Source organism: Caloenas nicobarica, chromosome 11 (assembly GCF_036013445.1).
Source record: "Caloenas nicobarica isolate bCalNic1 chromosome 11, bCalNic1.hap1, whole genome shotgun sequence".
Classification (NCBI taxonomy): domain Eukaryota; kingdom Metazoa; phylum Chordata; class Aves; order Columbiformes; family Columbidae; genus Caloenas; species Caloenas nicobarica.
Window position 1 is genome coordinate 11,955,105 of NC_088255.1, and position 288,358 is coordinate 12,243,462.

The 288,358-nt window shown below is 40.5% G+C and overlaps 1 protein-coding gene across 2 annotated transcripts; it reads left to right on the forward strand.

Moving 5' to 3' along the window:
* Positions 1-84,504: 84,504 nt before the first annotated feature.
* Positions 84,505-227,080, forward strand: PDZRN3 (PDZ domain containing ring finger 3). Of its 2 annotated transcripts, XM_065642477.1 has the most exons (10): positions 84,505-85,472; positions 91,676-91,762; positions 92,897-93,004; positions 209,823-210,076; positions 212,528-212,615; positions 220,145-220,243; positions 221,136-221,198; positions 222,074-222,175; positions 223,278-223,394; positions 224,320-227,080. In XM_065642477.1, the coding sequence occupies exons 1-10, from the start codon at positions 84,756-84,758 to the stop codon at positions 225,868-225,870; spliced, it is 3,186 nt and encodes a 1,061-aa protein (XP_065498549.1). In that variant the 5' UTR covers positions 84,505-84,755; the 3' UTR covers positions 225,871-227,080. The 2 variants fall into 2 exon arrangements, with proteins under 2 accessions (XP_065498549.1, XP_065498550.1); XM_065642478.1 differs by lacking the exons at positions 84,505-85,472; positions 91,676-91,762; positions 92,897-93,004 and adding an exon at positions 193,441-193,680 and having other exon boundaries at positions 224,320-227,079.
* The last annotated feature ends 61,278 nt before the right edge of the window (positions 227,081-288,358 follow it).

Sequence of the window (288,358 nt, forward strand, 5' to 3'; positions counted from 1 at the left end):
TACAAGGTATTAAATGACTGCAAAAGTGCATGACAATGGAGAAGCAAGGAAATAGAGACACAATGAAATCAAATGCTTGATCCAGCTGTGTCCTGAGCACCGTCATTTTCGATCCATAAGTATGTTTGCAGCAGTGAACCACTCGGTTTTCAGAAATGAAAAATATCAGTGGATTTTCTCTGCCATCATAGATCAGAGACATTTCAGGACAGTCACAGCTCTTGGCTGAAGTATTGCCCAGAATGGAAGCACCGATCTCCCCAGAACACTGTGCAACCCAGCGAGAGAAATGCTGGAGCTGCTCCTCTGCTATCAGCAAAATACTTGAGAATTCGATTTCACCACTTTGGCCAAACCAAAACCCAGAGCAGCAGCTATTCAACATTCCAAAACCAGAGCGAGATTTGACTTCTACAGAAATCTGGTGGAATTATTCCAGGTCTTGTAAGACAAAATTGCCTTAAAATGAAGACGACAATTGGACTAAGGGAATAAAATAACCCAACAATTTCATGAAGGAAGAATGAAGAAAAAAGTTAAAGCTGTATGTTGAAAATAATGAATGAATTTTTTTTCTCCTGTACTGGAAACTACTTTGCACGACAGAAATAGGAAACAGAAGTAAGGCTTCATTTGTCTCCAAATAAATACGGCTCAGCTCTGTGCACAAGGGATCCCAAACTGCCCCGGCGATGGATGCAGGAGCCCTGTGGGACAGAACGATGCTGTGACACAGTCCTGCTGCTCGGCCAGGTCCTGCCGCCCTCAGCCCCAGGCACCTCCTTGGAGCCGGGTTACACACCAACATCACGGTGTTTCCCTAGAAGCGGGACTAGATCCAGCACAATTCTACACTGGTTCCACTCTCCAGGAATTTGCCAGCTCACCCTTCCCTCCTCTCAGCCTGGCACCAGGAGCTGGACCAGACACCCATAAAACCAGTGGGGAGCAGATTATCCTCATCAGTTGGATTTTGCAGTCATATGGGATAACTCTGCAGTGATTTAACAGCAAATGGAAAAGTGAGTTCTCATCACTAGGTGTAAACTTTATTAGCTGCCTACCCATCAGGCTGCTAAAAAATTCACTTTAAAATAAATTAATACAGGAGAGACATTATTGCACAGGCTAGCAGAAAAAGAGTTTGTTGTTGTGGGTTTTTTTCTAAACTACAAATAAAACATGCTTCCCTTTTCCTTGTTTGACTTCACCAAACCTCCTATTCTTTACATATTTCATGTGCAGTCATCCACAAGAGGGTCAGCCTGTGAGATACAAGATCTACTTGTCAAGCACATGCCAGAGTAAAGAATCCTCATGTTTCAGTATTCAGCATCCAGCATTAGATTTATCAGAGGTAGCAGCAGATGGGAGAGCATCACAGAAAGTATAATTTTTAATTCACAAAACATATGTCCTGATGAAATGCAGCACAGTTGTACGATTTTTATGCAAGTTAGAAAAGAAAAAGATTCTGTACAAAATACACTAATTTTTATTCATGTTTCACACTAAAACATTTGTTACATACTGCATTTTAAAATAATTTCAAAATGTGTACCTTAAAGTACCCTGGGTGGAATAGAAGGTAGTATCTTGCCCATGTAACTTAAACCTTTGCTTTTAGATACAACCGACATCAAACCTGAAAGCAAAAGCTTGAAGATGGAGTTTAAAAAAAAAAATGGAAGAATACACAATACAAGCAGGCAGACAGCATTTCACAACTCCTTTAACTCTGTGCCTACAGCTAAACCATATGTACTTCTAAAACTCCTAACAGAGTAAAACCAGAAAGTACTCAAGGCTAATCATTTGTTAAGCTGTGAACTCCATATTCTGGAAATCCAAGCCCTCTGATGATGACCTTGCAGCTGCAACGAGATACACCTTCTAAAAGAGAGTGGAGAGCAGTTGGCTGCCCAATCCAAACCTACCCTGTGAGGTAAAAACATCCTAAGCCCGACGCGTTCAGCTCACTACAGGCATCGACCAGACCACCCTCCCTTCCCCACCTCCTCCTCTGCTATAAGGAACTGAGAGATTAACGGGTGCAAAGCTACTTACACAGACTGCCACATTAGCTGACCCCAATGGAGCTCCCTCGGGTCTCACACGAGCTGGAGAAGTGGACGAGAATTCAACTCAGTCTCTACTCAGCACCAGCTTAGAGCAGCTACTATCTCGGATGGAACTGGCAACCCAGCCCACCTTGTATCTCAGGAAGTCAGATGGGTCTTGGTGCCTTTTTTTACATGCTGTATGTGGTTTACAGACTCTCTAAAACCTTCAGCAGAAGTTTTGGATTAAATTCTATTGATTCCACCAATGATTCATAGTCCACAGATTAAAAAAAAAAAATAATTACTTCTTCCTCCATTGCCTGGTTCAAACAGGAGCAGTAAAGCTCCTCAGAAAAGAGATCAGAGGTGGCAATAAGCAGGCAGCAAAATTCATGAAAAATCTTGGTTTACAAAATTGCCCCAGAGAGGGGAAAAGACCAGCTGTGAGAATAGTATAATAAATATATTTCTATGGTAGCACATCATACAGGGTAAAGGAGCCCGCCACTACTGCTAAATAATATCTGGGCCTGACCTCCGTAACGTAAGAACATGTCAGGCAGCTGAAACAGCGGGTTGGGAGTATGCCGAACTAATAAAAGCAAGTGGCAGGTCCTCCATGGTTTTCTTGTTACTTTTGGCAGTCCTAAAGAAAGTAGAAAAATAAGCATAGATATCTGTATGTCTAGAAGCCTTCTGGTAGGGAATGCAGTACTGTAGGAATCGGGGATAGGCTGGTCTCAGAGCAGTACCAGGTCTGGAAGCAACTGCAGTCCCAAAATCCAACCCAGCTCACATGGACCACACGCATTGCTGCACCCTGGTGTTTTTCTAGAAACGAGCACCACAAGGTCGGTCCCCCTCTCCAACACCCCTTCTGCCAGCAGCCGTCTTCTGGCAGATACGCGATCCAGCAACGCTCGGGCCGAGAGCCCACGCCAGCAAACGTGGGCACAGAAGTGGCGTCCCCTTTGCCCTGCCACTGGGAAAGGAGCCCTGTGACACACACCGACACCACCACATGCTTTGTTGCTTTCCTGTAGCACAATCAGATTTCAGCTCTGATTCATGGTTCGCTTTACATGCTTCACATTTTAATAGGCTCTTCTTGGCTCCTTTTCACGTTGGAAACAGTTGCCACCATTTCCTCACGCTTTGTGATACACATAGTTTCGTGCCTTTGTTCTCTTTCACTTCATTAAATCCTCGTATTGTGTTATGCCAACAGATCAGTAAAATAAAGAATCAAAGTCATCATTCTATGCAGTGAAATTTTTCATTTGTCTTTCTATTCCTCATCTTTCATTAATGATGCACAAAGTATTATCTTCTCCTTTCTTAATCCTTTACCCTTCTCTATCCTTTATACTTTGTGATGTACATGGACTTTTGTGTTACAAACTCTTCAAAGACATTGTTACTCTTTACATTTATATGCACTGAAATATCTTTGTAATCTGTGATCAAAGACTTGCTATATCTGGCTGTAGTCATTTTCTTTATTTACTCTTTCTAGTCAGCCATTTTTATTTCTATTAATTTTTGCTACAGTGTCATGCTTTCTGAGCCACCAAGTCATAAAGCCAAGGCAATTCCAAGTCATATTAGCCAACGTGCTGGTGATCTGACTACAGTGCAATGTACCACTACACAGAAAGGCAGAAGTTAGTCAAAACCAACCTGATTTTCACTCATTACCATAACTAATTGTCCCTCAACCTCAGTAATCAGTAGGCATTATTCCCCTAATTAATAAGAATTAGAATAAAGCCTTTCCTTACTGAGCTCAAGGATTTAGCAGTTTGCCCATGCAGTCATGGCTTTTAACATGTGCTGAGATAATTGTTTCCCTCTTAAAAGCAGATAAATCTAAGCTGAAGCAAAGCCTCTTCTGTCTGCCAATAGTGACAATTTTCAAGGCCTTTGATGGTCAGCCCCCTAACTTGCAAGTCTTCAGCCAGCAGTTTGGTTTTGTCCCATGGACCTACCCCCCAACATCTCCTAATCAATAGATTTTGAAGTACCACCTTGATTTGGACATTCATCTACCTTTAATGCTTGGGCAGAGCTTCCCCCACACACCCCCAAAATTCAAGTCCCTCCTCAAAACTCTTCTGTATCAGCAAAGGTGACATTTAGGATGCTGAATCATCACACCTCGTACTGCACTGTTCTTTCTTTTCCTCTCTTAAATCTGTATCCATCTGTTGCTTTTTCTTATATGTACTTGGGATTGTAAGGTCTGGGGACAAGCCTCACTGTCGTGCCCCTGTGTAGTACTTGGCATTGTCAAGTCCCAGCTCATAAATTAATTAAAATGATATCCCAAATGATAACTCTGACAAGTAGCAGAAACAGGTAAAATTTTAGACTTGGTACACAGTGAAAAATCTCCTCTACCTTTGAGAAATTTCACACTCTAACAACTCCGAAGGAATGTTTTCCTTACCCTCAACCCAAATATTTTACTAATTCTGTGCTCCTTTACCTGGAGGCATTAAGCAGTACCAACAGGACAGGCACAAACATGAGACAGGAGAGGTGGGCATGTAGTTTTCAAGCAGAAAAGCTCATATCAATTTAGTGACCTTAAGGAAAATGGGAACTAACTGATGTACTCAAATCACTGCCCACATCACTTCAGCCTTTCCTCAAAATCCATTAGGCTGAACAGACTGACACACTAACATCATCATCTTCTGGATGTGACCCCTACAGTATGTTCACTAACACACAAATATGTATGCTTACACCACAACAAATAAAGATATTTACACCCTTAGTGTGTTCCCAGCGCAGCACCATGTGAATTATGGCATCATTCTGAGGGAGGACCAGATTTTTAATCAGAGAATTTTTTCCATAGGTATTTTAATTTTTGTAGGTAATCTGTCTGAGTGAAGGCAGAGTGCAAATTAACACTCGGTCTAATGAAGTGTGTGGATAATCACCATTATTCCAGAGCTAGACAACGTGTTTCAAGGACTGCAGAACATAACTTTCTACTTGTTGGGGGTTTTTTAGCCAGTAAAATATTGAACTTCCTTTGTAGCTTTAATCCATACACATTCTTCTTGATTTTTTTTTTATATTTATGTTCTCCTGTCATCCATTTCTGACCAGTTCCCTTCTTTATTTCCTTAGCCTTCCATTTCACAAAGTTGAAATTTCCACTTACCCCACGATTACCTCAACATTCATGCATTAACCTTGGATGCTGAACTTTGTCATAACTGTTTTCTGAACCCAACTTTTCATTTGGAAATGCACATCTGGGCTCTGAAATATTTTTCAGATCGTCAAGGTTATATTATTAAACCATTTGATTTCAGAGTGGAGGTTACTGTAGTACTCAAACACCTTCTACATCAACATGTCTAATTTAAACAGGGGATTTCGAGTTTTTTGGTTGGTTTTGGAGACTTTTTGTTGGTAGGCTGTTTAGAGAGCAAGTGATTCAAATACAGTTTTACAGGTACCAAAATAAATCATTTCATAAAATAAGGAAGAAGTGTTAAATAAATATTATTAATTTTAAAAATAGTTGTCAATTGCAAAGTCCATATAAAAAGAGCACATATTAAATAAATATCAGGATTCCATTATTAAATCTCAGGAACACCAGAATGAAAAAAAAAAGCCTAAAGAATGAACAGGAACACCAGTGAAAATAAGTATCCATATGCTTTCAACCCAAAAATACAGACTACAGAACTCAACGACCATAACCAAAACACTGTGAACCACAGGTCTTTTGAAGATTTTCTCTATCACTAACTGGCAGGTTGAACAGCTGCTAATTTTAGCAGCATTTGTTCTATTTTGGTTACAATTCAGTTGTTTTTTGTGTGATTCTGCACATTCAGCAATGGAGCAGCAGTGGATATTAGCTTCACCCTGCACTGCTCTATCAGGCATTTAGTAGTATAATTTAGTAGACTTTATGCTGTGGTTGAGCCTTCCACAGCCTGCCTTCCCCACAGAACCCAACACAGGCTTAGGATTATTTTAATCTATCCTAATTGAGCTTTCTTGATTCTAGTTCATAGCAAGGTTGCCACAAAGGCAGCAAGGTATAGTCACTTATTTTGTTTCCGACAACACAAGTAAGAGGAAATACTGTTCTGGAAACCTCTATATACTGCATATACTGTATCGGGGCACCTGAACCTGCCCCGAAATCCCAGTGAAATGGTATTTCATCCCTGAAATCTAGTGAAAAGTGATGATAGTAGTTATTTGCACTCTGATATAGTATAAGGCATTAAAAAAATAACAACTGCTACACCAAATAGAAAATGCAGCAAGACTCCTTGATAAATTTAGCTACTGCAAGTAGTAAGGGTGCAGATTTTATTGGCGTTCCCTACCTGCAGCTCTGCAAACACATTGCAAATAGCAATATATCACATCTGGCAACATGCCTTTGAAGTGCTGGCCTTGCTGTAGAGGGTCAGGAGCTTGCTAGAGACACCACAGAGATGCTTCCCACTGGAATGAAGGAAACACTGATCAATTTGGGGTTGCTGCTGTGAGTCAGTGCCTTCTATCCAAATCAGTCCCAGGATCAATATCCCTGGATATAACTCTCGTGCTCATTCAGCTCTTTAGAAGCAAAGAAGAACGACACAGATATGGGGCAAAATTTTCTCTGCCTAATATAATACTATGGATGATAACAAGATCATCCACTTGAGTAAGGCAAAGCATTAACAACCTCTATAAATAGTAGTATTAGCTTTAAAACCGGAACATAACACAAAAGCCATTTTATGTCCTTAACTGCATTAAAAACCAATAGTAAATAACTCTTGCAGATGGGTTGGAAACATACTCTAGGATCAGAGCACTGAAAGGACTAATTATGAAGTGGAGTGCAATACTATCTGAAATATCAGTCTTTGGAGTTAACAGCCCATAAGCCAAATCATGCCCTTGGCCAAGCACGTTAACTGCAGCAGGAGCTCTCTACATGCTTTTTATGGCAAGAAGTTAGCTCCAAAGAAAGACAAATTCAACTAGTTGTCACTGATGTTGAGCCAAAAAAAGCTTTCTGGCTTTAGCATTCTTCTCTGCAAGGTCAGAGGTGACCACAGGACCTTTATTATTGCTCATAGTTCATTTTATTTGAATCATACATGAATACAATCCAAGAAGCTAATTAAAGACATAAACCTTCCCTTGGATTAAGAGTTGTCATTTTTTCTTTCCTGTAGGAGGATAATTTTTTACAGCTCGAAGTGAAGTTACATATTTTCACAAGACAATGCAGAATGGAAAAGGGAAACAAAGAAATACATGCTTTACCAAAAGCCAATAAAAAAGAGACAGATTAGCTTTCAATCACACTGAAACAGGTCAAAGAAGTAAATCTAACTTTGCAGAGCTATAAAGGAAAGATCCATCTTTGTCTCTGCAGTTTAAATAAAAGTTTGACAAGAAAGCTAATAATATGAAAGGGAAAGGAGGATTTATAAAATTTTTTTTGCAGAAGTAAATAATTGAAACAACCCACAGACCTCAGAAATTATTGTAGCTCCACTTCAACATGAAAAAACCCTGCTGAATTTAGCACAGTATGCAGAATGCCAGGGAATACCAACACTTCAGAAAGCCAGGCTGCATAAAGACAAAGTAATTTTGGAAACTTCACTGTTAGAAAAATTGGCCAAAATTTTACTGACTTCAGCCCGTTCCTGCCTGTGTAAACATCCAAAGCAAGGGTAATACGGTGTAGCATATTTCCTAAATATAAGACTTTGTGCTCAATGCCTCCCTACAAATTCTCTGTTCCTTGCCTGCTTTGGAGTATCCAAACTGCAACATGCACTTCTGCAACCCATTTAATTAACACCCACTCTCCCTCCTTCACAACAGCCACATGACAGAAGGGATTTGCCAAGAAAGATCAAGCCATGCTCAAAAGTAGAAACCTTTTCTAGCACAAGCCCCTGGCATGCATCCTGAAGAACAAAGTTTCTGAGAAAATAACAGTGGCTTAGGTAATAAAGTAAATTTCCTTCAGCTGTAACTCAGGTGGTCATTTCCTTCTGCAACCACAGTGCAGAAAGGTTTATCTCTGGCCCTGTTACAGAAGCTATTTCCATAAAAACCTTTTGAAAAGGTATTCTCTTGCCTTAAGCCCAAACTGTTCAACATCTTTTGCAAGACAAAGAAAAAAAAAAAAAAAAGTCTTATCAGTAACTTGCTCAGTCCATCTCACTCACCACGCTCAGGAGTTAAATGGACAGTTCATAGAAGGAATTATCCTCCCTGAACAGCTTTGAAGTTGGGAAAGCAACTCGTTTCTTAGCATCAGTTAGACTTTTTTTAGCTAGCAAATTCGCAGCTAATTCAGTAGTTCAAGACATCAGCAAGATGCTGGTGCTTTCTTGCCTTCCCTCTGGCACATCACAATTTTTTCCACTTTCGTGCTAAATGTCTGGAGTTTGTTACCGTGCCCAGCTGGGCACACGGTGAGGCTGACTAGGTGAGAGCCAGAGGGTTTGTGGAGCTTTCTGGACTAGTTTTAAGGGATCAAATCATCTCCTTTAATCCCAAAATTTTATAATCACCATTTTTATTTCTGTACACCTCTAATTTTCTAGCAGGATGAAGAATATATGAATTCCTCAGCTGTGAGTGACTAGTAAATTGCTCCAGCTTCTGCTTTTCCTGTTTTATTCTCCCACCTTGATTAAGTGAGTCTTATTTCCTCAAAACTGTTTAGTGCAATGTCTGATTCCCCAGAATCCTAAATTGGTGCTCAGAAATGAGTGCAGATTATTTGGCCTGTCTACTTATCAGCTTTGGAATGTTAATGTAAGCTGACAACTACCTCACATTTTAATGTTTTCTCTTAGCCAAGATTGTAATTTCAAATATTATCTGATTATATTCCTCCCCTGATGAGTTCAAAAGAAACAAAAGGCAGTAACTAAGATGCAGACTTTAACTGCAGGAGGAAGGAGGGGAAAAAAAAAAAAAAAAAACCCACACAGCTCTGCAGAAGTTTCATGCAGCAAAATCAGTAACAAATGTCATTTGTCATGAAATAAGTTGTCATGTTGTAGAGAGTGTGAAAATGAATATCTTCCACCACAACAGGGAAGTGCTTGCACACTGGCTACGAGATCTGGCACTCATTATAAAGAATTGAAACATACGCACACAACAATAGCAATCAGGACTGAATCATGACTGGGTATTCACAGAAGAGCAAACGGGTGAAGGAAGTAGAGAAATGTCAGTTTAAAAACGTCATAGTCAGAAGCTGTTTGGGTCCAGACCACTAGGGAACGTCCTAAGACTGGATATTGCTAAAGCCTGCTTTAAACCCCCAATTTCATTTTAAAATGCACATTCCTTTCCAAACTAATATGTAGTATTAGGTTTAGTTTTATCCAGGACTTCTGTTACTATGGAAGACTAATCTCCCAGTTAGAGGAAATAACATTTAAATAACAGTACTTATCTTAAGCTTGATAGCAAACGTATTTCCACACTGTTAGTGAATCAAAAGCAGGTGATGGATGCTACTTTAGACACTTGAGAAAGATATTCTAGATCAAGATAGATACAGACTGACTAGAAAGAGTAACAGGGGTTTAACGAGGCTAATCGGAGACTTGCAAATCATGACATCAAGGATGATTAAAAACATTAAGGAGTGTCTACACTAAAGAGAAGACAACTCATGAGAGGACCTCAAAGTCTTCATATACATAGAGTAGAACATAATTTTTTTTCCATACCTGTGACAGATAAGACTCAGTTTTCTTGACTAATTACAAGAAGTAATTCAGGGTAAACTTCAAGAAAACCTTTCTAATGGCAGGGATAAGACGACAGAATAAATGAGCTGAGCATCTCTCTACCATTGGAGATCCTTCAGAACACATTGAATAAATATCTGTCAGGATTAATATATGGCTCATCCTGCCTTGGGGCTGATGGATGAGTTACATGACCTCTCTCACATCCTTGCAGATTATCTTACCATGATTCTGTTATGCTGTTGCTCACAAAGTCAGGAACTGGATTTGATAACTGGAAGTGCTGTTTCCAAGTTTCTTTAGGAACTCATGACTGGTACAAGATAAATCTCACTGTCAAGTACCACAGAGTTTCAGTTTTCCTGCTGTTGCAATCACCATTTTTAAGTCACTGGGAACAGACACAGAAGTTGGGGTAATTTCCATTATTCAGTTTGGAAGCCAGTTTCTGAAGGGTGGTAGATTAACTGCATTGCAATTGTGCTAAGGAGCATTTCAGCAAATATATACTTGTTAAAAGCATCCTTGAAATGCAGAGATCTTTAAATCTTCACAGTTGTCCACTTGAAAGACTTCATTTTTGCAGAAGTCATAAAGGTTTAACTAACATAGCTTGACACCCAACCTGGGAGATATCAGGGAAACAAATAAAGAGTTTAAACACCATTTTGTAGAATTTAAATGCAAGATGTCCTCCACGACATTTACTGGCAAGGCTCCCAGCCCATTCTGTGATTCTATATTAAGCAAGAATATCTCAATTTGGTAGGGACCCATAAGGATCAATTACCTAACTGGCTGAGTAAGTTAATTCTCACCTTTAATGCAGCTAGAAAGCTCCCATGAACGAGATTACTGGAAAATGGAATCTTCAGCCTTTCTGAGGTCTAATTCATAGCAATAAGAAAATTTAATAACCTTTAAACAAAGATTTTTTCCACTTGTAGGAGCCATTCGTCTGAGAAAGGTGTTTTAGAAAATGCTGGCAATGACTTTAAAGAATCTATCCTCCTAATGATTCTTGTCCTGTGTATATGGTGACCACCTGTGTTTCTGAACATCTGCAATCTGGACTCCCTTAATAAATCTTTCAGACCCTATCAAAAGATGGGGTTTACAGCATTCTAAATCAATGGCCTCTGTGACTCTTGAATAGATTCCATTTTGGACATCCTCAAGATGATTGAGTTTGTTAACTGGGGCTAAAATTGACTTATAATAGTCCATAAGACCACTTCAGGTACAGGCAAATCAAAGCAGTCCCCATGTTCCCAGAAGTGTATATGGCACCACATGAGATTTCCATACCTTGCACAGCATGCAGTTACCTCTCCAGTACCTCTGCCCGCAAGCAAAAATATAACAGAGCGCTACAAGCTTTCAAAGCTCATGATTGAAGACCAGACAACAAAAAGCTGCCTGCATCATGCCCTGCACACTCCTGCTGTGGGTTAGGATCAGCTCCCATCTCCAAGCCCATGAACTGAGCTCCTTTCACTTGACATTACTCAGTTTCTCTGTGAACCTATTTACAATGCAATCTGATTTGATCACACAGGTCATTCATCTGCATCCCAAGCAAATTAAATTAAAGCCTCAGCTTTCATCAAATCAATCCTTGTTTGTGTTGCAAGATGAGTATTTTCATCTCATCAGAGCCCAAGCCTTGAGTCCCTGATGCCACTTTGCCAGGAGTGGTTCCTGGTGTTGCTCACCTGTTTGCAGCCAGCTCCTGAAGTAACTCTTGAGCATCAGAGAAGACAACTGTTGGACCTTTTTTTATATCTTGGTTGCTACTCCTTGAATCATGTGAAAAAACAGAGAGAGTGGGAGATTCCCTGTGCCCTGGGAGGTTTTGGGAAAACCTCTTTGGAAAAAGACTGGGAGATGCAGAATGCCAAGCTGGGCAGTCAGGGAGCGAGAGCAGCAGCGAGAGACTGCGGCGCAGCAGAGATGGGCAAACAAGCAAAGCCACCTCTGCAAAACGCCCTTCTAGAAACCAAGGAAACTTCTGAATTTGAAAGCATATTTCCAGAGGAAAACAAACCTAAAGACTTTTCCATTCTGTGACGCACTAAGGAGCAAAAAGTGGATTTGTAAAAACAACAACAACCCACAACAACGACAACAACAAAAAAAAAAGAAATCCACACAAACCACACACCCCAACCAAACCAAAATCAAAACCACAACAAACAAGAGGAAACTTTGTCTGTTGGGAATGCTCACATTAGGACTCCACAGCTATGTTATTTACCCCCCCATGTCAACAGTCTGTGTTGATGAGGAATAACTGCCATGAATGAATGAAGAAACAACCTGGCTTTTCACAATTTTTTGGTCTTTGCAACTTTTTTCTCCCCCAGTAAAGGTAAATATTACAAAACGACATGTCAGTAGCTTTTAAAAGAATCAGCTGGAGTGACAATGGCAAAAGTTCATGCTAAAAGCTGAGTTCTTACCTCATTATGAGAAACTACAAAATGAAAAGCATTGTCCAGTGTTGGACAGTGATAGCAGTAGATAAAAATCCCTCCTAAGTCCTAGTTTTACACCTTTTTTTACCCTACATTCCTCAACAGAAAAGAATGGTCACACAAGCTTTCCCGAGCAGCTTGTTGACTAACAGCGGGTTGAGGATGAGGTAATGCTGGGTAGCGGCTTTACAACTTCACCTCGCTGCTGCAGGTTTCATCTTAGTCACAAATCCATTTCAGAAAAGGAACAAAGGAGGTTTTTCACTTAGCTCTCTAAGCCACTGCACTTTGTATTTTCCATCCTTTCTCCCCAAGAACAGAAAAAAAGTCATGAAAAGTCAACACATTAAACCATCCAACTACTTTAGTAGCACAATGCAAACTCACACATACGAGGTTTTGCTCTAGTTAGGATTTTCAGAGTAACACAGCACTGTATCATGCAGCTCATGGGCTGAAATGGTGCTTTTGAAGCTACTCTAGCTTATCGGTTAAATATGCATGCCGGATGCCACCCGGAGTAAAAGCCCTTAGTAACTCAAGGTGGAGATTTCATACAGCAAGGTCAATGTCTAGCCTTCCAAAAAAAGTATATTGGGACACAATCTCTTCCCAGTTTATGCTGGGCACAGTAGAGTAACTCAGGGGAAAGATTAGGGACAGATGACTCTCTGCTTAGTTCCTACAAGTTAAAAGTAGCGTTGAAGACTGCTTGTGGGATCACCCAAACAAATTCCATCCCTGTCTCTTCTCATATCCAAAACACAGATTTCCCTTGCCAGACTCCTGGCCTGCAGTAAAAATGCCAGAAGAACTAGCAAGTCCCACCCAACACCACCATGCTAGTTCAACAGCAGAGTAATGTTACTACTTGAAATATCAAGTCCATGGTCCAATTTGTGATGCTGGACAACAAAGAACAACTTACATGAATTTAATGACTTCACTATAAATTTGCTCACACTTACCTTGTAGGTCCAGCTCTGATCCTGCTGGCCAAGTGCATACATGCACTGCAGAGCTGGAAATTAGGAACACTCAGCTTGGTAGAGGCAGGCAGTATTCATAGATCCTTTTTTGTTCATAGAGCCAAATTAAAACATCTGCATGCCATCCTGGCTTTTCTTGCTGACGTTGCAACAGAGAGGGATGCAGAGGTAACCCAGTCCAGATCTGTAAATGAATGACAGGGAGGACAATTAGCATGACAACCATCAAATAAGTACTTCACCCTTCTTTAGAGTTTTGTAGTGCATTGGCATTTAACTGTAAACACATGTAAAGCTGAGTATTCACTTTTTGCACAAGTATAAATGAGAATGCAAGTTTCATTTAATGAAGCACCAGCCATAGATTTCTTGATAGAACAAAAAGTAGAAGCCTGTTAGAAAAATTGCCTCTTGCCTGTTTGCACAAGCTGGCTAGCAGGCTGGATTCAGCTAAGAAGTTGTGGCACTGCAACTCAAACACAGACCTACAACCCCACCTCAGGGTATCTCTGTACAGCTGTTGCTCATGATGCTATAACAACTAGTTATTACCAATATTTATTTTGAAGGGTGCCCTCTGCATGCAACCTCACACCCATACACAAATCAAGTAAGCACAGTTTAAGCAGTAAGCAGTCTCTGTGCACCAGCTGCCTACGTGCACAGTTTTAGACTATTGCAAACACAAGGAAACACAACATAGCCCCACCGGCAACGACAGAGGATCTGCTCACGTGGATGACAGGCATGCTGTCAGAGACCACAAGCCCACAGCAGTTAAATCGTGCTGAGTGTCAGCTCTTCCCACTGACAATCTTTTTACTTCCTCCCACCCCCAAAAAGAATTACAAATCCCCTGAATCTTCTTGCATTCAGCCAAGGCCAGCTGAACCACAGTACGAGTCATTTGCTTCCCTGCGGGTCAGGCTGCAGGGAAAACCAGAGCACTCCTCTCTCTGCCATGCCTCCTAGCTACCGGGCAAATAACTGAGTTTTCAGCATCAGAAAACCCAGTCGCACAGAAGGTGCTGGGGAAATGGCTCTAGGGGACACAGACTTGTTCAGCACCTTATTGCAGAAAGGCAGCACACCAGAACAGTGCCTGCCCTCAAACCTGCCTGCTGTGACCTTGTGCAACTCCCCTTTTATATTAATGCATTAAAAAAAAAAAAAACACCACATTCTTCATACTGACCTCCTATGTAACATAGGGCAGATTGGACTTCCCATAATTAATCTTGGAATTAGACCTGAGCTTTCAGGAAGATACGTGATCTCCATTTGGACATTGTGAGTCACAGAGAATCCATCAAAGCTGCAATCAGCTGCTCCCTTGCTTCATTCCCTGCAGATTTGTTTGCCATTTTTTGACATCCATCCACTGGGCTTTGTACTAGTGAGACTGAAAAGCCTCCTGTTCCAAAAACTTGATCATTTTTGTGGGTCCAGTTTAATTTTCCTGACCTTCAGGAGCTTTGCCTCATTACACAATCTACAAAGGGTCAGTCCAAGCCCCTCCAAAGACCAAGTGAGTCCAAATAAAGTCTCACATGCCTAACTTAGGGTGATACTAGTCAAATTGTCCCTTAAGCTTCTCTTTATAGAGGTGAGCTCTTAAAACCCAGCTATTGGTATTCCACAGCACTAGGGATTTTACCATCCAATTTACCTACCACCACATCACACGCCTGTGGTGCAGAACAGGGTGCGCTTGAGCTTAATGTTTCCACACTCAGGCTGCAAACTTCTGTTACCAGCCGACCATCGCACACAGAATCCAGACACAAAATGTGCTCGGATGTCACGTCTCTTTTAGAGGTGTTGGAAGTCAGTAAGGCTGCATTAATGCAACTTCAAAGCAAAAGGACTCCAGGCTAAATTAAAAAAAAAAAATCCAGAGGGAAGTATACAGAAGGTGACACAGCTCATAGGTAGGGCTGGCCATTTTGCCTCCCTTCTCTTCCTTTTTTATTTTTCCCTTCCACAGGGACTCAGACATCAGGCTGAACGTTGAACTGTAGGTTCAGATCTTCAGCCTGAAGAGATGAATTTCCCATATTACTCGAGTCATGCCCAGACTAACCTTTTGCAATTGTGTACGTTTAGTTAATCATATTCAGCTACACTGAACCTGAGTTTTAGAAGGCTGAGTAAATATAACTACACCCTCGTTATCATGTTTAAAGGTAGAAAGATTAATTTGAATTCTAACTGGAAATACTGATTCAATGAATAAGCCTGAAATGTAGCGGTTTTCAATTACACTAAGAAATTGGTCTTTTGAATTTCCATATTATGCAATGCACAGCAAGTTCAATTTAATCTATACATGGGAATATATTTGCCATCTTCATAGTGCTGTACGTCAGTGGGCAATAGCTAAAAGGCAAGTAAAGAAATTTAATGTTGGCTGTTGGTGCCCTCCAGGGGCCAGGCCGGGTATAGCTTTCAGGCAAAAGAATCCTTGAGCATTCACGCAAATACAATAAATATTGCATACTATTACCCTGCTTTAAAAGAGTACGAGTGTCATTATTCAAGCTTCCCTCAGAGGACAGTCTCTCTTCACAGCCCCACAGATACAGGGATGCTTGATCAAACAGAAGCAATGCAAGGGAGATATGTATTTATATTTGACTACTTCCATTTTCCCTGCCTAGATTCTTAAGCAAACAAGGTTTACATTAGATCACATTATGTGTGTGTCTGTCCTCTTCCATTAGCCTGGAAGCCTTTGCATAGGATCAGTAAACGTGGGGGACAAGTAGATGTGGCAAATATATTACATGCTGACAGCATTCATGAAAACAGACTGAGAAATGAAAGCAGCTAGACTTGATGCTCCACATGCTAGGAGGCTGAAGCACCAACTCAGTCCTTACGTGCACTACAGACTGAACCACAGGGTGAAAAAAACCAAGAAAACTCAATCTTGTAACGTCTGTCCACAGCACGAGTTACTACTCATGTCCGTTTCTGTCTGCAGCTTGCTCCAGCTCTACATCAAACTCCCGACACTCTCCAGGGGGCTTTACGGCCCCTGGAACCAGACAAAGCCTCCTTTTGCCCTCACAGATTGCAGATTAGTCCCTGATGTAGCGACTCTTAATTCCTATTTTCCCTTGCCATTCCATACCACAGGTGTCACAAAGCTGGACTTCAGAGGGCAAGGAAAAAGCAGGACCAGCAGAATATGGGAACAGTGCACACAATGAACTGTGCAACCTCTGCACAGCACACCTCCAGCAGAGAGCTCTCAGACCAGCATTTCTCTGGAATTAGTGCAAAGCTTCACTGCCTCCCAGCGCACGACTCAGTAAGTGCGGATGGCGTGGCTGAAAAGAGGTGCAATTAGCAGGGCACAGTTACGTTAGTATTTCTCCTAGTTAACATTCTCAGACGTTAGGAAAGCACGCTGCCAAAATAAGGTTTGCATTATTGTCCAGTCTCACCTGCAAGAGTAGATACACTTTATAGATACTTTTTCTGCAAAATTAGAACTCAAAGCTTTGGTGTGCTAGGGGCATCCAAACCATACTTAAAGAATTTGTCCATTCTTATGCTCACAGCATAAATTATTCAGTAAAAGTCTTAGTTGGGGAATGCTCCTCTTTCATTGATGTCAGTATGGCACAACTACTTTGTTTCAGGGGTTGAATTTTCAGTACCTGCTAATAGCTTTCAGCCCACTATGCGTAAATGTAGTTTAAATAAAGAGATTAAATTTTCTTATAGGTGTAAGTGGGCAGGACTGTACTGGATTCTGAGCCCTGTGCTTTCTTCTGAAAAAGTCCGGCATCAAGCTCCAGGCCCAGGTACTGCTGACCTAATACACTAACATGATATTTGAAGATCATGAGACCGCAGAGGGAAGTTTTATCATGCAAAGTGCACAAGTTGGCTTTAGACTAGAACTTCTGACTGAACGATTTACCTTCTCCCATTTCCCCTTTTCTTGCACAACACTCTCTGGTCATGTCAAGAACTGAGGCTTTAAAGACAAGGAGAATCCAAAAAGTCTTTGACATAATTAATATCAGATAATTGTTCTGAGTCTTCTTTTATCTGCCAATTAGAAGTGGATATTGAGTCTGGGGAGCTACTGCAGATCATCTTTATGCAATTATGAGTTATGATGAACTACTTGGCTCCAGCAGCACTCCCCAAGCTACAGCACAAGGATTCTAAATAGAGGACCTGTAGCAACAATGACATAATGTCAATTCCTAGTATTTGACATGCCTACAAGCTAGAACATAGACTCCTGGTTTGCTGCTGTATTTGAACACATGGCTCATGGATGAAAAATTGCTTCAGAAATCAGAATGGCAGGTAATTAGCAACACACACCGTCTTCTATTACTTTGTTTTGTTCTCCTTAAATCAATTCCCATCCATACTCTTTCTCACTGTTTTCAAGGCTTACTGGCAGGCAGCTTCAGAGTTGAAAAGCAGCTTGGTTTCTGGCGATCCTACTATGTTGTTTTTGCAAACTGACAAGTTCGAGGTTCAGACTGTGTATGGTCCCAAATAGCTAAAAACTTGACAAGCAAGCATTCAAAAATCTAACTAGCTTCACTGAGCTATGTAGCAGTTCTTCCTCAGCAGAAATTAACAGCTCCATCTTTTTACCTCCCAGACATGCTGTAAGAGATCAGCCTCTTATTAAGGAGGAACAGCAGTTAATACACCAAAACACCAGGGTTCTGGCCCATCTGACCTCAGAGCTGCATGTGCTGCTTTTTGTGAAGGCAACAAAAAGGAAAACTATACTCCAGCGATCCTGTCCCATCTGAGCCATTTTCACCTGCATTTAGTCAAGACTGATTAACATGAGGATTCTGGAAGAACAATCGCTATTATGTTTCATGCCTTCTACTTGCTAAAGTATGAAAAAAAGACTGAGCATATTTATTTTTATCACCTGCAGACCAATGCAAGGGGCAGCTCAGCAGGTTTGCCAGGCCTGGACACTGCTGAGAAACGCACCCTCTCTCAGCACCTGCAGGTGGCACGGTCTTCACACATGTGTCTCATCTAAGCTCTATAATCACCTTCCAGGGGAAAAAAACCCCACCTTTCTAGATGAAGAGAGGTTTCAAATATTATATACTGATTTATGATTTATTGTGTTCAAAACCATCAAGTTAAACAATTGCTTTATTTTCCAAAGGCTGTGCCAGATTAGATTTAGAAAACATTGACAAGAAAAGATTAATGCTGGAGAACACAAAATGACTTAAAGGATATTGACAATGAAATACATGCTTGAAATTGCAGAATATGAAGACTCATGAGAAGCATGACTCTCATTGATCACAACAGAAGAAAACATCTTCAAATAATAAAGCAATGCCCATCTTTGGAATTAAAGTTCAGCTGGTAACTTTTAGCTAGACAGCGTTTCAACACAAAGCTTTTGCAGAGTGACTAATCTTTTAACTTATAACAAGGTATTTTGCCTCCACTGCGAGGTTATCAAGCAGTGCAGGTGTAGAGCCACTCACATGCCTCTCCTCCACGTAGAAGAAATTGAAAATCAGTACTTCAGGTGGCTTAAATTGTGTGTGTTTAGCTTGAAACACCTTTTAAAATCATGTATCCACCTTCGAGAAATCAGAACTTGTATCCTGTCTTTCTGCGGGCACTGGCCACTTCAGAAAATTCAGTCCAGCATGCAAGTGAGGTTTCCAAGATCAGCTTGCAGACAGCATTACAGACTTCTTCACACCAAGCCACTCAACTCGCCCTTAGCTTCATACACATTGACACAACATTTAGCAGACCTCCACTTTTTGTCTTTAGGCTGACTGTGTTGTACATCCATAAATAGAGAACGAAATGGAAAAGAGAACTTTCCTTGACAACAATCCTGAAGAGCTACAGCCCAACTATGAAGGATTTCCACTAGCAATTAAGTTCACCAGCAGCTTTCTCAAGGCACAGTACAACTCCTGGCGTGTCCATGTCCAATGGCAGATTCCTGTGGCAAGACACACAGGTTTGCTCACGGGAGCTGCCAGCGAACATGCTCCAGTGCACTTCTCCACGTGACAGAGGCTGCTCCATAGGTTTCCCCAAAAATATATTACACAGCTCCTGGGAAGGTTTCTCCTAGAGAAATTCTCACAGGCTGCTGACAATAGGATCTCCAAAGCGAGGGAAAAAACCACCAACCAAACAACAACAAAAAAACCCCCCCACCACCACCACCCACAACACCAAAATACACACACCCCATAATAACTTCTTTTCAGGTCAAGTCCTCAGACTGTACAGGGACACATCAGGTAGTACAGCCAACAGGGATGGACAATGGGACAGTGTGGGGACAGGCCCACCAGCCCCAGTCCCAGGTAACGACGTGCCTTGGCCCCCTCAGTGCTCACAGTATTCCCCTTCCCAGCCCCACAGCCACTGATACAGGATCTCACGGTCTTTACATTGAAATTACCAAGACATTGATGCCAGTAGGAAAGTATGCACCGATATTTTTGCACTTGGTTCAGCTGCCAAACTGCCTCAAATTGGGAAAGAAATTTTGAGGCCGAACCACTAAAATTAATGGCTTTGTAGAAAGCCTGTGATACCTTGGCCACAGAACAGAGTGATTCATAGCATGTGACAACATTTCGGTAATAATAACTTGCTTTTGAAAATAAAACTACAGTTAATCGGGGTGGTCTTGTTTCCCTTAAACACATTAAAAAGTCATTACCTCAAAACTCATTACATCAACACAGCAGTTCTTAAAGCAATAGCATTAGACAACACTGAAGGGCTTTCGAGATGCTGATACTTCATCCTTCAGTCATTTCTGTAATGGCCCAATTTTTTCATTCAACAGCTAGAAACATTAAGCTTCTAGTTTTTCTCTTCAAAGCTTCCCGCTGCCCTTCACTGGCACAGAGTCTTGCTGAGCTTGGGAAGGAAATCAGACTACTCATACGTATCAGCACATTTTCTCCCCTGGGCCTCAATTCAAAGCAGACAACATGTTTGAGAAATATTAATTTAGATGAGATATTTTAAGTGCAGCATAGGAGTTTCCCAGAGTTTTCCTTCTCATGCTTCTAGCCCCATTAATCAACTCAGCCCTGCCAAAATATATTATAGGAAGATGCCTGTAGCCTCTGTGGTCTACGGCATAATCATGCCTCAGAGATTAATATTTACAAGCCAATGTCTCCTCTTTAACAAGGACACAAGAAACCAAATTGCCTGGCGGTTGCACAGTGCTGCAGTTTACTCCTCCCACACCCAGAGAATTCTTGTACCAAAAAGGGAGCAAACCAAGAGAAGAGCAGCACACAAACTGGGAAGGGTCAGCATCTTGAACTGCAAGGAAAACAGCAGACCTTGAAAAGAGCATGTTTCAGGTGGGAGAAGTCTGGAGGAAAAGCCATGTCTTGCACAAGAGCTGCCAGGCAGCCAGTCGAGCTTGAGTGCTTTTGAGTTACCCGAACCAGGTCAGCAATAAAGGCCGGGGAAAGCTCCTCTCCACCAGTACCAAGCTTTCTATAACTTATTACATTACAGATAGTATTGTTGAGAGACTGCAATCAAACAGCAAAATCCTGCCACAGTAGCACCATGCACACCCCTCCCTAATGCTCTAGACAAAAAGATGGTTCCCACAGAGATGGGCTGTATGACAAAAGCTTGCTGTCACAGAGCCACAGGAGGAAATAACAGAACAGCAATAATGCTGAGAAGCTCTTAAGATAAGCAGTATTTGAGCCAGAGTAACACAGTTGTCACTGCTGTTCTCACAGAGCAGAGCACCTGTAACAGCATGTCACAGCAAGCTGCAAACACAGGCCAGAAATCCTCTTCCAAACTTCAGGCTCCTCCAGAGCCCTGGCACCCACAAAGCGTTACCCATGCCTAGCCCTCTGATCTAGGATGTCATCAACAGCAGGCACTGCTCTGCAAGCATTCCTCCATCCCTCCTTCGCTCACCTGTGCCTGTGGTACACCTGAGCTCTGCTCATCTCGACAATCCTGGTCTCACTGATTAGGCTGAAAATAGGCACAACTGCCCTCTCATTAGCTGCGTGCAGAGCATAGCTAACAGGCAAAAGTCTCATGGTATTTCCATTTGAAAAGGTTTCTTGGTGCCTTATTTCCTTCTAGTTTACACCTCCCATGTTTACGTTGATGTTGGCCACCAGAAATTGCAGCAGAGTGTTTTTCTGTTTATAACACCCTTTGATTTTGCTACAGCAGCAGCAAGATCCCAGCTCCCACTCAATCTTGAAGTGACAGAATAGCTTGTGTGGTCATGCTAAGGCATGTAAAAACTGCCAAACAAGCCAAATGCTTCTTCAGATCTGGATAGAAGTATCTTTCCCATGTCAATACACTTGCATGCTCTAATTTTTGCACGCCCCAGCTCTTCTTAGCTGAAGTAGAGAAGTGGAAGTAGTTTTTGCACTGCTTGTTCATCTTTGCAACAAACGAATCCAATAAATACCAGAAAACTACAGAACAAGTTTTCCTCCACTGATGGATACACTCTCTGTAGATTTTCAGATGTAGTTCTTCAGTTCTCCCAAACAGGACATACACAGTGTTATTAAGAGTATGTCACTCCAAGAAAGTCATTTGAATGTGTCTTGGATAAAGAGCTTGCATCAGCCTAGTAATATTTTCTCTAAGCTTAATTAGCTCAGGATTGACAAGTGATAATGATAATCCAATGATAACTTCTTAAGCTTTTGAAGAAACCTAAGGCTGTTGTCCACACTTCTGTCATTCTCCCACACTCTTCCACAGAAGATACTCCACTTAAATACCTGCACTTCCATAACTCCTCTGGTCCTAAACCCAGGCACTGCCTCCAAGAAGCAAGTCGTTTCTTGGTGAATTCTGCTCCCTCCCAATAGGCTACAGTTCAAAGTCACACATAAGTTCACCTTGCCAAGTGTTACCAGTTATTGTAACAGACAACATACTCAAATACTGCTCCTTGCAAACACAACTCCAGAACTGTGAACCGAGACCTGACCCATTTCCTTAATCAACTGCAATAACATTGATCTAAAACTCTCCTTGTGCAGCAATAGCCCCCAGCCCTTTGGCTGCAACCCCACCACCCAGAGCAGTTACTTTTTCCCCCCCAGCAGGGTCTTCTGCAGCTGTGCAGGAAATACATGGCAAGGGTATAGAGGAAAAGAGGGGACACAGCAAGAGACGAGAGAAGCCTGCAGAGTGGACATCAGCTATCTGGGGGTAGAAGGGCTGTTTGGGGGACTGCATGCCCCTGCATACCTCACGGCGGGGGCAGGAGGGGTTATGGAACTGAGATGGGGTGGGACAGAGCGAGAAAGCCTTTTGATCCAAAACAAACCAGTCAGTACTTCCCTGTTGTGTGACCTATAGCCACACAATTTGATCTTCCAGAAAAATAACAGCAAGTTACAGCCCCTCTCTTTGTTCCCCAGTTATCTAAGGCCCATATCTGTGGCAGGAGAGACTCGTGTAACAACCTTTTTGCTTTAGCTGAAAGCAGTAAAAGGGCTGCAAACTCTGCTGCTTCCCCATCTACTCTGCATCCCCTTTCTCACACTTAGAGCCATGCACTTTTCTTGGCTACCAGCCAAAGTCACTGGCTTATTTCTACCTGTTTTACCGTTCCTCTCTCACATGACATCTCACAGTAACCGCAGTCTGTGTAGCACAGACTGAGCATTTCTTTCTGCTGGCATTTCAGCAAGTGTATGTTCTGTGGCTGCGTATGCCATCTCTTCTAGAACCTCCCAGAGCTCCAATCCTTACACAGAATCAGGTCCCCTGCACAAAGTATTTTTTTCTTGTGGTCAAATTCCATCTTGCAAGAGAAAATGCAAGATCTTCCCCTCTGTACCACTCGCAGCTGTGATCACCCCCCTCAGCACCACAGTGCAGAGAAGCCGCATTTAGTAGTGCTAAGTTTAGAACTATCTTAAATAAATCCCCCATCCTTCTGGACCGGTCCTTTCCATTCACATCACCATCCATTTGGGTAGAATAAAGCACTACTATAAAGCTGATAATTATGTTTTTACAGAAATTCCATGTTAAATGTTTTCTGATTATATTTAGTGCTTCGACACTCCAGTTCAGCACAAAAAATTATTCCTGTTTTCCCCAGATAATAATGGTAGTTTCTATTGAACAGAAAAGGTATTTCCCCCAAAAAGGTTGCATTGGCTTAAAACTAAGAACAGCCAAATTTCAGGCCTCTACCAATAAGAGATCCTCAATTCTAAACTCAGAAACTTCCCCTTTAAATACCTCTGAAAAAAAGGAAAGAGCTCCTATTAGTATTGATCCTAGAGCTGAAAGACCTTCAGATACCAAGTCCTGGAATTATTCAGTTATTCTGCACTAAAACAGCAATTTCAGGGTACTTCTGGAGGTGGGTATTTAAACGTTAATTAGCAAGCTTCTCTCTCCCTCCCAGATCCAGCAAGAATATATTCTGCACAACTAGAATCAAAGCTAGGCTTACAAAAGAATTAATACTTGAAGTCTTTTGAGAATTGTTTCTTTTTCCTCTTAAAACAAAGACACTGCTTGTTCTCACACAGGTATCTACACACCACCCCAAAGCACCCTGCTCACACCCTACCCCCAGCAAAGAAAACCTTGCACTCACCCAGCCACAAGGACAGGAACAAGACCAACATCCAGAGGAAAAAAAACAAAACAAAACAACACAACAAAATAAAGCAAGCCTGCCATACTAGAGACAGAAGTAAGTATCAAACTTTCACAGCCCTCTCCAACAGGACACAGAAGGCTCTGAGCAGCTCAGCCCCGCTAAGAAGCCCTGGGGGGCCAAGCCAGCTCGTCCCCATCCCCTGCAGCTGTGGGAGCCCCTGCACCTGTGGACAATCGGTCAATCTGTGCCCACCTGAGCCACATCACACCCTGCACGTCCCCCACGGCACATTCCCCACACCAGACTGACCAGGTTATGCATCACCCATTGCTTCACCCTTTGGGAAGCCTCTCATGGAAGCCCCAGAGCACCCCAGGAGCTGGGCACACAGATACAGCGGGCACACAGCACCAGGGCTTCGGCTCTTATAAGGCATCGTGACAGCTCTGAACTTCCTATTAACATTTCAAGGTTTTTCTCCCAACTCCAAATCAATTGCCGAAATATTGTATACTTAACATGTGAAAGCGTTTAGGATTTTTAAGCACTCCTTTTTCTTTGTACCAGGAAGAGCATGTAGCACTTGAACACACACAACAGCAGAAACGTTTAAGTCTATCACTTGCAAAGACTTGCCTACACAGATTTGCAAAGTACAGGTGTTCACTCAGATGGGTAAATACACTAAAACTTGGGAAGTACCACCAATGTAATTTAAACAGTGCAACAAAATGCTCAGCTGTAACTCAAATTCAGCAGCACAGCTCAACACGTGCCACTACTTCTGAAGCAAAATCTCCAACTACCCATTCTGTCTCATGCTACAGCAGTATCTCGTCCTCGTTACTCTCACCCAGGATTCCCATTTTGAATCACTGCAGGAGAAATCATTTGCAAGGCAGGCTGTGATGCTGATCAGCTATTTCAAAGAATTAGTCTGGAATCTTGGCGTTCTCCATCTCCTCTAGAGGACAGAAGGTATCACAGGAAGAGTATTTATTCCCTCTTATAAAATTTTCTTTAAATCCTTCCAGGTTTCCTTCAGTAAGTGGGAGACTATGATGCACGTGGAAAAAGTAAGATAAGAATCTGCTAGAATCAAACTTTTTTAGTGCTGCTAGTTTAGAACAAAAATGTATAAAGCATACAGTGTAATTCACATCAGATGGAAATTGTGCTGTGTTTAAAAAAAGTAAAACTAAAGTGGCACTGAGTCCTTCCTTTGCATTTCCTGATCTGCTTTCCACCCGTCTACAGACAACAGTTCGTTTGTAAGAAACACAAGTACAGTAATACTATATATAGTATTATTAAAATTATATAATTTGCAGACAATATCAGCATAAGCAGGGTCAGTTCTTATCTGAAAAGCAGTACTGAATGAAGTCTTTAAAAAGCCACTTTTATGAGGACAAAAAAAATCAAGCAGCAGGATTTGTTTTGGTGTTTCTTTTTGTCTGAGAATCTCTTCCTTTGGAAATACTGTGACCAGTGCAAACTTCCTGACCTAAATCCAAGTGAAGGTCCATGGCAGTACCTGAACTACTCTTCCCTTCTTTGAGTTACAAAAACACATGGAACGGAGACCCCAAATGCAGCCCACTGAAACCATCCAGCCACATTTGCTAATGGGACACTTTCTAGCTTTCAGCAAAGGAATGCTATTACATTCCTTAACCTACCTGCAAATTATTGACGATTTTAACTTCCTTTCAGCAACAAGATATGTGTGCACAAGCTGTGCTATCTGATGAGCCAGCCAGCCGTACATGATCCATCAGCATCCTACCTCAGGTGTGTCAGAACCACAATAAGATGACAAATTCTCTTTGTCATGCTTCAGCTTCTGCTGGTTGTTAACACAAAACAGGTGTAAAGCAAAGGAATAAAAAATACCAGCCGTCATGGCAGATATTGGAGGACTGTGAACAAAGGGCTAGCAGAAAGGATCCCTAGAGACCAGCTGTCAGCAGAAAAGACTGAAACGCCCTCCCATGTCTGCAGCAGTCAATCACAGGATAAATCCCTCCAGTTTTTTCACGTTAAACCACTCATGTGTTTCATTAGTCTTTAATGAGTTACAAGAAAACTGAAAAAAACTGCCCAGGATAAACTTTGGTACCCACCTGGTACCAAAGTAGGATATGTACTTTTGAAAATGCCAGGTTTCTGCCTTCGGCTTTTGAAAACTCTGCAGAGAGATCAACCAAAATCAGAACTTTGTTTCAGGCTATGGACCGCCAATCCAGTCTGTACCATTTACACAGACCAATAAGAGAAAGTATGAAAGTCTGGTGTCTCCAATTGAGCTGGCAATCAAAACTCAAGAGTTTTAACTGTCTCACTATGCAACCAGAAAACGCTGAGCTAACTTTTGCTGATAGTCAGCTCTAGAATTTCCAATGCCCTCTGAATGAGCAGAATCAGAGAATTATAACCACCTCTCCTATAAATCTTGTTCAGAGTAGTCCTGAATCAAAGTCTACCAAGGTTAATGGAAGCCCTTCTTTCAACAGATTTGGGAACAAATACTGAGTTCTGTGAAACCTACTGAAGCCCATAACAAAATATTCACTTACTACAATTGATCCTGCCTTTAGTTTTCCTTTTTCATGCCTGATCCATGACCTATGCTCTCTTCTGAACATGACAGCTTATCTGCATCCACATCTTTCCCATTTTGGCTCTTAGGCCTTTGTATTAAATGTTTTCAAATACAGTCCACATGTTTTTTAATATACTGAACTTGAATTTCATTTTGTGGAACCCAAGTGACTGTGTTTGGTAATTTCTTTTCTCTTAGATCTACCCATCTGATTTTTTTTTTTTTTTAATACCAGCCATGTACTTACTGTACTCTAATTTTCTGTTGTGGCCTCACTTCAAGTTTTGACATTTTGCTGAAAAGTTTCAACAGCAATTAGTCAAAACACGATGATGTTTTGGTTTTCAGTTTAATCTATACCAGAGTATAGACCAAAGCAGTTTCCTTCCAGCGAACACAGGCTTTCTAATTACACTCACTCATAGCAGGAGTAGTAAGAGCTTTTTCGGCAGAGGAGTGCCTCTCTAAGTTGATGTTCCAGCCTAATGAACATGTTTGATGCTCTTTCACGCTAAATGACAGTTTCCACAGCAGCAGCTGGGCTCCGGTTTACACTCCTCACCGACTCTCCCCCTGCTGCATTTAGACTCATTTTCCATTTAGATTCTGCTTTGATGATCTCCCAACACTTTCTGATTTAACCTTTTGCTGCTTTTAAAAAATATGCTGACTGTAACCGATTGAATTAACTTACCCAGAGTCAGGCAGCGCTGCTTCCAGTGGTTATGGCACAAGACTGGGTGACCAGAAACTGAGACCCGTGCTGTAGGGCTGCATTTCTAATCTCATAGCCAAAGGAAAAGGAGGATTTTTAACCCTACCCATAACAGTTTGGAGTTAACTCTGGGTCCTGAGTTGTTCCAGCCCTCCCAGTGCAGGTCAGTGAGTGCACCTCTGTTCGCCTGCTCCCTGTGCCTCTCCAAACTGGAATGTAAATGCCCATAGGGGACAATTGCTCCTAGTGGACTAAGGGAATGCAGATCTTTATCACTAGGCACATTTACATTGAAAGTATGACACACCTGTGAAGTTGCCAGCAGCAAAATTGATCTGTGTTATTGCCCCAGAAACAACTGCATTAATGCACAGGTGATAAGTGGGTTCATACCTGCATCTCCAGAGCTGTGCTGGAACATCTGCTATTTAAACATCAACCAAGACCCACAGCACTATTTTTCATAAAGGGACATCTATGGACAAATAATTCTAACTACATATTTAGAGAAAAATGAATTTGAATACTGAAAAATATCCCAAAGCTTCCATAAAGAGAGACATTATGAAAACTATTGGATTATTTATTCCATATTGTTATTAGAATTTTCGTAAATATTATCCCCATGGCAGCAAGTTATTACTCGGTATTCCTTAGGTCAACATAAAATTGTGTCAAGTGTTTTCAGTAAAACAATACAACTTAGCTGCTTTAACATCTGGAATAACCATTTCCAGAGTATGACATTTTTCTTGTCAATTTGGTAAGCTAATAGACCATTAAATACTAAGTATGAGAGAGCAAGGAAATGTACCTCACATATATACACAACAATAGCACCCATGAAGACAAATGGTTGTTTCATACTGATTGCATACCTGATTGCAGTGTGAGTATGTGGCACAAGCCAGCAACCTAAAAATAGCTGTCCTAACACCATTTTAGCTCTCAAGTGACTTAGGAGCTTGTTAAAATTTTACCCCATATCCAAACTTGCCTGAAAAAAATGAACTGTATGATCCAAGCCTCTTTTACCACTTCCGGCCAAAAACCACCTTTCCCAACAAACAGGAAAAGAAAGAGAAACAATATTTAAAACACAGCATAAAATGCATTGCACAGAAGTGCACAGAAGCATTGCCATCACCAAGCAGATATCTCAGATTTGCTCTCTCACTCAATACCATTATCATAAAATGCTTCTAAGTTTAAAAATCCCTGCAGCTGCAATATGACTTCGAAACACAGGAAATATTGTTTCTGTAATGCCGGCCGTATTCTCTCATTTTGTGAATACTGCACCTGTACTGGACATGCACAAACACTCCACACAAAAGCTCAAGCAGGCCAGATTTCCAGGAACGGGGACGCAGCCCAGCCAAGCCCTGCAGGCTCCGCTCATCATGTTCCTTGCGTTGGGGCACAGCAGCGGGAGCCCACGGAGCCAGCGCAGTATCACCCAGGGACAGCAGAACTTGCGAATACCCTGACAAGACAGTTTTTCAGATGCTCTGTGCTATCAGCCAGCAGCAGGAATGATCTCCGGGCCAAATATGTAATAGAAAGCAATGTGAGCCAGGACAACATCAAGATAACACCATGTGAGACAGAGAGCTCACTCATTTCACTAACAATGATACAAATCAAGAGCCATTCCATAGAACTACAGAACTTCTCTCCCCTCTACCTTTACACACAAAGGGTTACTACCCAAATTTAAAAATAAGCAGGCCTGATTTGGCTTGCACCCCTTGGTGCAAAGGTGCAAACCTGACTTGGTTGCAGCAAGGTCACCTGTGCCAACGCTGCACAGACAGCATCCCTAAGAGAAAGAAGTCTGTAAATGATGGATAATGAGGTGGGCTAAAGTTTGTGTCTTTTGAAATGATTTAAAGTAGGAAAAGGACAAATCTGGAATTCTGGCTATGTAACATAACCACGCATCAGAAAATGAGGATGCAGACATATATTTTTTTTAATCAGTTAGGAAGTGCAAGGGCTAGCTCAGCTCTCACTGATGCCAAGAATGATCCTAATGTGACTACAACAGGATGTATGGACCATGTGTTGCAGCAGCAAAGCTTCTTCACGGCATGGCAGAGACTGGAAAGTTCTGCTAGAGAACTTCCAGCCGTGAAATTCAATTCCTGATGCCCTTCATAACTGAGAGAGCAGGTTTTGTTGGCTCTGATTAGCTGGCAGGGAAAAGCTGAATAAAAAGCAAGTGCAGGGTAAACACCTGTTATCAGAAAAGGACTAGGTGATTTCATCCCATCACCAGGATTTTATTCACCAGTCTCACCATTTGGCTGCTCAAACTATTCCAGCATTGCTGGATATCATTGTCATAACACGGTGTAACCATTAAAAAACATAAGAACTCGATGCACAAGGTAAATGCTGCCTGAAGACAAGGAGACAAGCTTTAAAGCCCCGATTTCAAGTAGATGTGATACATGAATTACAAGTCATAAGCATGTCTTTTAAACATACCAATGACCAAGTGGCTTCCTTCATGTACTTAACATCGCTATAGAGTTAGCAGCTGTTCAATAGTTAAATGCTTCATATTATTTCATAAATCCCAATTTGCATGCTTTCACAGTGTGCCTCACAAAATTGAATTACCAAAAGAACAGCAGAATAAGGGAAATGGCCCTGAAAATTTAAAAAAAAAAAAAAGAGAAGAAAATCCATGACTTGAAATCCTGTTCCTTACGTCAAATATTTTTATTGAATTTTCATACCTGCCATAAAATTAAATCTACCACAATTTATAAACAGCTTTTAATTTAAAAAAAAAAATCATAGATTGTATTTGTGCTACTAGACAACATTTGCTCTAGATCATTCAGAACCCGGCCACATCTAAGAAAATGAAAGGTCTAGGCATAGTCTCACTGATGTCCACACAAGATTTCTTCCAGACTTTGAGTATGGCGGGATGTTTCACGGATGCAACTGTCAAGTGTAGTGGCACTTCACCGTATATGTCTACGCAGATGAAGCATGTGACAGCAGATTTAATGACTTCATTCAGAAAATTTTAGGGGGGTTTTCATCAAAATACAAATACCTTTTTTTTTTACTTTGATTTTTGGGGGATTAGAGATGTGGGAGGAAGTCTGAAGGTTTCTGGATTCTTTTCCTTTTTTTGAAAAGCAAGAACTTTTTGTAAATGATGAATAATTGGTAAAAACTTTCTTTAATGGAAAAAATTCTTTTTCTTCAAAAGACATACCAATAGACAAGTCTTGATCAAGCCGAATAGGTACATTTCAGATTCCACTGCAATGGTTTTGAATTTTGATGTATCCTGACTACCTCAGTTATTTGCTAACGTAAGCATAGCAAATTATCTGCTATCATCTAGCTGAAGCTATTAGACTGCAGCTAATAATTTACTGCTCAACTCATCTTTATTCTGAACATGTAAATTATTAATTGATTACAGGTTTTCTGTAGTCATCTGTGCAAATGACTGCTCTTGCCATTCATTACTGCCTCCTTTTCCACCTGCCTGTCAATCAGCTCATCTTGGTGATGCCAAAATAACATTTTACCCTTGTGCTCTTTGTGGAGGAATGCAACTCAAATGAAAGCACAGAGAAGCCCACTCCACAGCTATGCAGCCTCTCAGGTGTGTGATACTGACATATGGGATGCATGATGTTCACTGGGTTTTTGGCACTTTTGGAAGACACTACGAAAAGCACGTTACACGACACGCTGCTCTTGTTCCCCACTAATAGAGACCATAAGCAAGAAGTCAAAAATCAGAACAAATCTCAAGCACTTTGCACATCTCTTCTCATATTTGGCGGTACATAAGGTAAAAAGGACAACTGGAGCTATGGAAATACAGGATTATTAAACGCAATGCTTTTCACATACACTAGGCACAGAGCCACATCCTTCTTTTTCAGATCTGACTTTTGCTAACTTAAGCGTATTTTGGCAGCCTCACACATGCATCGCAGGGCCATGCTTTACAAAGTACAACTACGGTATCGGCTTGTTCTGTGAATCTGGAGAGCTTTATTCACAAGATTCCATACACCAAGTACTTCCGTGCCTGTGCACAGAAGGCAGTGGCTGCCATCTGCCTGCCCTGACTGTCAGCTTTCTAAGGCAAGTATTGTGTGTATACAAAAAAAACTCTTACTGCTGATAGAGGTTAAAAAAAAAAAAATTGATAAATTACAGTGACACCCTGAAGATTTGGAAAGAAATGGAGCAGTGGCAGGTGCCGCCTTTGGCAAGGTAGAGAATAACATGTGAGTTCAGATGAGCTTCGATAGTTAGATCTTTACCCATTTTTCCACCAGGCGCTGAGAACGGGTTACTAATAGGTTCCTCCTATCTGCTGAAACAACAGTTGCTTAGGTCATAGTAAAAAGCCAGGATATCTGGCTGTATTTATTCCATTACAAGCTGTGGTTTTAATCTGCTAAGAAATCATGTGATGGCTTTATCTCTGGCTTTACAAAGACCTACCTCCAGATCCCTGTGCTTGGAGTGGCTGTGTTAGAGGAGGTGAAGCAGGAAAAGCCTGGCTAATTTCAGAGCTCTGCCGACAAGAAAGCACCAACACATCCCAGCCACAGCGCGAGCCTTGAGCTCTCTTTGGCTCAGCAGGAAAGATCCTTTACGTGAGTACTTACTGCAACATGATGAAGACATGGGAAATGCACAGCATCTAGAATCACAAATAATCCAACCAAAAGAATGACAAGAAATCAGGAAATTTGTTTAAGATCATTAATTTGTTTTTTTCTCTCGTCTTCTTTTTATGACACATATGCATTACATCTTCAATATTTTTCCTTCCACCCTGAAGATTAGACAAATAAAATTTTCCCTTGCCGAGTGTCATATAATATCTTCATCCTAGAAACAGAGACTTTAGGAAAACACAGCAAGGCTCAGATACTCAAAAGGTATTTGGATGACTAATTCCCCTTGGTTTCAATGTGTGTGAAAGGCCTAAATATTTTTGAGACCTGGGGGCTAAATATGAGACTTGCTAGAAATATGTACTCATTTGCAAAAATGTCTGTAAGTTATTCTTCTTCCCAATTATCAGTGGTATTTGTTTCAGCTCTCAAACCTCAGTTTAAGGTAGCAATGTATCATCATGCTTTTTCACACATCCACCAAGCAGAAAAAAAGGTTGTTCTTTATGCTGGCTGCCTCCTGGTCTTCTCCTGCACCTCAGATTCTTTTCCATCCAACCTCCCTGATTTTATTAAGGAAGGGAGACAGGAAGAAAGAGATGCTCACATCTGTGTGGAGTCACATCTGCAGCCAGCCCTCCTGTATTCAATCCTCTGATTTGGCTGTAGGGAAGAAGCAGGTCTTGATTGCACAGAGCTTTGAAGTTTAACGGTGATTGGAACATGGGCTGAAAGACAATGTCACTACCACATTTATATCAAAAGTTGATTATCTATTGAAAGAAAGTCTGTTTATATGTTTACTGCCACTTCTGCTAATATACCGGGAAAGGAGAGGGAAATTAGCATATGAAAATGCCAGATGTGACAAATCGCTATCAAAGTAGGATAGGGCTGGGCTCAGATCAAAGAGGTCTGCTAATTTGGAATAAGTCTGATATCATCTTTCCTGTCTTAGAGTAACTTTAAGCCCTCACGGTAAAAAGTTTTCTTGGGAACCAGAAAAAACACATCTGAGTTTCTCATTTTACTGACTTTACATTTGTATGATGATATTGTTTCTTTTACATAGTTGAAAGATAGCACCAGAAGAACAACATGAATTTTCTCTGGTAACTTTCAGTCCATGTTCAAAGACATGAAGTATTTGGCATAGAAGATTTATGCACTAAGGTGATACTATAGCAAATTATGTCAAGACATCTGAAAGTCATCATTTCTGTGCACATGCATGCATTTTAAAAGAAAATCTACAAGAGGATCAAAAACAAGATTAAACCACATCTGTTTGAGTTTAAACTACATTGTCTGCAGAGTTCAAAGTTGTTTCCTTTCGTCTAAAAAAAACTTACCCAGCTGTTTTTTATCTTGAACTCCTACCACTATCGAAGAAGTGTTTTCATTGGCCAACCAATGTTATTTCTAGAAGTTGAGCTAGTTAGGAATGGAGCTAAGTAAGAAAATATGCTTTATTCATCAAAAGTCTACCCTCTGTGACTTGGCTTGGCACACTGAGAAAATTAATAGAGAGGTTTCATCAGGTTCTAGTGGGAGCAGTGTATCTACTGTATGTCATCATGCCATAAATTAGGTCCTCAATCTTTTTATGCAAGTAATTGACTACAACTGACACCGATAAGGAAAAAATGAGACAGAATGAATTGGAAGAGGCACAAATTATATAATAAATCAACAAATACAGCACAAATTCAATATGTGAGAAAGAGAAATGTTTTGAAAACTGTCGTCAATCAGTAAACATTCTGCATAAATGCAGGTGTTGTGCAGTAGTGTTGTAATAGCAGGACTTATTCAGCTACCACTGACAAATATACACATGCGTACATCTGTATGTATATGTACACATGCACACACACACAATAACACTAGACCACGAACTCCTGATGTTCAATGTTAAACAAAAAGAATAACAGGTGGCACAAGACTGCCTCCGTCATAATGGCAGTGTTTCGTGTTAAAATGTGAAAGAAATAAGAAGTTGAACTAAAAGCATATGATGCAACAGCTGCGTACCGAGTAACAAATTTCACTTTTCTATAGGCCCTCCGCCTTGCTAAATGGCTTCAAGTAGCATGTGAAGGTCTGTTTCACACACCAGAGTCCCAGTTTCACTCCAGTGGAAATGGGCTGAAGCCTCCCATTAACTAAGCTGCGTCCTAACTCCCAGAGGCGAAGTTCCCCACACCCTAAGGCCAGTCTGGATTCACAAACCAAGCACCAAAATGCTTATCTCAGCCAGACTGTTCCCAGAGCTGCCTTCTCTCCCCTCCCAACACGAAGGGAAAGGGAAAGGGAAAGGGAAAGGGAAAGGGAAAGGGAAAGGGAAAGGGAAAGGAAGGGGCAGCCATCGCTCTTTGACCAGGAGCCCAGGGCAGGAGAAGCTGCAAAAGCTGAGGTTGTTCCAGCATGCAGAAAGGTACACAGGTGGAGACCTGATGGTCCCACTCTGAATTTTGGTATCTAACCCCCCCCAGAAGTTTACTTTGAAAACCTGGCCCTATATTTTATGAAGTCAGGAATATAACTTGCTTTTATTATGCAGCAAATAGGAAAATCGAGCAGTTGTGCACTCTACAGCTGGTCCACTAATGTCACAATCTTTTCAATATGTTCATTATTCAGTTGTCACAGATTCATACATTTGATAGCTCTCAATCTGCAGATCATTCATATCATGGCCTAACAGCTGGCATTTCATGCCATAACACTGTAACTATGTACCCGTAATGTATAGAACATATGGGGCTAACTTTGCTTACCAAGTACATATTGTGTGCTCTGCAGTCAAATGCAATTTTACACTTTTCCAATTTACATTTAACATTGTGTGGGATAAACCAATAAATCACTTGGGCTGGAAAGAGGAACAATACCAGCTAATTTATGTAACTAATCAGAAGCACATAATTTCTGTTGTTTGTTTTCACTGGAATCTTGAATTTGAATGTATTTTGGGTGGTCTTTGTTCTAAACTTGTTCCCCTCCTCCTTCCAAAATCTAATGCTTCAGAGTAGCCTCTATTTGTCTTATCTGTTCCACAAAAAGTCAAAAAATCAGTGATTCGATCTGTTGACATATGTTTAGAGACCACTCATAGAAGGCTGGCTCTCCGTGTACAGCTCCGGAGCAAAAACTGTATCTGGGTTCTCCAAAGGAGGAAAGTTGAAGAATGGAAATAAATCGAGATGAAGAACAATAAGAAAATATGCTGTCAAATTATTCAAACACTTTCTGGCATGCAGCAAGAAAAATAGCCCCAGTGCCCCTATCATTACTTAATGTAATTCTCTTTTTCCAGGTCATGGTAATACATGTTCCAACCACCATCTGAAAATTAAATACAAAGCTGGCCAGAAACAGAATTCATACAGCTCCAGGAGAATGTGTCCAATAATGCCCAAGTGCCTTAGAAACTTAAGTCAAACTTTCAAAGTCCCAAAGCAACGTTTAGGCCCAATTTCGGTGCTTAAGTCTCATGCCTTTAAACATTTTTTTGCATGTGGCTTAGGCCAGCAAGTGCATTCAGCTGTAGTTATACCAACTTCTTTATTTTGTATAGGAGCGCTGTGCCTCTCCACAGCAGATCATCCGATGAGCGGTGGCAACTAGGCCTAGGAACAGCAACGCAGCAAAAACGACGCATTTCAAAAATATGCTGCCATTGCCTTTCCCTGATGCTCCAGAGCCCTCCAAGGAGGTGAGCTGAGGACAGAGAGCGAGCAGCAAATATCCTGGCTCTACCCGCCGCACGTAACAACTCCCTTCAGTGCTATTTCAGGGAATTTCTTCTCCCTTCCCAGACCAATACACCCTTCATAATTTCAAAGATGGATAGATGCAGATTGGGGGTTTTGAGGTTTTTGGACAAATAACAGTAGCATGGGCCATTGAAGGGATTTGAATTTCAAATCTGCGGGGGAGCTGGAGGGCAGCCCTTGGCAGATGGTTGGTCACAACTGCCTGTGCAGCAAATATTATGGCATATTCACTTTCTAACTGCATCTTAGTAGCAGACAAGTCTTTTTTTGAAAAACAGATTACAGCAATCTGCACTTTCACAGCACTCCTTGAAAAATCCGTGTGAAAATAGCAGATATTTTGCTTAGAAAAAAATGTGTGTAAATATGGAATAAGTATTTATAAGAAATGTGTGTATCTGAGTCACATAAACATGCTCAGAGACATATAACTTGTTAAGAGCTTTTCACGGCACTGATGCCAGGAGAAAGAGCAACACAACACTACAACAGCAATGCTCTCTCACTGACCAGTTCCCCTGTGATATGATTGAATCTCGACAGCCAAAAGCCACAGACCTCTCAGCTGTGGACAGACAGTCTTTCTGAGATCATTGCCTAGCAAGCAGAGACCAGAGTTCTCCCTTGTGCTTGGGCAACTCATGTCAGAGGTACCATCAAATAGCTTAGGATAAACGTTTAATTCTCTCAGTCCCACAGTCCTCCTAATACTCCCACAAAGTCACCAAGTGCCTATTTTCAAGCATCAGAACACCAGAAAATATGAAAATTTAACCCCCAACAAGATTATAGTGTTGACATCATATTGGTTTTGCTAATATTGCTTCATATTATGGAAACTTTGAAGGCTATAGTTATGGGAAGGCATCGCCGCCTTCCTTTCCAGAGTGGTGAAAAAACGTAGCTGACCCCTTTTTAAGTGACAAAGATTAACCATCTGTTGTCTTTTAAAACACACACCAGGAGCCAGCAATTCATCTCCATGCTCACCTACAGAGCACTTTTGGGGAGGAGGTGCGATATGCAATGGCTTTGCTTTGCTTCGCTAATTGAGCTCTGCTCTGCCTTCCTCAATGGCCACGTCTGGCCTTACACAAGCGGCTTTAATAACAGTGCTCTGGAGGGAAAAACAGACTCAAACAAAATCCTTTTGTTTAATCGCTCCAAAACACAGTACATATTTCAAAAGAACTTAATAATATAAAAGCAAATATCAGGGGCAAAATCCTGCTGTTCTGAAAATAATTTTAGAGATGTTTTGTGTCCAAAGAGACCCTTTAAAATATTGTCAGACCTACATTGTGTTCTTATTAGTTCTACTACCACAGGACCTGTAGCTCTGGTCAAGTGCTTTGACCTATTGTACAAAGACATGAAGACACAACCCACCCCAAGGCAGTTTGCAATTAAAATAAGAGATAATCGAGGGATATAGGCAAGGCAGAGGGGCATTCAAGGTAGCCGTTATCATCCAGCCAAGCTGTGCCTCGGTCTAATCTTTAGATCTTTGATGCGTATCAAACAACCACAGGGAGTTTTATGGAAGTTTTGAAGGAACATATGCACTTCGTGAACATGCAAGAGAAGTTCCTCCCATAAGCATGAAGAAAAATGCAAATGTAAATCTAATCAGCATGAGATGGAGATGGGCATCAAGGGTTGTCCGCATTTGGGAGTAAGCCAGCCTTTCAGTAATGACAGTGAACTGACTAGCTGGACAGGCTGCCACGGGCCTCAGTGGCACCTTGCCAGCAAAGCCAAGATGTTTATAGGTGATACGGCAGAGAACAGGATGTCAGTGAATGGACGTCAAGGGCTGGACAAGAGTGCTGCAGGTACCAGAGGGTCAGGAAATATAAACAAAATGTGATATTACGGAAAAAAACGTCCTGAGGGTGCTGTTTCATGTCAGGTTTATAAATTAATAAATAGCTTACTTTGCCTGGAAAGGGAGAGTCCTGCTGTCAGTTGTCTTTTTCTCTTCTTCCACATGCCCAGCCAGCCCAGAAAGACTGTTGCTACTGATCAAAAACAGTGCAAAAGACTAAACCAATTCACTGTGCAACCAGACCAGGTCTGAAGCCGACACAAAGCGGGAAGGTTAGGGGAGGAATTGAAGAGAGGTCAGAATGGAAGAGGACCCTTCTCCGGAAGTAAAGGGAGCATCATCCTTTGAGCTACAGCAAGGAGAAGGCTGGAACCATAGCAGTGCAAGACAAAGGTAACCATTCCACCCTCCTCCCTGTTTCACACACTGTTCTCTTCTTGCTTCTAGTCTTACAGACTAATTAATGCTGCACTAGGTCTGCTCATCCCAGAAGCCTGATGTTAACAGAAGATATGAAATAAATTGCTGTTCTTCAAATGGAAAAGAGATGTTTTAGTGGCTTAAATTTTCATCGTGTGGGTGTAAAGAAAATATAATTATTTTCTTTTTTATATACCATGAAACACATGGAAGCTATATTATATTTGCCCCAGCCTGACAGCATTTTAAATTTATGGAACCAAAATCCTTTGGGGAATGTCATAAATTTACATACACACTCTAAGTGCTAATGGTTGCATAGGGATCTTTAGATTAGCAGATCTGTGTGCAAAAGCACACATGTACAACCATCTCTTTAGAGGCCTCACAGATACGGAAGCCAACGCAGGTTAACGCTTCTCATGCCAGCATTGTGCAGGCCAGCACCAAATCAGAAGCTCCTTGCTCCACACCATCACGGTTCCCTGGGGGACCTTGGAGATCTTCTTCGAGGTACTATCAGCACTAACAGTACGAAGTTCTTCAGTTTATCAACTTAGGATGCAACAAGAATGCTTTCCAGGCTGTACTATCTATTAAGGCCCAAACATTTCTCAGTTGGTCTTTTTATCTGATGCTAAAATTCAGCCCTAAAAATATCAGCCACTGCCCAGTCTGTCCTAGAACAACAGAGCAGTTTATCTTACAGTGCATGTAAATTGATGAAAATTTCCCACTTTAAACTATTTTATGTTTTCATTATAATTGTTTTGGTTTATTCAGCAACTTCCTGATGCAAGCCAAAATGATTTATATGTGGAACTAGATTTTGTGTATCGGCAATATCCCCTGATACAGTTCTTCAACAGAAACATTTGAAAAGTATGCCTATTCTTACCACATAAAGGCCTAAAACTAATATTTTTCCTCACAAGTTAAAACCAAATGTCTACGCATGATGACACGTTGCAGGACACAAGACTTAAGAGAGGTAATGTCTGATCTGTGGATCTGCAGGGTCTGGCACGGCAGGAGGACCCGAACCTGTCCGTACCTTTCTTCTGCGTTATCAAGAGGTGGCAGTGTTGGATCCACCATCGCCTTCAGCCTCAGCCCAGCCTCCACAAACAGCAGCTGCCAGCACAAATGCAGCCTTAATAATGACAAATTACACATCCGCTGCTCAATTAGTCATCATTCATGTTGGGAGCCCGTCCTCCATCAGGTGGCTACAGTTAAAATCCTTAATACTGAATTAGCCGTTTTGTTAACAAATTTTAAAAAAAAAAAAAAAAAAAATCACCAACACAGTACTGGAGAGATGGGGACTCAGGCTCATGTCAACGCATGTGCCCTGGGCAGAGTCACTGACATGGGGTCCCTGCTTCTCTGGGCTGAGGTTTTTCAGAATAAAGCAGATGAATTACGGGACAGCAACCCCAGACTATGCCCGACAGGACCACTTCAGCCTCTGGTCACGTCACAGTAATGTTGTCTGCAGTGTTAGACAGCAACTGATCCTGCAAATGCTGAGCACCAAGCAACAGGTTGATGGGCTCAAAGTTATGAAGAAGTTTACCTACAGTAAAAGCACTGCGGCTTCGCAAAGGCTCAGACCCAGCTCAAATAAGCCTTTACTACACTATGGGGTGCAGACAGACACATATGTTCTCTGCTCATACCCCAGCTTAGGCAGAGGCCAGCTCCAGGCTGGGAAGCGTTAAGCACGCTGGAAGGCGCCTTGTCTCAGATAATTAGCCCTGCACAGGGGGAAGATGCATTATTTTGGCCACAATCATCCAGTCAGCCCAGCCACTTTGGGACGTGCAGGGAGCTGAGGTGGGTGCCTATCTGGCCAGATGCCTTTGCACAAGGTGAAGGATATAATGTCTTAGGCCTGAGACTCAGGAACACCTTCTGAAAATTAGATGCATGTTCCTAAATCAATTAAGCCTTATAATTGCAAATGGAGCCATGTCTAGGTATCCTTGAAGACCTGAGCTGTGTTATGAGCCCAGAGACCCCACCATCTGGCACAATCAGTCCCAAAATCAACACTGAATTCAGGAGTTGCACAGAAAAACTAGTATTTTCCCTTCTACCATAGGACACTACGTCCAGGTGGTGAATTTCTGCCTCACGTCACATCTGAAAGACCAAATCACTGAGGACCAGCTTGTAAGTGCTTGCTCACCCACTTCTACATACTCCAGTGGAAATACTGGAGGAAGTATCTACTACTCACTGAGAGTAAGAGGCAAACAACCTGGCTCAGAAAGGAAACATAACACCAGCTGATTCAGAGCTTTTTAGCATATGAATGTGTAAATTCGCTGTGACAGGTGGGATGTTTCAATGACTTTCAATACAAAGCCAACTGCTACTCAGTTATCATTAGACATTTCTCACTGAAATGTCAATGACCGGTGCCCCATGCTGGGTAACAGAGCTCTGAATTAGTTTTTTAAAAGAGAGAGTGAGAGCAACTAAAAACCATATCCCTGCTGGGTAGTTTCCTGATCGGAGCACAACTAGCAAAATATTTGTTCGTGCAAATGTTTCCTGCCATGAGCAGCTTAACCATATCAATGTGTTTCAGGCATGAGGAAAATAAACAACAAATAATGAAAAGCACATGAGGCAAATAGAAATATTTGGAATCATCCTAATTACAGAAATCTTCACTTTAAGGAAAGAGCCAGAGAGTCCGGCAGCCCAGCACTGACCTCAGTCTGTAACAGAGCCAGGGCAGGAAGAGTCTTAGGAGGAGACTTCCAAGACAGCTTAGCCCTTATAACTCTTTGTCAGATATTCAAGAGTATTCAGCATGTGGCAAGTCTTTCAGCAGCAGCTGCTGGACGCTGAGCATCGGCAGCAGCGCTCGAGAGATCTCTTCCCATGCACCCTGATCCCGGCTCCATCGCCACCCACACTGCACCCACATCAGCTCCCCCCGGCTCCGCGGGGACGGGAGCTGCGGCTCTGCTCTCCACCCTGCCGGCGGGACTCTCCTGGCTTTCGCAAGCTGGCTCTGCAAACCAGAGAGCTACCAAAGCCCACACGTGTGTGTTAACTTCAGCATTTCTTGCGCACGGAGCGGTCCTTCCCCCAGGATAACACTCTGCCTGCAGGCCACCCTATTGCAGGATAAGCAAGGATGAGTGGTAAAGGATAATTTCACTAGATGGTTGTCCTGGAAAGTATTAGTAAAACCAGGGACACATTTCAGGGACTTGCTAAGACTTCTGGGTGGCTACTATCCAACAGCCAGCACACAGGAAAAAGGCCTGTATATTTTTACTCTGCTGGAATAATACAGAGAAATGTTCCCATCTGTTTCCCTTCCAAGATGAATAACAACAGAACATCAGCTGATTTTGCCCAGACACAAGAGACAAAAAGGTCCAGCAGTCCTATCAGCCACAGCTGAGGCCAGGATTTAAGTCCTCAGTGGATGTCCTGAGTTGGAAGGGACCCACAAGGGTCATCAAGTCCAACTCCTGTCCCAGGGGGTCACATACATCCCTCCTGCAACAACCCTCTTCACCTCAACAATCCTCCCACCATTACCTACTTCAATAGCATTTCAGTCGTGCTTCTTCAATTTGTTTTTATTAAAATAAACACAGAGGGGCTCAGAAGGTACACTAACAAAATGACTCAACTGCAGACATACTAATGCCCAGGAGACTTACGACAAGACAAGCTGGAAGAAGAGGGCTTTATTTCCTTCTACAGCAGGCAGAACCTGTATTCCAGGGACAGATGGCATTTTCTACAAACTAGAAAAACACTGTTTGCTGTGACCCAACAGAGTCATGCTCTAAATACGCTAAGTGCTACACAAAGTGAAACCAAACATATGAATTCAAAAATATTAACAACTCTAAAGCTAAATGACATGGAGACTTTTATGTTTTTATCTCCAGGATATCTGGGACATTTGTTGTGAACACAAGTATACTGCACATGACTACAATTTATTGAATTAAACCCAGAGTAGGTTCTGTTGTATAAAGTAGCACTTTCTTCCCTTATCTAATGCAGATGAAATCTTGAACTTCAATGCCCATCTGCAATACCATGTTCCATTACAAATACATTGGGCAAATTAAACTAAGTTCATCTGGAATTGCATTTTTTCTAGTTTGGTTTTTGAGGTTATGAGCAGGGCTTCAGGCAGCTGCTGCAATCAGTCTGTAAGTTAAATGTTGGTTTCATGGTGGCTGATGACCTAACAGAAACAGCAAATGTTGAACATAAGGGGAAAACAGCAGAATCCTGTTTAATCATCTTACATTTCCTTTTTTTTTTTTTGGTCTAAAAAAAAGCTAAAGGGATTAAAAACTTCAGCCATTTTGCTGCAAGAGCCTCTAGTTTCAATCCACAAAAAGACACAGTGGGGGGATTAATTTTGCTTAACAATCAACTTGAAAAGTTTCCTTTAAACAAGACACACTGCATTTAGCTTTGAAGTTCAGATGTTAGCTCCAGTGTGAATCCAAAGAGAGTTTTGAGGAGCACATTCGCACCTAGGCTTTGCCTACAGAAGATGATTTGCAGCAGTGGACCTTTAGCCACAGATCCCTGTGTGTACCATGGGCCATAACCAAAATCACAACGAATATACACAAGCTACCGACATGCCCCAAAGCTGTCATTGGTGTTTCTATGACTCCCAATGCTGCATTTGCAGGCTAATGGCTTGGCACATGACAGCACATTAAACTGCAGGGGAGCACAAGCTGGTGTGGACTGGGCTGCAGAGCTGCAGGGCACTCGATCACCGGCACTGAGGATGCTGCTGCATGTCCACCCCAGAGAAGCGCTTGTCTGAAATGTGTCAGGGCTGGGATACAGCCTGCACTCACATCAACACACTGGAGATTATATTTTATATCGAGCAGGTTAGAGAGGCCTTGCAAGGTCTATTCTTCTTCTTGCTTGGTCCTGCTCACCCAAAGGCCTCCAAAATGTATGCTATCCAAACCATGACTTCAAAGCTGAAGAAAAAACAGAAAGCAAACATCTAAGAGCCCAAATGGAGGCAGACAACTACACCCAGTTCTCCAGGAAGTGTCACTTTACAATATGCAAAGTCTGTGGAGGTGATGACATTAACACTCACAGCAGAATTTCACTCCCAGTGCTGCTAAGAAGCAGCTGAGAAGCTCACAGCTCTCCTCCAAGGTGTCTGTTGAAGTGTCCTGTATTTCTTTGCACTTCCCTGACAACAGCTCTCTGTGCCTCTCTCGTAACACTGTGTATCGTGAAATCAGAGTTATTAGCTATGTTAGCCGAGGCAGGGTGCAAAATAACCCCGAGCCCTCTTTCTTAGATCTTGGAAAACTATTTGACTCAGCTTTATTTCCTTACCATGATTATAAAAAAAATAGGCACTGAAAGAGTTTACAAACCCTTTTCATGTGGAGAGGAGGAACACAAGCTCCCTTTAATCTTTCATAGCTTGTGTGTGTTAATGGCATGCTTAAAGAGTGCCAGCTGATTTGAATTTTGCCAGGAATATGCAGGGACCACCAAAGTCAAAGAAGGTCTGTCCTTGCAATGAGAGAGCAGCTGCAGGAGCCAGGACAGAGGTGACCGTGGAGAATGCAGATCTAGAAAGATACTGTGCTGAGATCATCACATGAGCAGGATGATCTATTCTGCAGACCGAAGTCCACATGCGCAAATTGGATTTGACCTAGACCAGGGACAGGCAGACTTTCTTGTTCCCTTCTGCTCATTTAACATCTCCAAATTGCCAGGAAGAAAGGCTTTCTCACATAAGCATGGGCATCTTTGCAGAAGAGTGTAGTCTTCACTGCAATGATGGAGATCAACTTTAGTTTATGATGGGTAGCTTACTATGAAGGCAGAAGACTGATTGTTATGTAAGACAGAAGACAGATTAAAGATGGGAAAAAAACACAGGTGAAGAGACCAACCAACGGATTAAGTCCCAAGAGCACTAGGGCTGCTGCTCTTACAGGGTAACTAGATCAAGATTTTAGTCACTGGTTTACCACCTCCCTAAGTTGAAGTACCCATATTACTGAAACATTTTCTAAGTTCTTTCCAGAGTGTAACGTTATTCTAAATGTCCTACAAGCCTCTTTGCACAGCCACATTTGAAAGAACTACTTGCACAATGAGCAGTACCCAAAATATAGTGGGGCACACATACTGTTGGGCCATAAAACACACACCTTGGGTGTGTTGTGGGCCAGATGCAAAGAGCCTTCTGCCTTCAACTACCTGAACACAGAGCTCCAACCTTTCAGCTCTGATTTGCCACAGACAAACTGCATTCAGGAGTTTTTTATTGAGCAGTATCAATGTGAAATTCATCACCTTACAGTTCTCCACATTTGGGTTGAAAAACTGGCAATACTTCCAAGAAAAGTATTAAATAAGGCTAGGGAAACAAGCAATGTCTAATGTGACATCTGCCAAGTAATGTGAGATGGAGATGGTGAGAACATTTATCCAGGAGGAAATTTGGTTTCCTTGAATCCAAAATGTTTGCAGAAATGTGTCAGTTGCAGTGACGCTGTTTTGAAAAAAAGCTGGAACAGGGCTTAGGTTGAGAATGAGCATTCAGACTTCCTTTGAGTGGAACTTTTCTGTTTTGAAATGCATTTTTTCAATCCTTTTAATCTTATATTACACAATATAAAACAGAAAAATCCATTTCAGACCAGAATTATATTAAACTGAGAAGTTTCTGTTGTCTTAAAATAATTTTTCCCCCCAAAGTTCATGCCACAAGAAATCAAAACTGTGTTACATCCACATTTTGGGATATAAAGTGATTTGAAATCACAGTAAACTCCTGTGAAATGGAACCCTCTGTTCCAGCACAGCTTCATGGCTTTTGGTTAAATTCACAACTGGAGTAAAAGGTACAGTAGAGAACAGGCCAGCTGGTCTGAAATACTTACAGAACTGTAGATTCATAGATATATCTATATGAGAATGGCAGGGGGTTAACTACAGAAGATATTCTAAAACTAGGGCTAACAGCACTGTTAAGATCTGAGAGGTCTGAAAGAATCTTGAGACATTTCTGCCCCAGTTCTGCTCCTCATGCTCTGTCGCCTCTGACCCGAGAGAACTGGTGAGCAGCAGCCATACTGGGAAACAAATGGCTGTGTCCTTGCAATTACCCAGTGACTCCCAGATTTCAAAGCCAGAAGGAATCATATAGACTCGACATGTGTGTAACACAGTACAAGCCTTCATTCTTTTAACACTTGTGTCCCATTACCCAGGTTGCCAAGTCTCGTGAATTTTTGGCAAGTGATGGATTTTGGCCAGGGCAAGAGCTGCTCTCCCAATCACATGAGAACCTCCGACTTTCTCAGACATTTTAGCCAAGCTAAGGGAAATTTCAGCCAACCTTTCTATCAATCTGTTTATCCTAGTGTCTGCTTCCCAGGACTGAAGCAATTGCAACGTTCCCAAAAGCAGGCAATGCTCTCTTCACTCCCATCAGTAACCCAATACCAGTCTGAAAAGGAAGGAGGGGGGACGGGGATGGAGATGGAGAAAGGTCAGCAGATAAATAGGATCTGATTGCAAGCACAAGGAGTAGCTCCTCTGGACTCGCCCTCCACCCTCAACTCCCTGTGTCCTTCTCTCCATCCTGGCTGGTTTGAAAGAATAAGAAGGGAACTGGGCTACAGCTCTATATCCCTCTGCTGACCTGGGGGGAGAGAGAGAGAGAGCTCCTCCTGTTCCTGTAGGCCAGGACCATCCCAGAATGAGCTGAGCTGATGCTACAGGGACAGGGTTGATGGTGATGAAGTCTATAGTGGAAACAGGAATATGCAGAACTGATAGGAATGGAGAAAGCAGAGAGAATACAACTGACTTAAAGGAGTCATCAAACAGGCCAATTTAGGGATAAAAAGTACCCACATAAACAGACCAATAGTTTTTCTTTATAAATCTGAGGGAATAGACAGCACCATCTCATATTCACACTGGAATGCAAAGGAACATGGGGAAGGTTTTTTTAAAGTTATCCAGAAAATAGACACCAAAACTTTCTCTTTAAATGTGTATAATTGAAGGTGGAAGAGGGAAGTGTAAAATCTCTCCCATTTTCAGTCTCGTTAGGTGAAGACTACTGCATTCTGACACAGGTTTGTCAAACAGCCTACATCAAAATCATTTTGCACAGGAGGAATCAGAGTCACCAGAGTAGGCACTGGATATAAACTGGGTTATGCACACACAGCCCCATCCTGAAATGGGACAGTCAAACAGCCAGCAGAGATGCCTCCTCAAGCAGAAAATCACCCAGTTTGCAGCTCCTGATGAGCAATTCCACCTGTAAAGCTGAGCCTGAGCAAAGCCCCAGGCTGGGGACTTGATCCCCACAGAATTGCTTTAATGAACCAGTTCCTAATAGCAAGATAACACATCTACGGATTCAGCCTCACCTCTCATACTACACAAGAACTTGGGAGACAATGAATTAGACAGCTGAATACTAATTAGAAGACCTTTTCTAAGGCATTTCTGGGCTGATGAAGCATTCTACAGATAACAGAAAAACAACGTCTGTTTTCCTAATCTGAACTACTAGTAGTACAAGAGATGGATCCTGCACAAAAAATCATGAAGGCATGTTGTAAAAGCAGCCAAGAAGCTGAAGGGCCTTTGGATTTTGGAGGATGAACAAGACTATAAGAAATAACAGCAGCAACTGAGCTGAAATGGCTATCGTAGCTAATCACACCCGTTCTTCTTCCCTAATAGTTTACAGCTGAATAGAAGCCTCTGTGGAAGTATTGGATAAGCAAATATTTCATGCAGTGCCCACTTTTAACAACTGCCTGGGAGTGATTATTTATGTGCGAGTGCCAAAGAATTTGACATGACGGATTAGAATGTAAAAGCAAATTCTGATCTCAAGGTAATCACCAGAAATGTGAAGGAATGTATTGGATTTCAATGGAGCAACTGTACATTTACATTATTTTTTCACAGCCACCAACCTTTGACATTTGGTCCTTTTAGAAGAGCTCAAGGTAAGAAAATGGGGTGGGGGATCAACTGAAATCATAAATGAACAACAACTGAAGGGGTGGAAATGTCCAAGTTCTGCTATCCAAGCCCTTTTATGTTTGTTGGAAGAATATTCCTCCATCAAGCCCATCTTCTACTTATTTGTAGATCCTGATGTTCATCCAAGACCCAGTTTAGCTATCAAGAAAAGTGCTTCAAAGAAAATTAGCCCTTGTTGAATGTGTTGGGGTTTTTTTTCTCTCAGTAGCTTTCATGGCATTTTCACTTCCTTCAGCTTTTCAGATTTCAAACTTAAACAAGCATGAAATCTTTGCTCTGTTGGAGCCAATGGCAAAATTCCCACTTATTTGGATCATTCCATAATTTCATGCTCTATATTTTGCCCAAGCTTTACTGCAATCAAAGCTTCTTTGTTGCTCCAGTTAACAGCAGACTGTTTCCAGATTCTGACATTCCTAACAGGAAGACAAAGAGCTACAAAATTGGGGTAATACTGGAAAGGAAGGTTGAGCAGAGGCAGTCTCTTTGACTGGCGGATTAAGAGAAGGGTAAGTGATATAGGTGCAAGAGTTGAACATTCACAGCCCTACTACAACAACTCAGGGAAACACTACCCATACAGTAATGGGGGCTGTCTGCTCAAAATAATCCCAACAGAAAGGAACTGCAACATCCTAGATTATGATAAAAGCTGAAAGAGCTGAAAAACAGCATCAAGTATTTTAAAAAATTTAAAATAATAATTTACGGAAAACACTTCTCGTTTGGTGACCGACTCAATAAAATGCTTAAATAAGCAAAAGGGCAGGTGGGGAAAGCCAGACACAGAGAAACACAACGTTTTGCTCAGACTGCAGGAGAGTGGCAAGGTGAGGATATCTCACAAACATTTCAGTGTCTTGTACTGATTTGCCTTCATGTGGAGCTAAAAAATCTTCCAGTAGACAAAAGATGCAGGCCAGGCATCAAAAGAACCCCATTAATTTGCTTACTCCACAAAGAGCTTTGGGGTCACTGTTAAATGCAAAGGATTTCTTCTTGGAAACGTGGGAGAGCCTGCATGGCCTTTTCGTTTGCTCAGGGAACGTCTAATCTCTCTGCTTCTGCATATAGAACCACAATCCTGCCTGCTGTATAATTAAAATTAGTCCCTTTGTTCTGAGAGTGGAAAAGGCTAAATTAAAGACTCCAACAAAGTATCAAAGCATTTATACAGAGCCTAACATCAACAATGTTTTCTCATCTACAGATGATATACTAGTTAAAGACAAACCTCAAATTAATATGACTCTGGATGCACAGTCTGTGTTTGCTAAAAACTCAACAGTTAGCTAACACGACAATGAAAAAAGAAAATGGGCTGTGCAGTATTCAGACCAGCTGCTAGTTAAAGATAAGTCTGCACATCTTATCCTGGCTCCATGTAAATACACTCTAGAGGGTTAGAAAGAACTCTTTAATACAGGAAGATTTGGACTACCAAAAGATATTGAGGGTGATAAACAGGATTTCTTCCTTCAGTTTCTGTCTTAGTATTTGCAGAGTACTTTAGCAGGAACTGTAGCCCTAACTCCACCTGCCGTTTTCTAGCATGAACCCCAACTCCGTGTGCATTCATACACAAAACAGAGAAGCAATGACGACATGGAACACTTTGACAGTGCTCTTTCTTTCTAGACTTACTAAGCATTTAGATGCGAGGTTGAAATACACTCTTAGAGGGGCTGTTTGGATGGGATTAATGATAGTGAGCACTCAGGGAGCCTAGAAAAAAAGATATTTACTATTTAATAATAGCATTCCAGTTGATCTTTAAGTCAAGTCTACCTATGAAGACATTCCCATCAGGTTTCTATAACTCCTAATATAACACTACCTTTTTCAACAGCTCTCAGTTCTAGAGATCAAAAATCCTCACTGTTTTCACTTGGGTGATGCAGGACCACGCTGCAGTGATCCAGTGCCTTCTTATCATCATATAATATATACAGGGAAGAGTAGCCTCTCTGAGGTCCTTGTATTTCCCTTCTCCTTGTACCCAATGCATTCAGAGAAAAAAACCAGAAGATTTCAGCAACGGCAGCATGAAGAGCATGCCAAATGGGCCCTGACCAACCTGAACACTGCATGGAGCCTGAACTAAGGAGAAGACGACGTCTAGGGCTGTAAAGCAGCAGGTTTTGAGGGGAACTTTCCTACTATTTGAGGAGTAAAATGTGCCAAGGGATGGGAAGGTGAAGAGGGTAAATGGAAGGAGGAGTGTGGCTCCATTCCGTTCAGGCACCCAAGAGAGTCTAGTCTTCACTCCGGTGTAGTCAGGGGAAAGTTGAGCATCTCCAGCAAGCAGATCAGGGCAGGAGATCTGAATCGCCATCTAGAGAAAACTTCCTTCTAGCTGGTTTTTGGGGTACCTAAATGAGACTGCGTATTACCCCCTCCTAAAACAGCAGATGCACCGTAGGGAAAATTGGACAAAGCTTGTGGTTGAAAGCCACGGCGCGATTCCCAGTTTGCTCATGGGGCAGCAGAGTCAATGAGTAAGTCCTGTGAGAACATATCACCTGAATTATGTAGGTCATGTCTAGACACAACTGCTTACATTCCGCATAATCAAATAATTCTTAGTAAGAAGTTGTCTAAATAACGGACCCAGTTCTGGCACCCGAATTCAGATAAAATAATCACTGACTCCAAAAGTCATCTCTTGGTTTTGGTTAGAATAAAGCACAGTCCAACAGCACAAGGCTGGCAGGGTCTGGCCTGATATGGTTTCAATTACTTGTTTAAAGTCAAGCATAGTCTCGTGACCAAAGTACATTTTAATAAATATATTCCCTTAAATGTCCAGTAAGGCTCATGGTAATCTACTTAAGCATTATTTTCTGGAAGGTTTAAGATTCCTGCAAGCTGAATTGCATATGGAAAGTTACATTAGTGTGTCTTCACATAAACTGAAAGTTTATTGTTTTATTATTCTAGAAAAACGATAAAAAGATTTGTCTGAAGCTATTGGCTATTGTGCTACACATCTGGTGGAATGCTAGTTATTACAATAACTCCTTCAGCGCCGTCAAATGAAGCCCTAGGCTAAAAATGAAAATAAGTAATACGATAATACTGTAAAAAGATGTTATGGAATCATACAGAAATACTGAGCCAAATCCAGCTGTCAAGGGAAAAAATTCTGGCTGAGTTTTAAAAATAGCATTAACTTAGGCAGGAAAAAAGGTCAAAAACCTCATGACCAAGCTGTATTCTCAGCCAAATCCGGGGTGCTGTTGTAGCACGCTGGCAAGATGAGCAGCGCTAGAGCCAACTGCAGAAGGATCCTTGGCTAGTCTGAGGTTGACACTGTTGTTTCTATTCCCAGAGCTAATTAAAGGCTTCCCAGAAATATTGGCTAAGTTTAATTTTGTGCTGGTCACAGGTCAGGTCCAGGGATAGCAGGAGCAAGAAGAGACAGTAAAGAGCCAGCAGGAATTGAAGGAGGAGAAGATGGGCAGGAGCAGCTGAGAAGTGGGAAGTGGCAGGAGGCTGTGAGTAAAGAGAGGTGCATGTAGGCAATGGGCTTTGGGGAGAGAAGCGACGCTGAGGCTGCTCACCAATACAGGCAAAATTCAGATGAAATTCTAGGGTAGGAGGTGGGTATAGAGGGCTTGAGGGAAGGGATCACAAAATCTGCCTGACATTGTGGTTATCCTGAGGAGGGTGGAAGGGATAAGAAGGACCGAGAGAGTCAGTGAGATCTGAAGTAGATGAGGGCTGGGGACATGGATAAGGAAGGGCACTGAGGAGGAACGGATGGGTGCTAAAGGGTGAGATGAACACCGCGAAGAGTCAGAGGCATTTCAGGAAGGCTGGAGTGTAAGCATGGGGAGGACGTGCCTATCCCGTTTACTGTTTCTTTCCATCTTCCAGCCCTTTTCTCCTCCTCATCCCCCTGATGTAGACACAGCTCTTCCCACTGCCCGGGAACCACAGCCGTCCTGGGGCCCTGCAAGTCTCCCAGCTGAGAGAAGGGCTGTGCAGCAGGACAGCAGAGGCAGAGACACCAATTTAAGTCAGCAACAGCTGATCCTCATCTCCTCAAGCAGAGGCAAAGTATGCAGTCTGTCATCCCTGCGTCTGCTGCCTTAATCTCTTGTAACCTCTGTCAGAGGCATCATCCATTTTCTAGGGGAAAAGAAATGTAGACAAGACCATACTAGTTGCCTAAAAAAAGGTGACATAACTGGAAACAGTCTTGAGCGCTTTTACTTCTGCGAGTGGACCAGACTGGTTCCAGCAACCAATGTCTATATTTATATTTATTGCTTTCCCAATCCAGAGCATATTTACCATGAGAGCTAATGGAGCAATATTTCTTCTCCTATCACCATTGGCTGCTGCAGAGTCTGGGTCCTATGGCAGAGCCGTGTCGTGCTGCTGCTCAGCTTTCCTCACCCTCAGCTGAAGCAACATTGCTGTTACATCCAGCCCCAAGTTTGCCTCCTCTGAGAAACTAATCTGTGTACAATATATTTTGAGTTATGGCAGGGAATGAATAAAAAACAGTTCACAGAGACAAAATTCTTCGTATATATTAATCTTGTTGCTTTATCTAAATCTTTAAGCTCTTTTCTATCACTTACCTGAACATCTGTCTTCTCCAGATGTTTGATTTTTCATACCAGGGGCACATTGCATCTGTATCTAATAATCTTACTGATAATTGTTGTTATGAAAAAGACTTTTTTGGATCAAGCACAGTCGTATTGCTGGCTTATCAAAATGCCACATACTAATATTAGGTAGAGGAAATAAAAGTGATAGTCTTATTCTCAAAACTGTTGAATAAACAACTAATCAGTTAAAAAGCACACTTTAGAAATGTGCTCTGTCTAGTCTAGACTTATCTCTCAAAAAAAAAAAATCAGGAAAAGTGGTTAGGGATAAATAAGCTAACCAGAAACATCTGCCTTTAATATCCCATGTTGACGTCAGTGAATCTTTATTGATCTCCCAAAATAGTCTAAAGTTTTATGAAACAAGCAGCAAACAAAACATACTGTTGTCCAGTTTTTAAAGATTTTTCCATTGATGATAAAAGTAGAAATCATCACCATTTCATTTTAAAAAAACATGCTTTTACTGCACTCATAGCAAAACTCAGGCCAATGCATGCCCTCAAGGATTATCCTGTTTCACATAATCTGAATGCTGCTTGCAACTTTAATTAAACCTACTCACAGCCTTTAGAGGATAAATATTATTTTTGCTTTGGCTGTTTAGTTGCATCCAGTGGAGCACCAGCAGCGTCCAGCCCCTCTGCCGACAGACGACTCTGGCTCATCCACAGCCAGAATCCCTCCATAACTGGAGATACAGCCTTGTAAAGTGGGTTGTTGGTTTTTTGTGTGTGAAGAAAGAAGCAAAAGCCAGCAATGCTGCTGCTGTGAAATTCGTATGGAGCAAGCACACTAGGTGGTCCTGCAGCCTGGGTAGCATTTTTGCTCAACCAACTTGGTCTTTGGAACAAACTGCACAGGGCAAAACCTGATCCATCCCAAGCCTTCCTGCCACTCCAGTCCATCAACACTTCACATCCATTGGAGAGGACTCCCCCATCATACAGCTGGGACTCCAAGCTGGTTCCAGAACAGGCTGGCACAACCTGCCAGCATGTACTTGAGACAGAAAAGCCACAGGCAGGCCAAAGACTCTGTGGTTATGCAGACCCAGCCAGTCCAGCTCTCTGTGCAAGCTGCATACCACTCCTGTGAGTAATGGTCTGGAGCTGGGGCAGAAGAGGAGGGCTGCACGGTTAGTATTTCCTTCAGGCTTTCTCTAACACCTCTGCAAAAAAAAGTGTTTGTACATCAGTTAAGTAGGACGAATTTCACACAGCAGTAAGATTTGCCGTATTTTAGGGAAACTTCTAACACCTACGACAAAGAAGCCACCCTGATTATGCTTTTCACTTCAGTGTAAGCATTTCATTTTGAAAACCTCTTCATGTCATTTTGAGCACATTTTTAATGGATTCAGAAAAATTTCTCCTCCCGTACACACAGAGCAGAAAGCAGGATACATTTTTGCAAGCCTCAACACAAAGTTTAGTGACATTCCAAGCCTGATGCGCATCTAGGAGTGATGATGTGGCAACAACAGCCCAGCAACAACTGGAAGTGATGTGAAGAAATATAACTGCTCTCTAAACAAAACCCCTTTGATCCATTTCCCGTCAGACAGAAGCGTGATGCTGTTGTTCTCCTTGGGAATTATGAAATCACTTTCTAAAACTTAAGTTTTCTGTAAACGGGGAAAGTGTATCTCCAAAATCATGCAAAGGAAACCTTGCTTGAAAATACATGGATTTTCATAACTCTTTCATTCTGTAAATACTAATAATGCAGTCAATCAAGCAAGCTGAATCTTCTGTGATAAATATTTCTCACCATTCTGTTCCATAAATGAAAATTATAAGGAAACAGGTTAAGATCACGGAATTTGAACAGACCCTTTCCTGCAGCCAGCACAGGTTGCTGACAGCAGCCACAGCTGCAGTTCAGGCTGCTGGAACGAAGAGGACTGCACTGCTGGCAGATACTCGCACTGAGCTGACAATCAGCTTTGAAGTCAAATGCAAGACCAACCTGCGAAGTTGCCCTCATATCAATATTTAAATAGACACTTCTACATCACCCCACAGTTTCTCTCTTATCCATACAGTAACCCTTCCCTGTCAAGTCTCTTTGCTACCGTAGTTATTTCTTTGCTTTCTCGATCAATCATGCTGTTGAGCACTCAGGGATCAGAGCTCTGCTCTCACCGTGGACTTCTGATTTGGATGCTCATCTTGTGAGATACCAGCCACCCGCATCTGCCGTGGGTTCAACTCGCACTGTGCCTCAGTTTCTTTTCCTTAACAACAGCTGGAAGCAAATATTTGACACCAAAAATTGTGCCTTTCATTTTCAAAGACAAAAGACAGACAGACTCCCTCAAGTCCTTTTCTCCCTTCTATTAGAGTTTCTCAGATTTGAAATCACCCTTTCTTAGGGCTTGTGGCATGCACTGAGCCATGTTCAGTGGGATTCCAGCAGATCCCCCAGAACAGAGCTCTCCTTGAAAATAAATTTTATGTCCCTGTTTACAGTTGCCATTCTGACATGGCTTGGATGTCAGATGCAGACATTTAGAATCACTTCTGGCCCAGAAGAGAAGGCCGTACTAGAGACCCAGGAGGTTTTCTGACAAGTCTTCAACATTTCAATTGTGTCTGTGGTTGTCTGGAAGCGAGCAAGCTCTCCGACCCAGCCAACGTATTCATGATGTATTGCCCTCTGGAAGACAATGGTGTGTTAGAGGCTTTGTTTGCCCGGTGGTTCCCATATTCAGAACCAAACCGCAAAGTCAGATGGAGCAGCAGGGAGTGGCAATAGGAAAGGGAAAATGTGCATGAAAACCAACCCTGCCAACCTCACACTGACCCACGAGGATACACGGAGTTACCAGCACGTTGCCCTGTGAGCTCTGCACAGCCTTCAGTCCGTGCGCTCAGACTTAACTGAGAAATGGATAAAAGCTAAAAATTTTGCAAAGAACATGGGATTTTTGCCCAGCAGACCTTGTGTATGGACAAAGATAAAATCTGTAACCAGTTGTGTCAGCCCTGAACTGACCATCCCCACCAAATACAGTGAACACAAACTGCAAGAACAGTTGCTGTGGTACTTATAAGGTCCTTTGTTCCAGACCGCTGGGTTTCCCACACTCCTCGAGCAGCCTGGAACCTCGCCCGGACTACTCTGCTGCTCTCCCCTTGGCTTTCTGAGCAGTGCCAGCCCTGGCCATCCGTTTGTACTAAGTCCTTGGGCAACAAACGACATGCATGACCTTTCTTTCTTACAATCTAATTTATCTGTTATTTATTGCACCTTATCTAGTGCCTTCCCTATGAAAACCACATCATAAATATAGCCTAGATCTGCCAGCAAACTACTTTAATAAACCATCAGTACCCATTATATATAGCATAACACATAATGAAATCCAATAGCACATTAAAATAATTGTCAATCATGCACACCCTTATCTTTTACTCTCTTATTTTGGAAACCTTCCCATCTCACGCATCTTATACTTCCCGAGACCAATACTTCCCTTCCCCTAACTGGAGTTTTATTGCTTTGTCCAGAAAGAATTAGATATTCCCCTAACAAATCAGTCTGTGTGTTTGTTTAAAGCCTACAAGGCCTATGAATCTCCTTTATCTCACTTAGTCTTTATCTCCCTCAGTCTTTCCTAATGAAAAACATAATAATCATTGCCTTTCAGATGACCTAGTATGTGAAGTCAGGAACACATTACTTATTTTATGAACCAGAAGATTAAAGGGCCACTGTAGCTCAGGTTACATTCTCCAGTTGGGAGTGCATACCCTTCTTCAATTCATTAGGAGTTAATTCCATATTTCAACTCTTCCTATGGATGAACAACATTTATAATAATTATACATACAAAGAGTAGAGTCAGACAATAAATCCTCTGCTTTGGAGTTTCTTCTTTCCTGCGGAATATTCCAAATCTTTTCCATCATCCAGATATTACCTGGGTTATAGTCTTGATTTCTTAAATTTAAATTCTTTCCAAGGAAATGATGATCCTTTTGAACTGACAGTCTATTTAGGTTTTGATCATAGCTGAGTATCCTGTGCAAGACTTCAAATTGCTTAGTTCTCATGAAAGTCAAGGGGAGCAACAGCATGAAATTAGGGCACCGATGTGCGGATTGCACCACAGAGAACAGAATTTATCCCTCAAATTTTCGTTAGATTTTTCAGACAAGCAGAAGCTGTAAGCCAGTGATAGGGTGTGATTAAAGACACTTTAAAATGTATATGCAAATGCAGAAGAATAAATGGCCAAGAATAATTTCTGAGAATTAAGATGATTCCCTGAAGTGCTTTGCAAAGGTCTGTGACGATACAAGGATCAAAGGACAAATGGCTAAAGTGGTGAGAAGTGCAATTTTAGCTACATCACACTAATGTGCCCTTTTATCCTTGTAAAAACAGCATTGGCAACTATCAGCACTGTGGGACAGGTATACAGAAATACATATTCAGAGTATAACCGATTGCAAATTATTTTATGGACACTGGGTTTAATTAGCCATAATTGGCCAAAATGTCACCAATTCAAAGAAGCTTCTCCTGTTTAAAACAGTAAAGATTCTGATTAGCTACTCTATTTATCCAACTGCCCTTAAATCATAAGTGCATATCTATATTTTTTTTTTCCTACAAACAGACACTGTAATTAAAAAAGAATTGGCATGCTGTTTTCAACTCTGCAGGCCTTTAGCTTTATTTCAACAGAAGCTGGATATAATTTTGTCTTCATTTTAAACATGTCTGAAAAACCACAAAACTATTTACTTGGTGTAACTGTCTGTAGCTATAGAAGAAACTGAGACTTTCAGATGTGCACACCTCTTACTAGATCCAAAGGGAATGTGGTATCAACTTCTTTCAGGTTCCCAAGACAGACATCATCACAGTCTGACAGAACCATAATCTGAATAGCTTGAGGAGAAAGCTCACAGGGGGGCAAGTAGTTAAGGAAGAGAAGAGGAGAAGAAAGGAAGGAGGGAAGAAATTTGTGGTTATAAATCTCAGCAGGTTTGGTTTGTTTTTTTTTTTTACAGGTTGCATTCCCTGCATGGATTTGTTGCATTCCCTGCATGGATTTGTTGCATTCCCTTTATGCAAGTATTTCTGCAGTCCGTAAACTCAGACCAGGACATTTATAAATTAAGTTCTTGGTGTTGTAACTTCTAGATAGTCTCTGCCTGTCTCTTCACTCTGTGAACCTGAGCATCGCTCCTGGCATTTTTCTGTCCTGACACTGACAAACTTGTATCCAGAGGTCTCAATTATAGCTCTAATCTTGATGCATTTTCTATCTTCTAGCGCCAGTCATGCATGGGAAGTGCTGTCACTGTGCCAGGACTCTGCCATCTTTAGGAAAGTACACTCCTGGCCCTCCTGGTGGTGGGGAAAAGCTTGAAAACATTAAAAACAAGTTAAAAAGACAGAAAACTAGAAGGTAAATGGAAGCATAAGGGCTTTAGGACTTCATTGTTTAATATATTACTGCAGCAGTAGTAATATCTTTCTCTACCTTCATACGCCCCTACACACTCTAGTTACATCACTACCTAAAGCCTTATATCCTATCTTCTCTGTACCCAAGGATCCAGAAGAAGAAAGAAGGTGTTGCACAAACACAGAACAAGCATTAAATGAGACAAATAGAATTTCAGTCTAGGAATTAACTGTTTACTTCCACCCTTTTTTTTTTCAGATTGGGATTTTTTTTATATTATTAAATGCTCTTTGTATATCAATGAAGGGACCTAAGGCCTCTTTGCACTCAGGATGTCTAGAAGTTCTAAGAAAAAGATACAATAAATACTGAAAGTATTGGAGAAAATACTGAGGGAAATGTTTATATTTCACAAGCACTGGGAATAATCGTCAAAAAATGCTTATTGTGCATGAGTGGCCAAGTACATCATTCTGATGCAATGCTGCCGAGAACTTGTAAACTGGTGTGGATTTTGTGTTAGCAGTGAAAGACAACGTCATACCACAGTATGGAATAACAGAAGCTGAGACTCTCTATCTGCTTTTCACTGTGGTTAAATAATGTCCATTTCATACTATCGTTTAGTCACAAAGGAAGAAGAAATAGCAATAAGAACTCCAAACCAGATTTTAGGCTAGGCAGGGAACCCATGGTTAGAACTTTGGTGTGTGTTATTCCAGGAATAACTAAGCATTTTTTTAGTAATGTTAAATCCTTAATTATAACATCTAGGAATTTAAAACCATGAAGCTTAAAAGCTAGGTTTTGAAAACTTAGAGAAACTGAATTTTCTAAAATGTTATCTGGCAGCACAGGTAACCCTTTCGTTCTTTCTCTTTTTTATTGCTCCTTGAACTAGGTAATACTTTCCATCATTAAACTAAAGAATTTCTCACTGAATCATCTAAAGCATAACACTGATGAGACACAGTTAACCTGTACTCTTGTCCACTGCGGAGTGGAGGAATAAAAGCTTTCTGGTATGTAAGTTCAAAGAAATGGACCTTTTACCAGATTTGAACAGTTGTCTTGGGAATGCAGATTTATGAAAATTGATACCCTGTCTTTGTCTACTGGAACAATGTGCCTTTCTTCTCCACATTTGCTCCCTGTCTATTCTACTGAGTCAGAACTTCTTCAGAAAACTTTTTTTTTTAATTAATAGAGGATACCCTTGCAGCCACAAGGTTATAAGATGTCTCTGACAAACCTCTCTTTGGATACAGTCAAAAAGGAAGATATTTAGACTTCACATTCAATTTAAAGTAGAGGTCAGAGTTCAAAAGTGTAGTTTGCCCTTGTCATGTTCCATTTGGAATTCAAATAGTCAGAAAAACAGAAGGCAAAATGACACATCCCCATCACTGGTATTCTCCAGTTTGCTCCAAAACAGATGCAAAGGTAAAAGAAAGGACATTTACTGAGATATACTATATATAAGCTTTGCATTCGAAAATACACAATACAATCAGACTAAAAGAGTGTAGGTATATACAGCTACTAACTGACTGACTTGAAAACTGCTCTCACTGGGAATAAACTCAAATAAGTATTCTTATTCTTCCTTAAACTACCTTCACAGAAACAAAATAACTTGAAATCAGAATTTGAATGCCCTTATACTAACTGTTACTGTATATGAAATTTTCTTGCCACTGCCATTTGTTCTGTTTGATTACTTTCTGGGAGGAAATAATAACAACTTCACTTATTTCTGCCATTTTCTTGAAATAAAACAGTGAAAATGGGAAAAGAAACAGATTCTATACATTACCCAAACATGAAATGTTTTAGGATTACAGATTTTTTCCAAATATTTGATCATACAAGTTTTGCTTAAAATAATAACACTTTAGGGAAGCACTCCAAAACCAGCTTCCTCCTTATAATGTCCTGGCTGCATCCCACCTTTGTCTCTGAATAAAGTCAGAAAAAAAGATGTGTTACAGAATGCATCAGCAGCAGCTACAGAAGCCAAAAAAGCAGCTGAGATAATACAAAATAGACAAACTTCACTCCTTTTTAAGTATTCTTTCCATATGGAAGCTTCTGTTTACACAAGTGCAAGACTCCTTCGACCATAAATATTTTTCTATAAAAATATAAGGACTACATAGAATCTGTAAGGACTTATCATTCATTCATTTATTGTTCTTCACATAGTCATGTACCTTCAGATCTATTTTTGATTATACTCTTACTCAGAGCTCCTGTAGGTAAAATTTATTTTTTTTATAACCATGCCAACTTCCGCTGAGCATTTTCCTAAATTCTGCAATTCTAGTCACAGAAGCTCCTTGTAACCTCTCCTGTCTCACAGTTTGAAGTCTAAAACATGTTCCAGCCTGTGTTTTTGTTCATCCCCACATCTGTCTCAAGCCTACACATCGCACCACCACCTCGTCACTGGGTTGCCTCACAGAGCACTAACCATATATCTGCAGATCTCATAGTCTCCAGTTCTGTCTCTGCTCTGTGTATGTTCTGCTCTGATATTATTATTGGTTGATGACTTGACTGGTGGGGTTTGTCTGACTGAGATTATGCAGCCATAAGGGCTGTGCATCTAAATAGAGAGAAGGATGGTATGGAGAGGTAACACATTTCACTAAGCTGATATCTATGAAACAGATAACCAATGAGGAAGACAAGGCCAGGTTATTTGTTTCTGTTTCTTCTGTCTTAATTGTGTCTATGCTGGAATCAGGAAATGAGCTTGAAGAACCTGTAGACCCAACCTAGTTAATCCCAGTGGTCACCTAGCAGGCAAGTGGCAAAGTTGGGAATATATCCAAGACCTGGGTCCCAGACTTATTTTTGTAGGGTCACTAGTCCTTACTCTAAGCAGAGTACTTGCCTGGTAGGCATGTTTTGAGCAGCAAGAGATTCTTTTCATTATGGATTGCTGCACAACGTACAGGCTGTGGATGGACATGGCCATGCACCAAGTATCCTTCAGTGCAAAAAGAATCAGAAAAATGCTCATGTTTTTTTCCATATTTATCTTCATTAGATATTTAATTATAACTGGCCTTCAGGGAGGATCTCAATTTACTTCCCCGGTAGGATGGCCCCACTCCAACAGAAGGTTTGACTGCCAACAAGTATAGGCAAACTTGTGTTAGCGTTGGTGCACAGCAAGGCCATGGGATGTGACACAACAGAGTGGACTTGGATGCACATCAGCTCTCCGAGCCTCCCCACAGATCCACAGCGTCTGTGCTGAAATTCTCACCCTCCTGTCTTTGACGCTGCTGCAATCCATAGAAATTATATTAACTGTCACACGTACTTTACCTGTGAAATCATATCTTTGGTGTCTATAAAGAGACACTCTAAAGAAAGAATTAAATAGAAGACATTCTAGTAGTCTTGTCAGATTACTGCAGATATTCCTTCACACCTAATCAACTTCCTATGTTTCATAGATTCATTTAAAACAACTTTCAAATGCAAATATAATTCTCAATACATGGCACTGTCCAGGATTTCTTTGTGTTTCAGTACTTAGAAAATGACAAAATGTAAAAAGCTTTGGCCCTGCAAAACTAATTGTGACCTCTGCCTGATAACATGCTCAAGTTCTTAAACCACATTTAATTTCAGACATTTATAGGCCTTGTCATCTTTATTTCCCAGTACTGTATTAGTGAGCTCCTCTTAAAAAACCCAAACAATCGTAACATATATAGTGTGATATGCTGAAAAAAAAACTCTACTGACAAAAAGTCAGCTTCTCTCTAGACCAGTCTGTGAGATGACTAATGATGTGTTGGACAAATACAAGATTTTTAACATAAAGAACCCTGAAAAGTGCTTGCTTCTTCTCTATTGTAACCAGATTCCACGCAGCAATTCCGCTCAGAGGCATGTTGTACTGTTAGTGTCAGGAAGATGGATGAAAACCTGAAGTTCATCACAACAGTCAGACAGGACCAGAGAAAAATGTCACTTTCCTGACATCAAAGAATCAATAAGCGGCACTTACGTTTTAAGTTCAGAGCAATAAGAGTAGATAGACAGCATTTTAATGTTTGTTTCCCTTTTTATAGCATATTTCTAATGCAGGGTTGGTTGTTGGGGGTTTTTTGTGCCAGACAAAGCAAGTTGGAGATATTTTCTCACAGCACAAACTGATGTTCTCAATCTGTTTTTCCTTTCTAGGGTCTGCATAGACAAATTCCACAGCAACATCTGATGATAAGATCTGACAGTAGTAGCAGAGTCATGTTTAAATCATATTTACAATATGTCCCCTCTGGGCTAACCAGAGCGCAATCTTTCTTAGAACAATACATATTGGCAATTTTTTTTGCTCCATTTAGAGATAATTTTAGCTCTTCAGTGTCATGCAAATATGCAGGGCTTTACTCAGATAAAACTGCTATCAAGGCACTGGGAGCTCTGCCAGGAAGAGAACAAACAAGTCTCCGAAGAAGAGTTCAGCTTGAGAAAGGCTTCAAGATTTACTCTAATGGGCATAAAATGGTGCATTTTATCTGGCTTTAAAAGACAATGAAACCGTGGTTTTAAAAGGACAAAAGAAAAGGCACCAAAATCATTAGTTTCTGAAGTTTAAATTTACTTTAGACCCACCAAAATGGCACACACATTTACATGTAAAATGAAGCATTATTCAGCCCCACTGCCTGGCAGCCCCACAGGGAGGCTGGACCCTCAGCCACCCCCTCCCTAGGGCGCAGGGACCCTCAGGTGGGGAAGCCAACAGGTTGGCCCACAGGGACCCTGGTTCTTCCAGGTGGTGTGGCCTGGGGGGAAAGGACAACAGCCCAAATCTCTGCCCTCTCCTTCAAAAAGGTTTTGGTTCATAGGAGATAGAATCTACATATGCTTGTTAACCGTTGACCAACAAAATGAGCACCAAACACCAAGCTCTTAGCTGCAAGACAGAGAAGAATTAGAGATATTAGTGGTACTGCAAACTAGCAACTGGATATGGGTCTAGACAACAAGACCATCCGCCACTACATCAGGTAGGCTTAATGTAATCACGTTATAAACGCTCCCGCTTTCTGGTACACACCGCACAACCAAAAATTAGGAAAATCTTCTGCCTGGGAAAGACACTTCTTCATTGCCAACTGGCAGGGTTTCCTTTCCTGCATGGTTGGAGGAAGGATATCGGAAAAGACGGTCCATAAAGCCAAGAAAGAAATAGGTGCAGCGAAAAGTTCGAAAGGAAGGAGGGGGAAACCTTTGCTATGGAAATACTGAGAGTAATTGGTAACCTGGTCTTGAAACATTTCAAACTGCAAATGCACATGCTCCATGCACCACACTGGAGAAGGTTGTTCACTGACCCTGTTAAGCTGGTCTTAAACTTCCCTCTGAGATCAAACAGTTGCCCAGCTGTGCCCAGGACCCGGCAGACACAGTGATCCCTGCACACAACCACCACAACAACTTCTTAAACACGCCACAGCTTGAGGGGATCTTGGCAGATGAAAGCGATGTAAATATGAGATTATTTTATCTAGCATTGTTATTATAATTTTATGATCTTGTCTGTATACAGTGTCTTAAAACTTTGTAAGCTCTTTTTTTGTTTGGTTTTCAATGCCTCTAAGTGTCTTGGTAAATTTATAATCCCTTTTCTTTAGCTTCTTTTTCTATCTCTTTATTTGAAGACCTGGCATGCAATGAATCAAAGAAGGGATATTTATACCCATACTGTGAGAATGTTTACAATGTACAGAAAATTCTGCCTGTGGTTTGGTCTTTGTATATTTTCAGAATAAATGACAGTTTTCCAAACGTACTATATTACTGTTGAGTCCACAGAGTCTGTATTTATGTAACTAAAATGCTTTTATGTAGACCTTTGCAACATGCCAAAACTAAAAATATTTTAATGAATGAATCAAAGTAGTACAGCAAAGAAATCTGTAACATATTACCATTTCAAAATAAAGATTTCTGTGAAAAGCCTCTCAGATACAAAGAATCTGTTTGTTTTACAAAAAGTAATTTTGAAATTTTTATGCCCATTGTTTTAATAACAGAACTTTGATCTTGAAAATATTTTAGCGTGAAACATGAATATGGTAATAGCCAAAGTTTCCATTTAGCTGCTGCTTCATGTTCCAAGAATATTGAGTTCCACTACATGTAGTATTTAATAATTTACATATGGGCTCCAGGCAACCTCCTTGAGGTCTTGATGCAGACAATGTTTAAGTTTTCCAAAATTTTACTCAGGTATGTGGATTTTCAAACTCAAGAATATCAAGAGCATCACGAAGGGCCTGACTTAGTTTTCCCAATACCATGATCTGTTTGAAGAATGTGAATGTTACAGGAGAATGTTCCAATCAGTCATGCAGGCATTAAGCACTCCATGACTTCCCCACATTTTATTCGCAGAGTTCCTTAACAGAGCTAAGAAGTTATTGCATTACTCAAGTATCTTGTATTAAATTCAATCCACTATAAAGTTCCGGATACAAAGGAGGCAGCTACTAATATTCCATTTCCTTAATTCCCTTCAAAGGAATTTCCTTTTCTAAAATACTTCAGAAATTATGGCTAAAATCTGTTTTATTCTAACGCATTTGCCTCCTTAGGCTTACTTATGAGTGTAGGTAGTATGAATGAATGAGACAACATCCCACCTTCCCATTCACAAATGTCGCTGGCGAAAAAAAATGGAGGATTTTGTAAACTTGTCTGGCACTTCCAGATGTCAAGCAGCCCTGTCTGAGCACATGTGGATCAACTCTCCCATGCACCTGCAGCGAGTGCAGTGCCCCTGGGACTGCCAGGCTGTGATGTATGCATGGGTAAACGTATACGGATGGATTTATCGAGCATGTGCAAATTGTCTCCATAGCGCACCGTATATCATAAGTCTAACATTTACAGAAGCATCAGTTCTGGTCTACGTTCACTACCCAAATGAACCAGACACATTTCTGGGATTCTGCATCCGCTCCTGGGGTGCAAGCTAGTCGGGTCAGGGAGACGGCGGGTCAAGTTTTGGGATGAGATTTATCACAGAGAAGTTAGTTAAAGACATGCTGCTGGTAGCACTGAGGGTATGCAGAGCATCCTGGTGGCAACCAAATTTGCTTTAAAAGCAGTTATATAAACACAGCTACAACAGGACCAGATAGTATAATATCTGCCATAAAGAGAGACTGATGTCAGGTGGAATGGTACTGTAGGCTGATATTTCTTCTTCATTAAGCAGCATTTCTGATAAGCTGAAGCCTTCATCCCATCCCAAAACAAGTTATGTGTGCATTCTTTGAGGCTGCACACCTTTCCAGGATCCTTGAGGTGAATTAATAAATCTTACAAATGGTTATATGCCTTTAATTACACTTCTTGAAGGGAAGCTGAACATAAATTGTAGTTCATCTTGATGGATGGGTTGGAAGCAAGGCATGCAAGAGATAGCTAGCAAAACCACAAGTATTAGACGTTTCCATTACCATTAAACATGCCACCCTGCCCTTGAAAGCTGATTAACATCAACACCTCAGAAAAAATCTCCAGCAGGACTGCAGTTCATGGCAACTGCAGACGGCTGTGAGTCCTCTGAGCACGTTCTGTAATCTTTGGTTATGATATGAGTTCCATTAATATTTGAGAGGGCTCCAAAACTAGGAAGCTACTTTCTTCTCTCCCACTCCCCATCAGTAAAGAGGACATACACTTGGATTTAACACGTCCGAAAACAATTATATATTTATGTCCCAATTATAAATGCAGTTTGCCACCATGGAACACGAGATTCATCTGTACAGTGCACACTGGTCACTCTGCCCACACTCTGGGCAGAACCTGCCCATCCGTCCTTTGAATTCTGTGATTCCAAGGAGATTCTGCACTTGAAGTGATGCTGGCTCAGCACGGTGTGAAGTAAAGAGCGTGCTCATAATTCAGTTACTGATACCGAAGAAGCCTGAATCATCTCCTTTTAGATGTTAAATCCCAGCAAACTTAATCATACTGGCAACATAGGAAAGTTTAAATCGCTTCTGAATAGAAAGAGTCTTCTGCTGAGCACGGGATAATTTCATCTATTAAATATCTGGAATATTTCAGCACAGCTACTTTTACATTTAAAATTCCACATCTGGGGCACACGCTGCAATGTGCTGTCCGTGCGTGCCAGAGCGTGGCTGGGGCAGCAGGCTCCTGCTCCTCCTCGCCAGGGTTGCTGGGGCACCGCTGCTTCTCCTATGTGCTGCAAAACCCAAGGGGTTCCAGGCACAGCCAGGGCTGGTGCTGGAGGGGTCCAGTGGTGTGGACATGGGACCAAACCCCCCACTGCCAAGGCCCCGGCGTGGGGAGGCAGGTGGAAGCGCTGGCCAGCCATGGCCTGGCTCCCGTTCCAGGAGGAAAACCATCTGGATTTCACAGTTCAGGACTGGGGCAGGCATTCCAGGGCAGCCAGGCTCCCACCGACTTCCACTTTGTTTTCTTTAAAACAGACCGAGTTGCTGTCGGCTTTCATACGACTTTCTCGCACTTTAATTTACGTCCCATGCAAACTCCACGAACATTTTCCACTGGAATAAGCCAAGGCCAGAGTTTTTCCCCTGCAGCATTTGGGGCAAACTAATGAAGATATGCAAAGAGGATTGGATTATTTCTAATCTGAAATTTTTTATCTTCTGACTTAGAAGAAAAATATATACATATATTTCAATTTTCAGGTTTTGTTTAGGCTAAAACTATTGTTACCAAGCAACAAAGAAGGATAAAATTTGAAGCTTTTTGAAATTACTGCTACATTTTTGAATCTCAGGCTTATGGTATCAGATTTTCCTCAAGAGGAAATTAGCAGAACATATATAGTCATCAGTTCATTGGTAAAGACAAGTATGCAAACTATCCTACCTCTGTAGTTTAGCACATATCAGTGTCCACATACATTTCACTTTCTGATGTGAGGAAAGTTCTCTTAAGAATTTAGTAAGTCTCTACTGCAGATCAATTCCATTCAGTGCCTTACTACTTTTTAAAGGAATGTCCTTAAATATCCCCATAATTCTAGCTTTTCTCTAGCATTAATAGCTTGGGAAATGGGTGACAGCTTTCTGTTATTTGAGTGCTCAATGCAGTATAACATGCATATTTGTCTCAGATTAATAAAGAAAAAAAGTTACGAAAATATTTCAATGCAGTAAAGTCACACAGCCAACATAAAACGTTATAAACTTCACCCATTCTTTGATGTTCTTTGCAAGCGTACAATCTATCTCAGTATTTACCTATTGCATGGGGTTTTGAAAGGGAAAATTTCTGAGCATAATGACTTGGTCCACTTTAATATAACCAGGTTCCACTTAACAGAAAATTGATTTTTACTCTACCATTTAACAGACCCCTTTCCAGATAAACCGCACAGTGAGGTGGATCTGTGCACTATCATAGGCAGTCTTGATCCTGATATTAGCGCTTCTAGTAAGCAATATGCTTTAAAAGCACAATACTTGTGTATGTTCCCTCAGTAGGTAAAGCCTTGCTACAACTTTATCTAAAGGCAGATTGTGAGATTAAAGAAAATAACACAATTAATTGTTTGTAAATATCCAGAACACAACCACATGCAGACCTCATCATTACTGATGCTTTGCAAGTGAATTTGACCCTTGTGGCTATTCGTCTTCTGACACAGCAGTGGGTATAAATTGTTTTCTTGGATACCCCAAAGGGAAACCAGACTCTGACCATTCTTTTCTGCGCCACTGCTGTCAAGTGTCATGATTTCAGGAAAGCAGCCAGAGACTTCCACCAGCAGACAAGGAACAGAATTCCTCCAGGGAACCCTGAGGTGTGCAGGATGCTGACTTTTCCACTTCTTGGCTGTTTGAGAGTTTCTGGTTGTTTTGGTTTTTTTTTTCTACTTACAAATGGAATTAAATAACAAAACAGCAGTGTTTTCAGAGAGAAAAAAAATGTTTTGTATTCAGATACTATCTTTCAGATTTATTTTTTAAAAAACCAGAATTTTCTAAACCGTCAAAAGAATTTCTCATAAGAACAAGCCATCTTGTCCTCAAATTTAATTTTAAAATATCTAAATACTTTATTTGGAAAATTATATTACTGAAACTTCCTTTTTCTCCCCTAAATTAAAGTGTATCAACTTAATTTTGGTTGAAATACAATTTTCAAATGGAGGAGAGGGATGTCTTTTGGAAATAAATCAGTTTTTCAAGTAAGTCAGCTTCACACTAGGATTTAACCATTAACAAGAACCTATATTATCCCAGACACCTTCAGAATAACTCTGGGCCCAAAAAAGTTTTAAATTACTGAAAAAGACTTGAAAGGATAAAAAAATTATTCCAGGACAGATTTTTAAGCATCAGGCACAGAATTCAAAAAAACTACTAGCAAATCAAATTGATCTTTTATGTGATCTCTAATTATCGTGAACACTAAACACCAGCTCAGAAACTTGTTACCAGATTCGGCTGAAGGCACCACTGTTTGAAAGATCAGGCTCATGTCCACCTACAATTTTCTGTCTTTCTTAAGAGGAAATAAAGCTACTTCCACAATATATTTAAAAAATAAATCCCTGTATCTTCTTTCTGTCTCATTTAAAACTTCTTCAATTAAGCTCTGGATAATTTTACAACAAAACAGATTTAAACATTATGAAAATGTGGCAAGTAGTACTCCAGGGATTCCTTTAAAATTCTGCAATGAATAAGATACGTAATGTGAGGTTTTGCAATTCCCAAGTGAAGGTCTATGAGTTCAAGTTACAATGTTTCCAAGAACAGAAGGGAACCAAGGTCTGTAAGATGTAATAATGTTTAGTAGACTAAATGATACAGTGAAAAAAACACACACCTTTGGGACACATAATTCATTTTTCATGACATTGAAGAATCCCTGAAGAATCCCACAAAATCTTTTCAAAACAAGCTTGTGCACCCGAAAGCTTTGTGATCTTTCTAATTAAATCAGTTGGTCAAATAATAGATGGAAAATTACTTTGCCTCAAAAGATTTTGCCACTCCAAACAAATCAGCTATTTGGACAGTGATAGAACATTCAACTCAATTACAAACACCTTCCTACCACACCACAAACAGTTCAGGAAGGAATACATGTGTATTTACCACAAAACTTGTGTTTGACCACTGGACAAGAGAACCAGAATACACGTGGCTTCTAAGCGTTCCACAAATCATGGGATATCTCCAGGAGTGCACTCAGAAGCGGCAATTAAGAGGACTGTTACCTTTGATAAATGACAAAACATTGGTTTCCTATGGCAAAAGAAGGACCTGAACTGCATTACAAACACTTAAGTACAGTTGGTGTTCTCATTAGCAACCACAAACAGGTCCGGTTGAAAATTATTTCTCAGAAAACTTGTAATAAGAAATTTCTTCTGAATTACTTAAGAGATATCGATCAGGGCTTGCTATCCAGTTCTATGAAAAAAATGGGGTTTGAGTCCAAACCAAAATACTTTGGATTTGTCACATAAAAGTCTTATTTGACTAGTATTAAGAACAATACATATTGTGTGAGGTCTTGCCCTGCTTAGGCGTTTTACCAAAAGCCCCAGGATTTCACATGAGCAGGATGGTTCCTTCAGTCTTCAGTGGCAAGCATCACAGAGGACTAACCACATGCAGACTTCTGCTCTGATTCTGAAAGAACATGATTTGTGCGCTGTGAACCGTTCTAACTTACTTTTTTTTATCCTTCCAACTGCCTCCTGCTTTTCAATTCACTTGAATACATCAGCTGAGCGCAACTCCCATCAAACTAATGCTGTTATTTCCTAGCAACTGTATTTTTTTTCCATTAAAAAAATCAGTCATACCATTCCTTTTCCTTAGGGCAAGTCTAGCCAGTTAATTATTAACTAACTAAATAGCTTAACCAGTTAGAGGAACTCTGACCCATTGCCAGTCTTCATTCGGTTTCCAATGTATTTACAGTTAGCGAGCAGCAAGAAGATGCAGCCACCTGCGGGGGCACGTGGCCCTGCACAGCCCGTTCCCAAAGCGCTGGCAGGGGCTGTGCCGCAGGACACCCAGCCCTGGTCCTCACCAGACCGCAGGACCTGCAGCGTTCTGCAGCCTGCTCCACACCACCCTGCAGGTATTTCCAGGTGGGAGCCTGCTTGGGAGTAGCCGGGACTCCTCAACCACTTTTGGAGAAGTCCTGGCACTGAAACCTTTCATGTGTTGTGGCAGCTGCAGAGATGACAGCAAAGCTGGGCTGCTGTAGGCAAGGACAGCAGAGCTAAGGAGAATAGAATAGAATCATTTCGGATGGAAGAGACCCTCAGGATCATCGAGTGCAACCATAACCTAAGTCTAGCACTAAACCATGTCCCTAAGAACCTCATCTATGTGTCTGTTCAACCCCTCCAGGGATGGTGACTCCACCACTGCTCTGGGCAGCCTGTTCCAATGCCTGACAACACTTTCCAGGAAGAAATTTTTCCTAATATCCAATCTAAACCTCCCCTGGCACAACTTGAGGCCATTTCCTCTTGTCCTGTCACTTGTTACTTGGGAGAAGAGACCAACCCCCTCCATGTTCCAACCTCCTTTCAGGCAGTTGCAGACAGCGACAAGGTCTGCCCTCGGTCTCCTTTTCTCCAGGCTGAACAGCCCCTGGTCCCTCAGCCACTCCTCATCACACTTGTGCTCCAGGCCCCTCACCAGCTTCGTCACCCTCCTCTGCCCTCTCTCTAGTACCTCAATGTCCTTCTTATGATGGGGGGCCCAAAACTGAACACAGGATTCAAGGTGGGGCCTCATCAGTGCTGAGTACAGTGGCACAATCCCTTCTCTAGTCCTGCTGGCCACACTATTCCTGATACAAGGCAGGATGTTGCTGGCCTTTTTGGCCACCTGGGCACGCTGCTGTGGTCCTTCACACAGATGGGTCAGACCTCTGCAGATTTTGCAAGATGCCTGCTGATGTTGGGATAGAAGCCTATTCTGGGCAAGGAAGGCCTTGTTGTTTACACAAGGATGCCAAACAGCTCCTTAAGGGAGGATCTAAATGTAAACTCGTTTATGTGAAATGTGAAAACTCACTGTGAACTCACATAGTTGCCATGGCCCTGTGGCAGTACAGAACAGTTTGTCTTCTTATTTTGGCATCCCAATGTCATCTGCAACCTGGATCTTCTCCTCAGCTGTACGTTCACAATGAATAAATTAAAAAGTCAAAACATGCAAACAGCAAACTAAACTGGACTAAATCAACTTTAAACAAGAAATGCACAGTGACTGCTGCAGAATACATTGTGCTTCTTACAGCCCAGGGACATTTAAATATTGCGTGCAGCACAAAAAGGTTCTTCTTTCCTTGTCTTGTGCACAGCAGGAGGCAAATGAACTTTGACATCTCATTTTGGCTCGTCACAGAACAAAGACAACAGAGGTGCTTCATGTGCCGGCACAGGTTATTCATGCAACAACTACTTAGTCTAGTGAGGACAAGGGCATCCCTCTCTATGAACCCTAAGTCTGGTTTATATAGTCTGAAGTTTTCTTTCATAAGACTGCTGTTTCCAGAGACTAGTTTATTCTTGCTAGGATTAAGTAGATAGCAAGAATAACATGCTGCAGTGGATGTGGCAGCCAATTAAAGTAAAGCAGATCATGGCCTGATACTGATAATAGAGATTCTACAGAATATTTTTCAGATTCCCAGACAATAAATCTCAGAAGTAACGTCTGGAATATTGTTCCAGTCCAATAGTATCTCTCAAACACGTATACAATGATGAAGAGGTAGTAGAGGTTCTTCCTCAGAAACAGCTAGCAGACATTTGGATACGCAATAACATCTGTGTATTTATGCCTATATGACTCAGCCCTAATGTAAGCCAAAGTTCACATAATACTTCTCAGAACACCCATAAACACAATAACTTCTGACAGTACAAAGCAACAGCAGAGGAAATACAGTGAAAGAGGGTCAAGAGCAGCAGGAGCTTTCACTAACACCAGTAAGAGTAGCAAGAGTTTTCATTTCCTAAATCTTTGTCAGAGACAACAAAATTTCTTTTGTGTATGTTTTCATCTTTTAAAAAACTCATGAATCCTAAAAATTATATAGCAAGAACATACTACTGTACTTCCACCAAAAACCTGCAATGAGCACCAATGCATCGGATTTCCCTTTCCCCCCACACCTCAGAACTGTTGAAAATGAGTTAGAAAATCGTTCACTAATTATCTGAAGGGAAACCTGCTAATTTTGGTGGTAGAGGATTGCTTGAGCACAGTTGTCTGATGTTGAGCACTGATGTATCCAGACTTGGATACATTCCAGATTTGGAAATCATGAATGAATTTCTACTGGGTACGCATAGAGCAACTCCTATTGCACAGCGTGATGTTGTACTAACACATATTTGACCAGAAATCCAACACAGAACTTAATAATGTAAGTCTAATGTAGAATTTACTGGTGGCATAAACTGTTCCTAATAGGCGATATACTGAAGACATGGAATATTGCAATGACTTCAGCTCTCATGGTTCAAATGTTTCATGAGAAATGGCTGTTGAGCAGATACCAGAGCACTGAATGCTCTGTCCATGGATAACTTTATCTGTGTAGTCCAAATCTAAGTGACATTTTTGCATGAAGTATTCTAGTGGGAAGAGCTCATTGTATCTGACAAGAGACAGTTTCTTTCAATGTTGCAATAAAATCATATTGAGATCTATCTGGTACATTTTTATGACATCCACTAGCTCTATAAAAATGGTACAAAACGATTTCGACCAATTGTATTCACAGAGAAATGGATTTGAAGAGCCTGCAATACGTTCCAGAAATGTTTGTCCTCAGAAGACAAGCTTCACAAATTGCACAATGGGTTTTGCCCACCCTGCTAAAGCAACCATGCATTACCAAGACTTTTATCAGGCTAATTAGAGGACTAATTCTACATAATGATTATTGTGCTTCCCAAAGTCACAAGTTTCAAATGAACAGGTGATGAGCTTCATGACTGCAACGCTACAATTCAGCATTAGACCTATAATGAAACAATCAACGTTAAACAAACAGCCCAAAACCTGTGCTTACTAGGTCTTGTCAGTTTTTCTTTAGGTCATGTTTAGAGACAACTTACAGGGAAGAAAAGAGAAAAGAACTGTTGGTGAATGCTAACTGTTTCATGAGACAGATAACATTTGCACGACCATACATCCGTATAGCCTAAATTCCTCATACTGTAGACAGCTGGCATAGATCTCTTCTTCACTACACAGGTGTATTGAAAAATGCCTCAGGTAATCTGTTTAAATGTTACGTAGAATATTAAGAGCCTGATCCAAAGCCTATTGATGCCAGTAGAAAACAGAAGTGTCATATGCTATGTATTTTGAGTAGTCTGAATTGTAGTTCTAAAAGTACCTTATTTCCTCTGGAGAAGCCACAGACAACCCCAAAAGACCTTAAGCAGCCAAATCCTTAGGAAGAACTCTGCAGGAGCAACTTTTTTATTTTCTTCCAAAAAATCAGAGCGGTTACTTTATTCGTATGTGGAAACACAACCTCCCCACTATGTTTAATGTCACCAAAATGCTAAATGCTTATGGAATAAATATTAGATCAATGCTAAAAAACAGCTGGAAAAGACGTGGGGAAACATTGCACAAGATCTGCAAGCACTTGGTGGAATATTTAGTTGGCACTTTTCTGTATTGTTTGTGAGCATTTTCTGATATTTCTGAAGGCATGCTGGGAAAATGTTATGGGAAAACAACAGTCAAGTAGTAGAGCCATATGAATAAAATCAACAACAAATAATAATAAAAGAAGCTCATTCATCCTCCAGATAAATCAATGCTAAAGCAGAAATACACTGTGTGTAACAGTATTTCTTGCTAGGAAAGCACAAGGCGAAGTGGTGTGTCATTTCTATGATAGTTCCCTTCATTACCCCCCAGGTCACTAGCTTCCAGCAGCAGATGAGAGAGGAATCAATGTTTCCACACATTTCAAGAAATCTGCCAGTCTCCTACCTTCCTCCGTCTTGGCTTATCATTAACTTAAGTCAGCTTTTGTGAATTTTCAAGAAGGCATGCACTGTTTTAAGGAAAACAGCTTGCATTCTGCTGTGCAGAACTGAGTGGCATTTAAGCAATTTATATTTATGAGAGTTGAAGTTCTCTCTGCAGATCTTATCACTCAAGATACACTTCTTCGCAGCTATTTTAAGTAGGTTTATACACCCCTCTCCCCTTTTCCTGCCCCATGTGGGACAGGCTTTCCAACCAAAGAGGAAAAGCAGCTTCTCCAACACAGCACCAGCCTCCACTCCTCTCCTCTTCACTATTTTAAAGTTTTCTCCATAAGTTCACGGCTTTTAAAGGTACGTAGACCATACCTTGCAGCCTCCTCTGCTCTACTTTTTTCCACATCACTTTGATGTTGTCCTCCTGTGCAAAAACCTCAGTGTTTGGGAAAAGACAGAGTCTTTGTCCTCGTGACAGACTTGACTCCAGAGACCAAGAACTTCTGCAAAATGCCACCAACAGTGTGCAGACACAGTTTGAGCATTAACATTTACCAGCCAAGGCCCCAGAAGGGTGTATATTCCAGTAAGAAGCCAACCCCTTGAGCAATATTAAAGGTCTGCCAAGAACAGCCAAGTAAAACCAGATGCCGTGGGCTGGGAAGATACAGAATGGTAGTCACAATAGTAGGCAGTGTGAGATGAGAAAATAAGGAGAAGACAAGGAAATTACTGGAGAAATGATAGAAGAAACAAAAGAAGAGCAACAGGGAGAGCCCTGACAAGGCAGCATGAAAAAGCGTATGACAAGCAGGCTATATAGGAAAGTAAAGGAAGGCAGATGTCAGTGCAAAAAGGAGAAAAATGGGGTCTAGACATATATGCCCAAATTGCTGCTAGCTGCAATACTGTTGCCTACATCACAAGTGGTTTAGCAGTTGGGATCTGATAGATGAGAATGAATGATCTCCAAATGTTTGGAAAAATACGAAAGTATGAATCATAGTATTTGACTATATTAAAAAAATAAACCTATGACCTTACCATTATTACCTACGGATTTACCCTTACTTTTGCCATTGGCATGAATGGCAACATACTATTTCAATCCGTTTGTCTTCAGTAAATTCCTGATAATTGCATACGTGCTAAATTTACACCATAGAGGTCAATACTGTATGCTTGTATGATAACTGAGGCTAATACTAAGGGAATAGCAAATGTGCAACTTAAACAAACTTCAGTAACATGAAAGAGCTTCACATGCCTCCTGAAATAATTTCTAACACCAGTTCAGTACACTAACCTTTGCCTTTAGAACAGCTATAATCCAATAAATCATTTAACTCTACCATCAAGGCTGTTACCTTGGGCTTTTTCCATTACTTTCTATGTTATTATTCAAGGACTTAAATCAGTCACTAGAGCCTACTTCATCAAGCTTCAATAATCTATAAAACAACTATTTATACCATGATTTTTTTCATTATTTTTCACCATTCAGCCCAGTTTTCTTTACAAACATTACTGAATTTGTCTTCACTTTGATGAGGGGAAAAGTCAATTTCCGCAACGGCTACTGCAGAAAGTATTGGTAGGCATAATGCTACTGCAGAATAAAAAACACATATTTAGGTAATGCCTGCCTTCAGAACCAAATAAATCCTACTTCAGAGACTGGGCTAAAGGGACGGGTTTTGGAGCCTGAGTTACTTGGGGCTGTGGCCGTACATATCCACCCTAACTGCATATAGCCAGAAACACAGTGCAGAGCAACCAGTGTCATATAAACATGTCTGAGGGAGACACAACCAGTCTGCTCTTCCCACAATGGCTCTTGGCTACAGTTCTGATGATCAAACAACAGACTGGGTAGGAAAAGCACCTCCCATCCCAATATACAGCTGTTTAAGTAGCAAATTTTTGAATATGCAGGATGCTGGGTGCAGTCACAGCCATAGTTCACAGACTGTAAAAAGGTTTTGCAATGGTCTTAAGGTGAAGTCTCCCTGACTTCATGGTACAAGTTCCTTTTACAAAGAAGCGTTATTTTAACTGGAGTATGGAAAAATCTTGTTATCTTTATAAATGCTGTCTAATGGAAAATGAATTAGCAGAACACGAAGAGTAGGTATGGGAACAATCTCATCACGTCCTCATTGTTATAAAGCAATGTACAAACATAGAGCGTAAGCCATTATATTGAAAACAATCATCTTCCTAAAATAGCCTGCAGCAGCAAACAGCTACAGAAAGGGATTTGTTACCAATCATATAACACTCTGTACTAGTTACTAGCCAGATCTTCTCCTGATATTTAGCAGGATTCTCTACTTTGCAGTCTGGGAGAAAGCCTTGATCCTAAATGAACTGCTAAGCTTTCAGCCTCCAAGTTTAGCTACATGGTGAAAAACATGAGCTGCAATGAAAAAGGGAGAAGAGAAGCAATACCTGTGGAACTGCTATTCAGACCATTTTCAAAGTTTTATTCCCACTGCAACATCACTGGAAATTCTCACAGAGCGGTATAAAACTGGAGCAATTCCAATTAATTCTGGAGCTGGCCATGTCAACACATTTTTTGGAAGAATAGGGATATGACATGAAAAGGATTCCTGCTCCCCTCGCAGCTCTTTTCCTGGAGAAAGGGTTGGTCCAAAGGAGCCACAGAGTGGACCTGGGAGACTGGCATGGAGCTCAGCTCAGCTCTGTTTCCGACACGTGTCTGGCAGGACTTTCAATAGCTGTTAGTTATCTTACCCTGCTTCAGTCCCTCTGTTTCTATGCCTTGGTGTGTACAGTAGGTTTAGGAACAAAATGTGTGAGACATTAAGTAGTAAAAAAACAACCAAACAACAACAACAACAAAAACAAGTGAGAAAGAGTGATCTCAAATAGTGGAGTTTGTGACCTCGTGGGTGTCCTTGAAACCATTTAACCTGGACATGAATACAGATCTCTGAGGACACAAACGCATCACAGCTTCCACATGGGGCCAGCCTTGTTCTCCATAGGACTCTCCTCCCCTCCCGGAGGATGTCAGCTGCTCCTGCTGGAGCCTCCGTTTGTTTCCTTCTCTTTTCTATATGACACCCCCAGCATTTCCTAGGACAGAAATCTCCATCCCCCTTGTTATCAAAGTTGCCAATCCTTCTCACAGACATATGCTCTGGAGAGAGAAAACTACCCATATGCTGAATGTGGAGCTCAGACCTTGTTTCAAACGTGACTTACTTGGGCATCCCCAGCGCTCCTCTGCTCCAAACCATCCTCTCTTCTCTGAAATCTTCAGCCTCATTAGCAAGTCCTCCTGAAAACCCAAACAAATAAGAAACAGTCTCCTTCATGTTCTTGGTGATTTGTCCTTTGAATTATTAGATTGAAAAATTTCAGACTATTTTTATATTATTGTATTTTAAAATTGTCCTTGTTTTGTTTTTAAATAAAATATAGCATTAGATGTATTATTATCATTACTTTGCTAACACATTACTTTGATAACACATTTTCCTTACATTTTTATGTGGCATCCTGGTCAACAAAATGTTTTCTTTTTCAAAAGTAGTTATGTCAGAAATAAAAAAATATAAGTATCTATTTCAATACCATTTTATGAAAAAATTTGTACAGAAAATTTAAATTCTGCATTTAGAAATTGTAAATCAACTGTGGACAATACTACCTCAGAGTGACCTGTTTCTAACTTTTTACAATTACAACAAATTTGGCATTTCAAGGAGTTTTCAGAAAACTCTGCTTTTATTTTTTTCAGTCACATCTAGTATTTATATTAAAAACTGTTTTCCCAAGAGGCTCACATTCACATATAAATGTAGCAGAGACTGCCAAAATAACAAAGATAGTACTTGTCTTCATTTTGGAACCTTTGTCAGAGTTCAGAAAAGATCTTAGAAAGACCAACTATACTTTTAAACTAAATGTCTAGAATGTTAATGAAATTTCAGGACATAATTAATATTGCAAAACGACAAAAAAAAAAAAAAAAAAAAGGAGCCGGAAGCTGCCTAGATCAAGACACTTGAAAAACAAAAATAAGGCTAACACTGAAACAGTTATGAGCGCTACACAAAATATTTTTCATTAGAGCAAGATATCTATGAACATTAATATTTAACAACGTAATTTGAATTGATCTGGCGCAGCACCTTGTGCAGTAGGACTGCACTCAAGCTCTGTGGTGTTCAGAGCACAAATACAGATTTTAAAAGCTCCTGACACTCCACGTCATTGCACAGTGAGAAAGTTACATAAACCAGCTATAGCGGAGGGGCCTTGGGGTCTCTGTACCTACTCAGCCATGACTCCCAAAGGACTCTGCTCAAGCAAAGAGGAAGAGTCTTCGTACCTTCAAATGTGGTGTTTTGTCTTGTTTGTTTGTTTTTTTAAGAGAAAAAGCCCTACAACTTCCTCATGTTGAAAAAAAAAAAAAAGTACCTTCTGTCTCTTCACAGCAAAGCCAGGTTTGTTTAACAGCTGGGATGGACCTTCTTTCTTATTCTAAACTGAGTGACTGCTCTCTGGAACACACACACTTCCCATCGCTTGCACCATTTTGAATTAAGAATAAATATTGATGCATATTAATGAGAAAAACAATGGCTTGACCTAGTGTAACCCTCTTAGCATATGGCTTATTAAGCCACTGACTCTCTAATTCTATGTAGACTAAATTCTTAAGATCTTTGATCATTAATATTCATCAAAACTTGCATCAAGAAGTTTCCGCGCTCGCTTAACAGTTCCCTGATTCTGGCACTTCCCTGGCAAGAATTTCACTGACTTAAGATCCCCGAAATATAAACATTAGGTTTTCAGGATGAGATCTCTGGCTGTGTGCACACCAGGTTTTCTGATGTGGGAAGTTCCCTGCAGACATCCTTAGTTTGTATCACACACAGAACCTGTGATCTTTCAAGCTCACTACTTCTCAAAAATGTCACTGCGATGTTATTGCACATCCCTGTTTAGGCTGGGATAAACAGTTGCAATACACCGAGCAGAACACTAATGTAAAATCCTCCCATACGAAATCTTTTAACACTTCAAGTATATAACATTTTTGAGCTCTTGTTCAGCTCCCAGAGTTGAATGAAGAGCACACATACTAAAGACCAGTTCTCAATCTTTCCCATCAAATCCAGACCACAGCAAGACATTTGCAACCTGCACACCCAGTTTGATGTTTATCCTAGCCTGATCATACAAAGTTTATTTTTAAAAGGATTAAACTTATTTTTATTACAATATTTTAGATCACGTATATTATTATTAATTTTCTAAAATTACACACAACTTTTTTCAAGTGGCACACTCACCATACCTGCTTCTTTTCACCAGGCAAATTTTGTCATGTCTCTGCTTTAACTTCACAAAAGCCTATTACACCTCTCTACCCATGGCTTTATTTTTACAAGAAATAAGGAAATAAGTCTTTGAAATCTCTGCTTACTATTTATAAGCACTGGAACTTCCTTCTTAAAAACTGCTGCTTTAAATTAATAGAAACACCACAGAAAATCCAAGAGCACTGAAATGAAAAGGCTTCTTTAAGCCACCATCATTTTCCAAAATATCTCCACTATCAAAAAAGAAAAAAAAGAGGGGGGCTGAGGGGGCAAAAACCCAATTAGGTTCAAATGAAAGGTCATCAAGCCCAGAATCTTGTCTCTAAGAGCAATCAGCTGGGGCTGCTCATCTTGCACAGATAATGGCACGGTCTGTTTGCAGAGATTCTCTCTCAGCTTCTGGCAATCAGTAATTTAGAAACTTCTAGAGACAGAGGTCAGTAGCAGCAGCCGGACTTAGCATCCAAAGATGTTCTGTGCACTCCTTGTACCCATAGATAGCTGTGGTCTCTACAACATCCTTACCATAACTTTTTCAACTAAGATATATGTCTCAAAACGGATTTTTTCCTTCGTTTATAAAATGTAAGCAGTGCTGTAAATACACACGCAGGGCAACTGTTTACCTAAGAAATAGTGGATGATCAGGAAAGCCTGCTTGTCAAATACACCTTGTGCAAGTATTAAGAACTGTTTATTTTGGAAATGGTACAAAAGCATCCTGAGATAAAGCAGTGTCACTGATGTGGAAAAAATGAAACATTTCACATTATTCACAACTGTCCTGCCAGTATGAAAAGTGAACTGACTTCCATTTCTGTTTGTGAAAACAGGAATATTTTGCACATTTTAAGATAACAGATTTAGACTTAAAGACTTTTGGAAATGCTTGTATGTGAACACAGTCACAGACAAATACAGCTTCACCTCTTTTTCATGGGGCCAGAGCGTGAATTAAGTGCAATCCAAAGGCTCTCAGATTTGACAGCTAAATACAATCGCAAACACACGTACCCATGCAAAATGCCGCATGTGTGAGTACAGCCTGACAGGTCTGCAACATCCTTGTGCACGGGAAATGGGGAAAGGATGCTCAGCAATTAGTGTTCACTGAGCACTCTCTATTCACTGAGAGGAGGACTGACCTCCACTACTACTGAATTCATCGTACAAACTCCCACAGAATGTGCCTTTAAATTATGGCTTGCATTTTATGTCCCACCCATTACCATTGAGCTAATTACAGTCTGGCTTTAAACATTATCATTACTTACAGTATGTAAGATGTGTGAAAGGGAATTAGGCATATGTAATGTCAGTTCTCTCCCTCTAAATTGTTTAAATAAGGGAGGAAAAGACAAAGAAATTATATAGTACAGAATGTGGTGTCTACATCATAATTTGATACGTACTGCACATTTTTGAATTGCTGAGGAAATTCAAGGATGCAGCACTTGTGGCCATAGGTCTGGATACCAAAAGCTTTCTGGGATGTGGCCTCCACTGACACTTGGAATCCTTGTGTAGTTTCAGGCAAGCCGTGGTCAGGTCTGGACCTCAGTCTTGTACTCAAATCACAGACTTACTCATAAAAACCAACTGCTCACCAAAACAGGCTCCAATATCAAGTGAAGAACAGCTCAGGAAAAGCAGAATTCAATTTCTAGCACTCAGCTAAAGACTTACTGAATTACAATGGGCACTTCTACTATCCAGCATAGCATTAAGCCCTGTCTTAAAACATGGCTAATTCTCCCTTACCACAAAGAGAATTGTTCAAAATAAAATGTATAATAAATAACTTCAAGACTCTCAATATTCTAGTGGTGAATTACTGTAACTGTTCAGACAAAGAGCACTCAACACAGCTGACTAATAAAGTCTCCTAAAAAGGCTCAGAAATAAGAGCATTATTTTATATTGATCTCTATCCATATTAATATAGGACTGTGTACTTATAGCCAAAACTCTTGTGGACTTTGCCCCTCAATTAGTCATAAATAAAATATAAACGTTAGCAACTGCACAAAAAAATGTATGGAACATGAAGAAATGACACTCGTGCTATCCTTCACTTCTGGCTTAAATGTTTTGTTTGTAAACAGAGGGATTTAATTTGGATTTTTGATGCAGCTTGTTCTGTTGCTAATACACAATTTACTTCTAAGCATCCATTTTAATCTTGTATCGACCTTCTACTCATACATGTAAAACCCTGAAATCCTAGCTCAACTGCCAAGCCTGAGTCTAACCTGTTGCAAAATACTTCATATAAATGTCATATGAACCATTATCACTATGAACTGTCTCTCCTGTGGTTGATATGGACCATGCTCTACCATTATGTGGTCCACATTCAGCAGCTCTTCTGTGTATCTTCTATTAATGCAAACCTATATTTCTACCAGCAGTAAAAATAAAGGATTGAAACAAGTTTACTAGAATTTTAATGACAGCAGCTACACAGACAGATAAAGAAGAACATGTAAAACATACATAGTATGAGAAAGGTCATAAAATGTCATAGAATACAGAATCTCTGAAATTTATAACTGCACAGTGTTTCAGTGCTTGGCAATGAACAGAATGTTGAGAAGATCTTGACATTTTAGATACGTTTTAAATATACTGCACATATTCTAAAAACACTAAATGTATTTTAAATATGTCCAGGACCACTGGGAGCTTCAGTTTCCAAAAGGCTCTAACTCATGAACTAAGTGCATGAGGAAGACTGTGTTACATTGGACATGTCCTATTAACCTTAGGGGGTTTGTCAGAATCAAATACGGCAGAAGAATGACACAGATGATTGCCATGGAGAGAGATTCAGCTCTTTCTCTGTGTTAACTAATTGTTTCTACTTTTCTAAAGGCAAACTGGTGTAAAAATAAAAAATCCAGTTTCTTGCAAAGATCTCATAGTCGAGTGTAAAACAATGCTAACCTTTGTGAACAAAAGGCAAATGAAGATGAATAAGTACTACCAATCGAATTGCATTTGATTTTCTGTGACATCGGAATCTGCACAGCAGCAGGAAAACAAAACAAAACAAAACAACAAAAAAACACAAACCAAACCAACAAACCCCCACCTGAATGAAACCTACTGCAAAAACCTTAGGTTTACAGACAAACTTTGAGAGCTGGCATTGCCTCTGTGCTTCTGTGCCACATCCCAAAGCACAAACTGACATGCCCTAATCCTTCTTATGGCAGGACAGCAAAGTCAAATGACAGAGCGTTAATGGTTCGGTAATGGTCTCACCCCAGCACACCACCTCTGACGATGAAAGAAGCGACTAAACAAAAATTACTTTCTTTAGCTGTGGCAATGTAATTTCAGCCCTGGTGGCAATACACTGGAAACCAAACCTCTTTTCAGTTTCAAACCTCAGCCTTTGAAATTAACATTAAAGACTCAGGTTGAGAGGTTGCTTTTTAAACATTATTTTTAAGGGAAAGTGTCTCCGGTAGGGAAAGCTCCATTTGTGCCTTCTGCCGAGGATAACGGCAGCAGGAGAGGGGAACTTCAACTCCCCGCCAGCACTCCAAACTGCAGTCTAAATGCAAGACTGCAGTGGCCTTTGCAAGTTTTAATTTATGAATAAAGTATCTATTCCTACATAAATGTCACATTAAAGTACATCACTGAACTCAGCACACCATCTGCCCAGCCATGATTCCAAATGAAAATGTTATTCAAGTTCTTGCCCATATTTTCCATCCAAATATTTGTGTAGTTTCAAATAGCCTAAGGAACCTGACATCGTTCTCGTTGAAATCAACCAAAGCTCTGCCTCTGGCTTCAACAGGAATGGCCTCAAGCATCCTGTAGCGACAACTTTGAAATACTAAACCAAAACTGCTACAGTTATTGTTGAAGGAAGTAATGTATTTCTATTTCTATTTACAACCATCCTGAATGCCTGAGGCACTTTATTAACTCATGTAAAGAAGGTCATAAGACGGCAGTCACATGGGGCACTAATTTAGAGCAGTTATCTTAAAACAGCCTATTCAGAAATGGTTACATTGATGGATTTCCCCATCAAACCAGCAGCTACCGAAATGAACACCAACCCTCAAATCTCTCATTTGTACTTTGTGCATCCCCAGACCACATAATCTGAAGTTTTACTTCAGATAAAATACCCATGGGAAAGAATGGACACCATGATTGGTAACGGCTTTTGTGACAAAATGCAGAACGGTGTCCTACGAGTGACACGTATCGACTGAACAGACAAACCGTGAAGAGCCAGCAGCGTGTGCGGCTGGTGGTCCAGGTGGTTGGAGGGAGGAAAGAGATGCAGCGTTGCAGTGAGGGGAGTGTTAAGGAAGCCGGGTGAGAAGAGGAATCCTGAGGAGGCAGAGATGAGAAAGAAGACGAAGAGGAAGAAGGCAGTGAAGCACAAGAAGAAAGTACAGGTATCACTACTATAGATCAAACAGAATAATCAGAAAGTCAGTCATATACGTGTATTAGTAAAATTTTATCACTATGGCCGTGGACTGCGCATGACTTTCAGATGGAGATAATAGAAAACCTACATGCGCACTCCTATACTACATCATTTATTTATTTATTTTAAAAGGAGCAAATCTGTAAACAGTTCCTTATCTAGGCATACAACCTCAAATACAAGATGCACACTTTCTTCAGTAGGGCGATGTATACAGCCAAAAGAACCTTAAGCTTTATGGAACATTAATAATTAGAATGAAATGAGCACTATAGATGGAATTCATCTTTGAAAAGTGAAAACCCTTGATACTAAAAACTACTTGCCTGAGACTGAATTAGGACATATTTGTGTAACCACTAGTCTGTTACCTTCTAAAGGTCACTAACAGAGAAATAATCATCCCAGACATTCAGAAAATCATGTTACCGTGATATAATAGGCACATACTAAAGGTCATTTGAAACTGAAGTTTCTAGTTGGGCTTCTACTCAGCCATAAAGCAAAACACATTAAAAGAACAATTGAGCTGGTATGTGGCTTTAGTGCATGTGAGAATTCTGCTCCACCATCCACAATGAACAAAGCTTGTTCTCTTTTATTGCTTTTTTCAGTACTTGAATATCTGCCTCGTAAGAGAAATTGGTTTTGCCTAATGCTATGTCTGGTACTTCAGGTGTGGTCTGGCTAGCTTTTTATAGCATATTCTGGGGGGCTTTTAAATCATCTCCAGGCAGAAACAGATATCAAGAGTGGTAACCTCTTCTGATCTCCCTCACTTCCATCAAGTGGCATCAATGGGACATATTAGCCCATGCAAACACAGAAAAAATGTACCCTTTTCCATCGGGATACGAGCAGCGCTGGAGGGCTGTTCCGTTCACACTTTTCCTCATTGACAGTGTAAGGATGTCTCACCAAAGAACTGAACAGTCTGTCCAATTTCTAAGCCACCCACCAAGGACGTGACCCCAGAGGGCAGCTCCAAGCAGCACCCCTTCCAAAAGTCCCGGACTCGTCTCTGTCCCCGGCCAACACGCCCCAACACTCACCTTCGAGCAAACCGTCCCACTTGGCACCGACTGCCCCTCAAACGTGACGAGCTTCTACTCCTCCTTCCTCACCTTCTCTTACCTCCCACACCTGCCCTCCTCCTCCTCGCCCCTCTGCCCGCACGCACCTCCCGGCCCCTCGTTCCCCCCGCATCCCTCCCGTCCCCCACCCTCGCCCAGGCCTCCCCCGCCCGGGGAGCGCTGCCGTCCGCCGCGATCCCCTGGGGCACATCCCCCGGTTACCTGTCACCGCACGGGGGTGGCGTAAGGGGGGGGCCAGTCTGGAGCCCACCCCGCCCTCCTCTCCCCGAAACAAAGGCACCCTTGTCCCCGGCCGCGGACCCGCGGGGGGACCCCTCGGGGCGTCCCGGGTGGGCGGGGCCGGGGCGGGGCGGGCAGCGCGCGGCGCTCTGCGCACGCGGCGGCGGCGGCGGGAGAGCGGCCCGCGGCGGCGGCGCGTGCGGACGGCTGGGGCCGGCGGGGCCGGGGCGCGCGCTGCCCGGGGGCGGCGGGGACGGAGCGGGGGCGGCGCCGCGGGCCCGAGCTGCTGCCCGAGCTGCTGCCCGAGCTGCTGCCCGGCCGGCGGGGGCAGCTGCCTGATACTTATTTATTATTATTTTTCGCCTGCCCCGTCCCGTCTCCGCACTTCGGTTACTTTTGCTTTGGGGGTTGTGGTTTTCTTTTTTTTTTTTTTTCCTCTTGTTTTTGGCAAAGCGGAAGGAGGATGGGGTTCGAGCTGGATCGCTTCAGCGGGGAGGTCGATCCCGACTTCAAATGCAATCTGTGCAACAAAGTTTTGGAGGACCCGCTGACCACCCCCTGCGGCCACGTCTTCTGCGCCGGCTGCGTGCTGCCCTGGGTGGTGCAGCAGGGCAGCTGCCCCGTCAACTGCCAGCGCATCTCCACCAAGGAGCTCAACCACGTCCTGCCCCTCAAGAGCCTCATTCTCAAGCTGGACATCAAATGCGACAACCACGCGCGGGGCTGCGAGGCGGTGGTGCCGCTGCAACACCTGGGCGAACACACCGAGACCTGCGACTTCTCCCCGGCCAAGTGCCGCAACCGGGGCTGCCGCCAAGTGCTCAACCTCCGCGACGTGGAGTCGCACATGCGGGAGCGCTGCGAGGCGCGGCCCGCCGGCCTGTGCGAGCAGGGCTGCGGCTTGATGCTCACCCACGGCGAGCGGCGGGCCGGCGGGCACGGCTGCCTGCGCGCCCTGCGCGCCCACGGAGCCGCGCTGCAGGCGCGGGCGGCGGCGCTGGAGAAGGCGCTGAAGAAGGAGGCGCTGCGAGCCGGCAAGCGGGAGCAGTCGCTGCTGTCGCGACTGGCGGCGGCGCAGCTGGAGCTGCAGGTGACGGCGCTGCGCTACCAGAAGCGCTTCACGCAGTACAGCGCCCGCCTCGACGCCCTGGCCCGCGCCCGCGCAGCCTCCCCCGGCAAGGTAAGGGGGCGGGGGGGTGGGGGGGCCGGCGGCGACGCGCCCGCTCGGGGAAGTGTCCCCACTCGCGGGGAGAGAGCCGGGGTGGTCGTGTCCCCAGCCGCCCCTCAGCAGCGGTGTCGGGCCGCGGGAAGGGCTCGGAGGGGCGGCTGAGCCGCTCGGGAGGCAACAGACACGCTCCCGCGTGTGTCTCCGCGGGTTTGGGAGGCGGGGGGGCCCTGCGGGGGGGCTCCTGGCCGGCCGGCTGCGCTGTGTGTGTGTGCGCGCCGGGGGGGCGGCCGCTGGCTGCCAGCGGAGCTTGTCCTGAGGAGCCGGTCCAGCCCCCAGATCCCTGAAATATCTGACCTTGGGATTTAATACCCATGATGTACCGATTTCCACATAGGTATTTTTTCTGTGACCATCATTGGTATCTGGACCCCATATGGCAACTTACGCATCAAACACCAAAATCACTGTATTATTACTTTTTTTCTTGGTTCTCTCCCTGAAGAAACCTCTAAACAGCAAAACTGGAATTTCCAGGGCTGGAAATGGTATTAAACCACCAGAAATCAACTCCCAGGAGGAACACAAAGCAGAGTGAATGGGAAGAGGCTGTTGTGACCCAATACTTTCCAGACCCTTAGCTCACCTAGCGTCCCAGAGTATGGCTTCCTACAAAATGCTGTCTTTAGGATTAACTCTTACGCAACTCAGACACCCTGCCAGCTATTTCATGATCTGAAGCCATCATCTTTGTAACAGCCGTGAACTAATACAAGATCTCTGCTGCGTACTTGCATTTTTTTCCAGAGTCACACAGGGTTCATGAAAAGCTCCATTTAGGAGGAGAAAAATTAACTTGAATTCAGCCCCCTTCAGAATTCGACCATTTATAAAATGACCGGAATCAAAAGCCAGAGCTACAACAATCCCTAAGTTTTAATTGGAATGAGGCTCCCCAGCGAGGGGAACCTTAGAAGCCAATTATCTTTTAAATGAAGACATTCGAAGTCCTGCCTCTGACCTGGAATGTGCTGCCACGGACACAGCCATATTAAACTGTTCAAAACTGTCAAACATCTGTATTCACACCTTTGGTAATGTTGAGGTTCAGAAAGCTGAGTAAAGGAAACAGAAGTTGATGTTAAAGTCCCTCCTTTCTTCTTTTTGGGAAATCCAGGGCAAAACAACCCACCATGTTCATGTTTTAGCTAACTCAAAACAGAAAACTGAATGTACTGTTTTAACTTCTGGCAATACTGGTTGTGATGCTGGTTAAAATCTTAGTAAAACTTCAATGAGGGGCTTCCCATTCATGTCAAATTCAGGACAGTTCTGTGCTGTCTCCTTCTCCTGCAGCCCCTGTGCTTTGCCGTGGCACGCTGCAGAGGACAGGAGAACCCCCCGTACAGTCCTGCTGTCAGAAATTGTCTCACTGCAGCTCTACCTCCTTGTCCCCGATCTGATGCAAACAGCACACCTTTATTCTCACACTGCCCCTTCTTCATTTCTTTGTGGCTAGTGTTGATAATGTTGGTTTTGCATTATTTAGCTCTGTATAGTGAGCTATTAGCATGAAAGGTGCTGCTTCAAGTAGTTGTAAATGTGCATTGTACATAGTTTCCAGCAATACTTTTTATCACATTTATGGATACAGCTGGCCAAGACGACTGTGCTCGTTTTCAGCCCTATTACAAAAGGCTGTTATACAGTTTTGTGAAGCAGCGCCTACTCTGAAGAAAGCTGGAAGGTGTCATGTCACCACAGACTTGTGGTCTAGCGGTCAATCAATTACATGTCTTTCACAACATTTTGGGCAGCTTTCCAATACTAACAGCTTTAGTCTGCCCAGCTCCCAAAGAAGTATAATCAAGAAACTTGCACCTTTGTGCACAGGAGAGTTTTTTAAAAGACCCGTGGTAATCACCTAGTGCAGGGGATGCTTTACCAATTTTGGGCTGTGGCATGCTTCCAAGATTTTGCTCTGGGGTTGTTTTCTCAGAGATGCTAGCGCAGGCTGTGCAGTGCGCGGTGCAGATTGTAACACTCAGCAGAGCACACATACTTGTCTAAGGATTAGGTCCCTCAACACGTGGATTACGTGTATGATAATGCAGAATAACTTATTTCCATTTCAGAAGTAATTGCTTATTCAAAGCATGCAGTGCCATTGCGATCATTAATTATGATCTTTAGTCATACTTAATAAATTTCGTTATAAGATGTAATTGTTCAGTCTGCATTAAAACAGAAGTAGCCCTAGCACTAACAAACTGGGTTCATGTGTTGCAAAACTTACTGCAGGATGTTCTGGCTCCTCTGCAGATGAAAAAAAAGGGTCTTCTGACATCCCTGCCTGATGGTCGCTTGTTGCTACAGATGTAGAACCAATCTAGAATAAATCAGATGACATATGCTTTAGTCAAAACAGAAGAAATGCCCACTTACAGTTCTGTTTAAATGCTTAGTTAGAGGGGAAATATGACATTGAGGAACATTAGGCCATTCATGAAAGACCCAAATTCATGGTCTTTTGGCTGGGGCAAACTTTTTCGGGAACTTTGGAGACCCAGATCTGGGTTTGCCTTAGCAGAAACTTCCTTCATGATACTTTGCGTTCTTTGATCTCCCATATCTGAAGTGAGTTTTATAACATTGCTGTAACTATGTTGAGAGAAGACATACATAAATTTATATATGTTATACACATGGTCATCTGTAAATATATCACAGTCTTAAGTCCCTTAAACAGATAGATGTGCCTTAAGTGATTGCAGTTGTTTTCCATGTGTATTCTTTCCCATCATCTTTTCACTGGGAACATTTTAATCTTCGTGTGTATTTACTGGCTGCCCAATCTGTGCCTATTCCGAAAGGCAAGTTTGAAGGTTTATTCAGAGTGGCTAATTATTCCATGATGGGAGAGGTGAGGCTTATTGTGGGTGAGTTTGAGGAGGGAGTGGTAGGGAAGGTGGTGTGTCTTATTCAAAATTAGTATTTCCTTTGATCAGACAACCAATCCTGAAACATCAAAGTCCAAATAATCAAGAAAAACCTCATACTATTCAAACAATGCTTAATCCTTGCTGAAACATACCACTGTTCACACCTCTTGATAAGCTGATCTGGTTGTTCCTTTATGTACACAGCTGTCAAAGTCCTTTGGGAAGAAATGAGTAAGGGAGAATCAGAAGCAATTCATGGTACTGGCAGCAGCCAGCGGTGGCAGCACTTCTGCTCTCCTGACCACCAGAAGCAGGGACGGACTCCCAGTAAATGTATAAGACATACAGGAACCAGTTTATGATCTGGTATTTAGGACCTCTGATTTAATACCCCTGTGGAGGTGGTAACACAAGTTTTAATTGTATAAAACTCAGATGGAGTCCCTTAAAACAAGATGGTATTTTTTTTCTCAGGCTGTCCCCAAGCAGGATCCACCGGGCTGGTCCTGGCAGCCCCTTTACTAGTAAACAAGGAGCTGAAGTGCTTCCAGTAACAAAGATGGACCTTAGCCACAGCACTACCAAAGAAATCAGTCTCTTCCAATATCTAAAGGGAAAGGCAGCCTATTAGCTCCGCATTACTCAGCTGGGAAGTACAGTAATTTCAAGAATTATGTTTAAGAGTTCTGTTCAGCTGTGGGAATACAACACGCCAGTAACCATCAGGTCTGCCGAAGCAGATGACGGGGCAGGAATGGATGCTGGCCACCGCATTTCCACAGTTACCTCACCGTTTAATGATTCTTTCACTGGAACGCGCGACATGTTAGAGGGGGAAAGGCAGAGCCCTGGAAAAATCATTTGCATCGTGACTTCCTTATGAAGCAAAGAAGGTTGTTAAAGAAATTGTTAAAGTGTCGAGATGTGAATCTGCGAAAGTGACCAAGTGTTAAAGCCAAGGTGCTGCTGGCTGCCTGGTGCCAGAGTGGGTCAGCAGAGCTGGTGGGTTCGTCCTCTGTGGTGATGTGCGGGTTGTGCTCTGTAACACATCTCTGCTTCCCCAGAGAAGATGGAGCCAAGTGTAGAAATCCATCAGAACTGGCTGCAAAGTTTGGAAAGTTTCTGGAAACCCCCCCTGGATGTTTTTCAGGAGTATCTAAAAAAAAACTGCAGTAGGGTTTTTGTTTTGGTTTTATTTGGTTTGTTTTGGTTTGTTTGTTTGGGGGGGATTTGTTTGGTTGGTTTTTTTTGTCTGTGTGTTTGTTTTTCTCCCCACGACTCTGACTCATTCAAACCCACTTGCTTTAATACTCGTTCTGCTGTGTATAAAAGCATCAAATCATACCCACGTAAGGAGGCTTTAATGAAAACATTCAACTTTAATTACTGAAAGTGTCTTGAGAGCAACGTCGTAATTGTTTCTTGATTGTTCTAATTGATTTTCCTTCTTAAAAAGGCATAATAGTGGAAGTAAACAGTGTCACTTGCATGTCCTTGTCTTTCTAATCCTGAGTTATCAGTCCCTGAAAGTGATCTCACAGGACTGTAAATATGTTCCTTGAAATCCTGTCTCAGGTCTGGGTCTGAAGACTTGCAGGGAAATACCCTTTACTTCAGTTTCCAGTCCTCTTCTGGGGACCTGATTCTCCCTGATGCTGAGTGTAGCAAATTCAAATAAAATCAGTCAGAGGTTTTTTTCATATTTCTCTGTATCAGGCCCAAGTCTTATTTATGATTTGACCTGCAGGAAAGATAATGATCGCAAACCAATGCAAAAATTGTAAACCAAATCTTCAGGTGGAGTATGTTGGTGCAGCTCCCCTGTGGTGGAGCTCCGAGCGTGTGGTCAGTGGAGTTCTGCCAGTTTACACTGGCAGGGAACTGGGCTTCGTTATCATCCCCAAATCTGTGAGAGTAACTCAGTAATCCAGGATTACTTTGACATTTTTTATGAGTTTAATAGACATTAATATTTGACTGACAACTTCAAATTGACATGTTAGAAGAAAAATGCACAAACTAAAAACATCTGTGTCAAATTACAGTGTAGCTGTTGTAATTTTTGTCATTAATTGGTTATGAAAACCAGACATGTAAGATAACTTCCTCAAACTTTTTTGTGTTCCTAACTTTTTCACCTGTTGGATAAAGCAAAGAAAAAGATCTTGGAGGTAGCAAGGTTCATATATATCTGTAGATCTACAATGTACTGATCCTGTTCTGATTTCTGAAAAAAAAAATTGTTATTCAAATGGCCTTTTGTAGTGTTCTGCTGTTGTCTGTTGTATAGTTTTGTAGTTGTGTGCTGTAAATAACAGCCACTTGACTGAGATTGAAGTAAGTACATTGTGAGGATTTGTCTTTCACAGTACATGCACTTCTGTCTTAATTAAAGTTGATACACCTAAGTAGCATCAGTGTGTCATAAAGGAGATTTTGTATGAGTTTTTATCTGTAGTTAGGAAGAAGCTGGGGTAACAGGACAGGATAACAGATCATGTTCACACAGTGCCCCAGGTACTACAGGTCCCTCCAGTCTATCTTGGTTGTACATTTTTTGTTTAATCAGATAACTGCTCACTGCAGATATTAATAGGGAATTAATAGGGAATTAATATAATGATTTTCACTGATGGAAGATTTCTGGTTTGCTAATGTTAAAATTCTAAAGAAAAAAATTACTCATGGCAGGAGCTGTGCGTAGCAGTTGGCATCCTAGGTCTTTTGCAAAGTTTGTAGCAGTTTTGTTTAAAGCTGTTTTGTAAAACTCACCAGATAATTTCTCTTGTGTAACACTTCATGTTTGATACCGTCTAAAACAACATCATGTAGCTAGCACTAGAAAGAAGCCACATTAAAATGCAGCCTTAAGATTCAGTCACCCTCAAGCATTGGAAAAGTCAAGAACTTGACTACTGGAAACATGGAGTATTTTATATAACACATCACGTATGACTAGGTCAAGTAGTTGCAGGAACCAGTATTACATATAAATACCTTCTGTTGCTGCTAAGTGTCTCACTGTAGATCTCAATAAAAAATACACATAAATCTTAGAGGGTGGGTTTTGCAGAGCAGTGCTGCTGCGGAGCGGTGGGGTGGCTGGAGTGCAGAGGCTCGGAGCTGTTGGCTTCCGAAGTTGTTCTAAACATTTTTCTCTGGGTTACATGGGGGGAAAAAAGAAGAAGTCAACCCAACAAGCCTGGATAGAAATATTATCTATCCTACCTATCAGTGCATACAAGTGTTTTGAACATGTTTATCTGTTCTTCGTAGGGTGAAGAAACTAAAGCACTGACTCTTGTCCTTCATCGTGACTCTGGCTCTCTTGGATTTAATATTATTGGTGGCCGACCATGCGTGGTATGTTAATTGTTAAAATATGTTCACCCTTTCCAGTTGGGAAAAGCATTTAGGTCAACACTTAGAGGAAAAATGCTGACAAGCATTTGCTTCTCTTGGGATTCTTTCAGAGCAAGTCTTATAGTCAGATTTGTATCAGATGTCTATTAACCACACTGTCTTTTCTCTCACAACGTGTTTATTCTCGCACACTGTCACAGCTAGTGACACTAATATTGATGCAGCGTCATTCCCAAAATAGTGAAATGCCTGGTATCTCTTTCTCAGACTGTCCTGCTTTGAAGATGTTGCAGGAGTTCAGGGCCCACAGCTTTAGGCCCTTTACAGTTCATTAAGAAAACGTTATTTACTCTCCTTTCCAGCCCTCTGTGCAGGTGAAGGGATGTGACTTAAACAACCTACTTCTGAATTCTCTGATTTCAGCAGATGTTTCCTGCACCATACACTCACTAATATATTTTTTCTGGGTGCCTGTTGGCTGGAGCTGCTACATATGACTTTAATTAGATCAAGGAGTAGATTATAACTTGTCCTAGTAATTTAGAAAGTATTCGGAACTACTTCTTGGCTGCTCAGAAATCTGACATTAATCACGATTTATTCGTAGCAAATTCACTTGAAAGTTATTCTTTCTTTATAGTCAGAGTTTTTCAATTTTCTGAGACATTGTTCTGCACTGGTAGAAGCTGGTGACACTATACACAGGAATATGAAAATACCTTAGTAGGTATAAGTTGTTCTTCTTTGTTTTATTTTTCAGCCTCCAGAGAAAGAGCTGTGCAACTAAAAATAAAAATGCACTGTTGTCTTATGTTTGATGTGCAAGCAGACTGCTGTCTCACTAGATTTTACATTAAGAATAATTGTAATGACAGTTACTACTGAGCTGGCCTAAGTCAGAGGAAAATTACCATGCAATTAATGTACCTAATGAAAGTCCATTCCTGGTTGTTTAATCTTTCAAAATGGGAGTATCAGGTGTTCTCATTAGCACAAAGTAATTCCATATCAAGACATCAATAAGAATATTTCTTTCAAATTACATGCACTGTTGTCACATGGACAAGTTTTAGCCAAAGGCAAATTAGAGTTAGTTCAAGATACAATAATATATTTTTATTTTCATCCTTAAAGGACAATCAAGATGGCTCATCTAGTGAAGGAATTTTTGTATCGAAAATAGTAGACACGGGGCCTGCTGCTAAGGAAGGAGGGCTACAAATTCATGACAGGATTATTGAGGTATGTGAATACACAAGCCAGTCTCTTTTAATAGTGCGAGTTCCATCTCAGGTCTTCAAATGGCATGATGTTTAGTGTGGCTTTAGGAGAAATGTACCATGGTAAACACTGTCTGGAAGACATGTCTGTTAAAATATGCTTGACTTGATTCAGTGCTGACCTTCATGGCTTTAGGTATAGTTCTTACCTAAATATAGAAACCAGATTATGGATGGTATGTGCATGTCCTTACTTTCTGAGGAGCTAGCATCTATCTGGTATGCTGTAGATATTTCTTCTTAAAGCTATTGGAAACTTGTAAGTTATTTAGTTAAAACCATATGTGAAATATCTGTGGTGTAAACCATGATTTTATTTTCCTTGGTATTTAAGACCAAGTATTGAAGAGTTAGAAGAAATTCTGCTCTGCAATTTCTGTATGGTTTATTATAAATCTAAGTAACTCCCTTAATGCTGTTTGTAAGCTCTTACATTACTCACATTGCAGGCTGAATTTCTTCTCATTTCGCCAAAGTCTTGACCTCAATAAAAAGTCTTTCCTGTGAAAGTGATGGTTGCTTGAAACGTTTCTTGCAATTTGCAGTGAGCAAATTTACTTTTGGGGGGAAGAGAGAGAAAAAGGTTTTCATGAAACAAAATGAAGCTGATTGTGAGTCAGTGCCCATTGTTTAGCACTTTGCAGTTAAGAAAAAGTGTTCTTCACTGTCTTATTTTTGTAGGCTGGAGAAACTTTGAGAGTCTATTGTTCAAAAAGATAAGTGCGGTGTTTGTTGCCAAGGATATCATGGAAAAGCCAGTTTCTCTAAGTAGTGGAATTCCATTGCTCTTATGTTTTGCAAATGAGCAATAAACAGCTGTTAAGGATTTTCTGTTGGCAGGGGACTATGTGTATTTGCTATTTTCTGTACTGTTATGGTAAATTGTATTCACAATTTAGTCAGGATATAAAATATTAATTAAGTTTTTTTCATATGGGAAAGAATGAAGCCACAGTAGCAGAACTAAAAAAAGATAAGAGGCTGAGCTGTGAAATGATCCAGAGTTGCTTAAACTATGTATATGATGTAACGTAATTCAGAAAAGGTCTGGACAACTTTGTGAGAACTATGCAATTTTGTTTGAACTGAAAATCTTCCCGTAAGTGTCTATTTCCCCAAAGCTTATTTGAAAAGCTGACATCCGTTTCTGAAGCAGTATATAGTCATAGGAACCAAACAACTGTAAGAAAACCAAAACTTTGGAAAAATGAAATACCCCGAAGTTAGGAAATGTCCCAGTCTCTCTGCGAGCTCGGTTCAGTCTCCTTTAGCGCAAGCACCGTAACTCAGTCTGTAACTGCGGTCACACGGCGTCAGTCTGCAGAAGTCACCCTTTTTTCCCCACTTTTTTCTACTCCTTCCCTACTGCTCCATTTCTCCACAAGTTTAGCATTTGCCAAGTTAGCGCAGGCTGGGCTAAGCAACTAAATAGTTACGCTGGACACACAGTGCGAACCTGAGAAGAACACAGAGGACAGGCTGGGGGAGCTTTCCTGCTGTAGCTCGTGGCCGTGTGTCCTCCCCGAGCGACGCCTGTGTGAGCAGCATTTGGGCAGGATCTTTTCCACAGTTCCAAGTTATATCTTCTCATAAGAGACAACCCCAGAATCAATACACTAGAGCTATTTGTTGTATTTATAACACACCAAGGGCAGCAGGAACCCACCTGAGTGCCATGTGTTGACAGCTCTTGTTGTTCTGACCACAAATTCATTTTCATATTCACTCTTCTCACCTCTAAATATATACATAATGCTGGTGAAAATTTTGCACACTGTTTCTCAATAGTTGACTTTAGATGCCTCCATGTCAGCATCTGAGTTCCCATTAGGAGTGTCTTGTTGAAGCACGTCTCTGAATGGTGCCCAGCTAACGCGGTTTGATTTTTGATTCCCGTAGCGGAGTAGTCTCTGACTGTGCTAACTGGATTTTTTTTTTTAATAGATAAAATTAATTCATTTAATGCACCCCCGCCACTAGAGGCATCCAGTTCACTGAACTGGACTTGAGAGCTCTAATACAGAGCCCTCAAAATACATGTGGTGTGGACATCAGCTCCTGAAAGCAACTGTTTCATTCTGTATTTTGTGCAATTTCTATTTAGTGCATTATATCTAACCCTAGTTGGGTTTAAGGAAAAAAGGGGATATCTCCTGCATCAAGGCATCTAAGTGAGCTTTATAGTACTAATATCCAATTATCTTAGATAACTGAAATATCGTCTAAATGATCTAGATGAAAATTAGGTAATGTCCAGTGATAGTGTCCCCCTGAAGGCAATTTTTTTTATAGCCTTCACACTGCTAAAGTTTCGATTTCACCATTTGGCTGAAAAATCATTTACAGATTTAGCTCTAACTGGCAGGACACAGCTGGAGGACTCAGATGGAACTTGGCATAGACAGTAGAGCATCCTAGTGGGTCACATTTGCTTTCAAAAGCATGAAGGATGGTAAGGAAAGATAGTAACAACTGTCTAGAACTGAACTTCACTATCTTGAACTTCTTTGACTTGTTTGTTCAATATTAAAATTTTATGCATCACCAGCATGATTTAAAGTAGACTTTTTCATGAAGAACTCTTATTCCAATATAAGCTGCTGAGCATAACATCTCCAAAATTAATTCCAGCATCCATCACAGAGCATTTACAATGAAGTAAGCCATAAATTACGTTATTTCCTTTTGGAAAATGTTTCTTTGTTGTGAATCTTCTGGTGGATGTGTTCTAGAGCACATACAAGGGTGTCATTTCTCATTTTCAGAACTGTCAAAACATTCCTAATTACTGAGCAGGGATTAGACACATACATAGTACTATTTCTAGCCGATAGCAAGTGCATTGTTATATTGATATTTGCTTGCAGATTCTATCCCCTGAGAATTTGAGATAAATTCTTAATTATATCAGAGATAATTTGTAAACATATTTTCCTTACGTAATTTGGATTTCCTGTTCTACATCTTTTAGAGGGTTAAATGCAAAGAAGTTCATCATGTTCAAGGATTGTCTTGAATCTTCTGTAAAAGCAATTTTTTGGCCCTTTGTGTATCACTGACAGAAGTAATGCCACTGTGAAGTGCACGTTTCCACTGCTAAATGACATACATCAAGATGAATGTTGTGTGGTCTGTGCTACTCGATCTTCAAAGCGGCATGGAACAGAAATAGAGAGGAATATCCTCTTCCCTTGTATTTTTCTTACAGAATCTGTTAAATAATAATGGTATTTAGTGCTTACATAGAACTATGAAGACCAAATTATGGCTCTTAACTGCTTAATAATTTTTCCTCACTGTTTAATATTATTATCCTTATTTTGCAAATGGGTAACCTGAGGTGTACATGGAAATAACTTCTAGAAGTTCTTGTCAGCTTAGGGTTAAAGACTTGGATCTTGGTCCTTTTGTAACTGCTCTATGTAAACCAATGCTTTTACCTGTATCAGTTTTCAGCTATTTCACAATTACTTTAGAAGTGAGGAAGTAATGATACTATGAGATTTTCTCTGGTTTGACTACATGTTTTTCATGCAGTTCTGTACTTACGTATTCAAAGCAAGCAGCTGATTTAATGCAGTACTAGTGATTCACTGAGTTATTGTTAAGAAGTTCCATAGCAAATGGCCATGTTAAAAACATGCTGAAACTATTGATTTTGATGCAAAAGAATTACTGTTCTCATAGATTTCATTTTTGTCAGGGTAACAAAATGGTCCTAATTTCCTCTTAACAAAAGTTGGTTCAAGTCCCAGCCATGAATGCCTCCTCTACACAGCTGCTTGGCGTTTCTTAAGACAAAATTAGATTTTCAGAGTTTTTATTTTTAAGCACATCAGCTCTGAAAGATTATAAATTAAATATGGCATTCTCTTCTCACTAACTAGCAAACTTGTTTGTTTAGCTTCGGGACTGCTTAGAAAGAAAGAGGCTTTTGAAATGTTGACTGCTTGCCACCGTAAAAAGTTTTAAGCACAATTAGGGTACTGTTGAGGTAGTATAAACTGTCACAGCTCCAATGAAACCTTGAGGATTTATGCCACCTGGGACTTGCCCGGTGTTTCGTGCCGCTCACGGGAAGGATCATTCGTTTAGGAGTTGAGAGGATGTCTTAGTGCATTTGATTGATTTTCCCCAAAGCACACTCATTTGCTACAAATTATAGGCTGCTTTTCTATTATGTGGATTTCTTTACAGATTACATGTAAGAACAATGAAACTTTTTAGCAAATCTACTGTACATGTACAAACAAAATCTGCTATTTGCTGCGGGTTCCCTGTTCAGCCTGTAGTAAATGTGCTGTTTTGGCAGAGCCACTTTCTGCTCACGTGAGGTGGCTGAGTGGCTTTCAGCAAAATTAATTCGGTAGGCATGTTAGCAACGTGGCCTCTGAAAAGTCAGATGAGCCCAGACAAGGTACATGGGCGGGCAGGAACGGCAAGCAAGGATGCATGGCTTACCTTTCCTATCAGTGACACACGCGTGCTAAGAAAGATCCGCTGCTGAGGCAAGGATGGCTTTAAAGTTCAGCAAATGAATGAATGAAAAGACATTCCATGTGGTTTGCCGGCGCGTGATGGGGTCTAGTTTTTCCACAAGACTGAGCCTCCGGGCTGAAAGGGTTCAGTGTTTGCCAGTCTGGTTTTCTTGTCAGATTGCAGTTGTCCCTGCCCTGTACGCCCTTCTCCACTTATCACCACTCACAGACAGCTCACAGGAGACTTCCACAAATAATCAGTAAATAAAATTATTAACTGAACACAGCCTCCAGTTTCTTATTTGCCGGTGGGTACTTTTCAAATTTTGCCAGCTTTAGTAGGATAAACCTAAGCCTATAAGCTACTTGCAGGAAACTTACTGCAAGCACTAGCTGAACTCCAACAAGCGTATAGGTTAAACACAATTTTTTCATTGTCATGAATGGAAGAGTTCAGCTCTGCAAACGAGATTTACTGTGCAGCTACATACACTTAGGAATTAATTTTCTAGAAGAAAACTTTTTCAGACAGTGACTTAAAATTGGCTGTTCATGTTCCTGCCAGGACACACAAGCACATTAAAGTATTTGTGGAGAGCAAACAGAATGGGGCAGTGAGTGCAGCTAAAGCAGAGTCAGCTTTTTTTAGAGTTTATACTCCTAGAAAACTTTCCAAGCCCTTTATCTCTATCTGTTAATGGTATCTTACAAAGCAGCTTCGTGCCTGTGCTAAAGCATAGATCTCGCAGATTGGTCGAAAGGGAATAAAAATAACCTTAAGAGCAAAATGCAAATGAAAACAGGCGGCTTTGGTTATCACTGCATTTTTTCCTCTTATAAATTTATTTGCCTGATTTCATGCCAGCGCTACAGTCTAAGCTGTGGCAGGGAGGTGAGGAAGCAAGGGGACGAGACAGACGGCAAAAAGAGAACAAACCAAAGATGTACAATAGGATTTTTACACTAAATACTGTTCTATTGTCCTTCTCACAAACAAAAAAAAGAAAAAAGAAGTTGGATGGGATGAAAATGGAAGGGTTGCAAACAAAGCAATGTTGTTTCTAGTATTATGGGTAAGTAGGCTGCAGAGCTCAAGTTATAAGCACATTTCATGCTGCAACTTTTGAAAAGGTCCAGCATGAGTTCCGCTCAAATTTCTACACCATGTTATTCTTTCTTCTTTTTAATCGAAGTCCACAGCATGTTGACCCCAAGCATAATGTGGGCATTTTGAATCTGTGGAAGCTCAGAATATTGCTCTGAAGGGCATGCTGAATGAAAAAGAGGTAACTAAATTAGCCAAAAAAGCTATCTAAACTCGGGAATAGATCCTCTATGTGTAACACCTCTCAAATTAATGGGATTATGGTGTCTATGTCCCTTCTCCCCCTGCACTTGCTCTGCATCTTGCTAACACAGTGTGGTTGAGAACAACCCCAGTACCAGTCTTTAGCAAATGTCAATTCTGTCCTGTAAACATTTAGTGCTATTCAGATGGGGCCATGACTATGGTGCACAAATCAGAGAAAATAGTTGCCACTGCTGGAACTGGAAGGAATGCCGTTTTTCTTTAAAGGTGCTGCAGTTACATTTGTGAGCGAGCTTCCCCGACAGCAGCACAAATCTTTAGCCCAGCCCAGAAGACAAGCACTGCCGGGGTGTCCAGGGCACACGGAGACCCCTTGGGCAGCTCTGCCCTGCTCACGCTGAATTTGGGGGGGAAACAGTTTAACTGTAGAATTCTGTCTTTGTTCCTCACATACGTGCGGGGTGGCTGCAGCCATTCCAGTTTTACACAAATTACCTGTAAGTTAATTGGACACGGGGTAAACCTAGAGCCTGTTGTTGGCATCACTTGGAAATCCTTTGACATCCCTACTCTGGGGACATGGATGAAGAGGGTGAAAGCCCAGGCTGCTCTGCACTTGGGGCGGGCTGGGATATACCAATGTTCAATAACCTTGTTCATGTTTGTGTTGGAACTGCATGGTTGAAAGGGAAGTGGCTCTTGAGGAGAAGAACGAGAAGTGATTATGAGGAATATGCTGTCCAGGTCAGATTCTCTTGCATCAAACTTTTAATGACTATAGGGATGGAAAATGTGGGAGAAAAATTTTCACTGATAGGATAGCATTTTATAACACTTTAAAAAACAGTGAAAGTCACAGATTATTTAGCGTATGCCCTGCCTGAAAAAGCTTTTTCTATTGTGTGGGAACAAGCCTGGGCTGTGACCTTGTGGGCTGCAGGAGCTGTCGTGATGCTGCACATGAGCCCGTGGCTGAGACACTTGTGTTGAAGAGAACATACAAACCACCTGAGAAACCTAGATTTTGGTGTTATTAATTATTACTCTTTCAGAGAAGTCAAAAATAGCTGTTTCATATCCTCTGTAGCTAAGCAGAGAGAAACATGTGAGACTTCAACAAATACTCTTTTAAAGGATGCATATAGAGCATATAACAATGGGACGATTTAATCTTCTTTTCACATGTGGTACATTTCCTTGCATTTTAAATCAACCCTTATTCAGTTTTCCATATTTGAAGCCAAACCATTATGATTAACTGTTAGATTTTATTTTTAGATTTTTGAATGTGTTGAGTCTTTTTAGAGAAAACACACAGTATGTCCTATCAACTATTTTCACATGTTTTGTTTGTATCATAATATTGGGCAATCAGACACAATCATCCTTAATTTAGCACATACGCAGTACATTACCATGTCAATTGTACTAAAAGATATGCATGAAGTACAGAATAACTGATGAAAAAGCAAGCTCGGACCATTGCTATTCAGAATGCACTTGAGTAAAATTTGCATAACTTTTTGTTTGGAATTAAAAATGGGATTTGTCCAGAAAACGTGAAAAGTACTGAATGTGTGAGGGTGACCAAATCTTCCTGGGGATCCTGACCCTGCAGCTCAAACCCGGTTTGTTCTGGTAGCGAGATGCAGACCTGCTTGCCGTGAGTGCTGTGCTGCTGCGTTCTTCACAGCAGAATGTGTCCTTCTTTCCACATACAAAACACAGAAACAGAACTGAAATCCTGGAATCTATTCTAGTAAGAAATATAATGCAAAGTCACTTCTGATTAATGGTATTTGTAGTATTTAAGTGAAATAAAGTCTTACTGCTTGATAATAAACAGAATATATTCCAATATGGGGTACGGGGCTTTGTTTCTTTTTTCAAAATTGTTAAATGTTAATGAGAAGACATGAAACATTACAAAGAGGAATACACAGAAAATGAGGGTAATTGATCAGAAGTTGATCAAATTTACTATATCAAATTGTATAGCAATAATGACATTAGATTCGTATTCTCTCTTATACATAACACTTTTTCCTTTGCCTATTTAATTCATTCTTCATAATATGAACAATTGGAAGCCACTCACAATCAACTGCAGCTCTTCGCTTCAAACACCAAGAGGTGACAACTTATCAGCATTGTGAAATTAATTCCAGCATTGTTGACTGCTTCTTTAAGCGTGATGTTTTGATAAATTTTAAAACAATTTACTCTTTTACGTTCCACTATAAAATGCAACAACAGGACTTGTAAAGTTTTTAGACTCTCATATATACAAATGTACTGGGCTGACAGTAATAGTAGTTGAGAATTTTTCGCTTCAGCACTGAGGCTTTTGAATGAGGATAGTATTTGAGTTGTTGCTTTTCAGACTTTATTATGCATTTTAGTATGCAAAGTAAATTTATATTATGTTAGCTTTTATATAATGGTGTAATGTTTTTAAAGAAGCTTCTATCTGTAAATTCTTACAACTGTAAAGGGAATTTACCTCTGAAAGTGGAATATGAGTTTTAAAGGCTGAGTGCAGCAATAATACATCAAAAAAAGGCAAGCTGAGTATTTGTTAAGAGTAGAAGGAGGAGCGGTACAAACAGGCTATGTGGGTTGATCACTAGATGGTGAAGACATCTCATCCCTGTGTACACAACAGGAAACATTCCTTTTGTGCAGGACTAGGTGATTACTGAGCTCTGGGCCACGCAGTTCCCAAATAGCACAAATGGCGCATCTTATCTGCAACTGAAATTATACATTAAATGTACCTCAGTTGTGTGAAACAGGTGGAAAAAGAGTCAGAATATGGAAAACAGTATCCTTTTTTTTTGGTGCAAGCCTCTTTTTTAATAGTCTACTGAAACATGGTGTTAAAATAATCTTTAAAAATAAATTCATTAATTTATATAGCCTCTATTGTAGGACTTGACCTATGGATCTCAGGGATAGTATACCCTGCAGCAGGCTGCTCTTATATACCCTTTTACACTGACACGTCCATGACCCCAGTATAGTATCCACAGCTTAACTACATGCTCCATTTAACAGCAGTGCAGAATTAATCCTGTTTAAACTGAGAGTAGACAACATATGAAGAGTCATGACTGGTCTCCTTAGTGTAGTGAATTTTATCTGGAAGTACTTGCCTGTGTGCTTTATTTTTGCCATCACCCACATAACCTTTAAGTGCGTAAATGTGAGCAACGCTGAAAGCAAGTAACAGCTTTGGTCATCAAGCTTGACTCAGGATCCAGTTTAATTTACGCACGGATTTTCAAAGACACGAGCCACAGGTGCTCAGTCCTGTAAAATATCACAGGAGTACTGGTAATTTTGAACCTCATCTTCAAGTTTAACAAATAGAGTAGAATCATTAAGTGTTTCACAGGCTCACCAAATGGCTGAGGTTAGAGAGGACGTGGTTGGACCAGATGATCTCCAGAGGTCCCTTGCAACCCGAACCGTTCTGTGAACCTCTGGAGATGATCCAGTCCTGCTTCCTCAGGTGAATAAAAGCACATACACATTGTGCATGTGAATAGTTCTTTTGGGCCAGGGGGTCGAGCAGGAATTTGAGCTGAAAACTAGTAAATATTATGTGTTTGATTGATGGGATGAATATGAGAAAGAAACCAGCACCAGGACGGGAGAGTGAAAATGTTTCCTGAATCATTTGAGGAGGGAGGGGAAAGAAAAAAAGAGAGCTCTTTAGTGCTGTTTTTCCTCCTTCTTCTCTCAGTTCTGCAGGCCTCCCAGCTCAGGAAGATTTAGTTTATTTCTTAAAAGGTCTTGCTTATAAAGCAGACCTTTTTCTGGCTCTGGCCAGCTCTAATAAAAATTAGCAGTAACTTTAGCAGCTGCCATACCACATGGCTGCTTGGAATTGCATAACTACTTCTTTCTCCTAAAGAAACACACAAAGACATCATCTGATCCCCACCCTTGCAACATTCTCCAAAGTGTTTTTCTCTAACTTGATTTCTAAACAAAACAAAATGAAAAAAAAAAAAAATCTTCTTTCTTCTAACAATCCTCTCTTTCTAAATCCAAAATCTGACTATAAATACTAATGGGCCTAGGTAAAGCTTTCATGAGTTAGGTGAATAGGGTGATTGTTTTTATTTTTGCTTCTTCAAGCTCTGTTTATCAATACAAACCCATATCATGAATAAACGAAAATATTACAGATAATCCAGGAAATATTTTGTTACTGAAAATGTGAGGGTTTTAGGCCTTATAATACTTCTGAGAGTATGCTTTTGGAGGAGATACATTACAGTTTCACAAGGAGAAGGTCATGGTGAGAAAGAAAAGACTCCTATGGCTATACCACACGTGAACTGAACACGGAGTGTCGGCTCAAACCAGGTCCCATGTAATTCACTGGAAATCCCAGAGTATCGAACCTGATCTGCACACACAGACCAATTGGCAGTTTAGCTTATTTTTCCTGTGTGGCATGTGGAGATGCACCATTGTTTTCTAGCTAATTGTTTTTACCCTCTAGCAAAAAAGGAATTTTTTTGTTCCCTAAATGCTGAGTCTGTGCAGCAGCTTAATGCTGCTGATGCAAAGTACTACTTAGCGCAAAAGACAAAGGTAGGATTGATCTGTAAGCAGGTGGCACGTTGTTGGACATGAAGATGCAGTCCAGCCTGTTGAATTCGATATGGCCAAGGGCACGGATTTGAACCAGAACCCTGCGCAGAACAGCCTGGCTGCCGACCAGAGGCTGCTGGGGCAGGCACACCAGTCAAGTTACGTTACATTTTTACAGTTATTCCTTTTATTCACAGTTCTCACGCAAATTTTAAGCCTTTTTTTTTTTTTCCAAATAGATGTTTGATGAACTTATGTAGGTGTGCAAATCTGTATTATGTATGGAAGTTTATAATCATTTGCCAAAACCTAAGAACAAGTAACCCACTTTCTGTACAGTGCTTTTTTCTGATGCAAATGTCTTGCAAAGAAAAAGAAATTCATGAGGACACCCCACTGCCTGCATTTTATTTATGTCTCCCTTGTAGTTCATTCAGAATCAAGGCTAACATTCATATATTGTAAGTTGTAAAGAAACCTCACATCTATAGTTAGGAAGAACTCTTAAATTATTTCATGTTCTTTGAAAAAACTGTGTATCAAACTCTTTAAAGCTTAGTTCATCCCAAATATGAACAAAAAAACCCCCAGGTAATGATACCGTCACAGAATATGAAATGTTGGTAAAATAACAAGCGTGTCGGCACACCAGAAGAGGCTGGGAGCTGCTCTTCTCAGGTGCACCATCCCTGGCTTGGACCAGGTTAGATTCCTTCCTTGAGTTGAGGCAGTTGTCTTAACCACAGGCTTGCAGTACAATTTGAATTGATGTCATTTTCCCCTTTGCATTTTGCAATTTTCTCTGCTAGCAATACTTGCCTTTTCCTGCTAGTTCGTCAAGAATCTCCAGCTCATTTCAGAGTAAAAGTTTTGGCACCTTTCATGCTGTAGGCTGAAGAAAAGCTGGCCTCTCGCAGCCTGCCTTTAGCGGTGGTAAGCGTCAAACAATTTGGAACGTAAAGCAATGAACTGTCTTCAGATGCAGTTACAGTTCATAAGTGTCCTGCTAGCAACTCTTGTTTTAATTTAAAAGTTCACACAGTCAGCTCTCCAATTCCTTCCTGTATCTGAAGGAGCCAGTACATACCGATGCTTTTTTTTTTTTAATATATAACCTTTCATTGTTTTCTCTTCATTTTGGCTTCCCTCTTTCCTCTTAAAAGCTTTGTAGGCGAAGTTTCCTCTGCAGCAGGGGAGTTGCTGACTGTTTCTGTTACAAACCTTTTCCCTCAGTTTTAGCCAGTTTTAGCCCCTGCCGCTAATTAAAATGTTCTCTCTCTTTCTTCCATCTTAAGTTTATCAAAAAGCAAGTTTGCCCTCTCTGTGGATATCTCGTTGCAGAAGGCATTTGCAGGCTTGCAGAGCAGCTGACTTTAGAAGCAAGTAATAAACACAGGAATGAGCAAGGGTGTCAGAGCGCGATAGATAATATATTAGCCTCTTGCTGGGTCTAGCAAATCCCCAAGCTTTATAGACCATTAAAGGCTACTTTCACTGGGCTGACACTGTGCATTGCAGTTCGTTTTCCCAGCTTGCCTTCCCCTTCTGCTGTGGTTCTTCCTCAGACACCCAGACTCATTAGATTAACGAGCAACATTTTAGTAACATATCTCAGGCAGAAATAGGGAGGAGTCAGGGGGCTGAGCAGATGCTGTGAAGTTTCTTTTGGGATGAGATGCATTTTGTGCATAAGCTGAGGAATTGGGGAAAGCAGCACGCCCGAATCTGCCGGATTTGAGAGGTGCCCTGGTAGAGTCCTGCCCTAAACTTTATGCTTGCTTCTGAATACTCCGTTATAATTTTTATAGATCTATAGAACAAAAGAACCAAAACCCCTCAGTCAGAACTAAGATGATACACTTGTCACTAACTCTGTCCCTTTTATCCTAAATAACAACTTACCCTAAAAATAATTTGCTTTCCAGTGGTTTAGTCCACAGCTTGAGGTTTTGTTCAGTATGAACAAGGATTGAGGAGTCTAGCCTGTACTATTTGTTTGTGTCTGATTACAACCATTTCATTCCTCTCCTTTAGAAAACCTCTGGAAAAAAAATGAGCCCAGAAGCTTTTAAATGCTTAGAAAGTGTTTTCCTGCAGTTTCAGTAAGAAATGCCATTATCATGGCTGCTTAATTAAAGTGAATTGTCAATGAAGCGATAAACCATGGTAGAATTTACTTATCCTTGTAGAAGAATGCAAATTTAGGCTATAAATGGAGGTCTTGGGAAAGGTCTTGACCACTTTTTGCCACCAGACTAATAATCACACTAAGTCATTCGCATTCTCAGGCAATCAGATGATGTACATCATCTTTTGCAGGGAAAAAAGGGCTATGGAAATACACATAAAAGTCAAACATGCTAAAAGAATAAATGTCTCTGTTTTTATCTGTCATTGATGTGCTAATCAATTCATTGTTAACCGCAAACCACAACATTTCAAACCATGCAAGCCCTTTCCCAAAGGAAACTGAGTAAGCAAGTGGCCAAGGATAGTTGGACAGTATTTTAAAAGCTGCTAAAAACAGAAAGACAAATCCTGCCCTGCAGTAATGAGCATAGTGTCCCATTAATCTGATATCTGCTAGGGCAGAAATCTTGCCCAGCTAAAGTCAGTGGTGAAGATTTTGCTGAGTTTGAGAACTGATGGGCACATTTCTAAAATCTTTTCTAATCTACCAATAAAAAGTAAATCTAGAATTATTCATTGCAACTATTATTTTAAGTTCTATGGCATCCTGTAGTATGATCGGTAGGTAAGCAGGAATCCGTGAGGATAAAGCTGCCCCAATGAAAGTGTTACCATAAACTGTCAACTACAGGGGAGAAAAAGCCTGAACATGTAAAACATTCATGGTAATGCTTAAGTATGGGATTTGTTTTACTAAAGCCAGAGGGACTACTCATCTGCGTAAAGTATATGCATTAGAATAAGAAAAACTGGGGTCTTAGGTACTAGTTTGTAAGCACGTGAAAATAGTCCACAAATGGCATATCCACAGATCTATGAAAGACACAAGTTCATTTTATGTTTCCTTCGAGTGTGTAAAACCTTAACTGTTCACTGAAGAATCCAAATCGTGGCATTTGACACCTGAGAAAAAATTTATGGAAAATAATAACAGATTTTTAGTTCAGCCTCCTACTTAATAACAACTCAGTTGTTGTAAACTGCTTGACACTTATTTTCCTCAGTTAGTAGCATTCAAATCACTAACCATCACATCTGTGGTTATTGTTATGGATTACTAGATATTTTGTTTTTAAGAAAATGAAATGCACCATTAGCTTTCTGTTTGATAATGGAGAAAAGTTGTGGGGTTTTTTCTCCTTTTCAGAATATTCCCATTATTTTTGTTACAGCATACTCATTTTCCTTATTTTGTTGCAGTTTCTACCATTAATTGTAGAGTAGATACAGGCTTGGAACCTGGCATGACTTTGAGACTGGAGCACATTGACTTCTACCACTCCTTGCGATTTAGACAGACATACTTTGCATTATTGTCAAGTGTCCAAGTTATTTAAAACTACTTTTCTTCTCCGAGCTTAATTTTTTTGTGCTATGATCTAACTAAATTTATTCTACAAAAGTTTATAGTTCAGCTCCACAGTTAATCTTGGTTAGATGAACAAATTCAAGAAATTCTAGATCAAGGTCAATGCTAAAGCTACAGTTTATCATTATTCTCTCCCAGCCATTACTTTGCCTATCATTTAAATAGCCTTTGGATTAAAGTATGCTATTATAACAAAACCACGTAGCATTTTGGGCATTAAGAGCTCCAAGCGTGTCGCTGAATCACAAACGGGCCAGAGTTTTGTTTTGCTTTATCCTTTACTGTGTCAGACAGAGGATTTCCTACCGTTGTTTGTGAAAAGAAAGGAAAGCATAAAACTGATTGCTTGATGGTTTAATGTTACAGACCACCTACTCTGAGAGGGCTGAGAGTCTGAGTCAAACTGACATTCTGAAGAAGGAAAAAGCTGTAGGCGAGCAACAGACAAATAGGTAACCTTTAGTGGAAAACTAGAAAAATAACAAAACGTGATTCCATTTTGTCAGCAGTTTGGTCCTTGGAACAGCTTTACACGTAAGAAAATATAAAGCAAAAGGAGGAGCCACTTCGGGAAAAGACATTAGACAGACATTTAAAGACTTCCCAGACAGGCGTAATATAACTTTATACACTTAAACACCTTGTGATAAAAGCTATGCATATTCAGATATTGTTTTACATGACTCCTTTATTGTACAGTTAGAGGAAAAAATTATAAGTAAACATATAAGGAAAGTGGAAGAAAATAAAACACACGTATCTCCAGAACAGGCCTTTTTAAAAATGAAAGAACAAAGCAAGATTTTTGTAGTTCCTTTGGGACCTCAACAAGCAATTTCTCTGGAAAGTACTTGTTTTTTTATAAAATGTGGAAGTTAGTGACAAAAAAGAGATGTATCTTTCACTGCACGCAGTTAAAGTATTTCTAGTCCTCCCTGTAAAACTGGAAAATGCAACTTCAATTTAAGCCTGGAAGTCACATGTGCATTAAGTAATAATAGTTATTTATAGGAAGTGCTGCAAGTAAGTCAGTGGTCGAGTATCTGATATAAGTGAACATATTCACAGGTAATATTGTTGCAGACAAATTAGTAAAAGGCAGCTGATGTGCTGTTGAAAGGAATGCAGTTGAATTTTAAATTCAACTTTTGGCTGAAATATTTGCCTAACTTTATTTACAATCACCCTTAAATAAGTCAGTTTACTTTAGGGCATTGTGCAGTACATTATATGCATATCTAATTTATTTCTCTGTACAATCACCTTTGGAGTGAACTTTTTGTTTTCTGTGGGGATTTTGAACAGTAACAGAGGAATTTTCTCAAAATAGGAGAATCGGATTGCATACTACAGATTGTTATGGACTACTGAACTCAAAGCAGAGCATTACCAGAATTAGCTTAGGGCAGGTTAGCTTAGTGTAAATGAAAAAACTTTAAATGACAAACAAATTAGAAAGTGGTCAACTGAAGTTTTAAGTTTACTCAGAATATTTTCCAGAGACAATGGCTACACATCACTGCTATTTGTCTGGCTGTTCAACTTCCATGATGATAACATTGTGTAGGAATTTAGATAGAGTGGGCTAAAACCTTTTATTCCCAAACACATTTATCTTTGTCTCAATCAGTTGGGAATCCAACAGCACAAGTGCATGAGGCCAAGTAGATACATCCTCGTTTGTGTAAAAGCCGGTTCCTATGTGCTGCAGACCAGCAAGAAGCAATGTAATTTTTGGTTGTGAGCTCTTCTTTTGGGGTAAGTCTGAATTGATGTATTGTTTAATGGGAGAACAGCTGCAGGGGATGTGGGGGAAGTTTGAAGGAGAAAGGAAAAGTTGATTCTTCTTCAAGATAGAACTGAAAGTTTTCTTGGTAAACAGATGTTCCTGTAGTGGCCATTTTCTACCCATATAATCAGTTATTAGCCTGTAAAGGCCAATAGGTTCTATGAAGCAAAGTGATGCCTGATACATTTTAACAGGTGCCAGGGCAGGCTTTCTCACTTCACATACTTAAAGCAAAGATTTCAGTTATAAATCGAAATGGCCATTTTCCCCCAATCAGTGAAGGAAGAATTTCACATTAGCAGCTGCTCAGCCTCTGCAAAGGCTGACACTAACTTTCCTTTCCAGGTGGGGAGTGTTATTGTTTTGAATGCCCCTTTTAGAGACCTCTTTCACAGAGCCCTGGGATATGGAAAGACACTGGAACCTATTTTGAATCCTTGCAACAGGTGGTTAGAGTCAAACTGCACCACATAAAAGTTGTAGTCTTTCCAAGGTTTCCATTTTAGCTGCATGAATTATTTTTATTTAGCTAGATAGGAGTTTCAATAAGATGTGCGCATAATTTTTAAATGGTTTTTATAATAAGCAGTCAGGGCAAGTGTTATTTCTGTTCTTTCTGCTGCAAAATGCATGTGAGCAAACACACACCTAATTTAATAGGCAGAAGCAGCACAATAGCCAGATGTCTTGTTCACGCTTTAAAGTATTTTTGTTCAAGCCCATAGAACAACAGTTCTTCCCACTTTAACGGTATTCAGCTTGCACTGACACAGTTAAAGGACTTCTGACAATAGGGCTGGATACAGACTTAGTGGGGTCTTACAGGAACTTTCTTATATTTGCACTGAATCAGTACCAGTTTCTTTCATGGCCTGATGAGACACTGTATGATTTTCTAAGGTCTGCTCCCACATCTCTTGTTATTACTCCTCTGGGTGGGACCAGATTTGGGCCCCAAGGTGCAGTGAGAGCACAACTATTGCATAAAAAACCAAGCTGAGGATGCTGCTCAGGATACAGTATCAGAACGGTCTGGAGCATTTCCATTCCTATTTCCTAAGTGTAACAAATAGGCATCAGAAGTTGTCAGTTGTGAAGGCTTCATGGCTCTCCTTTACAGTGTCTGCTATCAGTTCTGAAACTCAGAGCCCAAGTCTGAAATCCTTATTAAAAAAAAAAAAGTTGTACTAATTTATATAAGTAGTGGTTCACATAGCAATGCCTTCATGGAATATTTTCAGTTCCTACAAATCTTCGCTGCTGCAGTCAGCATGAAGTCATACTGACACTGTTTTTTCCAGTGGTAGAAGGTAGAAAGCCTAAGGAAAATGATAAAATACTGGTAATAACAAGAACCTACTAAAATTGATTTTGTGTTACTACTACCAGTACTAAATGAAAAAAAATAGTTGATTGACATGAATGCAACGGAACAGACTTTAGCAACAGAAGGTAAATAACAGTGTTTTACATAAGCATCAAATATTTGACAGTTTTACAACTGGCTTGTTATTTCCAACAACTGTTGCATTAGGATAAAGGGCATTTGCTCTTTCCGTTTCTGTCTTTCTCACATCCTCACAGCGGCTCACGCCTGGAGGATGTGCTAAGAAACTAGGGCTTTGTATTAATGCCACTTGGGCATCAGAAAGGTTATTTACTTATTCAGCTATCACAGTAGAACCCAAAGGTTTATTTAAGCAGCTCACCAGAAACAAAATGAGGCTGCCCATTAAGGTAGGGGCTCACATTGGCTTCAGTAGGCTTGTTTCACACATCATAATCAGACAGGACTAATATTTTTTGTGCTCATACTGGAGAGGGTAGGCACCTTCTGCCCCACTTAACCTCTAAGCCACAGTAGGAGAGTTACATGAGATCCAAGGCTCTGAGTCTTTTGTTTTATATTATTACTTCAGTGCCTGGGGACCCTCACAGAAATTGAATCCCCCGTTGACAATAGTTCCTGTCTCAAAAAAATATGCAGTACAAATATTCAAAAAATGTACAGAAGAACTCAGTCAAGAGGGGTTGTATTGTCATTGTCATCAGGGAACCCATGAAGAGAAGCTTAATCTACCCAGCTTCGTGGCCAGGCCAAGTGTGGAACCCCAGCATTTTAGGCCATCAAGTGACTTAACCACAGAGGCAGGCTGCTTCCCTGGGGGGCAGAATAAACCCAGACAATTAAAATCTTCAGCTCCGGGTTGCTTTACTACTTCTCCTCACCGTTATGTACAGATGGAAGTCTGTGGTAGCTTCACGATGCCATTGTCTAGACTAAGATTTAGAGAATACTAAAAATTTATTCTATGACACATTTTAAAGAGGGGTTGACAAGGCACTCCATATATTAATATATGCTGAACTATTTAAGGGAAAGATTAGGGCAGCATCACTGTTAATGCAACCAACTGAGCCTATATAAAAGTATACACCATGTCTACACTAGATTTTGTTTGGTCATGCTAGAACAGATTAGCTAACCAATTCTAATAGAGTTGAAACCAGTAGAAGTATGGTAGCAGCATGAAGTGATTGAAAAATTATCAGAAAGTTATCCAAAATATCAGTTTCTTTATTAAAAAATACCCTGTGGGATTTTACTAATCTTTAAAACATAAATCTGTTACCTTGAGACAATGAAAATCATGAGAAGTCCAAGACAAAATAGGAATCTTTTCAGAAAACAGACTTCAGTTGTTCAAATTCTTTGTGAGCCATAGTTACATCTGCCATCATATACCCTATAAACAAGCTATGCCTACATGATGAATAGAAAGCATCCATAATAGGACAGTTGCTTAAAATTCCAATTATTAAATGGTTCTATCCATTAATTCTATATTCAGTGGCAGCTTACTGTAATATTTTACTATTTCTAACAGCAATTAATGATATCCCTTAAAAAAGGGGGTTGGAGGGAAATGTGAGTCAGTTTACAGATAGAGAAAGCATTTATTCTTTGTATACCTAAGACTCCCAGAGGGAGATTTGGGTGTTCAAGGAATGTAGGGTGGGGTGGACTGTGGCTTCCCTTCAGCCCATGATATTAGATTAGCCCCAAATTACTGTTTCTGCTGCCATTTTTAGTGGTTTGGTATCAGCAGCTACAGACTCTTCTGAGATAAGACTCTGAAGGGTTCTCATTCTGGTGCAGGACTATATCAGTCTGGCAGCTGTTGCTTTGATTGAAAGGTATGCTGACAGTCCAGGGCAAGCTTCAACAAATGGCACCTGCTCCCAAAAAATGTATTTCTACCAGAACTGCCCCCAAAAGACTATTTATTTAAGGATTTCAGTGTTGTGTGCCTGACATTCATGTTGAAGCCTGAGTTTTTACAGCGTGAAATAAAATAACATTAAAAATGTTTTCAGAAAATATATTTGGGGATATATAATAAACACTAAACCATTACCCGGTAAGGATCTGTTGACATACATAATCTATAGCACTGACACATTATTGCTGGTTTTAACCAAATATATAGTACAGTTATTGAGTACACATTATTTATACCTGAGAAGATGGCTTGCAGAAGAGCAATAAAGTGATAGCTAAAAGCAGATGACTCCAGGACCCAAAGCTCATAACCAGCCCCCATGTTCTGGGACAGTAATGCTGGTTCCATAGAGCAGAAACAAGCTGAGAAATTTAGACACTCCTAACAAGTCTGGGAGCCATTAAATCAAAGCATTAACTCTCAGACCATCTCAGTGCTGTAAATAGTAATTTTTCAATCTCAGAAGAAACTCTTACTTCCGATAAATTTTCCCATGGGCCATGTCCTCCATTACTTTGTCCTTTGTGTGGTCACTTATTTAGTGTGAAAAGGATGTAAACCACTGTTGCTCTCACTGTAATTTAAGTGTGACTGCACAGGAGATAGGAGGGAAAGAAACCCAGTGTAGCCAGAAATCTTGTGCAGAGAGAACATGCTCAATTTCCTACTTTCTGCCACAGATGCTCTGCTCCCTTCACACTCTTGTCTCCTCACCAGAACCCCATGACTCACACCTGTGCTGTTTTACAACACAGGGAAAACATTCTGAACAGTGTTTTGACTTGTGTCACTAACAAGCAAACCCGGGCCCTGACTCAGTGCTCCAGTCTGCCTACTCAGGATGGCACTGCTGGGGTGAGACATATCTGTATATACGACTTTAAAAAAAAGATACATCTGCCAGCTTTGTTTTCTGTCGTGCTGGTTATAGGTGGGAACCTGAGCCAGCTTGAGGTGGGTTTACCTGTTGCAGGGGCTGCTGCTGGGGCTGGCTCTGCAGCAACCTTCCAAAACCCCTGGGGGAAATGCCCACACAGCCACACTCCTCACAGGTCCTTGCGCCTGCTGCAGCTGTGCCAGGTGCCTTTGCAGGACACCAGCGGGCAGAGAGGGTGACCTGGGATTCTTCCTCAAAAGGTGACAAAACCCATCACCAAAGGATGCAGAAGTCATTGGCCACAGACAGGCTTTGCAGGCTGGTTTCAGGAGAGAAGGGATGGCTGTGGCTGGGTCCCAGAAGTAACCTGGGTGTAAGAGCATTCCCAGAAGCAGCATTTCCAAACAGAGGGTGGGTCTGGGCACCCGAAGGTTTCTCCAAGCTACAAAGGCAGTCAGAAATGGGGATGGAATTTCCAAGTTCTTGAACCCCCAGATAATTTCCTTTCTGAGAAGATATTTTCCATTTTAATTACCATTGCAATAAGTATCATCATGTTCAGAACTTTTCAATCATTTTCCCATGGCAGGGGCGTTGGAACTAGATGATCTTTAAGGCCTCTTCCAACCCAAGCCATTCCATGATTCTATGAAAACTATTAGTTAGTCATTGAATAGACAGTTGGGGTAACAAATTCAGGTTAAAACTTTGGGGTTTATTTCCCCAGTGTGTTGAAGTCATCACTTCCAGGATTATTTTGGCTCAATATACTTCCACGTGGTACTTGGTGAATGCGGAGAGTGCACATGCAGGAAGTTACCATGGCTTTGCTGAGATACGGCTGTTTGTTGAGAAACTTATGGTAACATAACTGGTTTTAATTGTATCTCCAGATTCTAACTTTCAGTGAGGGGTTTTACAGTCTGGTGGTAACAGTCCCACCTTCAAGCATAGGCTCAGCAAAGACTCTGCCACTGGTCTCTCGGTGTGTGAAAAGGAAAAACAGGGCAACTGTTCACAAGCTCCAAATGACACGTTTCAACTTAGGGAGTCAAGTTAAGCCTGGTTTTACTTCATGGAGAATATATGAATTACGAATACTAGGTTAAGATACATGGAAAATAGATGTTTGTACTTCAAGGTGGTTTTGTACAACCACAGTTGTGCATTAAAAAGGAGGAAGTATTGATTTGCTTATATACATTTGCAGATGTACTGTAAAACTGATGCAATTATGCAGCTGAAATAACCTGTTAGTAATTAGGATCTTGAGGAGGATAAGTACAGAAGAATGTGAAAATGGGACTTGATTAATACCAGAAAATTCCCAGAGCGTACCACATGTCCTTAAACCAAATGATTCACCCTGGAATCCACAGCGCCTGAAGGAAACTGCCTGTAGGTGCTGCCAGTGCCAGGGACCAGCACAGCCTGTCCTGGCTGCTCATCACAGGATCTTTCCTTCACTCCCTTCACACACACAGTTCCCAAAGTTACTAGGAAGCTAAAAAATATCTCACACCATAGATGTGAGTCTTACAAGTGTGACCTGAGGTTCCTCTTTTCTAGCACAGTGTTTGAAATGAAGAATCAGTTAAATGTTCCATTTCAGCCAAGTATAAATTAATATGAATTAAGAGTTAGTGTGCCTGAATTAAATATTCTTTTATATTAAATCTGTTGATTAATTAACATTGGTATCAATTAAATATGCATCTTCAAAGCATTTTTTTCTGAAATAAATTGACATCACAAACTTAGTAGTCCCTGTTGTTGAAGCATGGCAAAAAGTCATGAGAATGTTCTAAAGTAAATGCAAGAATTTTTCTTTGAACTTGTGTTTCACAGTTCCAAGCCTTTCTCCAAGGGCTAAAAATGTTGTGATGAAAGCTGATGTTCCTACTTAAGACCATGATTCCTAGACCTCAGGCTTCAAAAGAGAAGCATGAATTAGAAGTGGGCTGGGGGTTGGTTAAGCCTGAGCAAGTTCCGGAGTGTGCTTTGGTGAGTGGGAGCTGGAGTGCAGGCACCCAAGTCCTCCAGAGCAATTCAGAAAGTTTGCTCTGAGCAACCATCTGAGCATCAGCTCCCACTGGTGCTTCATGGAATAAGTGTTTAATGTTAGAGAGTCCTGGGCATGCACAGAGTTTATGCATTCAGCAGGTCAGTGCCTGGATCGGTGCCCAAGTGGATCTTGTCTTTGCACACGAAGTCTGCCTGCTGGGCTCAGACGCTGAGGAGTTCGATAGCCAGAAACTGGCATTTTTCCCCATCAACTGTTTCATTGTCATCAGTAGTAGGAATTTACCAAAAATATGGTGATGAAACTTAAGAGGCTTCTTTGTCCAGAAAGTGGAAGACAGGAGCAGGTCAGCTATCTGTCCAATGGCTCAGGTGAAGCTCCTGCTGACTACGGAGTGGTAGCTCCTTCCCTTTGAAATAAGGGACTTCGACAGGAATACAAGCAACAAGTCCAAAAGAAGGACTAATGCTGCTGCCTAATTACTAGGTGCATAGTCCATGGAAGAGAGTTTTGTGGTCTCAGTCTGCACTTTGTTTCTATGCCCTGGTTCCCTGAGCTAAGTAACATCAGGTAAATCAATTTGCTTGAGACTTGCATGTGTTTGGGGATCACTTATGTACATCCACTTTTGCAGCTTTTACACATAACACACAAAGTTTCTACCCTAATCTTTGTGAGGTCTCAGGTGTTTTAATAAATATGGTGAACTTTTTTCCGCTCTTAACATATAAACTGTCATTGAGCCATCACTGCTTTGCTGTTCAGTGTCAATATGAAATGTTAAGCACAAAATATGGTCCACATCTTGCAGCCATACAGAATATTCTCATGAAACTATAATTTTCAGATATATAGTGGATAAAAACAAAGTTATATTTCTGATTTAAAAAAAAATCAGTGCAAACAGTCAAAGATATAATGAAAAGCTGCTGTAACAATAATTCTCCCTGCATAACTGCTGTTATGGGTTTGAATATGCCATTTGTAAGGTTTAAATTGCTTTTGCAGTCAAGTGTTGTAATCCATTAGTGATAAGAAAAGGTATTTGTCTATCGGTTGTGGTTAACTACATTCCTTGTATTAGAAACAATTTAGTCTCTTACGTGAACTCAGTGCAGGAAATTGTTTGGAGAGAGTCTGGCTGCAGAGCTGGAAAAATAGAGGAGTTAGTGCTCCCTTCCCCCAGCAGCAATGTGCTGTATAACTGAACACTGACAGCCAGCAACTTAACCTTTAAGGGTGTTGCACAGCACTACATACTTTTACTCAAAGGATTTGAACTGCTTCAACTCAATAACTCCTTCTAAGTAAAGTTGTGTAGAAAAAGTCATGCATTTCAACTCTTCCTGGGATTTTCCTCTTTAAAAAGAGAGTTTAAATCCTCCTTTTGTCTGTTAAATCATGTTAACTGATTTTTCTTTTTTAGATACTATCATTACTCTTACAACAAATCTTAAACCTCTAGACAAAGGGAAGAAAATTTTAAAGACTTGGTCCTTGTAAATGCGAATTGCAATTTCTCTGTAAGCTATTGGATTTGCTACCAACCACATGGCTTTCCTCTGGGTTTTGAAACAGTGCTTGCTAAATATTATCAGCTTTGCATGTTTGGCTAAACATTAGTAGTGAATCAGTACATTTCCTAGGGTTTCTTTTTCCTCTATAAAGAGGCTGACAAATGTTGCAACAGACCTCTAACATATGATCTAACACCGTAAAGCATGATGCATATTACATATCACAGGCTCATCGAAATCAGAGATAGAAAGGGTGTATCGGATTGTAACATCAACCCCCATACTGGCACTGAACTGGTATACTAATAAACTTGGCCACTACCTGCTATCTGCCTTATTAACATCCCACAGCAGAATGCAGGACTATAAATTATTTTAGGATCCATAATATACTGCACATGTACAAAGCAAGATTTTTTTCTAAATATTTTAAAGTAATAATTCAAAAGCACTGCAACCACAAGTCTTTCTGATTGTAATGCAGTCATCTCCTTATGTTTATTATTACAAATAAGTTTCATTTTGTGGAGGAGTTGGTCTCACAGGAGGAAAGCAGGGTCAGCAGCCTGTTAGAGGCTGGTCTCAACCTACCCTGAAACCCCCCAGCAGCCTTCCTGTGGGATTTAAGAGCTGCAGCTGTTCCAGCAAATTCAAGATGTGTCTGCAAAAGCTTAGCACCTAAACAAAAGCTGCAGCCATTGGATTGGACAACTTACATATAGGATCCCTATATTCTACTGTTCAAAATAATCCTTGCCGAGTACAAGGTTTTTAGGTTTCCAGAGGCTCGCTGTTTGCTGGCAGTCTTTATTTTGTCCTGTAAAACACCTGATTTTTTTTTTTTTGGCAGAAGAATTGGAATATGAATATTGCAGAAGAGTCAGCTTTCCCACCTCATGTGTTTGGCAGGAGGAGCTCTGAACTACAGGGAAGGCTGGCTAAACCCCCAGAGAAGGACAGGTTACAGTCTTAGGAATGCAGTGAAAAAGGAAACCTAGACTGCACTACATAGGGTTTACTTGTTCATCAGAATGCTGCAGAACTTAAGCTACCTGTTTCTAAAAAAGAATATAGAGCCTGGGCCAGGACCATGTCTTCCTGACAAAGGCTAGGCATCTAGCCACACAGCGATTGCATATTCTTCACAGCAAATAATCACATTAATACTTCCTTAAGGAAAGTGTTTGGAAATCATACATCATCATTAACATGAATGTTTCCTGCTATCCTGCTGCCAGGGTGCTTCCAGCAAAGCCTGTGAGAAGGAATTAGGCATTTAGTGATGGTGGTGCTTGCAGCCGAGTGGGAGGGCACTGATGCCACAGCAGCATCTGAGTGGGTCAGATTTCTCTTATGGTTTTAATCTGCGTTCATCTGACAGTGATTCCGAGTTGTTTTCATTGAGCATAACCATATGTTTGGTTTTCAACAGCACATGTAAAAGGAAGGGCACTGTTAGCAAGCTGAAATGCCTTAGCAGAGAGGGAAAGGATAATGCTGCATCTGCACCACCATTCGTTATTTATCTTCAAAGACTAGGTTAGATTTACTGTATGTCAATCATCTTCAAGCACTTACTCCATTTTTTTCCCCCTCTTTGTAAATCACATCCATCAGATCTGCTGCTGTCAAGCAGACAGTAAAAGGCATCTCCCCCCTGAGGGCCTCTCCAGCTGACAGCAAAACAAGCACCTGATAATCCACGGGAAACACTGCGGGATATCAGTGTACCTGCAGTATATCAGTCACAGTGACCGGGGGAATCCAAAGGTTACACCACCAGGGAGCTCCGTCCAGCCAAGCCCAGTTCACATGAGCGTCTCTTCTTGTACATCTCAAGTTCTCATCAAATGGGAACAGTTTATCCAGTCTCTTAAAACTTAGTTTCCATCCACCTCCCTGACATTTACTTTTGGCTTCTTGCTTCAGGTAATGCAGTAAAATACGTATCCGGTGTCTGAGATTTCTGCTGTGGTTTTGGGTGGACTCTGCTTCCAGAGCCATGAAAGAAGAAAACACTGGAATAACCATAACTTTGTCCTCACACAGAAGGTCCAAACTCTGTGGGCCGATCCTCACTGCCTGCTAAGCCTGACACAAGGTGACAAATATTTGACAATTTATGTTCTACTTTGGATTCTATTTTTTCTAGCATCCCAGTTCACACAGAAGGGGTGACTGGAATGAGATACTTGATGCTCACCTGACAGATGAATACACTCCAAACTGTAAATAGGAAGCCAGTTTGGGTTTTGGCCATAAATAAAGTTGTATGAAATAGTAGCTATAGGAGGGCAGACTTCAGGCTCCATGTTGTAAACACTGTCAGATGCAGAAAATCATTTCTGGATTTTATACAAGGTATTAGACTATGAAGATGTGATTACAAGGCATACGTTTTTCTGGAAGCCTATTTATATGCAGCTGAACACTGCTTTTGATTCACGAAGCTCCTTTTTTATATAAAATGCAGTTTGGCAAGTTTTAGCACTTTGTTAACTAATTCCCACCAGAAATATTGAAAGCATGGTTTCCATTTATAGCAAAATGGATTAAGCTGACTTAGAAATACAGTATGTTGACAGCACTATTTAAAAGCATACGGACAATTTGCTCCTTTCTTCTTCGTGACAAGAATGAGTGGTAACCATCTAATGCTGTGCATCAGAATGCTAGCCTCTCCTTTCTGTAAAGACCAGCGTAATTTTTTCCAGTTGTAAAATCAAATCCCAAGTAGCCTGATTTATTGTTCTTCATTTTCCTCAAAAGGCACTGAGGCATCTACACAGCCCTTTCTAGGCAAAGTTAGAGTAAATTGCTGCATGAGGTTTTACAGAACATGACTTTGATTGGTACAATAGTTCACAACAGTAGATATTATTTAATTGCAAGTATTTGGTGATGATTTTCCATTTATTGCAACAGTTTATGCTAGTACAACTCAAAGCATCAAGAGATCTATGACGATATAAAATTAGTGCAAAAGCAGAATTATATTTTGTTTGTTATTAGCATGTATCTTGTTGGAGCCTCTACAATTAAATATTCTATTTGTGCTTTATGAGAAGAAGTGTCTCTTGGAGAATTCTGCAGTAGAATAGAAATAATCCCAGCACAAAAGATACATGCCTATACTTAAATACATGTGTACAAACACAGTGTGCCATTATAGAATGAAATTAAAATATTCATAATGAATACAGAAAATAGGTTTTGGTTTTAAATCCACATATAAGGCATGACTTGGTAAAAAAGCCACTTTTTCTGCTGCTCTTACTGATGTCAAGCAGTTTCTGACTCTGATTATGCCCACTGACTTTTATTAGGTTGGAAACAGATATATCTACTGAAGTAAATGATTGAGGATTTGTTAACAATCCTAGGCAGTAGCCCAGCCTGTGGAAAGTCCTACTCACCCAGCAGTACATAAAGGTTCTTACTAGATTCAGGAACTGATCTTTTCCTTGAAATAATGAAAGAATGACTGGCATCATCCAGCAAAGTAAAGAACCACAGGGTAGAAACACATCACTTTTTCTGTGGCAAAGCAGATCATCGGTTTCTCCTCAGAGAATATTACAGCAAGTCTCTGTAGTTCTAATAATAGTTCTAACAGCAGAATTGAACCGTTGTCTCTGCCAGTGTCACCTGCTTATCATGCAGGTCAGGGGTCTGTGAGCAAAGTGCACAGCTCTAATTCTGGGTATAGTAACATTACAGGGAACGCTGCCACTGTCCCAGCAGACAGTAGGCATTTGTTGTGTTTGTCTATCAAGGGGTGCAGGCTGTAACAAAGCTCACAGATTTCATATAGACACCAAAAAGGAGGTATCGGAGCAAAAAATGATGCTGTGTATCTTTCCCCTGAGACATTTAGATTTGACTCAAATGTCTGCACAATTTTGCATTCACAGAACCCAATAGAAATATCTATACTGTAGTACAGGAGTCAAGGGAAGAGCAAATCCATGTAGCAAGTCCTGCTCTCAAGTGTAGGGAACTCTTTTGAGTCCTGTGTGAACAGTAATATTTCTTATTTACAGTAAGTGCACTGAACTGGAAAATGCAAACCCTCAACAAGCAGGGATTGAAATAATTTTCAGCTGAAGTTAATGAAACTTCGTGTGCCTACACGATCTGATAGTCCAGTCAATCTGCAGTCACTCTATCCATTTGCTGACTGCAGTATATTATAGTGAATGAATAACACCATGATATTTTCTTACAAATATGCTAGACTAATGCCATGAATACTTTTGTTAACGGTCCAGAACATTCACAGTCCACTTTAATTATTTCTTCTCCTTTTTACGTCTCAGTTATTAATAAAATAAACAGAAGTTACCAAAAGTGTTAAGAACAAAGTTGAAGTGTAAAAAAGCAATAAGACTGTAAGAGATTGTGAACAACAGCAGCAGTCTTTGAGCAACTGCTTGCTCTCAGCGACACCATCCAAAACCAGTTATGTTCACAACAGTGCACAGATTCATGAAAATCACACTTGCATCTGAAATCCATGTTTGGCTCAGGTACCTACATCCTAAGAGTCACCAGGCAGGTGGTACCAGCTGTCAGACTTAACACACAAAGACTACAGAGCATTTCAGGAAAGTGGTGGTTTAAATGGAACAGCCTGATGTGCTTTTTGTTGATTCTCAGGTGTGGAGGATTTTAGAGCTGTACTGACCAAAAAATACACAATTTTTATAGCTGCATCTCTGATAGGCAGACCAAACAATAAGTGTTTCAGGGCAGAAGGAATATAACTCCACAAAAATCTCCCAACTTTCTCTGTTATTATTGTTACATGCTGCAAATTATGGTAAAATTTTATGAGTATCAAAACCTGGAAATACTGAATGATTAAGCCAATAAAGAAAATATGTCAGAAAACAAAATTATTTCAAACAGGTGTATGGCAAAATTATTCAAATCCTCCCTTGCTAATAAATGTCAAATTAAGATAATTTACATTCCCTTTAAGCAAAGCCATTAGATGTTTCACTCCTTAGAAGAGACCACTTGGAGAAATGTCTCCAAGACAAAAAACACTGTGCACCCAAAATGGTCCATGGAAGTGCCACCTGCACAGCAATAAGCTCTCTAATGTTTGCACTCCCTGCTTCTCATGGAAGACCATAACATGAAGCAAGTTTAGGTCTGTATTATTGAAGATTAGTCTGGTTACTGTCAAGCTCCAGAGTCCCTCAAATACTTAAATGACTGTCCCTAGACAAGCCAGCTATTCACCACCAGATATATGGCATTAACTTTTAAATCTATGTACACATACCAAAAACAACACACCACAAAAAACAATGTGTGTGTATACATCTTTAACACAATTTTAAGAGCAATGTTTTTATGATTTAGTACTTTCCTAAAATAGATGCATACAGCTGCAGACTTGAAATATCTTACCCTTAGGAGTTTTAAAAAATACATACAATCATGCCACATTTTTGAGAAAAAGTCCTTCCTATTCTGGGATCTTATTGCACTCAACTTTGTTATGGATATATCAGTGTCTCCAGGGCTAAGCACACTGAAATAATTGTAATCCAATTGTGCTGAAATATTTAGGGGAGTTTGTTGCTGTAAGAACATTCCATTTGATTCAATCAAGACATATAGCCAGAATGTTTTCAGAAATAAAAGTTATGGCTTTTATCCAACTTCTGTGAAAGTAAATGGCCAGGCTATCATTTGCTTAAGTTGGGCTTGGACTGGACTCCGCATTGCACTATCTGGTTCACGTAACAATCGTTTGTTAGTGTTAAATAAAAGGAGTTACCAACTATAATAGCAATTTATACAAGGTATATGGGTAGATAGTAAGTTGTTTTATTCTGCCAGGTATATACCCAAGAACAGCAAGGAATGCCATATTTCAGTCTTACCTTTCATTAACTGCCCAACATACTGTGCTTTCAGTCCAGTTCTTAACACCCATGTAGTATTCCATCCTCCCATTGGCTAAACATACTCCCCTATATACGCAATTATTAATAATTTTGAAACATTTGAAACGCACACACAATTTGTATAATTCTATGCAAATCATTTCAGGTTTTCACAATTTCGAGATTTGGAGAACTTCTAATTACTTTAACTTCTCTCACATATGAAGCTCTCAGTCATGTAAGGCAAATCAGGACTTCCTCTCGTTGTAAGTCGTTCACATGCATAGCGAATATATGGCCTAAATCTGAGAAACCAGCTCAGAAGATTTTAAACATTATTGGTGATAATCACTGCAACTGTCTCTCTTGAGACTTTGAACACAGAAACCTTTTCAAGATGCTTTTTATTAGTCAACTTAGTTACTTGTGCCCATAGAGAATCATCTGGGGGCAGGGGCCTGGCTTTTGCTGTCTATAGACACCCTGAGACTTGGCTGCAGCACTCTTGCTCTATCAGAACCACCTTCAAAACTTAAGTTTGAGGAGCAGGTTGGCAAAATCTCACAGGTAAACACACCAGTTTTTGCATAAGGTGGGATTTACACTACTGTCGATATTCATTGATCATGGTAGCCTATTAAAGTCCTGATACTTCACACCTTTTCTACCAAGGCATAATTTCACATGTTTAAGTGGTGCCAGAGAGCTTTTAAAAGAATCCAGTTCTGCTGCTTAGTTTATGCAGGTGCTGATTTTAATGGGACCATTGACACAAAGTTAAGCATAGGCATCAGCATAACCTTTGTCATAAACCATACTTTGGCCTTGATGAACTCACTGTTAGGTGTTGATGTTGACTAACGCGCTAGGTGTTCACACAAAAGTAACCTGAAGAACTCAGACCCTGAGTTGTGTTTCTGATGTCTCCCTGCCAATGGTTTTGCTTCCACCATTCAGAAGCCTGGAGAAGACCAACCCCTGTGACTCGCACAAGGTCACAGTCAAGAACAGGGTCCTGCTTTTATACAAAGGCCCTGTCAGTCCATGGCTCAAAAGAGCAGACCACACTTACATTGATAAAGCAATTATACACAAGTGTGCGTTTTCAGTCTTTAACAATCTCCCAATTCTCGATTATTTCATTTTACTAATAATTTTTTTGTTTCATTTTGTTGTGGTTTTGGCCTAATGGCAAACTAAGAAAAAGATGTACAGAAAAGCACATTTACCCATTGCAACTGTTAAACCTTTCTGCAAAGCCTGCTGGTGGTATATCTCATGGGACTGGTTATCTTCTGATAAACAGAGTTGCTTTAATTTTAGTGGCAGTCCATGGCTGATTTATAAAAGTTGAAGATGTGGCATAGAATTCCAGCCTGATGAGATCAGTGTATTTTCTTCTGTAACAATGGATATTTCTAGTGAGTAATCTGTATCAGTGGAAGAATGAATGGGGCAACTAGGATTCGATTCTTGACTTCATAATAGGAATTAAGAGGGGAAAGGGACCCTTAATAGCAAAATTTTATAAAGTTAAAATTATAAACAAACAAGGGAAAAAATCTACAACAAAACCACAAGTAAATAAAAAATGCTCATCTTTTTCTCTTATGGCTATTGTTTTCTAAGTAGGGATACAAGGCACTTCAGGTGATTTGAACTCTTCCACCATAGTTAATATTTGCAAACTATGTCCTGAACCTTTTCAGATGAAATCCTGCTTTCAGTATTCACCTCTGCTAATGCAAATCAAGGATAAATTGTGACCACATGGTCAGTCTTACCCCTGAAGTCCAAGTGGGGAAACAGGCTGATGGAAATCAGCTCAGAAATACTCAGTGAAATATTTCCAGATTTTCTAACCCAAGGCTGATGATCTTGTTCCAAGAAAAGATAATGCAAATTTTATAAATGCAAACCAGCTGCTTTCTTTAAGTCAGCATAATGTTTTCTTTCAGAAATGGGCCAGAAAGCTGAGCATACTGAAGAATGAATTTGCATTGTTAGTTTTGAAACAACTGTCACTTATCTGTACTGAACTCATTGTTTAAAAATATCATTGCAGCTTAAGTCTTAAATGTAAATCTTTTGAAATTACACTTTTAAAACTCCATTAAATGGTAGTGTCTTGTCCTGAATAGTACATGCATAGTTGTGTATGTTCTAACAAAAAAACACTAACACTTCCTTGACATATAAATTATTTTTCTTTTAGTATCTAAACCATACAAAATAGTCCTGTTAGAAAATTTAACTCCGGTTATTAAGCATAACATGCTTTGTCAACTTCCACTTCTCGTTTCTGGGGTACAGATTGTGTAAGTGCATAATGTGAAAATGCACATTTTCCACTGCTAGTGCGTCCCCTATTGCCTGTATCTGTTTGTCTTCCAAATTTTTACCTATGTGGCCAGCTTCACAGCCCTGAAGGTGCTTTCCAGCCCATCCTCAGACTCACCGGCAGCAGGGAAGCTTTGAACCACTCTGGTGCTCTGCACGAGTGGAACTCCATCCCGCTTCCCATTCAGCTCTTGGCTTTTCCGTTGCTGGCACTGGGTAACATTTTCTGATGCAAGATAATGTGTGTAATCAAGATCTGTATCTTATTTGACTTAAGGCAAATAGCCAAGTTGGCAATTTTTGTGCACCGTTTTAGTCAGATTTGTAGGTATGCCCTAGTTCCCTGCATTTCCCTAGACACCGTGCATGGACTCTAGCCAAACCTCTTTCTGTGTTTGTATTGGTCCAAGATAGGAGAAAGGGAGTTATTCTAATCTTCTTTCAAAAGATTTAAACCCAAGATATATAGACTTGTTCAGGGTGATACAAGCAATAGACTTCCAAGTGGTAGACTTGGAAAGTAAGCCCAGATCTCTCAAATCCTATCCCAGCATGGCAAGCTTATGAACATTGAGTATTTGCAACATAGCTTGTTCTGCATATAGAGTTTTCTTTTATGTTTTGTGCATTCCTGTGATTTATGGGAGCTGCTGGCTCTCAGAACTTGTCATGAACAGTTGGCTTGGCCAGTATGAAAGTCCATTGACTACCCTCACGCAGAGGTCACGAGAAGCGTGAATGAGCCCCAAAAAATTTCCTCTGGGTTTAAGCGAACAAAGCAAAGTTTGCTTGAAACCATCTGACTTTTACCAGCTTGTTTATTAGAACAATGTTAAACAGCAAAATGCACAGTGTTAAAGAATACACACTGAGTCAAGGTCTTTCAAAACTAGAGTTTTAAGAACTGGAGAAATTTGTTTCACCATTAGATGTATGAAATGTAACTCCTTTTTCATACCAGTGGAAGAGCTTAACCCATCCTGCCTTTCCACCTTCTCGAGAAAATAGTTGAACAACTGATACCATTTTATAGCAAAAATAAAACAAGAATGAGTAATTCTTAAAGCCTTTATTACTGCCTTTCTCCTCACCTCTAAGAGCTGTTGTAGCAAGTTATTTATAAGATGTTATTTTATGTTTCCTGACCTAAATGGCTGCACAGACTTAGTGTTACTACACAGTAATTTGTTACACGGTCACCAGCTATATTTTAGTGGTATGAAAAGTGCCATCGGAATGTAGTAAAGCACAGCTGGCACTGGTTGAATGTAAGGAATGAAAATAGAAGCAGCACTTAATCATAAAGTAATTTTCAGGCACTTAGTAGGTATAGCAAGCCTTGTTTTTCTCCTTGTGCAAACATCTATCAATACTTACTTCTACTTAGTTTAGTAGCTCATGGAGGATTCTGAAAATACAGGTGATATCATTTCCAATTGTATATCATTCAAACTTCAAAATTACCTTATCGAACAACATATAGGCTAAGTCTACCACAATGATTTAGGGGCAAACCCAGTGTGAGGGTAATGTTTTACTTTGGAAAACAATCAACACCGCGAATTGTTGGCTAAGAAACAGGACGAATAATCCAGTATGGGTCGGGACATCAATACAAAATTAATAAAAATATTGAGATTGACCACCAAGTTGTGTTTATGCATGCAATTTTTTTGTCATCGTGTTATATTCAAACCACCAAAGAGTTTTCATAGGTGATCATTCTAAATATTGGGAAGTAAAGATTTACTACAATTGTACCCATTGCTATAGAGCAGAAAACACCCCATAAGAACTAATACCACTAGGAAAAACAAAAAGCTGATTTCAACAAGGCTTTGCTTTCATAGAGCAGCATACAGCACTGGAAAGTATATACCTCATTAACAAACCACAGTCTGTTCTAATTTAGACACATGTAAATAGCACTGGAGTTGTTCCAGATCCATATCAGTGTAATTGATAGCAGAATTTGGATAGTATATATACACAGATACATATATACACAATAAGCTTTCCTCACACTACTGTGTACAAGGTTTTTAGAATAAGAAAAGCTCCTTTAAAAAAAAAAAGTGGTTTGGATTACAGGGTTTTTTTTTTTCTTTTACACAGATCACTCTTTTGCGTATTCGATCCTGAAGTATATTAACTTCACTAATTCCAGTTAATTGATTCTCCTTTGATAATCAGAGTTCATATTTAGGTTTCTGGACTATTTTTCTTGAAGTGTTTCGTGTTTTGTACCTTGTCTTGGAAAGTACTGTGTGAGAAGGCCAGCAGTGAGTCATTAGTTTACTACATTTCTGGCTTGATCATGGCATAGGCTGGATATTTGGCTGATGTCTTTTACTCTCTATGCAATTTTATTAATGTCTTTCGTATGTTAAGAACCCTTTTCATGAGAACATCTCAGCCATTTATAAAGATGGGTGAGCACTGTTGCCCATGTTTTTCCAGATGCAGATCTATAGGTGCAGAGGAGCAATGCAAGAAGAGGCAGAAGGCAGCACTAAAAAACAATTTATTTGATCTTATTTCTGCACTCCAACCACTGGATTCTACCGTCTCCATATAAATTTGAAGGATTAGTTGCAAACTTAAGTCAGATTTACAAAATACATTCAATTTGCACTGGTTATTTTTGCTATGTGCAGAAATAAGAAGCGACATGTAACAACGTAACAGCAGGGAAACCACAACAAAGGTCTTTGTGCATTCAGACTCGGTTGTGCTGATCAGATACTCTGGGGAGTATTTGGCAATGTTGTCAGTAATTTTATCATCCACAAAGTGGTTCATCTGTAAACCAGAAGCAAGGGCCACATAATGGTTCCTCTTGTGCAAGCGGAGAGGAAGAGGATGATTTTAGCGGTCTCGAAGGGGCAGCTGCTAGGCTGACACCTCGTGGAAATGCCTTAAGCAAATTATCACTCACTCTTCCCCAGTAATCTCTGGCAACTTGAACATCCCCATGGGACTGTGGGCAGCTGGGCACAAATTAGAGCAAACCTAAATTGCTCCAGGTTTTTGTCAGGAGCTCAAACAGTCTCAACCAAAGAACATGAAAGGGCTGGTTTAGCTTCCACCTCCAGGAGGAATCTTCAACTTAACAGACCTAAGAAGTAATATCTACCAGAAAGACTTTGATAAGAACTCAACTGTAAACCTTGAACTGGATCAAAGAAAGAAGCTTTTTTTCATCCGCAGTGAAATACAGCCTTTCCCAGTTCAGTTTGACGCCTGTTCCCTGCCTTCCTTAGCAAAGAGGCTTACTAGTATGCAACCAATACAACAGGCCAAGTGCCAAAACCCAGAAAGATCCAACCAGCAACAGAATACAACCAAAATGTGATTTTGATAGCAATCTAAACCAACCCATTACAAAGGAAAACACAACTGATAAAGCAGGATAGTGATAACAACATGACCTACCGATAGTTCAGTGATCACCAGGCAGAGCTGAGGCAGCAAGCCAGGTCCACGGTCAACCCAGGAAGTCCAAACAGCTCAGGAATGGGGCTTTAGAGCAGTGCACCTCTAACACAGCCTAGAGAGGGACTGAAGTCCCAGAGCTGAGTTTTAAGTAGACTACTGGGCCTGTGGGGGGGTGGGCAGAGACCCCAGGTGAAGCTGATCAGGCCATCAAGAACTCTAAGTGCTCTTGGCAATCCCTGTTTCTCCCAGGGCAGGACAAAGATCTCCTGCTGTTGTTTAAGCAAGGTGACTTTACAGTCACAGAGCCATATTCTGCTCTCACATGTATCACAGTCTAAATCTGCAGTGAATTTGTTGTGGTTATAAGACCCTTAAAGTGACATATCTCTGCTGTCAAGAAACAGCACAGCTTTGCCTCTTTGTTCTCCCTCTTTTTTCTGCGCTCTTTGAAGGTACCAGTCTTTCTACAAGTGGTCTGTGCCACCGATGGTACTCACAACCTGCGCAGAGTCCATGTCACCAGGAGAGAGGCAGTTCCCCCCTCAAGAAGCAAAAGCTGGGAATAACAGGGTTGCTGCAGGTCACTGCACCACCGTGGAAGTTCATGCACCAGCTGCTATAGCCCTGACAGGTCACCCATAATAAAATAATGTTACTTCAGGCACCTGTGAAGTCTTAGCTCAGCTACTTGGGCTCACTGCCTGGCAGCTCTGTCCCATTTCAGTGTCAGTATGTGGCAACAGCCGGTCTGATGTGACCGGTTATAACAGTTTCACGAGTTTTGCTTTTCAAGTTGACTCCTTCTGCTGTTTTATCTTCCTTCTGAATGACAGCCGTTTCATGCGTGGCTGGAGTCAGGGGGGGACAGTCTGACCCATGGCAGTAGGAGACTGTCCTTGCACTGATTCGGGTGTGCTCCGAGCGTTTTTCCCCTTCCCCGTTTGCATGGCTGGAAGGACGACCAGCTTTCTTCTTAAAAAGGTGATAAATAGGAGCTTTGTAGGCTTATCCCAATTCCTTCTACAAATTTACAGGACAAGTAAATTGCTGACTTGTCCTCAGTAATTTGCTACCATTGATACCCTAACCAGACAAAAATACTTGCTTTCTCAAATAGGACTAACAAATATACCTAGAACAGAAAACACGCATATATGCTCTGGAGGGAGTGTTTTGATTTTCCCTTCTCGTATTGTAAGCTCATTGGTAAAGCTTTAAAAAACAGTGCTGCACACACTAGCTGTCTAGCAGTTTGTAGTCCCCTATATTCACTTACACTGTTCCTATTTTTGCTTATTATTCTGGTAATAACAAGCCCTCTCCCTTTCTCAATTTACACATTTTTTAAACTTCTCCTCCAGCCAGGGCCAGATTTTACTTGTCCTGCTTACACTAATGACCCACTGACCTCCCATCACGCAAGGGCAGGCTGCAGAATGGGGTCCCTGCCCTGAACCCCCCCAAGAAGGCAACTGCTGGGGCGGCCGGGTCCCTGTTTCTCCCCTTCTTTCCCGTCCCCGTGCCAGAGGCAGCCTCATCTCCCGAGGTGCTGGGCGGCTGTAACAGGATCTCCCCGCTGCTCCCTGCTCTGGACTTTGTTTTTCTTGGCACACCGCTCACTGAGACACTTTAAAACAGAAAGCAACTCAAAGCACTTTTGGCTTACTTCCTCGCCTCTTCTCCCCCCTTTCCTTTCTTGAAACAGTTTATGAATAAAATAGCAATATTCTCTCCTAAAAGTATTCAGCTACAATGTTAAAATTTGGATAGCAAGGACTCTCTTCAGTGTTCAAAAGTGGCAGATGTTTGCAACAGGCACAGTGGGAAAAACCCATCCCAGATTCCTGCATCGGGAAATTAAGGTGCGGGCTTGATTTTTGGTAGAAATATGAATCCCCATAGATCTCTTGCTGCATATTTTAATGACATTTAAACATAACCAGATACAATTAATACTTGAGAAGCAGGGAGCTATTCTAAGCAGCAGGATCTGAAAGCGCTGTGTTCAACTGAAGACTTATTCACCATTCACTTAGAAATGGGCTGAAAACAGCCTGTAGGAAATTAACTAAAATAACATTTTGCCCAAATGGAATATTTTAGTTCATGCTGGTACAAAATGCAAAGAAAATATATGTATCTGTAAAGGATTCTTGAAAGCACAAAACAAACGATCCTTCCCATGCTTCTTTCTCTGCATGGCTGATATTTCTAGAAAATGTGCAGGAATTTTAATCTCTCGTGACTGTAGCACAGGGCTTGAGTCTATCTGGGGGATGGAAAATTTACATGTACCTGGAAGCAAACATAAATCACAGTCAGCCCCAGCACTTTGCAGCCTCCTCAGCCTCCTCCAGCCAGCCATCTACACATTGCAAGTCATTCCAGACGTTTTCAAGACCTGAGTATCTGCTGCATGTTTTTTACACAGCAGCACTGCACTGTTTACACTCACACAACAACTCCCAGAGACTTCAGCTATTAGACTGTGTAAGCTGGCATAGTCATGGGTTGGCCCAGTCTTCCATGATTTTACACTAGTTGAGGATCTGGTCCATGAAATAGGAAAGTGAGAGCAGCTGGGACTCGACAGATCTGTCGCATCTATAGAACCATAAAGAAACAGCGTGTGATCTGAATACACTCAAGTTTGCAATTCTTCAGCATGGATCTGCTGACATCAAGGGCTGTGGGACTCACACCAGCTGGGAATTCGCCCCAGCATTTCCCTAAGTTCATACTAACCATGTGAAGACACTGACCCTTTTCTTCTTTTACCATTCCCTCTATGGAAGGGGAAATCAACTCCCAGAACAAGCCTGCAATCCGGTATCTTTGCAAAGGCATAAGGACTTCCAAAGCTGATTTTCCCCAAGAACTACAGCCCAAGAGCTCTGCCCGTACGTACCTGGGGCGTGTGTGTGCAGTCATGAGAACGGTGCATGCTTTGAGAGAACCTGGTGGCTCTCGCCATCGGACTGTCATTTTTAGTACATAAATATTATGCACTAGTGTATGTTTGGAACTTAGTATCATGTAAAAGTTTAGGGAGAAAATGAACCCACATTTTGTAAGTTCTTCTAGAAGAATGATAAAAAAATCCATATCTCTCTTTGCTATTGCAATGCCAGAGGTTTGTTTGCCAGGCTTTGCATTTAATCTTACCTATGTTACTGCAGAAAATTAAAGACATCTGAGAAATCAGAAGGAATTCCAGGTATACTGTATGAAATGTTGATACAATAACTGCAGTTGTACAGGTACCTAGAGATAAATCTTATGTGTTGATGACTTCAGTAAGTATGTAGTGTGATAGACATATGTAGTATGATAGAGATACTAACCTGATATGTTACTCAAAAGAAACAAACAGCACACTAGAAAAAATGCAGGAGGAGGTACTAAAATGCTTTGTACTTTAGTATACATCTCCCATATTGCAGCAGCACCCACAGTGGGACTAAGTGCTACATCTTTAACATGTTCTGAATGCCCATATACATGGTGGTTCAGAGCACAGTGCTGTGTCACAGCATGAATGTGTTGGGATGTGCCAGTGAGAGCTCATGCTGTATTTTATAACATTCTTACTACAGTGATATTTGAGCATGCTGGCTCTTGTTCTTTCCCCATTTTTGTCTGTTTTTTCAGAAATCTTACAAGGAAGTAGAAAAGGGGAGGAATTAGATATGATTGTTGGTAGGATTATTAATCAGAGATCAATTCCAAAATACTGATATTTGCAGATATTGAGATTTCGTTTGCTTGAGACTGTTCAAAAGTGCCCTACTAGCAGAGTTCAAGTAAGCATAGTTCTAATAGACCCTACTCATTATACCTACTCTTAAATACCAAAATACACCAGTCAAAATGTGAAGTTTTTGGGAATGCTCTGTTTTTAACCACACTGATTTCTAAATGTTACAAAGTACATTTTACATAAAAGGTTGTTGTTGTTGTTGAACATAATACATTACGTATTTAGGGAGTAAGAACACTTTCCTGGCTAGTTCTCTTGAAGAGATTCTTCTGCTGTAAAGTATGTGATAGCTGAAGATACTAATTTCTATGTAAAGCAGATATAGTTGTTATTCCAGCGTGCAGTGAATACTGAATAATAATAACAACCTATTTTTCCATTTTTCTGTAAGCTTCTATTAAAGAACAGAAATAAAACTAAGTTAAATTATGCATCTTGAAGACTGTACGCTTTTCTTGTTGCAGTTGTGATGCCATGAAGAAAATTTAATAGCCAAGGGCCTAGATAGATTTTTCATCATCATTTAGATTCACTTTTAGGTCACCTGCACAGATTTACACAACCCAGACAACTAAGGTAGCTATCAGCATGGTTGTGTTGGTCTAGTATGCTAAACTTAAACTACTCTACTAAAACTAACCCAGTTAAAAAGCTGTTAAATCCAGCAACTGGCCTCTCGGCTGATGGTCACAGAAGAGGAACTAAAGATTGTCCACAGAAATTGAATCAGTTTGGGGAAAAGTAAGGGGTATTTCTTCTTTGGTGGGTCAGAGAACCAGTCTCAAGTGGTTGGGGTCGGCTGCAGGGCACAGCTTGCGCTGGCTCGCTTCTGTTGACAGCTAATTTCAGTCGTTGAGTTGATAAACTGGATTATCAGGAGACAGAATCGGGAGCAGTCCCTGAGCACAGAGCGCTGCCGAACTTGTGCCAGAGGTGAACCCAGCCGCTGCTCCACAGCAGAGCACAGGACCAGCAGGGACTGTGGGGGACGGGGGTGACACACCGACATCTCGCCCCAGAGCAGGAGTGATGCTGGAGCACCAAGGGATGTGAAATGGGCAGCTGCTGCTCCTGCTTCTCATTAGGACAATGCAGTTAGGAACACTCAAAATGTTGGAAAATGCTGCGTTTGGTAAGAAAATGCTGTCTTTTAAACTCCTGTTCTAAAAGCCTATAAAAACTGGTGTGGGAGGTATTGCAAAATAGCCTACCATTTCTACAGTTTGAACTCAATACAGTATTAATAAATGTAAACATTTGCCTTTTATTAGTAAGAAAATAATTTTAATGGTTCGTCCCTCTGCTTAATTTAATAAAACTGTTTTACATCTCTGGTATGTGTGCTTAGTGGATGGTACTTATTAAAGATGTAAGTGTATGCCAATGGATGGTAGTTATTAAAAAATCAGTGTATGCCAAAAGCTGTCAGACAAGCTAACTGTTGAATAACGGCTGGCATAAACATTTGTGTTTAACAAACAGAAGAGAGTTAAGGCAAAAACAATAATGTTAGACTAACATACAATGTGCGTTTCTTCTATAAAACTGGTCTTCAAGAACACAATATTGACTTGTTTAAGCAGGCATTTTCTCCAGAGACTTTTCTGAGCGTTGAAGCTGCGACTGCCTGGGAGCAGCGCTCCCGTACCTCATACTGTGCGGTTCACCTCATAAACAAAAGAAAACCCCTTTACTCCAGAATTTCTCCTGTGACTCTGTTGTCTTCTTGTGTGTGGACTTTTTTCTGCCCCTCTGAAATTCTCGGCAGCATCTCTTACCACTGTTGCTGGTGTAGTGCAGTGAGATACATCATCTTCTGTAGCTAAAAGGAGGGAACCCACTCACTGCCAGACATAAAGATACGGTACCTCTGGCTCAGAATATTATCAAATACCATGGTGACAACTCATTTTATGGCTCCAATTGCTGCAGGAAGACACAGATGTGAAACAGGAATCTGTCTGCTTTGTATAATCTTGGCTACTTAACAGAGACGTGGGAGAGCTCGCAGGAGAATGGGGCACAGGAGAATACAATTGTGCACAAAGAACTGGAGGAGGGTCACACCCTGCACTGTCCCTTTGCCAATTTAGAAGACAGTTACAGAGAAGAGGCTTTGCTCAAGCCACACACGTTGAAAAAAGTGGAATTAGAGGGAAGTCATTAAGAGAAGGGTTAAGAGGGGGAAGATGTAAATCCAGTCTCCTGGGCTTTATTTAGAAATGTCTGGCAAGAAAGACTTCCATAACAGGTCAAAAAGCGCATTTGCATTTTGAAGTCATGACAAAATACGTTATGCTCAGTAATGTTACACTTCGGCAGTTACGATTGTTTTTAATTAAGTTTGTACATTGCATGTATCCATACAGATGCAGAAACGGATGGCCTAAGTTAACTATTTGTCACCTGGTTTTCAGAAAGGTCACAAAGAACTGACATTACAGCACTGGATATTTTGCCACCAGAACTCTGCTAACCACATTTTGTCCTCTCCATTTTGTCTCAGAACAATCTTTCATCATGTACGACACTGTATATGAGCCAAGGAAAGTCATTTAAGAATGGAAACTATCCCTTATCTTAGGGTGATCAAAAAGGCAATCAAAATTGCAAGTCCTATAGCATTTATACAGACCACTGCATAGAATGAGATCAACAAAAGTTAGCGAAAGATTTTAGATAGATAGCCAGAAGTAGAAAGAGGATGGAGAAGCAGCAAGTGCTTAACTTGCACTGAAGTGTATATTCTGCGAGTCCCAAAGAAGAGTTGTTTTTTTCAGGGACAGGCAGTGTAAAGTTGCAAGGATAGAAGACTAATAAAATTATTAGAGGATCCGGTGATAGTTTTACATCTTATCTTTCAGATATTTCCAAATTTGGTTTGCCTGTTTCTCCCTGTAGGCTGAGTGCAGGCTTATTGTCCTCTAATACCTCCCTCCTCCTTGAAGCCTCTGAAGAGCAAGGAAAAAGTCCACAGGTGATCCATTCTTGAGGAGCATTTTCTATTGAGGCCTTTATTTCTTTGTGCAAAGGGATGAAGTTTAACCAGACCCAGAAGCACAAATATTTTCGGTTGGAGATAATGCTGAAGAGCAGCTGCATTATCAGAGCAGAGAGCGCCCACTTGCCTCCAGGTGCCAGATGTTCCAATGGGGTCGTTTTTGGGGGAGAAGTAGTGAAGAGTAAATGTGCATTGCGGCATGGCAGAGTTTACTTACCTGTAGCTACGTAGCAGTGATCACTGACATTTAGGATTGAATTTTCTTACCATTTTTTCAACATCGATTAAGCAGCCCCGGGAACAGAAACAAACGTTTTATGAAGAGAACTGTGCACCTAGGGGTGGTAGGTTTTATGCACAGACGGATGTGGGAAAGCAGAGAAAGAAACTCTGAGCAGATGTTGCACAAACGCTCTATTGCAGGTTCGCTCCTTTTCCAGAGCAAACTTCAGAAAGACCAGGATACGTTATTGTCAAGCCCAGCAATGAGGACGCCTGGACTTCAGCTATATAAAAAGAAAATAGTAGTTACTGAAAGAGTTGCTGAAAGGAGCCTCGCTTTCTAAAGTAGGAAACTAAGCTAAATACTTCAAAATGGAAAACTTAAAATACAGTCAAAGCAAGTGAAAAAATGTCCTCGGGTTGAAGTGAACTACTTTGGCTTAGGTCTGTGAGCATTAATTCCTGCCAGCAATACTTAGAAAAAATATAAACTTAATTAGGACAGAAAGACTGGTGTGGGTATTGGCCTTACTTTCATAAACCCTTCAATGTTGCTCCATTTAACTCTGCCAATGAATCTTTTTCTTTGATCTTAAACTAACAGGATTAAAACCAACTTGTTAAAATTGAATCCTGAGGTCACAGTGAAGATTTGTTAAGGCAGAACTTTGTTAAAGCTGCTGTTTTTTCTTTTAGAAAAACAAAAGCAGTTAATTATGGAGTTTATTATTCCAAAAAGCTTTAACTTCAGAGTTCCTTAATTATGATAGTAGATAATAATATTTTTTACAGTTATGTATATTTCTACTTATAACAAAAAGCTATTTGTCATCCATCATCCATTCAGTCTGGGGCTAGGAAGGGTTATGTTCTGTGAATGGGCTGTCCCCAGCATGTCACTGCATCTTTCTGTTCAGGAGCACTAACACCCCCTTTGGCATCTTTTCCAGAGCACAGTCGTGCTACTTCCTTGCATTTCATGCAACTCGAAAGTTAAACATAAATTGCTTAACTGAGCTAATCCAGAAACAAATGGCAATATAACGTACTCGTCTGTGCTCCGAGATCCTATGGAAGAGGCGCCTTGATCATCCGGCAGGTGGGCTCAACTTTCTGTCCTTTGCTCCGTTCCAGTGCAGCCCGTAATGTTACTGGGAATCTCATATAATTATTGGGGATCTTACCCTGGTTTTGTAATAAGGAGTAAGTTGCAAAACTTTGTATCATTTGATTCCAACATCTTTACAGAACTTTTATGTTCAAAGTGTTGGCAGCAATCTTGAGGTTACTCACATTAATAACAAACTCTGTAACAACATTTACTGTTACGCAGAATTTAATAGGTAAATTAAACATAGTAGTGGTTTCATTATTTAGTTGTGGCCTTACGTAACAATTTTATTTTTATTAGCAGGGGTGTTATATTGTAAAAATCGCCTACATTATGAACTACAAAACTACACTATAAACCTTAGCAAAGAGGCCAGTCAACCACGTGTAACTGCTGCATTCCAGAATCAACATACTAACTTAATCTCATGTCTAACATCATTTACTATATAGCTAATAAGTCAGGAGAGACATAAGGCCTATATATTTATGTAGAAAATGTGAACCTTATTCCTTTACAAGTAGTCGTGGAATAGATGTGCATCTAAGTAATGGTAAATGACTAAAGTACAGCCATAAGATTAAGTCATAGAGATTAATGCATACAGATGAAATACTGTAGCAGTTCAGAACCATGTTAATAAAATGCTGAAGAATTTCATTTATGGGAAAGCCTTGAGAAGCTGTCATCATCTCATCAGTTTGCTGGAAAATATATGGTCAGTTAAAAAAATGATGGGTTAGGTTTTTAGTTAAAATAAATCACTGCTTTTTGTGTTTCACAGAAAAAGAACACTAACATGAAAAGATCTGTCCTATTCTTTAATTTTTGTTTCATCTTTTCCTTTTTGTTATAATTAAATTAAGAAAGATTTCTCATTTCTCAGATTACTTTGTTCAATTTGTTTGAAAGCTGCTTGACTATTTACTCTCTTATTCCAATTAAAGATCTGTGGAGTTATGGGTACTGTTTATTTGCCTAGTCAATTGGCTAGATTTTTGATCCACTTTATTATTATATACTAAATTCCTCTGAAGTCCTATAATATTTACTTGTAGCCTTGCCTGGCTGCAAAAGAAAATATAAATTCACATCTTTGACTTCTTGAAGACTAATCATGTCCCATAAACAATTCCAAACAGGCAAGATGTGGATCAGATTGCCTTCCCATATGAGTTTGTTAGAAGAACTAGTTAGAGATTTAAGTAAGAAAACTAGCATTATTTTACCTTTGAATTGCATTAATGTGATCTGCATACCTTCAGAACTCTTCATTACTAGTTATTTATACCATTAGTAAATATATTAGTGGAGTACAAAGTGATAAAAGCAGTAGACTGGTAGTGAGAAAATTTCCTTAGAATGAAATAACTGCTATTCGTAATAAGCACAAGTTATAAATACTTCAAGTTGCACTTTGGAGAAGAAAAAAGCTGCTAGTGTAGAAAATGAGGAGTGTGTTTCATCAGCAAATATTTACATTGTGAAAGACATTTTCTACTAAGATGGAAAAAAATGCTGTCATCTTCTCACACTTTGAGAAGAATGGCCAGTGTGTTGGGAAGAAGTTGGCGTATTTCTCTGGACCATTTACAAATAAATATGAACAAGCAAGTTGTAAAATTTCCAAGCTCACATCAAAACACCAGTAACAGTGCAGGGCGCGGATTCCAAGGAAGTTTCCAGTGCCCCATGTCACGGAGCCAACCATTCATTGCAACGCAGAAAAGCACAGCGGCTTTAGAAGGGGCATTGGGATTAAAACATCAGCATATATGAGTGTTCCGTTAAAACCCTAAGAAAGTGTATGGCTGAAAAAAACCCCAAAAAATAGCATAACCCTGAAGAGCAACCCTGACCAGTTAGTTTTCCGCAGTTTAGATCAGTGGTAGTGCTTTGCTGCGAAATCTTAAAATGCTGTTGCAAAGCAGTAAGACGAAAACATAAATTACCAGAAAAAAAAAAATCCGAGTAAACAGTTCTGAAAGGGGGATATTAGCAGGTTGTATTACTTCAAAATACGTATTTTTCTGATGTTCTGCATCAGATATGTCTGAAGACCCCCACAGTGGAAGGCAGACTGTGTAAAGACTAAGAAACCACAAATAAAAAGTGTAGAGGCCATTATTTTGAAGTTCATTAAGCAGATAATCGCACATCTTGATTTGTACTACTTAAATTTACTCTGTACACTGTCCCACTGATTGAGGTAATAAGGAAGCAGAGAGAGGATTTCAAAGAATGGAAAGTTCAGCGAACTGTTTTTCTTGTAGTTACTTTTAAATTCAAGTTTAGTGGCAAAAATTATTTGGATTACCTAGAGAATTGAAATATGAGAATAAGGTATGTTGGTTCTTGGTCATTGTGAGAAACGGTGGAACAAAGAACATGCTTATCTGCATGGGAAAAAAGATTATCCAAAATTACATACATTTAATGCAGAAAACACCCACTTCATGTGGAATGCAGCTAGAGCGGAGGAGACACCGCTCAGAAAACCTTGGAGTCCTTCTCGGACAAGAAGGAATATCAACACAGCCATGGCCAAATTCTATTTTAGATCCAAAACCAGACCTAAAGTGATGCAGAACTGAGCTCTGTGGCCCCTAATGAAGGTCCTTGCTGCCTAATGAAATCCAGATCCCCAAGTTAGGCGCCCAACTACCTTTTCAATACAGTAAGAGAAAAGCAAGTAAACATTCAGAAAAGCCAAACACTGCTTGACAAGCTGCCTTCCAGCTCCTCGTGGTTTCACCCTTTAATACGTGTGAGCATGACTTCTGCAGCTGAGGTTAAAATTATAAATGTCACAGTTAGTGTTCAGTTTTTTAAGATTTGAAGGGGAAAGTGTTGTTTCATGTTGAATATTAGCTTCTTCCTGAAAAAGCAATAATAAAAGTGTCAGATATTCCCCTATAATCTGTTCAGGCTTGCCAGCTTTCCTTATGGAACATAAAAGCTTGACTGAAGAGCAGAAAAGCTTTGAATAGGAGACTACCCTTTTCCCCCCAACTATAATAGAGATATAATGTATATTGTCATAATTCTTTGTATATTTGTGTTAAATAATCACTCAAAGCTTGTCTGAAAACCATGAAACTCCAGTGTCCATATTCTTCAAATACGTGTTTGTATTTCAATGCATTTTGGTGTGCATTTTTAAAATTACATTGGCGGTTTCTTGAGAGCTTCGAGGGGAAAAAGAATGAGGCAGTTTTAATCTTCCCAGTATGCTTCATGAAAGCAGTCACTGGGCCATTTGAGGGATTAACCAACAGGGGCTTTAAACAACCCGCTCCTGTAAGCCGGTGTCCCCGGCAGGCTCCAGCCGAGCGTGCAGCAGCGCAGGCTTTACCAGCAGCTGGCATTAAAGGGCTCTCCCGCATCACATGCTGCTCCGGGCTTTAGTGGAAGGCCCTTGACATCAAAAAGAGCTGAACTCTGACCTTGGCCCTTGCCACCTTGATTATCAGCGAGAGCAATTTGTTAAGGGTTATTGTGTGTGCAGATCTGCAACAGTTGGGCAGTTAGGAATTTCTAAAGCAAACAGCAAGAAGCTACATAATGTGCTACATACAAAGGGCTTTCACATTTAAATTCATACATCGCACATTATAGACAAAAATTGCATTAAAAGATTGTGAAACTGTACATTGAGAGGCTCACTAGGCAGGGCAGCTGTATATTCTTTCCTTTATTCCTGTGATCCCATCCTGTCCTCCAAAGCTCCCTCCAGCGCACACAGCTGATGGTGCTGGCGGAACAGGCGGCTTTGCAGAACTTCTGTGTTACCCATATTGTTCAGCGGGTGTTTCACACGGGTGACTTCCTGACACGGCCTGAGCTCGGCTTCAGGGACAGAATTGCTGATTTTACCACAGTTGTCCCTTTTTGCGTCTTTTCCACAAACATTAATTAATCTTCCCAACTGCAAAGTGAGATGCTGTTAGGAGGTAGGAACCTGAAGTACGGGAAAAAAAGTCATCCCGTGGTGGGTGACAGGCCAGTTTTGGCAGGTCATAAGCCTTAGACCTGATCTCTCGGAGTGTATGGAGTTAGGTCGTTGCTTTGAATGTTTAGAGCAGGGACACTATCATAGCGTGAAGCACAGATCCAGCATGGATAATTTCAGCCTCCTGGATAAAACTGGTAAAGTGTAAGTAACAGAAAAATTATCTGAAAAGGTGCCAAGGATGACTAATTACAGGGGTTTTTACCAATCTCAACTAAAATATATAATGTACAAAAAAGGTGCTGTTAAATACTACTGGTTTGGAAACCTCCCATATTCCATGTAGAAAGTATGGAAATTCCACTTAGCAGAGCATGTTCTGCACCGGGCATCAACCAAAGCATAAGGAAGCTGATAAATGTTTTGAAGGGCTGCATTTCAATGATCTGGAAAGTGGTAAGGATGAAGTAAGATGGATCTCAAACCTATTAATTACAGCAGGCAGCTGAGACTGGAGGGCAACCAGTAGAAAGATAAATATCCAGGCAAAAATGGGAATTGGGACATAGAACAGGAAACCAACAGAGTCGGATGCTGAAGCCAAGTGCAAACACAGGCAGAAGGCGGCAGAGAATCCAGCGCCACCACAGGCACCACGGGCCTCAGAGGACCAGTAAGCAATTGGGTTTGGAAACCTGCTCCTGCCAGGGCAGAGATCTGACTCACAGAAAACTGAGCTGATAAAAATACATAGATCTGCAAATTTTTGTTGTTGTTTAATTCTATTGTTGTGTTTTGTTTTAATTTGATACTGACAATTCTCATTTATGAACTGATGCACTGAGGGTTTTCATTTAACAGAACAGGTTTCTTTAAATAATCTCCTTACGATAGAAAAGCATACTTTGGCATGAAAAAATAGTTCTGTTCCCCAGTGTCTCCGGAGCACCACAGACTTGAAAGGAAAAGTTTTGTTGTATAAGCAAAAAAAAAGTGCATGTCAAAGCTGAATTTTCTTTATTGTTTTCCTTGAAAATATCAGCTAAACTTTCCAAGGGAATACATTTTTTAAATCCACATTGGTTGATTAGAAACAAATCAAACCAGATGCACTAACAGCCTTTGTATGAATATTCCCAAGCTAGACTAGATCATACTTTGGAACTGAAATTCTGTAGCAGCTTGAAACCTGGAGACCGAGAAAACATGTTCTGTGCTCTTGTCTCCAAGCATTACCCCTGAATAAACTTACAGATTTCATTGAGTTTGTTGCCCATCGTAGGATGCATTCTGTAATGTGTGTGCTACCGGAATTAACTCGGGATGTGTTTTCAGCTTTAAGACTGGTAGCTCTGTCAGATGTCACCCTTCCCTAATTAAGATATTTACTGATAAACCACTCTCTAACTCTGGGTGAAAGGCATTCTGGGTTTCCAGAGCTATATGTGCAATATGCTTGTTTAGATATATAAAGTTATTCATGCAAAAGTACCTGCAAGGTCAGGACCTACATTTTCTCAAAGCAGTGACTATGAGCTGCATGTTGACACTGAAAGCACCTTCATGGCTTAATGTTACAGCATAGGGTAACACAGCTTCAGAGAGGAAAGCCATTTCAGTGGGGAATCCATAGTGAACAAAATACATAATGAACAGATATCACCACAACAGCTGTGCATTTAGTACATGGTATCGTTTGCTGTACTCTCCTAGTCTCACTCTTTGCCAAAAATGAATTTTTCTTAAATAGAGTCATTGAAATTGGTTTGTTACATACTTTATTTATTAATGCTGAACTGTGAGTCAATGCATTGGCCCAGTTTGTGAGATCCCACCTGATTTTTAGACCTTTAAGTATGTGTAGGAGAACACTATGTTTGAGCAAGTAACTATGGTAAACAGGTCCTCAACTATCCTGATTTATACCAGCAGAGAAATAATTTCTCTTTATGACAAATAACACCTGTAAATACTGAATAGAAGCTGAAGTGTTTAGCATTTTAAAAATTGAGAAAACATTTTGAAGAAACTGCGGAGTTAAAAGGAAAAATCTTAGTTATTCAGGTTGCATTTGCCCAACTCTGCACCCACTGGAGCCCAGGAAAAGGCTCCTGTGAATGTCACTTTAAAGCAGCACAGCAATTGCCAAAAACTTTCAAAAAGGGTCTCCCCTCAGTATGAAAATTTAATTATTCAGCATTAAACAACATATTTTCGGATGTGTTGACTTTTAAAATACTGTCTGCTTTCTACAAATTGTGACTAAAAACTCTTTTAAATTTTGTATTTCCTATTACAAATGCAACTAACATAGATCTTCTACTTATAAATCTGAGTTAATTAAATTGGAGTATGCCAATGAAAGCAATCTCTTTTTAAATACAGACTCTTTGGGTCCTGAAAATCCCTCTTACTAGTAATAACTGCTATTACTTCAAAGCAACTAGTGAAAACCGAGTGCTCTTTCATTTTTTTAATAAAGAGATTTTCTGGTCCAAGGAGGCACACCTGATATTGTTTGCATCCAAAGCAAGTGGTCTGTAATAAGTGGCCCAATGAAAGTTTAAGCCTGCTTTCAAGGGTCATCGGCTTTGCTGTTACTTGATCTGTTTAGAACTGGCTAACTTGTTCATCGGAGCAAAGCTTCAGACTTACTGTGATCACCTGTTTAGTGCTGTTTTCACACACTAATAAATAAAGCAAAAATTCTAAACAAAATTGTCATACGCTTTCTTAAAACACAAACTACATCAACATCTGGTGTAGTATTAAATTGTGCTTGAGACGCCAGAATTTGTTCTGTTCATACAAGGGTTTAAAACTCCTTTTCTCTAATATTTTGCATCAGTGATTTTTCTTTTCCTCTTACATATCATGCATCAGTTTGAGTTGGTTTTGTTCTCTCACTAGTTTATGTCTACGTGTTTCAGTGGGATTAGTCCCTGTTCAGACGGTGCATAATGCAAAACAGACTTACCGTCCTCTCTATAGCCTAAAGCCAGTCAGTTTGGTTGCAGAAAGCACAGAATCTCAAAATGACAGAATATTTAAGGGTTTGTCAGCATGGGAAAGTCACCATCATATAATTTGAATGTGATATTTTTTAAACAAACATAGTTAATTGATGCCAAACTCCAACTTCCAAATTAAACTTTCTCATTTAGTTCACTTGCATCCTTTCCTAATAGCATTACATTAAATCAAAATACTCCAGTCTCCAACGAAAAGTGTCCACATAGGTTTTTACTCCAGTTTTGGTAGAAGAATTTAAGTTGTGCCAGCTCAATTTTCTCATATAAACTGCTTTCCCTATAACAATATGGACTCTGTGTATAGGAAAAACAGAGTGAAAACAGTGGAATGCAAAATGCATGTCAGCTGGAAAATAAGTGACCTGCTTGTAAGAATATTTATGTGTTTTCTCCTGACTTGGCTTGGGGAAGAAAACAGCTTGACAAACCATCAGCTGTGAGCAGGATGATTTTGCCATTGAAAATCCACATGATCGTACTTGAGAGGTTTCTGGAAAAATGAAATGCTGTAGTTTAGAATCTGGAGAGTTTATTGGAAAGGCTTTTACCCAACATCCACCAGGCAGGGCCGTGTTTTGCCTGTTTGAACTGGTCACTGAGGAGTTACCATTATAACATCTGCTTTTAGCTCTTTGGTGCATATTTAGTTAGCTAGACAAATGCACAGTGAAATCTTTCATTAAAAATACCTTAATAGTTATAGCTATTTGATAATCTTTTTAGACCCAGTAGAATATTTTCTCTGCCAGTTCAGTATTAGAAAAGGAAGTATTCAAATCTGAGCTTCCTAAAGCACAAAGTTCTCCTCTTCTTCACTCTCTATATAAGTCCCTGAAAAAAATGCAGTGCAGTTCAGAATCATTGTTCTTTATAGTCTCTCCAGTCTGGAAGTCAGATACATGACTGTAGGCCAGTCTCATTGCATGAAATAAAATATTTCTCTGGAACACTACAGTTAGTCTTTAACTGATTTACTATAGTTAAACAGTAACAGTGAGAGTGTTCATAGTACCAAGCCTGGTGGCAAAACCACCCATACAAACAGGCCATTCATGGGAGCAGGAGAGGCTGTGAATAGTCTCAGCCTTTTCTCAGTGTTGCAGTGTGAGGCCAGGCTATCAAGGAAATCTCAATCCAGCTCTGCAGTCCAGCTGGAATAAATTCTAAAATGAAAGGTCTCTAGATACCAAGTAAGGCCATTGCTGTTTTGAAGGTTGCAGGCAAAAAGATCCGTTTCTGCATGAATGTCTGTGGTGCGGTGAAGTCACCTCAGTGCCCTGGCAGCCTCTCTAGACAGTAGCTGGAAAACATGAGAATAGCTGGCAGTGGGGACAGGCAGCATTGCTGGGCTGGGAATGAGGTGGTCTGTTAGCAATGGGAGCTTCTCCTTCTTTACTAGTTAGAGGAAGGAGCTGACCAAAAAAAAAAGATAATTATTAAATCTGTTCAAGGCGGATGAGCTAATTTTTTTCCATCACACTGGCCATGATCAGCCAAAAAAAAAAAAAAAAGCTACTGAATGCTTTGCTTAGCTACCACTTAGCAAAAGCAATCTTCATGTCAGATGATCTATGATCTATTTATTATATGAAAATTGCTTCAGTTTAGATGGCTTGGGGAATAGCATCCACTTAAGAAGCCCTTCCACCTTTCCCTATCCATTATTTAACCACGGCACTGCAAAAGTATAGTTAAAAAAATCACTACTGTGTATGTCAGGAAATAAGAAGATAGTTCAGAGACAATTTGCAGAGCAGATGTTGTACTAAGCACAGTTCCACTTATTTATCCTATTATTGGACATTGTGACTGCCACAGCATACAGGGTATGCTCCATAGGCTGGCTGATGCGTATATTAAAGGGTGGGGGTCGGGGCAGTGCCTGGGTCTCCCCAACGTGCTGTATATTCCAGATGTCACTGACCTCTCTGGAGGCAAATACAAGGAAACTACATTGGTTACCTGGGCCAGGAAAAGAAAGTGGAGGTGTCCAGCCGAAGGACCGGCTCGGGGAAGAGCCGATGCTTAGCGATGGGCTCTGCCCCCCCAGCTCTGCCCACCCACCGTCGGGCTTTGCACCGAGCTCGTCATCCAGCTCAGCAGGTCCCTGCTCGGGTGCCACCAGCTCCGGGGAGGTCCCACACCGCTCCTGCTGTCCCTGTGGGACCGCAGTAATGCCTGAGGCTGAAATTTCTGTTCGACCTACATCATGCTTGTCACTGTAAAGAAATACTCTTCTTTACAACAAGGATGATAGCACAAACAACTAACGTCCCTGGGGCGGAAGGGACAAAGCAGTAGATATTGAATAAATAATGCAGTGCTATGTGCATAGAAAAATCTCAGCTAGAATCCATTTACTTTTAGGTTCTTATAAATATTCTCCAACACTTTGCCTTTGGAGAGGCATTTTCCACAGCTGAAGTCTGCTCAAAACAGGTGGTCAGGGTTGTTTTGGTGTTTGTTTGGGGGAGCTTCACAGCAGAATTACAGCTGCCATGTTCTAGTTTTCAACACGTTCAGAAAATAGAAACAAGTAGTCTTCTTTGTAGAGCTACAGACAGACACAATAAGCCAAGTTTTAAGGCTGCTTCAGTGTTTGTGGAGTTCTCACCAAGGGAAATTTTTTTTGTATGAGCAGTACGATTTTCCTGGTTGCTTTTTGTGCTCACATCACAACTTTGAAAGCTGTTGACACACATGCACAACAGACTTTGCCTTTTTTTTTTTCTCAATTGAAAGCAGCTTTTCTTTCCTTAGATTTATGATATCTTGTTTTCCTGAGTATTAAAATGCTTTGAGAAAAGACAGAAAAATATATTAATTTTCCATGGGCAATATATTTTAGTAGAAAATTGGTGAATGCTTATGTTAAACCTAAACAATGCAAGCTGTTAGGACACGGAAATACAGTATTAGAAAGCATGCTTTAAAAAGGATAGTTAGGCAAGAGAAACATGGCAACAGCCCCCAAACCTGAGCAAATTATCTGTAAAAGGTTAGCCTTAGATATACACAAATGCAGCAGGATGCATGCAAGATTCGTTTATCATGACCTTTAACAAATCTGTGTTATGATTTGGAACCAAGTCCAAACTGGGTCTCCCATCAGCTGCGTCTCCTGCAGCCACGTCACCAGCACTTTCCGGAGGCAGCACTGTAGCAGAAAGTTCAGGTCTTCATTCAGTTCAGGACGGATTTGCAACAATTAAGTGATTCTTCCTAAACTTAGGAAATTCCTCTCCTATTTAGAGCATGATTCTGGAGCCGTTTATGACAGCAAAAATAGAGATGCACATTTTTTGTGGTTTCTTGAGGAAAGGCCAGAGGATTTGTATACAATTTCCATTTTGCCCTTTGGCTTTCACGTAATTAGGGACATCTCTAGATTTGTTTTCTAAATTGAGACCATTAGGAGAGCAACAGTGAATTCCTGTATGAGCCTACAGGGCTGTATTTGCCAAGGTCCAAAGCTTTTCCCGGGAAAGGAAACAAAGACTTCATTTCAGTTAGCTTTATAATGAGCCACTTAGAAAAGATGGGAGAATGTGTTAACAAAGAATAAATGTAACAGAAACGGAGATATTTAAATTGTATATCCGGTAGAATTATCTTCTGGGGTTTTAAGGTTTTAAAACTTCAGATGTTCTTGGAGGGGAAGTCAAGTATTCATTTTAGGGAAAAAAAGTCAAGATGACTAACATTGCACATATTTAATTTAGCTCCACCAATGTTTATAGCACTGGACACACAGTGTTTTAGTGCAATGAGATGAATATTTATTAACAATTCAAAATGATCTGTTCCAAAATGTACAGTGCACTCACAGTGACGTTTTACCACAGAAGTCCAGGTGTTTCCTGTCTAAGTTTGGAAAGGCTGCGAGCTCACAACGGGTTTACTGAGCAATGCCTTTGTAAGTTTAATGTGCAGCAAAATAACATTTTACTCTGTGTCATCCCTCAAAATGCAAATGGTTAAAATTTTTAAATGCTGGTATTGCCTAATCTAATGTGGAGGATGAAACTGAGAAAACCTACATAATAGGCACAAGGAACTGCCATTGTTCTTTATTCCAACATCTCTGCTGTAGTTCTCTGAAGTGTTTCGCTAGCGTGGAATGCAAAAGTTAAGAACTCGATAGAAGTTGATATTTTCTACATTGTGCCTCCACACGACATTTATGTTGGTGGTAATTCCATGGGTGATTGCTGGTAATGTTCTCAGTTTGGTGCTTTGGGCGCATCGGACTGCTCAGTAGGTTGCATCTCAGCAAAGGGTTTCAAAGACCAGTAAGGTAACCTGCCTGAGCTGTAGAGTAAACCCCTTTCCACATATCCAGAAAGAATTTTAGTTATTATTGTACTTGTAGGAGATTGCAGTGACACACTTCTGCTTACCCAAAGAACTGTGAAATTGCAAACGATCGATTCCTGATAGCGGAGATGGACAGGGCAAGTGATGCCGGTACTCTGCAGTCCTGCTGCCAGCCCATCCCTCTGCTCACCCGTTCATCGTTCCTCCCAGGAGAAACCGGGGAGTAGGAGTGGAGAAACAGGCCCTCAGGTAACACCTGTGCTGGCCAGAGCTTCAGCGGCGGGAGCAGAAAAGCTCCCAAGGCCAAAGGTTGTCATACAGCCACCGCTAGATGGGCTACAAACGTCAGTGTTCTCAGTGACTGTGACCTTCACAAAACTTTCTTACATCTGAAACCCATCATAGAGCTTGAACTCCAGAGTATATTGTGCCAACATTTCCGCATTGCTAACGTATGCGTCCAGGCCACTGAATCCATCTCCAGTGATAGGCAAACTGACCTACTTTTCCATGACATGTTCCCCAGATGGAAAGCTTTACCTTAGGATTGTAAGTGCATGCCGTATTTAGAAAGTGTGCTCCTCTCTCTGTTTTCACAGAGAGGAAATTAGGTTTCTGTTTATTTCTGTTTACTGGAGATAGGCTACTAAATCTCTCATCTGCAGATTTTCTGAGGAACTGTGCTGCTCTCAACAGCTGTACTTGTGTGTGATCACCACATCCTAACAGGGAGGAGATTTTCAAGAGCATTCAGTTGCTTACAAAGTCCATTTCTTTTGAAAATCTAAGCTTGAGGAGGGCAGCTGTTTGCCTTCTGAAATGGTAACGTTGTCACTTCCAAAGAGACATTACCAGCCAAGGGAAACCAATTAGTGCCAATTAAGGTGGCTCCCAGCTAAGCTAACTCAGTTCTGCAAGTCCTCATGAACGCTTTGGTAGAAGTCAGGAAACGTGTCCTTCTCCACAGCTACATCTTGTGACGGCAACTCAGGCTGTTCCAGCCCATTCTCTTAAGCCCTGTGCCAAGAGCACATTTTCTCCTATCTGCTTTGAGAAACAAAAAACTACACGGTGCCTGTGAAGGTAAAGCTGAATTGTAAAAAACACTGTATGAGTAGAAGGGAACAGAAATTTTGGACAAAGTTCTAAGCCAGGAAGTGAAGATATTATTAGCTCAATTTCTAAAGAAACCCAAGCCCGTCTCTCGGGAGCCATCTAGTGCCAGCCTGGTCTCCAGCCAGGGGACAGTGACCAGCCCGAGTGTCACCACTTCAGCTCAGACCTGCCTAAAAACTAAACAACTAAACCCAAAACTAAATAAAGTTACCTGTAACGTGTCAGGTCACCTAGCAGAAGAGCTGGTGTCCAGTCCGGGAATATACGCATATGTTTTGGATCTCTCAGCGCTCACAGAATTTAACCTTTCTTTTTCATGGTAATTAAATCATTGGCTATAGATATTAATCAAATACAAGAGGGTGAAGAAACAATATGAAAATATGCTTTCTGCATTGGTTTGTGCAATGTTTAAATAGGTGGGACTGGAGATAGGGGTAGGGCATAGCTAACCCGATGATCCCCCTTTGTTGCCATTCATTGTGTGCCAGGGATGTTCAAATTAAAAGATGCGCTCTGAGGACGGGAAGCAATACGTCTGAATTTTGAACATGCTGGAGTTTTTCTAATTTCCACCAACCCTCACCTCTCACTACTTCTTTTTCAGTCGCACCTTATAAGCTTTAATTTGCTGTTCTTTCTTCCCTTGGGAATAGTGGATATCGGGAGCAGAATTATGTAAAACATACTCCTCCTTTTATCAAGAACTTTATATTCAGCTTCTGTCCTAAAGAAGTCTCAGGGGGTGTGACTTGCATTTATGTACTGTTAGTGAAACAAGAAAAAGTCTTTCTAAATGTATTTTAGCTGAAAGTTTAGGAAAAAGGAACAGAGCTTGCACAGGCTATCTCGAGAGATTCTTTTCAAAAAAATATATGCATTAAAAGGCGTTTGATATGGCTGCCTATTTTCACTCACAACACACAACAATCTACCTTTGAATTACAGACTCAAAGGCGATTATCACACTTTGTTTTCCAAAGCGGCCATAAAATATTGTCAGGGATTTTCATACTTTTCCAGCCCAGCCACTCCAGAGCTGTGGCTTTAGTCCAGTCCCTGCTGTCCCACCCGCTGCTGCTGCATGAATTCTCCTTTGTGCTAACTCCTCCGTAGATCCAGCTCGTATAATGTAGGAAAATGTCCAGAGTGGCATTTTACACAAAGAACTGCAACTAGAAATGAACTGGCCCTGATGTGTGTACGCTACAGACCAAGGCTGGAACCTCAGCACCTCTCTCTGTCTTACCCCTTTGTTGAACATGGCTCAGGCTGAAACGAGAAGAAAATCTTTGTGAAAGAAATACTATTTTCAAAATGTGGTCTCTGATTATGGATGCTAATAATATCACTATGAGCACACTAGGTAGAACAAGGTGTGTTCTACCATGTAGGCTGGGCTGATGGCATTAACAGAAAAAAAAAGTTGTTCTACGGCCAGCAAAGCAAATCAAACCATTATTTTATAAATTAAAGCCCTTTTTCTCAACGGGTTTTCCTAAATCTTTTGTTTCCCTCTCTCACATGAGCCTCAGCCTTCCCTTGTGTCCCTGTGACCCACCCACCGAGCAACACTCAGCCGCGCTGTGGCCTGCCTGGCGTAGCCCACGTGCTCCTGGGCCACCTGGCTCCTGCCCTCCCCGGCCCCCAGCAGCTCCCATGGCAGCTGGGGTGTCTTCTCGGCTTCCCACCATCTGTCAAGGTTGGCAGAAATTAGCCAAGAAGTTCAAAAGTTACTGGGAGGAGACTGGAGAGATCACATTCGGACAAGCTGCGTTTCCTTGCAAAGTCAGGCTAAAAGTGACCTGGAAACATTTGTTGGACACTGAGGAGGCTCCTCCTCATCCTCATCTTCCTCCTCCTCCCTGCAGGAAGCGAACCGTTTTTAGGAGGAGTATGTTATGCACTAGCGCTTACAAGGCAAAATGTCACACCTAATGCGCATGTATGCTCCAGCATGTGGCACGTCCCTTGGCTTTTGCACCAAGCGCTGTCCCGTGCTCTGCGCAGAGGCAGGGCTGCCGTGCCCATGCGGGAGCAGCAAGGAGGTGCCAGGCGAGTCCTCCAAGAAACAGCTGTGGTTGTGAGCCCGTGCGAGCTCACCACTTACACAGAGTTGGCCAGATTCAAAAGAAACCAGCCCAGAAGGTGGGGAGACAGTGGCGCATCAGTCCGGGTCTTATCAAGTCAACACAAAGTTGACCATGTTGGGCTTGGGTCAGCGATGCAGGTACCACGCAGTGGGGCTGCGCTGAGACCGCTCGGTTGTTTCTCCGACTGAGCCGTAATTCCGTCAAGTCTCGAGCGAGCGGTTGGAGCTCGAATATAGAGCCACATCCAGGCAGTTCTGGTGAATAAAACCCCTCATTATTTCAGAGATTTACTAATTGTTTTTTTGATTCGGAACACTGGAAATGAGAACACCTATTTTTCTATTTTCGCTGACTCCAGCGCTTTTTGGTGTAGGCACCCTGGGGAAGCAGTGATTTAGTCATCCAACCACGTAACAACGTGGGGCTTAATGAGTAACACATTTGTACTTTCCATTCTCGGCCTGAGAAAGGGCCTATAAATAAAGCATATTTGCCCTCAGATCAAGAAAACCTTTTTCTTAAATAATGTCATTAAATTTTAAATTAGATGTACGGGCAATTACTGGTGAAAATGTTAAATACTGGATAACCTACAAATATGACCTAATTTAATATAATTTTATAAATGCTTGAATTCAATTAAATAAAAACTTTTGTATAACATTTAAACTGTTTGCTTATTTCTCCCCAGAGCTCACAGTAGGTTACTGTGAGCCAAACAGCATTACAGCATTTGTTTAAAATGCCAAAAGGCTTAGGATAGATCCCATACACTTCTGGCTGAATCCCCAGTCACTGGACAGCAATTTCTGGGCAGAAGCTGCTGTATTAAGTAATTGCTAGCTAATAAATATATTTTAGACACATTATAAACCTGGATGTTAAACCTGTTAGAGTAAATGAAATGTTTATTGCAGAAAAATACACAATTTGCTGTTTTGACCTAGGTGCGTTGTCATGGAAACCGAAATCTTTCTTGTGCAATAAAAAATCTGCTTGTCATCTGATTTGAGGCAGTTATTTGCACAGGTGGTTTTCTTAGCAGACAAGTACTTAGTAAAAACAAATCTATTCTTTCTCAATAGTTCCATTATGTGTTCCCACAACAATGTGTTTCATTTCACCAGCTTTGTAATTAACGATTCATTATCAACTAATTAAATCGCATTTATATTTTATATGAGTTCATCTGTTACACAAGGCTTGCTCCCCAATCCTCCTTCCTGGGTGTGTTAACCTTGTAAGAGTTTTAATTAATGGCGAGAATTAAGTATTGCAGGTTGCACAGTACTTCAGACAGGCTAAAGTAGTAACAAATGTGGACACGTAAATATATCCAACAATTTAATACCAATTTCCTTAAATGAAGTAAAGCAGCAGTAGGAGTAACTGAAATCAGATTTCCAATCTGCACATAAAACTGTTGTAAAATATTAAGTTCATATGGTTGCAGACAATGGAAACTAAAATGTGAACTATGCGAACAGTTCCAAAATGTCATCCAAAAGAATATTCAGCTTAATAGACAACAGTCTTTGCTGTTAGACCTGCTCCAGACCTCACTGAGATCAGTGAAAAGACGTTCACTAACTGTCTTCGGATGCAATCCTTGATTTGCAATCCTTTGGGCAGAGGCTGTCTCTGGCTGTGACAGCCCGACACACACTACAGCTGCCTTGTAAGCACAGGTTGAATTTTTCACAGTATCACAGCAAGCAGTAATAGTAGAGCTGAGATGCAAACAGATAAGACCAAAGAAAGCACTTTTGATCATGTGATATTTTCTACAGGAGTTTTAAGATAGACTAAGGTGACACGCTGATGGAGTTTTTAAAACAATGCCTGTGTGATTTCACTGACATCTCACAAACTATTTGTACTTGGGACTAACGATATCCGTGATCGAACAGGACCAGGCAGATGATGTCTGCCTGGGTCGGGCGGGAGCTGGGCACAGCAGTGCTGCTGCCAGGGGTGCTGGGGGCTGCGTGTCCGTGCCCGGCCCGGGAACGTGTCCTGCGTCCCACCATGGGCTGGACACACCAAGCAGCGGCCTGTCCTGTGCAGAGCCCTGACTCAAAGGCCGTTCACCCAATGGAGGTGAAGCCCGAAAGAAAGAAATGCTGTAACCCACCTGGGGGGACAGAGAAGGGTTAAACGTGAAATTTCCCATTTGAAGGCATTGGCTCTTGAGCTGCTTTTCTAGGCAGTTTTGAGCATCTGCTACAAATGAGAAGCTGTGCAGGATTTAAGATTTCAAGAAAATATTGTAGGTAAACAACAGGCCCTTACACATTCCTTTGCAAATGTGGCAAACAGTGTAAACAGCTTTTTGAGACCAATATGTTTAGTCTACAAACTGGGTACCATTAACTAAAGCTCCTTTGTTTCTACTTGGAATGACTTTATCAAAGATTTAAGAATCAGACTTTATACGTGCAATGGAATGTTAAATCACGTGCAACCTGAGTGACTTCGAAGCAGGGCTTTGAGAAATTACATTAGTTAACAATTTTATTTTATATGATCACTATTTGTGCTGAGCTTTGCACACTCATTGAGAATAGCGGCATATATATTCAGTTTGAGATTTTAAAATTATTAATGCAAAAATAGACTTTACTCACATATTAGAATGTTTACTGTAGATATTTCACTAGATGGCACTACAGGACTATAAACAAGGGAAGAACATGTTGTTCCATTCCTGTGTCTAAGAGTTTATAAATAATCCAGTTTACTTTTATGATACATATTAAGTGTGATGGTGATGAGTATCACCATGAAGCAAACAATGTTGCAATCTCAACTCATATACATTGGCTTGCTCTGTCCCACACATGGACACAAACACGTACACATTGCACGGAGAAGGTCAAAAGCTGGAACACAACAGAGAGACTCAAGGGGAATTGTGACTAGAGCAAGTATTTCCATTCCCAAAAGAGGGGAAGAAACTTCTCTGAAGAGTGAAAGGAGCAGGAAAATAATAGTTTTCAAATTTTTGAGAGTAATCAGGAAAAGAGAGAGCTGCGGCTAAAAATAGAATGACAGCTTTAACAGATTAAAAAAGCCAATAAACTTGGAAAGGCTGTGTTTATAGAACAGAAATTCCATAAAAAGCTTAGAAAAGGAGAAGGACTTTCCAGATTGAATTTGAGGCTAGATAAGAGGTACTATAGGGATATTATATTTCCTTATCTTGGAGAAAGAGGGTATTCAGTCCATAATCCTATGATTTCCCTGAAGATTAGCGAATAGCAAACTCGGGCCAGCTCTTCATCTGCTGTTGAGTTTTCATGGCTCCTCTGACTTAAGTGAAGTCACTGACTTGAACCAGATGAAGATCAGACCTCTGTAAGTTTGAAGCATTTATCAAGCAAGCAGATAACATATTTTTTTCCTCCCAAAGAATATTATTAAATTATGTGCAAAGTTTAGACATCCTGTATTTTCCCTAAATCGTGTTAACAATGTGTTTCTTATTGAAGCACTCAGATGTTCCAGTTGTTACTTGCATTTTTCTTTAATTGACCTCATCCAGGCTAATGCATTGTATTTAAAGTAGTAATTTGGTAATCCTAAGGTTCCATACACATGAAGCTTTAATGTCTAAACTGTGTGTTCTGACAGATGAGATCTGGCAGATTTAGCTGCAGTGGCTTAAGACATGACCCCCTCCAGCTGTTCACCTAAGACCTCTCTGCCTTCAGCATCGGCGTCCTCTAGAGAGGGTGACAGAATGGGACACGTGTCAGCACCTCAAGTGCCCCAGCTCACAGCCTGGCATTTCAGCCTAAAGCTGAAATACACAAGTGGGAGAGACTGGTGAATGAACCGATGTATGGACCGCTGTACGGACACACACTCCCTGCTGCAGCGGCAGCAACCGGCAGCAGCACAAAGCAGGCAGCTGGGGCAGGAGCAACTGCTGGAGCTAAATCCCTCGAGTTCGCTAATGAGAGCCAGAGGCAGCATCAGACCTACAGAAGTGCAGGCTTCAATCCAGCCCAGTTAACAAAACACTTGAGCATCTTCTCAATCTCGTTGACTTAACGGGTCATAAAGTCTAAACCAAAGCCTATAAAACCTCACCGACTAGCTTTGAATCACTTCTGAATGAGAAGTTAAAATAAGGATATTCCATTTCATTATTAAAATTATTTGCAATTTTGTGATTTCTGACATGATTGCAGTATGTCACATTCCTTTGCGTGATAATATTACTTTACATTAGCCAAGTGTAAAACCTGCATCTTGTGAAGGCTGTCCTGCAGTGACAGCAAAGAGTCAGTAGGGTGGGCTGGAGATGAGTCTGAGTCTTGTTCTCTTCAGAAAAAAATTACTTAACCAGTATTTCCTAACCTAGTAATCATGTTTATCCTGTTGATTCAGTGAAAAAGACTGTTAATCTTTTCCCTGAGATGCAAGTTTCATCGTACGATACATGCTTTTAGCATCGGAACTGGTATTACTGATGACTATAAATCTCTGAGGAAAAAAAAAAAGTTTTTTAAAATTGTAACTGCTGAGTACTTGTACCCAGTTTACAACACGTGGCTGTCACACAAATCTGGAGGATCTAGAGGCAAGTGAAACTGAAATTTTTCCCAAATTCCACAAATCTAAGCCTGAGAATATCAGGTTTGTCTGTCTCCAGACACAATTCCCAGCAGGTCCTGAAATGTGTGACGCATTGGAGACATCAAACACGATCATCACAGGAGAAAATGCCACCTGAATTCTGTCGGGTTAAAAAAAAGGTCTTTGAAATCTGTCCCTCCTTTGACTTCTGGTGCAAAGCAATTGAAAGCCGCTGCCTGGCAGAGAGCACATGTGATATTAGTTCATCTCCAATGAAGTTTCCAATTAGTTAATGTCCAATTCAGACTGCTGAGACATGCATCCAGCCTTCCCCAGACAACTTGTCTTTTTACAACCAGAAGCATTGACAAGTGGAGGAAGAGTGATTTAGCCATTTGGCCGGGATTTAAAGACTGTTTTGCAAGCAGAATGCCTGGCTTGCAGAAGTGCCAGATAAATGGGTCCTGCTCCCACGCATATTGACTGGGCTCGCGGTTCTAGCGATGCAGGTTCCTCGTTACAGTGAAATTAGAGATGATGACATTTTTATCTTTGTTTCAAGCCTAAGGTGAGTGCTGACCCATTTTGGACAAAAGGCCGGTATAACTTTTGCGCAGGAGAAGGAAGCGATCTTTGCAAACGTGACTGAAGCAGCTCAGCGGTTTGGGCAGTCTTGGGAGCCGGTTTAGGGAGCGAGAGACATAGAAGTAAACCAGGGGCCTGGTGCAAGGGTTTATCCCAGGTGGAGCTTCCACAGCACTTGTCATTCAGCCTAATTGGGCTCCGCTGGAAGTCAAAAGGAGCTTGATCATTGCTGTCACTGGGAGCAGGGTTAGTTAAACAGAAAGCACTTTTGTACTGGTGTCGCCTTCATACATATAGGTATGACATATACAATTACTTCGAGTTGACAAAGAGCTTGTATAATTGAGGTATTTGAATAATAAGCCTCATTTACTTGGAAATGTTAACAGGGCTGTAACCCCATGCAGTGTGGCACATACTTCATGACACGTGAAGCTTCAGTGCCTGTTTCCCCTTCATACTGATACGTACAGTGTTATTTTAAAAATACTCACGGAAATAAATGTCTGGGACAGTTGTGTTTCTTTACAAATGCTGTAATAGAATTCGTTATTAAAGTTCATTACTGTGCAGCCATAGGTATTTACATATTTTTATCCACATATTCACTGGCCATGTCAGATTCAAAGGCAGTCTGATGCTTGAAAGTGCCAGTAAATAGCAACAGTTATGTGGTTTCTATGTTTAAATAACAATGTGTTTATTTAAATGTTCTCTCAGTAGTCAGCTGCATACTTCTAACTGATCATTCTGGAGGTTGTCTCTCCAGACAGAGACATAAAAATATATTTGACCCACTTGTAATATATTGGATTTTTCTTTATAATCTCATTTAAAAGTGTGCAGTGAACACAAAACCATAATTTACCTGGTGTTGTAGTTTCATTAAACATCAAAAGGCTGCTTGATGGAGTAGAATAATCCTATTCTGCCTCCTTCATTGAACATCTTTCAGAAGAAGTTTATTCATTTAATTAGAAGGTTTCTCAAAGTGAAGATTGCAGTGGTTTTACTAGTCTGACCGAATTTGCATTTGTTATCCAAAGCACCCTCTATTTCACTGTACTTATGATAAGTGTGTTAGAACACATGCTGCAAATATCTCAACAGATTGGTACTTATTTTCAAAATAGTATACTGATTCAAAAGTGGAGGAACAGAGAAGCTCCATTACACTTTAAAGTGGAATTTTCCCTTCAAATCTGTGGATTAGTCATGGCAAACAATGAAATGTTTAACTCAACATTAAATGGGATTATTAAATATCTTTTCAAAGTGGAAAATCACATGCATTATTCTATTCCCCATACAAAAGGACACTGAATTAGTTTCTCTCTTCATTCAGTATAAAACAATGAGTAATACCATGGGCATTCTTCAGCCTCAGAGGACTCAGCTGAATCACAAACACTGAAAATTATCTGGATCGTTTTAATATGAAGGTGACATTCTCTGTGATTAAAACATGGTATTGCTGTAATGATGGTGGCACGTGTAAAAGTTGGGATGTTGCAAATTGGGATATAGTGAACAGGGATATTGTTGCTAAGGCAAGTTTTGACTCCCCATCTCAGTCCTATGTGCAGACAAACAGTTTTGGAAGATGCTGAGTCCTTTGCAGCTCAGCAGCCGTAACACACAGGTGGAAGAGTAAAGCTGTTTCATTTCCATTTTTCTCTTTTATGTGTGTGGGAGTGTGACCCTCTTCACATCTAGATCAATACAGCTGTAACCATTAATTCTAGGAAAACCAGGATCTGTTCGTAACGTTAGAGATTAGGATGTAACACATGGTCAAGTCTCTCCCTGCTGAAGAATGGATAGGTGGCTAACTAGGCAGTTTTCTTCTTAATCAATGACATTGGTTTCCCTGGGAAAGGGATGTGCTCAGGCTGTAGAGGTGCAGAGATGGATAGCTCTTCAGCATCTGAAACAGCAAGAAGGGAATGGAGCTGGAATACCTACCCCAAAAAATAATGTATCACTTTAAAGCAAGTTTTTTTTTTCTTCCATAATATATTATTCCCTCACATGCCTGTATATGGTTATGTGTAAGCTTATTTCATGCATCGTATCAAATAAATTGCAGGTATTTTCTAGAATTAGGTATCTTTTCTCATGTGAGTAATAGTCATAATAAACATCAATAGGTAGCAAAAACATTGCTGAACCCCAAATTTATGGTACCCCCATGAAAAGCTTTCAGCCAACTGTGCAAAATTATTTTTAAGGAAAAAAATATCAGATGGAAATTATGCCAGCCTAACAGAAGTTGTCCTTCTATGGGCACCTGAAAGGATCTTTGGAAATAGGGTGTTTAGTTAATGAGATCATTTGAATAGTCTTTGTAAGCGGCTGGCAGTCCCACAGGAACAGAAGTCTTTCACCTTTTGGCCCATCTCACATTGAGCAGTGACAAGGTTCCCTGAAATGTATTCTTTGGAGGCTGCTGGAGAGAAAAGCAAGTGAAGGGCACACAGTAGATTTTTGTACTACATCTCATTTGCTAAGGGATGCCTCTCAGGAAAACCTTTCCTTTGCCCACGGCTGGAGTCATTGCAGTCCACACAGGACAACACGTTCTCTGAACGCTAAACGTCTGTTTACATGGCTTCAGAATGGTTTGAAAAATCTGGGCTTTTTGTACTGAACTATTCCTGGGTAGGCAAGTATGAACAAGTCTTCACTGTGGTGCACCAAGTCTGTTATGAGTGGGTTAAAAGATTTATTAGGAGTTGAACCAGCAGAGTGCTTAGAACTAATTAGGGACTTTGCTCTTATTTCTGGCCATAGGGGTGAACAGTAAGAGAGAACAAGGATGCTCAGTTGTGTTCAGGTGATTGCTTCTTTTGTTACTGTAATTACTACTTGGAGGTGGGTTAGTATTTGAAATAATCTGATACTTCTGTTACACAAATCCATATTAATCCAACAGAATGACCACGTAACTAGAGGGGATAACTTAGGCATTAGTGTGGCATAGGACAGTGGCACTCGCATCACTTTTTGAGCTGTTAACAGTCAGTACAATAAAACTGTATTTATCCCTAACGAGATTTTTCCACTTACCAGAACACACAGGTGAATGACCTAACTGCGTCTATAGAAAGAAACCAGATGGATTGAGTCTGTAGACAAAATATTTTGCACACGGGAGATGGTGCTCAGTATTTTCAGCTATTTTTCATTACCTTTTCAAAAATGTATCTTTTCGTGGGATGAAATAAAGTTTAGTTGATTGATTTTGTTCTGAATTTTTCAGGGCAGGAAATAAATCTTTCTTTCCTTTAGCGGTTGCTTCCAGTCCTCTCTTGTCCTGCCACTGTTCAGTGTCTTGGCTATTCTGCAATCCTGTGATCGCCATTTCATGTTTGTTAGATTTCTCACTTAGTTTTGTGCCAGCCCCACATAAGGCCGTGGCAAATTAAACAAGAGCAGGTACAAAGTCACGCCAAAAACTCAGTCCTTAAACTAAGAACAAGTTTTGGATTGAGTCAGCCTATGTCATGGTTCAGCAAGCTGGTGTTTGTGTGGGGCGGCTGCCATCACGTCCTTCAGCAGCTCAGCATTCCCGGTGAGACAGTGGGTGCACACCCGTCTCCTCTGGGTCAGTGGCCAAGTTCCCGTTCCCTTCAAGGAGGTGAGGGTGTCTTCTCCAGGCCCTGGGCTCAGTGTGATATTTCTTCTGTCTGGCACACTATGTCAATGCTTTACTTTTCTCATGTTTCCTGTGGGTTATTCAATACAACAACTATTGGTCTGCATTAGACCTTATTTTAATTTTTTCTTATTTCACTTTCATCCACCCCTTTACTAAGAAGAAAAAAAAAAATCAACATTTACCATGAAGACAAAGTAAGTCTGTAGTCGCTTTGGAATTGAAGTACATCTTCAGCATATAAATGGAAAGGCAGGGGCTTGAAGCTGGATCTAAAAGATGCCAAGATGAAAGAAGCTTTTGGAGAAATGAGAAATGGCAGAATTCCTTGCAGTGGCATGGTAACTCTGAAGCATAGTGGAATTATAGTTCAAAGGGCATCAGCACTCTCAGTGTTGCTGTTATTCTTTCACTGATGTGCAGGTGAAAATGAGACAAGCTGCACACATTCCTGCGAGTAGTCATGAATGAACACTGAATGACCGATATATCTTCTCAGGTATCAATAGAAAAATTTTTATTTGAAATTTTTCTTCTATGTGTTGTTTTCCTATATTTTTATCAGTTCTATTTCTTAACCAAATCTGTTCCGTTGTTACAACTTGGTTTTGTTTGTCCCTGCATGCTTGAGGTAAGATGCAGGTGACACACAAAGAATAAACATATAAGCTGATTTAATTAACAATTACTTATATTCTTTTTCTGCATTTGATGTTTTATCTTGCCCTGTTCATCATCCACTTGATAAAAAGTGCCTAAACATTTGCCACATGTAAAATGTATCAAATCACAGCTGAGTAGATACTGAGCTAAGCTATTCGGCATTATGGTCTCGTCTTGGTGTGGGATTTCCATCTCCCCCAGTGGGGACTGGGTGAAGTTGGGCTGTTAGAGGGACGTGGCCTGAGGCAGCTGTGTTCAACCTGTCCCAGAGTTATCTACATGCAGCTACTGAGAGAAACAAATCTAAGTTTGTTTTAAATAGATTAGTCAAACTTCACTAAATGCTTGTGTCGACATTCTCATTTGGAATTAAAGTGGCCTTAATTCAGTTTCATTCACTTAGAAAATTGATTAACTGTATGGACGGAGCATTGCAAGCGATAATATTACCACGGCTTAATGAGTTGTCATTCATCAGCTGACCATCAATAACTTTTTGTCTATAGGCTCCCATTCCCCCACAGTTGCAGGGGTTTGCCTGGCAATGGCGAGGGGCCGACAGCACACGCGTGCTCGGGGCAGCAGCTAAGCTGACAGGCAGTAATCTTTTCATCTCCATTGCCTTGAAATCAAACCCCATCCTTCTGAAGTTTAGACAAGCCCTAAATTGGTTGAGCGCTCAGTGTGGACTTCTGTGCAAACAGCCCTTATTCATGTTCAGGGCCACCACAGGAACCGCTAGGCAAACAGCACCCTTATGAGAGCAGGAAAAAACCTGTTTCTATGGTAATTTAAGGGTGAAGCCTGCATAAGCTGTGCCGCAGGATGGGGGTGCAGGGGGCAGGGAAGAGGGCTGTTGCCATAGAATTTCTTTGCAGTACTACGCTATGGAAAGCCAGTGTGCTCTCATGCCATTTTTGGACAGTATATACTGTCCCAGGGTAGTTGGTATAGAGGTACCCTGTATAGGCAGCAATCTGGCTTTGCCAACAAGGTACACGCTGCTGGCCAGTTCACACTACTGAGCATCCCAGTAAGTGAAACAACTCTACTTGAATTATACAGTTTAAATCAATTATGAGCCCCAGCGAAGGAAGCATGAACAAGTGAAAAGCAAGCACTCTGCGGGGCTTTTCAAATTATTGTAAAGTTTGGAAAATTGGGCCCACTGTGTCTATTATCCACTTTATAACAGTCATAACTAGATCGGTTTGTTAAACTGCTGGATGCTCTCATGGATCTTAAAGCATTGCCAACTGTTTTATTTATTGGAAATTTTGTTGAATGCCATTTTAAAATGAAATAATTTGACTTAGTTTATAATGCCAAAAATATGTTTTCCCAAATGACTGTTTTCAGTGGCCGGTGCAGTTAAGTAAACCCATGGTCCATATACCACAGCGAGATTTAAGACTGGTATTGGTTATTTGCTTCCTGCATTATCTTGAGGCTTAAATCAAGTAAAGCAGAACTGGTTTTCAAATCCTGAAGCAGCTTTTCACTACATTCTTTTGTACTTATATTGAGGTAGACTCCTTGTATGGGGTTTTCTCCTCCTCATAGTCATCCAGACTCCCTCAAATAACCACCTCACGGGCTCTCTGATTCAAGTCCAAGCAAGATCTTTGGGGAAGGCAGTGTCGGTTTGGAAATCTATATTTGAACTACACTAAACCGCACAATTAAAAGATGCTCGGTCAATCTCTGTAGGGATTGACCTTTCTTTTCACTTCACATGGTAATGTCCGGTTACAGATATCTTGAAGGGGTCTGATTTTCTGAGATTGCTGATACCTCATGTACAAGAACAAGCCCCCCTGAAGTCACTGAACTAAAATGGTATATTTGAGCAGAAGCACTCTGCCTCTTCTTGTTGCTCTTTCCCACACTTTTTGGAAACATCACGAATAAACCAACTCAGGAAATGTGTGTTCTGAATAAAAAAGGTTATTATTTGATCAGCAAGAAGCAGGTATACAAAATCATATTCACACATGTAAAAGGCATTCAATGAAGACCTAAAACCCCAGAATGATGCGGATCAGAGTAGTTGGCGTGGCGGAGCCTTAGGACATGTGAAAGGCGCATTTGAAAAGTGGGGAGATTATAAGCAGAGAAGCAACACTGCAGGTTATGGTAGAAGCAAGGACACCGGTGTTTTAGCTAGATAAAAATGACAGAATTAGTTGCTGCTTATGAAAGCCACCATAGGCTTTTTCTTTGAATTCCTTCAGCTCTCCTTTTCTCAAGTAAAAATCTGTTTCTAGTTACGCTGTATGAAATTTATCATTTTCAATGCAAACCTTCCGGTAAATCACCTCTTTCCCAACTTTCTCTCTTCCCCAGAACACACCAAACATCAAAATGCCAACAAAGGGGGAAAAATTAATCTGCAAAAAAAAAAGGCTGCTAATCTGTTCGTTTAAGTGTTGCTTTAAAATAGCCGTTGTGGGTGCTTTGCCATTATCTGTGGCAGGCATATAATTGTGGAAAATTTTAAAGGTCCCATCTGGCTCCCCAGTACATTTATTCTAATTGTGAAAAAGCAGGGATATTCTTGCCTCTCATTAGTATAAGCTTACTTGCCTTAGTGTCTTTCTCATAACAACATAGGTCAAAGAGGAGACACCTTAATGAGAATCTTGGTAACATAAACAGGAAATATGATTCATTTTCTTATCTTCATTTGCAACTCAAAACTTCATGCCCAACATGAAAATACTAATTTTCTTCAGTTTCTTGCTTTGTCTTTCTCTTGGGCCTTTATCTGTCAAGCAGGGCAATTATAGGATGTATTTTCATCATAAGTATTAATATTCCCATTTATGAATTAATTTACCAGCATAGGAGCAAGGAACTAAAGGACAATATAATTTTAATTCCTTGGTTTTATCTCTGGAAACAGTTGTTTTCACTCTTCAACTCGCAAATTAAATGGAAAGGAAGAATTACATAGAGTCAAAGCTATTTAAAGTCGAGATGATCAAAAAGAAAAGAGCAGGGCACTTCAGCTTTCTGTCAACACGTATTTTATATGCATCGCCTTCGTATAGTCATACAGAGGCCAAAGATAACAATTAGCCGTATTTTCCCTATATGCTGGAAAAGCAGAAAAGGCGACACTGTTCCAAGCTTGTAATCTTATTTCTTTCGTACAGAGAAGCACACACGTAGGGGCTGCTCATTCATTGCACTGTACAATTGCTAAGTTACGAATACAGGAGAAAAAGAAATAAAATCAAATAATCCCTGTTTTATTTTACTTATGATGCAATTCAACATGCATTTCTTGGCTAGCAAAAACTGGCACTGGAAACAGAGTGATCTCTTGTATCAGCTGAGAACTGGGTAAGTGCGTTCAAGTCGAAGCTGGAAGACTTGGCCAAAGTGAGCTGGGTTACTAACCCACGTGGCACGTCTTCTGGAGCTTGGCTGCTCTATATTAACTCCAGTTTAAAAGAAGTGCTGTCCTGTCTCAGGTTTATCCACACACTAATTCGCAGTCCAAGTGTAGCACTGTTTTTAATTGCATGTTGTCAGAAGAAGCAGCTTGAGGTAGCAAAGCTCAGAAGCTGCTTGCACAATCCTTGTCTTCAGCTCAGGTGCTATTTCCATAGGAGGGCTGCTCTCCTTCAAACTGAGCAGATGCAAGAGTTCTTAAATGAAAACTAAGTCTCCTGTGACGATATGCCAGAATATGTTGCCTATTTTGCTAAAAAATTTAATGCAAGTATTTTCTTACGTTTCTTGCGCTCTTGTATCTGTATTTTTTGAGAAAAAAATGCCAAAGGTGGAAGAATTTAATCCACTAGCATCTGAGGAATCTGAAGTTTCACAAACAGGATTGCACACATGTTCCTCCATTGTGTTGCATTTCAGTTTAATTGACTGAGAATACTTTAAACACAGCATGTTAGTTCCAGAAAGCTTATCTGAGGAAGATCAGGCCTGCTAGTTAGGCCACTTTCTAAAGCATCAGCCAGGTGAAAGGTGAGCAAATGGTCAGACCAGCCCTGCAGCTGTGAAGGGCCCAGCTTCAGAAAAGCAAATCCAAAATCCAAAAGTTGCCATTAAAGCTGATCTCATCACAACAGATATATTTACTGATAAATCGATTGTAGTTTGTAGAATACGAAATAACTATGTAAAACTGCCTTTTCCTCATTACATACACTGGCCTGGGAATAACTAGAAACCCGAGTCCGTCTGCATGCATTACATTTCTCTCGGTTCATCGAGATCAACCAAACTCATGGTTTTTAGACGTATTTTCTGCATATCTCACATACATCACGTGTGCTATGAAAATCAAACCTGAAGGCGGCCTATGGTTTGATACAGAAGAATGTAAAATTTTGCATGAAAAGTGTTCATTTTTCTTTCCTTCTGGTAAAAAAAATTGTCTTTGCTTGGATATTTAAAATATCTTCCCTATCAAATTGCAATGTAGTTGAGTTGAAATTAAGTGTTCAATACGACAGCTATAGATTTTTAATATGCTCCTTCAAATCACTGCCCTTTAGCATAAAAGTGGTTACTATCACTTTTGGGAATGGAATCATCCCATGAAATCAAGTCGCAAAACCGTACCAAAGTCACTTTTTCTCTGGCATTTAACTGAAGAGCTAGGTACACAATCGCTACATGCATTTTCATAAAGCTACTCAAGGGATGATATGCGAAAATAATTTATGTCTGCTTTATGAAAGGTCATTAGCACTCATACAGAACACCAATAATGACACTAAACCATCTCATATACTTACCAAGTTTGTATAATATAGTATTTTTGGTGAAAAAAAGAATTCAATAGCAAAGGCTGTGCCTTTTGAAATACAGTATTTAAAGGCTGCTGATGTTTTGATGGAATTATTTTTTGTGGGATGTTTAGTTTGTATGTGACATGCATAAAACCAGACTCATGTAAGTGAGATTTCTATATAATTTGAAGGAAATTTTAGGTTTAGAAAAAAACGGCTGTAGCTATTAAGTGAAACAGCTGTGTACCGTAAGAGTTCGTTTTGCTGCATGAGGATGACTTGTGTGTGTGTGTTCTTTGCTTTTGGGCTGCTACATTCTTTATGGATGATTGGAGCATGCAGCTGAAACACATACCTTTACAAACACACAATAAGAACCAGAATTTGCCCAGAAAGATTACAGTCTAGGTAGATAAACAGGATGAAACCTTAACATAAAGGGAGAATAATCTCAACCTAAAACATGATGAAGTAGAACTGATACAGGACTTGGTACAAAAGCATTAATTTGGTCAAACCAAAATTGTTAATTTATTTAGTTCTATTTAAAAATCCCCAGGAACTTTAAATTCCCTTTTTGCACATAGCCATCACTGCCCCAGGCAATTCAGCAGTTTCCTTCTAAGTAAGTATTCAAGAAGAGACTGGACAAGGCCCTCACACACACGGTGTGAATTCTGGGGTTGTCTGTGCAGGGACAGGAGTTGGGCTCGATGATCCGTGTGGGTCCCTTCCAACTCAGGATGTTCTATGATTCTGTGATCTCAGCCCTTCTCTTACAAGCATGAACATCCTTCACTACCTGGCAGCTATATCCGCTCATCCGCTCTTCCTCAAGACTTTCCATATTCACTGATTAAGATAAAATTTTGCGGACAAAAGCAGTAAAGCAGTATCTCATATGCTGTTTATTGTTAAGGGGATATTTAATAGCTTTTAAATTCATTTAAGAAAATGGGAGTAGTGAGTCACATGTAATTATTCCCAGATAGATCATTAATTACTCGATAAAGTTTCTACATAATTCTGCCTTTTGCTTTTCTGCCATAATGATGGGTTATTTCTCATTTATCTCAGTTTGCTTGTCAGTTATTCCAGTCCCCTTTCATCCCCTATCTGCGATATGTATGTAAATATTACATATTGAGATTGATAAAGGTTTAAAAAAAAGGCTGTTACTTTATTGGATTACAGAACAGTTTATGAGAAACTCATTTGATTATTGTGTTAGAATGGTATCATTTGCACCAATACAAGTATGGCTGGTTTGGTAACTGCATTTTTCATAGGTTTGTAGTTCAGCTTTAGAATTTTGAATTTGTTTGAGAATGCCAAAGATACCACTACAAAAGTTACATCTGAAAGTAAAATTGCTCTTTAAAAAAGTTCACCTGATTACATTAGCCTTTTCTTCAGTTAATCACAACTCTGGATTAAGTCCTCAGAACTTTAAACATGCATTGAAGAGCAAGGTTGCAGGTGCATTTGAACTATATGTTCTTTAAGAACAATCTCTATATAGGCTCTAGCAAATTAATGAGATGGATGTGTCCACTTAAATGGACATCTAGATTAACGTCTTTCTCTCCTTTGTCTCTCTTGAGACCCAGCCTTAAGGGTTCAGAAAGAACAAAAAACATGAGAAGCTAAAACTCACGGAAAAGTCATTAGTTCTCCCTCTGTTTTTATCAGTTCGTTAATTTGACTGTTAAACTGTTGGGATATCCCATGGCAACGTGTCTCTTTGGTGCTTCTGTATCTTCAAGCATTCCTCCCAACATAAGTTAGAGAATAACGGCAGTACAGAGGAGGCACGCTGGAGTACCACTTTCTTGGAGGTTACATTTGATCGCATGTATCCCCTAGCTGCAATTGCCTTTGCAATTCAAACATAATTGAAATATCTGTTCTAATGTCTTCCAAACACCAGAATGACACAAGTAAGTGTGTTCATTTTATACAAAATAAAAACAGCTCCATGTAGTCAGACAGCTGACAATTTTATGATGTTTTGCGACCAGCACGTAGTGTCTTACTCCCAGCACTCTCATACAGCCAGATGATTGAAGTGTCTAACTAGGCACAGCTCCCCAGCAACACCTATAGAAAATCTGAATCAGAACAGTGATAACTTGCTCAGTAGCAGCTCGTGAACTCTGGGAATAAATTTCTCCTCCTCCATAAACACTTGGACATTTATGAGTGCAGGCTGCATTCGTGCTCTGATAGATCCAATGCTGTTGTGAGGTATTACTAAATTGTTACTAACCTGCCAACTGAAAAAAAACAAGCTAGCTAAAATGGTTTAGATTAGCTTTACTGTTCCACATCATACTCTTTATTTATCCATGAAGAAACAAGAAGAAAAGAACGACCATGGGGGAGCATAAGAGAGCTGAACTCAAACATCTTTGCTATGTTTGAGACCTGACCGTTCCCAGTATCCCAAGGGTTGTGTAACTTCACCCCACGGCAGCTGGTTTTTGTACCCAGACCATGAGGGATACGTTGCTGTTACACTGATCATTTCAATGTGTCTTTCTTCCAAGAAGACAGGAAGGATCATCTGCTGTTGTGTGAACTGATAACACGACAATCATGCTTGTTGCAGCATTGCCCTACATCTGCCATCAATTACTCTGCAGTTAACGTACTGCAAAGCTTAGTGGGATGTACGTCAGTAGCAAGTCTTAAAACTGTCTGCAAAAGCTAAACAAAGCTTAACAAAGTTAAACATTTGAAAAGATGCCTGCTCATTGTCACCAATAACCAAGCACAGCTGTCTGTCCAAGCTTCAGGCATCTCGGGACTGAACTGAAAGTCCAAGTAGACACGGCTCAGTGTTACAGCAGCTTCCAGTCAGAGAGATTAAATAATGCACATGATTACTGGCTTTGGGAGTGGGCTCAACTATGAATTCTTTAGTAACACCTCTGCAATCTTCATTTAAAAGTAGCTGTTTGCTTCTCACAGGTTGTTTTAAATGCCCGAATTATTGAGTAGATGCTATGATATTGTGAGATTTATTATATCTTGCAAATATTTTGGCCAAAATGAAGGTTCAGAAATTCAGATACAAAGTCTGTTCTTCCTGCAGCATGGGTGTGTGGCACAAATGGCGTATTTATATAGCCCGGATAAATGGAATACAGGATCAGCCTTAGATAATAGACGTAGAAATACTTGTTTGCATCACTGGTGTTCAAACCCTGAAGACCACAGACAGTGAAGCAGGAATTAGTTCAGAACACCAAGCGAATCCTAAATTTATATTATAGCCAGGGGAGCTAATGCAAATACAACTCACTCAGCTATCAAAGACTAAGGCATATTTCACATATACCTTAGTCAAGATAGTAGTATTTGGAAAAATAATGAAAACAGAATCTGTTTCACCAGGGTTTGATGAAGTAAGATGCCAGCTCTGGGAAGTGTTCTGCTTAGGCTGTGGCACTGATGGTGTAGCCCAGCCCTACACAAATTACATTTATATCAGCCAAAGAGATAATCTCTGATACAGTGCAGTGTGGTCATAAAATAAACTAAGTGGAAGCATCTGAATTTCTAGACTCTGATATTTTCTTCAGGTTCTCATGGGACACGTGTGCTCCCCAGAGCCTGATGTGAAGGCGTCTGAAGTCTACAGAAATCTTTCTGTTGATTACATACAACTTTGGACTTGGCTTCTAAGGCTACGGGTGTAGAAATGTGCTTCATCTCTCTGGATCAGTGTCACCAGCTCCCTTGCCTTTTAAGGACAAGCTCTGGTTTTGGACAAACACAGTATGATATGAAACAGCCAGAAAGAGAACAAACTTTCTCCCTCATTACTTTAATACAACTTGGAAATCTTTTGCTTGGGAGCGATAGGCTAATGCTTTCACAGGTTTTCAGCATCCCAGCTATGTTTGAAGGATATTGATTGCTGTAGGATTTTAGTGACATTCCCCAGATCCTGATCCAGGCCCACCCAGCCCCTTCCCCCAGGACAGTGATGCTCAGTCACTGGAAAGAATTTCAGCAGCCGCTGACCTGGGATAAATCAAACCAGTAGCCTTGAGATAAAACACCTTTTCCAGTTTCCAGCCCACAATCAATCCATGGGTTTAATACTGTTATATTTAACATGTGAGACTTCACAGCTGATTAGCAGAACTTGTTTATAAGAGGAGCAGAACTTCCCAAAATCATATTTATGGAAGTTTAATAACAGGCCTCTTGTGCACTAAATGATATGTGGTACACACACTCCTCTGTATGGGAAAAGTGGTTTATGCATTTCATGTTATTAACTGCAATACAGTTAGTAACAATTTATACCAAATTTCACTTAAAATGTTCTAATTATGCTATATATTTTTTAACATACTTTGGAAATATCCTAAGATCCAAACATTATATTGTCATAATATATTTGTCAGTTTATGAAACAAGCTGGTTTAGGGCTAATTCAGTACACATAAAAGTTGATGTAAATACTTAAACTTATTTTAATGAGACAAGTATTTCACTTTGACGTCTGTTGTATTAGCATCCAAGTTTTAGGATATAAAATATATTTTTCAATTAAATCTGTTTAAAACACATACATTAAAATACTTTAACGTTAACGGTTCGATTTCTAATTCTAGGGAGCTAGAGGTAACTGCCACATTACACTTCATTAATTACAGTACCCTGATTTGCATTTTTGGTGTTTTGTCTACTGCTGCCATTATTGCAGATGTGGTGCGATGTGCAGCCCAGGCTGCCTGCGGAGCTGCAGAGGTGGGAGTCCTGGCAGGGCTGGGGGTGGGACAGCGTTCCCTGGGACAATGGGCACCTCCAGAGTCCAGGTTCACGTTTCTATCTTCTTCAGCTTCCTGTTCTACCCATTTCTTCATACTATTTATCTTCGTACTAGAGATGCTTTTTATGGGATGGGATAAGGAGGACAGAAAATAACCTTATAGTGACCAGTAGCAGTAAAGTTTGAAACGGATGCTTTCCCTTTAAAAAGGAATTACTAATTTCCTTTGTGGCAAAGCATTAAGAGCTGACATAAAGCGGCCCCCTCCTGATGGCAAAGACTCTAATTGCATATATTTGCATGGAGTTGAACATGTGCGTTTGCAAGGTTTGATGGAAGTAGACAAGCAAGAACTATAATCAAGTGTTGTACAAGTATAAACCAATTAATCAGTTCATAAGTGTGATTTTAACCTCATGGTCTTTGGTTTAATAATGCTAAATTTTGAATTCAAGCCTTGCACGTACATCTCTGTTTATCCTCCTGGAGCAGTAGGTATGTGTGGTTTAACTTCATGGGATTAAGAACCATCTCGTTTATCTTATAGCTCATTTCATAGCTTGCTGCCTTTATACCTGAAAATTCATCTTTGGGGTTTTTTGCCCTTTCCGTTCACTTAAGAAAAAAATATTTAAATAATAATTAAAAAACCTAAAGGGCCTCGAATGGTTATACCCCATGCTGATTGCTTTTGCTTAATGGCCTTTTTTCTGAGCTTTAAAAAACCACGACTTTGAACATAATAATGGCATTTGCTACATGCTTGGAACTGGAAGAAAATTATAGGCCCGAGCAATTTTAATGTAGCCATCTTTTCTTTTGATTCATTTCTGAAAAAGAAGCAAGGAACTATATTTACCACTGTCAATAACATTTGATTTATTATTTATTATATGTCATGGTATGTGGTGCCTTAAATTTACATTCCAGTTTTAACAGGAGGAGAGTTGTGATATAAATTATTTTTCATCGTAATAGTTATGGTTGATGTATTGGAAAACTTCCCTGTGTGGTATAACACTTTCTAAATAGCTGAATACTATTTGATAAACATTTGTTAAATCTTTTTATTTCTGTTTCTGTTTTTACTTCATTAGTCATTCAGGATCGGGTTCATTGCTTGTTTTTCTTTCACTGCCTAGACAGATGCTAATAAGAAATGAAAGAAAAGGCTAGTTTATTTTTAGAAGCTACAAGTAAAGGTAGAGGTTATTTACGCTTTACTGCTGGAGATTAAAGTTTTGGGTTTGGAACTTTCTGGCCCACATTCTCCAATACCAGGCAAGATGAATTTGGCGTGAGTCCAGAGAGGGAAGAGCATAATAGGAGCTACAGCTACTTGCAAAGTCCTCTTGGATCTCAGAGTGATCTTGTTGACCACGTAAAACAGGGCAGTACCCACGAGCTGCTTTCACACCTCCTGAATGTGCCCTCGGCCTCATCTTTCCATCTAGATTAACTCAAAATAATTTTCCATTTTAGCACTTCAGAAATAAGTAGATACCTGTTGTGATCCACAGACCAAATGTATCTATATAATAGCTAGCCAGGGTAATTTTTAAAGAAGTGCTGTGATGTCATTTAGCAATAAGCGAATCTGTCAAAATAGGTGTCTTATACACAGAATGATTTGCCGAGTTTGGATGTGTGTGGGAGGGTCAGGCGTTGAACAAAGATGGTAGGAAAACAGGTGAAAGAATTTTACAGGTCCTTCAAAATTATTTTAAAAATTAACTTATGTAAAAAGCTGAAAGTTTTGGTCCTGAAAGAGGAAAAGGACAGGACCTCCTGCATGTCTGAAGGAGCAGGTGGAACTAGAGACTCACTGAACTTCAGGCAAAGGATGAGAACGTGGAGCCCGTGAGGGGAACCTGGGATTTAGGCTGGCGGTAAAGGAACCATTTCTTCTGGTTTAGAGAAGGACGCGGGGGATGACCTGTTATTCATCTCTAGCCCTCAGGCTGCTGGTTCTACCACTAAATTAGACCTTTTAGAATAAATGAGTTCAGTGTTAGATAATAGCTGAGGGGTTTTTTTGTTGGGCTTTTAAAATTTTTCAGTCTTGAAACTCCTCCAAACCTCAGTATTTACAACGTACTAATAATGCCACAATATATGTATTTTTATTAGACTTTCTACTGAACACTAGTCTAATACCTTTGCTCGTGTTATTTATGACGAGATTGTTTCCAGCTACCGTTAATTTATTTTACACAGCCCATGATGTAATCGTTAAGCAGTTGTAATGAAGATTGAAGGTTTAATAATGCCAAGTGTTACAAATTTCTATTTAATCATTCCTAAATCGATTAGTTACTTTCACCCAAATGCCGTGCCATTGAAAGAGAGAGAGCTAAAGACACAAACCACTGTGGCCAGTGTTTGATAAATGTTATTTTGGTGCAGTGGTAATTGAGTTATTGAATTTACTCATCTTCCAAATGATGTTTGCATTGTTTCAGCCATATGTGTTTAGGGCCAGGGGAAGGTCATTAGGAGCTTCAGACCGGGGGCATGTTTGGGTTAAAGTGATTTTGAACAGCCAGTGTTGAGGTTAGTCAATTAAAAGAAATAGCACAGAGAGATGCTACAGAAGGGCATGTTATGGGCTGGCCAGTGGGGAGGTCCCAAAGGCCTGTTTAAAATAGTCTAAAGATTCTGTAAGTAAATGTCTACTCCTAGCCCCAGGCTCTTTAGGCACTGACAAACTGCTGTGGAAGATGCCCTTCGCTTAAAACAGGTTTCAGCTATAAACAAATTTCACACTTTTATGGCTACATATAGGACAAGCCTATAAGGGCAAAGGGAAAATATCAAATGATAATACCTTTTGTATATATAAACATATCCTTAAATGAACTTACTTAAGGGAAGATTGGGGCTGTAGATGAGACATAGACCATGTCCCCAGGCCGCTCAAGGCACAGCAAGTTCTGCAGACCTGTTTGGTGGCAGGGGACATCCTGGGCTGGTTCGGTGGCTCCTCCTTAGTGTGTGTGACTCGTCACCGCTGAACTCTGCATAAAGATCAGCTCCATATTCAGGGGATTATTAGTTTGATAAGATTAAACTGTTTCAGAGACACAGTTCTATATATAGTATATTTATATCTACATCCTGGACACAGAGCTAGGGAGTGCTCTGTTCCCCCACAGAGCATGTCATTTCTGTTTAAGACTGAGTCCTGGTGACCATGTCTCTGCGGTGGGAGAGAAATGGGGGGAAGATTCCCCTCAGAATTAGATGGCACCTCTCCTGAGTGACCCAGTACCAGCAAAGATTTTCAGGGGACCTGATATCCTCTGCTCCAAATGGAGTCACGGGGAAGAGCAAAGTCTCTCTTGAAGTGAAAAATGGGCCACTTTAGTTTTAATACTTGGCTAGTTACTGTTTATAGAGACCATTTTTTTTCCTTCCAAACACTGGAGAGAGGCTCGTGTTCTCTAATATTTCTGTTCTGCAATTCTTTAAAAACTCGTTGTTTTATAAATACGCTGGTTCGTATTTGATTTCTGTCCTCTAAACACTATTTAAATCAGAAGTAATAATTTCTAATCCTGTAAAATACCCAACGCTTAAATCAATAAACATTTGATGAATACATAACCCAAGGACATTCTGTTTGGCTGATAAATGATAATTGTGGGAGTGCCTGGCAGCTTTTGTGGTTAAACCTTTGCTTTTATACAATTAAGTGGCTGACTCTTTCAAACACTGGACACCCTCTTAACGATAATTGCGCAGGGAATCAGAGAGCTTGTTGGGGACAAGTGAAACAAAGGCCTTTCCGGTGCCTGTAAATGATCAGCTGGAAAGGCAGGGTGGTCGGGGTCCATGTGCTGGTTCCCTGGTGGCCTCAGGACACTGTGCCCAGGTCCTGTGCACTATTTTGGGTCCCCACTCATGCTGTGTCCGATGTGTCCCCTCTGCCTGCCCTGCCGCTCTGCCAAGGGTACTGCTGCTGCCACGACCTCTGTCCTGGGCCATGATGTCCCCAATGACCCGAGGCCAGGCGAGCGTTCCCGTGGCAAAGCAGCACTCCTGGCTTGGGGGACACATAAAACAGGCCAGGACATGTCTGTATGGTACCATAATGACAGTGGAATGTTCTGCAGTCATTCGTGGCTAGTTTACAACATTTTGTGAGATCTGAGGCCAGTAAAGGGACTGTAGGATCACTATAGCGATATACAGACCCTGGAAGCATTCTGCATTACCTGTGAATGTATCTCAGTCATGCGTTAATACGAAAAAAATCCTCTCTCGCTCCATTGTCCAACCCCTCCAGCCCTCGCTATAATTTTCCTCATAACCAGCAAAACCACCCCAAAGTATACGCTATGTGCAGTTCCTTCTGCCCCATGGAACTGCATCTACAGTAAATCAAACCTATTTTGTGTATTGCACAGTTTCAAAAGGAGAGGTGTCATTACATGCAGAATGGAATCCTGTCCTGTAGTTTGTAGCTACTGAGGAATTTTCAGCCTCTACAGTTGCTCTACCATATGCCAAATTTGTAAAATCTTGTTCACGTTTTTTTCCTCCCTTCACCAGAGAATCACTCTTTAGGGGAGAAACACAGAGCTGACAATTAACAGCGCTTCCCGCTGTGAATAAACCGTAGGACATCCCTGGCCATCAGGCTTTACAGGGAGACCTGAGAAGTGTCTTGAGCCTTTCTTCCCTGTGTTGATGAAGTTACAAAGTGGGGCACAAGCAGTTTCACTATGAGATTAAAAATCAGACAGGAAAAAATGATCCTGTTTTAATGTACTGCGGTTCCTTTCTGTTGACTCCTGCGTCATTCAGGCAGAAATGATGGGACAAAAAGTGGAAGAAAATGAAACACTAATTATCTTTATCTTTAATGATCACTGGCAAAAGAAACAGAGCATTTAGAGATTCTGGCATATATGCGATAGCATGTATTTATTTTCTGTATTATTTTAGCCACAGTGTCACCCAGGACCACATCTCACATGACGAGGAGCAATTAAAGGAAAATGTGTCCAGGCTATGTCCCTGCCAAACTGAATCATGACCCTTCTTTTGGCAGCCTCATGCATGAATCCCTCCCCCTGGGGAACACCAGGCAGTAGCTGATTTGCCAGCTGACATGATACATACATTTTTTTGTGCATGTATGTCATGGTAGTGACATTACGCACTCATTGAAAACAGAGCTTACACCTCAGCATAATGTGCTATTTTTAATGTTACTTAGATATTCAGAGATTAAGAGTTAGGTCCGAGGAGACAGGCAGTGTCTTTTCATAGGGTGTTTGTTTTGTTCCAAGTCAAAATTCATGGCCATTTGATTTTAAAATACACTGTACAATATATACAGATAAAAGTGTATTAAATTACCTAGTTTGAATATAAACATCTGCGAATGTAGTAGCTGAGAGCACCTGGGGAGTTGCATACCAGACACGTAGGATTTTCTGTACAATTTACTCAGTTACTAAGTGTGAAATGTGTCTAAAAGAGTTATTTGAAAGGGTTTTGTTCTCCTGCACCATTTCTGCCTCCCACACTCCCTTCTTTCTTTTGTGCCAAAGTCCCGGAACACAGCTCAGAAAGGGAATAATGAAATAAGAAGTATCTAGGAAGGGCACACGGCTACACGGCAAAGCAAACTTAGCAACATTGCTTCCAGTATAGGGTGTTTCAAAAAGACGGACCCAATTTGAAATACATACTGCTTTGAAATTGGGTCCATCTTTTTAAAATATCCTGTATTTCTGGTTCATAGAGGAGATTTGAATCACTGTCCTGTATCTTTTACATAAAGCTATTCATTAGAATTCAACTTGTTTATATTTCCTCCATAGCGAATATTGTCTTTATTTCAAATAAAGACATCTCACTAGCTACAGCAACATTGCAGTGACTTATGGACCAAAGCACAATAAACACAGTGAAAATCTTTATACAGAAACATATCTAATCCATGTAAGTTGTATTTAATTTATCCAGATGTAGCTACAGCTCAGCTTCTTCCAGCTGCCTGATCGGCTCGGCAATAGCATTCATACAATGCCTGAACTGGGATTTTGTTACCTCTGCATGTAAGTTTAGTGGCATTTCAGGCACTGTGGAATATCTGGACTGGCATCCCGACACGGCTTCAGAGGGCTGCAGGTCCTCCCGAGTCCTGCACCGTCTGCCACGTGTGTGGATGTCTTAAGGCATCTCAGATGACACTGGGTATCTATAGCTACATTTCCCCAAACGAACCCTGCCCTTATAGACTAACAGTGAAGTTGCTGACTGTACTTCTACTTCGAAGAAGACACAGAACATGCCATTCACTTGTGAAAGTCACTCACAAGGCATGGAAATGAAAGTGAGGGAACAAAACCTCTGGATTTCCATCTTGAGAACATAGCTCAGTTGACACTGTAAGTCCTTTATTTCTGAAGACCAACCATCCAAGCCTTTGCTTCCCCATCAGCAAGCACAAAAATGAAGAGAAACACTATCTGCACAGCCAGTTTCCATTAGGGAGCCCATAGCGTCTCCACCTCAGACTGCCTAAATCTGAAGTCTAAAACACTCAGTAAGGCGCACGCTGTTTACAGAAGGTGCATCTGCAGATGGTCTTGCACTAACTGGGTAGGTTTTACACACGTACTGCCACCTAGGCTGAATGCTGTTCTCAGAAAAACTTCATATGTCTTGGCAAGAGAAAGCAGCCTTTGTTAATCCAAGTTACAACACACACTGCGTATTCACAAATCACCCAGAACTGCCTCCTCAGACCAAGTCTGCTGAAACAGGGAAAGAAGAAAACCTCTGGCAAAGTCAGAGCTGCTGTTCCAGGAGCTGTAGCACATGCTGGCATCAGAAAGCCCATCACACCGATAATGCTGCTAAAAACTTCTAAGAACTAAGATTTTGGGGATCCCGTTCTCAATCCTTCACATGTAAGATGTCTGTTTTATTGGCTGAAGATCAGATTGTGAATATTTGCCTTATTTAAAGAGCATCTCAGATCACCGTTCTGGTTCTCTTCTGAAACCCTACCAGTTGTACCATATTCTTCTAGGTGTCCTATTTCTCTCTTTGCAAAAGGATAACTGTAGCATGGAATTACACAAATACCACCATTAAATACAAATTCAGGTTTTGAAAAACACGATGGCAAAGTATTTCACACAGGAGAATAATAATATATCCTCAAATTTATAATTGGTCATTAGAGTCATTAAAGTCCAGTATAATTCCCTTAACATAATCCACCCATTTTTAAATGAAATGTAGCTGGTATTAATCAGTAAGGACGATTCTGTAATAGCTGAGATCATCCCGTAAACACGAAAATTCCTACTGGTGATTAAGCGTAACGTTTACCATTAAAAAAATCCCAAGCCCAGGTACTTCAGTACTCAAAAGTATCATTAATATTTGAAAAATTCTGCAATTGTTCCAGAGTAACCTTTTGTCTAGCTAAGACAGTGGCCGGGTCTGTGTCTTTGTGTAGTTATAGTGCAAGACATTAATTTTACCAGAATCCTAAAACCCAAAGTGAAAGTACAGCATAGACACAACCAATAAACACCAGACGGTAAAACCTGAACCAGGTGCTATATTCATGAAACCCAGTCTCCTTACAATTTGCAGAAAATAGAGAAATCAGAAAAAATGCTAGAATTTCAGACATGACTGCTTTGCCAGAATTGAGTTTTTCCTCTGCAGCAGTCTGTAACTGCTTGGTGCTAAATACTCTTCATACAGCTGGTGAAATAAGAACTGTTGTGTACTCCCTAGCAGGCTTCTCGTGGTCTCCAGAAGCAGCAATACCTGTGCTGTGCCTTCCTTCCTCCAGCTGCTGCTTATATGAGGAAAGATTTCCCGTGCCCGCTTTTTTGCTTTGATGTTGTGTATTTTCCATGTCTCAACAAATATTTCTATAGCTGCTCAAAGCCTTTCTGCAGCATAAGATGCCACAACAGTGACATGATTCCTGATCATTTAACAAGGTTGACGAGCAGCAATGTCAGCACTGGGATGGTGGGTTATTTCAGAGCTGTGACACTTGATGGAAGGGGTAGAAATGTTTCTTCTGTTCAACAGAAGTTCATTTCTGCAGTTGTTGGTGGTATAGATCAAGACTTCCCAGGATAAACTTCTCAGTCAAAGATGAACCGTTTTTCAGAGCCAACACGTAATTCAAAGACATTTAGTACAAGCAGTTGTTCAATTCGTCATCTTAGAGTACTAACATTTTTAATAAAGTTAACAAATAGGCACCTCATGGCAAGCAGGGTTTTTTGGTTTGGGGTTTTTTTTGTAATTAGACTTCAGACAATGTTATATTATGTAGTTAAGGGAAAGGAACTTTGCCTCAAATTTCAAAGTGGTGAATCTCAGTTTAATTCTGCTAATGGCACTTAACACAGATGGCTAAAAAGAGTAATTACCTTCTTTAGCTTTCTGCCACCTGCCACAAATGAACTGTTGTCTTTAATTGCTCAGAATTACTCTTAATCACACAAAACAGATACTTAAATCCTTGTCACATAGCGCAACTCAAGAGTGAGATTTTAACCCGAAGCATGCGACTTAAGAAATTACCACCCTGACCAAGAGTACAATGCCGGCCGGGCGCTGGGACAGTTGAAAAGATGAACCCTTACTCTTCCAGGTAGGAGCAAAGTTTGCAGACTAATCATGCGAGTCCTGTAGTCTGATGCAAGTAATTACCAGAGCAACCAAAGGCTGTATCTGCAATAGCAGGAAAAAATTCACACAGTTTCTTCCTGCTGATACGTTTTCTCTAACAAATGGTCATTTTGAAAAGCCTCACAATCAAATAGACTTATCTTAAAAATTACTTAGTGAAGAACTTAAAGATGTAACGTGAACTATACCTGAGTGATGAGTCAAAGCTTTTTTAGATTCCTGGAGATATTAAGAGAGATAATAATCCCATTTCCACTGTCATCATTTTGAATTAAATTGGTGTTGGGCATTTCAAAATCCCAACATGACACTTCTGAAAGTTTCTGGCGACATTATATTTTATAACAGCCATTCTTGTCCCCACCATTCAGAGATGATGTGTTTTATTGGAAGAACAAGAAGTCTTCCCTTTCTTCTTTACTACTGGTCTTGATGTCTGAGCTAAAATAAAAGAACAAATTCCAATTCTGCAGAAGAACTGACAAGTCATCTCTCTAAATCTGCCAGCTGATAGTGAAAATCATCTCTAAGCTGAAGTACCACATTAAACTGAAAACACACTAATGCAGATCCTGGGTTTTAGATAGATCTCTGTGCTTAAGAGAAAGGAAAAAGCACCAAACTTGCTGTTCCATGAATTACATTACGTTACCATCACCATTTCTCCCAAACTTGTTAGAGAAAGTTCCCGACAAAATTTATACACAAGGTATATAAATTACAGAAGGAAAATTAGGGTGGAAACCTCCCACTAAGAACTCTTCTAAGTTTAAATGAAAACCAAAATTCAGAACATTTTCACTTCTTAGCATAAAATAATCTATAGTAGAAGTGATCTCTACTGTGTTACATGTTTTTGAAAACACAAAGAGTTTTTCAAAAATTATTCCATTACTCATGAATAGTGCCATTTAGCATCTTTTTGTTGTTACAGTTTTGTGTCTTTAAATGACTGAGTGGCGGAGGGGAAGGAAATCATTGAGAAGCACAGACCTGGACAACAGCCTTAAGAAGCTTATGTGTGTCCACCAATCTAAGGATAAACAAAGACCTAAAAATATGAAATTAGCACTGAACATGATTTTTATGGGAATTCATTACCTACAGTATTAATGTTGTATACCAGGGCTTTGTGCTGTGCTCCAGCCTAGTGAAAGTTTCTATTTTATAAATTCCTTTGACTGGTCCAACTACCCCACTAAGAGAGGCTCAGCTGTACAAAGTGTCTGTGTGGAGGTGTGAGAAAGAAAGGGTCGGACTGCACCATTGCCCCCGTGTGTTTAAAACCACAGCAGGGAAAATTAGTCTAATAATAGTATTTACCTTTGTTACTTGGTAAATAACAAACTATTATTGGATAATTATAGTAAAGGTCAAGATCCACTTTTTTTTTTCCTTGAAAACATGCTAACTCTGTGTTTAGCTTCCATTAAAAAGTGCTCTTCATAAAGCATGTCGCGCAGCAAACATTTGAATGTATCACGGCTTATAACACTGACGTAATTTAACTATAAAAGATAAGAACTTTTCACTGGCGTTTGTTCAGGTTTCCTTATTATCATCCGGCTCCAGCTTCCATATGGGTTTGTTACAATAATAATAATAAGGGTTCATAAAATGGAGCTATTTTCATATAAATATTGTCCAAGTGACAATAGATTTTTATGATCGCGGTGGCCAGCAAACGCTCTTGGCTGGTGTGTTGTTGCTGGGAGTGCACAGGGCTGCAGGAAATGAAAACAACTTCAGAAGGAGGAAAGATTAAATACAATCAATCCATCACTGTATGATAAGTAACAGGCTTTCAGAGTTTTAATGGACTAAATAGTGTAATGTGTTTGGTTTGGTAACCACAGAGTTTAATCAAGTATTTTTAAATTTTTAAACAGGAAATGGCCTTTTCTCCAAAGGATATACACATTTGCAGTGCATAAATCAGATCCCAAGTCCCAGGATCTTGATCTCGTGGTCTTTATCATGCAATTAACTTTAACTCTTTTCCTGAAGAAACTCCCGCTCATTCTGCTAGTGTGACATGACATGATGAGTTGTGGTTGGTTTTCCATCATTTTCTTCCATTCAAGCTTTTGCCTTAAATCTGCTCCTCTAAACCATTTCCAGGCTGTGGATCAGGCACATGCCCCTTCCCGGGGTGAGCTGTAGGTGAGGGAGCGCTACCTGAGCAGCCCAGCGATGGCACAGCCATTTGCCACCCACACCCCCGCGTGGTGTTCTCTGGCAGGGAGGTCATGGCAAAACTACCACACAGCCTCATGTTCTCTCACCTTCCATTTCTGACTCTTTCCCGAAGTCTGGCCGTGTTTGGTTTAAGCCCAGCCTGCTTTAAGCCCAGCCTGCACAGGTATCCCCAGCCACGGCTGCTGGGGGAGCAATGGGGAGGCTCCTGTTTAGAGCACTGAGCACAGTGTGGGGTTTATTTAACACTGTACAAATGTCAGATTTTAGACAGGACAGCATGTAGCTATGACAGCTGTCTTTTAAATTATGCAGAGGAACAAGCTGAGGACAAATACAACTGAGCAGTGGCTTGTTAAAGGAATCTACCGAATACAGCAGGGTTTATTCCTTCAGGAAACGCAAAGTATCATTTAGCAATAAAATCAGGTAAAATCTAGGTGCATGTATTTTCTGACATGCTTGCTAGATATCATGATATAAATACATATTACCAACATAAAATATGCACACACACACATACATATATCTCTTCTGAGATTACTGATAACTTAATCCGTTGCCAAAATGAGACGCAACATTTACAAAACATGTATAGTTAATATACCCACTCACGGACTACTTTTGAAAAATCTGGTTCATAAATTATACATTAAGTTAGTAACTCTACAGGCACGCATCAACAGGATATTATTATGACAAAGGCGGCTATCTTTTCAAAACGAAGGGACACATGAAAACACCACTGAGTGACAAGCAGAATCAGGAGCCTTTCAGCAGAGCTTAATCAGAGACTCTTCGGGAAGCTAAAAAGAGGAGCGCTGGGAATCCCATTCTCTCCAAAGATTCAGATGCCTCTGAATGTAATCTGTGTACAAATCCCCTAGCTTACAAGCAGAGGATCCCCACTGACTATTGGCCCTGCTACCTCCTGCACAAGAAATATTTTCAGGAGTAAAGCTTGAATTTAGGAAAGTCTTAGTATCCAAAGGTTTGTTGTTTGGGGGGGGTGGTTTGTTTTTCCCCCTGATTCAAAACAAAATTAAATTAATGTTATGGTAAGGAAGAAAATATGAGTGCAGGGACAGAAAATATTTGAAACGCTTCTAGGTAAACACTGAAACTAAAAGGAAAATGTTTGAAAAATAAATAAAAATAAGTTATGGGACAGGTTTTCTGAAGCATGTGTTAATTAAGGAAGACATACTAGATACCAGGGAAGTGTTCATGAATATACCTGTGACACTGGATGGAAAAATACTGGAAAATACTAAAAAAAAAGGTGAAGTTGTCTACATCTCCTTTAAAGTAGAATTCAAGTAGATGTGCTACTTGAACACTCTCAGATGAAGAACCACTGTAAAACTGCGCGTGAACAAGATATTACTCTTCTAAAATGCTTGACAAAGATGCAAAATAAGCCAACCAATTACCAGAGAAAAATCATCTAGCTCTGCATACAGCATTGCTGGAACTCCAGATTCTTGTTTCCTAATGATATACCAATGTACATAGGTAGCTTCATGTAGACGGCTTTCACAATAGAAATTATAAACCACTTGAATAGATTTAATATAAATGATAGCAAGGAAACAGATACACATTAATATCCCCCCAAAATCTTGAGAGTTTTAAGATTATAAAAATAAAAAAATAAAATAAAATAAAATAAGGAAACACATTAAAAAACTGCACCCATGGGTAGAAGTGTTTGAGCTAATAAAAGCTGTATTTTCGCTTGTAATCTTCTTTTATAGCAATTTTTTTCATTGATATTTGTTTTCTATTCATTTGCTTCCTTAGTACTGTCTTCTGTGGTATCATGCCACCATGACCAAAGTGACAGACTTTTGTCTCTGCTGGATTAATCAGTGTGTTCTTTGATCCATAACACATGCTCCTAGCAGACATTTAGCGTCTACATATTCGAGATTTGTGGTCTGGCAGTTTAGTGCCTGATGTTAACCTAGCTGATAGACAGTTTAGACTATTTAATTTTGGAGGTTTTTTTAATTGAGCTTGTCTTTTATCCATAAGAGAGCTTACACAATAGAATAAAATATGTGATGTCAAATATTTGGGTTAATATCTTTGCTTGGAGGTTCATTTTTTTCTTGGTGAGAAAGCTCTGGGAGGCTTCCTCTAGAAATATCAGATCTCCACAGGCGCAGCATGTACATTTTTATGTGCGTCTCAAGCACAGGGTTTGTGTGTCCATGGCTCACAAGAGCCTGTCCTCACAGAAGAGGACATGAGCTCCACATCACCACTTCTGAGGTCATGCCTGTTAGTTAATGTACCAAAAACTGACCTGTTGTGACTTCGGGTGGGTGACAGGAAGTTTTATTTCCTCTGAAAATTGTTTAAAAGTTCTATCAAAGAAAACCAGTAAAGGGCAGGGTAAAGAACAGAAGGAGTAGGGTGGTAACCCAAGATATTTTTCCTTTAGTATATCAATTAAATAAAGGACATCAATTAATGAGATTCAAACTATTTAATTATTTTTTCATTGAGAGGTACAGCGCATGATTTATGGCTCAGCTACTCCTTTACTGATCATACTGCTATAAAGTGCTGCATGATATATCGCTTTCTACTGTGTCGTGAACAGATAGAAATGGCAAGTGTAAAATGGGATTAACAGCCCTCAAAATAGTCTGGACTTGAAATTACTTATACAAGGCTGGTGTCAAAACTCCCTTTGACTTCAGAAGGTGCTGAATTATCCCATCTTCCCCATGTTCTGTTGCACAGGCGCATCCCTGTCTGTGACAGACCCAGGCAGGGCCCCAAAATAGTACATGTAATATCGAGGAGAGAGGATCTACTTTTTTTTAAAAAAGCACTGTCCTGCCATGAAAAATTAAACAGAAAATGAACGGAGAAACTAAATGTCAGCTGCTCCCTTAGACTTGAAGGTTCAGGAAACTGCTTAGTGGGAGTGGGAAAAGACTGGCAGGCTGAAATGTAAAAGAGTAATTTTATTATAAGAAGATTATGGGAGATTATTTTTCTTGCGGGCCCTAGATTTCTGCAAAAACAATCCTGAATTGCGTCCTACAAGGCAAAATTAATTCATCCATTCCTCTGCACGACAGAGTTTTATTAACTGCATATTCATTTGGTGTGCGCAAAATTAAAAATGGGCTCATATTACAAAACGTTACAGGTATCTTTCTGTTGTTTGACAACGTGGAGCTCAATATGATTAACAATGTGGCAGCTCATAACAAGAAGAAATATAATTGTTTTTTCAATATACAACCCCCATAATAATTCAGAAGTCAATATGCATCCTCAGAGAATCTCCCCGGCAGAGGTTCGGGGGCAGCAGGGTGGCCTGCTGCATTTCCTTGGGAATGGGAAGCTGTTGCAGCCCTGGCTGGCCCGGCTGGTGTTTTAATGTTTAACTATAACCACTGGGACTGGAATCATAGCTTCTAGTGGCCTAGTATGAATACTAATAAGACAGTGGGCCACGGAGTTCCTTGCTGATTTTGACAGTTTAAAGGATCAGTTAGTTAATTAGAAGATGACATGGCATATCGCATCCCTTGGCTCCATCCTGCCTTCTGTCTCCTCTTTTCATTTTCTTTTTTGACATGTTAGATTACATCATTACTTGTAGTTTCACTTGTTAGCCACACCATGAAATGAGAATATTTTAAACTGTAATTATTCTGATATCTCTCCTCTGCCAAGAACATGAAATTCAAAGAAAGCATACAGAAACTTGAAATTCAAAGACTTAGGAATACATGCTTGGTAGTTTATAACCTTCTAACTACAGCCAATAAACAGAAAAAGATTTTAAGTAGCACGGAAAATTGTGTTGATCATCATACTGGCAACCAATCTAGTATTCAAGCAGGGACCCCCATCATCTGTGCTTTATTTGTGAGTTATTTAATGCTTTCATTCTCAGAAATCTAGAGTCTCTTCCCCCCAGCCATGAACCGATTGTGCCTCCAGACATGTGCATGCAATCTAGAACATTCATTGCATTGTACTATCCTAAAAAAAGTATGGGTTTTCTATCATTGTCATAGTCAGAACACACAAAATAACATTAACAGAAACACGGGACTATTCAGCAGCCGTCTAATTTGGGGGGAAAAACAAGGGATAATAAAGGTGGACAGGGGATAAGACATTTCACTGAAGCGTTAACTTACTTCTCAACTACACATAGTACCCCAAAATAGACAAGCCACAACCCAAAACATAAAAATTAAAGAAATAATCTGCAAAGCTAAAGTCATACCATAAATCATAAAAACTTAGAAGTTTTTCATCCCAGTGTCATACTGCAATTAGCCATCAGGATAAAAATTCTGGACACATAATAAGACTTTGGAAGAACCACAGCCACTTATTTTGTGTATTACTAGATAATCACATTAATTAATATTTGTCTTCTAACTTACATTCTGTCTGTAAAATTCTTATCAAGGACATTGGTCTATTTTCTGCAGAGAAGTGCAGAGAAACGTGTGTGTGTTACTTTCTCGGTAGGCTTGTCAGTCTGCAAACAGAAGAGTCTGCAGGAGAACTGGGGTGCAGCTGATGTGTTGTGGAAAGCGACAGCTCTGGGGCCTCACTGGAAGTAACCAGATCAGTGGGTAAACGTGTCTTCCAATAGGAACGATCATTTCAGGGTTATTGGTATTCATCACTGTGTCTGATTGCCTGTGTACTTTCACATTTCTTTTATAAAATGTTTATATTTATGTAGTCATTTCAGTACTACTTAATCAATACTGGTTATCGGAATATGTATTTTGAGGGAAGAAATTGCAGAGGAAGTATATCTACATAATAACACTATGCAGTTAGCCAATACAATAACCTATGTAGGTAATTTATTTTTTTCATTAAGGTAAACACGTAACCTCCTATTGATTCACAGGGTTTCACAGAAATACAGTGCTAATAACAGGTAGAAACTGTTTCCGCTGCCATTGAAGATAAAGCTGGGTAATCTTACCTGTAGAAGGAACAAAGTTGGGAGTTGTGTGCCCTCCAACAGGGGCCTTTACTCATTGAACTACAATTCCTCGTTCAAGATGAACCAAGTTAGGCTTGAAAAGGGATTAACACCTTAGAGTGTCTTTTATCAAACCAATGTTATTGCAATAGTATTGATTTCATAATGAAACAAGAAATGAACCAGCATTGGTGCAGTTTCATAGGCTGGTGAGATTAAATTGTAAAGAGGATAAATGGAACCCAAATACGATGCTATATTGTTGGTGTATTTCACACACTAAACAATAGAAAACCATGCACTAGAGCATTCAGTAGGACCTTGGCCATCTTTTGTATTCTTCCATAGTTTCAAGGTTACACCTCAGTTGATGCTGGGAAGGCACAGGTGAATTTCCAGCCCAGGTGAATTTCCAGCTCAGGCACAGCCTTTCCCTGGGACTGCAAACCAGCCAGAGCCCCCACATGCCGCTGTTGCTCTTTTACCCCGTATGTCTAATCCATTTTGACTGTACTTTTGCTGAAGCAGAGACGACGAGTGCTCCAGGTGTGCAGAACACTCCTCCTGCCCTCACTGCCAGCCCCTCTGGAATTAACCACACAGAGCAGTTCTGGTGGTAATGCCAATCTCCTTCAGTGGAAATGCATCTTTCTCAGCTTCAAAGACAGAAATGAACACTTACCTTTGTTCCTAAAAGCTTTAAATCACATTCCATTCAAGGTCTAGTCATCTTCTGGGTCTTTTCTGCATAGGAACTCTAGCTGAGAATTAGCAATCAGATTCTTCATTGTCCACCTCAACCTAGAAATGAACACAAAGGCAAACACATAAGCAACCTTTTTTCATTTTGACTACCATTTACCATTAATACTTAATATCCACACATCCTTTTTATCTGATGGTTAATATAAAACCTAATGAACCATAGATGGCATTCCTGTTTTGCTCTGTTTCAAATTAAGTGTGGAGCAGTAAAAACTGAGAAATGAAAGTTAATGTCCTTTCAAATAGAAATGGCTTAAAATTCAAAATATGAATACAGCTAAAATACAAAAGTAAGAAGGCTGTGATCCTTAGCAGGTCATGGCAGTTTCTGGCCATATATTATTAAGCATTATTCAGCTGACCCTAAGGGGAGTTCATCGGGAGACATAAGGTCAAAGAGCAGAAGCATTTGGACACAGTCAAATGGATTTTACACCTTTGTATCTTTCTGACATTACTGTTTTGCTTCAGCAAACTGCCTAATATCAGATATATCCTACTGGGTACCTTTCTAAATCACTTCAATTTTCTTTGTCCCTGGGCTACAGTTCTACGATCAGGATCCAAAGCTATCACAGACTATGATATACTATTTTACTTGCTCGTTTGTATTAGAATGAACTTTATTAGCTTTTGGGCACGTGTCTATCAGTTTTAAAGATTAAGTATTATGTCAATTGCTTTTATGCAGCATTCATGTACACTGAATCATTTTGCTTGCTCTGAGATTATTAAAAGTGTATTATCACTTTTACAGAAAACATTTTTGTTTTAAAATGAACCATCACTCATAGCAGCCTGCTTACCAATGCTATCCCTTCTAAAGTGATATTTCACAGCAAAATCAAACTGGGGATAGTTGCTCTGTAAGTAATTGTAGATTTGAGAGCACCTGAACCTTATAAACCCACGTGTATAACTAACATTTGACTCCACTCTATGCTGTCATTATCCACTTTCTTCCTCTAAATATTCTTAATTTTCTATTTTATATTCTTGTAACCACTAACAATAACCACAGCACTTTTACTATGTAAAAACTAACAATTTGTGCAGGCTTAAATTTGTCATTCTTCTTAAATAGAAATATCTAGCTAAATAACGTGTAAAAAATTACGGAGATTAGCTTGGCTGTTCCAGTATCAAAACCAGGAAATCAAAGCTGCTTTTTTGCGAGGAAGCTGAGGTTTCAGCCAACGTGAAAGAAGCTTTTAGAGCACAAATCCAGCCTATAATCAGATTTTCTCATTTCCTTGCCAGTCTTCCGTACTTTTGGTTTTGTGGTTCGTAGTGGCTGATTACATCGTGTCATGAAAGGGGAAATGGATCAACACAGTGTGTTGGGGATTGGAGCTAAAGACCAACTCTTCAAAGTGTGATCTGCGTCCGGGTCCCTCACTCGGGCACTGCTGGGCTTGAAGTACCACAGCTGGCAGATGATTTCGGAACCATTGATAATTAGGTGAAAGAGCACTCCTTTTCTGATTAGTTCATTCTCTGTCCTCAGTAGCTAAACCCCTGTTTCACCCGCTTCCATCAGGGTGTCATCACTGTGAACCAGCGTGTACATCCTCTGGTTCAGGGGTCGCCTTTTGTCGCAATCTTTGACCAGGACCTCTCGGCACTGCTGTAACAGACACCCAGAGGCAGCCCACAGGAGGAGGAGTTTCGTGGTCCTTAGGTCAGTTCTTTGCATCCTAATTCTCCCCATCAGAAGCTCTCAGTGGCATATTAAACAGTTATTTACCCTATTCTGACCTCATCATTTCTGCTTCATGAAAGACTGAATTAACACAATTGCATTCTTGCATCTCCTGGCCTTGCAGCGCTCACAGCGATGTTGCTCTAATGTTCCTGTAATATTACTGTCTTTCTCAAGTGGCATAAATTGAAGAAATATCAGAATCTTTAAAGAGCTTGGAGGACAGAACAGTTTCTTCAGTGGTTTAACAATAAATACCATTTCATTTAAGTTACTTCTGAGAATTGGAACCCTTTCAGAGATGCTAAGTGGAGCAAATAAGGATCTCAAGACTTCAACATTAACTGATGGGAATAAAGCCAGGGTTTTACATTTGCTTTCACATCCTCTCTTGTGGTATGTTTCAGTTTAAATATTTTGGCTCCAGTCTTGAAGCTTCCAATGCATAGGCAGATTGCTATGCCCACATGCAAAAAAAAAGAAAAAAAGAAAAAAAAGAGATCTTTTTGCTGTTCTGTTTAGAGTATATATTTAGTTGTTGTGTGTGCACAATGCCACGGAAAATCCTAGTTTACTTTCAACAAAGGACTTTTTAGAAGGGTATTTTTAAAGTAGATCCATACTAATGAAATGTATTAAGAATCCAACACTTCACAGCTATTAGTGGATTGTACTATTGTAAATTTGCAAATAAACGCAGAGGAACACAACTCAGTCTGAACCCATTCTCAACAATAAGGCACTCAAGCTTTAAAAGAGACTGTAATTAAAAAGCACCCTAACACACTTTCAAAATTTCCAGATACTTACTTTAAAGTACAGTTGTGTGGCACAAACAGTTTTCTTTCGCACCACTCTATGTAATCATAATCTGTACAGTTTCCTGACTTCTGTTTATATAACACATGAATGCGAGAATTATTTATAAATTCACAGATGTTCTCTTTCCTAGCCTTTGTTTCTCGCAAGTCTTAAATATTTGTAAAAACAAGAAAAGTAATTAAAGTAATGATACATTAAGCAAACATTCCCCAATCACGCTGCTGAAATAGGAATCATTTGTTTAAACAGAACTTGCTAAGTGTATGTACAAAAATATAACGTTAAATAGTTACTACATACTAAGAAAGCCAACTCGCATTTGAAAAAAAAAATAAAAATAAAAACAAACAATGCCAAACCGTTACTAATATTGCAGTCAGCCACTCAAACATTAGGAACTCCCAGAACCGGGCGCAACGGTTTGGTGTTTGCCCAGATCTGTGGAGTAGCTGTGTGCCATCTGCTCCTCACACAAAGGACATGAGTTTATTCTTGCTGGTGGGAACTGCTGTCTGAGAGCCAACACTTGGCAGCCTCAGTCCTTTCCCTTGCAAAGCTGGCAGAGGCGCTTTTTAGCCTTTGAGTTCCCTAATAACATTCCCCTCCAGGGTGCAGGTCCCTCGTGAGTGCTTTATTTCCCTCTTTATTGTGATTCACCATCCCATGCAGACAGGCAGGACACCTCAAGTTCATTGGTCTCCTGTGGATTCCACTTACCTGCCAACACCTGACAGGCTTAATCGTAAAATAAATCAAACGTTTACATCATTAAATTTGTACTAGGCTTGTAGAGACTGTAGGTTGCAACTAAGACAAACACAAAAAGCAAAATCAGCCTGTGGTCTCCAGCAAGATTGCCTCCTCACCATCACCCACTGTCCATCCAGGAGACAGGAGCAGCACCCTGCCCTTCGAGGTGGCCTGTGCAGTCTGGCTGCTTTCCACCTTCTGTTTCTTGGGAATTAGCTTTTGGACACACAGGCAAATGTCTGATAGTTGGAGCCAGGTATCTTGGTAAAAGGGATTTTGCAGACTTGGTCACATTTAATCAGTCAGGGAGCAAGTAATCTAGATAAATGCTAATGAAAGCTCTTGCTGGCACCTTGTGTATTCAAAGACTATTTACTATTGTTCCTAGTCAGCTCGCTTGCTAACTTCCCATTCAGCCTGGATTGCTCAGAGTCAGCTGGGACCACTATAATATTCACATTACACGATATAAGCCATCCACTATGTGTACATTTCGTTAAGCTCATTACCTGTGGCACACTGGCAAGACCACACATGACACGTTGTTAACCCAAATGACAGATCCCATAACGAGCTACCTTACTGGGACAAACCAAAGGAAGCCAGTTTACCTCCACCATGTATGGCACGTGTTGACAAGGGTTCCTGTAACATGCTGGGCTTCCCTGTGTACGTATGTTACAAAGCAAGTGTAATCAGACAATTAACATCTACCCCATCCTGGACAGCTCGGGTGGCTCTTTCTGTCCCTCTGATCCAGCAGCGAGGAGCACTGAGAAAATCTCTTTGTTCTTGATGTCAGTCCTTGAACGTCACGAAGAGCAATTAGGAAACAGAACTGCAGCGCTCGGCCTCATCAGACCTTGTGGCATCACCCACCGACCTCCTCCATCATGGAAGAAGTCTCAAAAGCATTAACCTGAAAACTCATAGCAGCTTTTTACTCAGAACACGCAAACTGCAATAGCTTGAGAGCTGACCAAATTTAGCAGATTTCACAGGGACACCACAAACCATCCTTATGCCAAACTTCAAATTCTTGCTTCAAAGTATGTTCATGCTAAAATCTTCTCAAAGAAGACACATCTAGAATTTCTTAACGTGGGCAAGCAATGTATTTTTTTTTCTGTAACCTTACTCTTAGAAATGGCCAAAACACTTTGGCTGAAGTGTAGCATTAAAAACAAGAATCAGCCTTGGACAATGCCCAGAACGCAAGTTTCCAGCCCAAACGTTTAAAGTTTGGCAAAGTACCGTAAAAACTTGTCTGTATTAACCTGGGGTAGCAGTACTGTTTCTGTCTATGAGATGAATAGAGGAATACAAAATAGATTTCAGTAATGGAAACCATCTCTGTTGAGATAAGCGCTGGCCTGACTGTCAGGGTCACTTATTTACCAGAGCAACAGTGCAACAAAGCCAACTGCACCATTAAGCCACGCCGTTTGCTGCTGAGCAACGTGCTCGGGCTCTGTTAGAAAAATCTGAAACATCACATCTATGGGACCCCTCCACTCTTACATACAAACAATGGTCTTCTGCTGGACTTACTCTCCCGGCCTGATTTAGATTATCTTTTGGAATCAGATGAAATGTTATCTCATGTAGCCTATCATGTTACTATAGGAAAACAACAAATAGGTGCATTTCCGTTGAAACTGGAAATGAAATAACCCACATGTTCCTGTTTTATTTCTAATCATATCCAGCTGCGCAGTATTTCTGAAAAAACTTCCTGACTGAATTCAGCCACCTGAACTGAACAATATAACATTTAAATAGCAACTAGTGTTTAGGAAGAAACTTAATTGCATTTAAAAAAAAAATAGGCAATATTTTTGAAAGTTTTACCTGAAGTTGCTTGATCAAATTACATAACCAGATTCATCTAATAAAAGCCATATTTTTCTTTTTTTACTATTTCAGTAGAGTTGTCTATTTTTGCACTTCAGTTATCATCATCATCATCTTTTCTGCTTTTAGGGAACACTAGTTCCCTTGTGCAAGAACCTTCCAGTTGTTCACGACCCACAGGCACTGGCTGTCAACCAGCTTTGGAAGAGCCCGTAGCGTGTGGCTGCACATCTCAGCAGGGATGGCCTGAATCGTTCTCAGCTTGGAGGGCCAGCAGTAAGATCCAGCTACCTCTGTCATTCTCTAACCTTGCAAGTTCTCCCGCTGTCTCCTCAGGGAAACATCACAGTCACAGCACAGGGATGGAGTCCCGATCTGCTTTCACATATTTGGCCAGGATTTGAAGAGGTCTCCTTTCTTTCTTTTCCTGTAGGCAGATTTTGCTACCAAAACACAGTCTCAGAGTTAAGGGCCCCCTTCTTGTTGCTGTTTCTATTTACTAAAGTTCAGTACTAAAACATATGAACAGTATGAGCTACATTTCAGTAGCTGAATATTTTAATGCAAATTGTGACTCAGTACAATTGTAGCAATAACCGTGTATCCTTCAAGATACCTGTGTACAGAGTTTGGACACACAAAAGCTGCAGATAATCCTTGCACAAAGTTTCCATCATCATCCACAGAAACTCACTAAGCAAATACTCAGAAACCAGTTAGAGAACCACAGCACAAGATCCAGGCCCTCTGCCACGCAACGCCTGTGTCAGAATTACACCCTTGGTCTCATTCCTAGCTATTCTATCATCTTCTTTATAACAGAATGAATTGAAATAAGGATTATAAAAATGCACACCTTCTGAATGCTTAAACAATTGGAAAAAGTATAGCCCATCCAAACTTGTAACACAAGGTAGTGTTTCCTCCAGACTGGAAAACATCCATAAAGCTTATGACTTATGAGTACTTTTCTAGTTCATTGGGCAGTTCACTGATGTTTTGTGCTTTACATCTGTGGCACAGGATCAGTATGGATCTAGGCACTCAAATACTGAGTAGTCATAAATGCCATACTTATTGTATATCTTTTCATAATCTAGTAAAGTTTATATTTTAATATTAAAAAATAATATCTGAACCTGTCATTTACACTCTTCAAATGCAATGAGTCAGTAGCAGAGATGGCCATTTTTCACTTGGTATAAATATTAATCTAAGGCTAATCTATAAATATTAATCCGAGGCTTTTTTTTTTCTCTAAATCCACACACATTCACATATATTTCTTCTGCTTTGTAGCCAGGTCCTAAGGCTGTGTGTAGGCTTTCAGGGACAGAGATGGCCTTTCTCTGCCATGTTTGTTAAATGCCTGGTTCAGTCATCTCCTGCTATAAAACTGAGGCTCTCAGATACCACCCCGCTATGAGAGGAAAATAAATGCTACTAAGCATATTCAACTTTGCCACAGCTGAGTTTTCTACCACTACACTCATTTCACTGTGACTTACATTTAAACTGTACTTCCAGCCTGCTTAAATATGTTAAAAATTATCCTGAGGGACCACAGTAAAATGTAGTCATGTTTATTTGTAATTGCTACAAAATGGTTTACAAAATTGTTAGTGTCTTTTATTATGCCTGCTACTGAAGCACTTGCCTGTTAATTAGAGAAATTTCAGCTGTCATAGCTGGCAATTATAGCTTCTGTATCACTGTCTGTTATGAATAGTCAATGAGAGCTGATTAATATGCATGAGCAGCAGTATATAGCGTGTGCATGGGAGCAGGGTGCTGCAGCACAGCGGCAGAGGGAGCGCTGAGCGCTGCCGGGGACGGAGGGCGAGTGCGGAGGATCGGAGCAGGATCGGAGCAGGATCGGAGCAGGATCGCTCTGCAGCACCCCAGGCGATTCGCCGGGAGCTGCTGGGGTCCAGCCAGCCCAGCTGGGGGCTCCGGGGCAGTCTGCGTGCTTGTGAACGGAGACTGCTGGGGCTGCTCTGCTGAACAGGGAAGATTATTTCTGCCGCTTATTTAAACATGGGATGCAGTTTGTGCACTCTACAGAAGCAAGAAGAACAGTACAAGTTACTGTACGAAGTTTGTCAGGTAAAGCATTAGATTTTATTTCTAAAAGCAGATGATCTCTTTTAGGCTTGTGATCACCACTGTTAACGGCAGGGAAATTGGAGTGCCAAAAACTGCTTATACAAGTGGAAATGAAAGAGGGGTTGCCTTATTTGATATGTGCATGATAATTATTGTGGTTTTATGATGTACCTTCCCATTCACGCTTGCAGAACATAAATATTTAAATATGTATACTATTGCACATCAACCTTTTTACAAAACTTTACATCACAAAACAGGACTCTGTTGTTAATTTCTCCAGTGTGTATTAGGTGAAATTTCTTGACAAGGATCATGGCTTGGTCACACACTCTTTGAACAAGTTAGGAAAGACAGCAAGGAAGGTTTGGAATCTGTTTACAAGCACACACAGACACTTGTGTCTGTGCAATGCATTCATTCAGTGCTCAGTCCGGTCTTTAAGTGCCTGTTCCCGTCAATGTAACTTTATGGGTAGTTCTTGTCATTTTTGTGTGGAAATGCCAGCTAGCAAATAGTTAGATTTGACACCATCTTAAAACTACTACTCTACAGATCTTTATAGGTCAAATTATTCCTATTAGGCATCTGATAAGTTTTCTAAAAATGTGATAAAACACCTAACTTCTATTACAAAAATGGTGCTTTCTATGTTTCTGCTTTTCCTTCTGTCTGTATTATCTCCCCCTCTGAAATTTCTCACTCTGTCACATCCGAAGTACAGTCTGGGCCAAAACAGCATGATGGAACCACGCAAAGCGATGGCCAAGTGTTGAGGGACACACTCCTACTAATCTCTTTTCAAATAATCACAGGCAGAAAGCTTATGGTTAACCTCTGCAAACGTGAAGCAGGTTGTGTGTACAAACTCTCCAGATAAACAGAAACTACCCAGATCCCTCCAGCTGCACTTTACCACCTTGCTGTTCAGAGTAAGTGACAATTCCCGCAGTGACAGGCGTGTGGGGACATTCCCCAGCACTGTCGTGCTCAGCGCTCGCCGGCAGAGGGGACGGCTCAGCGGGGAAGGAAATCCTGGCTCCTCGCTGCCTCCCCACCTGATGTCACTGACAGCAAAGGGAATAAAATATGTGGCTTGTGTGTTATGCTAGTAGGGAAGGGATTAAATTTTGAACACATAGTTTTGATCTGGTTCTCGCTCACTCACCCAAAGGACACTGATGCTTTGTGGAAGAAAAAAAAAAAAAACTTGTGAGAGCAAATAGGAAGACACGTGTACTGTCATTTCTATTTATACTAACTCACTTCCACTTGCTAAGTTGCTATGCATGTGACGGTCGGAAGAATTTAAGAGAGAGGTAATCAGATTTCTCAGACATTATTCTGTACTGAGAACTAGTTTCAGATGCTGCGTGCAGCAGCAGACCTGGCGCCAGGTATTGTTTGTGTGAATCCTCCGTTCAGATCAAGCAGTGGCTGTGGAAATAGTTACTTGTCTCCCAAGGTTGCCAGGTTTTCACACAGTCAGGGTTTGAGGACAATCAGTGAATCACAGTCAGAAGCGCAACAACCAGAACAGACTGAAACAGCAACAAATTATGAATATTTTGATTGTTTAGAAAGTTTGCACATTTTTTGTTGTGAAATGAAGGTAGCAGAGAATCTTTGCAAGTTACTGACATCTAACAGATGCAGGACAACATTCTTTAAATACATGTCCTTAAATCAGTCACAGGAACCATCCCACTGATATCCGAGATGACTGAACTATCTGATGCTGGCTGTAGGTGCAGATCCCCAGCAGTAGTTTGATTTAGAAGTCAACCTGCAAAAATTGCTGCAATCTACCATTTTTTCAGCGATGTGTGGAGTACAGTGCACAGCACCTGTGATTAACTCCAAGCATGGAAGTCCTTTGGGAAAGATGCTTGGAATAGCCTCAGCTTCCACAAAAGCGAGAGGTGCATGTAATCCTATAAAACTGGATTTCTAACGTAGCAAAGCCTGCATTATTTAAGAGTATAATCCCCGATTATTCCAGAATATAAATTATTGTGCAAAATTATTTTAACAGGCTACTACTTTGATTTCTCTGTTTCACAAGACAAGTAGGAGGGAATTCTATAGCTCAGCAAGTACATCCAGATAATTAAATGTCACTATACCTATAAAAATGCGTCCTCATGTAAATTAAGAGCAATCAGTTAAAATTTAACCATGAGAGAGATTAAGAATTATTCATGTAAAGTAACAGGATGTAAAAGACTAAAGTTTCAAAATATGCTAGCAGTAACAAATACCTCTTATAGTGGTTTTATTTTGGATCATCCATGGAACCCTAATATCACGTGATAAGACGACATTGCCATTTCTAAGATAACTAATAAGACGCTTTTTTAAAGTTCAAGCTAGACAAAATTTGCGTAACTTGGATTTAGGAAATATTGAGCATTGTTACAAATAAATCCCCTTAGCCTTATTTCTTAAAAGTTCATGACTCTCAGATGTAGGAATTCAGAAAACACTTGCAAGAATTAATAATAGTACATAACTGCACTTTCTCTATTAGGCCAAGAGCTTTAGTGTGGCTGGGAAATCAATGCTTCAATAAATTGCAATTCCAGAAGGTCCGGTACGTCTGGCTCCGTAAGTCCTCATAACAGAGAGCACAAAGAGGATCAAATATACCAGGGCTCAGGCTTTATCCCTTCCTCATCCATAGATAATTCAAAGAGATCCTCTTCATTAAGGGCTTTGGCACATTGCCTACAATTTCTTTTTGGGCCGCTGTGAGCTTAATGATGCAGAACAATGGTCTTTCCTCTTGTTGAACACATACCTTATTGTACCTTTAATCACATAATAAAAACTAAATTAAGACACCTCATCATTAAAGTCTATTGTAGCCATGCATATCAATGCTTTGTATTATAAATACAAAGGGGACTGTGGCAGCTTGAAATCTCGACGCAGAACAGCATCACTGACAATAAGTGCGCTTGTGGCAGCAACATGATGTGTATAATATCTTAGATGTGTCCTGAGATTTACTTCCCAGTTGCATACAGCATGTGAAATGAAGTAATTATATGCTATTAGATTTTCATTTTCTAGTTAAAAGGAAATATTCTTAAGAAGATTTTTATGGTTGTGAAAATGGAGAGAGAAGGGAAAAGAAAGAAAACCAGAAAACTGGGAGGGTGTTCAGACCAGTTTTCCAGTTGGCTTTTCTCAATGTCGTCAGCTCCTATACAAACAATAACAGAAATAAAGGCTTTTCCCTTTGTAGGAAAATTCCTGAGGCAACAAAAAGTAATCTCCATTGAAGGAAATCTAAAGAAAAATGAGTCACCTGAGATAGAGCTTTTGAATTTGTAAAATAGAAAAAAAAGATTAGGACCTCAATTTAAGAAACTTTCAGAGTGCATAGTTCACTCTAAGCACAGGCTGACACACAGTTTGGGAGGTAGGCACACAGTGAAATAATATCCTAAATAGACAATATTTCCAAAGATAAGAACATAGTTTTAAATCACAGATGACTCTAAACTGGATGGGCGCTGCTCAAAGCTGTTCCCTGGGACTAAAGATGATGGGGGTTCATCCAGTTCTCATGGTGGGAAGTAACACCCCTCAAAAAACAACCCCTCAAAACTGGCACTTCCAGCTGAGGAATCATGCAATAAGTGAGCATGGAGACTGAGCCCTTCCTCCCGGCTGTCCTTCCAAAATAAGGATGGAAACGTTGGCAGGAAATAAGCTCATGTTGCCACTGCCCTTGCTTCAGATGATCTGAGGTCAGAAGATTTCTGCTTCCATGATTGTTGATCTGGCACCTACCACAAATACTAAAGTTCATATATAAATAAACAGTTGGTGTAGTGACCTTTTAGTGTTTTAGTAACTTGAAAGTCCTGTTCACATGCTCGTGGCCTGGCATGTCCCAGAGAGAAGTAAAAATGACAGTGTTGGTAAAAACAATGGTAGACAAGCTGGAATTGTCTTTTAAACTAGACTAAGACAGGAGGCGGCCAAGGTTGTATGAGCACCAAGGTCAGCGTACAAATTGCAGTGCTAATGAGCAGACAGTAGTGACGAGGAACTAACTGACCCCATATTTCTTTGGCAACTTCAAGCAGCATCATTTTTGAGGAGACTATTGGAGACTATTCCTTCAGCAGGACTCGCACACAAACCAGGCTGCACTGAGCTGATCACTGAAACAGTTCCCTTCACCATTAGAATTCCATTCACATGTTTAGACTTGCAAAAATTAGACTAAGCTAATCAGTCATTAAGAAAACCTGATTCAAGGAAACAGTCTAACTAGACTTGAACCTGCTGAGCAATGATGTTATCTTAAATCAGGGTCAGAACGAAGCTTGCCAAAATAAACATTATGGTAAAAAAAAAATCCTAATCAAAACTGTAAGATTTGGGAAACAACAATAATTGTCTCTGTACATATGCTTTTCACACCCTCAAATTTAATTGGGCAGGCAGAGAATTAGTTGGTCTACATTTCAGTAGTTTTCCATGTTAAGACCGAACTGGCTGTGCCAATTATAGTAAATTGATCTACCTGAAATACACTGTATGGCTTCAAATGCTCGGTACGTACACTCTCTGTGCTGCAGCTGAAATTAAGAATAGCATTGAAGTCATATTCTGTCACTTCACTACCATTAAACTTGACCTCAATAACAGTTGTGAACCTACCACACTTACTTCAAAGTAGGCATGTGTTTGCTTAAACAAGATGTTAATTCCAAGGGCTTTGTTCTAGACAGGGTTTTCTACTGCTGAATTAGTTCAGCTGTAGAAAAACTCTGCTTGGCAGACTGGAGACTCATAATCTTCAGAAAACTACCCTTTAATGATCATGGCGCCTGTCTGTGGCTCAGAAGTCCCCTTTCTTAATTAGACATTTACCAGAAACTGGCAATTGAAATTTTCCTCTTCACTTGACGATGAATAATGCAATGCCTCCGTTAGGATTTCTCTGGAAGATACTCTTTATTGCATGTTAGAGGAATATTTTTGTCAATAAAGGAGCATAGATTAGATGTGATATGAGATAAACAAAATGCCTGATGGTCACCTGTGATATAAATGGGTAATTTGACTTACTGTATACCTGAAATATCTTACTGTTTGCTTCATAATCTTTCTAAAAATCACAGTGTTTTTCTTCTTTAAATGAGCAGATAAAATGCTTAACCATACCATAGCTTTATTTGGATTTTTTTTAAGTGATAAATGATTGAAAAGATGAGTTTTGTAATGCTTTACACTTATACATCTGTTTAATGCGATGAAGCAGGTGGCAAGAAGTCACGAGGGAGAAGGCACTAGGGACAATCACTCCGTGCTTTACTGTCACATGTCAGACATGGGCTGGGAAAAAGGAAACATATGGAGCAATGAAAAAGTGCAGATTTAATAAATGTGTTTTGCTGTGCTCATTAATAACGAAACAAAAGGTCAGGCTTCACTTTCACTAGGACAGGACAACTCTACATTTTTCTATACGCTGGGATTGTTCCTTGCAGAGACTCAAGGGGTAAATATAAGTAGATCTACCTAGAACCCAGTAGCCAGTTAGGAATTTGACAGGAGGGTGGCAGAATAAATAACATAAAATATGCATAAACTTTGAACAAGACTACAATATTCACTACTTTAAACAGTGACTATTGAAGAAAGCCTTCTTATTAATACCATATCTCTTCAGGTAAAAAGCTACAGGCCACCATCTAAAAAGAAAAACAGTAAGCATCGTGGCAGTGTTTTCTTACTTCTGTCACTCCAGTGATAATTCTGGACATGGACATGTTGTAGGTGATTGGACGCACTGTCCACTGCCACAGGAACTGGGCACTTCGTTCCATTTCTGATTGCCGAAATTTCTCCTGCCTTTACATTGAGACACCACTTTTGCTGCATTCGGTAGCAGTCCATTTCTCAAACACTACCATCAGACTCCTTGGGGACACTTGAGAAATAAAGTGCTTCACAGAAATAGTAATCATACAATCAGACTATAACCATATTTGGTTTATGCATTTTCATGGATCATGTGCATTTACACTGAGTGAATTAGTTCCTACAGCATCATTTTAGAAAAAGTGAACATTCATATTTTGAAAAATCACAGCTGATAAGAAAGCCTTTTTAAATTTGGCTGAGTTACTTTCAGAGTGCAACAGAAGCTCTAGCACCTGACCTGACAGTATCTGTGTAACTGCCATGAGTTTTAGCCAAAAAAGGAAAATGAACATGTTTTTATCAATAGCACACTGAGAATTCTAGGCCATGGTCAAGCAGCACAGACTAGAAGGGTAGAGTGAGGTGGTGGTGGGATTTCTACCTACACGACAAATTCTAAGGTTTGTGTTCTTCAGCTGAGAACAGTGCTCAGCTTCTGGGACCAGATGGCCCAGGATTACAAAGCCCACTCTGCAGGCAGCTACTGGAGGAGCAGACCCTCCTCTTAACAAACCCACTTGGGTCTGCCACTGCTGCTGGGTTCCCAGGGAGCAGCACGGGCTGGTTTTTGCATCTTTTCTTGGCAGCAACTTGAATCCCCTTGAACCCAGATTTCTTCAGAGCTATCCACAATTGCTCTTTCCACAACTTGCATCAGAGATACTTGTGGAAGAGGGGAGGGGAGTGGGAGGATGGACTCAAAAACTACAAACGAAGAGCAACGGTGCAGAAATGGGAATGTCGTGGAGTGGTTTTACACACAGCGTCCTGGAGATCCGTGTTCAGGTTTCAGTTGTGGCGTGTCTCAGTGACCTCAGGTAGATTACTGACTTGTTCTGGGTTTCGTTTTCTCACCTCTACAATACTCCTTTTGTCTTTTTGCTAGGAGCAGTCTTTTGTTCTGCATTTGCATGGTCTGATATGCTACTAAAATAATATTATTTTAAGGCCTGATCTATACATCTTTTACTACTCTGATTTTAATTGAGGTATGGTGTAAATATTGCTAGACTGTCAAGTATTTGAGCTATAGGTGCTGGAAGGGCTTAGCAGGAGAAAAGTCCCTCTGAGTATTTCTTACTCTTACAGCGTTCTCAAAGCACCCTCTGCATGGCACTGCTGGAGAAGGGTGGCTGCTCTACAGGGACTTTTGGCCTGAATCACTACAAGCATTCATTTCTTATGTCACTTCAATTTAGTCTAAATCCATGTAAGATTACACCCTCAACTAAACAGATTAATCTTTTTATGCCATTTACTATCATTATGTATTACACTTGTCATCACATGAAATAAATGAAACATCATCAGTATGGCAACACCTCTGTTGATTGCAATTATGTGCTAGAATGATAAAAGGAGAGACAACTCTTAGACACCTGCCTGCACGGGGACCTCTTGTTACAAGATTCTGTATTTTAAATGTAAAACTAGAAATTCACAGCTTTTTAAAAAGCAAATTATAATTCATTTAAAAATGTATTTTTTTGTAATTTGCTGTACTAGACGAGTACACAGACATGGGGTTTGCCTCTTGGGAGCACACTGGAACAGGGCATGAGGATTTCAGTGTCACGGCACAAGCAGCCTACGGAAGAGGGCTGTACGTGGGCAAATCCAGAGGATGAGAGAAAGTGGGGAATTGCACTTGCTGAATTCTGCTCATTAGTAATTCATTATTATTTATGTCTGTCATTTGTACCTCACTCATAAGTATAATTGATTGACTCCCTCTGGGTCATGCTACTGAAAAGGCAGAGGCATTCAAAAGGGACAGTCTGTAAACTCCTGTCTGTGCTTTATATGGACCAGGGTCAGTAAGCCATGAGCAGATACACAAAAGCTCACTTTTAATGCTGGCAAAAGACAAAAAAATATTTCTGCCCTGATACAAAGTCATTTAACATAATGAATGCATATTTAAGAAAAAAGAGCTCCAAGTAAACTTTGCTTATAGAGCAAGTACAAGAGTCTCAGAAGCCCTAGCATTAGTCTAAATCTGTTTTCATTGAAGCAACTGATAAAATTCCCCAGTGGTTTTATTTTGAGTCCCGACACATCGGAGCAGGGTCTGAGAATCCAACCAAAAAAAAAAAAGCAGGCACAGTTTAGTATGCTATATACAGTACTAGCACTGCCTTGTTAATACGTAAATGTTCTAATTACTAGCAGAATAAAAATTCCTTTATTTCAAGGGCCTTTCTCCCAAGATTTTCCATTTGGAAGTTAACGGTTTAGAGAACAAATGTATTCTGTACTCTTAAGTAAAGAATTTTTCTTTGGTCTTAACTATTTTGTCATGGACGGCTCACAAGGCAGAAGGGAAATGCACACACATGGAAACAGTCTATTACTAAACAATATAATTCTGTTTTTTTGAAAAAGAGAGAGACCATCCATATGAGGGAAATAAAAGAGGGATTAGGTGGAGCTGCGAGAAGAATTAACCTATATTTCGAACCTTCTTTCTCCAATTCCTGAGGAAAAGGGGGTTTATAAAATAGGCTTTTTGCTGCTCTGGTTTCTATGAAAATCTTTAAAGTTCTGCTGCTTTTTCTTAATATGCAGACTTCTTAAGAACTTGCTAAAGAAGTGAATCAGACCATAAAGAGCGTTATAAATGGAGCACAGACATCTGAAGTCTAACAGAACTAGCATTTTTATAGTGCACTTCCCAAGGATTTGCATGAATTTCTACAAAGAAAAGCTGCTTACTCATTCTTAAGCAAAAAAGTTTTTTCTCTCTGACATTTGTGAAGCACAGGAGAACCAACAAGCTGTACAATGCATACAAATGGTTACCATTCATGACGTTAAACCCATATAAATCAGTCTAACTTGATGGATGGAAAAATAATTTTCTTTTACAGAAACCCTTCTAGTTTCTGTTGTATACCACCAACACCCAAAAACCAATGTTACACACTACTGAAAAAAAATAAAGTACAAAATAATGCTACTACACACAGTAAACTCTATGCACAGGAATTTGCTGGCTTTCTCAACCTTTCGGTTAACTACTTCTGCCAATGTCCAGAGTTACTTCATCTATACTATTACGAATGATGTTTGCACATGCCTGATGAACACAAAACTCCTCACGTACATTCTCTGAGCATCCTACCTCCTCCTCTTACTGCAAACCTTCCTAGCACGACCCTGGCCCGTTGCCCTCGCATGGGCTCTGCTGGGCTCCTGGGGCTTGTGTGCGTGTCCCCCCTTGGGACTGCAAGTGGGAAACTGGGAATCAGTTTAAGGAACATCTTGCTTATGTAAATAACCCGGATGTGTAAATTCTTGCCATGAAAGGAAAAGAGAAAGAACAAATACTGGGTTTTCTATAGGCATTGTATCAGAGGGAAAAGAAAATAAGAATTGGTGGTAACCCGGACAAAATTTTGTCTGTGTAAACAACTGGCACATTCTGATAGACTTGAAAGCTCCCAATTTGTGTCCGATATCAGCAAAGTGGCAATTAGTCTTCTCTGCCCACTCAGAAAAATAAAACATGTAAATAGCTTATGTTGCTAAATAATTAAACAGCGGCTACTGATAAAATTACAATAGCACAACTGTGTACTATCCTATCAAAATATCTTCCTAAAACAAAAATAAGAATGTATTTTCTAGTAACAGAGTACAATTCTGTCATCTCAGTCATAGCTGCAAGCTGCCTGTTGACTTGCACAGGGTCCATCCTTGTCCTCGCAGGGTGGAAGCTGGAGGATCTGGCCCCAAATCAGCATCTGAACAGTGGCAGTTGGCTCAGGAATTGCTGGAGGATAACAAACCTCTCAGGAGAATAATTGTTAAAGTAGAAGCACATACATATGGTATAAAACAATGTGAGAAAATCTGTCTTCACAAAAGGTGTTTCTGCATGACATATATCCAGACTCAACGGAGGAAGGAGATTTCAACAGCAGGGATGCTGACCACCTCTCAGAGCTCTGACAGAGAGAGAAGCTGTTGTAAATCCAATACCTTACACACTTGCAGCACCGTAAAATTACATGGACAGCCATATCCTAGCTAGGTAGTGCAAATTCTTCACAAGCCTGTTTTTTCTTCCTTTTCTCCTTGTTGATTTGCCCATCACTGATTCATTATCTCTCCCTCTCTAGTAGCTGTGTGTAGCATCCTATACTCTATAACTTATATACATCCAATATCAGATGATGCAGGTTCATACCATGTTGCAGCTGACAAACTACTTAATAAGGAGTTACCAAAAGCAAGAAAGATTTGAAAACAGACTCGAGAATGCCCTTGGGACTTACCAAGGCTACACCCGCCACATCCTACAGCCATTTTTACTCTTTTATCTCCAAGCTAGCGCTCAAACTTTTCCAGCCTTTTTCACAGCTCTCAGAAGTTTGATATCAAATGTGGTCACATTGTATTTGTTGCTTTCACATCTTCTGCCATGGACTGTTCTGCAGCAGTTTCTCCTGATATTTACGGCTCAACAGTGAAGTTCATCTGCTGCTTCCATTTTCAGCCAGATACAGCATATACTGCCATCTCTTTTTTTTCATTTTCTTTTTATCGATTCCTGATTATTTTTCTCACCATTTACTTCTTGGAAATAGGAATTAATGAAAGCCCCGTGGCTGAAATGAGAGTTTAAGACCTTATTTATTTGTTTGGTGAGACCCTCCATTTGGATTTGTCACAGCCTCCCCCGTTATACCTTGTTCCATCATCTCTCTATTTCTCAATTACAAATATACATCACATTTTACCTAATTGACCATGACACCATTTTCCTTTCCACTGTCAGAGTCTGGCCATGCCTGTTGAATACCGATGGCACACTCGGCTTCTTAACATCTTGCTTTGCTGTTGGACCCCTCTCTGTTTCTGTCAGAGCCTGAACTAAGGCATTGCAAAGGAAGATCTCCCAGTGACTTTAGTAAGCATCAAAACACACTCAAGTGAATATTTAATTTGACTTTCAAGTATTAAAAGAAAACTTCTAGGAGACACTGACTCCCAAAACAGGATTATGCCATGTTTATCTATAGAATTCTTGCTGCCTTTACAATGTAGATTTTAGGTGGTGTGCTCTCTGCAGCCTGCTTTTGTGCAAAATTGTAACATAAGTGTATATTTTAAAATACTATAAATGCTATAAATACTATTCTATTTCATAATCATTACATAATTTCTATTAAAAAAAATCAAGCATCCCTTTCTTATTTACTGTATGGTCTTAATTCAGAGTAGTTATCTCTGTGTGTCATGCAGTTGCTATGCCTGCTTTCTGGCTCTAGCACAAATTTCATCAAGGTCCATTCAGTTCAGTTTAACTACAGCTTTCTCCATATTCAATACATTTCCAATGCAAAGAAGGTCCAAAAGCTAAGCATTTCAACATTTCAGACAAGTTAATTTATCCATCTTTTGTGCCATGAAAGATCTCATTGTCTCCGTCACATGGCATGTAAGGTTCTTAAGAAATTATGCATATTTGTAGTTTTTGGCAGTCTTCTGAAGCATTCATATGCATGGATTTTTTTTTCTTCTATGTTATTTCAGATGCCACTATTTATAAGGAAGAATTTTGCTAAACACAATTCAGCAGCATTAGGACTAAAGTCTATGATTATAGAGCCACTTTTTTTTAAACAAAGTGAAACTGTACAAAAATATTTATTGGCTTTTAAGCACTGGGAATAACTGTTTGTCAATTATGATCAATATTCCAAATAGAGACTAAACATCTTAACCAATACTATTTATTTGCTGAAGTTTCAGAAGGACTCAAGATTAGCAACAAGTGCTAATTCTATACAGATACCAGAAACGAGGCCATTGAGATCATCCCTGTCTATTTTTAATTTGCATTATTTTTGTGCTACTAAAAATAAAACACCAATACTTGCTACTTTTTTCCAGAAAAAAGCTCTGTTTTGCATAAGCAAACTTGAAAATTACTATTTTTTATTATTGAAATATTGTAGCATTCCTGTCCTCATGTCCCTACAACAGAAAATGGCATTATTGATGTGTTGGGATGGGAAATAGTAAAAACAAAAGTAAATACAAACTATTCACTGCTCGTTCTTTACCACATAATGTGGCGGTTACCTCAAGTTCTTTAAGCGGCCAGGTGCAGACAGCATGATTTCCCTGCTGTAAATCACTTTAAAGTGTATTTTGGCATCATTGCATATTCTTCCATCATTCCTCATTCAGCATCTAAATAGTTCCCAGGGATAACTCTGTGCAACCCAGTAACTCTTACTGCGTTAGTGCAGTTCTGAAGGCAGCTGATCAGTCCCGGCCCACCTCGCTGGCCAGGAGTGCCGATGCAAACAGAAACCTGCAGAGCCGAACGGATTGCACCCACTTTGAGGTCAGGAATCGGTCTCTTGTAAAAAATCCACAGACTGACGCTGAAACCATTCATTGTGTGAATGGCTACTGTCCAGACAATTGTTTACCTTACGTGATATGGATGCCGCCGTATTTCATAGAATTGTTAACTTTTAAATGCAACCTTATTTTAGCAGTGCATTAAGCCATAATAATAACGGTACAGTGAGTTATGCTTTCATTTTACTATAATCATTGCCATTTTACCAAACCTATGATATAAAACTGTGTATACATCAAAGGTAAATCCCTTTTTAGAGTTATTATTTACCATGCTCTGCAGAATCCTAGTGTTGTGAAATGTCCAAGAGATTGTTGAATACAAAGACCCAATAAAATGCTCAATTCCGAGCTGGAGCCAGCAATACCAGACGGAAGGTTCTAGCAGACCAGCCCTGATGCCATTCGGTCCAGTGCTTCCAGCAGCCCTGCCCCAGGTGTTCTCCAGCCCCTCCTTGGGGCTCTCCCTGGAACCAAGGAAGCAGAACAAGATGTGCTCATGCTCCTCAACAGTCTCAATTCACCACCCGGTACCTACAGTTAAGCCACTGATAAATGGGCATTTGTGAAAACCCACGTGTATCAGTGTTCTGCCTGGGGTGTTGCCAGAGAGGGAACACGGCAGTGGCTACAGGCAAACCTGTGTAATGCCGAGTCTCAACCAAAATTCACAAACCTTTGCTACAGAGGGTCCCCTTTGCAGGAGGAGAGATTTTATATTAAAATTTAGCCAGCTCTTCCCCCGAATGCTAAGATTTTATTTCACGTCCTCCTGCCTTGCTATGCTGCACTTCTCTTTTTCTTGCATTATCAAGCTTGTAGGAAATGTAGTTGAGACACTGCTTGGAAATAATTCCTTGTAGTAACAATTTATGAACTACCAGCTGTTCCCTGCATGATACCAACCCCACTTTGAAGTGATGATTATTTACATAACAGTTACATACCAAAGCACAAAGAGGATGCCAATCCACAGATATGCAGAAATAAAGCGTCCTAAGGAACGTAAACTGAAATGCAGGCCTGTACTAAATTGTATATAATCCAAGATCATTACAATATTGGGGAATAAACTGGAAAGCTATCCTTTGCATGATTTTACCAGTTTTTAGCACAAAGATGTAGAAAGCACCTCACATGAAAATTTTCCTGCTCAAGAGTTATTCTGAGCACATTTCTGAAAAACATGACACTTACTGAAATTTAGATTCTTTTACTTTTATTGCGTGGTGGATTTAGTTGTACCAAAAAAAAAAATAGGATGCACACAGTAAAATGTGCAACATTTAATTTGCAGCCAATAATAAAACTCAAACCATAATCAGCATTTCCTTTTTCCAGAGAAAACGTTACACTGAACTTAATTTTACAGCTGTACAAATTGTTTTAAAGTAATCTGCTCAATCGGGCGAGTTAATGATATTTAATTTGACCAGGCCAAACTTTACATGCTACGCATTACTGTGAGCAATTGTGGTCAATACAAGTGTTTGTGTAACGTAACTATAACACTAACACCTTCCATTCTCTGGCTTAACAAAAAACCTGGTGTCATCGCCTCGCTAAGGTAAACCAAGGATGACAGTGTAATAAGTGTTATGTACACAAGGTAATTCAGCAGGAATTTAGCCTTTTCAATCGATTCTGCACTCAAGTTAACCCTCTTTATTACAACCCAGCTTTTTGCTTGGGGCAAGACATTTAGTGCAGGCTAAATTCAGTTACTGCAGTGAACGATGTTACACGTTCAGGTGCCCCATTTACTTTAACCAGACTAAACATGGCATAGCACAGGATGAACTAAGTGCGATCTGATACAAGATAATCAGAATGTGGACATATATATTTTAAAGTTTTCAGTCATATTCAAGAAGGTAAATGTGGCAATCAGCACATTAGTGTACGTTTCAGACATATACATAAAGGATTAAATGACAAAGTAGTAGCCACTACTAATATCTGAGGCTAGACACTACTGCATCTATGTCCACTCCATGAAATTCATTATTTTTATGCCTTGGAAAAATATGCTACTCTTCCATGCAGAAGGCAGCAGTTTCCACTGTGCAACTCATACCTCTAATTACAGATACAGTAATGTGGTTTATCGAATAAGTAGCTGACTGGAAAAAGTACAGTGTAAGACATCGTTCATAAAGAAAACACATAAAGCATGCTTCTTGGTGAGGAGGACTGCTACAACAGGGGTCCTCCCTGTCAGCACTGGCACTGTCTTCAAATCTCAAATCGCACATTGTCTCTACACATCAGCCAACACTTGCCCCAGTCCAAAGAACATGGTAACAATTGCATGACGCTTTAGGATTTTAATGTCACTATACAGCTTTCACTAACACATTGCTCTGGGCATCATCTCTCTAATTGTTTCTTTTCATCTGACAACAGTTTGCAGGTTAAAAGAGCATAAAAACTTTTTGGAGTGACCAGTGGTTCCCACCACATCTGTTACATGGTTCTTTGCATATGAGCTCACAGACCTTTTGGATTAGCAGATGTCTTAATAAACAGGCCAAATTTCAAAAGAAATCCCCATCTTGGGCTGGAAACAGCAGGCACTGGGCACACATTCAGTCTTTTCACCACAGTTGCCTTTTTTAGTTCATTCCAAGCTGTTCATTGTGTTTAGCTTCCTTAAAATTACAGTCTCTACAGTCAGAGACAGACAAAAAGATTAAGATTTGTCACAAAACAAAACTCAAACCAAAAATTATGGGTTTGCAACTTTATAAAAACTCTGACAAATATGATCTCATCTCTTTCACGGTCCCTGAGTAGACTTAGATACTTATGGAAGAATTCATTAGAAACCATGTGAGGAAGGAAGCTGAGCATGAGTGAAACGCAAAGCCGGAGCGGGCTGGAAGTGCTCAACACCGTCTCTGGATCAGGAAAGACACCTCTGCTTGCCAAAGATTTGAAACTGTGTATAGAATTGCATGCCTCAGTTTGGTTTTGCTGCTGTGAACAGGAGCTTCACTGCTCCTTTTGAGACAGGAGAGATCAGTGTTCCCGTGCTCGTCTCAGACCCCACCATGGCCCGGTGGGTCTGGTATCGGGAGTTCTGGGCTGGGTCTCTCAGTCACGTTTAGTAAAGGCTTTCTAGTTTGTATAATTATTCACTCAACCAGGAGATTATGGCGGTGAGATCTGGGGCTGGGAAATGGCCAAGCTATACAGACAAAAGGTGATTTTGAAAAAAACGCTCATGATGTTTTTTTCCTTATTATTTCTATTCCCTATCCCAGTATAGGGATCCATCCCTAAAATGCAGGGTTTTGATTGCAGTGAATGAGTACCACCACGAAGTTTCATCTGAAAAAATGTTTATCAGACATAGATACATAATTCTGTCATTTTGGCTCTTGTCCCAGTAGTTCTGTTCAGTAACAGGGCTAAAACATGGTGGGAGGAGGGGGGAATAAAAAAAAAAAGTTGCATACAATAGAAAAATTACAGGAGAATCAAGAATCAATAGCTTGTTTTGGTTGAACAAGGAATGAGACATTTTTAATCTGCAAGAAACCAATGGAATACTGGTATCTACTCTATCTCAAAGAGTGAGCCTAGTAAAATCTAGCTATCAAAATAAAAAGCAGAGCACAGGATTTGTAAAGTTGCTGTAGTGAAAGGGAAAAGAGAGATCCATAACATTGCATAGATAGTTCCTAGAACTTGCTGTATTTACCTTTAGATGGAAGCCAAGACTTTTAAATTAACAGCCCAACCCAAAGATATCCTCCACTTTCTGACTGTTTATCTCATTGCTTTACTTGCTTTCTTTCTTCCCACAGGTCAATGGGAAGGATTTATCTAAAGCAACCCACGAGCAGGCAGTGGAAGCGTTCAAAACAGCCAAGGAGCCCATTGTGGTGCAGGTCCTGAGGAGAACCCCACGCACCAAGGGCTTCACTCCTCCTCACGAGTCTCAGCTGGTCGATGTGGGCACACAGACAGATATCACTTTCGAACACATCATGGCTCTGAGCAAGATGGGCTCCCCTACTCCCTCCGCCTCCGTGCTAGACCCGTACCTCCTGCCTGAAGAGTAAGTAACAGTTTGTGAAACCCTTGAAAGTCCTTGCATTCCTTAATGTGGCGTGTTAGAAATAGTTCACAAACTCACCTTTAGTTACTGCTGAACGTATACTCCCAGAAGCAGCCAGGATTCATACGCCACTGAGCCATAACTCAAAACATTTTCATTTTTTCTACACAGTAGCAAGCCATTACTCACATAATGCCACTGAGTCACAACATGGCCTCATAAAGCTCATTTTTTGCTGGCATTTGATGGATAAAGTTATTCCTTCTTGTAATTCCTCTCACTGCCTCTTTGGGTTGCTTATGTTTTAACTTTATTTTTTATGGCTGCCATAAATCGTGTAATGGTAAGAGCTGCTACATTCTGTTCCAGTGTATTAATTACTTTATTATAACCCTGCAGCGATGTTACTCAAATAAATTATTTCCTAGGTCTAAAATTACTTACCAGTGCTGTCATGGATGTTTTAGAATCAAATTTTAATTATTGTTAATGGCAGTTTGATGCTTTTGTACTTACAAATAAAAAGGACAATTATCTCCTGGCACACACACACACCACGCCCTGACGTGCTGTTCAAGAGGAAAACAGCTCCCCAAGGAACCCCTGCAAATTGCTGTCATCCTGCCACACATCTCCACAAGGGAAAAAGTAATGGAGAAGATTCTGAACGTCTCAGTTGCTGCATAGGACAGACTGGGATGTGGTCAGTCCACAGCAAGCCCTGGGTTTGAAATGATCCTGTGCATAATGAGAGGCAGTGCCAGTGTGTACGTGTTCTGGAAGGGGAACCCTGCAGACAGCCTGAGCTGTGAACACCAGCACACAAACCCATCCCAGCACGGCTCTGCACATCCCCGTCAGTGCTTCTGGAAAATAAGAGTTTGGCTAGAAACAGGCACCGATGCTGTACCGCTCCTGAGCACTTTCACGGCACGTTAACATTCACACATTCAGCTGGGAACCAGGCTTCTATGTGCCATGTCTGCGCCTTCCAGTGCTGATTACTTCAAAGATGGTTCCATCCAATATTACTACACGGCCACCTATTCCCAGCCTATTGAAAATTTGAGCACAGCTGCATGTTTTAGAGAAAAATGTTTGACAAAAGGCCAGCTTTGAGCTTGTTTGCAGAGAACAGGCAGAAGGGCTCAGAGCACTTAGAACACAGTTGTTCCTAGAGCTCCTACACTGCACAGCCCCCCAAACACATTTGCCAGACGGGCTTTCAATACCTGCAGCTTTCCAACTGCAAAACCAGTTACATCAGGAAAACAGCAAAGATTAATTCCTGATGAATCATTTAGGTTGCAACATGCCTGCATAATAACCAGCTCAGTCCTATCAAGTAGCTTCATATTGCCCCTCAATTGTTAGACATAGATTCCAACCGCTGGCATCATCGGTGGCCTTACTTGGAGCTGTAGATGTCGGTCTTACCCGCACAACCCACCTCCCAGCTATCCCTGCGCACAGAGCAGTCACTCAGCCGTTCAAGCATCCTGTCAGCCAGCACGTGCAAGCAAACCGAGTCATTTTTTTCCTAAAGCTTCCTGTAACTTCTCCAAATCCCATTCAAATTAATCTAGCCTGCATGTAACAACTTGAGTAACTTAGCCACCTAGCAGATGCTGTTACATAAATAGCCTCACACTTACAAAGAAACACGTATCTAGTTAGCAGAGTTAAAGGGAGTTTACTTTCATTGCAGAAATAAAATTCCAGTGTAGAAAAGAGTGATCACAAGAGCGTTACACCACTTAAAACTTCCAAAGTATGGACAGTGAGACTCAGGTTGTAAAAAGCAGCATGCCAAGAGTGAATGGCAGTATGAGAAGAGTGGTACATATTTAAATAGTATTTAAAGCATTATGCACAGCCTGTTGCATTTAAAATCAATCAACAGAATGCTGTTGATCAAAATACTTGGGTGGCAAATTATTTTTATAATTTTTAGCAATTTGATACAATTGTGTGTCTTTAAGGCAAAGTAAAAATGCCAAACAAGTAGGCAAGGATGATTTTACTTGCATGTCTGCAAATAACATGAACTTATAACCTAAATATTGCAGTATTCCCTCTCATCTTGAACCCTGGCAAATATCTGCCCACTTACCTGTGTCACCTGGTACCTGCTACCCTGCTTTGCCACTATTCTCTCTGTATAATTTTTCTGCCAAGTCAGCTTTATATTTGGACAAAAATCATTAACGCATGCTAAAACTTTTTACAAGTCTCTCATTCATCATCAGGTGCCAAATGTTTTAGACTCCTCTTACAATACATATAATTTTTGTTTAATACATTTACTGGTGTAAATGCTATAGTGTAAGCAACTTCTTGGTTTGGTTGTTAGTCCATCGTGTTCATGATGACTTGCTATAAGCTTGGAAAGGATTGATGTGCTAACTAGAGTACTGAGTGCTGTCCTAAAATATACCTTTTTTATTCCAGCCATCCATCAGTGCATGAATACTATGACCCAAATGACTACATGGGAGGAATTCATCAAGAAATGGACCGAGATGAGTTGGAATTAGAGGTACTGAGTCTTTAGTAACTATTTCACTTACTGAAAGTTTAACATGTGCCTGTCATATGGTTTTTTACATAAAAGTGAAAAGATATTTCACAGTAGATATTTGTAATAACATTGCTCATTAGTTATTATGCAGGTTACAAACTTTACTGATACCTTTAGAAGCGTATTCAACTATGTGCCCTGGCGTGATGAGCCAGATCTTCAGCTAACAACTGAACATAAATTAAAAAGTCATTGATTCCATCAATTAAATTCTGTATAACTAAGCTCATTTAGACTTTATGAAAATTTGAAAGACTTTGCAAGTTTGCTGAGTGGCAGAACCTGTTCCACATAGTCATAGTAAAAATCCGTGAGTTCCCCTTAACTGTTTCCCAGCTGAGAAACAGATGCTCCTGATCATGTAATTTAGAACTATTTTAAGTTTACAAGACAAGACCAGAATAGAGATGCCACTATATTAAGCTGCTCCTCCTTTTGTCATTACTGAAAACTTACTATGTATACAAATAAAATCATACATAATGAGGTTGAACCAGTCATGAAGGTATGCAAGACATTTTCCTGCCAAATCTTTAAAACTCACTTGTGTTCTTTGTACTTGCATATCCCATCAGAAGTTCATCTTTAGTTTTCTCATTTTTAATTTTAATAACCTGCTCCCAGCCATTCAGAGTACAGCATATAAGTTGTGGGCCTTAGTTCTGCAAGACACTGACCCACTGAAGTGTTCTTAATTATAATGAATAGCAGTAAAGTATCTCAATACTTTTAAATAACGCCAGCGATGCCTGATCCAGCTAATCCATTCAAGATAAGTGAATACTTTATTCTTGGCTTGCTTGCACTTCTGATTTCTTAGATCCAGTCCTGCTAACACTTATTTGTCAAAGTGAGCAATGCTGACCTGTCTGCAGCTCTGTTTAAACCCGTGGTAGGTTTATCAACAGCTTCAGTGGGAGCAGAGTTCAGTCGTTCTGTGAGCACAAAGTTGTTCCCTTCTGTAAAAGTGTTTGCAGGATCAAGGACTAAATCCCCATAAAAAGTTTGCAAGCTGTTCTCAAATTCTGCAGATCTGGTAGGAATTCATCTTTGTATACAAATGCAAATCAAAGTCAGGATAAAATCAAAGTGCCAGTGAAACAAATGCTGTTTAGCAGACTTCAAGGCCTTAACTTTTCAAACGAGTGCCTTTTTTCTTAAATAAAAACAAATACAATATAGATTTCACTCTTAAGGGAAAATGCAGAACAAATGTAGAACAAATCAGTATTTTCTGCCAGTGTCTCTTCAAAAATTTGTCTTTTAGGAAATCTAATATTGTGGATAAATTATATTGCTTCCATTAGAGGTCAGCCAGTTGAGCTGTAAACAGGTTAAGCACATGCACTTCAGTAGCCAGACGTTAATATGCCTTAAACCACAACATTAATAATTCTGACATTGATATAGTACTTGATGGCAAAAGGTGATCAGCTCAGTAACACAGAGAGATGAACATTAGAAAAGTCTCTGTAGCCTAATAGTATTTCTTAAAAACCACTAAAGATTCCTGTTCAAATTGTACAGACTATGATCAATGGTAAGGTCAAAGTGCTAACAGGGACTCAACTGGCTCGTTGCTTTTTTGTTTGCCTTTTGATAGATACGTTTTAAAAGACCACAAAGGCACTGTTTCATTGACTGCAGCAGGAATGTCCAAAGTAAGAAAGCCATCAAGTCAGCCTTCTGGGTTTTTAGGTCCATAAAATGTGCTTTGAATTTAAATCAGAAGCTCCTCATCTAAAGTTTATGGTCTATAACTGACTGGTTAGTGATTTGTAACAAGTAAACAAGACAAAAACAGTGAAATACCCAAGTTCACAACAAGCTTCCAATGTAAATATCTGTAGGAAGGAATTTATGCTGGCAGTATTGCCAAGACGCCAAAATTGTGTTCTCAGTTTTCTCTCTCAACGTTTATCTTAAAATTGATGACTCAGAGGTAACTGCCATATATTCCCTACTACAAAAATAAATAAATACCATTTCGTGTCTTTTGAAGTTTACATGCCACAAGGAAAGACGGACTAAATCCTTCACTATTTTTATTATAAATTAAAAGTACGTTCATTCTTCACAGAGGCCCAGCCAGAAGTCATTTCAGATTCATAAAGGAAGAATAATGTCACTCCAGGATTCCCCAGCAGCATTATGCATTAATATGTTTATTCAAACAAGTCTGTCCAGCTGTCAGACACACGGCCCCAGTGAGGGCTTTCTCAGTGTGTTAATTTTCTCTGATTACAAAGCAGCACATTCTACATCAAAAAGGGGGCTTGTTCTCTCACATTGGACTTTTTGTCTTTACCCTTTCCTATATGCAACTTCTATGTAGGTTTTGCTCGCTTTCTGGGGAGAGAACTGAACTCAGCTGAATGGCTGGTTGAGAGAAAGGGCAGCTTGGAGATAAAACAACCTACATGAAATGTTTGCTAACTGCTCACAAATCTCCCTTCTGGTACTCTCACTCAGTCTGGGGCAGAAGTAAAGTCTTCACACCAAAGACAGCAGATTCATTCCAGTAGCTTGGTGCCCTCCCAGCGCCACAGCTCATACAGCATTCCCCGTGTGAAACCACAACATCTGATCAGCAAAAAATGAATGCACCAAAAGCCATGCTTCAAAAATTGAAATTAATACTTCACTGCTTATAGGAAACCATAAATAAAAGCTGAGTACGCAGTTTTGAGCTCTGCCCTTTGGTTAAAAGTTTTCTCCCGCTTGTCCAAGAACTTATTTGCAAGGGAGGGGAAGAGATGAGAGGTAACTCTCCAAACATGGGAATCAGTAGGTTCCAGCATGGGCACTCTGCAATTGCTACTCCATCACAGTTGTAAAGCATTTGAAAACATCATTTATGCAAAGAGATTTCTTCTCAGGGAAAGCTCCTGCTCCACAGGGAGTTGCACTGATCAGGAGCTTCTCAAGGCATTACTACATCTCTGAATACAAAAAGACTTCAGCCCTAGCAGTCCTGCTCAGGCACTGATTGAATAAGTAAAGGTTTAAAAAGCAGTATCTTCCTTCAGCTTCACAACCGTACTTTTTAAGACAAGAATGTGTATGTTCTTTGTTTGGAACAAATCCAAAAGTAGTAAAACATTTCAACTTGCTGACAAACTAATACTGAAAGTTTGTCCTCCCTTAGCTCTCAACCTGGTCTTAACACCTCTTACTGCATGAGAAAGGTCTTAATTGTGGAGCATTGGCCATGTGCTTGGCAAAAAACCTGGACATCGTTCAGGTTACCTTACTGAGCCATCTGAGTCCCTTTTCATCAGGGTGAGATGCACTTTTCTCCAGCCTTCCCCAGCACCACTGACAAGTTAAGCCAGTCCAGCCTCTTTGGTCCATCAGAGAATTACCATCATAGAACTGGGCTGGCACAGAAACCTCCAGGCAGATTTTTTTACTTCTTCTCTAAGGCAAAGAATTTTGGAAAGAAAACCTATTTTGTAAAAAATTTTCTTTACTGAAAAGTGGAGGGGTAGGTTTTTTGCTTTTTGCTTATGTTGAAAACACATTTATGTGAAAAGACAAATATAAAGATCACTTTGTTTAGCTTCAGGAGAGCAAGAACAAAATATTTCCTCCTGCTGTACACCAGGGGCAGTCGCCAAAAGGTTCTAAGAAGGCCTCACGCAGCATAAAAGGAAATAGCTCTTTATATTTATTTCCCTGACATTCTTTTCTGTTGTAACCTATTAATGGAGTATCAAAAAAGTGAGCCCTGCTGGTCAGGTACTGCAGAATTCAGCACAGAATAAAAAGCTCCACTTTTTACAGAGAGACAACAGGACAGAGTACATACTGAGCAAGCTTTAGCTAATGCTTGCTGTATGTTAACTTTTTTTACCCATCATTGTCCTCTCATTTCAGATTTCTACTGCTCATTTCTGTCTTGTTAAGAGAAAGGACCTTGATTTTTATAAATTTGCAGGCAGGCCATAATTTTAAATCAGCAGTACAATAATTCAATAATCTGTTGCAAATGAAGGATCTTCTGAGGTTAGAGAGATTAAATTACTATTATCACTTGCTTCTAATTCATTATTACGAGCGGTTGTAGGTATAATGTCATAGCGCATGTTCATTTCTTCTTGTCTAGCTGCAAATGCCATATGGATTTCAGCAACCAGCTCCTTGAGCCCTCCATGGCTCTACATTTGATATGGGGCCAATAATCTTTCAGATAGTTCTCTTGTGCAGACTGTTTTGAAATAGCATACATGTACTTCTCTCGAACATCACTCAAAATGTCACTTTTACCTGATCTAAAGAAGCAGATTTTAATTATCTCTGTATGTAAGAGGTACGTCATAGACGAAATTTTAACATTGATCGTATTAACGCAGTCCCGATGCTACCACACTCTGTGGATGCCACCACTGTGTGCTAACTCATTTCTGCAGATCTGGACCAGGTGTTGAATAACTTCAGTGTCTCCCCTCCGCAATGTAGGTGGCTGATACATTTCATATCATTTTCATACGGAGCTCATGCCAGTGGTATCGGAGCCCCAGCTGAGCACTAAATATCCTTTCATCTCAAGGCTGTACAGCCCAGCAGACGGGTCTGAAGGAGCCCACGTCTGGCAGGGTCTCTGGCCACACTCCAGCTGCCCTGTGCAGTGAGCACAGGACCCTGCAGGGTCAGTTCCTCAGGCTGTCCAGAACTGCAATGCTAAAGACAGAGTAAGAAATGACAAGCCCTGTGGCACTGCAGACACATGAACTTAGGCCTTCAAAGTTTTCTGGGTGCATATTAATTCCTAGTGTTTAATTAATTCCTGGTGCAATTATACAAGCTACCATACTACCTGTACTTGCGGGTGCCAGTTTTCTTTTTTCCCCTTTCATGTATCTGTGCATGATACAGACTTGACTGAATATGGAAAACAACTTTTGCTTTGAAGACTCTGGTGTTGATTCTTCAACTCCAACTGGAATTGCACTTTTATCTCAAATATTTCAAAGCTTTATGATTATATTGAAATTTCACTGACGCAAAACGCATAGAAAGCAGCTGTTCCTATCTTTAAGTACACAAAATTATCATACTTGGATAGCATGAAGCTCACTTTATTCTATTCCTACCAAGGACTAGAGGGATTGTACCCAAGGGTAACTCTGTCAACAAATTACCCATAAAAATTCAGGTTCTAAACACCTGCTCTAATTTTTTTTTTTTTTTGCTTTAGCTTTCTACTGTTTTATTTGAAAGCGTTTTCAAATGAGATATATCTGTTTTCCTTTTAAAATATATATTGTTTAATTTATCAGATGATTTATTACCTTCCAGTATATCACAGGTGAAGTCTTGGATAGTGCATTTTAAATATAAACCCATACTTATTTTTTAATTACAAAGTTTATAGTCGTACACTGTTGGAAAAACACCTGTTGTTATTCAAAACATACAGCAGGCAAGAATGAGACTTGCAGCTTGTTCCCTCCTCCTGCTCCAAAAGGTGCTGGCAATTGTTTATGGTTATATAGGATCTATTTAAATAATGGCTAAAGTCATCATAGGTTTGTGTGAGGTTCTTTTAAACATTACATATATATTTTTTCACTGCCCATGTGACAAACAGTAGAATGAGCTGCAGCACTAGTTTCTTGCCACTACTTCATTGCCGTGTTTTCAAATCAGTAAACTATATAAAAACTTTCCCAAAGACATGAAATCTTTTTGTTAAAGTAAGCAGGAAATATGGGAATCATTCTAGGCCCGAATTAGGCTCAGTTCACAAACTCCCACCTCATCCCCAGTTTGCACCATGATTAAATGCAGAATAAACACATTGACTGCAGAGGCATTGCCAAGGATCAACTGAGATCAGAATCAAATCCACTTTGTCTCATCCTCTCTTCTGAAGAATTTCCATCTCCTCTCTAGAAAGCCCCCAAAGCTTTAGAAATCTGAAAAAAAACCAAGACTCTTAAAGCATTGTGCTCAAACCTTTAAGTAACAAAAGCAGGAGAAAAAGAGCAGCAGTTCACCACGGACACTATTGATTGAAACCATTTAAATACCATCTGAAATGTCACTGCCATTTACAGCTATGTTTCTTAAAAAAAAAAAGGAATTACACATGTTGACAAGTAAATAACTTGAGATTGCTGATCTTGGCAGCTGTCATCTAGACATGCCAATAAATTATTCATATCAACTTGTTTTATTGTCTCACCCCTTACAAATGGCACAGCGCAGGTCACAACAGAGAGATGTTCAGAAATAATGAGTCACATTATCAGGGCTTTTCCCCTGGAACGGATGGGTCCAGGCACAAGCACAAGGTTCAAGGTCTGTTCTGGGGCTGGGACAGCCCTCAGATCCCACATGGGCTGTGCCCTTTTTCTCAGCCTATGTCCCTTTGTCCCCTCTGCCTGGTCCCACTCTTGCCCTTCGCAGCGATGGGGCTCAAGCCCCAGAGCCGCCTCCTCCGTCCCGCCTGGTGTTAACTGCAAAGGAGCGGGACCTTTCCAAGCCTCGCTCACTGCCGATCACTCTTCTAAAGGGAGTAAGAACCACAACTACAGTCACTACTGCACCTCTATCTATGAAGAAACATCCCTCCTCCCCATGGCAGCGTCCTCAAGGGCTGACACAGGAGTGGCAATAAGCTGGTTAAGCGCATTAGGCTCCCAGGATGTCCCTTGTATCGAAGTGGCAGAGCTGAGAGATGCTCCATGGATGTTACACTGGCTGTGCATCCCACAGCTCCTGGGCATCTCCGTAGGTGTTATAACCCTTTATACCAAGCAGCGTCACAGAGCAGCAGCAAACGTAGGGAAAAAATAACCCACGTGAAGTCTATGTGGCAAAAAAGCATAGAGGAAAAAAAAAAAATATATTTTTAAGATGCTTTAAATGTCTCCAAGACTAACAAGACTAAAGAGCACTAGAATGATAAACCATGACCTGCTGAAACCAAACCCTTGCAAGATATTGAAGTGCTTATTATATTTCTGTTACCAATACCAAATGCTTTGCTGACAATATATTGATTATCAGTCACACTTTTGAGAAATTTATTACATCATTTCATCAAAATTGCACAAGTTAAGGTAATAGAGTATTATATTTTTCTCTGAAAAGCCAGAAAAATTCCCTGCTTATATGGAAATATATATCAGCCGTGGCAAATATTGAAATCATACTTTATAAGTATTTTAGCATTTGAAGTCTTACCACTCCATGAAATATAGGTAATTTTTCTTCTTTAAGATCAATAAGAGGTCTGTTTTCAAAATGACTTCATATTGACTGAAGGGTCAAAAATGCCTCAGGTATTGATTGTCTGCATATAATCATGTTTTGCTCAGTAAGTTAAACTCGTCTACAAGTGAAATGAAAAGAGATCCACTATATCACTTAAGCAAAATATTTTCATTGTATTTGAAAAATTGCTTCCATCAGTCACCAGTGTCTCACTGACAATGTATTTTCCTTTTCCTCTCTTTTTTTTTTTTTTTTAAACTCAGGAAGTAGACTTACATAGAGTGAACAGCCAGGACAAGCTTGGCCTTACTGTATGTTACAGAACGGATGATGAAGATGACATGGGTATTTATGTGAGTGAGGTAAGATCGAGCTGACTTCAATAAGATACAATTTGTCTTTGAAACTGCAGTGTTGGGCGTTTAAGACATTTGTCTTCTGTTTGTACCACGTTCGAAAAACAGCCAGAATGCAGTAATTGGAAGAAATCTAATTATTTTTCTTTTTCTCCAGACTGAGTGAAATCCTGCATCCACTCAAGTCAAACGTCATTATATTAGCATTTCGTGTTCATTTTTCCTCAGTACAGTCCCAGCATTCAATTTCAGATGACGTTTTCAAAGTATTTTTAATGTATTCTCTCTTTAATTTTTGTTCTCAATTATTCCAGAAACAATATAAATAAATAAATAAAATTAATTTTTTTAAAAAAACACCACCCCACGCACATTTTTATTTGCGAAGATTTGGGGCCCATTTGTCTCCCTTTGCCCCTTTTTATGAAATAAGTAGTATTTTATACATAATCTTTTTATCATGCAGATCCATTTCAAATTAGTAGCTGCAATTTGGGGAAAGCAACTCACAACTAAATCTAAAAATCTTCCACTAAAATGCATCACTTAGGACATAATCCTTTCTGTTCTGTATGCAAAAACTGGTTCTAATCAGAGCACTGTGTTGTAAAGCAAAATGTTAAATTATGAGGTAACTAGATATCATGCAAACATGATAGATCTATGTTCTCTGAAGAGACCTCTCAGGAAGAATTGTTTGGGTTTTGACTTGATCATTTTAATTTGCATTTCACTTTGTCTAACATAAGCAAGGGCTGTACAGATACAACAGATATAGCAGCAAGGACAGACACACCGCCTTATAGTATCAGCCATATTACCAATACTGAGTTTAAAATGGGGAGTAAATGCTGAGCTCCAAAATCTCCAAAGCACTCACAGTTCTCTTATTTTGTAGATTGATCCCAACAGTATTGCTGCAAAAGACGGCCGACTCCGAGAAGGGGATCGCATTATTCAGGTACGTGTGTACGTGGCTGAAAGTCTGCTAACATACTATAACCTGCTACAGTGTCTTTATTTCAGTATAATTTTTACAAATCATTCCCTTCAGACTGGTATTCAAGTGCTTCCTTTTAACTTTTTGAGGATATTTCCCTTTTCTCTGCCATATCTTGCTCAGGTCTTGTTAGTCCTGGCCAGGTAAAGCCCTGTGTTAGCCCTACTTTGTAGAGTAAGAGTTTTGTCAGCAGATGTCATCTGTTTACAGCACATGTCCTGATACACCTTTAAGTCCTCCTTCTACCACAGAAACCCTCTGTTTTGGCCCAACTAACAATTCCTCTTTGCAGAATCTCTGCAGGCAGCCCTGTTTATTCCCAGGGACATTAGTACTTGTTCAGCAGGCTGAACACCCAGTGCCATGTGCCAGAATGAGTCCTCTCCCAAGTGCAACAACCCTGCACTATAGGGGCTTTGTCACAAGTGGTTTGTCTTCTGCACAGGCACTAACACGAGTAGAGGTCCACATTCCATTCCGTCTCTGGGATCAGCATCCACAGCCTCACCTGTCCCACACAAGGACGTTCCTTTCCACCCCCCCACAACTGATGTTATGATTTTGCTCCTGCCCAATTCTCCTTCTCCAGATTCTGTCCTCGTAACAAGGCTCTGCACATCACACACAGAGGTGTGAGCAGCTTCCCGTGTCCAAACCAACACTCTTGCCCAGTGCTTAAACAGTTATCTGAACAGCACAGCTGTAGGTGAACGTGGACTGTGCCTGGCCCGTGCTGCACTGGCATCTACCCAGGCACGCTGTTCTGTAGAGCTCATCTCAGCAGCATCTGAGAATCCCTGTGAAAGGATTTCATTGTGTTGCCCTTTTCTTTAAAGATCAATGGCATAGAGGTACAGAACCGAGAAGAAGCTGTGGCACTTCTCACCAGTGAAGAGAGCAAGAATATCTCCCTACTTGTTGCAAGACCAGAAATTCAGGTACTGTAGCAACAACAATAACCAGAGGAAAAAAGAGGGGAAAAAAAAAAAATACACCACACCAACAAAACAACCAACAGCCTCTTCTGAGTCTTAAGAAGGAGTTGCTGTTTTGTAGAAAGCAGTTAGCAGTTACCTAAATCTACCCAATCTACCTAAAACCATATTATACTGTTTGACTGGACATACATATGGTCTAAAATAATAGAAGTCAACAGTCACAGTACTTATATATATTTTTTTTATATTAAAGTTCAATTTATAAGATGTTCAGGGATTTATATGTGCTGCAATGCTATTACAAATGTCAGTGCAAGGTATTATGGATGGTTTCAAGCCATAGCTTTGAAGAACATACTGAGCTCTAATTCCTATAGCTATTGATTACTCATACATTAAAACACCTATTATTTAGCCCTTTATACACTATCTCTTATTGTAGTTAAATACTGTCAAGAAGCATCCTCAGCTGTAATAAAAGGTTGAACCAGATCCCTTTGTAGAGCACGGATTAGCACAACAAAGATGTTGAACAAACAGCCATGAGCACTATTGTTTGATCTGCCTCTGCTCCTCCTGCTGTGAGAGCAACTCTTACCAGTGCACCTGCAGACCCGGGGTCAGGCTCACTGTCTGTCCTGTCAGCCCCCATGGGTCTGATCTTTCCCTTGGGGATATAATTGAGACAAGTAAAAAAGTCTCACAGAGCCCTAACCAGCATTTGTCCCTCTCGCCCTTGACGCTGTGTCACGACTAGTGTGTTAAGGCTTGGGCTGTGGAATATTTTTATACAGCACAAACCAAAACAGTCACAACTTTTAGAAGTATTTCCATGGATGAAAAGGATGGTTTTCTTTCATATATAAAGAGTCATTGAAGATAAAATCATGCTGCTGGAGATGGAGGCAGCCATGGGGGGAGGTAGGATAGTCAATACTTGCACTTAGCACAAGTTGCGTGCTCCTTCCCAGGACACAGCAGCGTCACAGAAAGGGATCTCCTAAGATTTCCCAAACACCTTCCACAAAGAAGGAACATAATTTATGTCAGTCTTCATTCTTTTGACAACATTTGCTTTGATTTTCCCTGCCTTTTCACATAGCTGGATGAAGGATGGATGGATGATGACAGAAATGATTTTCTGGATGACTTGCACATGGACATGTTAGAGGAACAGCACCACCAGGCAATGCAATTTACTGCCAGCATGCTTCAGCAGGTACTGCCCCTCTGTTGTGCACTGGTGTCAAAACTTCACATTGCACTCAATATTCCAATATTGAGCTTGACTCAATACATTTAGTGTCTCGAATGATGATCAAAGCAAAAGGACTTTCTTTAAAATCAAGGTATTATGTGACTATCTGAAAACTTGATCTCGGATACCAAAATGTTTTAAAACGTTATATTTTTTTTTTTACCTTTCCCCCTTAGGATAACATGATCACAGTTCTTAGAATCCACTGTTCTGGCTGTAGCCACTGAGAGAAGTACAAGGTTGTTACGGCAGACAGAGCAGGCAGAGAGCTAACTTGTAAAATGTCCTGTTTGATAAGCATGCACATAGTGAAAACAGCCTGCCTCCCAAAACCTTAAAATCCAGATGGAGAACTTGGGCAAATGACTGAAATAAGGTCTATATATAGGTAGAAAAGCAAAGGAAAAGTTTTTACATACCAAAGTTTACGCAGGGCCATAGATTTGGAGCTGGACTCTTGTTCTGCCACAATTAATGTAATCATACAAATTCATGAACAGTTTTTCAATTGCTAAAGTTTTCTAAAACTCTACATCATCTGTGGGATCCACATTTTCAGAAGGGACATATTCTCACTTTGGCACCACAGTAGAACTGGAAACTTTTGCGCACCTAAGTGGGAGAAGAAACATTTTGAAAATGTGACTTCTACCCTTGATGCTACGTAACTGAAAAGCAGATCTGACATTCCTCTGAAAAGTAAATCCACAGCAGGCTGTTTTCAGTCACCCTTCCTATGAGTCTTTAATAATATTCTTTCTGTACAAGTAAAAGATACAGGAAGCATAACAAGTGACAGATTAAGAAAACTATTGTAAAAACTACCCCGAAACTTTTAATGTCCTTGCAATAATTTCTCTTTCTGTCTTTTCATTTTTGCTGTTAGAAGAAGCATGAGGAGGATGGAGGTACCACAGATACAGCCACTATTTTATCTAACCAGCACGAGAAGGACAGTGGCGTGGGGCGCACAGACGACAGCACCCGGAACGATGAGAGCTCTGAGCAGGAAAACAACGCGGATGATCACACCACCTCCTCCAACACTTTAGGGAGTGAGAAGAAGCTGACGTACAGTCATGACACCCTGGGAAGTGGCGATATGCAGTTCAGCAATGAATCATTTATCTCGGCCGACTGCACAGATGTCGACTTCCTTGGCATCCCCGTAGACGAATGTGAGCGATTCCGGGAACTGCTGGAACTGAAGTGCCAGGTGAAATCTGCCAACCCTTACAGTCTGTATTATCATAACAGCACTCTGGATATGAGCAAAAGCGACCAAGAAAGTGTTGACAGAGAGCTGGAGATGCTGAATGAGGAGCTGCGCCATATCGAGCTAGAATGCCTGAATATTGTGAGAGCTCATAAAATGCAGCAGCTGAAAGATCAGTACCGGGAGCCTTGGATGCTGCATAACAGCGGGTTCCGCAACTATAACACAAGCATCGATGTTCGCAGGCACGAGCTCTCAGACATTACGGAGCTCCCCGAGAAGTCTGACAAGGACAGCTCGAGCGCATACAACACAGGCGAGAGCTGCCGCAGCACGCCGCTCACGCTGGAGATGTCCCCTGACAATTCGCTGCGCAGAACTGCAGAAGGCATTAACTGTCAGGATAACGAGGGGGCAGCAGCATATAACATCTCCCAAAATAATTTATTTGCTAGCTCAGAAAGTCATGAATCCAGCACTAGTAAATCCCATGTCTCTGCTAAAGATCCCGACCTTGGCAAGCAGCTGGAAAGCAAGGAGAGAAAAGCCAGTGATGGGAGCAAAAGCCCTACTCATGGTCAAAAACCTTCTGGCTCTTACGTCTCCCCATACCATCACTCTCCATATAAACATGCTCATATTCCTGCCCACGCACAGCACTATCAGAGCTACATGCAGCTGATCCAACAGAAATCAGCAGTGGAATACGCACAGAGCCAGATGAGTCTGGTGAGTATGTGCAAAGACTTTAATTCAAGCCAGAGCGAACCAAGGATGGAGTGGAAAGTCAAGGTCAGAAGCGACGGGACCCGCTACATCACAAAGAGGCCAGTCAGGGACAGGCTGCTGAGAGAACGTGCCATAAAGATTAAGGAGGAGCGCAGTGGTATGACGACAGATGATGATGCCATAAGTGAAATGAAGATGGGCCGTTACTGGAGCAAGGAAGAGCGGAAGCAGCATTTGGTGAAAGCGAAGGAGCAGAGGCGGAGGCGCGAGTTTATGATGCAGAGCAGGTTGGATTGCTTAAAGGAACAGCAAGGTGCAGAAGAAAAGAAAGAGATGAATATCATTGAACTGAGCCACAAAAAAATGATGAAGAAGAGAAATAAAAAAATATTTGACAATTGGATGACAATCCAAGAACTGCTAACCCATGGAACAAAGTCACCAGATGGCACACGGGTGTACAATTCCTTTCTGTCAGTGACTACTGTATAATCGCCATTGCTAAATTATGTACATAACACACTACCATTGGGGTAGAAATCAATGCCTCGTTCAATGTGGCAAGATTTTTGTATATAAGATACAGTCATCAAGTTTATAGTTCAAATACTGAACTCTACAACTGGAGGTGCCAGGATCTCCATTACGAAGCAGAGAAGAGACTTGCCCGTCTCCTTCAAAGGCAATATTAGCAGTGCTTTTTGGAATACTGATTGTACTTTTTTACTTGTTACCTTTTACATGAAGTGTTTAAATATCAGAAATGTATTAACCATACTTACACAGGTAATTTGCTTAAACTATATTCATATTAAAAGGTACCCATGCTTTTCTTTACCTAAAAAAAAAAAAAAGGGAAAAACCCACAAGAGCAACTGCACAAATGTATTTTTTGTGAAACCATATTTTGTGATATTATTTTGCTGTTCACTTTTACACAGAGTGCTGTTTATCAATATTTAGCTCAAGGTTTAAACTCAGAATTAGAGTCATTCTCTTGTGATATTTAACATTTATCAAACAGCAGTTTTTAGAGTTATGCTCAACATTTAAACATTTTTCTTTTTAAGGTTTCTGAAGAAAGTATATAGGTTTCATCTGAAAAGCCTGAAGCAAAGTACACTATACTGCAGCTTTAAAGGATTTTAAAGCATGTTTGCAAATGTTGCAACCTATTGAAAAAATGTGCATGTACAGCTAACTTGTTTATGTAAGACAGTTTGTGGAATTTGAAAAGCCCATGGTAGTAACTGTTTGCTTTATAGATTTGAATGTATTGAACTATAAAAGCAGTTTCATGAAGTCATCATTAGCTACAAACGTTAACAAGTAAAATGAAGTAAAATAAATTATTGTTTTATATTCAAACTTCTGGTTTCAGCACGTATTATTTCCTCGAGCGTAGCTCCTGTGCTGCAGGAATGCCTGGACAGCCCACAGAAGCCAAACCAAACAGGAAAATCTGCATTTGGACTTCGCTGGGAATTTGGATTGAAGTTTTCTTGAGGGAAGAGGCAAGAGAGCAGTACAAGGAATACCAAGACTAGAATCAAGCAATGCATATCTTCAACTCATGAGGCATTTAGGATGACCTGTGAGAAAGAAATAAGACTTCTACTCTCCTGGTTTGCTTTGTTTTGTGGCTTCTTAGTAGTATATAAAACTCACCTACAAACTTCAGTGAGGGTTTGCATTAAAAACAGCCAATACATACATTAAAGCACATATAAGTTAAAGCAAACAAATATATAAATTAAAAGAGGTGTTGAAAAAGACAAACAAAGTAATTGTCAAAGATGAATCGCACTCCTTTTCTTGTTTTCTATTTCTAATTAAGAATTCAGGTATTAATTGGATTATTCTGCTGGATTAAAGTAAGTAGACTCATTATGAACAGCTGCCAGGTTCTCCATCCCCTTTCCCTTTCCCCTTGCTCCCACAGAAAACTTGCTCCCAAACCCTTCTAAGTTTTTGTTCTGGACTTTTCTGTCATAACTATACTGAGCAAAAATTATAACCTTAACAATAGAAGTGAAAAGTTGGAAGGGGAAAGATTAATTAACAGCTTCTCAGTGCCTATTTTGTCTATTATCAAGAAGCAAACAACACATTTGTTCAAGTTTTTCCACTCTCTTTGTGGATTAGCACTGAATGTACATCTACCATATTCCATAGTAAACTCTTTTACATACTCAAAAATGCATCTTTGGTCCATGTAAATTGTCACTGCCCCTTGAAATCTGGACACTCCAGTCAATAAGCCTCTGTAAATTTATCTTGAAACGTTATTTTCCTTTGGGATAAAGTACTAGTCTGACTGCAGTCTATGAAAGATTTTCCATTGACTTTGTTAGAGCCAGGATTTCAACTGACACACTACCAGCCGTTATCACCATGAGTGGTACAGTAGGAAAAACAACATACTTTGTTCACAACGGACTGCCTGCAACATAAGACACTTGCTACGTCTGCCTCAAATCTGCTTAACTGCAAGTTCCTGTTCTGTTCATCCCAACTACAGGCATGTGGGCCATAGCAGAATATCAGACGTTGAGATGCACAGGCAGAGCTACAATTAGTGTGAAATCACAATCCTTAAACCAGGCACGAGAAGACATTTAGGCCATCTTTAGGCTACCTGGAAAAATTAGAGTAGGATTTGAAATGCTCTAATGTGGAAGAATTATCACCAAGGTGTTCTTCATAAAAAGAGACTCCTTTGGAATAACTTCACAGGTCATGGTTCTTTTAGGCATCAGTTATATAAATGCTAAGCATTGTATGCATGTATGTAACAGCAGAAACGTATTTGGGAATTCAAGCGTGATGCGTAGAAATTACACCAAGACATCAACAGCATAAAACTTACATTAAGATGTGGAAATAAATTTTTTGGCCAATCATTCTCACACCTTTGAGTTTTTCCTCTCCAAACATTTGTTACTTTGGTCACTTAAAATCACCTCCCTCCTTAGTATTATGAGTTATTAACTAACATCTGTTCACAGAATCCATCAGTTAACCTGGAAATCTACGCAAACTACAGATTTTCCTTATCCCTTCTCGGTCAGCTGCCTTATCGCACACCCCTTTTCATTGCCTTATCAAAGTACTTAATGAAATGTTGAAAAGGGAGATTTTGGTTCTTTTTATTGCTTGTAAAGCAGCATTGGAAATTATCATAATGTTAGTCCAAACCTGACCTCATTACAGTGAAATGAATCAGACTAGCAAGCAGTCTTTGATGCCTAAGAGGAAATATTTAATCTAACAGATTTTTCTAAAAAGCACATTGTAGTACATACCTCAGTGCTTAAAGGTTAAACAACTGAAAGTGCTCTAGTTGCCCACAGGACATCTCATGCAAGAAATCACACACCAGTGGAGATCGCATCTCCTGTCCTGTGTCAGGCTCTACCCAAAAGCCAGTGCTCTCCTCCAACTTCTCACCGCCGTGCAGAGGAGCAGAGCCTGGGCACAGGGTCCTTTCCCACAGCTACGTGCTGACTCAGCTTCAACCCCAGTTACTCGGCCCCTGCAGGGATCAGCACCAGGCAGCCTGCCTCTGCCATTGGGGAGGCTCATGCCAAGTGTTTTCTGAAGTTCATTTAAACCTGGAATAAGCTAAAGGGAGCATTGCTCACCTGAAAATATAAATCTTCATTTCCATCCTCCTCCTTTTCCCTTCCCTCCTCAGCCACTCCACTGAACGTAATCTCAAGCTTGGGTGATAACAGAGCCCAGAACAGTTCGTACGCAGGGAGAGATCCTAAACACACAGAGGGGGAATCCGCAATCGCCCAGCAGCCGAGAGGTTTCAGCAAGAGCCCCTGTGCGCAGCTCCCCAGGGGCTCAGCCCTCCTGCCCCACATCCCGTCTCTGCTTTTGCCACGGCAGCAGCATGACACGGGTACGGACCAGCATCTCGGTCCCTGTCCGGGGGGGATGGGCAAACCAGAGATGTCAATGGGATGCCCTGGATACAGGTTGGTGCAGAATTTGCCCTGATTGACTGCAATAAAAATAGGCTCTGTGTCAAACTGGGGTCAGTCTCCCTAAATTGCAGAACGTCTCCCAGACCTAAGATCTATAAAAATGTAAAATAGTTGTTTGCAAATAGGGTTTAAATCAGCGTGGAATCACCCAGTTTAGATGTGCACTGAAATGGGAAAGCCCTGAACCAAACCTAACAGCATTTTTTTGTAAATTAAAAGAAGAGAACTTGCACATTAGGGATGGCAAATAAAATTAGGTAAGACTACATATTGCCTAGGGACTACTGGTTGGAGAACTAATTAGGATTATAAACTGAAAGTATGTAAATTAACCAAATATAATTATCTGCTAGTGGCCTTTGGAAATAGGTTACAGGATACTTGTTAGCAAAATTGCTCAAATGCCTGGAAGTCATTCAAAGCAAGCCATAAGCAATTTAAACTCCTCCTTTTGCTTTATTTTCAATTGTTTTTAAAGCAGTTGTTCTATTAAGGATTTATTGGAACATAAACTAATTAGAGAGAAAACCCAAAAAAACCCAAAAGGCAGAAGGCGTCACAGCAGATGCTCTACCCTCTCATTCTGACACCTCTGCTTTTATTCAGTGTAAATTTTTAATATGACAAGACAGCAAAGACTCTGTTTGTGGTTTCATCCCAGCAGCTTCACTTCTCCATCAGAACAGCTTCTGTGAGCTTCCAGCCAGATTTAATCTGGAAGAGTGGCTTTCTTGCACAAGTACAGATTCTCAGCTCTACCAGCTTTGTGAAGATGTGTTCACTGTTCAAATGCAAACATGCAGAAATAATGCGCCTTTTCTCCAAGTGTCCGTCATGAACACAAAGTAGTACTAGATTCAGGGGCTTCTGTGGGGAAAGCTGCTCTCTCCCAGTTCATGTTGTCAGAAACACAAGATCAGCCACTAGAGAGACTGATGGTAGTCAGTCAGCGGTATATCTTATAAAACAACAAAAAGAAAAATAAAGGAGAGTCACATATAAAGGTTAGCTGGGCTGATTTCACACTGAAGCACAAGGGCTTTAGTACACAGGCCTGACACAAAGCCCACTTATCTGATCTAAAAGTCTCCAAGCAATCTCAGAAGATTTGAAAATGGACTATAACTTATTATATAGGTTAACTACCTTAACTGTACTAGTGAAGGATATGAAGAGAAGGGCCATCACAGCTTTGCATATCATAGCAGAATTTAATTTTCTGCTGCTAACCATACCTCCCACATACCTTCTAATGGTCACTGCTTAAAAATATATTCACCATCCTGAAGCCCTGCTAGCATCCTACCACCCACTCCAAGCTGTATCCTCCCTCCAGAAGCGCTGGGAGATCTGTGGGAGCTCATATTGCAAAACAAATGATGCAACCGTGTCTGTTGCAGGACTGATCAAAAAACCCACTAATGGCCAGGCTGGCAATTTGGCATGTACTGCTCAGAAGGGTTCTTGTGTCAACTCCTCCTCTCAGTTGGGTGCTACACCTTCTTTCTGGAATCCTAAAATGCCCCAAACACTGAAAACATAGTCATTTCTGTTGCATAAAGAGATGCAATCACCTACTCTGAAAACTAGGTAGAAAATGCAAACCAAAAATGAATTAAAAGCTACTGGATTCAATCTGCCAGTTTTGAGTATTGGAAATCCAAGCTTCATCCAAGTTCTGTTACCTAAACTAGTAAATTAACATCATGGATCTAAGAGCATAATTGCAATGCTCTTTACTGATACAGTCCAAAATGGGAACAAAGTTCTACTGGTTTCCTATGAAAAACTGTGTTGTCTTCTGAGACACAAAATTATTTAGAGGAGATTTAACCAAAGGAATTATTAATGAAAATGCTGGCCTGGCAACAATGCTCCAACTAGTGTTTTCATTTACAAAAATATAATGCCAATATCATTAAATTAAAAAAAACCAAACAAACAAACAAAAACACACACCACACACCAAACCACAGTGTAACTCCACTGGAGTTAAAACCCAAGTAAAAATCAAAGCTGATATTCTTACTTTTTCCTTCCACGCAAAACCAAAGTAATTTTAAAAAGATAACTACATTTCTCCAGTACCTTCTTCAAGCACCTTTATGCAAACATGAAAAAAAATCATGCAAGCCCAAACAGCCCATACCTATTTCTCCCAGCAGATGATGTTGGCCTTAGTTCATGCTCTTGTCACACCCTACCTCCCATCTCTCCACTTTCTGGGAAAAATGAGTCAGTTAAGTCAGAAAGGGACCAAAAAGAATAATCCCTACAGTTTCCAGTTGGGTCGGGGCCCAGCTATGATGAGGGATCAATTACATAAGCAGGAAATTACATACCTAATGCACACACACAAAAAAGACAGATCTGGCTCTGCTTGTATGTTTTGATTTTGTGTTCAGTTCTTAAGGACCAAAAAAGGACCTCGTCCACCTCACATATGATAAATACATAATATTTCATGGAAAATTTTAAATCTGCTCTACTGGGACTAGAAAAATCCCCAAAGGACTGGAAATATCTTTGTTTCCATGACATAAAAAGATTGAATGGCTTGCTCTGAAACCCAGGTAGGATATTCTGTTATAAAACACAAGCCTAAAGAGCAGCACTTGCCCAGAAACAAGGGGTCAAAATCAAAATGCTGACACATCCTAAAATGCAGAAGTGCAAACGGGCACAATAGCTTGGGTGGCTGGGTCACAAGCCGCTCAGTCTGGTCAGGAGAGAACACTTGGTCTGTCCCTTCGAATAAGTTTGCCAGGGAAGAACTTTAAAGGTAATTTCTTTGACAATCCATCCTTTTTATGTTAAGCAACTGCAGGACCATGCTACAGGGAGCCCCATTAACTGAGAATAAGAACTTCTCTGTAAAAGTGAACTTTTGGTGACCTTCTCTCAAAGAAAACACTTTATCATATTGGAGCGTGGGCCTCCCAGGTGTCACAGCGAGGCTCGGACCGGGTGGGATTCTATTGTCCCTATTAGGAGAACTAGCTTTGATTTTTGATAATCCATCCTTCAGCTTAGCTGGGCTTTGTTGGCTTAAAATGCCATAGACTACCAAAAAGGCAAATCCAGCTATAATTGTTTAATAAAAATAAATCAAAAGGCTGCAAGTTGAAAGCACCCAATGTTTGTCAAATTTCTGCTTAGTTCTAGTTAAATGTAAGCATCCAATGTTTATCAGTCCTTCAGGCTCGAGGTAGCAGCCAAAATAAGAGCAGTAAGATCACACCCAAATAACTTCCACAAGAAACAGGACTCGGTTATGCCGTAAGGTCCAGCAAGTGCAAATGCCAAACGTAACAAGAAACAAAGCTAGTTTTACAAACCTGTTCCAGAAAATGCTTCTCTGCTTCGCTGCATTTGAACTCCCAAAAAAACTCCACAGGCTTCTACTCAGGGCAGACGTAAGTACTGCATTATTGTTCGGTAATGAACTTATGAGCCTTCTTCAGTATTCCCAGTCCAAAGTCCAAAACTATCTCTAGTAAGGAAAGACTAACCCTTTCTGTATATGCAACCACATGGCATTTTTCAATGAGGCTAAAAGTTTTCCTTCATTTATTCTTTCTAGAAGTCTCTGTAGACATTTCTGTGCATCTGTATTAAAGAATAACTGAGGCTGGAAGGGACCTCTGGAGATCATCTAACCTCATCCACTACTCAAACACATTATCAAGGATTCCTAAACCAAATACAAGCAAACAAGGTGCCACAGAATACAGATTTAAGCCAAAGCCCAAAGGTGCAATGAAGCAGACGTTAAGTGGGGGTTAATAGTTTCAACACAGGCTCTACCTCTCTTCTCCACAAGCGTTTTCTGACAGACACTACAGCATGCCCCTTCTGGTCCATGTCCTGTAAGGCTTATCATTAAGCACCGTTAAGTACCAGCTTTCCTAATGCAAACAACAGCAGGGTCTCAGGTTTTACTAAGGTGACATGAGTGGTCCTTGGGGTGTGGACAGGGCAGTGCCCGTATCCTTTGGGTCCCAGAGCCCAGGTAAGTGACACAGTCCCTGTCCCTGTTGGTGAGCCCAAGCTCCACACACAGCTGGTTCATGAGGTCAAGGAGTGGGAACAAGGCTCTAACATCACGCTGCAAAACTGTGGTACCAGAGCTCTAAATGTGGTCAGGCATGAGAAGAGAAGCAGTTGTGCAAGGCTTGCACTTGACACACAAGACTTGGCAGATGATTCTGTATTTATCCCCTTAAAGTGTCTGCACTGGAAGCGGCACACACACCACACACCCAGGGGACAGAGAAGGTTACTCATCTTCAGGTGTGCACATAACAGTGTTGTTCCTTTGAATTATTCAGGCTGGGGGAAAAGTCACATTATTAAGAAAAAGTAATAACCACCAGATAGCACATCTGCTTATATTTGTGAGTCACACATGTGCCGACTCTTCTCCTTCCTCAGTCCCAGTAGAGTTTCTACATCCTTTGCTAAACATAAACAGCACCAGTCCCCCAGTGGAAGCTTTGGTTAACTTTATAGAAGGAGCAGACCTTGCTGAAAAAAAATAGCTACACTCATCAGCATTAACAGCTTATATATCAAACACTCATACACAAATGAGAAACAAAACCAAAGCTAGAAGACCCTTTTACCATGTTTTACAGTAATGTAGCATCTGTCGTTTTCAAAAATAAGTCAGAATAAATGTGGCAGTTTCATTTGGCTGCATGTGGCTGTTGATGAGTACAGAGAAATATTTCCAAATTAAACGGATGAGCATGCATGTGGCTAAAGTAGTACAAGTAGGACCAGGCACAGCTGGTACTTTGTCTCCTAACATGGAGATTATGCTGTCAGTAGGTGCGCACGAGCCCAAAAATGCAGTAATTCTGCTAAATATCAAGTACCTGCAAAAGGGCTTGTATATTCCCAGCACAGCTTTAAACCTCAAGTTATCACCAACATCTAAGGCAACAAGGTTGCCTTAGAAATGCAGTTCAGATTTTTGTCCACTGTAGGAGACCAGCTTCAGAGTCAGGTTACCCCAGTGCCAACCCACAAACAGCAGCCATGGACCCTTTTTACTTTAACTATTCCAGCAATCCCTCAAACATCTCTCTCCTGGTTATGAGCTCAGGTAACAACAATCTTTCGTTAAAAACAAACAGGAACACAACTCACATTTACAAGGTCAGCGACCAAGCACATCACTCATCTGAAAAAGTACTAATTTTTTAAAAAAAATCTGTTTGGACCAAATTAAGAATCTTCACTATGCTGCTCACAAATGGAGCCAGCACTTCCATATGTAAGGTAAGGCAATACTCTGAAGACTGATACATCAGGTAGGCCTCATGTGCTTGTGGTGCTCAGATACATAAATGGTTGAGAGAACGACCTGTTCCCAGGCAGAGGTATCCTAATTCTTCTTCTCTGCAGAGGCAGAACAACTTCTCCAAAGCAATTTATGCCTGATGAAGCTACACCATGCAGTAGGGCTAAAAGGGATGAGAAATGAGCATCCAGAGTGAGAACGTTGCTCTGTGAGGACATTCAAGTCTATCCCCAGCAGGGGAGCACTGCTGAAAAAAAGCACAGGTACAAAAGGCAGCACCTGCAAGCATTTCACAGGGTCTGCGTTTTAGCTTGCAATTCTTCCTTGTCTTAGGCCAATCTGCCGTTTCCCCTCTCTCAGGAGTGGCAGTCTGGTGGGAGATCTCACCGCAGAAGGGCAAGTCTTCAGGACTGTCAGCTAGTAGTCAGATGTCAAGCGGAATTCAGTCAGGACAGGAGGTGACCAGCTAAAAAAACACTGGCATTGAATAAAGCATCTGTAGTCTTCTCATTCAGCCAACGAATGCAACCATTGCTCTGGTCGTCGTCTGTTTGCTCCTCCCTGCACAACCAAACTTCTTCACGCACATGGCCACAAAAATACGCTTGTTTAAACATTGCCACAAAGGCCCTTACTCATATAAACCACTGGGCACATGGAAACACTGTAGCAGGTTATTCACAAGGCCACAACAGTTTCTACCATTTCACTGACTTTGAAGGAATTAAGAGAGGAGCAAGGAGAAGGGCACTGCTGACACATCAGAGCCCCATGCATAACAGCACGCAAGCCAGGACACACAGTGAGGTGTTTCATCTCTCCTCTGAGACATTTCTAGTCTCTTTCAAAGCAAATATTGTTCTTTCTTGCTACCGAAATTCAAATTCTGCAGCAACACCACTGGTAAGAACAGGAAAAGAAGAACTGGATACCAAAATGCAGGAGCGGGAAGAGCCTTTCTCCAGCAGTGGTGCACCACGCCACAGTCCTGAGGGACCAGAATGGGCCACCTCTGGTCTTGCTCATTGTAAGGCTTTCTTATTAATGGAATGAAAAACAGGGTGAGGTTAAGATAAGGGATAGAAGAAGATGACAAACTCAGCCCCTGCCGCTGAAGCCAGGAAGGGCACCTGAAGGAAAGCACACATGCATGTGCAGATGTGCAGGAGAACAGCCACAAACAGAACATCCCTCCTGCCTCCGAGAGCAGCTGCAGCCATGGGGGCAATCGAGGAACAGCTATTGCTTCACACACACCCAAAAACCCTGACACAGGGGAATGTGCTTTGCTTGTCAAGACAAAGCCCAGACACCACAGGGCACAGAACTTAACTGAGCAAGGATTTAAGTCAGATCTGTATCCCAAGCAAGTCTCCTCTCCATAGGACTACTGTACAGTCTCTCTCCACCTAATTTAACTTTTTGTACAGAAGGAGCCAAACTGCTGACAGGACTGACCATAATGTATGCCTGAGGTGCCTCATTCAGGACCTGAGTTTCAAACCGCAGCCTTTCAGGCTATTTAGTTCTCACCATCTCCCTTCAGGAAGAACGTCCTTCCTGAATCTTAAAACATTCAGAGTGAAAGCACAAGACAGCCACATCTCCTCACCCCATGCCTAAAGTTCCAGGTTTGAAGAACAAGCATTTTAAAACAGAAGAATATTTTGCTGAAAAATGCTGTTCACTTCAGCACACATGATACAGATACATGTAAATACACTTCCACAGATCTGAGCTAAGAGCATCCATGCTCACCCAGCACGGGCACAGAAAGCTAACCAATTGAAGAGGGCAGTTCTTAGAAAAGAAGGTGAAGCATTCAGCCTCTACTCTCACATCTTCCTATGGTCACAGCCATCACCTGCTACACCACAACAATTTCTGTTTGCTTACAGTACACATCTGACAAAGTCCAGGGAAAGACAGTTGCAGAAGAGTTCAGTAATAAGGTGATAAAAAACAGCATGAGGGTTGTTGGGCTACCAAGACGGTGAGACAAAAATTGCCATTAAAAAAAATGGAAGAAAAAAAAAGAGAGTTAAAGCTTTTGACAAAGAAAAAAAACCTGAACAATGTGGAACAGTTGATGCACCCAGATGATAATCATTACTTAGAATTACAATGCAAGTCTGAATGAACAAAAGACTGAAAGAGACACAGCCCTGCCAGCTCAAGAAGTTCCCAAACTCTGAACTGCCAGGACCTGTATGGGCCAACCCAGGCAACAGCACTGGTGTGTTGCTGCTTTTCAGAAGCATCTGCTGAACGGCACAATTAGAGAGAAAATAACTGGGTTATACGGCCCTTGGGTTTGACCCATCACACCATAATGACACATGCCAGTAGGGAAAATACGAAAAGGACCCCATAGTAGGTGAGAATCTTCACGTACCAGTTCAGATGACGAAGCAGTTAAGTGCACTTGCTAGAAAGGGATATGGAAAATGCCTTCACTTCTGGCTCCTCTTTGTGAAGCAGGGTTACTACAAGCATTTAGCAGTTTACAAATAACAACACCTTACTTGAAATACAAATCAAAAATGTTCCGAAGCTGCTAAATGTGCTACTTCTTTGGAAAGGAATACAATTAGATTTGTGTTACAAATCTTTAAAATGATGTTTTATTTTGTTTGGTAGTCATATGAAATTTTATACATTAAAATCCTAAAATGCTTTGACACAGAATGAGGCTATTTAAGAATAAGCCTGGATTAAATGCAGAAAGTTGGGAAAACCCAGCAAAAGTCAGTCTCTGCCAACAGCTGACTGCCTAGCTCTGAAGGGGGATAGATGAAAGAACACTCATACTCTCTGTACATTTAGATTCTGAAATACAGTGGGTAAGCAGAAATTTAAACTGATATAGAGTACGAAATGGCTCTAAGTCCTTAGAAGTTAATTCGTAATTCACTAAAGATAGTAGATTTTTGATCAGGCCTATCTGAATAAGGATTCTTCCCACCATGGCAGAAAGGTTAGAGCACATCCCATCAGAGCCCTAGCAACACCACAAGAATTGGCACAGTTAAAAATCAGATCAGAATTTTAACTAGAATTTCTTGCTAGTAATTTCAAGCCATAGCTGAAGGAAGCCAGACATCTTCTGCCAGAAGATGAATGATTTATACCCATGAAGTCACCATCTCACGTCATTCCTATCCTGACAAGTCTCAGCTGAGGCTTTATTTTCTCATTGGCAATCTTTAATTGGTAAACTAGTTCTATTAGTTCATTGTCTTTCTACCTACTCACTTGTAAATAGGCCAAAGTATTGACAGCAAGGAGTCCTCCCAATGAACTTAAAAAGCTCATGGGTAGGGCCCCACTGGTGGAACTTAAGTACTAAAGGAGGCCCCTACAGAAAAGCTGGAGAGGGACTTTTTATTAATACAAAGACATGTAGTGATAGAACAAGGGGTAATGGCTTTCAACTGAAAGATGGTAGATTTAGATTAAATATAAGGAAAAAATTCTTCCCCATGAGGGTGGTGAGGCACTGGAACAGGCTGCCCAGAGAAGCTGTGGATGCCCCATCCCTGGCAGTGTTCAAGGCCAGGTTGGACGGGGCTTTGAGCAGCCTGGTCTAGTGGAAGGTGCCCCTGTCTATGGCACATGGTTGGAACTAGATGATCACTAAAGGTCCCTTCCAACCTAAACCATTCTTTGATTCTATGAATTATCCAGGCAGAGTTGAATATAGAGAGGCTGAAAGTTTCTCTGCAAAGATTTTTCCATTGGAGAAAAATCCTGCTAAATATGCAACCCAGGGAAGCTTTACTATCCCAGCCCAGAACTGGGGTGGGCACCACAATGACCAATTGCAAGCACAGCCTCATGTCATCTCTTCTTTAAGCCCTAATCCAGTTGCTTCTTTTGTTCAATAGATGAGCAGACTTTCTTTAGTAGCGTTTGTCCACAACCAGCCAAACATCATCCTGCACTTGCAATAGCAAACATGACTTAGCTTAAGTTGAAGATGAGAAATGGGGGGGCATGCAGAGCAGGATAAGGAAGGTTAAAAATACCATCTACCAAGATTAGAGTTGCTGTTATGTGAATAGTGAGAAAACAAGCAATACTGCCTAATAGTTGAATCTCAATCTATGAGACTTTTTTTACCTTTATGGGTCTCTGTCTGCTTCATGCCAGTGTGAGCTACAAACCATAACTTTAATAGCTTCAACCAAAGAGTTATGATAATATCAGATGCTGTGGATGATGAGCAAATAACAGCAAAAAATGTAATGGAAAGTATATATTTATGTCCCTGCTATTAAACTCAAAGCTATAAACATTGACAGCCCTAAGAGTAGCAGTTTCTTTAATATTGGCATTGATTAATGCCTTGTTTTGAAGAACAAGGAGAAGGTTAAAACAGGAAAGAAATAAAGAGGGGGTTTTTTTCTCCTCTCAATCTGAAAAATTACATTGGCTATTTTAGGTAGAACCTGCATTTCTGGAACATTTTCATATAAGGCAAAATGCCTAGCAGAGGAAATGCAGTCAGAGAGATCTTTTGGGGCCTTTGAATCATACCACAATGTACATGTTAAAACACTAATTAACCAACAACCATGCTCACTAATGTGTACACTTCAAATTCGTTTTTTATGTCCTTTCCATTAGCATACTTCTCAGCTGACAGTGCAGCCAAACCCACCATGTATTCCCTACAAAACAGTTTATTTCAACTCTTAGGTAATTATTGTCCCAAAGACTTTGAGGAGAAAAAGTCACAGACAAATGGCATCTCACACTGGAGGGAAGGGGTGCCATCCAGAGGGACCTGGACAAGATTGAGACATGGGCCCATGTGAACCTCATGAAGTTCAACAAGGCCAAGTGCAAGGTCCTGCACATGGCTCAGGGCAAGCCCAAGTACAAATAAAGGCTGGGCAGAGAATGGACTGAGAGCAGCCTTGAGGAAAAGGACTTGGGAGTGTTGGTCGATTAGAAGCTCAACATGAGCCAGCAATGTGCGCTCACAGCCCAGAAAGCCACCTGTATCCTGGGCTGCATTAAGAGAAGTGTGACCAGCAGGTCAAAGTGATTCTTCCCCTCTAACTCTGCTCTCTCAAGACCCCACCTGCAGTGCTGCATCCAGCTCTGCAATCCCCCACATAAGAAGGACATGGACCTGTTGGAGCAAGTCCAGAGGAAGCCATGAAGATGACCTGAGGGATGGAGCACCTCTGCTTTGAGGACAGGCTGAGAGAGTTGGGATTGTTCAGCCTGGAGAAGGCTCTAGGGAGACTTTACAGCAGCTTTCCAGTGCCTAAAGGGGACCTACAGGAAAGCTGGAGAAGGACTTTTTACAAGGACATGTAGCAACAGAACAAGGGGTAACGGCTTGAAAGACGGTAGATTTAGATTAAATATATAAGGAAGAAATTATTCACCATGGGGGTGGTGAGGCACTGGAAAAGGCTGCCCAGAGAAGCTGTGGATGCTCCATCCCTGGAAATGTCCAAGGCCAGGTTGGATGGGGCTCTGAACAACCTGGTCTAGTGGAAGGTGCCCCTGCCCACAGCAGGGCGGGTTGGACTAGATGATCTCTAAGGTCCCTTCCAACCCAAACCATTCTATGATTCTACAAAATCAATGCAAAAACTTTGCAATCAATGCAATTCATCGTGATAACTAGTGACACAATATCTCTGCCTATGATGGCATCAGGAATGCAGATGGTGGCTTTATAGTTAGTCAGAAGAACCTTCCATGTCTGTCACAACCCAGAAGATACTGGCTCTTCAGCTGGCTCCATCCACTGTAATACCATCTTCTCCCTCTCCTCCCACCTAGCTACATATTCAAGAAGATTATGTTTTTCCAGTACAAGCTTTATCCACACATCTGGTTCTGAATGGAAAAAATAAGGTCACACACTCTTAACATTTCTGTAATGTTATCATCCTCCTCCAATCTGATAAGAGAGGTTTCATTTCTACTGTTTCTGCTCTGATGAAATGTTCATACAAACCTATGCTGAGAGCGCACAAAAGATTTGCACAATTCTTCCCTCCAGCAGTGCTCCCTCTCTCCTGAACTCTTTTAACATGTCTTTTGCACCAAACACAATACATGATAACCACCCAGAAAATCCAAAATTGGGTCCTCTTAAGACTTCCAGGAAAAAAAGAGCCTAGAGGTTTTCTTTTAAATCATTTTAGATTAAAATAAGATAAATAAATACACAAAAGAAAGAAAAGCCCTAACTAAAGCTATAAGATGGCAAGTCTGAGACTACCTCAGCAAAAGGTGAGTCTGTGCCATTTCCTGAGTACAGACACTGTGCTCTTAAAATACAGGACATGGCATCGATGTCACATGCAGCATATTACACTGGCAGTTCATCAATTCTCCTGCCAACCCACTGACCCTTCTCCCATTAAAAAGGCATCAGCTCTTCCCTCTATTGACATTTGCCATTTCTCTTTCTCAGGCTTCTGAGCCCATCACTTTGGGTTAGACTTATCCAGCCCCCATGGCATAACTCCCTGCTTTTTTCCATGTAGCCACCCTGGGCATTAGCCTGACTCAATGCAATTCCACAAGTTCTCTCAACACTTGTTCTAATGAGCTCAGGCAAAAATAAGTTTTCCTACACAGAGAAGTGTTGAGAAGATGACCTTTTCAGTGAAAAGCCTAATATTTTTCCTCAGACTATTTCTCCCGAACATCAGAAATGCTTGTTGTGCAACACTATTGTATATCGTTATTTACATGCACAATTCTTACACTGGAAGCAAGGATGCCCAGTCCTATGGACCTTCACCATGGCTTTGTGCTATTCTTTAAGTGAACTGGTATGATGTTTTCTTCTTTGTTGTTTGTTTTGTGGCTTTGTTGTTGTTTTTTGTTTTGTTTTTTTAATAACCTGTATTGTTATTATTATTGCTGCTGTTGTTGCTAAAGAGCTCTAGGGGGAGATGTGGAAATAGTCTGTTCCCTTGTGTAATGCCTGAAATCAAACCAGAATACATTGGACTGACACTGTCTGCGTGTTATTGCCTTAAAGCCAGTTATTAAAAACAAACAAAAACAATTGCTGCACCACACCATATTCTATCTCCTCCAGAATGGAAGGGCAATTTAATCTAGTGGTGAAAGACACATGGGATATTCAAGACTCCTTTACAGTGACTCAGGCCAGCCAAGATCACCATGTGTGTTCATACCCCAACCTCTTCAGGATATAAGAGATGTGGAGAGTCCATAGCCGAAGAGAATCCCAATCACACATGTAGTTCCACATATACACTCTTTGCACTGGAGAATGGCATATCACTGAATTTTGTCTTTGCAAAGGTTAAACAATTCCAGAATTCCCTCAGTGAAAGCTTTCCATAAACACCACTGCCTTGTTCTGATATCAGCAGTGAGAACCCACCCATGTCCAAAGTCTTGCAAATTGCTTTTCTGGTGGAAAAGATGACCAAGAAGCCATGAGATCTCTCTGCGGCTTTGAGGTAGCAAGCCTGAGTGTTACACTCAAGCCTGCAAAATATATTTGTATCCAACGCATCATAGTTTTTTTTAGGTAGTAGAGACATTAGCAGAGACATAACTCTGGGTTCTACAATCAGTTACTCCCATTCAAAATTCCTTTATTTTGATTCAACACTGTATATAGCAACTGTGTTGCTGTACAACCATCTACCAGTCACGGGCTAAAACATCTGTTCTCTATTTGTGCAATCTGCCAGAGCAGAGAGGCACCAGTGATGCACACGAGCAGCCTCTCAAAGGGGCACATGACTAACTCAGTGACATACAGGAACTACTTGACATATTTGTCCACAATTTGGTGTTATGCCCTTTTCAGAAGAGCTGAACAGGTCCAGTGGATACTTCTGGACAGAGAGGAAGGTTTTTTTCTTCCTTTGTGAGAAACTGAGGGTTCTTACCAGACAACAGATGGACAGACTGCAAGAGTTCCCTCTTGTGAGAAACTCACTGTCTTGGGTCATAGTCCCACCGGGACCTGACTTCAAGTACAAAAGACTCTCGGTCTTCTCTGGAGCCTTCACTATGACAGGAGGTCACACATGCCTTCCTTCCAAACTCTGGCCATCTTGGGATCTCTGTGACTTCGATTATTTTAGAGGAACTACAAGGATACACCAAATGCTCTCACTAGTGTGCTACTCTCCACCTCCCGTCTGAGAGGGAAAAAATGGATCAAGGCAGGGGAGAGGGTGGGGTCTGAGAAGGAGGAAAAGAGGATTTTAAATGCTGGAAATTAAGCAGTTTCCTTCCTTATACAAAAAATTCAAGCACGAGGTAATTTTTAAATACTTTGAACACTTCAACAAATCCCTAAGTGTGTGATATGGTTAACCTGGCAATAAATGACGTGAACAAGAGGGTATATAAAAACAATCAAGTGAAGCACTAAGGATAATAGCAGGCAAACACAAATCTCTACAAACTTTAAAGAGACTGCTGCCATTGAAGCACATATAAAGGATACAAAGCTAATCAGCCATTTAACAGACAATTCTATAAATTAAGGTACTATAGAAAGCTGGTGTCTGGAAACAAATGGATTTTCTTTTCTTTAAGTGTTTGCAGGTTTAGCAAAGATGAGGTTAGCCTTTGTTTTTCTAGAAAATAGAACACTTGAAGAGATATTACTCTGCTACCAGCAATGAAATTTAGAGTAAACACATGAGCAAATAAAGTCTGACATATACATGGTATGTGAGCTGCAGTACAGAGGGCTGGGCTCACTGAGCCAGGAGCCTCTGTCTAGTCCTTTTTTCCTACATCAGTTAAAATAGAAACAAGAAATCAGCACCTACACATGTGAACATCTTCAGGGTTTTTGATTGTAAGCCAAACGGAAAAATAATCAGGGGGGAAAAAAAAAAATCCAACTTTGATCATTGCCACAAAGATGAGCCCAAACAAAGCCCAGGATGCTGCCACCACATACAGGATCTGACACAAGTACAAGGTCACATTTCAGAGAGATCTGATCCAGTGTAGTGAGTGGGTAACACCATTAAACATACAAAGTATTTTGAACAGAACTGTCCTTTCCTCCTAAACAACTGAGCAGAGCAAGTTGACATCAGGCACTTTGCTTCATAATGGTGATTTTGGTCCATCGCTAGGAATATGAAAGCCAGAAACACGCATGATGCAACCATGGCCTGAAAGCCTGCAGGGGGACACGGCTCTGCCTGCCACAGCCAGTCAGCCTGGAGTCCTCAGAAACATCTACCTGTGCTCAAGTGCGCATACGTTCAACATTTACTGCTCAGAGTAGTGACACTGCCAAACACCCTACAGAAGCGAATTATAAACCACGCAAAGCAACAGGGCAGAGCAGCACAGAGCTCTGAGCGCAGCCGCAGGGCTGGTGGGGACAGCGGGCAGTGCTGCCCAGCCCCTGCCACAAGCCATCTGCTGCACCAGGGACACTGATGGAAGGTGGAGACAGGAGAAGGAACCCTGTTACATTCCCAACTTTCTATTTCCATCATAATACTGCCTTTTACACTATCGGGAAAGAACAGCAAGGACAGTCAAAGTTTTTTCCAACAAATTGGTTTTCAGTGAAAAATTGTGTGCTTCACCAAACACAGTATAAGTTTTAGAGTGCAGATCCTTCTTGATTCACATCTTACTCATCAATAAAAAGTGGCACAGTTCTGTGCACAAGACATGAACCCAAGAGTGCTCACACTGCCACCTGCACACCTCTCGATTAGCCATCAAGGATATCATTACCCTGCTTAAATTACTGAAAGAATACCAGCAGGAGAAATACATTTATACTGTCAAAATAGTTATGACCACAAGACAAAAGGTTCTGGTTTTATCTCCTCCTTCTGGTCACTCTTCTTTTTTACTTTTTAATTTTCTTCATCAGTGTTGACAGAAAGCAACAATGTAAAGTAACACTAAGTTTTACATTAATTTCCTGATTACTTATTATATTTACCTATGACTATGGTTCAAGTTTGACATTAGATAGGTTTTCAAATTTGGGAAAGTTTTGAGCTACATCCTAAGAGACAAATACACAGGAAAATAAGATGCTCAGAAGACTCAAAGATTTTCCATGGCCCACGATCCATTTGGTGTGTTAAACCACAGAGAGGCAATTTTAGCTGAGAAAAAGCAAAAAGGATTTGGACTTTTCAAGCAGTTTCTTTCAGACTGACTTTTAATAAGCTTTGACTGTTAAAACAGCATCTCGACAGGCTTGTCAGATCTATAGTACTACATGCTATAAATCTGTTTTTATTTATATTTCACACGCATTATAAATCTTTCAGATAAATAGTGTGTACTCTTGAACCACCACTGCAGAATCCCTATTCTTTACTACTCCTAACTGCATTCTTAATAACAGTAACACTAACCCCAGTAATGTCAGCTTTCTCCTGTTACCGCTAATGCTAGTTTTGGCAGATACTGTTTTAATTTGAGATGTCTTCTCCTTTCGGAGGTCGAGTGCCAGTATTAAAAATGGAGAAATACAGAGTTTGCTACATTCACTCTTCCTCTCTATATTTGTGATTGTAACCTGTGGTGAAGAACATTTTAAAAAATGAATCTTAAATACAGCGATTCCTCTGATAACAGCCACTAGACAGTCATTGATACATGCTACTATTTAAGTGACAGCCAAAAAATTTATACAAAACGACTTTAGGAAACACGCATATAAGTTCTTTGACCAGAATAGTTATAGAATAATAAATTCTGAGCTTTGAAATATGCTTTCAAAAGCCTGTCAAAGTAAAACTCTCCTGCAGCATCGCAACAGCAGCTGAACCAATTTTGTATAACAGCCTGTAACCATCTGAGGATACATATCTGCAGAAGATGACATGCAAATCCAAAATCCAATGTTGCAATTATTGGTACACTATTCAGAAAGTGGCAAGCTCAGCACCCACAACACGCAGGTTTTCAACACAACCCCCTCCCTCAAGAAGCAAATGTCACTCGCACTCTGCTCACTGCCCTCGCAGGCTTCTCAGAGCACCTGGAAAAACCTGACAGAGCCCCGATGCAGCCTGATCAAAGAGAAATCCACAGTTTGGCCTCCTAAAAGAAAACTGTTTCTCTTTGGACCTGACAAACACTGGTGTTTGCATGAAGGTGCTAGAAGTTCTATACTTTTATTAGCATTTATGTAAAGAGTTTCTTCTTTCTTCTCCTGCCTTCCCTGCAACCAACTTGGAAAGAGTGATATCTGAAGAGCTGCATTAATCTCTGTGAATCACTACCTAAGCTACAACTACTGTCCAATATTCTCAAAACTGCCAGCAGCAAAAATATAGGTTTTTCTCCACAATAAACGCTTTTAAAAATACTGGTAAGGCCACTCTAGGGAAAACTGTTATCATGAAATAATTATGCCCTTTTGGGCTATGAACACATGGCTGTGCTTTATGGATTAGAGCAACACCCCACATGAATTACAGCAGAGCAACATCTCCCATTGTGCTTTTCTCTTAAACACAGGAGGCTTGCTGTCCTCCCCCTCCCATGTTTTTAGAAGGTGGTTCAGGCACCTTAGCTAAAAACCTGTTTGTAAGAATTGTAAGAGAACAAACAGCTGTGACTGTCTTACTCTACAGCCATCTGTGTTCATGTATTTTTAATGAATCGTTTTGGCTATTCATTCACACAAAAGTAGTATTTTATTTCATATTTTTAGGTTCCCTCATTATTGGACAACCCTTTCACTGCTGGGAGGGTAGCTAACACAACAAGAGCTTTAGTACAGCAGGTCTGAACTGTGTCCTGCAGGTGAAGAGGAGCACCAGGACTGTCTTCTGTTAGAAGAGAAACCAGCCTCTCACAGCCACACTGTCCCTAAGGTCCCACAGTTCCGTTTCAGAGGGAAGTAACTCAAACTCCCAAGAGACTGACAACGGAGACTCAAAGACATCGTCAGCTGTGTATGAGTAAAGTGCAACTCCAAATCCTCATCACTTGCACGTCTTCACCCCATTAATCACCTCCAGGAGTTCATATCAATGTTTATAAATATATAAAGGGTGGGTGTCACAAGGATGGAGCCAGGCTCTTCTCGGTGACAACCAACAGTAAGACAAGGGGTAATGGGTTCAAGCTGGAACACAAGAGGTTCCACTTAAATTTGAGAAGAAACTTCTTCTCAGTCAGGGTGACGGAACACTGGAACAGGCTGCCCAGGGAGGCTGTGGATTCTCCTTCTCTGGAGACATTCAAAACCCGCCTGGACGCCTTCCTGTGTAACCTCACCTGGGTGTTCCTGCCCTGGCAGGGGGATTGGACTAGATGATCTTTCGAGGTCCCTTCCAATCCCCAACATTCTGTGATTCTGTGATATCCATATGCATGCACAGTTATGCCTTATATATCTCGTTGTGGGTACATATACAAATTGGCACACCATTTATTGTTCATAATAAAGCAAGGCTAGAAATCACCACACTTAAAGACCCATAGGAGGGCTTTATCTAAAATATTAGAAAAGGTATGGAGTATTTACAGATACTAAAACAGATTCAGACAGAGCTACAAGTATACTGTACATTTTCAATGGCACGGTGAAGAGGTCTGGGTGAGACAGGGTCAGATTTAGGCATGGGAGCCAAGTCTAACTGGAGACTCACAGCGGCTTGTCTGTGGGGAAAAGCAGCAGTAGCACAGTGGCAAGGCCACAGCTAATACTGAAGCAAAGCAATCAAAGCCTTTCTCTCAGGACTTGCTTTCTTAACACAGGAGCTTCACCTGGATGGCTGGAAGCCACCCTGATACCAGAAGAGCGATGGGAAAAAGGCTCCCACAGCACAGAGCTGCCAGAGCCACTCCGCTGGCGCTGCGCCCTGATCTCACACAAAGGTCCCACACAAAGTGCTGAGCTGTGACAGCGCTGGGTACACACCAACAAACCCCCACGCGGCCCATCCCAGCCAGCTGAGGTCACCTAGGCCAGTCTCCACACTTCAGTGCCAATAACATGATATAAGACATGACTTTCACATTGTTGGGGTTTTTTTTTTGTGTGGGGCGTTGCTTTGGTTTAGGGGTTTTTTTTCTCTCAAATCAAAATGAGAAAAGGTTGCGTCTTTAAGAGTTTGGACATTCTCCCAAAAAAAGTCATCACCTGGTTTGGAAAACAGTCTAATGCAATATATCGGGGACCTATTTACACAAAGAAACAGAAATTCAGGACGGGGCCCACACCCATTGAGTGAATCAGGCCGAGGGGTGAATTCACCCTGGTAATTCACACTTCAGTCCATGTGCCACGTAGAGGCTTTTGTGTCACAAATGCTCATTTTACATCATTTTACACAAGAGTAAGGACCTAAAGGATTGGGAGGCTGAAAAAGTGGAGACTGAAAAAGAACAAGATCAAAAAGAGGAAGAGGCTGAAACACAGTAAGAGATCAAAGACAAACTGAAGGCTGAAAACATGTGTAAAACAAAAAAAGCAGGAGGGAGACCAAAAAATGGGTGGATGGCTGAAAAGGGGTTAGATGACCAGGAAGGAGTTAAGGCCAACAGGATTGTGGGAGGCCCAGGAAAGATTTGAGGCCAACAGATGGGTGGGAGAATGAGATGGTGGGGAGGCCCACTGGAGAGCTGAGGCTGAGAAAGGAGTGGGAGGCAGACAGGAGGCTGGAGGTCAGGAAAAAAGGGGAGGCCAAAACAGGGTGGGAAACAGGGAAAAAAGTGGAGGCCGAAAGGGAGGAGTAGAGGCTGAAAACAAAGGGCAATCATACCTGCTTTAATCAAGCCAGCTTTTGCAGTCTATTACTTACAGATTTTAAATTAAACCTCCATTTTAATCAAGATTTCTGCTAAAAAAGGAGAGAGAAAAGTGACAAATGCAGCAATGTGATATAACAAAACTTATTTTGCTAGTGTAATAACAGCCATGGGTTTGCCAACCATTGGATAAAACAACCAACAGAAAAAATAAATCATTTGCCCATGGCTACTGGACTGTAATAGATGGCTCTGCAGCTGGGATAACTGAGTACATAGTGCAGTGATTAATGTGAAAAGCTGGGTGGTGTATAAACTGCTTAACAGAAGAAAGCAATATGGCATGCACACCAAACTAAAACCGCCATAAATAATTAAGGCACCCTTGAAAATATTTACGAAGATTTATTTCACATATAAATCCTCTTTGGTGTAATTATCAGAAAGACTATGAGCATTTCTTTGCTTATTTATACAGAACAGAATGGGAATATCACTTCAGAAAGAGGAATGTTCCACTTCTCCCCCCTCCCAAGACATAATGTAGCAGCATCTTGTCTAAAGTTCTCCTGAAAACTTTGACAGTAAAATCATGTTCATCAGCACTCCATAACTATATAGCAAATATTTATTTACAGAGTTGAAATTAATACAATAGTAGAGGATGAACAACACAAAACCAGGTCTTGGCTTCTGAGGGCAGTGTTCTCTGGACAGCATCAGTGTTTAAAACTGTGCCTATACTGCAGGTGAGAGTGGGCTCACGTGTGCCAAGCCCTGAGCAGGACAGGAATTCTCACAGTCAAAAGAACACGGTCTATCACATACAAGAGATGAATACAAAGCCTTTTGTATTCCAGCAAGCCCAGTTTCATAAGTAGTCTTTGGTCAAGCAAGAAATCGTTATTTCTTCATTGCTCAGACTGCATGCCAGGGCAGAACTTGCTGTGGGATGCCTCTCACTGACATGACAATACCTGCTGTTTGCTGTTCCACTCTAGTAACCAAACAGCACAGCTAAATGGGAAAGCGCAGGGCCAAACCCTGTCAATACTGCAGTGATTAAATCAAAGGCTGTGGAAATTCATCTAGCATTTAAATACAATTGGATTTATCTTTCCAGCCCTCTGTACCACTGCCAAGAAGCACATATTCCTTGATTTGAGCTTGATTTGAGTAAAGTCTTTGGAATCCTGACGTACACAAATCAATCCATAAGATCAAGAGCAGCAAGCATGTCATTGTTTTCCCTGGGTGCACTGAGGTTGCTCTGTAAAAGTCGGGCCCAGTTTAAAATGAATCATCACCAACAGAATGACTGGAGCTGAACCTTATGCCACCACACCTCCTGCAACAGAGTGGCTACAGCTCTGGTGTGAGCGGGGGAATCGGGGATGCCGCACGTGACAAGACACAAAGCGGAGCCCTCTCCCAGTCCAGGCTGCACACCAAAGGCGCATCCCCCACACTGGCTTATACAAAAGCACTGGGGGCTGCTGCACTTCACGGGGTGCTGTAGTTAAAACACACAGAGCAGCATTAAGACCACAGATGGGCAGTATCATAACAGTTTGGAAGACAGATTTTTGTGTGTGTGTATATATACATATATATATTAAAAAAATCTGTCTTAGACATTTGCCCATATTCATCCGCATTGAGCATGCTCTGGCCAAGTTCATCAGAAACAAGATGAAGGCAGTGGTGTCTCAATGCTTACAGACATTTGTAAGAGCTCCCGGCTGTCTCTGAAAGCAGGATCTGCCTGAGTCTCATCTGAAGTTTGAAAGCTTGGTTCATGAACAAGAACAAAGCCTCAGGATTTTACCCTTTTATTGCTGCAAATGCCAAGAAAAGTTTAAAATTAATAGCAACCAGCATAAAGTGGAATAAGAAATAAAAGAAACATTTACTGCCTTAAGATACAGGCCTGTGCCCCTGACATTACCATATCAGGGCAGTATTCTCTCTGCTTTAGCGGCAGGCAAGCATAAAACATGCTCTTACTGCAAACACCATGAATTTTTCTGTCCTTTTAAACTTAGCTGTGGAAGGTTGCATACTATAAAAATAGAGTAAGAGATCATTCTACATAAGGCAATTACCAGGGCTGTCAGTAAGAGCAAGATTTACTACATGGAAAGGGTAAAGAGAAAGGAATTTGCCAAGCAGTTCAGAAAAAAAAAAATGAAAGAGACGGGGTTGCAAGATATTTTGCCAACCCCAAATTCGGTAGAGGCCATATAGCTGTATAGCAGACTACAAAACCCACAATGCCCCACAGGTCTATCTGTACAGGTGATCCCATCAAAAGCAGAACAGCTACTATGGGGTGTGCAGCTCTTCTGAAGCTACTTCTCAAATGGAAAACATGGGACCACAAAACCAGATTCCTGTGCAGTTCTGAGGTTATCCCAATAGTCATCTGCAAAACTAGAAGCCAAGATGGGAAATTTTGCCAAGAGATACCCGACTTCTCAGTAAATTGTATTAACCTTCCAGACTTCCAGGAGACAAACCACAAATTTCATACAGTTCTGCTGCCACCACTGGAAGTGTTACCAGATGGATCAGGCAGAGCAGACCACGAGCAGTGTGTTCTTAGTGTTATTGCCCAGGAGCTCAAAGGGAGACCATTGCTCAAACTCAGCCAGAGCATCCTTGGTTCTGGGTGATGGGAAACAGCCTGCCACATCACAGCTTGAAAAATCTTAAAACTTCCATTTACTGCAATTGGTCAGTAACACTGTTATGAGCTAAGCTCTTTCTCTAAATATTTATTAGTCTGTATCATAGGTTTCAGCTTTGATCATAGCACTACTGTAGGAAATAACTAAATATCACGTCACCCTAATCTTACTGTACTTGAAATTCAGGTACTACTAATAATAATATGAAATAATGGTCACAGTTGCAAAGATTCCTTATGCTTGTAAGACACTCTTGGCTGGAGAAAGCATCTTCCATGGAGCTTCTTTGCTGGCTTGAAATGAGCTAGCCATACTGGAGAACAGCTGAGGTTCTGCCCAACAAATCTCTATGCAATTAATAGTCCTTGACAATATAAGACTCTTAAAGATTGATTGCTGCCATTTTCTCCTTTTTTTTTTTTCTTAAAAAAAAAAAAAGACCACCACCACACACACAGGAAAAATACTACAGTTTTGACATGAAAAGACACCAAATCAACATTACAACTTGGAGAGTATGATACAAACTAAGCACAGCAATCTTTGGCAAACTCCCAAAGAAAGCAAATGTACTGGATGCCTCAGCCAAACAAACTTCTCACTGGAGTAAAAAAGAAACAGCACGGGATTTATTCCATGTAGCGTGTGTTGGTGGTTTTTGTTTTTCTCCTCCCAAAGGATCCTTTCAGCCACAACGGGGAGGTAGCGTGGTGATGGAAGCTGTAAGAAGTTTTAACACTGAATTGTTAGTTATTGGTATGATTGCTGGTATCCATAATTTTGGATTCCCAGCTGACTCAGAAATGCCTGTCCCCTGTAGACAAATTGTCATCCTTAGCAGAAAACATCTTTGGTGCCTGTAGAGGCAGTAAGAAGAGCCACCTTCTGAAGTGCAGCCAGAGAGGAGAGTTAAGCTGAAATCACTTTTAAATTGCTAAGCCATTGTTATGAAAGATTGCACATAAATATTAACACCACTACTAAGCACTTGTATTTCATATTCCTGCTTGAAGCAAGTTTTTATTGCTGAGTTGTAACTGCCTGAAATTAACACCTTTTCCTGAAAACGCTGACATATCATTCATTATAATAGTGCTACAAGGCACAGAACACAGCTATAACACTAATACCAGTCTATTTAAACCAGAAAGCAAAGCAAAATAAAGCTCTGGCTGTTAACATTAGCCAGCCAGCCCTATCACAGCTCGTCCACTTTACAGCCCTGAGCCTCCCAAGGGGCATCATCAGCTCAAGCGCCAGAGGAGGACAAAGGGTCCTCCAGCTGCCGGTGCCGGAAAAATCCCGGCCATGGCTTGGCACTGCTGCTTGGTGCCTGACCCAAAACACCACCGCTGCTGCTGGGGGAAGGAGGGTCAGCAGAAGGCCAGGATTCAACTGGATGCCACAGGTTAATCAGTCTGCCACAGACCTCACTTTGACTGCTTTTGGTTTTAGTTAAAAAGTTATAACATGAAGTGACAAGACCATCCTAATCTGGCACCAACTGATTAGTTCGTAGGTGTTCCTTTGCTTTCCCCTTGATTTTACTCACAAAAGCAGCCAACATGAAGCATCTCTCATCCCAAAAGAAATGGATGAATGAAGGGGGCTAAGAAGGGAAAAAGACGGTATTGGATGCTGAAGCAATTTCACTCTCCTTGTAATACCTCTCACCTTCCCTGTCTACACAAGCACATTTGCATGGAAATATTTACTATTTCTAATTTCAAAATTCTATAACACTGATTTTTTTAAAAAAAATTATAGCAGAAGTGCCTTACGAAATTGAAACTTCAAACACACTGCTTTGTCTATATAAAACAATGTGCTTCTCAACGTCTTTTTTTCCACAAGAAATTTTAAGACGACAGCTTTTTTGAAGTTACAGACACAGCTTTTACTTCCTCTGCAGCAAACTGCCCCCAAAGCAATCTGAACCTTTCATATTGATCCCAAGTGAAACCCTTCTGCTGGTACACTCTGTTGCCAACCCCAAATTAAGATTTGTGCACAAGAAGCCTGGCCATGTTTTGCTTTCACCTTTTTGGACCTGGCCCAAGCTGCAAGCCCAGAATAACCCTTCTGCTCCACTCCTGACACCTCCCAGGCAGAGTTCCCACAGCTCTCACCTCGCTGATCAGCAGGGAAAGCAGCTCACTTGTTCTTCCGATTTGCAGCAACGAAGCCACTCAAAAAGCAGTTGGCTGTCCCATTCCTCACCATGAGCAACAACTTGCACAACCTCAGAGAAAACCATGACACTGTGCACTGCTGCAGTGGTTTCCCCCATTGTAATATTGCTGGTTCAGGGTTTTATTCTGTACTCCCAAGCTGGCATTGGTTAGTCATGCCATTTTGGGGTTTGGAAGAGTCAGAACACGGCATGAAGCTCAGCCTCTCCAGAGTTTCTGGCCTTCTTTTCTTCGGTGAGTAAATTAGTCAAAACACCTAATAGCACACTTGCTCCATTGCTTCCAGAGTAAACTAAAATAACTGGCAAAAATTACTTTAATGCACACCAAAACTGGAACATTTTGGTCTGCTCCAATGACTGAAGAGAACTACCGCCTCTTCTCAGCAATGCTGTTCTATAAAATACTCTCCAGTCACACATTTCCAAGTAACCTGTCTCTCCTACAGCACAATGCTTTTCTTTTCACAGGTTGGATTGAGGCACCAAGACTCCAGCAGTGAGGTTTTCAAAAGGCACTTAGTTTGGCCTAACCCAAACCCTTTCCATTTCAGCAGAAGCAGAATTAAGTCTGTGCTGAGAGCTACTTCGATAATCGAGGCCTAAATGAACTCAGCAAGTAGCAGGAAACTCAGAAGGGTCTTGACTTCCATTAACTTGTACGGCTTCTTTTAGTCACAAACCAACAGAATGCAGAAGAGCTCTTTTATTCTGTATGGGTCATTCTGTATCAGATTTTGGAAAATGCTTGGATTACCCTCTTCAATTGCTATAGTCTAACTGACATCCCAAAACACTGGGTCTTCATGTAACAAACAATTCCCTGTACACGCTTATCTGTTTTACAAATAACATATTTCCTTATCAGCAATCTTAAAGTTGAATTTCTGGTTCTAGCAAAATCCTTTGTAAAACGCCTGAAAAAAAAGAAAAGCACATTGCTGATCTGAAATAGAAGTTTTCAGCCATACAATTAAAGATTTTAGTTTTAGGATTCATCTGATCTTGCCAGCTTCTGAAAGAAAATACAGGAGGAAGAGCTTAAAATTTCAATGAAATACATAATCTATCCTTTGCTCAGACCCTCCAAGTCCCAGCATGCTCACCACCTGCTTTACTTTTACACATGCAGCCTGGGCTCAGCAGGGAACAGTCTGTTGCCGTGAGGATTTCAATACAGTTGCAAGGGCAAATGCTACGACTCAATTTTGAAGTGAAGAGGAAGAATGATAAAATCTACTGAGCATCAGGCTTGCAACCATTAGCAGTGCATTGCGTGTATGTGCATCTGTGCGTTTGCACACATAGCAAGAGCTCAGGGACTTGTCCTGTGACGCTGGTTATAACAGAAGGAAACAAGCCTACTAGACACCAACAGTTCAATGTATTTTTGCAACCAAAGTTAGAAGTGTATTAAAACATATATATTAATCAGAAGACCCTTAGCAGAGAGTTCAGAATAGCCTTTATTGCAAAGGCTAAGATATATGTGTAAAATATCTATTTATGCAGCTCAGTGATTTTGCGTATTTAGGAAATCCAAACAAAAACCCACCTTGCCCTCCGCCCAAGTGGATAAAGTCTTTCTTTGCCCACTCATTTCCCACACTGCCTTGCTGTTAAAGGTACGCAACACTTTGATAATATCCTGATGAAAAACTGTGTAATCACAAGAACAACAAAAGTAATCCACAAGATCTGCAAAAGCCATTATTTACACAGGAAAAGCTCAGCAGATGTTGACCTTCCCTTGTGTTCTTTCCTCGTCCAACAGCAGATAATCCGCACTGTAGTTATTAACAAAGAACAGCCCTATGAGCCTGATACGGTCAAATGATTTAGCACCTCCAGGTAAAACTTTTATACTGCATCTTAATTTACTACCCACCAGTGACCCTTCTTTTTTATCAGTCAGAACAGGGTAGATTAGATCCTCCATGTAGATTTTATGTTTTGTCATCTAGGAGATTTACGACTTTAGTTGCACCTAATGCATTCAATGAGGCAAAGCAATGTAATGGTTGTCATCTTGCAATGCATGAAACTGTAGAGCATTACACTTCTGAAAAGCACTGAGTATCAGAAGATGCATCAAGCAAAATACAGTTCAGTTTTGTAGAAATTCAAAAGGCAAACAAGAGGCACATTACCATAGCAAGGCACAGAGCAACCCTACCACTACCCTGAGTAGAGCTGGTCATGAATTTCCCAGCGAAACATCACCTCCCATTGTGTGCCACGTTAGACAAGCAGAGAGTACAAGGGCAGTCTGCTTCCCAATAGCTTGTAGTTCTGATCTGAGTAACGGCACAAATGCAGGTGGGTCTGAGATAAGGAAACAGCAATATAGGATTACCTAGAACCAAGAAAGGAAATTCTTTTCTAGCAATGTGACAGTTTCTGCAGCTTAAGTGGAAATGAAAAGGGAGGTGGATTTTGGTTTGGATTTTCCCTTGATTTTTTTTTTCTGTTTTTAAATAATAAAAACCTCATAACACCAAAATCTATTATTACTACTATGAAGCAAAGACTTGAATCTGTCTCCTGTGTCAGATAACTGCCTTAACCCTGAGGCATACTCCTTTGTCACCAGTTGCTCTTGCTAAAGCTCTTTCTCTACATGCAGATAATCAGCTCGGCCACTGTGGAACTGTCCAGCAGAGTTTCCAGACTGCTGTTTGGGTTTGCCCACAAAAACACACGCATGAGCTGTACAGCACACACGACTGCACAGGACCTGTGAACATCTGCAGGAATACTGACAGGGTTTATAGATATCTACTTATACAGTGACCATAACACCAACTTTAACAAACACTAAAGCACAAACCATGTTAACCTTCATTTCTAAAGATAACTTGCACATTCAAGTGCATTATTTCCTCTGTGGCCCTTGTGTTTGTGAATATTTCCAAAGCTCAGCATCTTCATCAGCTAGTTGGCACACCTTCCTAAAAGGGTTAATGAAAGCATTAGAGCATGCTCGTTTGGGTTTTCTTGTGGGGTTGGTTTGTTTGTTTTGTAGGTGTTTTGCTGCTGTTGGGGGTTTTCTTGTTTTTTTCTTTGGAAGACCAGTGCCATTCTGAGCAGGACCTCATCAGAATCTGATTTTAGAGCTGCACTCTTGTTTTTACAGGTAAGCTTCTTGAAACTATTGTCAGCATCCCAAATCCTGTTGGCAAGTAATGATTTTTATTTTATTTCAGTCAGAAGTAAGATTTGTGTATATCATTCCCCTGACTAGATAGAAATAAATTAACTTATCACAGTACTTGGAAGTCTACAAAACTAGCTTCTGTAACACTGCTGATTCCCCATGTAAACATCGGGTATGCCTATCCCAAAGAAATGTTATGGAAATCCCTGTGGCAGCAATTGCACCGCATCTAGTTGCCCCTCCAGCCCCCAGGACTGACACCACTCACCTCTCCATTGGTATTTGCACATCAGAGCTACAGTCACAAGAATTCATTAGTTTTAGCTCAAATATTGGTGTTACATGTATGTTGTGGTTTATTGTGTTTTTGATGATGGATAATTGCTGCTTAAAAGCAAGTATTTTCATACCTCATACCATTTAAAATCATCAACTTGTGGCCTCACAGACCTATCCACCCCATTTTGCTATTTTCCACAATATTATCCTATTTTAACACTACACCTCACCACAAGCAACACATTGCAAACTATCCCTTCATAGCATCCCCGTTACTCAAATCTAGCTTTATTCTATTACATAGCTACTTTCTTATTAAAACCTACTGCTAAAGAGAACTGAGTGAATGAGATAAGCATCATTTTAATATGGAAATCCTTACAGCAATTCTGTATCTGTACAATTGTAATAACATGGAAAATGCCAGTGGACACACACCATCATGAGCCACCTACTTGCTGAACCAGAAGGGCTGTGTCTAAAGTGTGAGAAACAGCTTAATATATCTTCATTGATTTTTTTTAATTTATTTTTTTTTTTGGCCTCGTCACTGAGTCTCTCAAATCGGATGCCAGAGGTTATGCTGCTTTTTCTTCCATAAGTACCTATTAAGGACCCAAGTCATTGTCTTACTGTATAAATATCGTGGCAATGGTGCATTTTGGTTATTATTCACCAGGATCAGATCTTAAGTGAGGGAAAAAGCTCTAAATTCCTTTGCCAATTGCCAGAGATATCAAGGACCCTTTCCACACATTGATTTTTTTGGTGTTATTTACTTTACAATAGTAGGAATATCCCTTTGCATGTTCCAGATATAGGAAAGCAAAAGAAATAATCTATATGAGTGTAAGATAGGATATTGAACTAGATTCCCTGAAGCAGAAGTCGCTGGCATAGAGGTAATATTTCAGAAGGATGGAATTGATTTCTGACCCAGTACTTCAGAGTCCTGCATTCAGGAGAGCTCATATTGGATAAAAACAAATCGATACAAGACGCATGTGAGATTTAAAAGGCTGTGAAGTACAGTAGGATAACAATGGATAATTTACACATGATGCTTAATAAGCAACTGCAGAAAAGCTAGCTTTTTCTTTTTCCTATGCCCAGTGAATTTTTTTTCCCTCTACAGTTACAAAGCAAACTTCACAGGGTGATCTTGTTAAACCTAAGCCAGAGCACTAGCTCAACTCATGCAAACCCTCCTGGATTTAATGTGACAGTAGGCTACACAGCTCTTCTCATGAGTACATCTCATTAACCAGTAACAGTGGCAACTACAGGGTACCCAAGTGAAAGTCTGTAAAGCTGCTTTTGCCCATGGATGCAGTGTGGGTTTGTCTGACAGCTCCTTCCTCTGGGAGGGGCTGCACATCCTTCATTTGAAACAAAGAACAGACAACTTCCCCTTGCTCCGCTGGAAAAGCTGCTCTGAGGCTTTGCACCAAACTAATGCTTCCTTGAACTGAACCATGTGCTTTATCGTTAAAGAACGCACACTAAAGACGAACGTTACTAACAAAACTTTGGTACTCCAGCCTGCTTCTGTTTCTGGTTCTCCCTCAGTAAACCTTGGCCAGTGACAATCCTTTCAATTTTATCCAAGTCTCTCAGGAAGAGAGCAGAATTTGGCCTTTCTCCAATTTGTCAAAATAATCAAAATGTCTTTTTTCTCATAAAAATCTAAGTAATAAGACTGTTCTGAATAGCTTCAGTTAATATTCAGCACTAACAGATTACTTGAGATCAAATACCCAATTGTACATAAAACCTTCATTATACCTCTTTAAGTAAGCCTATATACTAACAACGCCAAGTATTGTCAGGTTAAAATATGAGGCAAATTAACTCTCATTAAGAAAATGCACCTGCAACACAGTCTACCAACTGTGAAAAAGCAACTGTTTGCTGGATTTACATTCGTATTGTCTTCACCCCTCATTAAACAGCCCTGCTCAATTTTGCTGATCAGTCACTGGCTGCTGTATGTTCACCAAGAGGCATCTCTTTGGAATCATGACAATTCTGCAAAATCAAGTTATTTACTCAAAAAAAAGTTAGGAGACCTTTTTTTAAAAAAAACTAATTTAAAAAAAAAGCAACACACCACACACAGCACTCCTTCCCCACTCCCCCCAGATTGAAAACTTTACGTAAGAGCTCTGGTTAGCTACAATAAATATTTTAAGGGACACAAATAACCCTCCAGGTTTTTGTTAGGGTTTATTTTTGAGTGAGGAGAACCAAGGTACCTAAAATGCTAGATGAAAGTATGATTACAAATTGACATAAAGGGCTATAAAGGTAAACAAGTCACTAACTCAAGACCAAATTTTGACAGAAATGTTTTCAACCAGCTTTCACAAAGACCAATACAAAAGTTTTTGTTGAATTAAGTATTCCCCTGCACAGCATTCACTTTCTTCAGTTTCCAAGAGCATAAGAGTACAAATAAAGTAAGAAAACCCAAGGTGAAACAGCCTAGGCTTTACTTCTCATTTAAATTGTGCAGTAAGCAGTATAATTAAAACAATATTAGACCATTTAAACACTTTCAAATATATAATATAAATTATATTAAGTTACCTGGAACACATTTAAATGAAACAAGAAGAGACACTGTATTTCTTTTTACTATATTTTGTATACATGAGAACCACTAAGTTTTAATTAGTGGTTCAAGAAATATATAATCAAGACCAGATCTACTAACCAAGAAACATGGATATCAGACAACATAGCCATGGGTGCCAGGAGAAATTAGCTAAAAAACCTCAACCAGCTTGTGTTGCACTATTCCCTTGGAGTGGCTTTTTCACAAGGGAAGGGAAAAAAAGCAAACAAAAAAAAACCACACACAAACACACCACCAAAAAAACCTCAAATATATAATTACCTTACAAAGGAGCCTCACCTTATTACATACAGCTCCAGTCACACAGACCTACACATTGCACATGTAACTTGGAGCACAGGAACACAGACTTTAGTGAGGGCAGAAATAAAAAAGCATTTAACTCAGTTGTTCTTTGCTTCTGCATCATATTGCCTGTGTACCTCTGTTTTCAACTTCATATTTTATTCAGAACTTTTAACACACCATTTTTGCACATTCCTTCCCACCCCAGCATGCTTTTCAACATTTGCTTGTAGTTAAAATGTTCAGTTCATCTCCTAGAGGAACTTGCAAATAAGACACCTGAATTACTCAAAGTTTCCAAACTCTTTCAGCACAAAAAAGCAATTATTTAGTGAACAAACAGTCACCAACATTTGACGCAACATCAACAAAAACTTGCAGCCAGGTCTGAAGTTCTGAAGCCGTGCGGAGAACTCACTTCGAAATAGGTGAAAGAGATGAGAGGAAGTAAATGGAGCAGCTGTGATGACCACACCTCCAACAATCCAGTCTAAGTCAAGGGACTGGCACACGTCAAAGTTCTGCAGATGGACAGCTAAGCAGACCTGGCTCATAGCACTTCCATTTCATCTTTGCCAAATACCGAGCCAGAAAATCAGCATCCTTCAGCCAAATTCACACAGAGCTCGCTGTCCAGTTGTACCAGTTCTTCACAAAAGGTTCATTGCTTAAATCAGAGCTATCCCACACTTAGCTTTGGTTTGGGGGTCTTTTGTATAACTGGAATTTATGCTACTAGCCTAAGGGATTTTGGCATAGACCTTATAGAAGTGCAGCTCATAAGCAACATTGTCTGCTGGCTGCCCATCACAGAGGTCTGCTGCAACACTCAGCTTCATCTAACCAGAGTTCAGAAGTCACTGCTGGATCTAATGCTGTCTAAGGTCTAATCTTGTGATTGACTGAGGTCCTTCTAAAAATTTGATTTAGAAAGAACAGAAAATTATCAGTTTTACACAAGAATGACTATGGTGGGTCAGGCAAGAATCCGTTGAGACCAATACTTTCTCCATCAGCTGCCATTAGTAGACATTGAGGAAAATGAAAAATATACAATGTGTGTGTAGTGATATTTGTGTTTACCACTATCTGCAGTTCAGGTACACCAGACTCAGCCTCTTTGTACCTCACAGTCCAACAAGGATTTTTGTTCTGTGCTTTCTATATGATACAAAACAAAGCTGGCTTTTAGACAGTCTGCTAAACACGTGCATTCACTTGCAAGCACACATACTTATGTGCATCTTTGACAACACAACATAGAGCCGCCCTCACTGTAAGGCATTATCTTTCCTGTAGTAGTCAGACTTTCTGTGATTTCTTTGTGTGCATTTCCCTGTGCAACTCTCAGCATAATTAAAGATTTAATACTCATGGATCATCGTCTGGAAGCTGGCATGTGTGTATATGGAAATCATTCCTATTTGATTTTCAACCTGCCTAGACTCTGCCCACCCTAAGTTCATCCATCAACTGAATGGTTAAGTTATATATTATTCAAGACAGACAATGGAAAATTCTTATGCAATTCTCCATCAAGAAGTGCTATATCTTCTGTAGCCTTGAGTTACATTATTCATGTACATCTCATATGGCAGAGTCACAATGATAATGTACCAGGCATGAAAAATATATCACTGCTTATATGGTATATCTGTGCCAGAATGAAAATGTGAATTGCTTTTTATTTAAACACAAGATACTATACATTGACAATGTATACCTCTATAGCTATATTGAGGTGTTACATTCACATAGCCAAAACCCAATAGGACTGCTGTTGCCGTGTGTTAGTCCATTACAAAGAACTTCCAGCCAACCTATAGCATATCATTTGGAAAAACTTCAGTCTTGATCTAAAAACTTCAAGCAACCATATCACCTGATTGTTTCAGTATTTAATTATCTGTACAGTATAAACGTGTTTCCCCACATGATTGACCATTTTAGAAGCATACCAGTACCAACTGAAGAGAAGTCACCACATTCTTTTCCAACAGAAATGCACTCTTTTGGATGAGATACAAATTTATATTCGTGTTTCTAGAAGGCTGTAATTCTTGTCATACATGTTTACAGCTCTGTACAGCTGGACACTGCCTTTCTTAGATCAGCAATCATATCATTTGGTCTGCACTTTTCTGTGGAACAGATATTTGCAAACATCAGGTGCCATCACAAGTCTTAACAGCTTGTACTTCAAACATGAGGTGAGCAATCTTGGTGGTACTTCTTCAAGAGAAATACAGACTAAACTATATGCATGAAAAAAATGAACATGACTCACACTTTGCTTTAGTTGAGCCAATTTGCTGTGCCACTCACCGTTATCAGTGCTCCCCAGACAAGGTCATGTACTAACTCCACAGATACATTGATGCCACCCACATTACTTCAGGGCCTACCTGAGTCCCTTTTATGTCCCTGCCTTCAGAGGTGGCATCCAGACTATGTCTACCTAGCTGAGCTGTATAAATCTAAAGTGAAAATAACGTAACTAAGAACAAAGTAGTCTCTTTCTGTGGCAGTCTTGAATTCGAGGTTGGATGTCTTTCTAAACTGGTATGTGAGAGCCCAAAGAGAAGTTATCAGCTTAATGCAGAGGTTGATGGGCAAGGGTGCTTTGGCTGTGTAGCACAGGTATGTCAGGCTCAGTGATCAACAGTTTATTAATAAAGTCTTCATAAAAACTCTGAGATATACCATTAAGACCTCACTGCTAACCCTATAAAGCAGAGAGGCTGTGGACAGCACTTGCAATCTGTGCTAAGAATACCACAGTTAAAGCAGATTTCTTTAACTTTCCCATCTCAAATCAGTGAAGAAAAACTAACAGAAGTCACACGTCGTTGCCTCTGCCAAAATGAAGGGCCCATAAAGGCTGCCAAAGAGCAAAAGGGTAAGAAACAAAACATTTGAAGACAGCGGCAAAGACATAAACTGGTAAACACTCACAGACCTCTGAACTGACACAAGAAGTGGTCTATACTACTGCTTAAAAAAAAAATTGAACTACCAAGAAAATTAAATTAGACGTCAGCCAAGTACCTTACTACAAGAGAAATCCACAGGTAATGGAAGATAAGTACTGTGATGTTACATCTCAAAGGACATTGATAGTCCAAAGAAGTCTGACTTATCCAAGATCCTGAGCAGAGCTGTGTAAGCAGTAAAACACACACCACAGCTAAGTACCTGCTGATGGGCAGTTATTAATAGACACCTCTCACTCTGCATATTCTCTTTACAAAATGCTGTACTGGCGATCTCATCTTAATAACTGTACTGTGGCAGCACCTTTGGCAAGCAGCCCAGCAAAAAGTGGGAAAGAACTAGGAAAAAAAATGTTAACAGAAACACAGAGCTATAAAACCATCAACCTCAATTCTCCTAACTGCCACAATGACCTTCTGCATGTGCACACTCTGAATGTTTCCATTCACCTACTGGAAAACCCTGACAGATAAAAGCTGTTCTTCTGCAGAAGACCAAGTGTCTGCTGTAGTTTCTGTTTATTCTGAAGCTAACGTCCATTTTTTCTAGTTGCTCTCCTTCCCCAGGACTTCATGTGAACCTTTGTGCAATTGCACCTTCATGGAACAGCTTTGGATGCTGCAACTTGAATAACTCTATTGTGCAACCCCTGATCCCACAGAATTAGATTCACAAGACAAAAATGATTCTGTAAGGAACAGAAATCCTCCATTCTCCTGTTGAGATCACAGATCAGCAGTTCACCCTGTATTGTCAGCAATGTCAGAAATGGAACAGCATGCAGATACCTAGTATGAAGATCCAGCTCTGGGCCCACTTTGAGAAGCTAGCTTTTCCAGCCTCATGTACTGCAATACTAATACCTGATAAATATCACCCATTAGTTTAGCCCACTAAGCCTAATATTGACAACTAGAAGGGTTCTCACTGGAACCTCAAGCCAAATTATGTGGAACACACTTGAGCACTCTTCAGTCAATGCGTGGTCCTTTGAAGGAAAACAGAACACGTCTGCCAGTGCCAATTTAAGCAAGCAAAAACTTTGCTTGCTCTTCTCTTCTTCTCCATTTCCCTTTAATTAAATGTTGTCATAGATTACATTGTTTCCTTATTTTTATTGAGACAGTGTGGGCCATTCTCCATTATTCTTATTTCTTCCCTTAACTTACATATATAAATCATGTCTGTTTTCATAAATCTATTATCTTACACAGCTCAGTCTGTTTTACCCCATCACGGCCTTTCTAAACTAATCTAGTATTTGTGTTGGCTAAAAGTTTAAAAATCCTTTAAGTTACAAAACACAGCACTACAAAATTGATGACAGAATATACCATTTAACCACTGCTGCAAACCAACTCTACTCCAGATTACACTGACAGTCTGGGAAGCTGAGCAAACACTGCTATTTGAAAGTAAATAGGTTTTACATATCAAACCCTTGCATGTGTGATCATCTGGACACAAACTTAACATGAAATTATTTGTTTCCCCAAACTACTCCTTGCTGATATTCACAGACTGGGTTTGGGGGGGGGCTGTTGTTTGTTTTAAGTTCTAGGGGTTTTTTTCTGATGTGTTCTATCAGGCAAGAATCCTCCTCCCAAAGCACTAACAGTCATCTCCCTGGTGCTGTAACCCCCAGGGCCTCATCACAGCCTTGCAGTGAGCACCTGCTAGGCAGGAGGTAGTAAAGCCAGAATTATGAGTTTGTTGCACCTACAGTCAGATCAGGTTTTAGATACTACTTATTCATGAAGTTAAGGCCATCAGTAGAACCGGAATGTGAAATTTTGTGATACTTCATTTTGGCATCTCTCAGGAAGACACCTGTAATATTCTGTACATGAAATTCTTAGCATCTCCCCACCCCCCGCTTTGAATTTCACACATCCAAAATTCTTTTTTGATGGAAATAGCTTCAAATGTCATTGTAGTTATACAGAGTGTAACTAACAGGGCAAACGACGAAAAACTTGATTGCCAAGTGATCTGTCTGAACAAATGTGGATTCTCAGAACAGACTGTGGGTAGAATCTAGCAAAGGGACAAAAAAAAAGTGTTTATTCTTTATAACTTGACAAAGCAAAACTAGGAAAAGAAGAGCTGGATAATGTAGCTCATGCTGTCATTTCCAATGAAAACAGTCAAACAACAATTGAATAATCTTCTACAATTCATTTCTTTCTGTGTACAAGCAAAGCAGCTCTGCTGAGTTTGATGTGAAGGTACAAAGCTCTTCATGCCTTTTGGACCTCTGTGCCTTTTGAGGCACTGCCAACAAGAAAATCATCCATGGCAATCCTGCTATAGCAATCACATCCAAAATAACAGATTTGATGCAGTTGTGAGAGACTTCCTGAGCTTTACTCATTAGCTTTTTCCAGACAGCACAATAGTATTTTTCATTTCAAAAAAGCCAATGATGAAATAAAGCTTGTAGGTTATAAGAGCTCTGGAGTGACTGCAGAGTCAGAAGATTATGTAAGAAGTATAACACTGAAGATGCTTAATTACATTGGCTCCATTCCTACAGCCTACTCTGCCAGAAGGGAAGTAAATCACCTGAAAGGTACAAAAATGCTATTAAGAGATAGAATCATCACTCCATGACTAAAAGCCAGACCTTCTGTCTTACCCCAATGACATTCCTACAGACGGCTACAATGCAACTCTAGTGAGGCAAAGGTTTTTCAACACCAGTGTGTATTCTAACATGGCTGAATTTGTTAAATAGCAACTGAGCTACCAGTAATGCCATAGTAATTAGTGACAGATCATGTTTTTCCCAATACCTTACTGCTTTGAGTACCCCTGAAATTCAATAGGAGTTGGGATTTGATTATCTCAAGCACTTTTGAGAATCAGTCTTCATTCTGCCTGTATTCTTAATACCATCATGGAAGGGAAGAGGTATTCATTGACAGTGCTGTCCAGATTTCAAGTGTTCTACAGCATTTAATGGAGAGGTTTGAGTGGACACTCAAAAAGAAATAGTATTCAAAATCATTTCAGTAGCTTGGGAATTTAAACTCTTTTTCAGGAGTAATTTGACAGTTAAAAGACTAAATCTAAAAGTCAGTATAACGCAAGCACTAGTGAATATTTCACCTGTAAGTTGGTAACATGCAAGGTTGGATTTGGAATACAATGAACTTTGAGTTGAAGACTGAAGATATTTAGTAAATTTAGTAAATTGATCAATACATTACTGAAATGAACAAAAATATACTAAAAGGCATGGATTTAGCTAATGTGAGCAGAAAGGAAATTGTGCAAGGTAGACACTAGCCTGAAATAAAATTTCAGTGTTCACATGAGCTTGTGTGTTGCTTCTGTGCTAGTTATCCTAACTCTCCATATATAGATTGCTTATAGCAATAGGTGCTTTCAGCAAATTCTGAGCTACAATTTGCAGGAGTAATTGCAGGACAGCAAATGGATAACAAAGAACAAATTAAGCAAAACACGCTAATAAGGAACCTCTTGCCAAGTAAAGCTTTCCCCAGCATTAAATAACAGCAGCAAGAACCGTTAACTCAGATGCCTACAGGACGCCTTTATGTGTCATTATGCACTCATCAGCACTGCGGGTAACAGAGAGCAGACCCTCAACGCATGTAAGTCTAGACGAACCATAAACTCGCCCCAAATGAGACTCTGTCTCCCCCTAGACTCGCTATATTTCCTCCTTTTTTGTTCTTTTGTTTGGCTGTTTTTACCCACCACTAGTATGACACCTCGCCATCATGCCTGACAAATCCTTAAACTCTTTGCTTCCAAGAACCACATTTCTAACACCCGATGCAACCATTTCAGTTAATGTTTGATGAGGATTTGCCCCTAACAAAAGAATTGAATACAGTGTTTTGTTCTCACCTTTTCATCTGATCTTGGGGAACAATTAACAGAATTATAAGAATGTGAAGCACTAAAAAAGTGGCAAATGCAGCCAGTGACAGCAACAGGAAAACAGACAGATAAGAACCATTAGTCTAAAACTGGAGAAGCATCTAAATGGACAAAAATTTTGCTTCAGACTATTAAGATTTCTTCTTAGTAACATCACTACTGTTTTCTTTACAGACTCAGATAAAAATTTTGCAGCTAAGTGGCTTCTGGCCAGTGAAGCACAGTTTGGTTGAGACATTTCTACTGAAAGCGTAATGATTTCAATGGTATAAGTCTTCTCACAAATGGGATAATGCCTCTGATCCAAGAGTCATGCAAATGTGTGAGAAATATTTTCATTAGTCTAGGGAGACTAACTTCAGATGTAGAATACTTCCATTGTTATCCACCAGCAAAATGATTATTCTCTTAGGTCCTACTCAAACATTTAAAGGTTTCTCCCTCCTCAGCTCTGTTTTCTAAAAACTCATTTTAAATATTAATTGGAGCAGGGACTTGAATCAGGGTCTTTCACTTAGCACACAAGCAATACAATTGCTAGGCAAGTGACTATTTAAAGACCTGTCTTCTAGATATCACTCTTCCATTCCATTCCAACACTAGAAGCCCAAAGTCATGCCATAGCAATGTGGCTTTTAAAATCTCAAAGTTCGAATGCAAAATACTATTTTCCTATTCACTGAAATCTTTAAAGTGAAAGCACTAAGTTCTCTTTGCTTCCTAATAGACAGCTCCACAGATAGCTGGGAACTTCACATTCCAGGTTCCTCACATCAAAACCGAAGGCTGTGCTCATCAACACCTAAGGCACACACACGGCCAAACAGCAGCAGACACTTCAGAACATCAGGCTCTGCCATCAGCAGATTTGCCAGGTACACAATTGCCCAAAACAACACGTGAAATTCTCCACAGGTTTCTAAACCATTACAATAATTCAAACAGGTATTCTTAGCTCTAGAATTTCTATCTGAGCACTGAATTCTCCTGTTAAGTGTGAGCAGATGGTGCAGTTACAAAAGTTTCTCCAGCCTCTTTATTCAAATACTTGTGTACCTGGGAGCCACCTTTCAACAGAGAAGGGGCCAAAAAGAACCTGGAGACTTAAAACAAAACAATATTTAAAAAAGATCAAAAAGCAGCACTTAAGAATAGGCTACTAAGACAAAAGGTTTTGCCTTCAGTTTCAGAAGGATGAAGTTTTTTCCTTGCATTCATTAAACACAATATTACCAAGTAATTTTCAGCAAACGCTACAAATAATCCAGCTGCTTTTCATCTACTCAAGGGGTAAAAGCCCAATAGCATAAAGCACTGACACAGTAAAGTGGTATTGCCTGATGGCACAATATACTAAATTCAGAAAATGCCCTCATTTGGCTGTATTCCATTCCTCTGACACAAAAAAAAAAATGAAGAGGGAACCAAGGCAAAGCCGTCATGAAGGATAACAAAGAAACAAACACTCACTACTGTTTTTCTGTTCTTTAATGTGTAGTACATATAATGGCAAATACCATTATTGCTGGATTACTCTGGATGTACCGGAATTCATCCAAGATTTTTTCCCTACAGACATCTGCAGCACAAATTTTCCCTCTGCTCATTCCTCACTCATCCTACTTCTCCTGCTCTTCAACAGCTTCTTCAGAAACCCCAGTTGCTTTCACTTTGCCATTTTTAAGGCATGTCTGTCAAGTACAAAGCATTTGCAAGAGAGATATGTGGATTTTGTGGCTTGGAGGGAAGAAAATTTCCAGGGCAAGATTTAAGGAACTCCAAACTCATTTTTTCCTAGAGTTCAGCTTCTCATAGAGGCACCAACTAATGTAATTGAGAACATCACCAATGCAGTGGGACATGGTGGCTGCTGGACATTAAAGACGTGAACCTATGTTGTTCTATATCCAAAAAGGCATAGGTTTCTTTATTATTTTACATGCAAGGAAATAAGTGTCATCCATTTTTTACTTTGTAAAACAAACACTTTTAGACTTTGGAATGGGTGAAACTCCACAGCGTTTTCTTTAGACTTAAGTTATTGCTCTTTAAAAGGAAATTCAATACGAGCACAGATACCTAATTACTTGTGAATCAGTCCTATATAAATATTACACCATAAATTAGACTGTTTGAAAGTAATTCCTCTGCTTCCTGAGGCCTACTGAAAAATAAATTATAATAAAATAGCACTGTGCCACAGCATAAAAGCCTTCATATTTTACCAGAGCTGAGATAATGAAAGATTCAGATGCTTTAAATTCCCATTGAGATTCAAAATCTTGGGAAATCTATATATAGACCCACATACAAACTCCTTTATGTACTGGTGACAGCCCTGCTGCCTTCAGAGCACTATTTTATACTGAGTTTAGTACTCAAAGGCTCCTAGCAGAAGACAGACCCTTTCTCCCCAGCTATTATTATTTTCAGGTAGGTCCTAAATTTAGAAGCCAAAAGAGTTCTGATGAATTCTAAACTGGCCAGAATAGATTGAAGGCCCTTATTATTTCAGTTGTGTCACTTAAGTGCTGAAGCATCAGTGACAGATGGAACGAGCTGCATCAAGAGAGAAGCAACTGAGCTGCCAGTCTCCAGAGGGAGATTTAGCTACAGACAGGCACATATGTAGCAGGAGACTTCAAGTACCATTTGCACCACAGCATGAATCTTCGTCTTGTAATGGATCTTAACAGAACTGACACTTGGCATCATACCATCCTCCAAAGACCTGGATGTTCTCTCACAAAGGGCTATAAATCTCCAGTAAGGGAAAGAACATATTTAATAATTAATCTCCACTGGGATTTTAACATTGGCCACTAGCAAACTCTGCAAAGTGTTAAAGATTGATCAACAAAACTGCCTTGTTGACAGGTGGATTTGCTCTAGTGATAGCTTGAGCAAAGACAGCCTGTGTAACTCAACATAAGATCCTTTAACAAAGACATTTACTTTACATTTGGATGAGTTCTGCAGTGCTAACAGTCAAAATATACAATTGTTCCTTTACCTCCCCACCACTACCAATGAAACTGAAACAACTTGTTTCTTTCTTTTTTAAGCACGTATACACAAATTTTCTTTCTTTCTTACTTCATAGATACACCTGTCACATGTAGCTAAACCAAATTATGACTTAGCTCTGATCTCTGATATTGCTAAATGTTTGCCTGGTACAAATAATACAACATTCTAACTAAAGCTCCTTCAGGGACAGCTTCTAGGGCACTTGTAACATCCAGCTGGTAGACAGGTACAAATCTGGTTTGTACTGAATTTGTCTATCCAGTATTTACACCTCACGCTTACACCGGTAGCCTGAGTTTCCTTATAAGAGTTGAGTAAGACCAGATATTGAATCAGTGTCATAAGTTACAGATCATCACAAATCAACATGTAGGATTCTTCCCCCACCATCATCCATGCAGAACTGTACTTATTTAGATAAAGGAGATGCACTTGTGATAAGAAAATAATCCTGTCCAAAATTTAAAGATTCCTCTTATCTTTCAAGATCTCTCCATGAATGAACATAAACTGTCATCATCTTTATTTAATTCTACCTGAAAGTACATACTTAAGTTACACTGATGTTAAATTTAATCTAACAGTGTCCTGTTAAAAGAACTAAAGGTTGAGAAGGTAGTTAAAAACGCCTCTTTATAGTTCCTCAAACCACTGCCAATTATTTTTATCACAGTTAATGATGTCTCATATCAGAAGATATTTTTTATAATGTGCTGTCACCAAGATTAAGTGCAGCAGTTTTATATAATTCTTGTTTAGGCTATACAGAAAAACAACATGTGAAGAAATTGTTAAAAATAGCTGTCTGCATAATGCTCAACTTTAGAGAAAAGCCTATCACATAACAAATACCCAAGAAAATTACTAACTTTGTCCATATAAATGAAAAATACCATTGCTAAATTAATTTAAATGTGTTCTGCGCAAACAACCTGGGTGCCTCGGTCCAATCATCTTGGTCTTCGATTATGGACATAACTGTTCCAGTCAGACACAGCAGCATCTGTGTGCCTGCATTCTTAATAAAACTGTTCTCTAAGAGGAGAGAGAAGCCTTAATGCATTTCAGTACTTTATCTACACATTCTTAAAAAAGGCACACTGATGCAAGTGAGAATTCCTGTATATTAAAAAGCTAAATACTACCTCCCTTCCCCACTTTAAGATCCCTTCCACAAGGCTGCTTTCAGAAAACTACTTGCATTTAGCCGGTTTGCCAATCGAGATTCCTGGACAATAATAGTTTTCACTGTGTTACCAACTGTCAGTCACATCCTGTCATATCACATTGATAGTAAAATTCCAAGTGATCAGTATACATAGATATGAAGGGAATACAGGGCATAACTTCTCAGGTTCTCTGTAACGAGGTAATGTCACCTGCCAACAACTGAACACATTTACTAATAATCTGTCTTGCTTAAACAGCAGCATCGTCAGCATTGGCCTGGCAGCAATGACATTGTGGCATGTAGTACTCCTCAATCCGCTTGGTTCCTGATTATGCTGTTTTCTTTTATGACAATCTCACTTCCACCAAAATTACTCTTATTAATAAAGGTAAGAACATGCAGGTATTTGCAGAATCTGGACAGTAGGCTAAACTAATGGTACAGGGGCTGATGTTTTTTAATTAAGTCTATGAACAGTATAACAAAACCTCAATTAAGATCTCTAGAGGTTATAACCATCCAAGCTGTAAAGCCCCAATGGTGATGTAGCTTGTCATGTGCAGTTGGCACATTAGATCCCAGCACACCAGTTAATAATTTTGATTTACAAGAACACACATGCTCACTACAGGGAACGGTCTTAAGATGCTCTTACTCAATGAATGCTAGTCTGTGCACTCTACAGACTGCAGTGATATTCAAATCAAATTTCAAGTAAATTATCACACAGCAACACTTGGGGCCGTCTTCCCCACCTTCTCCCACACTCCAATCTCCATTTACTAGAAGTTAGCCAAGCTCTGTCTCTGCAGCTGGCCTCTGCCTTTCAAACCTGAAATATGACCATGCAAAGCTTGTGATAAGTTCTAGACAAACATAAATCAGTTTTCACTGAAGTTAAACACTTCATACTCAGGTCATAATCTCTCTGGTTTATGAATTTGAGTACATTATGGTCAAGTATAAGAGAAACTTGGATTAACACTGTCCTGAAATCCCAGCACTAAGACAAACCTCAAGTGTTTTGAATAGAAGGCAGAGAACTAAATCAGAAGCAACATACCTTTTGGATCCAGCAATTTTCACTACATTTTAATTCATATAAAACCTTAAACCCAAAAATGAAAATCTAGAACTATCTTACTGAAACCACAGGGGGAAATACTCTTCCACAGATCAAGCACGCATCTGAAGACCCACTTCTGTAAAGTCCCATTAACCATATTAGAGTAGAAAATAACAGACCCTTGCTGGGTAAATTGCTGCTGACAGTTGGAGCTTTTCCAATGAAAATGTCTTATAAGCTATAGGGACATCTCAAATGAGAAGGATATTGGAAATCCTGCTCTGAAACAGCTGCTATTTCTCAGGTTATCACCCACTTGGGAACGCATGTCCTTGCACACCACAGATTTTGCACAAGTAAGCTGTGTAGCTGGGTCTGGAGCATTTGGAACTGCTGAAAGTAGCCCAAAATCCAGCCTCAGATGTGCCTCATTTGGCTTACCCTTAAAAGAACTCGTGCCAGCCAAGGTTTCAGCATGAATCTGCCCAGAGCCTGACATCAAATACACTGTAATGATTTATGATGAACCTGTAAAGGGCTAAGTTCCTCTGTTCCATCCCTCATTGTTGCTTTTATGCACAATGGAAAAACCACTGCAGCCTTTGGGAAGCAGACACAATTTTATCCTTCCTGAGGAAGCAATCACTGTGAATACTGCTGTGTTCTTACCACCATCATCCTGTAACCAGCTTTCAAACTAAAGTTTTCTTTAGCTGCTTGCATATTTTATATTTTGTCTTTTCTGTGACTGAGTTAAACTTTTCTACCCTGCTCTCCTGGGTTAGTGGCCTAGGAAACTGTATATTTAGGTTTTCTTACTATAGAGGCACAACAGAATGGAAGTTTCAATCCTGTTTCCCTCTCACTCACAGCTTCAACACAATTAACTTTTCATTTGATGCATTCTTCCTGTCTGCACTCATAATGCTCCCCCAGGAAATGAGAGCCAATAAGTCCTACACAAGGGCAGAAGAGCAGGGTACTGACCAAATATCGTATAATGCTATATCACAGGCCTATGGGAAAAAAAGTTAATTAAAGATCACGGCTATCCTTTGGGAAAATGTTTAATGTATTAGATCTTGTACCAGGGAAATACAACATAAACAAATCCCTCCTCTTAGGAAACTCTGACTATATCACACATTTGGGGAGGGGGAAAAAAAAAAAAGAAAAAAGCAAAAACTGACACTTTTTATTCATCATTGGCTACAAACATATCTAGTAAGATACAGAAAGAACACAGTATTAACTTCAGCAAACATGATCTCTACTATGGCCTATGTATCACCTTCCTGAATTGGGAAGCACCTTTGTATAGTTCAGGTGCTGTCATAAAACTTACAACAATGATAACAATTAATAAGCATTTCTACAGAGCTCCTAATGCACAATAAGCACAATGAAAGACTCAGAAACAGACCCGAGCTTCTGAACACTCCCCAAGTAGGAGCCTCAGAAATCCGAACAGCTGTATCCAGAGACTAATTTCAGAGGGTCCATCTCCCTAACTCTCCCCAAAGGGATGCACATCATTAATATTCTGCAAGGTATTACTTTGGAAGGTCAAAACCTAAATGCTCCAGTAGTCACACATTTTATGCAAAAGAAAAGTGAAAGTTTATTGAATACCCTACCATTAGCATACATTTTCAAAGCAACAAACCTAGTCTCTAATGTAATATTACGCAAGTCTCATGGCTAGGTTTTCTTTTACTTGTGTTATTAACTCCACTGGAGCAGATGCCAAATTTAAGCACTTGCAACAGATCTATAGAAATGTTAGTATTTGCATTTGAGTGCAAATAGGATGTTTGTTTGAAAATCAAGTGCAATTTTTCTGCAATGATAAAAGCCCAACTAAACTAATCCCACTCTCAACCAGCTTTGACAGGGCACAGGCACACTAGTGCTCAGTCTGTTTGCATCTCCCACTGCTTGGATCTCCCACAACCATCAGCAGGAAGATGGGTGTTCAGAACTGCTCTGGAAAAGCCTGTGCTTGCTTTGCTCTGAATTGTCAGATCACACAAAACAAAGCCCCTAAGTACACAGACTATGGCCAGTATGTTTGATGACATGAGAGAACAAGACACTGGCACTTATTTGGTCTTGCCATAAAAATTAAATTACATGTACAGCTTCCCCTCACCCACTCATACCCACACTTGTTTTCACCAATGTATTTTATAATATTATTTCAATAAGTATTCTGGAGAAGGAAGAAGGATGACATGGCCCATCAGGCTACTGCCAAAGCTGTCACGCCTGCCTAAATCATAAGTCAGAGCTGTATCCTGTAGGCAATGTTGCCAGCTCCAATAAAGAAGTCAGCCCATTGAATGGGATACTCATGGGACTAACATAGCAATAGCCAGTTCAGCTCAAAGACTGTCCTCCTTGGTATTTGTTTTGGGATTTTTAAAATAAATAAATAAAACAAACTATCCACACACAGAGTCTTTATAAACATACATATGTTCTTTTTCTGGTTCTTAAAAAAAGCATACACCTGAAAGTAGGCCACCAAAATTGAAGAGTCATTTGTCTAGCAGGATTTCTTGGTGGAATAAACGGCAAGACAGACACAGCCTCTGTGTTAAGAATAAGTGTGTATGTTCACTATATTTAAAGTTTTAACTTGAAGTTTAGCTATAAGCTCATCTCTGAATAGAGCTATTGTACCTATGATTTATCAGGCAACATATCACTATTTACTTTTGTAATTACAAGCATCTTTTCCAACAATGCTCAAATGATTGTTTCTCAAAAATAACCTCACATGAAAGGAGTAACAAGCACAAAATGATGTTTCATTAAGATCACTAAAGAATTTTTATTAGCAGTTCCATCAGATTCAAGTAGCATCTTTAGTATATGCACGTGCATATGTATAATCTGTGTCAGTTTTGTCAGCTTTTGATGGATGTTTTCACTCTCAGTGTTATTATTACTCTTATATAGTAACACTGGCAACAGGGACCTATAGTTTATTAAACCTTATGTTGCATCTGCCACAATGCCCTGGGGCTGGAGCATAGTCATCTATTCCAAACACTATTCCTTGCAATTACACTTGACTATTAACTGTGTATGTTCAGTATTACTTACATTTGACTGTTGTTGTTCTAAGGTTTTCTTCTGACGGGCCATGCTTGAGCTCCCAGACAGTTAACAGGATTATACAGATGATTCGAACTGAAACAGAAAGCAAAAGTTAATATAGCTATTAGTAGATTAAAATATCAGTGGCAGCAGGTTAAAAACTTGAATTGGTACTGAAGATACGACGTGCCAATACCACCCCGGTACAGCAGTGCCAGGCCAGCAGTCTGGCTGCCCTCTGTGCCATCCAGCCCCTCGGCACATTCAGGCTGTACATACCGCACCATCCCTACCACAGCCAGCAGCACCCCACTTCATCCCAGGGATTATCAGGTACAAGATGAAAGCCTAATGAGATAAAGCCTGAGATTTTCAGTAACACAAGGTGAATGCACATTTGTGGAAGCATACACACTTGACAAGCACAAACTGAAAAAGGAGGGAAGGGATCATGTCTCTTTCACCTCTGAAGTGACAAACCTTTAAGAGCGTATCAGTGAAGAAAGAATTAATACATTGATTTTCTTGGCTGCTGCATCACTGTTTGATTATACATACCACAAAGCTAACTTCTTCCAAGAGAGAACTTACTTGAGGTGTCCTTGGGACTCCAGAACACAAAACAAGTCTGCCAAATATCAGCACAAGGCACGGCATGAAAGCTAAATGCTGAGCAGTCTTTCGAGAACTAAAGGCAGGCAAGAGTACCCACTGCTCCACAGAATAATTAGCTTCAAATTGCAGAGTAAAGGAAACAATCAAGAAGGGAAGTCAACCCATCTGCAGTACTTGAGCAGAGGTTGTGGGGCTGGCTTTGCAGCAGCAGACAGAACACACTCACTCATCACTAAACCTGGCTGCTTAGCCTGAAAGGGTGAGAACAAGAACACAGCTTTGTATGAAAACCGCTACTCTGAAGTACTGTGTACAATTTTATTTGCAAAGTTCCTGCAAGCCAAATGGCACAAACAGGAAAGAGTTGAACTAATGACAACATTCGCTTTCATCAAGTCAGAAAGCTCTTCGCCATAACCCAGGTGAGCTTCACTTCAGGTACAGCAAAGGATCAGCATAAGCCAGAGACATGAAAACAAGCATCTGCCATTATCAAATTATTTTGTCAAGTTCTGCTTAAAGGTTGATTGATGCACTTTTAACATCAAAGAACACTAAGCTTGGAAGCTCCAAGATACAGTCATCATTCATCAGTTAAGCTTAAATTTTCAAATGAAGCAGTGTGAGATTAATTAATACAGAAGCTGTCAAGATGTCTTTATGTAATTGTTGTTCTGCAGCAATTAGGAAGTTTACATTATTTGCTGGGAGATAGACAATTGCTAAGCCTGTTACCAATAATAAATCAAGTTCTCTCTAACAAATTTTTAGTCTTGATTATAAACACTTGCACAGACATATTTATTCATTTTTCTGAATATGCCTGCCTTATTGAACGCAGTAAGTTGGCGTATATTGAACACAAAGTTTGAGCTGTCTCATATTCAGGAAAAAAAGTACTTCATAGTAGTATCAAAAGGATCATAGTGGCCTCCTCAAAATAAATAGAATAATAAAATAATTAAAGTCATACTAACAGACAAACAAAGATGGCCTAAAGAATACCAAGAGACTGAAAGTATAAATCATTACTACAACCCTCATAATCTTTGACCTACACACACACAACAAGGTTCAAAGGTGGCATTGCATTATGTATTTATTGCTTGCCTAAGCCATTATTCACCAGTCGTGATTGTAAGAGGTAGGTATGATGGGAGTCTTGTATAAGGAAGAATACATCATAAAGTCTTCCACATAAAAGATGGTACAGCTAATTTATCTTGTACTGCCTTCTTCTCAATTTATAGCATGGCAGCTTTCTACAAAATGAAGATTCACAATGCAACACAAGAACAGAGCAAAGTGCAACCATTCCCAGAGCAGACTTTGCATTCACCATAGTCCTCAAGACGACCTGCTCATCACATTGACAAATGAAAAAAAGGCAAACTATATCACGAGGACAGCAGAGATATAAGCAACAAAGCACAAAACTATTCCAATGCCAGTACAACACCATAAACTGACATCTACAGCAATTAACACAAGACTGAAGCAACCTGTCTGTGCCTTTGGACATAGGGATGGTGTTGCCTAGCACTCCCAGTAGCACCTGCTGGTGTGTCAGAGCAAATACACCCCAAAGCACACCCAACATTTTAACCACAAGCATTCTGCTATCTTGCTCCGTTTCTCCTGTGCATTTCGGACAGGACCCTGCTTTCAGTGAACAAAGGCTCCAGCAAGGTCGAAATTTCCTACATATTGATATGGAATCCATGAGTAGTATAGTGACTTTAACAGCCGTATGTTGTTTTTATCCGTTTGTTCTACAGCTCCAAAGTCCTCAAAGATCTGTGTTGGCCCTCTCTGGCCATACTGGAGAAGTTACACCTTTGGAATGCAGAAAAAGAGCAATGTGAGATCAAGAGTAGATCTTCACAGCACCGATACAGATCTAGAAAGACAGGAACTCTATTAGATCCAATAGATTCCAATAGGGAATCCTGTTCTTGATTCATTTAAAACAAGTTAAATCCCTAATCAAAGGGTCATGTTTACTAAATTAAACTTTTCATTATGTTCCCTAAACAGAACTGTTTACATTCCTTAAAAACAAAAGCAGTGTGATATTCAGCTTCTACCAACACATTTGAAGAACTGGCATCTTGGCTGGTGACATACCCACCCACCCGGGGTTTGGTTTGTCTCTTCAGCAGCCTGTGAAACGCAAAGACCAACTTTCCTTTTCTCTGTTGATCACAGGAGACTTCCTACAAGCTGCTTCACTTGGGAAGAGCAAGACTACCTTTTTGACTATATTCCATGGAACACAGGGTTGGTTTAATTGCCTAAAGCCAAGGAGTTGTGTCTTATGAGGAAAAACTGGATCCCAACCGCCCCTTTGCCAACATTTAGCTCTTTCCAGTAATACAAGAAAACTATGTACCAGACACCTTAATGCAAAATGTTCACAAAGAATGTAAAAAATACTCCAACTTAGACATGAATGAGCATTCCGTTTCTTCTGTATTCAACTCCAATAGAGGAAGCAATTTCTGTAAAAATTAGTTTTGCTGCATGGTTCCTGGCATAGTTATCTAACATGCCCTCAGGCAGTTATTTGTAGTATTTACATTTTTTCCCAACTTATCACAAGAAAATCCAATTGTTCCTAATGACAGTCACACTGTGTGCCTCCCATTCTCATACATCGGGAAGCGTTTATTATCCATTTGTAGTAATTAAGGCACGGATGTTATATGGATCCATAAAGCCAACTTCATTAAGCAAACAAAGGCGCTTTTTCCCTCCAAACTTAAACTGCAAAAATATTTAAAAATAAAAGCTCAGGTACAATGTGCAGCATAGTTAGAAGAACAAATTAGTATCAGCAAACCTAAAGTATTCCTGGATTGGAATTAAAAAATAAAACCAGTCTATAAAATAACTATTTTTCCAGTATCAGCCAGAAAGAAACAAAATAACTAGCTAGCCAAAGCCAGAGAGATAATGTTTGACAATGTCTGTCTTTCTGTATTTGAGCTTTCCTTATAAAATGGGTAAGCAAACTGCTCTTTTCAAGTTCAGGGCCACATCTTACCAAGACAGTGGAATCTTCCATATCCTTTCAGACTTTGCATCATATGTTTCTGATGTATCAAATACAATATTGGACAAGTGACTCAAGAACCACTGCCAAATGCCACTGCTTTTACCAGGGACTTACTGAATAGTAATTCTACCAAACAAATGTAATGTTAGCAACCAAATGGCTCAATCAAGACAAGCAATTTCTTAAAAGAAAAAAAAAAAAGGCAAAATAACATGCTGAACCAAAAAAAAGAAACCTGCTATGAAATAGATTCAGGGTAGGTTTCATTACTGAGCTTCCTGCCCCTCTTTACCCCCAAAAGACAAACTCCATTGGTCATACAGCAGAATCTCTCTTACATGACCATTCTCAAACAACTTTGCTGTGCTTATACAATACCATGTTGCTTCACTTTTAGGACATATAGTGCTTTTAGGAGCCTCATCAGCAAAATTTCTCACCAATTCAACCTCCAGCAATAAAATCTCAGTGGTCATCCTCTCTAATTAAATCACTAAGCAAATTATCAGAGTAAGATGGAGAACCAGGATGGGAATCAAGTACCTGCATTAAACAAGCATAATTAAATCCACTGCAGCCAGTGAGATCAATTGAAAGCCAATGTAGACGTGTCTAAGCTATTGAGTCAGGGCCTTAAACCCCAACAAACAGTACACACGCCTTTGCCACAACACATCTGTCGGAACCTCAGAGGACTGACAGGATTCCAGCACATCATCATCACAAGATCCTCAGAGAGGTCAGGTGAAATCCCAAAGCCAGTGACATCCATGGGAACACTTGCATTAAACTTTGAGTTCATTCTACATCTTCTCCCCTGTAGAAGCACTGCACAACTGCAGAACTTGCTGCAAACATCAATTATATTTCATTACTTCACACTCCTATGGAGGACCCCCAGACCACCGACATTCCTCCAGAATAAACACAGCTCTTAATTTCTTGAAATGCTATGTCCTATTATATTTTCTCTCTTGGTAGTGCTATAGTTACCCCCTACAATACACATGAAATTAGGACTGGAATACCTTACAAGTATCTTCTTCCCCCAGTCATGCAGTAAACCAAACTCTGTTCCTCTGCAAATCCCTCCTGTAAGTGCATATACAATTCCAAACACAACAGTCACAGTGATTTTTTTTTTTCCTGTAGAGCTGTAGAAAGGGGGAGTTAAGTCTTCTCATGGCACAGATTTTAAATGAAATGTTTGAAAGAGGTGTCTCGCTGGAGTTGTACGAAGTTTTTGTAAAAGTAACCACATCCCACAAAGTTTAGATTTCAGCATAACATGTAAAACTTGGACTGCGTTTTCTGAAGTTCACAAATCTTCCAGGCAGATTTGGGCTTTAGTTCAAACAGATCTGGACCAATTTATATTTTGTTTGAAATGATGCCCAAAACTACGATTAAGTAAGGTTTTCAACAAAACCCTCAACCCAACGAAATGGCCTCATTTTTCCAGCAAGTCCTAACCGCATTCACTCTACAGGAGGAAGCAGGTGTGAAGAGAGCTTCTCCACAGTATATTGAAGTGACCAAAAAAGAAGATCCAAAGACAATGAAGTATAACATAGCACTTCACATTTAAGCAAAGCACAGTGGGAGAAAGCGGTCTGGTACTGGGGAAGACAGTTTCACAGAAACAGTCCTGTTTTAATTTTCCCCTTTGATAACTGAGGGTGCAATACGGGAACCAGGTGCTCAGCTGGAATAAGTCAATATAACACTGAACACTAACCTAAACCTAGAGAGACCTGTTGGGTGGGGGTTTACCCCTACTCCAGAGGTGGTCTTGCATCTTTTAATTGCCTGCCAAGCCCTCAGTTAGTGCCACGGTCAATCAAACCTTAAGGAACAAGAATATTGTAGTTTCTATCTGAGGATTAAAAACAGCCTGGGACCCTCCAAGCTGGAAGAGACAGGGCAGACACTACCATCTCCTGTGCAGATTTGACTTTAGCAGTTTTGTAATAACTTATCTGTTAACTCCACCTTCAGCCTAACAAATCCAGATATCACATGGTACAGTGACAGAAATAAAAGCATCTTCCTTCTTTCATCTTTGATTTTAGCATGCAAGTTATAGCTAACCACATGTAAAAGCCTGCCAGTATAAAATATATTTTTTATATATATATATATATATATATATGTCAAAAGAGTTTGTTAAGACAAGCTAGTAAGCTTTAAGGGTCATGGTATACATAACTTAGTTTTTAGGACCCACTCCACTGTTCAAAAATTTCTTCAGCATGAATGGAACTGTATGTTTAGGACTTACTGTTTCTTCATCGCACTGCTTCATAATATGCTGACAAAAGTCATAGTTTATGTTTGATTTTTTTGGTGTTACTGTGGTGGTGGTTTTTTTTGTTTGTGGGGGTTTTTGTTTTGTCTTATCAAAAACTGTTTAGCACTTTCCTTAGTGTGGACCTTCCTCCTTTGCAAAAAGCCTTAAAACTTCACATTCATATTAACAGTACACTACCTCAGTCATTATCCATACCACCCTACCTCACTGACACTCCGGGCTGGGTGTGCAGATCTGCTTCTGACAAAGAGAGATGGGAGCTTCGAATGCCACATTCCTTCTCCCTTCACAAACAGGCAGGTGATTTTTTTTTTTTTTAAGCCAACCTTCACTTAGATATATTTATGTGCTGTGTCCTGATTGAGTCACATCATTTATAAGCAGGAAAAGAAACACTCATTCTTAAACCAAAAATAAAAAAATCACACCTGCTTTGCCTTAAAGGCTCAGTGTGGTATTGCCAGTAACAGTACTTAGGAACATAACTGCTCAAATTATTTGCTATAATGGTGCCAGGCTACAGTTCCCAACTGAATTGGAATTGCTGACTGCTACAGTCTCCACAACGAAGGAAATGCTAGTGCAGTGCTTATGTGAAAATTCACTAGGTTTCTGCTCTCAAGGGAATAGTTTCCTCCTGTGATAATACTAAACATAAAACACAATGAGTTTTAGGACTGATGAAAACAAAGTTGGTGTGAATAAATTATTATTTATATAAAAATGCACAGTCAGGACATCTACTACACATGTAAGATGATAAAGTTTAACTATTTCACTTTGTTGCTATAGCATACTCATGAAATTATCATCCATTCATGATAACATGTATTTGTCCTAATCATCTACAAGGATCATTGCTTGAGCAGCACCTTTCATTATTTAGTGGAAAATGAGATAGAGCTACTTTAGGACTAAGCTGTCACTCATAGTACATGCAGAGAGAAGACCCGCACAGTGCATTAGAATGATGCTTGTTTTCCCTTCGCATTACTTTTCGATTTCCCTTCGATTACCTTTCCCAGTCATCACTTGCACCATCACCAAGAATTCAGAACAAAGGAAACACGCTCTACCAGAAAAAGGCTTTAGCTTAATTTTCACTGAGTGGCCTCCCATGCAAGTCATTGCCCTTCCTCTTCCTCACATCTCTCCTTCCACTGAAAATTCTTCAGAGGTAATGGCCATGCTAGATATGATGGAGATGTTAGGAGGCAATCTACTTTGGAGATGCAAGGTAATGCTTTTCTAAGCATGCTAATAACACAGGCTGTTGCATTAACATGACACAAGAGCTGAATGTTATTTCTAAAAAAGGCACTGGTTTCTTGTTATTTTCTGGGAAATCAGTATCAATTTAAAAGGCAGAAATGAGAAAACTAGTATGGTTTTAACTTGCATTCTAAGTTTCTGGAAGGCTTACAATTAGCATGACAGTTGCATGGATAGAGGTAAAATGCTTTTGACAAGTTTCTCTGCTAGAACTTGATTCAGCAAAGCACTTCAGCATATGCTCATGAGCTTTGCTGAATCACAGCCCAGAAGCTAACACCCCTTTTGACAGCTTCCTTCTAACTGTTAGAAGTTAACCCTCTCGTGGGGCCCCCTCCTTTCCCTCAGCCCCTCACACACGATGAACAGACATATGGTGTGACGTACCCCTGCAGTGCTGCGGGACTTACATCTCACTGCAGGACAGGATCTATTTGCAAATGGCATACAGCAGCAGATGCACATGGCTCTTCCCCTGGATTTCAAACAGCACATTCTGATCCAGCACAAACAGCTGAAAACTAACATGACTGTTACTGCTAAACAAAGATTACGAAGCCACTGGTTTAAAAAATAAACACCAAAAAAAACCACCCACAAAAAAACCCCAAACACCACACCCACCACAACACACACAAACGAAAAACACTAAACAACTGCCTTAAAAATAAAAGCTGTCTAATTCCTTTTTGATAGCATTTCAGTAACACCATTGTTGATGTGCCTACCGCACTGCATGTCAACAGAACTGGTTATTTTGACAAACAAACTTCAGCTAGCTGTATAGTCACTGCAAGTTATTTGTATTCTCTGTTGTGTAATCTACCGCAAGTATATGTTGAAAGAGTTCAGCTGGTGGAACAGACTTCCAAAAATTTGTCAAGTGTGTCACAGAGTTCAAATGAATCAGCCCTAGTACCTGAATTTTTCATTTAAAAAAAATTCCCCTATTGAGACAAGGGTTTCCTGTGAACTCTGTGCTGCTCATGCACGTAGAAAGATTTAAATTTTTCCCTCTCTCACTTCTCTCATCCCAACAGTCAGTTCCTTCCACAAAGGGAAACAGTTTGGTGGGACAAACACTTGCCTGCGACCCCACACTGTGTGCACAGGACATGGTTCTTTGCTCCAAGCTGTCCTTCCCCTCTCAGCCCAGCAGACTGGAAGGCAGAAGGGGCCGGTTTAGTAGTTGATGTTCATGTCAGTAATGTATATATGATTGCTGCTGGCTGCTTTGTTCCTAGGCACCCAGCTCTACAAACATCCCATAACTCTGGATTTGCAGTTGTCCTGATGGTGTATGTCAAACAACATGCTCCAAATCAGCTGCTCTGCCTGTCAGCCAGGAGTTTATCACTCCTCTGTGGGAGCTTCCCTGCCTGACAGACCCCAAGTCGGGCACATCACAGAGCGCTGCTGCTCTGGTCCCTGCCACACCAGCCACCTGCTGCTCCCCACCACGGCCCTGTTCAGGCAGCAGCAGCGGGGCTCCCCAGCACTCCTCACTTGCAGGCACTTGCAAGGGTTGGAAATTTTTAGTCTAGACTGATACAGTATTTGTAAGTCACAGAACTTAAGAGTCTGCTTCCTAAAGAGAAAAAACCAAGGCTGTTGGAAGATGTGCTTTACGCTCCCCAAAGCAAGATTTTAAAAAAAGCCCTCTATCTATTGATCAAGTAGTTAACCACCAAATATTATATTTTACAGTCTAAAGGGGTGATTTATAAAGAGACCTAAAGAAATCATAAGAGGAAATAATACCATGACCTATTGCTTAACGCTGGCAAATCAACGCATTTAATACTTGTGTAAAGCCCTGGCTCATTCGGTTCCTGACAGCAGCCCTCATTGTGCAGCTGAAGCCCTCATGCACAGACTGGAGTCTCATTCCCCACCACTATCCCTTAATACCTGTCCAGATATAGCACTCTTTTTGTGCTATTGTTTTAACGGAATACTAAAAAATAACAGTTCACTGAATGCAAGATTTACTATAACATAAAAAGAAAATGACAATAAAGTCATGCACATAAATTAAGCGAGAAGCCCTGTAATCTAGTCTGTATCAATGCTGTATTTCCTCTCCTGCCAATGTCTCATTCTCCACCCTCTTTGAAGTACAATAAGTTACCATTATTGGTAAATATTTATACTCTGTTCTGCAGTGTTGAGATACTGACAGTTAATATAAGTCTTCCAAAAAACATACGCATCTTCTCAAAACAAAAATATTTATCATATATGACTTTCTGAAGGCTTATGCCTTTTTGGGAATGAGTTTTAGGATTATCTTTATTCTTGTCTCAGCAACTTTCAGCTAAGAAAACTAGAACAAATTAGGACTCTGGTAGCCACAGACAGACTAGCTAAAATCAATAGCTTTAATTTTCACATTTAAACCTACAATTTTCATCTGACAGGCTCAGCAGGTTTTAATGCACACAACAATTTACTTTTACTGTTTTAATTGTTTTTAGTCAATCACTTTTATTGCTTCTCCGCATCTGACTAAACAAATTAATAGAGCTATGTTCATAAATGATTACTTTGTGAAATCGCTTGATAGATACATTTGCCAGTTTCACCTTCAATTACTGCCAACATTAGTAATATTTATACCAAAAGGTACATTTATCCAGGTTTTATAATTAAGTGAGCAACAGGAGCAGCAATAGAAAAAACACCAAAAAACCAAAAAACCCCACAACACTATTTCATGAGCACCATAGTATCAAATTTCATCTCTGTAACAGTATTCCCCCAAGGCCAAATGAAAACCAGCAAGATCTGCCTACGCAGTCCCCTAGAAAATCCCTTTCTGGATCACAGAAAGACAGTCTGCTCCTGCCTAGGTTCTTACGTGAATGTTCAGTAGAGGAAAAAAACATTCAACAAGCATATAACTCAACAGTCAGGATGACATTGTTACAGGACATGGATCAAATTCCTTGTGTTGTCCCTTAGACAAGAGCAGTGAGTCCAAACTCCAGAAGAGACTCGGAGCTCCTTCCTTGTCCCCACCCAGCTCTGCTTCTTGGCCAGATCAGAGGTGGGTGAGGTATAGAACATTAGCTTGAACACACACAGCAGTGCCTCCTCTCTTCAGCAGAGGTATATATGGCCAAAGTCAGAAAATTTACCAATTTACTAAGCAAAAACATGATACAGTTGCCACAAAATTGGAAATACCAAGAAAGCCTACCTTTGTGAATGCCAGTGAGGTCCACCTTCACTGACACAGCCTTTCCCATGCTCTGCACAGAACTCATGATCCAAAATAAGGTATTAAGAGTTTTCATAAGCTACTTCAGCTGTTGCTAAATTAAAACACAGGAATGCAACCCCACAGTTTGGTCTCTCCCCAGTTAAGGCATTGTGTGAGGTAAGACTACTGTGAAAAAGGAATTAGTTGAGAGCAGAAGTTGCCTTCAGATGCTGCTTCCACATACATCATTTAGGAGGCTTGAGCCAACGAATATTTTCCAAGGAAACCAGACAGGTGCCAGCAAGGCTCTTCCACACAACATACAGTACATGTACCCTCTGAAGTGAGAGATCCCAATTCACCAAGTGAAACCCAGGGTTAATCTGACAGATCTTCAGCTCTTCTGTCCGAACTTAGAAGAATGAAGTTCACTTGACCAAAGAGGACACAGATTTCCCACACATCAGAGACAAGTTACCCCAGTCACATAGCTACAAAGACCTTCACACAGGATGCTCAAAACCCTGGACTCTAGATCTTCCTAAATTCCTATTATTTTACCTAATGGGAGAACACACCATTTAAAAAAAAAAAAAAAAAAAAAAAAAGCAGCTGAAGTCAAAGTGTCTTTCTTTCCAGGCTCTGGAATCGGGCTCCCTCTGGCAAGAAACGCTTGAATGCTTTTCTCCAGTGTGTTTCAAGATGCAGGCTCAAGACTGTCACCAAGAATAGCTTCCAGCCAGTGCTCAAGTGTTTCAGTAGAAGTAAGATCAGGGTCTGAACACCTTTACAACTGAGGAATAGAATTTTTCATTTACCTTCTGGACATGTTATCTAATGCAGAATAGCTGAAGTCTTGCATGAGCAAGACCCTCCTTTAGAAAGGGGGAGGCTTTGGATTTGATCCAGGCAGGCATGGGAAGTCCAAATCCAGTTCTTCCACCTCCTGGATGGGACCATCATTTTCACTTTCCTTCTTCAATTGCAGAACCACTTTAAAGATCTTCCTCCTTCCACGGCACCCCACTTTAAGTTGTCTGAAACCCAAGAAGAAGGAGGTCCCCATCTCAGAGCAAGATGCTAGGCCACCAATGCCAAGTGGAAGAGAGTGCTTCCTGGGTGTAAGCCCCAGAAAAGGGGGGACCATGGCCTCCTTGAGGGTTAAGTCACAACAGGGTGCAGCAGGGCCTGCTGGAGTCAGCCTAATTCAACATGCTGGGCTCTCCAGACATCCCTAGACACACTCCTCCAGTGAATAATTAAATACTTCATCTATAGTTAACATGCCAATTCTTCTTCCTACACCACACCTATTTTATCACCACTCCTGTAGTATCCTGTGGATTAGGAAAACATAATTTAAGATTTTGGGAGAGCCTGTCCATCCCTCTCATTATGTTTCTTAAACCTCTTGCCTTGCAAGTGAATAAATACTTACTCAAAGCTCTCCTCTCCGGCTTTAGACTGTGTTCTTTTTTTCCAAGTAGTCACCAGAGTACTAAACCAGCTGCTGCTTTTGTACAACAGCTAAAAATGATTCCACATTGGTCAAAACTGCTGACATCAAAGCAGTTTTTCTTTTGATATTCCTACATAATATCACTTGCATTCAGTTTAAACCTTCATTGAACACTCACTCTCAGAAGCGGTCTGGGTCTTAAGCTGTAGGAAACTGATAAACTGCATAGCGTGGTAGAAGGGCTTTTTACTGTTCTTTTAGAAACCTGCATAATACCTTATATGAAAAGTCCTGATCTCTGGCTGATGCTGCTAGGTACTTCATGAATATAAACCAAATGCATTAATCCTTTTGGTCCTTAAGCTACCGAGCCTACACTCTACCACAACAAGAAAAATCATGAAAAGCTTGTATGGAAAAAAAAGTCTTACTACACATGTCAACTAGAAAGAACAAATCTGTTTATTTCCTGAGGCTGATGCAAAAATATAATTTGGATGTGTTTTAGTATTTCCATATTCCTTGAATCAGTTCCCTAGCCTAAACACATACTTTTATTTTTAGTTGCTTGGTATTAAACAGATAGCTGATTCACCAGGAGCTTTCACAAACCCACCCCTGTTCCGCTCCCTGCCATGAGGTAACACAGCTGTTCCATAATGCCATCTTTTTATCATCAGGCAGGACAGCATTCACCAAAACATCAAACTGAGGACAGCCACCCTGCTTGGGTGACACACCCCAGAGCACATCTGTTGTTCAGGACTCTTCAGTAAAGAGCCAAGTCTAAAAAAAGGCTAAATCAACAAGTCATCTGACACAGATTACCCAAATTGCTGCTACTCAGGGCAGAGATTATCAGGAAGAACAGATAGAGCCAGAGGTGGCAACAGCATCTCCACCCACCGCCAAGTACTTCCATTTTGATCAAACAAAGCCAGCCCCTTCCCACCAGTAAATTACAGCAGAGAAGTGATCAACAGACCCACAGTCACAACAAAGCCTGGGCACAGTTGTATTCCTGCAGAAACTCTGCAGAAAAAGTCCAGCAAGATCATCTCAGCTCTGCATCCTGTGTGGCAGCTCAGCAAGGCACCAGCTTCAGCTCATTTTTAAACTTGCCTTGAAATGGTAAAAGCTGCAAAAAACAGCCATTTATTTTGCTGCAGGCCAAGACCCTGGGATGTTGGCCCACATAATTCTTTGCAGAATTATTTAAATGGTATCCCAGAGCAACCCTGAATGACTTTGTACAAGACGCACACATGTACTGTTGGACAGACTCATTAGAAAATTTCAAATGGCCCAGCTACAGTATATTTAATATTTCTATCAACTAATGACATAATTTCATAAACACTGGTGAAGAATTAGTGATACAGAATGATTTCAAAGCTCAATTTTGAAATATGGGCAAAATACGGCTTACAGCACTCATGGACTGGAATAGCCAACATGATCTAGCTGATCATCTGGAAGATTTAAATGACAATATTTTGCTATTTCCC

Excerpts from the sequence above, each read along its gene's own strand:
- PDZRN3 (XM_065642477.1), top strand. The coding sequence starts at position 84,756 with ATGGGGTTCGAGCTGGATCGCTTCAGCGGGGAGGTCGATCCCGACTTC. Across the intron at positions 222,176-223,277 it reads TTGCAAGACCAGAAATTCAG|CTGGATGAAGGATGGATGGA; the intron begins GTACTGTAGCAA and ends CTTTTCACATAG. Across the intron at positions 223,395-224,319 it reads CTGCCAGCATGCTTCAGCAG|AAGAAGCATGAGGAGGATGG; the intron begins GTACTGCCCCTC and ends TTTTGCTGTTAG.